The sequence below is a fragment of the Pseudophryne corroboree genome, chromosome 9, assembly GCF_028390025.1.
Source record: "Pseudophryne corroboree isolate aPseCor3 chromosome 9, aPseCor3.hap2, whole genome shotgun sequence".
In the NCBI taxonomy this organism is placed as follows: domain Eukaryota; kingdom Metazoa; phylum Chordata; class Amphibia; order Anura; family Myobatrachidae; genus Pseudophryne; species Pseudophryne corroboree.
Window position 1 is genome coordinate 79894078 of NC_086452.1, and position 288358 is coordinate 80182435.

A 288358-nucleotide genomic window follows, 5' to 3' on the forward strand; every position below is an offset into this window, starting at 1 on the left:
ATACCTCTAGTGCTTGATAAATACTGTTAGTGCATCAATGAAATGGCAATTACGTATTCTGGATACTTGAAAAAAAACACACACCGGTGGGGTACACAGGTGAAAGTTAGATTAAGCCTAATTGGGGAAATATACGTTTTTAGTACTAACAACAATTAATAACATATTCTGCATAATACTGGGCTCAATAATAACAAATAAATATATCTGTACATTGAACACATACCTTATGGTTAAGTGCTTGAATAACAAGTTCAAACGCATAGGCCTGAACGCAAGTTCATATAGGTATGCGACCTAACAAATTATTAATATTCACTAATTAGAGATATACAACGTAACAGCATTTATATAAATTGGTTAATGTGCTAGTAGATTGAAACACATACCTTATGATTCAGGGATTTGGATAACAAGTTCAAATACACAGGTCTACCACAATTTCATATGCGTGTGTAACCTGGTAAATTAGAGGAATATGATTCTTGAGACAGAGAACTTGCTCATAACAGGTGTGAGAAGTTTTAATTTAATAAACTCCCTTTAGAAAGGGGGGGAGAAGGATACACTAGTTTCGAAAATTCATTAATTCGATGAAATCCTACGTGAAATTAGTTCCCCAAGAGGGTATAAAAATAACGTATTAAAAATACCGATAACCATATGTTATCCTTGAAATTCAGAACGTTGAGTTAATTCTCATCATCTCATAAGATAATATTAATAAACTTTCATATTGTTACTAATAGTCATAATAACACCCCCTATTTACAAAATAAGCAGGACATAGTGAAAACAAGGGATTCCATTCACATAAAGTGCTAAATGGAGCCATATTTAAAAGCGGTGCTCACAAATAATAAATAATGAATCTTACCTTACCAGTAGCTACAATAGCTTCAAGTCACAACCAGTGTAATGAGGCTGTGTGCTGAGACTTACCCTTAAATAGGAAACAGAAGTGACCTCACTTCCCCTAATGCAGTGATTGGGGTATTAAAAACCTTAAATAATATTGGAATAAGTCCTATGTTACTAGCTGAAATTGTTACAGTGATTAAACATTAAAGTGAGAAAATTGATTGCCTTAAAGTGAACTTTTATAATACACTATAAGGGATAAAAAAACCTTAATTGTATATACATCCCATAATGCATCTGGTCGTTACAGACCAAACTGACATGATTGACAGGGCTACTCACCAATAAAACTGGTTCAGTGGAAACAGACCTAATCTCTATCATTATAAGTATAATAACATTAATCTCCTCTGTGCATTACATACAAAGTGTGAAAAAGCTGTCCTGGTGTGAATTATACACACACGCACGCACGCACGCACGCACGCACGCACGCACACACACACACACACACACACACACCCTCCCCCCCCTCCCCCCCCATATCTGTTGTGTTGAGATATGATATGAGATATGTTCAGTTCTCTGGCTATGAATGCAGAAAGCACTGCAGCACAGCTTTGTCACTGTACGGGACAATAAAACTGCCCACTCATATGCACTATCGAGTTGATCGCTAGCTAGCAGTGTTCTCAGCGCAGCGATCAGGCTAAGAATCGGCATTTCTGCGCATGCGTATGCGCCACAATGCGCAGGCTCGTCGTACGGGTACAATGAGCATCGTGGGTTTGCACAGGGTCTAACGAAGATTCCAGTCGCACGGCCGAATGCAGGAAGATTGACATGAAGTGGGCGTATCTGGGTGGCAACTGACCGTTTTCAGGGAGTGCTTAGAAAAACGCAGGCGTGTCTGGAAAAACGCATGGCTGGGCGGGTGTGTGTGACGTCAAAAGCCGTCCCTCCGTCATTAGAATCAACGCACACGAAGAGTAACTACAGGGCTGGTCTTGTTTTGCCCAAAATTATTTTGCAGGCGCTCTGCTGCACAGGCGTTCGCACTTCTGCAAAGCGAAAATACACTCCCCAGTGGGTGGCGACAATGCGTTTGCACGGCTGCTAAAAACTGCTAGCGAGCGATTAACTCGGAATGACCCCCTATATGCATACCTCCCTACATTTGCTTACCCTAAAGAGGGACATCTTCACGCGCAGCGCATGCGCCCTAAAAGGGGCATGGACTATGTAAAAGGCGCGTGGCTTTGCAGGAGGGCCCCTGTTTTTGTCACTGTGAGCTGCTGGCATGCCCACTCACCCTCTGTCACCACTGAATAGACGCTGTGCGCATGCGCACAGCATCTATTCACCGCTGCTCTGCTAACCAGAGCAGCGAGTACAGGAGCCTCCCAACTGCCCTCCACCGCGGGACATTGCGGCCCGTGGGTGGGACAGCGGGACAGTCCCAAAAAAAGGGACTGTTGCGCGATAATCGGAACAGTTGGGTGGTATGACTATATGTATTGCATGGGCCCATGGCATAGCCTGGTCAGGCAACATCCTGGGGTGGATGATGCTGGTATGGGAAGCAAATGATGTTGGCACACCATACAATCTGGAATCTATCCTCTACAGCTAAGGTTCTCCTCACCGTCCTGCATCAGTTTGACTGATGTATCGTGTTGGCGGCGTACAGGAAACCACTTCACACGCACATGCCTCATTACATCACAAGTGACAAAGCATGTGATAATATAGAAAGTCCCCGGAGAGTAGGACATCGCTGACCGACACTGTATAGACCTGGCTGAAAAACACAGACTTTTCTAGTACTTACAGTATACTATACAGGACATGACTTTAAAGAGAGGTATGAGAAATATTTAGTATTTTGTGTGACATCAAATAGTCCTTTCGCTGAGTGGATGGCATCAGAAAGTCAAATGTTTGCTGTGCTGGAGACATTGCCATATTATATATATATATATATATATGTATATATATATATATATATATATATTCTCATACATATAAACACAAACACACACACAGGCACACACATACACACATACATACATAACTACGAATAAATATTCACATACATACTGTACATAGGGTTCCACCAGGGGCTGGGAGCAGATGGGCAGCAGTGTGGGGACAGTGGGAGCTGCTGTGGCTGAGCATGCGCAGCCAGCAGCTCCCCCCTCTGGCCATTCTGCAAGCAGAGAGCTGCTGTAGCTCTCTTTTGCCGCAGCAGCTCCGCGGTCGCTTTTAACTGAGACGGAGACAGCTGTCTCTCCGTCTCAAAACTAGAAGATTCATCTCATCAGGAGGGGTTTCCAGGTACTTGGAAACCCCCCCTGCGTGCGCCACTGGTCTGTGCCTATATGTGTGTGAATATATATATATGTGGTGGTTGTGAAGGGGCGCCTGGACATGATCCTGCTCCGAGTGTCATGTCGCCACACTACGCATCTGCCCCCCCCCCCCCCAAACAAAAGTCAATGATGTAAAGTTATTGTCAGCTATGTATAGTGCATGAAAATACATTCTCTGTATAATTCATTTTTAAAGGATCAGCTTAGAAAAATTACATTGTTGAAAATAGCATTATAGCCTAATACTGTTCTTAACATATTTAAATTTCCCAGTGGACGCCGGACTACTAAATGGGAGGGGAATGGGTATCTAAAATTGAGCATCAGCTTACTAATTAATACAAATACACTTTAATAAACTTTCAACACATATTTTAATGTTATTTTATGCATTTTTTTTTAACTATATCTATCCAAGGTTATTATTGTGTATAGATGGAATTTGTGCATGCTATTTTGGCCCCTGTGCTTCTATATATTTGAGAGGGACCTGCGTACACAAGCAGCTGTCCCCATAATCAGTATCACCGCTGAGTGAGGTTACACATCATCACATGTGCTCAGCCAAAGACACGTTACATGCATACATACATACATACATACATACATAACATTCTGCATACATACTGTACATATCATACAAAACAAACATACATACACAGCGCTGTAAAGAGGAGAATGGTGGCCACAAGTACCATTAGGAAGCCGATGGAGCTCAGTCCTACGCTCCTCCATATGCAGAGAGCTCTGCGGATCAGAACTCCCTGCAGTAGCAGTAGCAGCTGCGATCGTGACCGCGAAACAGAGACACAGCTGTTTCTATTTCTTAAAAATAAGAATTTGACCCATCAGGAAGGGTTTTTGGGTACCCTGAAACCCCCCCTGTGTGCACCACTGGAGCTCACTGAAGTGATGGATTTTACTGGGGTGCTGCAGTCCTGCAGCCTATAGGTTAAATCCTTCACTGTTTATTATCGCTTAAGGGCCTGTTATTAGTTCCGCATGTTTTATATAACGAGTCCTTAAGTGATAATGAATATGCTCCTATAGAACAGACCGTGCAATGGGGGTCATTCCGAGTTGATCGCACGTAGCAACTTTTTGCTGCTCGTGCAATCAACTAGACGCCGCCTATGGGGGAGTCTATTTTAGCATAGCAGAGCTGCGATCGCTTGTGCAGCCCTGCTATGCTAAAAAAAGTTTTGTGCAGAACAGGACAAGCCCTGCAGTTACTTACCCTGTGCGATGGATCCAGCGATGAAGATCCCGGAATTGACGTCAGACACCTGCCCTCCAAACGCCTGGATACGCCTGTGTTCAGATCTCCACGCCCGGAAAATGGTGAGTATGCGCCCCGGAACGCCTCCCCGCTGTCAATCTTCTTGCGATCGCGCTAACGATCACTTTCTTCTGGTTATTGCCCGGCGATGGCTGTTGCCGGGCAACGCCGTGCGAGCGCATTGTGGGCGCCACGCATGCGCATGTCTGACCCATTCGCACCGCAGCGATGAACCGCAGCGTGCGAACGGGTCGGAATGACCCCCAATGTTTTGTCCTTGCCATACTCAAGTCCTGCTTTTACTTCTGTACTCTGCAGTATACCGATTTCCCTCTGCACTTGTAAATCAGCGTCATGCACAATCTTCAGATGAGGCTGGCACAACAACATTCAATTAATTCTGCCCTACATTGTGGTCGGTGCCTATAAAGAGCCATTAATGTGAAACAAAAGTGATAGGTTAGATCAGAGTACAACGAAAATGCAAAAAAACTTGAGATATTAACCAAAGCCAAAATGGGTAATGAGGCAAATATTCTATAGAAAAGATTACAAAAATCTTCTTGTCTATAAAATAAAAAAAGGAGATTGGATGAATCCTGAGCCATTCCAGATTGTGCCCAGAGTGCCATAGCTGATTCAAAAGACATAAACGCTACGACTATACTCCCAGCTAGATGAAAATACTCGTATGTAAATAAAAAGAGCAAATAAATACAAAAACAGTTTTGATGGTTTTTGTTTTTAAGTGAATCCTAAACTATGTTGACATGAGAATTCTTTGTGTATTCTGTATTGTCTTCTGTTGAGGTGGTATTAACCCCTATGTTGTCCCTGCGTGCTGAAGGGTGGGCTGGACTGTACTGAGTAATGAGACAGACTGCGACTCTCCCCCCACTTTCGAGCTGCACACACAGGGAGCAGAGTGTAGGTGATTACTGGACTGAGCCAACTGCATCTAATTTCACACAACTCCGATGATGCTTGAGGCACAACTTGCACATGGAAGGCATGTAATGAGGGAATGTGAACAGAGAGAGCGAGATGGAAATAATTTATAGTTGAATGATAATGCAGAAGCTCAGAGTGGCTGCTGGCCGGGTATCCGTTGTTACTTTCCAGAAAAAAAGTTAGAATTTGGAGTATAGTGTTGAGGACTTCTATGTAGGCTTTAAAAATACATGCTTGCATTGCATCATATACACTGCACACATTAATGATAGAGACGTGCGGGTTCGGTTATATACCTGCCTAGGATTATCAATGTTCGACTTTTATGTCATTTCCAACATTTAAGGCGTCCTGTAATGATCTCTGTAAGATTTATTTAATGCACTGTTAGGAAGAATTATTATTTTTATTATTATTATTATTATTTATTTATTTTTCCTGCTGAAAGGGTTAATTATATAAGTAGCTCTCAAACTCGGTCCTCAAGGCACCTTAACGTCCAGGATTTAATGATAGCCATGTTTGTGCACAGATGATACAGTCAAACTGACCGAGGTACTAATTAAATCATCTGTGCTTAAGCATAGATATCGCTAAACCCTGGGGGTAAATTTACTAAGATGGGAGTTCTATTTAAGATGGGATGTTGCCCATAGCAACCAATCAGATTCTACTTCTCATTTATCTAGCACCTTCCAGAAGATAATACCTGGAATCTGATTGGTTGCTATGGGCAACATCCCATCTTAAAGAGAACTCCCATCTTAGTAAATTTACCCCCTGGACTGCTAGAATGCCTTGAGGACTAACAGCCTGATTCAGATGTGGTCGCAAGCTGGCGCAGCAGCGATCGTTTTCAGTGACGGAAGTGTGAGGCATTGCAAGTGTGGCAGCGGCCCACAAGTGAGCATAGACGCCCATACTGGGCCTGATTGGAAGGTGGGGTAAAGGGTGTTTATGTCTTTTATTTTATATATGTTTTGTCATGTATTGCAACTAGGGAGGCCAATCCCGGGCCTTTTGTTCAATCCTGGGTATCGGGATTGAAAAATGATCAATTCCAGGATTGCCAGGATACCCGGGATTGGGTTGAAGATTTTAAAATTAAAATCTTCAGTGCCTCCCCCCCTGCCCCACACTTCCCAGAGTGTAATCCTGAGCTGCACATGGACATAAGTCACCAAGCGAAGCTTATAACAGGAGATGGAAGAGCAAAAGGCCAGTCTGAGACAAAAGGCCAGTGCTAGGGTGTTCAACGCCCACCTGCAAACTATAAATATGCGCCCTAAAAAGGTGTGATGTCTCACAAGGAAGGGGCGTGGCCACACAGTAATACCTCCAATTCATATTACACCACACAGTAGCATAGTCTTATACACATTACACCATACATAGGGGGTAATTCAGGTGTGGTTGCACCTGAGACCATCGGCGCAAAGTACCAATTTTCAGTACTCCGAGCATGTGCAGAACCCATTATGCGCATGTGTGAAAGAGTCCTGCGGCATAGATCACAGGCCGGCATTAGACTGTCATTGATTAACAGTTTGATGCTGTTTCAGAGGAGGGACGGGCTCGGTTTAAAAAAAACAGAAGCGTGTTACCACCATTTAGGGGGTGGGAAAAGGTCAGGGATCTCCATTATAGGATGGATATTTCCTGGCCTCTGCGACGGGTGGCTTGCACGGCAATGAGTGCCGTAATACACCCAATGGTGGGTTCTTTGATCCGATGCTATGTTCTAGGACGCAGCTTAAATCACTAGTGCAGCAGGAGGCGTCTGCATGTAATAGATGCCTCCTGCTGCATTTACATACAGAGCTATCACTGCTCCTTCCAAGGAAGAAGCAGTGATAGCCACCCTGACCACAACTGAATGACCCCTATAGTGCCCCTGATTCACATTACACCACACACGGCTTGGCTCGCGATGCTGCAAGCCGCGGCATAGCAGGAGATTGCAGGGAGCGTGCATACACATGCTCTTGCTACCCCATAGCCACAGATGAGACAGCTGGCAGCAGCAGGCTGTGGGAGGCAGCGATGCGTATGTGAGATACGCTGCCTCCTGCAGCCAAGATGTACAGGGACACATCCCTTCATGCAGCTTAACCCTAACCCTGCCCCTCCTTACCCACAGCCTAACCCTAACCCTCCCTGGTGGTGTCTAAACCTAACCCCCCTCCCTGCAGTCTAACCCTAACCCTCCCTGGAGGTGCCTAAACCTAGCCACCTTCCCCGCAGCCTAACCCTCCCTGCGAGTGCCTAGATCCAACCCGCCCCCGCCTCCCCGCAGCCTAACCCTCCCAGGGGTGCCTAAACCCGACCCCCCCCCTTTCCCGCAGCCTAACCGCCCCCCGGGGGTGCCTAAACCCCCTCCTCTCCTGGGGTCTAACACTAACAGTGCCCGCACACTTATGTTCGGGATGCGGGTGTCGGGATTCCAGTGTCGGCATTTTGTCTGATGTTGGCATTCTGGTTCCGGTGTTCTGCCTGTGTGTCGGGATTCCAAAAGCCCGCTTCCCGACCGCATCCTGAGAGGGGGTAGTGCCTCTCCAGCAAGGTGCCTCCCTGTATTGCTTATTGCTGCCCTTACAGGGGATCTGGGTGGATGTCACAGCGCCGTAACTAGACATTTTAGCGCTGTGTGTAAGAAACAGCATAGGTGCCCCCCCCCCCCGCCAAATTTAGAACAGGGCTGCAGGTGCGCGTCAGAAATGAAGGAGCGTGGCTTCATGGGGAAGGGGAGTGGCCACAAAATAATACCAATTCATATTACATTGTGCAGTAGTCTCCATAATTCAAATTACGGTTCACAGTAGCGCCATTTACACACATTACGCCAGGTAGAGCCCCTGTCACACATTACGCCAGGTAGAGCCCTCTTTTACACATTATGGCAGGTAGTCCTCCCTTTTACACATTACGATAGGTAGAGCCCCCTTTTACACATTATGGCAGATAATCCTCCCTTTTACACATTACGGCAGGTAGAGCCACCGTTTACACACTGCACCAGTTAGAGCCCGTTTTACACATTGCACCAGGTAGCGCCCCCTTTTACATACTGCACCAGGTAGAGCCCCATTTCCTTTTATACATTGCACCAGGTAGACCTACACACACCCCTACACACACACACACGCACACACTCACACTCTCTGTCTCTGCAGCCATACACACACACACACACACACACACACACACACACACACACACACACACTGTGCAGCCAGGCACAAAAGCCCTCTTCAGCCTGCTTGAAAACTTAATTACCCGGCCTTTCATTTATTCCTGAAAGGGGCTGCTTGCTCCTCTGGTGCGCCGGCTTCTCTATCCTCTAGAGGCGCGTCGTTATGTCAGGCGCCGCAAATAAACTTTATTGTGCTGCTGCTGTGAGCAGTTGCCGATGGCCAGCAGGACCCAGGCACTCCCTCACTTTCCGGCAGGGGCGGGCGAGCAAGAAGATTGGCAGGTAGGCGGGCTGGTGGGCAGGCGGCCGGCCAGGCAGAGGACCGGCTTGTCCTCTTGATTGATAGCGGCGGTGGCAGCGGCAGGAGCGTGGTCGTGCAGGTGCTGCTGGCGGTATTGCGCCCACAGTGCATTTGCACTGTGGGCATGGCACCGCTAGCACACTGCTAGTTATGGCACTGGGATGTCAGCCTTAACGCATAAAAAAATACTGAACCCATACACTGTCAATATGCTGTTTACTAGACTTGTCATATTGGTGGCTGTACTGTGAAAATATTGAGTACACTACCTGTAGAAGCTCTGCGCTGGATCCTCATAGTTGGTGGTAGTAGCGGGGTAATCACAGGCCGTGGGAGGGGGCAGAGCCTGTGACAGGGGTGGGGCCTCAACTTCCAGATGGTGCCGCTGCTGTATCAGGTGAAAAAATTACTTAATGTCTCTGAGGGGAAAAGTGGAGTCATGGGCCACGGGAGGAGGCAGGGCCTAGGCTGTGGGATGGCTGCTGCTGCTGTACCCTGTTTCTGAGGGGGAAGGTATGGAGATCGGCACTGAAGGGTCTTGAGACAGCTGTTCTGCAACAGCTGATAGTTGCTGAGCAGGGAGAGCGTTCACAGCGTCTCCCTGCATTGCTAACCCCGCCCCCCCTTCAGCCCTCACACGGATCCAGTCTTTGCCTGCAGGTTCCGTCATAGCAAGGTTTGCGGGGCAGCGGGAAGCTCAAGGAAAAAACAGGAGCCTGCCGCTGAATGTGGGAGGGTAGGCAAGTCTGTATCTGCCACACCTGCAGTGCACAAGGGTGGTCATTCTGAGTTGTTCACTCGCTAGCTGCTTTTAGCAGCATTGCACACGCTAGGCCGCCGCCCTCTGGGAGTGTATCTTAGTTTAGCAGAATAGCGAATGAAAGATTAGCAGAATTGCTACTAAATAATTCCTTGCAGTTTCTGAGTAGCTCCAGACCTTCTCCTAGATTGCGATCAGCTCAGTCCATTTAGTTCCTGGTTTGACGTCACAAACACGCCCTGCGTTCGGCCAGCCACTCCCCCGTTTATCCAGACACTCCCGCGTTTTTCCCTGACACGCCTGCGTTTTTTATAGCACACTCCTGGAAAATGCTCAGTTACCACCCAGAAACGCCCCTTTCCTGTCAATCACTCACGATCAGCAGTGCGACTGAAAAGCGCCGCACGAACAACAGCAAAACTGCTGAGTTTTAGTTAAATAACTAAACGCATGCGCGCTGCGTACCATGCGCATTTAGTAACAAATCGCAGCATAGCGAAAATCGGCAACGAGCGAACAACTCGGAATGACCACCATGGTTTTGGCCAACTGCTAACAAATTTGTTGCTACAATCAGGTCTGAATTCAATTACCCCCTATATACATGATTAGGCCTGCGTGCTGCATTGCCTACAGTATGTAGAATTTAAAGATGGATTGTCTCTTTAAACTACTTGAAATATCCCTTTCTATAATATTAACCTTGGCTCACAGAGACAAACTGGTGTCATAGAAAAAAATATCAGAGAAATAATTTCCAGTTGAATGGGACTAATTCAGACCTGATCGCAGCAGCAAACTTTTTCTCTAATGGGCAAAACCAAGGGGGTCATTCAGAGTTGATCGCAGCAGCAAATTTGTCAGCAGTTTGGCAAAACCATGTGCACTGCAGGGGTGGAGTTTGTTCAAACTGAAATCTAAATTGCAGTGTAAAAATAAAGCAGCCAGTATATACCCTGCACAGAAACAAAATAACCCACCCAAATCTAACTCTCTCTGCAAATGTTACATCTGCCCATGACCAGTTCTAGGCACGGGCAAGCAGGGCGGGCGACTGGGCCGCTGCGGCCCAAGGGCGCAGCCACCCACCCGCACCCCGCGTCCTGCTCCCTGGCTGCAGTGGGCACCGTGGGCGCCCGCTGCAGCCGGCACCACTGTCAGACGCTAGAGGTCATAGAGAGGAGTGGGCGGCCAGTGATGGAGGGCAGCACAGCAGTAGTTGGGAAGCAAGAGCGAGCTGGAAAGTATTGTGTATAGTTGTTTTTTTGTGTTTGTAAGCGGTGCTACTAGGGGCACAACTACTGGGGGCACAGCTACTGGGGGCACAACTACAGGGGACACAACTACTGGGGGCACAGCTACAGGGGGCACAACTACAGGGGGCATAACTGTGGGGACAGCGCTTCCCTATGAAGCCATGCCCCTATTTTTGGGCACACGCCTTCTGCGCACACCAACTGTGTTTTACCTGTGTGGGAGGGGGGGCACCAAAGGAAACTTTCACCCTTGGTGCCACAAGGTCTAAACGGCCCTGCATCTGCCGCCTCAGCAGTGCACATGGTTTTGCCCATTAGGAAAAGATTTTGCTGCTGCGATCAGGTCTGAATTCGGCCCTAAATTACCTAATGCCCCAGGTCTGAATTAGGCCAGATGTTCACTGCAACATTTTTGATGCTAGGGGGTAAATGTAATAAGGTGCGAGAAGCTGGGGGTGCGGGACTTTGTGCGAGAATTTTTTAGAGCGACAATCATTTTGTTACTCCAGCTTCTCACACCCTATTACATTTACCCGTAAATGTTTAAGCCACCAATCATTGGTGGATTTATCTGATATTTTTAAACCATCGATAGGAGTTAATTCTATTCCAGGCTTGCTTAGCATTAATTACTATTGCTGTTTTAAAATTATCAGTCAAACCTGCCGATGATCAGTCATATAACTACAAGCCATAGCAAAATGTAATAGTGCCCATGCATGCTTGGATGCATGTTCCTTTTATCTTGCGCATAATATTAATTTATGTACTGCACTTGCATGCAAAAAATAAATGCAGTACTACTTCTTGTACTAACTATTCTCAGAGTCATGAAGGGGGTAATGGATGAGCAAGCATACGGCAACTAAAATAAGAACGTGTGCAAGTAATTGCGACACGTTCGCAGGGGGAAGCAGTAGCTGATACTCTTGTCTGGGTGTGTATCTGTTGCTGGTACCCGCCCCCTGACTGCACATCCATGCTGTGGCCTTTACAGTCAACTAGTGGAATCTAGTTTTTTTTTTTTTTTAATACAGTGAACTCATATACAGCAACAAATGTAACACATCTACATGATAAGTCCCTTATAATGATGCGTCTAGCGGTAGAGCAAATGTTTACATTACTTGTGAATGCTCGGTAGAGCAAATTGTTTACATCACTCATGCACGCTTTTCCCGTAGACTCTACATGGGTTCTCTGCTGCTCCACAACGCCCGCACCATTGCCCAAATCTAATTTGTCTCTTTGACTGGCACATCGATGAAACGTTTAGATTGACACCTCAACCATATTTTTACATTCAGTTGTTCTCTCAAAATCGGTCAGTAAAAACCTTATAGAATGAATATATAGATATGAAAAAAAAATATGAAAAAAAAACCATGAAAAAATAAAATACATAAACACCCTTTACCCCCACCTCAAAATCAGGCCCAGTATGCTCAGTCATAGGATAGCCGCAGCCCAGCATACACATGCAATGATGACATTTTTTCGGTTGTATTTTATGTTTGTTTTTTTTAGCATAAAATGTTTACAGTTTTCTTTTATTACTCCATTTTTTTATTGACTTGTAAAAAAATAAATTAAAAAAGGGAAAAAATAAAAAAATAAAATAAAAAAATGATACATATATTTGTATGAGTAACATTTCTATGTTGTTTGTGAGTTAGTTACACCAATAACTCAGTGAAATGATCCATAGTAACCAGTCACAGTCTAGCTATTAATTTTCATGTGTAGTTTAGAACATGAAAGCAAACATCTGATTCGTTGCTGTGGCGTACAGTACATTTGGGTACACTGTACCATCTGGGGCAGCATTCAGACTTTCATTTCAGCATCATCAGAGCTCAGAACGCTAGTGTATGTGTAAATTAGATCTATACAGCAAAAAACATCCACTATTGTCTGAACAAAGTAAATTATTGTATAGTACATCCATAATATTTTAGATTTGAATAATAATCCATAATCCTGACACAGCGCCTGTTTGCCCCCTGCTTCTGGAAATGGCTTCCCCCTCATTTTCTAACTTTGATCAGTCATAAAAATAACCAGTCAGAGCAATGAGGTGCTGTGCGCTCATGTGTGAAATTTCCTTGCATGATAAATTGCCGGGGAACTGTAATCCTGTCATTTTTATATAGTGCTGAGGATATAAACAATACAGTACAAGGTAAAACCAGACAGGCTCTGTGAATTATGGGCCTGGTGAGATTACAATCTACTTTTATTAAAAGAGGCTCAAATAAATGATTGTGCCTGGGATGTCACAGAGACAGCAATGGATTCAATCTGTAATATGCTGTCTGTCTAACGCCAGCTGCTGTGGAACTACAAATTCCAGCATTCCCAGGCTGGCACTCTCTGAAGTCATCAGGGCATGTTGGTACTTTTTAGGTCCCAAGCCTGAGTTAGAATTAAGGGGTTAATTCAGACCTGATCGCTGCTGTGCGTTTTCACACAGCGGGCGATCAGGTCTGAACTGCGCATGTGTATGCACCGCAATGCACAGGCGCGGCGGTCCACAGTGTAGGGGAGCGCTGGGCAGCGATGGGATGGTGCAAAAAATCTGATCGCCCCGGCGATCGCAAGAAGATTGACAGGAAGAGGGTGTTTGCGGGTGGCAACTGACCGTTTCTAGGGAGTGTGCGGAAAAACGCAGGAGGGACCCGGCATTTTCTGGTAGGAAACGTGACGTCAGCTCCGGCCCTGATCATCGCAGCAGTACACATATATCTTCAATGACTTCTAATTAACTTAATTTTTTGGGGAGAAACATTACTTCTATTCATTTTGACATGGAACACTTTCACTTGGGTTATGTGATACAATACAAATGACATCATTCCGTTATAATACGTATTTGTTAGGATATGGGCCCTCAATCCGAGTTGATCGCTAGCTGCCGTTATTCGCAGCGCAGCGATCAGGCTAAAAATCGGCACTTCTATGCATGCGTATGGTGCGCACTGTGCACGCGCGACGTACTTTCACACAAGCCGATGCAGTTTTACACAAGCTCTAGCGACGCTTTTCAGTCGCACTACTGGCCGCAGAGTGACTGACAGGAAGTGGGTATTTCTGGCTGGTAACTGACCGTTTTCGAGGAGTGTGTGAAAAAACGCAGGCGTGCCAGGTAAAAACGCAGGAGTGGCTGGAAAAACGTAGGCGTGGCTGGGCGAACGCAGTGCGTGTTTGTGACGTCAAAACAGGAACTAAATAGTCTGAAGTGATCGCAAGCTAGGAGTAGGTCTGCAGCTACTCTGAAACTACACAAACTTTTTTTGTAGCCGCTGTGCGATCCATTCGTTCGCACTTCTGTTAAGCTAAGATACACTCCCAGAGGGCGGCGGCTTAGCATTTGCACTGCTGCTAAAAGCAGCTAGCGAGCGAACAACTCGGAATGAGGGCCATGGTGCGCTCTGTGCCTGTCTCCTTCTACACAGCAGTCTATGGGCGCATCCCCTAGTGTTAATTCCCTAGTGCCAAGAGTCACTCGGAGGCGGAGCTATGTGATGTAATCCCTGCTCCTCCATCTTAGAGTGAGTGAGAGAGACTGAGTCCTGGTGTGTGCAGAGCTGAGACCGGGAGTGGATCTCAGCTACAGAGACTCACAGCGTTCCATTGCATGTATCGTGGCTCCGGAGATGACGCTGAGCTGGGCGCCGCCTCTTCTCTACAGTGGGAGTCAGACTGCATGGCTGTGCAGTCCCTCGTCCCTCGCCACTGACAACTCCTGATAAGTACCACTACTACTGCTGTCACCTTGTATGATATAAGGGTCCCTAATTGCCTATATCACTACTGCATCTGAGTCACCTGCATTTACTGAATAAACCTGCATTACTGTATAAGTTCATAAGTGTGTGGACTAACGTCACTGCACCAGGGAATCCAATACACTCTGCCAACAGTATTCAATCGGACTCAGCGGCAATGTCAGAGTGGAGAGAGATTTCACACGTCCTGATTTTGTCAGAAATGTGAGGGGCATTCCTGGGGGGGGGGGGGGGGGATTGACTGGGAGGTAACAGGGGGTTGGCTAAAAAGGCAGCCACATAATAAAGCAATCTTGCGTGTCAGTGAAGGCAGTTGGGTACAAAGACGCTGATCCGTTCACATAGGCCATACTCAGACGGAGTAACTGCAACTGCCATAGAGCTGGTGTAAGTTTCAATAGTGCAACCACTGGTGGTGTCTAAAGGCACACCAAGCAGTATTCCAGCGTCTACTGGTGCTGACAGTGGAAGTCTCAGTCTTTGTGTATGCAGGGACAGAGCTTCTGAGATAGGTATCAGAAATGAAAACTGCTCCAAAAGCCCTTTAATACATTCAGGTGATACTAAAATAATGTGAAAAGGGTGTGAAGAAAACACCCCTTCTCACATTATTTTGGTAAAACATTTTTTCATAAATATGCCCGTTAGTGAGATCACTGATCAGTAATAATATCATTACTCACAAAGCAGAAGTAAATATTTTACTGTATAGATATAGGTATTCATGTCGTTTGTGTTACACAGTGTGGCAGTTTCCAGGTATGTGACGCATGTAACCAGAATTTCGGGGATCTGCACAAAGTTTAACCAGATCCTGCGGTAATTTTGCAGCTTGTGTGTGGCTGTATAGGAGATCACCGGTGACCCAAAACTGCTGCATTACCCATTTGGAGACAGGTGAGTGTCCAATCCCTGAATACTGACTTCTTCAGGTGTCCACAATGACTGGCAGAGGAGAGAGCTGGGATAGTTTGTGTTATGACCCATGAACATAATTAGTTTCCATTTGCTAGAGAGGTGCCAAAGTGTGAGCTAGCACTCCATATATAGGGTAGGTTTACTATCCATACCGATTTAAAAAAATATATGTGCTTAAGTACAGGTGAATAAATGAGTGACTGTCATTTTGATTTAAGTGCCACTGACTGTATCACTAGGACTTTGTTGATAAAATCTGATTGATAAAACTGATGATACAGTTCCCCCTGCCCCACACTCTGCTGCGCTCTGCTATAATGTATGGGGGCAGGGCTATGTTTGGGGGGGTTTCTTTCTTTGGATCTGGTGGTGGATAGGGGGGTGGTACTGCAACCAACCTCACAAAAAGTTTTTTTTTCGACTGGGGAGGGATATATTTAAAATAATAAGGGGTCTATTCATGAAGCAGTGAAAAGAGTAGAGAAAAGCACCAGTGCAGAAGTTGCCATGGCAACCAATCAGCTTTGAAGGAAGACTTTATCAAGTACATTCTATAAAATGTAAATGAGATGCTGATTGGTTGCCATGGGCAACTTCTCCACCGGTCTGTTTCTCCAAAATTTTCACTACTTCATGAATAGACCCCTAATTGACATGTAAAGTGACACATGGGGCGGGGTGTGTGTGTGTGTGTGTGTGTGTGTGTGTGTGTGTGTGTGTGTGTGGGGGGGGTGTAATTAAACAGTGGGGGCTCAATGACACTGGGGGGTGGGAGCTATGCTATTGGAAACTATTACCAGTAGGGGGTCGGGCTTATCCATTTGTACCATGCAACAGTACAATTATCCCATCCCCTGTGTCCATAGGCCCTCATTCCCATTCCTCCATCAAAAATAGCCCCCCCACCTAGAAAAAGATCCCCAATCTTTTTCTAGGTGGGGGGGCTGTTTTTGATGGAGGAATGGGAATGAGGGCCTATGGACACAGGGGATGGGATAATTGTACTGTTGCATGGTACAAATGGATAAGTATTAGGTCAGGAGAGGGAGACAGAACTATCCATAGCACTTTATGGATCAGGGAATACCTCCTCCCAAAAACTCTGAAGTGCAGGTTATGTCCAGAAAATACCAGCAGAATTTCAATTTCATTGTGAGTTCCAACTGTTGTGGAATGCAAAAAGGCAGAAGTTAAGTACGCCGGAAGTCTATGGCCCCCATCATGCACTCCAAATGAGATGGAGCGCATGATGACGGAGACACCGTGTGGATCCTGGAAGTAGGCTCAACCGGATGTCCGGCGGAAGCGCAATGTGTTCCATAGCAATTGGAGCACACCACGATCTGCGGACACTGAGAGTTTTTTTATGCATTTAGCAATTAGTCTGACTCCGCCAAGGAAGGGGCGGTTACACCTATACCATTAGGTATAAAACAGGGTAAAGTTAGCCTTTCACATGAACCATAAAAAGACTGGTATTGTAGTCGAAACGCGTTGGTGGTGGAGCATGTGAAAGTTGGAGAATCTCCTCATAACAGTGATTTCAACTTAATGGTGAGATATCCCGGGTTTCTATCTTCTCCCATTTTTTGTTGTTGTGCATTATAACATCGGCACCACTGGCACGTTTGTGTACAAAGATATATGTACTTCTTTTTAATACAATGTTTTAACCTTTTATGGAATAAATTGTGTGCAAATCCTCATCAATTCCATCATTTTTTTTGCTTAATACCGAGCCTAAACGAATTCTTGGGATATTGTGGACGACAAGCACAGAAAGAAAGAAACCTTTATATGAAAGTATCACGCCTTCTGAAGTAAGCACTGATGTGAGCCCCAAATGAAATGGAATTTTAGTATGAATACATGGTGATTAGTGATGTGCACCGGACATTTTTCGGGTTTTGTGTTTTGGTTTTGGATTCGGTTCCGCGGCCGTGTTTTGGATTCGGACGCGTTTTGGCAAAACCTCACCGAATTTTTTTTGTCGGATTCGGGTGTGTTTTGGATTCGGGTGTTTTTTTCAAAAAACCCTAAAAAAACAGCTTAAATCATAGAATTTGGGGGTCATTTTGATCCCATAGTATTATTAACCTCAATAACCATAATTTCCACTCATTTCCAGTCTATTCTGAACACTTCACACCTCACAATATTATTTTTAGTCCTAAAATTTGCACCGAGGTCGCTGGATGGCTAAGCTAAGCGACACAAGTGGCCGACACAAACACCTGGCCCATCTAGGAGTGGCACTGCAGTGTCAGGCATGATGGCACTTCAAAAAAATAGCCCCAAACAGCACATGATGCAAAGAAAAAAAGAGGCGCACCAAGGTCGCTGTGTGACTAAGCTAAGCGACACAAGTGGCCGACACAAAGACCTGGCCCATCTAGGAGTGGCACTGCAGTGTCAGGCAGGATGGCACTTCAAAAAAATTGTCCCCAAACAGCACATGATGCAAAGAAAAATGAAAGAAAAAAGAGGTGCAAGATGGAATTGTCCTTGGGCCCTCCCACCCACCCTTATGTTGTATAAACAGGACATGCACACTTTAACGAACCCATCATTTCAGCGACAGGGTCTGCCACACGACTGTAACTGAAATGACTGGTTGGTTTGGGCCCCCACCAAAAAAAGAAGCAATCAATCTCTCCTTGCACAAACTGGCTCTACAGAGGCAAGATGTCCACCTCATCATAATCCTCCGATTCCTCACCCCTTTCACTGTGTACATCCCCCTCCTCACAGATTATTAATTCGTCCCCACTGGAATCCACCATCTCAGGTCCCCGTGTACTTTGTGGAGGCAATTGCTGCTGGTGAATGTCTCCACGGAGGAATTGATTATAATTCATTTTGATGAACATCATCTTCTCCACATTTTCTGCAAGTAACCTCGTACGCCGATTGCTGACAAGGTGAGCGGCTGCACTAAACACTCTTTCGGAGTACACACTGGAGGGAGGGCAACTTAGGTAGAATAAAGCCAGTTTGTGCAAGGGCCTCCAAATTGCCTCTTTTTCCTGTCAGTATACGTACGGACTGTCTGACGTACCTACTTGGATGCGGTCACTCATATAATCCTCCACCATTCTTTCAATGATGAGAGAATCATATGAAGTGACAGTAGACGACATGTCAGTAATCGTTGGCAGGTCCTTCAGTCCGGACCAGATGTCAGCACTCGCTCCAGACTGCCCTGCATCACCGCCAGCGGGTGGGCTCGGAATTCTTAGCCTTTTCCTCGCACCCCCAGTTGCGGGAGAATGTGAAGGAGGAGATGTTGACGGGTCACGTTCCGCTTGACTTGACAATTATCTCACCAGCAGGTCTTTGAACCTCTGCAGACTTGTGTCTGCCGGAAAGAGAGATACAACGTAGGTTTTAAATCTAGGATCGAGCACGGTGGCCAAAATGTAGTGCTCTGATTACAACAGATTGACCACCCGTGAATCCTGGTTAAGCGAATTAAGGGCTCCATCCACAAGTCCCACATGCCTAGCGGAATCGCTCTGTTTTAGCTCCTCCTTCAATGTCTCCAGCTTCTTCTGCAAAAGCCTGATGAGGGGAATGACCTGACTCAGGCTGGCAGTGTCTGAACTGACTTCACGTGTGGCAAGTTCAAAGGGTTGCAGAACCTTGCACAACATTGAAATCATTCTCCACTGCGCTTGAGTCAGGTGCATTCCCCCTCCTTTGCCTATATCGTGGCCAGATGTATAGGCTTGAATGGCCTTTTGCTGCTCCTCCATCCTCTGAAGCATATAGAGGGTTGAATTCCGCCTCGTTACCACCTCTTGCTTCAGATGATGGCAGGGCAGGTTCAGGATTGTTTGGTGGTGCTCCAGTCTTCGGCACGCGGTGGCTGAATGCCGAAAGTGGCCCGCAATTCTTTGGGCCACCGACAGCATCTCTTGCACGCCCCTGTCGTTTTTTTAAATAATTCTGCACCACCAAATTCAATGTATGTGCAAAACATGGGACGTGCTGGAATTTGCCCAGATGTAATGCACGCACAATATTGCTGGCATTGTCCGATGTCACAAATCCCCAGGAGAGTCCAATTGGGGTAAGCCATTCTGCGATGATCTTCCTCAGTTTCCGTAAGAGGTTGTCAGCTGTGTGCCTCTTCTGGAAAGCGGTGATACAAAGCGTAGCCTGCCTAAGAACGAGTTGGCGTTTGCAAGATGCTGCTACTGGTGCCGCCGCTGCTGTTCTTGCTGCGGGAGGCAATACATCTACCCAGTGGGCTGTCACAGTCATATAGTCCTGAGTCTGCCCTGCTCCACTTGTCCACATGTCCGTGGTTAAGTGGACATTGGGTACAACTGCATTTTTTAGGACACTGGTGAGTCTTTTTCTGAGGTCTGTGTACATTTTCGGTATCGCCTGCCTAGAGAAATGGAACCTAGATGGTATTTGGTACCGGGGACACAGTACCTCAATCAAGTCTGTAGTTGCCTCTGAATTAACGGTGGATACCGGAACCACGTTTCTCACCGCCCAGGCTGCCAAGGCCTGAGTTATCTGCTTTGCAGCAGGATGACTGCTGTGATATTTCATCTTCCTCGCAAAGGACTGTTGGACAGTCAATTGCTTACTGGAAGTAGTACAAGTGGTCTTCCGACTTCCCCTCTGGGATGACGATCGACTCCCAGCAGCTACAACAGCAGCGCCAGCAGCAGTAGGCGTTACTCTCAAGGATGCATCGGAGGAATCCCAGGCAGGAGAGGACTCGTCAGACTTGCCAGTGACATGGCCTGCAGGACTATTGGCTTTCCTGGGTAAGGAAAAGGGAAATTGACACTGAGGGAGTTGGTGGTGTGGTTTGCAGGAGCTTGGTTACAAGAGGAAGGGATTTAGTGGTCAGTGGACTGCTTCCGCTGTCACCCAAAGTTTTTGAACTTGTCACTGACTTATGATGAATGCGCTGCAGGTGACGTATAAGGGAAGATGTTCCGAGGTGGTTAACGTCCTTACCCCTACTTATTACAGCTTGACAAAGGCAACACACGGCTTGACACCTGTTGTCCGCATTTGTGTTGAAATAATTCCACACCGAAGAGCTGATTATTTTTGTATTTTGACTAGGCATGTCAATGGCCATATTCGTCCCATGGACAACAGGTGTCTCCCCGGGTGCCTGACTTAAACAAACCACCTCACCATCAGAATCCTCCTTGTCAATTTCCTCCCCAGCGCCAGCAACAACCATATCCTCATCCTGGTGTACTTCAACAGTGACATCTTCAATTTGACTATCAGGAACTGGACTGCGGGTGCTCCTTCCAGCACTTGCAGGGGGCGTGCAAATGGTGGAAGGCGCAAGCTCTTCCCATCCAGTGTTGGGAAGGTCAGGCATCGCAACCGACACAATTGGACTCTCCTTGGGTATTTGTGATTTAGAAGAACGCACAGTTCTTTGCTGTGCTTTTGCCAGCTTAAGTCTTTTCATTTTTCTAGCGAGAGGATGAGTGCTTCCATCCTCATGTGAAGCTGAACCACTAGCCATGAACATAGGCCAGGGCCTCAGCCGTTCCTTGCCACTCCGTGTCGTAAATGGCATATTGGCAAGTTTACGCTTTTCCTCAGACGCTTTTAATTTTGATTTTTGGGTCATTTTACTGAACTTTTGTTTTTTTGGATTTTACATGCTCTCTACTATGACATTGGGCATCGGCCTTGGCAGACGACGTTGATGGCATTTCATCGTCTCGGCCATGACTAGTGGCAGCAGCTTCAGCACGAGGTGGAAGTGGATCTTGATCTTTCCCTATTTTAACCTCCACATTTTTGTTCTCCATATTTTAATGTGTGGAATTATATGCCAGTATCAATAGCAATGGCCTACTACTATATATACTGCGCACAACTAAAATGCACCACAGGTATAGAATGTAGATGGATAGTATACGTAATGACGACACAGAGGTAGGTACAGCAGTGGCCTTCCGTACCGTACTGCTATATATAGTATACTGGTGGTCACTGTGTCAGCAAACTGCAAAACTAAAATGCACCACAGGTATAGAATGTAGATGGATAGTATACTTAATGACGACACAGAGGTAGGTACAGCAGTGGCCTTCCGTACCGTACTGCTATATATAGTATACTGGTGGTCACTGTGTCAGCAAACTGCAAAACTAAAATGCACCACAGGTATAGAATGTAGATGGATAGTATACTTAATGACGACACAGAGGTAGGTACAGCAGTGGCCTTCCGTACCGTACTGCTATATATAGTATACTGGTGGTCACTGTGTCAGCAAAACTCTGCACTGTACTCCTCCTATATAATATTATACTGGTGGTCCCGACTCCCCAGTCCCCACAATAAAGCAGCACACTGTGCACAGATATGGAGTGTTTTTCAGGCAGACAACGTATAATGGTGGTCACTGTCAGCAAAACTCTGCACTGTACTCCTCCTATATAATATTAATTATACTGGTGGTCCCCAGTCCCCACATTAAAATAAAGCAGCGCACTGAGCACAGATATGGAGTGTTTTTCAGGCAGACAACGTATACTGGTGGTCACTGGCAGCAAAACTCTGCACTGTACTCCTGCTATATAATACAGCTGCTCCCCAGTCCCCACAATTAAGCAGTGTGAGCACAGATATATATGCAGCACACTGAGCACAGATATGGAGCGTTTTTTTCAGGCAGAGAACGGATAACTGGTGGTCACTGATCAGCAAAACTCTGCACTGTACTCCTCCTATATTATACAGCTGCTGCCCAGTCCTCCCCACAATGAATTAAGCAATAATGTACAATCAAATTCAACAATAACGGAGAGGACGCCAGCCACGTCCTCTCCCTAACATTTGCAATGCACGAGTGAAAATGGCGGCGACGCGCGGCTGCTTATATAGAATCCGAATCTCGCGAGAATCCGACAGCGGGATGATGACCTTCGGGCGCGCTCGGGTTACCCGAGCCATACGGGAGAATCCGAGTATGGCTCGGACCCGTGTAAAAAGGGTGAAGTTCGGGGGGGTTCGGTTTCCGAGAAACCGAACCCGCTCATCACTAATGGTGATACATGAAAGTTTCACATAAAAAGTTTTTCGTGTGAAGAAAAGAAACCTTTATAGGCATAATCCAGTGTGTATGAATGTAAGCACATGTAAGCGGCATTTCGTCACTGACACCAGGGTGAACCTACTATATCTATAAAAATTCCATATCCCGGATCACTTATAGAACACAAGCCTGGGTGGACGTTACTCACCTTCTTTGAAGCATTCATAAGGAGAAACATTTAACATTTGTTTGTATTGTGTTTTTTTACATATCCACTGAGACTGAATCTCCACATGGTCTGCTCCCTGTGAAGTTGATGAACTTTTATGCATATGGGTAACAAATAGGACATTGTCCATAAGTTTGAGCGCCGCAATAGGGTCTTATCCAAATTTGTTTGTGTATATATTGCTAGGTCTGTGTGGTGACACATCAGGTTAGGATCCTGTATTAGCTGCCATTTGAGTGCGCAGGAATATATCTTAAATCCCATTTCATTAGAATTTCGATTGCGTTGGCCACAGAGTATGTTAGTAATCAGGAGTGAGATGCAATCTTTACAATAATTTAATACACATTTTTGACACTTTATTATTTCTTGACAATATGCATTTCAAACACTTGAACATATGATAGGAAGCAGTGCAGAGACAGAGTGGCCAAAGTCATACTCCCATGGAAACTGAGTAGGGGAATAAGCACACTGTGTCAGCTGAAGGTTGAACTTATTCCAGTAGGAAAATATCACCCCGACCTCTACTGGATGTAAGGTGGGAGATCAGGTCTCTGAGGAGTACACTCACCGGGTGGTATTCATGTGACCGGCGGTCGGGAGACCGACAGTCACATGACCTCCTCCACCATCCCGACCACTCACTATCCCGATGGTCGGCATGCCGACCAGCAGGGACTATTTCCACTCGTGGGTGTCCACGACACCCATAGAGTGGGAATAAAACCCGTGGCAACCGCAGGTCGCCACCGAGCCCGCAAGGGGCTTGCTGCACTCGCCCCTCCCCGCCGGGACTCCGGCGTCGGTATGCTGCCGGGATCTCGGTGTCAGTAAGCTGACCGGCGGTCTCCTGACCGCCGGTCAGCCGTACTACACCCCACTCACCAACCCCGAAAGCTTAGTAATACTCCTAAACCAGTACTCTGATAATACTGAAACAAAACTATAGATGGGATGGAATAACGGTCTTGCAGATGGGAGAATGGAAGGAACAGACCCCTTCCATAAGGTCATCCAGGGTTATGACACTACAAGAAGACCTGACACATGAAAATTGGGAATCAATTTAGGAAGGGTCAAAAACAAAAGGTTAGCAGTAGGGAGAGAAACAAGTTTAAGCTGAGATAATACTTATCCCAAACCTGCAGAGAAGCTTTTGTAGATGAAAGAATCAATACGCTAGAAGGACAGAGGGACTTAGGTGTCCATAGAAGGTCTACTACGGGATAGGCTATAGTATACATTGTATCTTAGCTGGGCTATGAGCAAATCCTCCTGATACCTAGCAAGACTTGGGGGCACCAAGCCACCCTGAAATTTAGCCAGGATCATTATAGAATGAGCTATTTTTATGGTGGCATAGTTTCCGGAGATAGGCAGACAGAGTAGCTTGGCCAAAAGGAGATTTTTAAACGGACCTTTAAAGAGTTGTCTGAAGCAATGACAGAGAACTCAAACCAATCTCCTATGTTACAAGAGAACTAGACACACAATATAATGTGCACAGAGAGAATATTCAAGAGTGCAGTGTGGAAAAGGAGACCTCTTTAACCTTGGTAGCACGCATCCACTTAGCTTTACAAGACAGAGAGCGTGAAATCAAAAGTCGTAAAGAGAGCAATCTACACAGCCAACAAGAGAGAGACAGATATCACTATTTTACAGCGCTGTAAGGAAACAGACATACAACAAGCAGCTAAGCATCACAAAGAATGCAAAGTACTGGAAAAGAATGCACTAAAAGGACAATACAAATGTAGCAAAAAGAGAGAAGTAAATTGCTGTTTTGAACAAAATCTTATAATTCAGCATGAAGTCATAGAGTAGCCATCAGTACTATACAGATTGAGTATCCCTTATCCAAAATGCTTGGGACCAGAAGTATTTTGGATATCGGATTTTTCCGTATTTTGGAATAATTGCATACCATAATGAGATATCATGGCGATGGGACCTAAGTGTAAGCACAGAATGCATTTATGTTACATATACACCTTACACACACAGCCTGAAGGTAATTTTAGCCATTATTTTTAATAACTTTGTGTATTAAACAATGTGTGTGTACATTCACACAATTCATTTATGTTTTATATACACCTTATACACACAGCCTGAAAGTAATTTAATACAATACATTTAATTACTTTGTGTATTAAACAAAGTTTGTGTACATTGAGGCATCAGAAAACAAAGGTTTCACTATATTAGTTTCATTCAAAAAATTCCGTATTTCGGAATATTCTGCATTTCGGAATATTTGGATATGGGATATTCAACCTGTAATACTGTCACTTATGTCAAAATAGGGAGAGAAGGCTAAATAATGGAAATATATATTAAAATAGAGCATAGAAGGCACTGGAAAAACTGTCTCGCCAAACTCTGATGTTAAATATAGGCTCTTTCATTGCATTGGTACAGAATGAGAGAAATCTGTGGAGTAATTGTCATGTGACTTTGAAAATAAAAAGTGTGAACAAAATATTACAACAGAAACAAAACTTTTCAGTGAGGAAAAATAACAAACTAGTTTTTTGCACTTTCAATTGAATGGGGGAAAAAAGTATGTACATATGGAAGGTCAGCTCACGGGTCGTTTGGGATCATCAGGATCGACCGAGCTGTTGAGGCGTCCAATACATTTGGTAGATCATTCTAACACATAACTGTAAATACATTTGCATGAATAAATGAATGAATGCAGCACATAAAGTTTTTTTCCATTGAAATAAATACTGGGCAATGCTTAGTACAAAATATTGAGGGGGAGAGAATGCAAAAGAGGAGAGAGATAAAGTACCAACCAATCAGCTCCTAGATGCCATGTTACATGCTGTATTTCAAAAATGAAAGTTCGGAGCTGGTTGGTAGTTTATCTCTCCCCTTTATCTCTCTCTAAAGCTTAGTATATTTGCCCCTGAGTTTTAAACGACACCAAATATCCGCTGTAACTTTACTTTAGAATGAGACGTGTGTATCTGCATGTGTGTTTCTCCCTCCCTGCGTGTGCTCGTCTGCGCGTGCCCCTCGGAAACATCCCTAGAAGTGTTGGAAATTGTGACTTAACGCAATATAAACTTTCTTAATTAAGCCAATTAAACATCCGTTGCAGTATGCAATCTATAAACTCCACCAAAGACTTAATGAAAAGGTTTTCTGGCGCCTTGAGCAGGTCTCAGCAAAAGGCTAACATCTGTCCTGCCGAACGCAGGCCCTGGTGAGCCCCAGGCAGTCAGCATAGCAGCAGATGCTCTCCGTGGTGCTGAAAGCCTAAGCCCAGAGGTCACGCTACAAGACAGAATTAGCCATGTTTGCGTAAATAAAATTCTTGTGTTAAGAATTCCCTAAAAGTACTGGTAATGTCAACACATTCCAGCACGTCCTTCTGTGTACTGAGGGATTAAAATATAGGTTTTATAAATGCTGTCTTATACTATGTGCAAGATGAAGATCATTTTATAAAGTGTTCACAAGTAGACTCTTTAACATCGGGGGTCATTCAGATCCGATCGCACGCTGCATTTTTTTGCAGCCGTGCGAGTGGGTCTGTACTGTGCATGCACAGGGGCCACAATGCGTAGGCACGTCGCTAGCTGGCGACTGGTGTCGCAGGGCAGCGAAGAAGCTAACGAAGAAAGCAATCGCACCGGCAATTGCAAGCAGATTGACAAGCAGAAGGTGTTCCAGGACGGCAACTCACCATTTTCTGGGAGTGTCCGGAGAAACGCAGGCGTGCCCAGCCGTTCCGGAGGAGGGTTCCCGATGTCACAGCCAGCCCGGATCGTTGCAGCATCTGAGTAAGTCCTGGGCTGTGCAGAAACTGCACAAACTTTTGTTTGTGCAGCTCACTGCACAGCCCATCGCACCCCTGCAAGCCCTTACCCCCTACCCCTGTAGGCGGCGATTACCTGGTCGCAGCAGTGCAAAAAATAGCCTGCGTGCGACCAGGTTTGGATTAGGTCCATTAACCATAGTTGGACAGATCTACAGAATATGGGGGGTAATTCTGAGTTGATCTCAGCAGCAAGTTTGTTAGCAATTGGGTAAAACCATGTGCACTGCAGTGGGGGCAGATATAACATGTGCAGAGAGAGTTAGATTTGGGTGGGTTATTTTGTTTCTGTGCAGGGTAAATACTGGCTGCTTTATTTTTACACTGCAATTTAGATTTCAGTTTGAATACACCCCACCCAAATCTAACTCTCTCTGCACATGTTATATCTGCCCCTCCTGCAGTGCACATGGTTTTGCCCAACTGCTAACAAATTTGATGCTGCGATCAACTCAGAATTAGGCCCATGGTGTTTTAAAAGGTCATTTATGAACCAGAAATAAAGCAGAGGTGTAGGCTAGCATATAACGGACCCATTGGTCAGTACCTTGCATACTCACAAGGGCAAACTCACAAGAGCACACACCTTGGCATTTTAAAGTGCATTTACTCAGCTACCATGCATGGTCATGTGCAGATGAGGGCAATGTGCCTGTCTGCTGTTGAAAATGTGCCTTCACCGGACTGCTTACTGTCAGCTCCGGACCAACTTCCTTATTGATTATGCTGTTTCCTTTTTATCTTAAAATGCTTATCACTGGAAGCTCATTAATTTTTTACTCCACATAAATAAGTCATGAGAGAAGAATGTCACTCACATAAATGTGCTTTTACCATACGAAATGCACTTAAATAGCACAATAAGCATCCTCTGGAATATAATGTGTGTGTGGAGTGTTATGCAGGGTTAAGCAAAAAAAAAAACTCCCAGATTTTAAAGGTTAACAAAAAAAGGCATGATAAATATGCTATTCAATATTTTAGTACATAATCTAAAAGTGCATGTGATACAGTTTATTTTCAATTGGTTTTGAATATGATATCGTCCAGATGGTGGTCTTTATTTGTGATACTGTATACAGTTATAGTCAATTTCTGAAGTTTTGCATCATGTGGCTGGTCATTTCCAGTGTTATCCCTGCAACTTCCTGATGAAGCTCACTGTCATTTGTCCGGCTGAGAGTTGAGGTCTACAAACATCGACCAAGAACCATTGATGAACTGAAGGCTGCTATAAGCCAAGACAAAACAAGACCATATTCAAAACCAACGGAAAATAAACTGTATTCCATCCACTTTTACATTATGTACTAAAATTGTGAATAGCATTAACTGTGCCTTGTTTGTTAATCTTTAAAATCTGCGAGGTTGTTTTGTTTTGCCTCACTCTGTATAAACAATGCATGAATATATATAATATACATATTGACGGTATGTATGTGCACATATATATATATATATATATATATATATATATATATGCACTTTTAGATTATGTACTAAAATATTGAATAGCATTTATCATGCCTTTTTTTGTTAATCTTTAAATTCTGGTAGTTTTTTTTTTTGCATAACCCTGCATATACATATAGATTGTATATGTGATTATATATACATATACTATAAATGTGTGTGAGTATATGTATATATATATATATATATATAAAATATAAATCACAGCTTCTTTGCGCTACATTAAGTTCCATGTAGGGATGCTTGATTTGATATGTAAATGCACCTTGATCTTACATTGAATGCATTATTCAAAAGTCTGCTGACAGATTCCATACAGAAGAGCATTAATAATTAAGCAATATATTTGTAAAATCTGATGCACAATACAGATTAACTCATCGTTTGTATGGTAAAGGTCCAGATGTTATTAGCTATCACTGGCAGCAATATGAATTCACATGAATTATTAAGGAATAAAATAATAGGCTATACATAGTCAGCAGCAGGGATGTGGTATTGTCAGTCGTTTAAAAAGAAATCATAAAATTTCATGTTTAAAAGTCATGTTTCTTTGTATAATAATAATTCACTTTCCCCACTAGATGCATAAATTAAACTTATTAAAAACATTATAAAAAAAAGTACATTCGTCAATATTTTTATTTTAGGCTCATACAGTAGCTTTTGAATTGGTGGCTCCATTGTGCAGGAAAGGGATACTTAATACATGTAGCTTCCAAAACTACAGAAATTGGGCCAAATGGGCGCTATTAGGCATCACTGCTGTGTCTTTGGATGCAGCAGCGATGCAAAAATATGCAGCACTAAATGACAATGGCCACAGCTATTAGTCTCTGGGTAAGCCTAAGCTTACTCAGAATGCTTGCTGGAACTCCGGGGCCAGGAGATCTGCGTTAGAAAAGCAGACCCTGGCCTTGGTACGCCTACCAAATGGGGGTTATATGCCCCCGTTTTGTAAAATTGTCCCTGTTGCAGCCAGTTGGCGCCAAGAGAGGGGAGGAGAGGGTACAAATTACCTGGGCCCAGGTCTGATGGAGGGACCCATTGGGGGCCCATGTCCACGCCTCCTGTGCTTAGGCCATGCCCCCTGAAGAGTACCTGGGTCCAGCCAGGCTCTCTACTGTCCTGGCTGGGAGGCATGCCATGTTCCTGTGAATGCGTGCTTCTCATGTGCTAGAGACGCCCCTAAAGTGGTGTGGCCATGCCCCCAGCATGCTGTGGTCACACCCCCTACAGGGGGGCCCAGGAAGTTGTTGTACTGGGGCCGAGGATTTCTCTTGGGCAGCCCTGGTTGCAGCCTCCAAATGTCTGCAGTATGTCAATCATTCTGAGGCTTGTGTGCACTGCGTGTGATCTCAGACACAGATACGCAAACCATTGGGGGGGACATTAAGGGCCTGATTCAGAGTTAAGAGCAAATTTAAAAAAAGGAGCAAACCCAGTGCAATTTGCTCCTAGAACAAACCATGTTGCAGTGCAAGCCATGTAAAAACATTTATTCACTTTGCATGCAGGAAAAGTACTGGCTGCTTTTACATGTAGCAGGCAAATACTGGGCAGGTTTGTTTTTACTAGAGATTTGCGCGGATCTCCATGTTTTGTTAATGATTTTAATTCATCATCATGTTTTGGTTTTGGCAAAACCACCCTCAAGTGTTTTGGTTCAGATTCGGTTTTTGGATTCTTTTAAAATCTATAAACATTGATAAAAGAAAAAAAAATCAATAAAATCAGTAAGATCATGAAATTTGGACCTGTTTATATGCAATCCAAAGCCCAAGTTCCAAACTGACAACAGATCTGAGCCAGGGCTTGGTTCCACTCGGAACCCCAAAATGATTCCGAACTGGGACTCGATTCGACTCGGAACCCCTAAGTTCAGGTTTGTTCATATTTCAGGAAAACCGAACCGCTCATCTCTGTAAGCTGGGACACACCCTTCCCAAATATAAATCTCTGCATTTGATTCTTAAATATGTGTTTTTATTGAAACAAAAAAAAATAATAGTTTTCAAATAAAGGTATGTCCAACAGACAGGCAAACGATTCAAACAAGAATCAAAACAATACAGACATCAAGAAATACAATGAATTAAAGTGCCATAGATTTCAAGAATACATTACACAAGATATAAACCTGACTGCTCTGATTGGGTCCACAATAGGGTCAAAGTTACACTGAAGGAACAGAGGGGCTAATTCAGACCTGATCGCTAGCAAGCGATTTTTGCACTGCTGCGATCAGATAGTCGCCGCCTACAAGGGGAATTTATTTTAGCTGTGCAAGTGTGCGAACGCATGTGTAGCAGAGCTGCACAAACTGATTTTGTGCAGTCTCTGACCAGCCCAGGACTTACTCATCCGCTGCGATCACATCAGCCTGTCCAGGACCGGAATTGATCGGAAGGATCCCTCCCTGCAAACCCATGGACACGTCTGCGTTTTTCCAACCCCTCCCTGAAAACGGTCAGTTGCCACCCAGAAACGCCTTATTCCTGTTAATCTCCTTGTGATTGCCCGTGCAAACGGATCCGTCGCACAAACCCATCCGCTTTGTACCCGTGCATGTTTTGCAGGTAACCCAGCAGGTGCACAGGTGTATTAATTACTCACAGACACATTTTAAAAGGTCCGCAGGTGGAGTTAATTATTTCACTTGTGATTCTGTGAGGAGACCTGCAAAACATGCACTGTGTGGGGACCTGAGGACCGAGTTTGAGAACCTGTGCTCTATGATATAACACATAGGTTCTCAAACTCGGTCCTCAGGACCCCACACAGTGCATGTTGTTTTGCAGGTCTCCTCACAGAATCGCAAGTGAAATGAATTAGCTCCACCTGTGGACCTTTTAAAATGTGTCAGTGAGTAATTAATACACCTGTGCACTTGCTGGGTTACCTGCAAAACATGCACTGTGTAGGGTCCTGAGGATCGAGTTTGAGAACCACTGATATAACACAATAATTAACCGAATAAGGGCCCTCATTCTGAGTTGTTCGCTCGCAAGCTGCTTTTAGCAGCATTGCACACGCTAAGCCACCGCCTACTGGGAGTGAATCTTAGCTTAGCAAAATTGCGAACGAAAGATTCTCAAAATTGCGAATAGAAATTTCTTAGCAGTTTCTGAGTAGCTCGACACTTACTCTGCCACTGCGATCAGTTCAGTCAGTTTCGTTCCTGGTTTGACGTCACAAACACACCCAGCGTTCGCCCAGACACTCCCCCGTTTCTCCAGCCACTCCCGCGTTTTTCCCAGAAACGGCAGCGTTTTTTCACACACTCCCATAAAACGGCCAGTTTCCGCCCAGAAACACCCACTTCCTGTCAATCACATTACAATCACCAGAACGAAGAAAAAACCTCGTAATGCCGTGAGTAAATTACCAAACTTCTTAGCAAATTTACTTGGCGCAGTCGCAGTGCGAACATTGCGCATGCGCAATTAGCGGAAAATCGCTGCGATGCGAAGAAAATTACCGAGCGAACAACTCGGAATGAGGGCCAAGATCACATTGTAGATTTGCATTTATGGTAGAAAAAGTGTGATGGGTAAGACACATTATTTTAATCTGTACAGTTTGATCTCTACATTGTGGCTGCAGTTAGGTGGTTGGCTCTCTGTAATTTGAAGAAGATAATAAATAATACATATGAAACCAGTATAAATAAAAGAAAATATGACTTCTATATAACTTGCACTATATAGTACATTTTATAATATCTAACGCCTAACCATCCTTATTTTGTCGGGGCACTCCTGTCTTCAGGGGACTGTGATGCTCTCAGTTGATCATTATGTTTGTCCTGATTTACAGGAGGTTGAGATGCATTGGCCAAAAATTTTTGCATTTCATAAGGTCGTATTTCCAAAAAACATTTCCTACAAAAACAAATGTAGTGCCATCTGACTACTGGGATTCCTGGGAATTACTATGGCAAGTAAATCATGTGAATTAACATATTTTATTAAAATAAGCAGCCTCTGTTGCTATGGTGCAAGATGGTAGTTATTATAGCACTATCCTTGGCTATAGTGACATTTGTAGTGCTCGATTGGAGTGGTAAGTGTCATATGGAGTGTCATATGACAAACGTGAGGGCTGAATGTGTTTGGGGTCAGCATGCAGGTGCTTTGCAAATATGCATGCCTCGTTTTGCATGTAATTGCAACCCTATCGTACTCAGGTAAAACATGCATAAATTATGAGGATGCCTGCAGCCAGTCTGATACAGTTTTGTTTGTAACCCCTTAGTAACCAAAATGTGTCCGTGCAACTGGTTCTTGGTTCCACCAAACTGGCAACCAATCAGCTGCTCCGTAAAATTGTATAGTATGCAAATTATAAATGTTACTTCAATGCTGATTGGTTGCCATGGGCAATTTCCCCCCTAGCTCACTTCTCCACACTCTTCACTGCTTCATTAATAGACCCCTTAGTATTTTACTGAAACAGAGGATCAAATCTTCTAAAGAGGACAAGAGAAGTTGCCCATAGTAACCAATCAGCTTCAAGCTATCACTAAAATGTACTTGATAAATGATGGTTTGAACCTGATTAGTTTCTATGGACTACTTCACCACTTGTCATCTTTAGAAAGTTTGATACAAGTGATTATAGTAACGGTATATGGATGATAGATAGACAGTGTCTAGGTCAGAGGCGTAACTAGGGTTTTTGGAGCCCAGGGCAAGATGAAGAGTGGCGCCCCTCCCCCACCCCCCCAAAAAAACTACACCAAAAGAAGTATGCGCGCGCGCGCCAGAAAATGGGCGTGGCCACGTACCAGAAGGGGTGTGGCCACTGAAAATGGGGCGTGCCAACATGACTATCACCTACCCCCTGTGTCGCCTCTCAGCACACTATCACCTACCCCTTGTGTCGTCTCTCAGCACACCGTCATTCAATTTTTGCACAGTACGCATGCAGAGTCCCCTTTTTACACAGTACCAGATACACAATTGCCCCACAGTGCCAGATACACAGTGCCCCACAGTGCCAGATACACAGTGCCAGATACAGCGCCCCACAGTGCCAGATACATATTGTCCCACAGCGCCAGATACAATGCTCCACAGCGCCAGATAAAATGCCCCACAGTGTCAGATCCACAGTGCCAGATACAGCGCCCCACAGTGCCAGATATAATGTCCCACAGTGCCAGTTAAAATGCCCCACAGTGCCAGTTACATGCCCTACAGTGCCAGTTGCATGCCCCACAGTGCCAGATACATGCCCCACAGTGCCTGTTACATGCCCCACAGTGCCAGATACATGCCCCACAGTGCCGGATACAATGCCCCACAGCCCCCCATCCCCGGTCACTCACCGCTTCCTTCCCTCTGTGCTATGTGAGGGGAGGAGAGCGCAGCGCCTCTCCTGCCCCTCAACGATCCAGGTCTCCGGCGGCTATGTGGCGCCGGTTCGTTAGCCAATCAGAGCTCGCGGACCAGCAGCCAATCAGGAGCCGGTCCGCAAGCTCTGACTGGCTAACGACGCCGGAGACCGGACACACGCAGCGCTGCTGGCAGCGCCGCGCTGCAGTGGCGGTGAGGACATTGAGGGGAGGGAGAGACGCTGCGCTCTCCTCCCCTCACATTGTGGCATGACGGGGGCGAATGGGCATTATGCCCTGACCTTAATACTGTAGATGTTCTATACCACACCCATAATAACGGGCGGATGACTTCATCATATGTCACTATGTTACTTGTGGAACAAAGAATGACCCAGTAATGCTGTATTTGTGAAATGTACATTGATGAGTATGGGCAAAACCATGTGCACTGCAGGTGGGACAGATATAACATGTGCAGAGAGAGTTAGATTTGGGTGTGGTGTGTTCAAACTGAAATCTAAATTGCAGTGTAAAAATAAAGCAGCCAGTATTTACCTGCACAGAAACAAAATAACCCGCCCAAATCTAACTCTCTCTGCACATGTTACATCTGCCCCACCTGCAGTGCACATGGTTTTGCACATTAGAGAACAGTTTTGCTGATGCGATCTGGTCTGAAGTAGGCCCTAAATACGTTCCTGATTTACCAAAACAATGGGGGTCATTCCGAGTTGTTCGCTCGTTATTTTTTTTCCGCAACGGAGCGATTAGTCGCTAATGCGCATGCGCAATGTCCGCAGTGCGACTGCGCCAAGTAAATTTGCTATGAAGTTTGGTATTTTACTTACGGCATTACGAGGTTTTTTCTTCGTTCTGGTGATCGTAGTGTGATTGACAGGAAGTGGGTGTTTCTGGGCGGAAACTGGCCGTTTTATGGGTGTGTGTGAAAAAACGCTGCCGTTTCTGGGAAAAAAGCGGGAGTGGCTGGAGAAACGGAGGAGTGTCTGGGCGAACGCTGGGTGTGTTTGTGACGTCAAACCAGGAACGACAAGCACTGAACTGATCGCACTGGCAGAGTAAGTCTCGAGCTACTCAGAAACTGCACAGAGAAGTCTTTTCGCAATATTGCGAATCTTTCGTTCGCAATTTTGATAAGCTAAGATTCACTCCCAGTAGGCGGCGGCTTAGCGTGTGCAATGCTGCTAAAAGCAGCTTGCGAGCGAACAACTCGGAATGAGGGCCAATATGTAATTTTTAGGGTGCTGACAGAAATGAAGACTGCATTTTTTTACGTTGTGTCTGTTGTAGTTCACATTATAGCCATGCAAATGAAATGCTGGAAGGTGGCAGAAATCAGCTTGGACATCTTCTCCGAGTCTCTTGCACACTTTACATACAATAAAATATTTGAATGGAAACCAAACTGCTGAACAAAAAACTAACTTTTTATTAAAGGTCATTCTGAGGCTCCTTACATTCACAAGTTGTGTGTAAGTCTGCTTTTATGGGTTTTTTAGAATTATTTATCCATCCTGCAGTCAGATTCCAAGGAAAGTTGGAAAGCTGGCAACTTTTATTGAGATATCTTGCTTCTGAACCCCTAAAGGCTCATCCAGCTCACACATCCCCCTGTACACACAGAGATGCAATTACGATTGAGATGTACATGTATTAGAAACAAACTGGAAATGTGTTGGGCGTTCCTGGGTGTGACTGGGAGGTGGCAATTCTGATACATGAAAATGTGTCACTGAACTGCTTGTGAACTCAGGGCTTAATTCAGACCTCATCGTAGCAGCAAATTTGTTAGCAGATGGGCAAAACCATGGGGGTCATTCCGAGTTGTTCGCTCGCTAGCTGCTTTTAGCAGCATTGCACACGCTAGGCCGCCGCCCTCTGGGAGTGTATCTCAGCTTAGCAGAATTGCGAACGAATGGTTAGCAGAACTGCTAATAAATAATTCTTTGCAGTTTCTGAGTAGCTCCAGACCTACTCACAAATTGCGATCAGCTCAGTCCGTTTAGTTCCTGGTTTGACGTCACAAACACGCCCTGCGTTCGGCCAGCCACTCCCCCGTTTCTCCAGACACTCCCGCTTTTTTCCCTGACACGCCTGCGTTTTTTAGCATACTCCCGGAAAACGCTCAGTTACCACCCAGAAATGCCCCTTTCCTGTCAATCATTCACCGATCAGCAGTGCGACTGAAAAGCGCCGCAGGATCCACAGCAAAACTGCTAAGTTTTTAGTTAAATAACTAAGCGCATGCACCATGCGTGCCTTGCGCATGCGCAATTAGCAACAAATCGCAGCATAGCGAAAATCGTCAACGAGCGAACAACTCGGAATGACCCCCCATGTGCACTGCAGGGGGGGCAGATATAACATGTGCAGAGAGAGTTAGATTTGGATTGGGTGTGTTAAAACTGAAATCTAAATTGCAGTGTAAAAATAAATAAATATTTACCCTGCACAGAAACACTATAACCAACCAAAATCTACCCCCCCCCATTTTTTCAAGGAGCATGTCTTGTGGGGAAGGGTCATGACAAGATTGATGGGATTGATCCCACTTATATGCACTTAACTTGAGAGCTCGTTATTCAGTTATAATACCATTTATTAAATAACACATTTTAATATACTGCCATACCCAGGATTCAAACCTATAACCTGTTGAATTCTGTTCAAGCACCATACTCATTCAGCTATTTGATCCTGCATAAAAACTGTGAAGACTATTTGAAGCTACCGGTACTTTGTAAAAAAAAAAATAATAATAATCAGCATTGTGATTGAGCAGATCTATGCAGTGTGCAGCCACACATCCAATTTCGTGCAGCCACACACTACATAGATCTGCTCAGCCGCAATGTTGATCATTTTTTCGCAAAGTACAAGGTAAGCTTCAAATAGTCAGAATTCTCTAGCTTAGAATTATCTACCTTTCTATGCAAGGGCAGATAGCTCAATGGATAGATTGTCTGACTGCAATGCCACAGGCATTGGGTTCAAATCCCGGGTATGTCAACATCTTGAAATGTAATAAAGTACAGTGTGACTGAATAACAAAGAAATCTCAAGTTGAGTCTATGAATGTTGTATAGGTATTAGCAACAGAAGGGGTGGGGGAAGGAGATGGGGTGGTCAGGAGATGCCAGCCTTCAAAAAGGGGGGAAGCTGCAAGTGAAAGTAATTAAAATAGATAACTGACAAGTGCCGCCAACAGTGCCCCCTACCCTGCAGCGCTATGCCCCCTCTGCACACACCTAGTTGCGGCCCTGGCTATGGCGCATGCACAGTCTGCTCAAACTCAGTAGAAGCAGATACATATGGACTTATGTGCAACTTAGAATCAGGTCATCAGTGTTTCTCAGGTGTTCTAGCTATATGCTCAGACTGATTTTATATCAAATAAGGAACAATAAAGGGACATAGCATAGGGATCTTGCATAAAAGTACTGCTTTTATGAGAAACATGTATTTTTTATCATCCCTGTGCTACTAATAGAGATGAGCGGATTCGGTTTTACTCGGTTTTAACCGAATCCGCTCATCTCTAGCTACTAACTGCAAAACTCTTGTCCAAATGCATTGTGACATAATTCTAAAATCCATAACTGTCTACAATATGAGGTTAAATCCAGTATTTAGTCACTCAATGCTTTGCGCTAATACTGTATCTAAATATAATGTAAACTATTTTCTCATTAATATCTTTCATTTACAGCTTGTAATCTGATTTCCTGCCAGAGGGGGCAGCGTTGCACCTGCAGTAATCTGACGTTGGTCCTCATAAAACTAATGTTAATGCTTGTAGAATCTAAATCCGCACGTCTTCTGCTGGGTTTAATCCCACTGAGCTGTCCATTGTAGTTCAGTTCTGTCCATCACAGTAACCGTATAACGATGTATCCACTTTCCCCAGCGCTTCTAACCTTGCACTTGTCAGTCCTGAATGTAATTTCCCATTGAGCTGTGACTCAGTCTGAACAGTTTTTGATTTTGCTATCCTACAGAATGTTGTGCCACCTCCAGATTTGCCACATTGCTACATACACTCTCCTCTTACATATTTATGAACCTTATTTCACATTAAATATTGTGTACGATAGTGAAGAGCGTGCAGGTCCCAGTGCAGGCTGTTTGGGAATGACAGAATCTATTTTACTCTGGTGTAAAAATTGTCACTTTAGGTGCAGTCTTTGCCAGGTTCCAGATCTAGGATCCTTTTCTGTTCTACAGTGATTAGTGGCATCGTTTTATTTTTCCTGCACAAAAATACATATACAGATGGAGCCCTGCTCATCGATCCCTTTAATAGGATTAATTGAGCCACTGTCTGCAGTGTCGGACTGGAGCATGAAGGGCCCACTGGGGGTATGCAGTGGTAGGGGCCCATGATTAGAGGTGTGGCCAGCCTCCAAAGAAGGTGTGGCCAGCCACCACAGAGGTTTGTCTAACCATTATAGAGTAATAATATAATAATTTATATAGTAATTAATGCTAGTGCATGCATGATAATGTGCCAGATTAATGACAGCAATGTACTGTAGAGAATACATCATAATCCTGTGCAGTATAACGTAACATATGTATAATATATAATTCACAGTCTAGAACCTGATCCCTAGAGGAGGAGGGCCCCCCAGGCAGTGGGGCCTACCGGTGATTTTCCCTGTACCCCTGTGGGCCAGTCCGAGCCTGGCTGTCGGACTTAATCCCCTGCTGTAATGACTTAATCCCCTGCTGTATTGTTCTCTCTGTATTGTATTGCAGCTGAGAACAATGGATGAAAGGTTTAGGCTAATAAATCTTGGTGCACCATGGCGCAGCAGAGAAGCCTAGATGAGCGAGGCTCCATCTGTATGCAGGGGCGCCGAAAGGAAGAAGAAAAGTAAATATTGGGACCCAGGCTTGTTGGGTGGCTATGGTAGGAGCCGGGCCCGTGCTTGAGTCAACTGCAACAAGAGCACGATTTTGAAATTTTTGGGAGGGGTGGCCAGACCAGAATTTGCCCACACGTCCCCTCAGTACCCGGGCCTGTAACTGCTCTCTGCTGCCCTGCATATATGCACATAAACAGGTGCTCACCGCCAAAATACCACGTTGTAGTACATTCATGAAGTCTGTGTGACTTTTTATGGAATAGGGATCCATCATAAAAAAGCAAGTGCTGATCAATGCCAGCACTACAAATTGGCACACTTAGGCAGTCGCCCAGAGTGCCAATGGTTGTGGGGTCTAAACCACTAAAGGGGGAGATGTATGAAGCCTTGGAGAACAATAAAGTCCAATAGCTGCTCAAAGCACCCAATCAGCTTTTGTCATTTCAAAGCCTGTGCTAGATACATGACAGTTACAAGCTGATTGGTTGCTTTGGGCAACCTCTCTACTTTATCTTTCTGCCCTTGAATGAATTACACTCACTCAGCATTTTTAATGCTCTATGGTAGCACTCACATGCTACTCACTATCCTCAGTGGCATCGAGATAGGGTACTAATTGCCTGGGCCTAATGGGGTCTGCCACTCACCCGTCCCCCTCCCTTACCTGGCAGCGCCATTTCTGTCTGTCAGCTGAGCACGTGCTGCTGTGTACTGGGCTGCGGTGGGTGCAGGAGGCTGCCACCACTGAGCGGCAGCAGTCTCTTCAGGTGCCACAAATAGTAACTTTCCTTTTTATGTGTAAGGGGGCATGGCCATGACTTCTTACATTAGGCCACACCCCCTCAAGTACCTAGGCCCAGCCATCCTCTCAACTGTCCTGACTATCCTATAGATCTGCTGGCTGCTGTTCCCCCATGTCAGCAGGTAGCCAATAGGTTGTGGACTGTGGGTACAAATCACCCATGCCTCTGTAGGTCCACACCAACAGGGCTTGGCCGCTCTTGACAACACCCCCTGAGTACCCAGGCCCATCTGATGTCTCAGTATGTCAGTGTTACACTGTCAGTGTGGAGCTTGCCAATGATGTTATCACCAAATGTAACTGACTGAGGGTTTATTATTATCCATATTATATAGAAACTGATAAAACTGAGGGATCAGTACTAAATGCCGCCGGCCGGAATCCCGGTGGTCGAAATACCGACGCCGGAATCCCGACCACACAATCCCGACAGGGGTGGCGAGCGGAACGCAGCCCCTTGCAGGCTCGCTTCGCTCGCCACTCTGCGGGCACGGTGCCTCGCTACGCTCGGCACACTATTATATTCTCCCTCTATGGGTGTCGTGGACACCCACGGAGGAAGAGTATGTCGGGATTGTGGCGGTCGGGATTCCGGCGTCGGTATTTCGACCGCCGGGATTCCGGCCGGCGGCATCTTGACCGCATCCCAAAACTGATCATTATATTTTAACATCTAATAAATAGAGACAGAATGAGATTGCCAGATTACTATGTAATTATTATTTTGTTGGATGGTTTGTGTATTGTAATCACATTTAAGCCACAGGTGCAAAGCATTATGCCACTATCAACCAGGTATTTATAGGGGCACCTGGATCCCTGTCAGTACATGCTTCTGATGAAGCTGGGTGCCCTTAACCCAGCGAAACGCGTTAAGGCCTGAGATTGCTGCCACATGGATGCCTGAACCATTTTATTCTGGAATTACTTGGACTGTTACACTGTCCTTTGGATTAAAACCTGCAGCGTTTGGCTACCTTGTGGATCATCCCTCCAGCCCATACATCTGCAAATTCGATGGCTCGGAGACTGCTTTAATAAGATCCGGTAAACCCTGCTGCATTTTGCCGATACTAATGGACGTCTTTTGGAGAGGATCCAAATCCATTATATGATAATAAAACAGGAGCTAAGCCAGTGGCATCTTGAACTTATGCTTTTCTATCAACAATATTTGTGGCATCTGTAGCATGTATTGTTTTTATTTTATTTTATTGTCTTAATTATTTTTAATAAATATTGCTGTATTAATACAGACCATCCAAACTCTTAAGATGTTCTGCTGTGAGCGCTGGTATAACCTTATTATTTTTCTTTATTAACACTGTGGAGCTGAGGATGACATGGTAAGATTCAACGTGTGGGTGTACAATTTCTGAAGATGGGGCACCGTATAAATCTCCCCCAGCACTTGTGCCGGCTGTGATGCCGACACAAGTAAAAGCACCGCTTAGAAGTCCTCCGTACTGTTGCTATTGGACAAACCCCATCAGTAGTTTTAATTTTGCCTTTTTCCGTCTGACATACTGCTGTTTAGAGCCTCCTTTATATCTTAATTAATCCACCAATTTAAGGGTGATGGGGATCAGGGCTGTCTTTATTACATATGTCACAGTTGTAAACTTGAATCTTTTAATTAGATTAGGTAATTTGCGCCAATACATACAATTTTCCAAATGAAATAGGATGGGAAAGTGCAAAGGTGCCCGTAGAAGTAATCGCCTGTGTCTGATCACCAGAACCTCAGAGGACGTGTGAAAATCAAGACGTTTGCTGGCTCCTTGGACATCTGGTAAGTCGGGAATGCCTTCCCAAGATGCGCAGCTGCAGCCCTCGACATTGAAGACTCCAACTCAGCAAGAAAAGGAAACAATAAAGGAGTATATCATTGTACTAGCTCGCCGGCACAGGAAGTGTTAGCACAGTATGACATCAGCAAGCATTTGCTAAGAGAAGCATGAAATTGCAAGGAGTGGTGGGGAAATCCCTAAGGGACTGCAGGCATCAGTCTCATGCTGGGACGCCACATGTAGCTATACTGGTCTGTTTAGTCCCTGGATGAGCAACGCTGGCGCCAGCCTAATGAATGTGCAGGTGTCCCATTTCCGCATGGAGCAACATCCTGTGGCAGTATTGTGTAAATCATGCAGCTGTAATAAAGGGTTTCTTTCTGGATAACAGTTATAAACATTCTAATGTTGCACTCAGGTTAGTGATTTTATTATTTCCAGCTACAAAAGTATACTGGGTGAAGCAAACCATAGCCAGCAATTATACGTGCAATTCCACTCACCGCCTGCAGGTGTCAGCACTGCTTGTCTAAAATTTGCCATGAATATTTTAACCCTTATGTCAGTCAATTTCAGAGGCCATTGATATACTGCAACAAGTACTTTCATAATTAGGTTTACCATGCTATAACTTTAAACTGGGATACTAATGCATTACACAGATTCTGTGGCTGGCTGACTTCAAGACTGTATTTCTCCTGGTTTTAATCAGTCACAGAACCTGTGTAATCAATGTGCTTCCTGGGTTAAAGGGATGGTATGGTAAGCCTAACCATAATTGCATTGTTGCAGTGCAGCCAGTAGTTGTGTAGGTTGTGTGTCTATGTTCCCTTCATGATCAGGACCAGGAAGTCCAGTAGATAACTTCCGCCCTTACAGCACCTAAATGTTTTATCCATTCTCTTTTTGTTTGAGGTTATTTCCTTATTTCTATGCACCATTGGACCCTCGCGGTCTAGCTTCGCTCGCCACACTTCGGGTTCGGTGTCTCGCTTCGCTCACCACAGGTTGCTGTTCCAAATAGCTTTTGACATGGACCCAGGGGCTTATGGGAAAGTTCCTCTCCATGAAGGGTAACTAAACGCTACCGTAGTTTCATTGGTTCAGTGCAGCACCATCCTTCCAATATCAGAATGCCACTGCACACTCCCTTAGAATTAGGCAACAACCCTGGTCAAAGGCACAATGCAGCACACACAGATGAGTGTTGGAAGATCCAGTCACTGACAAAGGTGCTTGAAGTTTCCTCACAGAAGGCTGCTCTGTTTTTGGCTCATTAACTAGCAGGTACGCAGGTCTCCCTGTATACAGCTGAACTGTCAAACATTCTGACAGTCATTTACTGGGACATTAGGCAGCTAATGAAGTCAGTTCAATATCTGCTGCCACACGCAGGTAAAACAGACAACTTTTTATAAAGCAGTTTCTCTTTTTATGCTTAACTGTTTCACCACTGTTATGAATTCTGAGAGTTGCATTCTGTGTCTCCCCGTTCCCAAACACTACTGATAAAGAAATGAAGGGAGCCCTGTAGACACATATATCGAGATGAATGAATGGGCAGGCCATCCAATACTATATGATATGTTAAAATTGCTACAGTACGCTTGCCCATTCTAAATGACTCCCACTGCCTAAAGCCTCTTAAAAGGGGCAAACAACCTCTGCATTACATAGCTGGCTGGCAGTTACGGAATAGGTCGGCAGCTACGGGGTATTTCAGGTGGCATACTTAATTATTGCACCTGAATATGCATCATGTGATCAGCTCATATCCAATTACAAAGTGCCATCTTCAGCTCACAATAGGCCGCTGTTCTCAGTACAACAAATAACTCCTGATTGTACAGTAGGTTTAGTGGACCAGTGGGCCCAGGGCTAGATTAGAAATTGTCTGGATGGGATTCAGCTCCGGACCCACACAGAAAAATAGGCCTATCATCATGGCACTATGATAATGACCAGCCACCCAGCTGGTCACATAGTCCACCATAAATCATAAATGTTAAAATTGTATTTCTTTTTTCCTCACAAAATGATGCAATATTTCTACTTTTACGTATTTATGGTGACATTGGGGCTGATAGTGAAGGGTATATTGCCACACAAGTTACTGGCCACACCCATACAGCACTGGTTACGCCTCCTCTGCTTCCCACAATAGGCCCTTGATCATTTTCAGTCCCAGGCCCATGTGGCCCTAAATTCTGGCCCTGGGTGGGCCAACCCATTTGAGGGTAGTGTGAAATGGGTGCTTTGGACATTAAGGCGTCTATTTACTAAGCCTTGAGCGGAGATAAAGTGGACGGAGATAAAGTACAGGCCAATCAGCTCCTAACTACCATGTCACATGCTGGGTTTGAAAAATGACAGTTAAGAGCTGGTTGGCTGGTACTTAATCTCCATGCACTTTATCTCCATATAAGCTTTAGTACATAGACCCCTAAGGGGTCTATTCATGAAGCAGTGAAAAGTGTGGAGAAGTTGCAAATGGCAACCAGTCAGCTGCTACGTATAATTTTATAGAATGTTACCTCAACACTGATTAGTTGCCATGGGCAACTTGTCCACTGGCTCACTTCTCCGCCACTCTTTTCACTGCTTCATGAATAAGGGAAGTAGTCAAAATTCTGGCGGTCGGGACCCCTGGCATTCAGGAGACCGACACCGGAATCCCGACAGCCGGCATTTTACAGACAGCCGTCATCCTGACACCCACCCCTAATTCCCACTCGTTTGTTGAGTCCACACCACAGAGTGGGAATAGAACCTGTAGCAAGCGAAGCTCGCCACCGGGCCTGCAGCCTGGCAAGCGCAGTGAGCCCACAAGGGGACACGTAGCCTCGCTGCCGGTATTATGGCAGACGAATGCAGCTGCCAGTATACTGACAGCCGGCATCCCGTCTGCCGGTATATCATACTGGACCCCATGAATAAATCCCTAAAGCTTTTACAGCAAGAAAGACTGTCTGTCTGACACCACCCTAAAAAGTTAAAGGGAATTTGGGGCATTTATGTTGGGCAAGTACAAGGTAAAATATTGCATCTGCTTTTTACATTTGACCCTGCATTCAAAATGGCTCTGTCAGGGGCCTCTTGTGGACAAAACTATCAAGATGCACCATTTCTTTCATGAACAGAAGAAAAGTAATACAGTATGGTGAATAAATATACAACCCTGGTATATAAATAATTAAAAGTGTGGTTGACTATGTAAGCGGAGGCATTCTCTTTATACCTACACAGGCACAGGTGTTTTTCAGAGCTCAAATCTGCTTCTGGAAATGTTAGCCCAGACTGCCAATGTGCGCACAGAGGCGCTCTTAAAACATGGGATTGTTTGAACTTGAAATCAATATAATTAAAAGTTAAGAATGATCAAATTAACATACGAATGAGACAAAGCCTATTTGTCCTCTTACTTCCCTGAAATGTTTAATTACAATATGTGTGTGAAATGATCAATTAAAAGTCAGCGCTGTGATGAATCTGAATGAATGATAGCGGTGGCCACGGAACGCTAGTAGGCAGATTTTGAACTTGAACTTCTATTTAGAGCAGGTTTCAAACTTCAATACTGAAGGATCCCAGATCGAGTATATTAGTAGGATTTCCTTAAGATTGCTCCCAGCCTATCTTTTCCTTTTAAATTCCTAATATAAATACTACTCGATGTATATTTTAAAATGCTATAGTTATTAGACTATATTTTGTTTCTGGGACAATGCTAGTAAGTCTGCTTACAGATCACGCTTTCATTAGAGGTCATTGTTTGTCCACTTCCCTATATACATGGCTTAGTGACTCAGGGGGTGGGATGTACTAAAGGGAAAATGCGGTAAAACCCCCGTTTTTGGGGGTTTTACCGCATTTTCATATGTACTAAGATCCGGCCGACGGGTTTTCGACGACAAGTGTATCGCCATCTTTTGATGGTGGTACCCTATACTTTCGAGACTGCCGGGCGCCGCACCTGCTGCCGCCAAATGTCGCACCCACCGACCCCTCCCCTCCTCACCTCTCTCCTGGCAGGCTCCTGGAGCAGCAGCACGATCCCCCGTCTCCTTCTTCCCCGCAGCAGAGCCATTTGTCCTTCCAGCTGCAGGGGGAGAAGGAGGCTGGGAGGTGACGGTCCCAACAGAGACCCCCTGCAGTCCTTCTCACAGGTATCGCGGGGGGTCTCTGTCACCACATTGCAATGTTTTTTGCATATGTTAGTACGGAGGGCGGCGAGGGGCAGCAATGTATTTTAATACATCTCACCCAAGACATGTGTGGCACTGGCATCATAAGGGACTAGGGGGGATATGTACTAAGCCTTAAGGGGGAGATGTACTAAGCCTTGCAGAGTGATAAACATGAGAGAGATAAAGTACCAGCCAATCAGATCCTAACTGCTATGTTACTGGCTGTGTTTGAAAAAATGACAGTTAGGAGCTGATTGGTTTGTAATTTGGGGCCAATTTATCAAGGAGTTTTAGCTATTTAAAACTTGTTACGTATGATAAATGGTGCTCCAGCCAATCCGTTCCTGTCATGTGTTTGAAAAATGGAAGTTGGGATCTGATTGGCTGGAGCACCATTTATCATACGCAACAAGTTTGGCATGGTTCGGAAAGGTGTGAATATTACAGTGAGCAGGAGCAGGCACATTGGTGGCAGACATACCTCAGTGAAACTATGGCAGAATGAATATTTGTGTAAACGTTTCCTTGTGTTATGCATGTTGTCCCACATACAGTGCAGTATGGTTTTTGTATGTGTGTCACATATTTGTAAGGGTTTTGGGTGAGAACCTTATTGGCCATCCTCTCCCCATGTTGATAATGGCTCTATCCTAGAGGTTCTCCAACACAGTCCTCAAGGCTCCCCAATGGTCTAGGTTTTAAGTTTAGCCATGCTTGGCCACAGGTGACTTAATTTGCAACTCAGTCAGTTTCATTAAACCATCTGTGCTGAGCCATGCATATATCTAAAACCTGGACCGTTGGGGTGCCTTGAGGACCGCGCCTGAGAATCTCGGCTCTAACCTACTGGTAGAGCTAAAGATTCTGATACCTGGGGGGGGGGGGGGGGGACACAAAGCTTCGGCCAACCTTCTGAAAAAGAGGAGAACCTGAGGATGTGGCAGAGGTGAGCCTGAAGACTCTTGCCTTTTGGCTCTGGAGGTCGGGGATGTCAGCGGGTCCCTCATTGCTTTGGTGAGGATAACCTTAAGATTCCTTTCTCTTTTCCAAGGGGCCTTATGGTTCTGGGAAGATGGGGAGAAACAGGTCCCTTCTCCTTCAGGAGAGGGCCCAAGGCCCAAACTTCCAGCACAGATTTAGCACTGCACTGGACAATGGAGCATACAGTTTAGGCTTAAAAAATAAAGGAAATATGTGTTGTTTCTCATAGCAACCAACCAGTTTCTGCCATTTTATTCAGACAATTAATAATGTCCTCTATAATTATACTGTACATGTGCACTACAGAATACACATGACACTTAAGCCAGCATAATAGTGCAAGACCCATACATTTCAGATTGTACGCAATCCGATGTTTGTTCTAAGCTGTGCATAAGGGGTCCTGTGTCATCGGACGCAGACTTCCTGGAACCAGCAGATGGGTTCATTGGTCAATGTGATTAATCTTAGGCTTTCGCAGACTGGTCGAGTGCTGTGACCACCGCGACTGATGGTCAGACGCCGCTCTCGGATTGCAGGAGGCGTCTATTTCCTACATCTGCCTCCTGCTGCATTTGGACTTTGGTTGTACAGTATTGCACAGCTGCTTCCTTGCGGCAGGGCACTATCGTCCACATCAGAATCAGAACCGGTGTCCGGCCATGGAGAATGACTCCCAAATTGCCAATTTGAATATATCTTGCCTTAATTCCATTCTGCAGGGGTTTTATTGTTGTTTTATTGCATCTTTTGGTTTTATACGGGAGTTTCCGGGTAAAGAACAGATCTGGAGTATTATATCACAGGTTAATTGGAGGCTATTTGACCTCTCTGAGATTGCATGGCAGCAAACAGTCATTCTCAGCGAGGAAGGTGATGTGTTTTGGGAAACTGCAGTATTACCGACTTGAATGAAAATATGAGTCCTGGAAGCTGCATTTTTATTTTCCATTTCATCATTTCTATTATTATGTTTCTGTTTTCGGCAGGGTGGAATATTAAAGCAGCACAGAACAGGCAGAAAGCAAGAAATAAGAGATCTGAGGGAAATGATCAGCCAGTCCTTTCCTTGCACATTCAGAGCAGCGCCTGCTCCAGATTGAGAAATATGTGTGTCTGTAAGATTGGATTGTGCAGTGAACAGTAGCAAGAAGTGAACGGCAATAAATCACGGCGCCGTGAGACAGTGGGAGAAGAGCCTGCAAAAACCCCTGCCGGAATCAGTCTGAAGGTGACCTTACTGCGTGCAGACAGAAAAATAATACAATCAACGCGTATTTACACAAATAAAAATAACTTCAGACACAGGTCACAAAAAGCAAAGAATTTAAGCATGTAAACATTTGTTTTCTTAAGGTAACAGTAAAAGTCATTTGCAAAAGTGAAAAACATACAGAGCTTCTTATTTTGCCCATATACTGTGTTAGCCCATTTATCTGCCTTGTGAATTTATAGGTGCTTGCTTATATTTGGGCCAAGATGTAATGAAGTCCGATTTTGACGGCCTTGGGGGATGCCGGCCGAACTCTGACTTTTTTTAAAGGGGCAATCGTGCAAGGCTAAATCATGCTTTGTACACGATTGTCCTTTTAAAAAAAATGTCCCAGTTCGTCCGGCATTCCAGTTGGCCACCGAGCTAGGGCTTCATTACATCCCGCCCTTGGATTTTGGTAACTGCCCTGGAAAATCAATCTGCACTTTTGTGGGGTTGTGGGTTCAACCAGGAATTGAGATTGGTGGAAAAAGTGAAAGTGTCACATCATACATCAGTGTATTACCACTTTAGGAAACATTTTCCTCCTAAAATACATTGGATGAGTTTAGCCTAGAAAGGTGCTCTGCCCTATATGTACGCCTTGAAGGTGTAGAACGTGTCACATTGTAAGTATGGAATGCGAACGCAAGATCAAGAGTTAGTGGGGTCAATCCAATTAGCTGCGATATCATCGCGGCAGGGGCCGCACTTTATGGCAGGCCGAATTTGCACAAAACTGCTAGCCACCCCACAGAGGTCCGAGCAATTTTGTGCGAATTGGGGCTGATTCGAGCCTGCGAATGGTGCAAGATCGGGTGCCGTTGCTGGCGTTTAAATGCCATTGCAACGGCACTTTGCACCCTTTGCAGCTAGTTGGATTGAGTCGACCCCACTGTGTTGATAGTGACTACAGTATGTCGATCCTGGAAGGCAGGAGGTTAACACGCTACAGTATTTAGAGCATGTTAACCGGATGAGCATTACAACTGGTAAACACTATGTTTAATGTTGTCAATCTGGTTAACCCGCTGTAAGTAGCATGTACTGTAAACCCTGTTGACTTCTAGGTGCCTGGATTCTGGGATTGACATAATCACTGTCACTAGGTAGGCCAATCCTGGGATCGGGATCGGCGAGATCCTGGGATTTAGGCAGTGGTGTAAGTAGAAAAGATGTGTCATAGGCACTGTGTGTGCGCGCGTGCCAAAAATGGGTGTGGCCAAATGCCACATGGGGCGTGGCCAATGCAATGGGGGCGTGATACACATATGGGGGAGGGGCAGATACACATATGACCCCAATAGTGCCAGATACACTTTGCCCCACAGTGCCAGATATACATTGCCCCACAGTGCCAGATGTACATTGCCCCACAGTGCCAGATATACATTGCCTCACAGTGCCAGATACACATTGCCTCACTGTGCCAGATACACATTGCCTCACTGTGCCAGATACACAAATTCCCCCAGAGTGCCAGATATACATTGCCTCACAGTGCCAGATACACTTTGCCCCACAATGCCAGATATACATTGCCTCACAGTGCCAGATACACATTGCCCCACAGTGCCAGATACACATTGCCCCACAGTTCAAGATACACAAATGCCCCCAGAGTGCCAGATATACATTGCCTCACAGTGCCAGATACACAAATGCCCCCACTGTATCAGATATACATTGACCCTCAGTGCCAGATACACATATCCCCCCCAGTGTCAGATATTCCCCCAGTGCCAGATACAGAAATGCCCCCACAGTGCCACATATGCTCCCAGTGCCAGATATTCCCCCAGTGCCAGCTACAGAAATGCCCCCACAGTGCCAGATATGCTCCCACTGCCAGATATGCCCCCAGTGCCACATACACATGTCCCCGCAGTGCCAGATATGCCCCCCAGTGCCAGATACACATGTCCCCCCAGTGCCAGATATGCCCCCAGTGCCAGATATGCCCCCAGTGCCAGATACAGAAATGCCCCCACAGTGCCAGATATGCCCCCAGTGCCAGATATGCCCCCAGTTCCAGATACAAAAATGCCCCCACAGTGCCAGATATGCTCCCAGTGCCAGATATGCCCCCAGTGCCAGATACATATGTCCCTCCAGTGCAAGATATGCCCCCAGTGCCAGATACAGAAATGCCCCCACAATGCCAGATATGCCCCCAGTGCCAGATACACATGTCCCCCAGTGCCAGATATGCCCCCCAGTGCCAGATACAGAAATGCCCCCACAATGCCAGATATGCCCCCAGTGCCAGATACACATGTCCCCCAGTGCCAGATATGCCCCAGTGCCAGATACAGAAATGCCCCCACAATGCCAGATATGCCCCCAGTGCAAGATATCCCCCAGTGCCAGGTACACATACCCCCCTTCCCCTGCTGCTCACAACTGCTGCTATCTTGATCCTGTGTGTGAGGGGAGGAGAGCGCAGCCTGCGCCTCTCCTGCCCCTCAGTCTCCCGTGGCGGTGCGGGTGTCTACCTTTAATTCAGCGCCGGTCCGTGAGCCAATCAGAGCTCTGATTGGCTCACGGGCCGACGCTGAATTGAAGGTAAACATTGAGGGGAGGAGAGGCGCACGCTGCGCTCTCCTCCCCTCAAGTAGCAGCGGAGGGAGGGAGTGGCGGCCCATCAGTGGTGGGTACAGCATACCCGGGGCTAAATTCTTAAGGGTACGCCGTACCCACCAGTACCCGCCCACATGCACCGCTGGATTTAGGCACAAAAACGGCCAGGATTCAATCCCGGGATTGGAAGCTCCAATCCCGGGGATTGATGGATCAGCGTTGAGTATCCTCAGGACGCTCAGACGCTGCCTGGCTCCCTCCTCCCTAGCTCCCCCGCGCAGCGCAACATGCAGTCAGAGGTCACGCTGCGTTGTTACTCACCGCCGGGAGCCGCCGAGAGAGGGGAGAAGAGGTTTTCCCCCACGCCCGCCCACGATGTATGGTGAGTTTTGTGTGCGGGGCGAGGGGGGCGGCCACAAAGGGAAAAGCCAATCCCGGGATTGATCATTTTTCAATCCCGATTCCCGGGATTGAAAAAATGGTCGGGATTGGCCTCTCTACTGTCAACATAGTGACTGACTATCCTGTAACTGCTTCCCATAAGTATAGACAAGTGCCTCGCTTTCATTATCTAGGAGGATGTTACAAATGCAAGCCCTTAATAAGATAAAATATTTGCAATCCCTTACATAAACAGTCAACTCCCCCAAAAATGTGCTTTCAACATTCTTTGAGTCTCATTTAAAGATCCCTCTCCCATAAACAATCTTATCGCATGGGTATGATGTAGTACTAGGTTTAACTTTATTCAAGCTTCTGACCCTCACTCACCACATTACTGGGGTTATTAAGGGTTGTTAGCAAGCCAAAAAAGTTAGCAATTGAGCAAAACCAAGCAACACTGCTGGTGGGGCGGATGTAACACATGTACAGAAAGATTTAGCTGTGGGTGGGCTATATTGTTACTGTGCATGGTGAATACTGACTGCGTATTTTCTGCACTGCAATTTAGATTTCAGTTTGAACTCACCCCCACTCAAATCTAACTCTCTCTGCACATGTTACATCTGCCCCACCTGCACTGCACATGGTTTTGCACAATTTCAATTTTTTGGGGTTTGCTAACAAACCTGAATAAGGCCCAACATTTGGCATTTTCACGTTTGTAAATTATCCTTATTACAAGGAATTGTCTCTTCCTAACAAAAATTAATATTTCTATTCAAAGCTATTCTTAAAAAAATAGTGCAAACTATTTTCTGAATTAAATGTTTCTACTTAAATGTTAAGAAATGTAATTTTATCCTAAGAATATTTACTGTAAATGATTGCGACCCGTAAGAGTAGCACAATTACATCAATATAAAAATGGCACACAGATTTTAACAAAGCAAATGACATTTGTTAATAATGGATGTTTTGTTGCAAACATTAAAATAAATGTAATTAAATATGATGGTAATTTGGTCAGGTTTACTTTTAACAAGTGCATATCTAAACTGACTTACAAGTCAGAAATACATAAATTGTTTGCAAGCTTGTTGTTAACGTGAAACTGTAACTGTAATTAGAGGTGAGTGGTTTGGTTTGGTTTGGTTTGGTTTTGACTTGGATTTCTTAATTGGTTATCCGTCTGTCACATGTTTTGGATCGCAAATAGGTCAGATCCGAACTAGCGATAATTTGACAAAAAATGGAGAAACAAATTGAATCGCTCATCTATCTTTACTTGTAATTAATGTTTATTCCTTTAGTGAATTTCTGTTATTTATCAGCAGAGAGGCTATGAGGTACAGGCAGTGGTGCAAGTATGCGGGTACGCTCGTGTACCATTAAGAATTTGGCAGCGGGTACGCAGTACCACCTGCCACACACTTTGCCATTGCCACAATTATGATGTGCCACAAAGCAACAGGACCATGGTGCTTGGCAGCATAACAGCTCCTCCCACTTTGTCAAGGTTACTGGGAGTGCGACAGTGACTGTATTTTCCTGCCATAATTGAGGCATTACTATATATTGTTATTAACTTGGGGGCATTACTATATATTTCTATTATACTGGAGGTATTACTATATATTTCTATTATACTGGAGGTATCACTATATATTTCTATTATACTGGAGGCATTACTATATATTTCTATTATACTGGAGGCATTACTATATATTTCTATTATACTGAGACCATTACTATATATTTTTAGCCTTGCCTCCAGAATCCCCCCCAAAAAGGGTCTGTGTCATGTGACCACGCCGCTAGTGTCATGTAGCCACTCCCACTAGCTGCATGTGGCCATGCCCCATCACAACACATGACCACACCCATTTTTCATCACTCAGTACCCATAACAAAATATTTGTACTTGCACCACTGGGTACAGGTAATAAATAATTACACCAGCTAGGACTTGTTCAAGGAGCCCAGGCTAGCTCCCCTTCATAGCGCACACTGCCATCTCACTGTGGCAAGCATAGTATTTCCATGCAGTGTTGGGCTGATCCACCGGGCAACAGGGGAAACCCCCGGTGGGCTCCACAGCTGTGGGCCCACCTCCTCCTCTAGGGATTAGGTTCCCTGTACTATCCTAGTGCATTTGAATTATACATTATACATATGTTAGATTATACTGGACAGGACTATGGTGTATTTTCTACAGTGCATTGCTGTTATTAATCTGGTACATTATCATGCATGCACTAGCAATATTTACTATATATACTTATGAAGGGGCCCAGCCCATGCACTCTGTAATGGTTGGCCACACCCCCACTGGAGCCTACCACACCTTCAAGCATGGGACCCTACCGTTGCATTTCCCCGGTGGGCCCTTCAAGCCCCAGTACAACACTGTTTCTATGGTTTTGTTTTGTTTTTCTGGAAGGGGAATGGTCACGCCTCCCACATTTTTCCACACCTCCTCAGTATTACCCAGACCCACCATATATCTCAACAACCCTGTTTACCAGAACAAAATTTAAGAACAAACTTTGCATTAATCTTTGGTAGCCAATCTGACCTTTGCCTCCATTGTATAATTTGCAGCAAATGAAATCAAAGATGATTGCTGATTGGTTACTGTGGTTCATTGAATATTTGACACAGAACTGTAGTGTTAGTAAATGAGCCTATTTATTTGCAGATCTGGTCCCAGAAAAAATGCCAGTGCTTGCAAGTTTCAGATTCCTGCAGTACTCTAGTGTCAGCAGGAAGATATGAATGTGTTGATCCAATGTGTGTAACTAGTGCAGTTATTAATGTGCTGATTCACTTACAGTTTATTTATAAACTTAATTAGAAAAAACCCCCAATCCAGCTGTTGTTGAACCTGTTCTGTAGCTGGATTGTAAATCACAGTGTGGTTGAAAAATGTGGCTCCCAGATGAATCTGCAACAGTAACAAACTCTGCGGAACTGGATTTAAAGATTAAAACCGCTGGTTCCAGATTTAGTAGGACAAGGCAGTCAAATGTGATTAGTTAAACACAGAAGGGCGAGAAAGAGGAGAAACATATAACTGCTATTCAATAAAGAAATAATAATCAAATTGTAAATAAATGTTACACTAAAAAAGCAATAAAAAGTTTATAATATACCATCAACGGGCACTTTATTAGGTACACCTTACTAGTACTGGGAAGACAAAGGGTAGTAAAATTGCGCCTGAAAGTGTATTGAAATGAATGAGTGAACCGGAGTTCATACACAAATAATCTTTACTTCAATGTAATAATGATAAATAAGGATTAAATTACAGTATGTGAACTGATAATATTGGAAGGGAAAAGAAAATTATATAATAATAAATATTATTATTGGGGTATGAGGAAGAAAGAAAAAAGAGAAAAAAGAAAAATCAACAAGGGTAATATGATATGTTAAAATACCCTAAAATTCTGGTTGATAATAATGGTGTCTCTGGTTCACTAGAGAGGGGCGTCCCACCTCTCTGTGCTCTGTTGATGTTTAAAATGATAAGTTCCAAAGTGAGTCCCTCAAGGGGAATTTTTTTTGCCAATCTCTCTGGGTATCAATTGAGGATAATGACGGGTGTGGATATCCCGAACTTGGTGGTGTGTGCGTCCCACGTCATTAGTTGGGGTACCCCTATGCAGGTAAGGCTTTGGGAACTAACGGTGAGCAGGTGTTTGGACTCCGGACACCCTGTCTCCATCGGCATCCAGTACGATCAAGGTGGCACGTGGTTACAAGGCTACAAGTGCCCTCCCGAGTAATGGGAAGAAACCCCCTTTGTCCCCAGAACAGCCTGAATTCTTTGTGTCATGGTCCCAAGATTGTGCTGCAAACATTCCTTAGAGATCCTGGTCCATGGTGACCTAATAGCATTACACAATTGCTACAGATTTGTCATGCAGCAGATCTCTCATTCCACCACATTCCAAAATTGCTCTATTGGACTGAGAGCTGGAGGCTGTGGAGGCCACTGGAGTGCATGGGATTCATTGTCATGTCCATGTAAGCAGCTTGAGATGATAGATGTTTTATGACAGGGCATATTATCCTGCTGGAAGCTGCCATTAGAAGATTGTTAGGCCAGTAGACTAGGCTGCAAAGGGATGCACATAATCATCAACAATACTCAGGCTGTGGCAGCTAAACATTTCTCATTTGGGATTAAGGCACCTAATGTGCTCTACGAAAACAGTCCTCAGACCATTACACAGCCACCACCAGAAAGACCCATTAACACAAGGCCGGATGAATCCAAAGATTAATTTTGTCCATACCATCTGTATGTCAGCGATGATTCAGAACAGGTGACACTTTCCAATCCTTAGGTGTCCAGTTGAGCATGTGCCCACTGTAGCCTTGGTTTCCTGTATGTAGCTGACAGAAGTGGAACGCAGTGTGGTCTTCTACTATTGTAATATTGTAGTCTATTTACTTTACGACCAGACTTCCTATGCATTCAGAGATGCTATTCCACATAGGGCTTTTGTAATACATGGTTATTTGTCTTACAGTCACCTTCCTATTAGCTTGAACCAGTCTGGTCATTGTTTTTGACCTCTGTCACTCGGATGATTTTTGTTTTGTGCACCATTCTTTGTAAACTCTACAGACTGGGTGGCACGAGTTTCTGCCTGCAAGCGTACGATCCCCCGCATTAGTTGAACGGGCTTGTGTGGCTGTCCGCAAACACAGCCAATTTGCTTTGCATGCAACTCAGAACATACTAATCAACAGCAGGAGCTCTGCTTTAAAAAGGTTCCTCATCATCCATTTTTATTAATTTGAGTGTGGGGCATTACTTAAAAAAATACAATCTGTCTTCAGTAATTTTTCATACACTTAAGAGTTCCCATTGTCATAGTAATCTGTCAAAAAGGGAATTCTGGGTGCCTCCTCACCTTGCTGACACAAGGCACTGTAAAACATCACCCGTAACATCCTCAAGCAGAGAGATGTCCCAGAATTCACCACATTATCAGCACTAATCTTATGTAAGGGAAAAATATTGCACAACTTGTTTTTGAAAATGCAAGGTAGAATCATTCCATATAACATACCTCCTAGAGGGACTGGGTACATTTTGTTGACATTCATCACGTTAAGTTCGACATAGTTATAATGCAGCATATTGACAGTGGTTATTTGTGGACATGTTTAGATTGGAATGTTGACAAAATGTTCCTGGTGGTCCAGTTGTAATGTGATAGCCGGCAGGGCCAGGGCCATCAGTGATTTTATAAAGCATTGCACGCCAGGCCGTTTCATTACATAAGCAAGCAGTTTATTCACAGTTCAGACAGGGTTATCACAACAATAACATTTAACTCCTTGTTCTTCTCTCCAGCGTAATATTCATATGGGTTACATCAGGTTACATCATAGTTACCGACATTTGGCTGCTCTCTGCGGGAGAGAGCAGCCAGGTCGGCTCACAGGGCGGGCAGGGGAGGCTGTGACGAAGAGGAGGGGGTGGGCTGGAGGCGGGATGGGGGTGGAGCAAGGGTGGGTGGGGGCGGAGCAAGGGTGGGCGGGGCGGAGCAAGGGTGGGGGTCACAGTGACACCTCCTTTAAGCCACGCCCCCGCTCTGTAATGCCGCGATCACCGGCATTGCACTGCAGGGGGCGTGGCTATGATGACGCGATTCAGCAAGAATCGCGTCATCGACTGCCCGGACCGCCCACTTTACACACTAAGTGGGCGGACGGGCAGGGGGGACCCCCGAGAATCGGGAGACTTGCCTGCTCTTCCGGGGGGCCGGGAGGGTCACCCGATTTTCGGGAGCCTCCCGGCCATTTCGGGAGAGTAGGCAAGTATGGGTTACATCTCCTTTTATTTGCTTCACTGGCGATAACAGCATTTACAGTGATGTGGCAGCTTTACAGTACAGTACATACCAGTGCAGTCTCTGGGAATCAGTAGTGCGGCTTCCGCAAACAGATTCATTTAAATATGCTCTCCGCCATTTGCTAGGGGCTCTATCTAAACGGGATCTTTCATGGACACGTTACTCACCCAGGTCCTCTCCTGAAGACTCACACCTCCCATCCTGCTTCTTGGGTATCCCTGAAGTTGGGGATCCCCTTTGTTCCTGGTTCTTTCCACTGTACTCTGCATACTGTGGTTCTCACACTGCACTCTCCATCTCTCACTGAAGCTGCTGGCTTTCCTGTTACACTGCAGATATGGGCTCTCCCTCTCTTCCTAGCAGCACCTACATGCTGTTCCATATTGCCAGGGACTGTGGAGTACCATGCTTGTTCCACAGTCCCCAGACTGCGTTTCTCCTGGACACTAGCCTGTGCCCTCCATCCTCAGTCCTCAGCTCACACTGCCCTCTCCTGTGCTTTGTTTCTTGTCCTAAAAACCCCCTTACACTTCCTGTCCTAACCCCCTACATGTGGCAGGCTCTGTGAGAACTGTTTTTTCTAGTTTTGTGGCCATAAACTCCCCCACTCACTGATAAGAATTAAATGGCTTTTGGAACTTTCCAATATCTGTTAACATTCCAGTATGCCACAGTAACATACCTTGTTTGGTGGCTACAGCAGTATCTTCCAGTTTCTGCAGTCAGCTGGCAGTGAGTTCCGACTGATCATGCAGCAGTACTGCTAAACTCCAAACCTAACCTTCCCCTCAGTCAAAACAGCCTATTTTCAACCTTCCACTATTGCGGCCTAACCCTAACTCTGCTCTCCCACAGCCTAACTCTAACCCTCTGCTCCCACAGTCTAGCTTTAACCCTCTGCTCCTGCAGCCTAACACTAACCCTCCACTCCTGCTGCCTAACCTTTCCCTCCTGTAGGCTAACCTTTACCCTCCCCTCCCAAAGCCTAACCCTTTGCTCCTGCAGCCTAACCCTCCTCTCCCACAGCCCATCCCTAGCCCTCTGCTCCCGCAGCCTAGCCCTAACCCTCCGGTACTGCAGCCTAACCCTCCCCCTCCCCTCCTGCAATCTAACCCTCCTCTCCCACGGCCTTTCCCTGACCCTCTGCTCCTGCTACCTAACTCTAACCCTCCCACAGCCTATCCCTAACCCACCTCTCCCACAGCCTACCCTCTGCTTCTGCAGCCTAACCCTCCCCTCCTGCAGCTTCACCCTAACCCTGCTCTCCCACAGCCTATCCCTAACCCTCTGCTCCCATAGCCTATCCCTAACCCTCCCCTTCTGCAGCCTATGCCTCCTCTTTTGAAGCCTATAACTACCCCTCTCAAAGCCTGTCCCTAACCCTCCAGTACTTCAGCCTAACCGTAACCCTCCTGCAGCCTATGCCTCCGCTCCCGCAGCTTAGAACTAACCCTCCCACAGCCTTTCCATAACCCTTTGCTCCCGCAGCCTAACCCTAACCCTCCCCTCCTACAGCCTAACCCTAACCCTCCAACCCTGCAGCTTAACCCTAATTGTTTGAAATCTGATAATGTTGGCATTCACATGTCGACGTCCCAGATGTCAACACTGTGAAAATGTTGACATCCTGCAGATTTTCCATGTCAACATCATAACTGGTGTCTACATTATTGTCTAAATTGTAGTGTCTACATTATTGTCAACATTGTAAATGACATGATAACTGCAACCCTGCTAGAACTACAGTATTATTACAGTAATCTTACAGAAATTCCTGTAAGTTAGTAGCTAAAAAGTTAATTGCTATAAAAACAGGCGTGCAATGTCGACTTTACAGCAACAAAGTGGTTAAACAGTTACACAGCCATCTTTGTATTCAGACATGAACAGGCTTGTTCTCCATATCCCAGATAACGCCTTACTTAATTTTTTTTTTTTTTGTAACTGAAGGACTCTGGTAATATCAGATATAATTTAAGACTTTTCCTTAGACTTAGAAAAATGGCTGCCAACTCCTCCCTCGCCTCACAGAGAATCTGCCAGGATTACAGTTTTTACAGTCTAGTTCATTATTTCAAAACATGATGGAAGCAGCTGTTTCACAAAGGAGCAGTGAGGAATTCTTATCTCGTTTGTGCAGCGACTATTGTAAACGCTAATCCACCTGCTTAGCTAACCCCAATAACGCTATTAGTGCATGGCCTCTCATATCTTCTCTAGCACATAATGTGCTACAATATTCTCATTCACCATGGCCCATTCCAGGAATTTCACTTAGCAACATGCATTGGAGAAAGAAAGCTGTGAAACTTGTCCATTGCAAAGGGTTTATTTGCTAAATAGGGCATCTGCACAGCAATCTAAGGAGTGGTGCATCGCAAACTAGCACAAAGCCTAATTAAATCTCCAGCCTTGCATACGGCAGATTGCATCCATGATTAAAGAGTGAGTATTTAGTAACGCTACTTATTATGTGTAGTTTAACTAGAATATAAAAATAAATAAATAATCTGTAATAAAATAATATTGTACCTAATGTGATATTCTGGTAATATTTAAAGTTGCCTTTGTATTGTGGAGGCAGCCATTTTGGGGTCTACCACAAGTCGAGGGAATGAATTACTTAATTAGTAGCCAGTGATATCACTGAGAGGGGGGCTGTATGATACCATGGAGAGAGCTAAAGTGGAGAGAGATAAAGTACCAACCAATCCGTTTCTATCTGTCATTTTTCAAACAAAACCTGTAACATGGCAGTTAGGAGCTGATTGGTTGGTACTTTGGGTAGGATACATCAACGTTAGAAATTCTGTCAAACATCTGAACATTCCCCATATGCACCAAGTTCCAGAAAGCTTGGACCGAACAGTCAACACCATCACCATCTATAGATGGCGTGGTCTTAGAGAAGTCTATGGGATTCTCTTGGCAATGTTCCCTGTAAAGGATAAAATAGGATCCTTTTCAGTGTCTTCTGATGGCCGCACATGCACAGAAGGATCTCCGGATCATAGACCCGGACATTCCCACACTACAAAGAACAACTCTTATCGGGAGAGCTGTGTACTGCCTAAATCTACATGCATATGGCGTAAATAAATGCCGCTATGTATGCGATCAGTACCATTCAAAATGCGATACGTGATGCATCCTGGTGTTCATCTCTCTTTGCACTTTATCTGTCCCGTTTTCAAATGCAGCCACTTCGCAAGGAATGTGTAATATTACTGAGGCATTTTATGAGTTATCCAGCAGAGGCAGATGTTTTTTGAGCTGAGGCAATTTTCAAAATGCAATATATCCATTTATAGGCTAAATGCTTCAGAACTGCCTCTACCATAGGTGCACTTCATTCCCACCTACATTTTGAAGATGATCTCAAGGGCAGACTAGATGCGCCAAGTGGTTCTTATCTGCCGTCAAATTCAGTTTCTATGTATCGCCAGGAAATCCATCATACAACTTTGGCTCCACCCACCAAGGCATAATGTACCACTGCACAACTAATCACGCCCCCGTCCTTTTCATTTGGGAGCCTGATAGAACTTCCCCAACTTTGGAAGTCTCTCAGACAGTCTATGGTACGCTTCATAGGGACATTAAACAAAATAATTTCTTACAGTAAAAGTCCCGAACCCAAAATGTAGCTTAACTATTACTTGCTGCTTTTGCAGTATTCTTTCGATCCAGTGTCTCCATGTGACATCTGATGGTCCGCTGTTGCTTTCCTTTATGCTCCTACAGCTTACCTATTCCAGATTTGGATTTGTGCTCAAATGCAATGGTTTGTGTTCTGTGCATGTGCAGAATTGGTCTTGTGACATCACTCGCAGTCCCACCTTAACCGGAGCATGATTGGCATGTTGCGGTGTTTAGGGGGAAGATCGGCAACCGGGTCCATTTTGCAAAATGGGGGCATGCTGCCTATATAAGGGAAGTGTCAGATACACTGAGGATAATGGGAACTGGGTGCCCTGTGGGTGGCTTGCTGTGTACTGAGGTACTGTGTGACATAATGTGAACTGGGCACACTACAATATGGGATAATATAAACTGGAGGCACAGTGCAGCGTTTGGTATGGTGTACGTGGTAAAACCTGATGCCTCCCTTATTATTTTACCAGTCAGTTTGCTCTAAGCCAAAAATGAGAACATGCAGGTGCACACTCAAAGTACTAAACACTGCTAATCAGAATAGTTATAATAAACTCTGCAATATTAAAAGTAAAATTGAAGTGCAAAATAATTATAATAAACTCTGCAACATTAAAAGTAAAATTGAGTTGCTTAGCATAATTTTGGGCAAAAATATGGGCCAATCAACAGCGATCAGGGGACATCATCTGGTGGGTCTTTAACATTCCTAAGCTTCAAGTCCAAAGCATGGGACCCCCCAGGCCAGAACAAGCCAACTGCCCCAAGCATCACACTAATCAGAGGTTTAAGTGTTAAAAGGTATTACATTAGTCAACTCTGTGTTGAGAGTGTTACATAGGTGAGAGGTAATAATTAGGGTGTTAAAAGTGTTACATACTGTAGGTAATACCATTAACAGAATTATTCAACCAGTCACTAGCTACAGGAGTAATACCAGAGGACTGGAAAACAGCGACTTTAGTCCCACTGCAAAAAAGTGGAAGCAAGGAAGAGGCAAGAAACAGCCGACCAGTGAGCCTTACATCAGTAGTAGGGAAACACTCTTAAAATATAGAGTTGTAGATGATCTAAAATCCAGCAATTTACAGGAGACAACATCATCTCAAAAAATCTTATTGATTTTTTCGACTGGGTAAGTAAAGCAACAACTAAAAAGGGTGCCATAAATAAAGCTTATCTAGACTTTAGTAAAGCTTTTGACACTGTCCCACATCGCAGACTGTTAAATAAATGAAAAAGCATGAGATTCGATACTAAGATAGTTGAATAGATAAGATCTTGGTTGAAGGCTAGAAAACAGACAGTTGTAGTAAATGGAGTGCATTCACAGGAGGGAAAGGTTACCAGTGGTGTACTGTACTTGGACCAGTGCTTTCTAATATCTTTATTGGTGACATTTCAAATGGTATTGAAGGGAAAGTATGCCGTTTTGCAGATGACACAAAGGTATGCAAAAAGGTAGACACACCAGGAGGGTTTTTAACAAGGTACAGGAGGAAGACATTCTTCAAAGGAAGAGAAGTATTAGAACGCGGAGACATGTTGAAACTGGAGGGAAGTAGGTTCAGGGGAGACTTGAGGAAAAATGACTTCACAGAAACAGCAGTGGAAAAGCGGAATAGCCTCTCAGCAGAGATGGTAGAGGCTAAGACGGGTGTGGTATGGCTGACCGGTGGTCAGGAGACCGACGCTGGCATCTCGGCAGCATACCGACGCCGGGATCACGGCGCCACGCAGGGGGTGTGGGGACACACGTGTACTACAAGCCCCTTGCGGGTTCTGTTCCCACTCTATGGGTGGACACCCACGAGTGGAAATAGTCCCGGCATGCTGACCGTTAGGATAGCGAGGGGGCGGGATGTTGGTGGAGGTCATGTGACCGTCGGTCTCCCGACCGCCGGTCACATGATTACCACCCGCTAAGACAGTAGAGCAATTTAAACATGCATGGGATAAACATAAGGATATCCTTACAAACAAATAAGGATCAAATAGGGTTTGAGGAAATAATATGATTAAAAAAGGGCAGACTAGATGGGCCAAGTGGTTCTTATCTGCCATCAAATTCTGTGTTTCTATGTTTAGGTAAAAAACTACTTAGGTGATAAAAAAAAACCTGCTAGATTTCCCCTAAGCTGAAAGATACTGTAGTAAACTACTGCCACTTTGTAAAGTGACAAAAAGTACAATGCTTCATTGGAGGGTACACACATCTAGAATAAGTGAAGCCAATGTTAGCTTAATCCTCATCTTAAATATTGAATCAATGCTGATTAGCTGATTTTTAATTTTGCAGTAAAGATTTAGACTGTCATTATTTTTGTTTTCAGTCCTGTGTGGCATGCAATGCAAGAGTTAAATAAAATAAAAAAAGTAGAATGATCTCATATCTAATCCTGTCTGTGCTACCGCAAGCGCCCCTCTGCAAATGGTAGACAGGAAAGAGTTTCCCCAAGGGAGGATGACACCACCGCTGTCTGCCTGTCTGGGTGGCATTCAATCTATTATTCATTGCACTGGTGGGGGGAGGCAGGGCTGTTTCAGGAGCAGCTGTGACCTCACCATCTAGTCACCAAAACAGGCAATTAAGTGAGGAGTCATTTATAATAACAAGTGACATATCTTGCTGATGCGCAAGGCTTAGCCCCCTCAATGACAGGCACATCTGCTCTGCTTATCAAAATGCCTAGGTACTTTAAAAGATTTAAAACAAACAATTACCGGATGTTCTCTGTACACAGTGTGCTATATTGATGTAGATGTCAATGAAAATAAAATAATTATTTAGGATTGAAATATTTTTCTTCAATCAGACGATGGGGGCAGTGGATACGGTGTAGGAGTCTATGGGGAGTTCTTGAAGCAGAGGCCTCTACAAGTTGTGGATCTTCCTGCTCCCAGTGAAGCATGTTATGTGTTTTACCTGGTGATCTCAGGAGAAGAACATTACAGCACGGAGCCTTGGGACTTCATGTTGTGTCTGCTCGCATTGCAATTATTCTGAGCCTTGGCGCCTCTGCCAAGCTGCGTCCCAGACTTCTGTTTTCTCTGGTTGTTTGCTGTCCGGGTGTCAGTTGTATTAACGGAGTCTCAAGCTACACCTTGAAGGTTGCACATTGCCAGCAATAACATGAAAAACACCTGCACTTGCATCACTCACAATTCGCCGAATGAAGAGATGCTCTAAAAGCGACTTTATCCCAAAGAACAAGAAACATTTGCAAAGAGATCAAGTACCAACCAATCAGCTCATGGCATTCATTTTTCAAACACAGCATGTAAAATGACAGACAGAAGCTGATTGGTTGGTACTTTCTATCTCTACTTTATCTCTGTCCGATCTTTGACAAATCTCCTCCTGAACTCCTTCACGGTGACTGTTTCTGACTCCAGACCTGATAATCCCCATGGCACCGTGGCCAGATCCTTGTTTCATTTTCTTTATTCTCTTAACACAAAAAAGATTTGGACTGGCACATGCAAGGCAGGATGCTGATACATTTCAATTATAAGGTGATATATATAGTAGATCATAAGTTGAATATACAATGGTATCCGCCGGTCTTTAGGTCCACCACACTTAGGTCGACAGTCATTAGGTCAACCACTATTGGCCGACATGCTTTAGGCCGACATGGTCTTTAGGTCGACATGGTCAGTAGGTCGACATGACAAAGGTCGACACATGAAAAGGTCAACATGAGTTTTTCAAATTTTTTCCTTTTTCTTAACTTTTTCATACTTTACAATTCACATTGAATACAATTGGGAATAATGGGGGTCATTCCGAGTTGATCGTAGCTGTGCTGAATTTATCACAGCTACGATCTTCTTCCCTGACATGCGGGGGGACGCCCAGTACAGGGCTAGCCCACCCCGCATGTCAGTCCGGCCCCCCCTCGCAGAAGTGCAAAGGCATCACACAGCGGCGATGCCTTTGCACTTCAAGAGTAGCTCCCAGCCAGCGTAGCTTTAGCGCGAGCCACTCCTCGCACGGTCCGGCCACGCCTGCGTTGGCCGGACCGCGCCCATGAAACGGCGGCTGCCGTTTCGCCCCCTCCCGCCCAGGGGTGGATCCAGGGGAAAATGATAGGGGGGGCACCATGGAAGGGGCAAGTACATTTGTGTGCACCTTCAGCGCATGCGCTTCCAGAAAAGGGGTGTGTTCCAACCAGGGCCAGATTAAGGTTTGTGGGGGCCCTGGACAACAAACTTGCGGGATGCTGAGTATATATATTATTGTGTGATATAATAATTAGTATGTCTAGCCAGGTACCTCAACACATCGCCAACTGCAGCTGCTGGCCCCACCCCCCACACAGAGTGTGACACACACACACTGGATGCCAGTGCCACATACATAAAGGACACACACACTACAGACACTGGGTGCTACACACACACACACACACACACACACACACACACACACACACACACACATACTTGATGCCTCCCCCACCCCACACACACACACACACACACACACACACACACACACACACACACACACACACACACTGGATGTCACATACCTACAGATACACACACACACACACACACACACACACACTGGATGCCACATACATACAGACACACACACACACACACACACACACACACACACACACACACACTGGGTGCCACCACACACACACACACACACACACACACACACACACACACACACACACACACACACACACACACACACACACACCACACACACACTGGGTGACACACACACACACACACACACACACACACACACACACACACACACACACACACACACACTGGGTGACACACACACACACACACACACACACACACACACTGGGTGACACACACACACACACACACAAACACACACACACACACACACACACACACACACACACACACACTGGGTGACACATACATACAGACATACAGACACACACACACACACACACACACACACACACACACACACACACACACACACACACACTGGGTGCCTCCCACACCCCACACACACTGGGTGCCTCCCCCACCCCACACACACTGGGTGCCACACACACACTTGATGCCTCACCCTACCCACACACACTGAGTGCCACACACACACACACACACACACACACACACACACACACACACACACACACACACACACACACACTTGATGCCTCCCCCACCCCACACATACTGGGTGCCTCACACACATACTGATTGTCTGCACAACCTTACTGAAGACCACCCGTGGCTAGTGAGTCCGCTGCACTGCAGTACAAAACTCACTCACAGGTAGAAGCTGTCCGCCTACCTCACTGATCTCGGGCTGCTCGTGTTCTGCTTCATGTGGCCGGACTCAGTAGAGACAGACGCACTGCTGTCTCATGCCCGGCACCGCAGCTACTGGAGGCAATGGAGGGGGACTGGAGGAGGCGGCCTGTAGCAGCGGCAGCGCACACCAGAGTTATAAGAGAGACGCTGGCCTCCTCCTTCAGCTTCCGCCTGCCAGCAGTGCCTGGACAAGGTGGGCCGGCGGAGGCGGAACGGAGGCGGAACGGAGGCAAGCGCTGGCTGGCCACGGATGTGTACTTGTGAAATCGGAGACACAGCGCTGCGGAATCATGCTGTACTCCGATTTCACTAGTCACAAATGACAGGGGGGGCACGGGCCCGAGTGCCCCCTCCCTGGATCCGCCACTGCTCCCGCCCATCGGCCACCTCTGCCTGTCAATCAGGCAGAGGCGATCGTAGTGCAGCGATGGGCGGCCATGCGCCAGCGCGTGCACGGTTCTGACCCGATTGCTACGCTGCGAAAAACTGCAGCGTGCGATCGGGTCAGAATGACCCCCAATAACCCGCGCCGAGCGCAGCGGTAGCAGAGCGAGGCACCTTGCCCGAAGTATGGCGAGCGAAGTGACCCATGCAAGGGGATACGATGCACTAATTGGGGTTCCCAGTCACTTTCCGAAGAAAACAACAGCATTTTTTTTAAATACTCACGTCGACCATTTTCCATGTCGACATTCTCCACGTCAACCTGATGACAGCATCAACATATTTCAGGTGTCGACCTAGTCAATGTCGACCAATAGTGGTCAACCTAATGACTGTCGCCCTAGTTAGGGTCAACCCAATGAACCACACCCTATACAATACGTTCCTTTTCTTCTGAAGTGTTGATGACCAGTAGGAATCTAGCTTTTACTTTTTGTTTTGTTCCATTTCAGACGTGTTTGTATGAAATAAAAAAAATATAAAAATACAATGTGTAGTATTGTATTTCACAAGTCACAGTTCATAGCTGTATGCATCCCTCTGTTGATCCTTTTCTTATTGACAGAGAAGGCGTACCCAACTCACAGTGAATCACCTGGTTGCATAGAAAGACTGCGTAGGGAACATAATGTGACCGAGCAGCGTAAACGCACCGTCTGGGCTTGCGGAGCGCCTCTCAATGCATCACTTTGGCTTGGAAGGGGTTAACGTTTTGTGGTGGGAGGAACGTAGAGAGAAGGTCCGGGAGGCTGATTGGCTGGATTGTGGATAAGGGCTGGCCTGTCATGCATATATAGGCTGCTGACATGGTACTTCCTGCCTCTGTTCAGCTCTTCTCGTGGAACTGCAAGTAATCATTTTGTGATCTACTTAAATTCCTATAACCCTTTCCTTTTTCCTAGCTCTTTATTCCTTTTTCTCCCTATATTCTCCCTTCTGACCTCTCTCTGCCTTTTTCTTTATCTTACCTTCTCCTACCCTATTCCTGTCCTTGTCATTTGCAGCTCCCCTCCCCCCCCCTTCTTTTCGCCTCATGTGGAGACCTAGGCGCAGCGTAGGGCTCCCCGCACGGCTCATGGACACTGCTGTTGTCCGGCCGGCACGTGGTAGACCTGCTGCACCCGCTGTACAGGAGCCTGCGGCCGCCCGCCCGCGCTTCCCTGAGGCCTCCGTCACCGGCGCTGGCTGCGGCGCTGGACAGAGCGCCGGGGGTCCGCGGCCGCCTGAGGCGGCCTGCCAGGGACGGTGTCCTGCCGTCCCTGGATCCGCCGCTCAGGGCTGCTGGCGGCCAGGCTAGCCACGTGGGGCCGGGACCGATCTCCCACCCTGCGCATCGGCGGCGATCTCCCGCCCGGGGGGGGGGGGGCAGCCTCAAAAAGTTACAAACACACTAGGGAGGGGGGACACACTCCCATCGGGAGGGAGGAGGGATCGCACGGCTGCCAGACGCCAGGGGTCTGGGCAGCGCGCGCGTGCCACTTCTCACACGGTGAATAGGGGGGCCCATATGAGGCCTGTTCCTGCTCCCCAGGTACATGCTCGCCGGCAGGCGCCCTCCTGTGGCAGGGCGGGGCGACGCACCCGCTCTGCGGCTGCGGATGGGCTGCTGCCGCCGGCGGACATTGCTGGGACTGTCGGCCTGGGGCGTGCCGCGTCCGCCCGCGGTGGGAAGGGCCACCTGGACTCTCCTGCCGTGGTTGGACCCGTGGTGCCAGCCCTTCCCGGCTCGTGGGCCGCTTCGTACCGCCGCCAGCCGTCACCATGCAGCCCCTACCGGTCTCATACGGGGGCGGCGTGCGACGGCAGGAGGCGAGCGATCTGTCCCTCCCTACATCCAGATGTATGCTTCCGTCGCTGCAGCGGATAGCCCTCAGTCCAACGTTGAGCTGCCTCTTTCTACTTCTGGCGACTCTCCGACTTCTCCTCCTGGGGGCTACTGCTCGGGATAGGAGGAGGTCGTGGCGCAGGCGGTTCGGCCGGGGGGTATCACAGCAGAGCGTATGTGCCGTTGTACCTGACAGTGAGGGATCATCCGGGTCCTTGCTCCCGACGGGAGGTTTGCGAACCTCCCGTAGGGCGCGCGACTCGCGTGCCGGGTCTGATCTTAGAGCCCCTGCCACGGCGGCTGCACCCTTGGTAGACGCCACCATCTTGTCCGCCATTTGTGCCGCTGTCGTGTCGGCGGTGGCTCCCTTGTTATCCTCCGTACCCGGGAGACCGGGATGGTCCGCCGCTTCTTTGGCGGATAGCATTGCACAATCTCTTACCCCGCTCCTGTCCTCTGGCGCGTCAGTCGCCCCGCCTCCCCCACTCCCGGCGGCTGCGGGTGCGTTGGGGGAACAGGGGAACATTGTCTCTTTTGTCTCCCCAGCCGCGGACGTTGGGCCAGGAATGGAGTCAGTCGGCGCATCTACAAGTCGTACGGCGGCTGCTGGGACGAACGGAGTTCCCCCTCGTACTGGTGAGTCTTCATCGGACCCTGACTGGTCCAAGGGGAGCGCAGTTACCCCCCGTAGTGGGGGGGATCTAGTACTCAGTCCCGCTCCTCTTGCAGTGGCAGCAGTGCGCGTAAGGTTACCGGCAATCGCGATAGGCGCAGGCGCAGGGGCAGGGACTCTTCCTTTGCCTCCACGTCCTCGGAGGGTGTGTCCTCCTCCTCCGACAGTTTGCACAGGGTCAAGCGTCGCAAACGCCGCGAGCGTCGCCATTCAACCTCTTCCGCCTTGCAAGTGTCTGTGGAGTCGGACACCATTCACTGCGCCAACACGGCAGTGCACCGTGGTCTCCGGCCCCGGGTCCGAGACCGGATCGGTAAGGGCCTATCTGTCTATATTTTGCTCTTACTAGTGATGCTCGTATAGCCTTGCTTTCGGCTAAGCAAAAGGGCCGGGGCAGCGAGGACGCTTTGCGCTCCTACCCGACTTGAGTTAGGTGCATGTTGATCTTTGCGGCGTGTTACTCAGAGACGCGCCCGGACAAACACATAAACATCGTGCGCCATCAGTTCCTTATACACGAGCTGTACCATACTTGGCGACGTTACTATGAGGACTTCCGGCGCAAACAGCATGGGCTGCAGATCTATAACTTCGGTTAAAAGGATGTGGCATTGTGCTCGGAGCTGCCGCAGGGTTCAGCCGGTACAGCGGGACGATGGGTTCAGCGACCTGCCTCTCGTTCTGCCGGCTTTCGAGGGGGTTCATTACGCGCGGGGCATGGTTAATGCTTCGCTTTCAATCCTGCCCTATTCGGTTTGAAGCGGCGGTGTCGTTTTCGTCACTCCTGCATCAGCTGTGGCGGAGGCCACGGGATCAAGGACTTCCCTAGTCCAGGGCACGGGGGTAATTCCGGCCCGCAGACCCGTGCTCCCGCGGCCCCAGGAGCTGGCCACAGCCCCCACCCCAATTAGACTACGGGCGCTCATACCCTGGCTGTGACGGTACCCGCGGGCAGTGGACGCCCTATTCTTACACTCGGGTTTCGCATCTGGTTTCCCCTTGCCGATACATGGACTGGCGGGTCCCGGGGCTAGTACGAGCTTGCAATCGGATCGGAAGTTTCCGGCCGTAGGTTGCGGCTGCAGTGTCGTTGGGCAGGATGATAGGCTTTTTCCGGGAAACCCCCCCCCACCCTTACCAGATTTGGTCTTGTCCCCCGTAGGCATAATGCCCAAGAAGTCCGTGGGCGAATTTTGTCTCATCCATCTTTCCTGTCCTCTCGGGTCATCGGTTAATGAGGCTAGCCCTATTATCAGGTAGGGTCGTTTACCTATCTGAAAGTTTGATTCAGCCATAGACGCCACTCGGTCGTTTGGCCCGGGGGCGGTGATGTGTGAATTGGACATCGAGTCAGTGTTTCGCTCCTCCCACTGCACCCTTTCGCCTTTTGATTTATGGGTTTTCAAGTGGATAATGGCTACTACATTGATCGCTGCCTCCCTGTGGGTTTTTCTCTCTCTTGCGCATACTTCGAAAGGTGCAGTTCTTTCCTCCGCTGGGGTCTGCAGCAGGCGACGGGCGAGCGGGGTATTTCGTACTACTTGGACGATTTTCTTTTGATCGGCCCACCTGGCTCTGTTCGCTGCGTCGTCTTGCTGCAGAGGGCATTAGCAGGGTCCCTGCGCCTCCTTGTTTACCTCGGGATTCAGATGGATATGGTCGGTGGTCTCTGTAGGCTCCTTGGGGACAAGGTGTTGCGTCTTCACGATGGTATCCTCTATGGGCTCGCCGCGGGCAAGCTTACTCTACAACAGGCTCACTCCTTCTTGGGCCTGTTTATTTTTGCTTGCAATGTTATCCCCATGGGTAAGGTTTTTCGGTAGGAACTTGGAACGGCCGACAGTTGGGATTAGACGCCCGCATCATTTTCTTGGTTTAGCACTCGAGGGATTTACGTATTTGGGACGGATTTCTAGTTCGTTTCACCACCTCCCTGGAGCTTTTCACGTACGCCTCTGGTGCTTGCGATTCTTGCTGTTGCTGGAAATTTTTCCCATACTGGGCGCATTGGAGCTCTGGCGCTATGCCCTGCGTAACAAACAGGTGGTCTGCTGGTGCGACAATTTGGGCGTGGTTTTTGCCATCATTAGGCAGGAGTCCACATCCTTGCCGGACTGCGGGTCTTCGCACAGATAGTCTTGCTATGCTGGGTTGAACGACATTACGTTGCGAGCCAAGCATGTCCCGGCCGAGCGCAATGAAATTGATGATACCCTTTCTCGCGGCAACAAGCAGTGGTTTAGGCAGTTGGCTCCTGCAGCTCTAATCCAAGGGGACTTCTGTCCTGCTTCTGTGTGCGGATTGGAGGATTTAGCCCACAGGTCTTTGGCTCCTGCAACTTTCGTGGATTATCTGCCCGCTTGGGAGTGGTGGAGTCGCTACCTTCTGGAGAGGGGCCATAGTGGTAAGACCCCTCACAAGGCAGATGGCCCATAGTTGCATTGGATTCGGGATGTCTGGGATGGTGGCAGAAGGCCGATCCCTGAACATCTGGGCAGCAGGCCCTCAGGGATGGTGGCAGAAGGCCGATCCCAGAATATCGGGGGCAGAAGGCCCTCCAACATTTAGGTTATTATTTCAATTATAATTTTGAGATATTTTATTTACATGTGCTGTCCGCTTTCTGCTATGTGTGATAAATATTTCAACCGTCCCTTCGTTAGAGAGAGAATTTTTTCATCCCAGTTTAGATTTAATTGGCCTTCCTTTCAGTCCATAAAAGCCGTCGAAGTACGCCCCGACGGTTTGGGGTGTAGGATTCAGCGCTCACGATATGAGGATACGGGGATACCATACGGGGATACGTGGTTCGCCTCTTCATGGTGGCCTTTACGATGGCCTTCCACGGTGCGTTCAGGGTGGGTGAGCTGGTGTCCGTCTCTCGGACTTCTGCCTCGCCCATGCTGGCGGCCCACGTCGTCGTATGACCCGACGGTTTGTGGTGTCGGATTCAGCGCTCCAAGACTGACGTAGCCGGCTGGGGGCAGTGGGTTCGAATGGGTCAGGCTCGTGCGCGGGGCATTTGTCCGGTTGCCGCAGCCCAAGCTTATTCGTCCGTACGGCCTCCAACGCCCACCGGGTGGCTCGTCCATAGTGACGGTTCCCCGTTGACCAGATATCAATTCCGATCGGTTTTGGGACGTTGTCTTTTGTACCTGGGTCTATCTCCGGCCGACTATGGGACTCACTCTTTCTGCATCGGCGCTGCTTCAGCAGCCGCTGCGGCGGGTTGGTCCGAAGTCGAAGTCCGGGCACTGGGTAGGTGGAGGTCTGGTGCAGTCAGATGCTATATCAGGCCTTTTCCTCCCAGTGCGCCCTTTTGAGGACTAGCCGCTCGTCGCAGTTGCACTTTGCGATTGCGGGGGCCTTGAGGAATTTTTGTTTTATCGTTGGTTTTAATTACGGCTTGTCAAAGTCAAAAAATATTGTTATACATATCCTTTGTTCTAACCCCTCATGCACATGCACGCTGCTCGTGCACCCGGTCCCCCGTGCGTACACATACCCGCAAGTTGCGTAAGAGACGCTCCAGCGACTCATGCGCATGATATGTGTATTTACGGCGGAGTTTGTGAGCGTGTAGCGTGCGACTCGAACGTAGCATATTTAACCCAAATAGTGCATTTTGTAGATATAGTTCCCTTAGATAATGTCAGCAAGTAATGTTAGTTTAAACAGTTCCTGGACAGAGAGATTCGTCTTTGCATGATAGGAAGGGTCAGACAAAGGTTGGGAGGTGATGTCTGGTATCCAGCTGTAGGGTATTTTTAGGGTAACATTCCGGTGTTAGTTAGGAAAAGATCGCTTGCTCCTGCGTATAGTTATGTACAGAAGAAGATTATGAACATTAACTGTATTTGCTGTAAATTACACATGCGGCGGGAATCCAGAGGATACCTCCCACCAGAGCAGTTGGGGAAGGACATCGCCTACCTGTTCAAATCCACCTATGACCTTTGCTGTAATGTAAGGACACATCCCTGTGTCCAATGAACAATGAGATTACAGTGACCATTGTATTGTGAATGTATGTTGTGTATAAAAAGACCACTGTTGCCTGGCCAGCACACAAGGCTTTCTCCGTGATAGCTGAGGACTGGTCCAGGAAGCGCTTGCGAACGACTCCCTACGTATGTATATTCTCTGTAGCCATTATTCTCTGTTATTCTGTTAGATTTCCTTGTTAGCCTGTAGTGTATAACTTGTACCTGTTTTCCCCTTTTCTCTGAATAATCCACTGCAGTGTTAGAGCCCAGTGGTTTACCACAAACAGTGTTGTGTTTTCACTTTCCTGCCTGGGCTTTTAAAGTAGATTAACCTGTTTAACCTGTTTTAAAATAACCTGCATTGTTAAGGTGTATGCACTGCGGATACTTTGTATCGCCAGTGCTATTTAAGGTTTAAAGTATAAGCATATCATCACATTGTTTCATTAATAAGGTTTACAGTATTTCAATCCGTGTGCGTACGTGCCGCGTGTGCGTCGCGCCCACGGCACAGCGTCTGATACGCTAAGTGCGTATCCATACGGTACTCAGTACGCAAATAGCGTACTTAGTCCGTAGTGTGTGTAATAAGTCTAGCGGCCATAGCGGCTCCACGGTAACAGTGTATAGCTTTATGTTTTAAGATAATATTTGACATTATCAATTGGGTGCTCGTCCGGGATATCACGTTCTTAATGATGCACTGTACATTACAAACGCGGCTGTAATTTACCGGCTAATGATGGACGCATCGCAAAATGCTGCCGATAAAAAAAAACATCCACGTTAATGTATTGTTGTGGTATCAGTAAGACGCTGATAGGAAAATTTAAGGGACAAGGCGTTTCTCATAATATTTAAGATGCTAAAATGTATTTTTATTGTTGCAAAACAAGGTTCAAATGGGTCATATTGTGTTTGATTCAGATTGGATTGTTTAGCTGTTTAAGTAGGTTTAAAAGTATATTTGAAAGTTTGCATAGCTTTGATATAGTTATACAGGCCTAAAATAACTTCAGGGGCTTGCATGGTGTGTGATTTCGTTGTGACAAAGGAATCCGCATGGTTTGTCCTCCATTTTGGACTAACCACATGGCCTGTCCACCATTTTGTGTAACCCTTATGGATGTGGAAGGGGGAGGAGCAGCGGCCATTTTGGGAAGGTCATTTTTTTCTAAATGGATGATTTTCACTGCCCGGAATAATCAGCCGTCCTTGGTCAAAAAGAAATCACAATTTATGAGTTACCAATGCATTTATTTAACCCATGCCATAGTCAATTACAAATAGATTCAGATGGGGCTTAATAAAAGTTAATAGTAAGATGAATACGTGATGTAAGAACCACATACAGATATAAACAAAGTTTTTTTTTCTTTACCTCTAGGATTCAGTTAACTCTGCTTGTTGTAAGATAGCCATTGAAATGCAAATTAACCTGTGTAACTGCTTTTTCCTAGCAGTGAAAAACCACCTTCACAGACAGTCAAAAGCACACAGCATTCATATGCAAATTAGAAGCACTTAATGGGTAAATGGGTCTCAGGAGACCAGCGAATGGTACATAGATATAATATTATAATTATGTGTGTGTGTTTATATCAATGTATGTTCTGCAAGATAGCTATTTAATATGAATCATACCATTGGAATTATTGATTACTAGATTCATTTAGACCTGTATTTTGTACTCTGTATACCTGCTCACATTATTGCCATAAGCATTGATTACTAGATTCATTTTGACCTGTACTGAGAAAATTTGTTGCTATTTAGTTAAAATATAGAGTAATATTTAAGGGAGTACGTGTAAAACACACACGCAGCCTGGCCTAGTTATAAAGGTTTATACAGGAGATACTGTGTGGTGTTTGGTAAACGATTATAGTTAAATATCGTTTACATTTATAGAAGTGTGGTATTTGTATTACTGCGGACATATCCGGCCTTTGTACACGTGTCCCAGACAGCGTGCGGGACTGCATACGCAACGCAAAGGCCTACACACGTGGCGTGTTTCACGCAACGTGCGTACAGATACGCCCACTAAATACAAATCACACAATAGCATTGTTTCAGTTTAGGCGAGACGGTAGCCACGCGATAATAGCACAAATCAATCAGTTTCCAATATTTAGTTTTAAAAAAAACCCTTTTTTTCTGTATTACCTCTGGGGAAAGCTATCAGTTAACAGGAAAGGATTTTTCTGATCAGAAAACTATAGAATGTTAGTGTGGGCTGTAAAAGGTATGAGTGTATTGAACCCCGCTTGGTGGTCTTGGTGATCTTGGTGAGCTTGGTGAAACTTGGTGAAGCTTGGTGAAGCATGGCCTAGATGAAAACGTGGTGAACACGGTCAGGTGTACAACGTGCGACGGAGTGTGATAAAGTTTTCTTGGTATTACGCTCCGGCTGTTTTGGAGCACAGTAGGGAGACTCCAGTGATCCTACCACTTATAGATAGCAAGTGTCTATAAGCGGTACGATTGGACCGCACGGTTGTATGGGCAACACGTGACGCAACGTGATACGAGGTTTTGCATATTTGTGCGTAAATCTCGTCATCATACGCGTTATAGGAAGCACATGCAAGCGTGATTTGTGTAAAGTAAAGGTTTAGGGAATTTTCGCTGGTCTCTCAGGAAAATCTCTAGAGGTAGGGCCTGCAACGGCTACACGTGTCTGCTAAAGAAGGCGGATCTGTGGTACTCTGAGCAGAAGAAGTTCAGTGGAAGAGCTTTAAGGATTTCCACCGTAGACTACTGTGTTTGGTGCATTTTAGGAAGTTTTCCCGTGTTAAAAAGGTCCACAATGGAAGCCAAGTGCACAACACAGGGACGTTCAGCAGTCAGGGTTCAGACTGCAGATTTCAGACCCAGGGGGTCAGCTCGGTTAGTAATGTGGGGGAAGTATGGTCCCCACACTGAGACCTTTTGTGATGAATGGACACGAATGACTGTGGGGGATAAAGCACCATTTCCTGGGGTAGGTAGTTTTGACTCAGAGGTATTGCATAATCTAAGGCTTAGGATCTGTCTGATAAAATCCCCAAAACAGAGGATCAGACACACAAACTGTTTACATTTATGGCAACGAGAGAGTGATATACAGAGGGAACTAGCTTACACAGCTGGTTCTAACCCTAGCAGGAAACTGATAGCAACCGCACCACCACCGTACATTACAGGAGCGAAAATGGCTACAGAGAATGACATACTGATATATGATAAGAGTGCACTTAATAAATGTATTAATGACGATAAGAGTGCACTTAATAAATGTATTAATGACGATAAGAGTAAAACTGATAAATGTATAAATTCTAACCCGTGCAAGTTGCACCCCATTTTAAACTTCCCTCAGGAGTACAAGCAAGAAATTGAGCCCAGCACGATGTCGGCACTTTCTCTAGCAGCCACCATACAGGACACCCAAGTGGGCATGGCCCAATCGGTAAGAGCAGTAGTAAAGCCCCATAGCGGAGGGTTAGGTGAGGTCGTGTCCACAGGTAAGTACGGTATTGTAGTCAACACAAGATGGTGTAATTGAACTAAATCCTGTCAGGGTGATCGCAGTCCCCAATGGGAGGACTGACGCTCAGGGAGTCACTCCCGTCAAGGACATTGCTATGCATTGTCCCTGGTCCCGGGCAGAATTGAGGACAATTATGTCGAATTTCCCGATCTCAGAAAAGAACTAGTCGGATGCCAAAGGTTTATTAAAGAATTAGGTAATGCCACTGAACCCACAAACAAAGATTGGCGAACAGTGCTACGAGTATGTCTACCACCCAATATTGACCCTGCAAAATGTATTACTGATTGTAAATTAGACGCAGAAGTACCTCTCACTGAGGAGTACACTCAGGAGAATGTACGACAAATCAATCTGCAATTAGGAGTATATTTCCCTACTGTTGTCAAATGGAATAAAATCTTTTCTATTAGACAAAAAGAAGGTGAAATGGCAGCTGAATATTTCCATAGAGCACTGCAGGAAATGGCTAGATTTACTGGGATCGAAGACATTAAGGATAATGTACATCATAGAGAGGTAGCGGTGTCCATATTAATGGACGGTTTAAAAGAAACGTTGAGAACCAGGGTACAAACCACTCAACCAAACTGAAGAGGTATCTCGGTGGCTGCATTAAGAGAGTCCGCTATCGAGCATGACCGTAATATCCAAAGAACCAGGGAAGCACAGGGAGAGCGGTTGATGGTGATGAGCATCCAAGCACTGGAAGAGGCATCAACTCAACCAAAACCCCAGGCCCCTGGCACATGGAGGAAGCCAAGAGTTTGTTATCTGTGTAAAAGGGAAGGGCATTATGCCAGCAACTGTAACAGCACACATAAAGTCAGACCCCCTAGACAAGAACACGAGCAAAGTTATAACACACGTAATTGGGATCAGGGATCATATAGGAAAAATTTTGGGCCACACCCGTAATCTGCAGCCAGTGAAGTTGATTGTTAGCCTAGGAAGTAAACCTGAGGTCACAGTGAATATAGTTGGTAGATCATAACTTGTAGATACAGGGGCGGCCAGGTAAACTCTATGATTTATCTTTAAATGTTTCCTCTTCATCTCTGACGTTCACCGACAGAACTACAGCTCAAACGTCACATGTCTACTCGGTCTTTTCAGAGGTCTTCCCAACCCCGGTATATCTCACCAACATCATTGTGCCTGGCCATGCACAGAGGGTGGAGAGTGGAAATACTGGTGGGGGAAGACTGTGCAGAGGTACCGGTAGACATGTTGGTGTGACAGCCTGATGGTGAACGGAAATCTGACAATTTTTTTCTTTTTATTATTCTCTCTCTTTTTATTTTTTCATGTTCTACGGATGGTATTTCAATCAACAGTTAAACACATGGTAATGCAAGATTTATGCTCCCTACAGATAAGTCGCTGACTCGGAAAGAATATCGTATCACTGGAGTGTCCGTTCCGGGAAGACTGAGAGGCAGGACTGTTGTCACGGCACCTGAGCACAGAGAACTACAAGATCAGAGGCGGTTATCGTACCAGTTTTCTTTCCCTTCTATTATTTTGTTTACCTCCCATTACCGCTCTTTCTTTCTCCTCCTGCAAGATGGACTTACCCCAAGAGACTGCGTTCCGGGTTTTCCTGTTGACCCTGTTGTTGACCAGAACAGTCTATTTCGGTGAGAGTACCAGAGAGGTCGAGAAAGGATCTGGAATGGGTTCTGATGACAAGGACGGATTAGTAGAATTCCAGGAGCAACACAGTCACCGAGCAAAGGCGAGCATCAGAAAACGATCTAGTAGTCATGACACTAGGAGACATTGTGAAGGATTGTTAGCTGAGGAGAATTGTATCTGTAGAAATTGTGAAAACATAGTTGAGGACGGGTGCATCCAGAGATGTCAGTCCAGCCTTAATATCAACATGGACCGTCATCCATTGAGTGATTATCACTCATTAGTGGGTAAGGTTTTAAACCAAACGGAATGCTGGGTGTGCTCACAAGTACCTCAAGGTCAGAGCAAGTCAGGACTAGTACCGTATCCCTTAACAATAGATGAGGTACTTGAATTAAGGGGTGGAAGACCGGTGGACAAGAAATTTAATATTTCTAGGCCTCCTAGTTTGAAGCTCCACCAATATCATGTGGATAGATCCTTAATATGTTTCAACATTTCCAATACCCGAAAGCCGGGAAATTGGGAAGTGACATGGAACAACCAAACCATGGCATTTTCACACAGAGCCGATAGAATGCCCGTAGACCCTGAACTTATACGCCAAATAGCCGACGGTGGGAGATATTTTCGGTATAGGTACACTCTAGGAAGTAGGACCATGTGGGTTGGGGAAGTATCTCCAGGGTACTGTGCACATATCATACAGCCTGATACGTGTACTGAACAAATGAGAGAGTTAGGGATAGGATTTTTCACTTGGAAGGTTTGCAATATGGTGATGTCATATTCTGTCCCATATGTTCTCCCCGATGATGCATATTTCATATGTGGGAGGAAGGCGTATAAGTGGCTTGCCCCAAACTCAGAGGGATTGTGTTACATTGGAAGAGTGTTGCCAGAAGTAATGACCATTACCCATAATAAGATGAAAGACGTTCACCGCAATGCTCAAGCTCCTTACACTCACACTCACTACGAACACATCGTTAAGAGACACCTTATAGATAGGACAGAGCACGCAGCCTCTGATTTGATCCACAAATCCACCGGGATTCAATTCCTACTCGCGTTAGATAACACCCATACCGCCAGAGGAATTATAAATTTTAGGTATATTCATGCGCTAGCGAACCTGATAGATAATATCACCGAGATGTATGATGACACCTTCAGGTATACTGGGAGGGAGTTGCAAGCTTACAAAACGGAACTGATCCAGCACAGGATGGTTCTCAATTACATCACAGCGGTGACAGGCGGGTATTGTGTCACCCTAGCAACTCAGTATGGTGTGAAGTGTTGTACATATATCACAAACAACACTGATGACCCAACCGAGGTCATAGATCAAAAGATGGACGATATCTTGCAATTGAAGTGGGAGTTCCGAAGGAGACACAACCTTACCCTTACTGCTGTGAGTAATGAACTGACCGGCTGGGTTTCATGGTTGAACCCACGAAATTGGTTCTCAGGTTTAGGAGAATGGGCTCAAAATGTTATCGTGAATGTAGGAAAGTTTCTCCTTTGTATCCTGGGAGTTGTCATAATGATCGGTTTGATATTTAGATGTGTTCGGATTTTAATGCAGTGCAAGCGCAGTACCAAAGTGATGAGTTTGAGGAGCGAGGGCATTGTTACACAAACTGATTTAATTTATGACCCATCAATTGAGACAATGTTGTGATAAGACGTGATTCCACGGTCCGTTTCTTTCACCCGTTTCTCCATTGTTTTTCTCCCAAGCAAAAAGACATCCATTCGGAAGAAGACTACAGACTTTGATGGACATTTCTACAGACTTTGATAGACACTTTGAAGACTTTAAAGACTTTAATGACTTTTTATGGACACTTGAAAGACTTTAATTACCACCCACAGCAAGGATACACCTATCCGGACAAGACTTCAACAGACACCCAAAGACAATTGCACACATTATTATGTGAATGTATTTGTGACATATGTTTCTTATCTTCATCTCTACAATCTTCAGGTAGTGACACACATAGTCGACAGGTGATATAGGTATATATATTAGCACTCACATGTTTTTCTCCCCCTCCATGTATCATCAACTAAATGTGCACCCCATTTGTTGGAACAAGAAGCCGAAAAGAGCTCGGTAGTGTTTGTTGGCCCACTTACAGACCCTTAATATGGGATAAGAAGGATTTAATGTATACTTCGCAATACCTCGAAGCTTATCTAGAACATGTACGGCACGATGATACATGCCCCCCAGACATGAAGTTCATACATACATGCTTTTACTATCCCACTAGGACATACATTTCTCGCCTATTCCTCTCCTCCCTCCACCCAATCATATATAGGTATTTCATATGTATTGTATATTTTTCTGCTTAAATGTTTAGATTGTGGCAGTTATTGTTGACTGCCAAAGGGTCGACTGTCAAAGTCGAAAAATATTGTTATACATATCCTTTGTTCTAACCCCTCATGCACATGCACGCTGCTCGTGCACCCGGTCCCCCGTGCATACACATACCCGCAAGTTGCGTAAGAGACGCTCCAGCGACTCGTGCGCATGATATGTGTATTTACGGCGGAGTTTGTGAGCGTGTAGCGTGCGACTCGAACGTAGCATATTTAACCCAAATAGTGCATTTTGTAGATATAGTTCCCTTAGATAATGTCAGCGAGTAATGTTAGTTTAAACAGTTCCTGGACAGAGAGATTCGTCTTTGCATGATAGGAAGGGTCAGACAAAGGTTGGTAGGTGGTGTCTGGTATCCAGCTGTAGGGTATTTTTAGGGTAACATTCCGGTGTTAGTTAGGAAAAGATCGCTTGCTCCTGCGTATAGTTATGTACAGAAGAAGATTATGAACATTAACTGTATTTGCTGTAAATTACACATGCGGCGGGAATCCAGAGGATACCTCCCACCAGAGCAGTTGGGGAAGGACATTGCCTACCTGTTCAAATCCACCTATGACCTTTGCTGTAATGTAAGGACACATCCCTGTGTCCAATGAACAATGAGATTACAGTGACCATTGTATTGTGAATGTATGTTGTGTATAAAAAGACCACTGTTGCCTGGCCAGCACACAAGACTCTGAAGGCTTTCTCCCTGATAGCTGAGGACTGGTCCAGGACGCGCTTGTGAACGATTCCCCACGTATGTATATTCTCTGTAGCCATTATTCTCTGTTATTCTGTTAGATTTCCTTTTCAGCCTGTAGTGTATAACTTGTACCTGTTTTCCCCTTTTCTCTGAATAATCCACTGCATTGTTAGAGCCCAGTGGTTTACCACAAACAGTGTTGTGTTTTTTACTTTCCTGCCTGGGCTTTTAAAGTAGATTAAACTGTTTAACCTGTTTTAGATTAACCTGCATCGTTAAGGTGTATGCACTGCGGATACTTTGTATCGCCAGTGCTATTTAAGGTTTAAAGTATAAGCATATCATCACATTGTTTCATTAATAAGGTTTACAGTATTTCAATCCGTGTGCGTACGTGCCGCGTGTGCGTCGCACCCACGGCACAGCGTCTGATACGCTAAGTGCGTATCCATACGGTACTCAGTACGCAAATAGCGTACTTAGTCCGTAGTGTGTGTAATAAGTCTAGCGGCCATAGCGGCTCCACGGTAACAGTGTATAGCTTTATGTTTTAAGATAATATTTGACATTATCAGGCTTTTGCCGGCTAACGAAGTTTTGTGTTTTTGCCTCAAATCAAATTGGGCAACCCATCCCCCCAACCCCCCCCCCCCCTTCCCCTTAGGGACGCAGTTAGGTTGCCCATTTACTACACATACTATCTTTATTTCGTGTATTAACCTGCGTCACACCCTTCTTTTGCAGGACGGTAGTTAGATCCGCACTTTATATGATTTGTCAGCCATTCATACACATCTACTGGCTGTCCGTGTCGGCTCTTGCCTGCGACATAACCCGGTTTCCGGAGCTGCAGGCGGTGCGCTGGTTGGGGCGTAGAGGCCTCCACTGGGACGGCCTGCGGGACTGGCTTCAGGCGGCAGTTGGCCGATTTGGGTACCCAGATGTTTCTGGCAATGATCTGGTGCGCCGCACTGGGCTCGACATTCGCCTCGAGATCAGACGTCAGCTGTTGGAACTTCTGGCTGACTGGCCGTTTTGCCTGATCCTCTGGTCATACATCGTCCCTCGGCGGTCTTGGCATGGAGCCTTTAACCCCGGGGCGATTGACCTAGTTCGGAGGCGGGTCAATTCGGTTGTCAGTCGTGCTGTCCTCCAGAATGGCAGGCTGGTCGTGCAGCACGGTGGTATCTCCTTCCGTGATCCGACACAGTACTGGTCTGACGGGGTGCATTTGTCGCCGGCTGGCTTGCTGATCTTCTTGGAGTACATTATTCACGTTCTTAGGCCCTCATTCCGAGTTGTTCGCTCGCAAGCTGCTTTTAGCAGCTTTGCACACGCTAAGCCGCCGCCTACTGGGAGTGAATCTTAGCTTCTCAAAATTGCGAACGAAAGATTAGCAATATTGCGAAAAGACTTCTCTGTGCAGTTTCTGAGTAGCTCGAGACTTACTCTGCCAGTGCGATCAGTTCAGTGCTTGTCGTTCCTGGTTTGACGTCACAAACACACCCAGCGTTCGCCCAGACACTCCTCCGTTTCTCCAGCCACTCCCGCATTTTTCCCAGAAACGGTAGCGTTTCTTCACACACTCCCATAAAATGGCCAGTTTCCGCCCAGAAACACCCACTTCCTCTCAATCACATTACGATCACCAGAACGAAGAAAAAACCTTGTAATGCCGTGAGTAAAAACCCTAACTGCATAGCAAATTTACTTGGCGCAGTCGCAGTGCAAACATTGCGCATGCGCAATAAGCGGAAAATCGCTGCGATGCGAAGAAAATTACAGAGCGAACAACTCGGGATGACCACCTTAGGTCCCTTTAGGTGGTTTTTTCTTGCGTTAGTTCGTGTTCTGCTTTTTAGGTCTTTTTAGTTAGTTTTGTTCTGCTTTTTAGGTCCCTTTAGTTAGTCTTTTCGGAGTTCAGTGGCGGTGGCAGGTTGGTAACCTGGCAGTTGGCCGGTTTCTGAACGGTTACTTAATTTTAATTATGAGTTCAAGGTTAGTAAGTTTGGGTGTACTTTTAGGTAAATTTTATAGTTTTATAATTAGTTTACGGGCATCACTTTACCAAGTGGGTCCATATAACTGGTATAAACATATGTGGATGGCGGGGCCGGTGGCCCAATTTTTACCATGGAGGGGCGGAGCGTACCTCCGTCCCTGCAACTGTTGGTGGGCAGGGGTAGTGGCAGAAGGTCCTTGGATTTTTTGATTTTCGATGTCTGGGATGGAGGCAGGAGGCCGATCCCGGAACATCTGGGGCAGATGGCTCCCTCACACATATGTTTTTTAATGTTTGTTTTTCTGTATTATAATTTTGATCACCCATGTTACGTTTATCATGTTTAACCGTTCTTCTCCCCGCCACCTTAGTTAGAGAGGGAAGTCTGCATTTTAGTTTTAGTATTTAATAGAGATGAGCGGGTTCGGTTTCTCTGAATCCGAACCCGCCAGAACTTCATGTTTTTTTTCACGGGTCCGAGCGACTCGGATCTTCCCGCCTTGCTCGGTTAACCCGAGCGCGCCCGAACGTCATCATGACGCTGTCGGATTCTCGCGAGGCTCGGATTCTATCGCGAGACTCGGATTCTATATAAGGAGCCGCGCGTCGCCGCCATTTTCACACGTGCATTGAGATTGATAGGGAGAGGACGTGGCTGGCGTCCTCTCCATTTAGATTATAAGAGACTGAGAGAGATTTACTGGAGCTGACTAGGAGGAGTACTGTTACTGTAGAAGTGTAGAGACTGAGTGGAGAGAGTTTACTAGTGAGGACAGTGCAGTTTACTTTATAATCCGTTCTCTGCCTGAAAAAAGCGATACACAGCACACAGTGACTCAGTCACATACCATATCTGTGTGCACTGCTCAGGCTCAGGCCAGTGTGCTGCATCATCTATTATCTATATATAATATTATATATATCTGTCTGACTGCTCAGCTCACACAGCTTATAATTGTGGGGGAGACTGGGGAGCACTACTGCAGTGCCAGTTATAGGTTATAGCAGGAGCCAGGAGTACATAATATATTATATAGTGAGTGACCACCAGACACACAGTGCAGTTTATTTAATATATCCGTTCTCTGCCTGAAAAAAGCGATACACACAGTGACTCAGTCAGTCACATACCATATCTGTGTGCACTGCTCAGGCTCAGGCCAGTGTGCTGCATCATCTATTATCTATATATAATATTATATATATCTGTCTGACTGCTCAGCTCACACAGCTTATAATTGTGGGGGAGACTGGGGAGCACTACTGCAGTGCCAGTTATAGGTTATAGCAGGAGCCAGGAGTACATAATATATTATATAGTGAGTGACCACCAGACACACAGTGCAGTTTATTTAATATATCCGTTCTCTGCCTGAAAAAAGCGATACACACAGTGACTCAGTCAGTCACATACCATATCTGTGTGCACTGCTCAGGCTCAGGCCAGTGTGCTGCATCATCTATTATCTATATATAATATTATATATATCTGTCTGACTGCTCAGCTCACACAGCTTATAATTGTGGGGGAGACTGGGGAGCACTACTGCAGTGCCAGTTATAGGTTATAGCAGGAGCCAGGAGTACATAATATATTATATAGTGAGTGACCACCAGACACACAGTGCAGTTTATTTAATATATCCGTTCTCTGCCTGAAAAAAGCGATACACACAGTGACTCAGTCAGTCACATACCATATCTGTGTGCACTGCTCAGGCTCAGGCCAGTGTGCTGCATCATCTATTATCTATATATAATTAGAGATGAGCGCCTGAAATTTTTCGGGTTTTGTGTTTTGGTTTTGGGTTCGGTTCCGCGGCCGTGTTTTGGGTTCGAACGCGTTTTGGCAAAACCTCACCGAATTATTTTTGTCGGATTCGGGTGTGTTTTGGATTCGGGTGTTTTTTTCCAAAAACACTAAAAAACAGCTTAAATCATAGAATTTGGGGGTCATTTTGATCCCAAAGTATTATTAACCTCAAAAACCATAATTTACACTCATTTTCAGTCTATTCTGAATACCTCACACCTCACAATATTATTTTTAGTCCTAAAATTTGCACCGAGGTCGCTGTGTGAGTAAGATAAGCGACCCTAGTGGCCGACACAAACACCGGGCCCATCTAGGAGTGGCACTGCAGTGTCACGCAGGATGTCCCTTCCAAAAAACCCTCCCCAAACAGCACATGACGCAAAGAAAAAAAGAGGCGCAATGAGGTAGCTGTGTGAGTAAGATTAGCGACCCTAGTGGCCGACACAAACACCGGGCCCATCTAGGAGTGGCACTGCAGTGTCACGCAGGATGGCCCTTCCAAAAAACCCTCCCCAAACAGCACATGACGCAAAGAAAAAAAGAGGCGCAATGAGGTAGCTGACTGTGTGAGTAAGATTAGCGACCCTAGTGGCCGACACAAACACCGGGCCCATCTAGGAGTGGCACTGCAGTGTCACGCAGGATGGCCCTTCCAAAAAACCCTCCCCAAACAGCACATGACGCAAAGAAAAAAAGAGGCGCAATGAGGTAGCTGACTGTGTGAGTAAGATTAGCGACCCTAGTGGCCGACACAAACACCGGGCCCATCTAGGAGTGGCACTGCAGTGTCATGCAGGATGTCCCTTCCAAAAAACCCTCCCCAAACAGCACATGACGCAAAGAAAAAAAGAGGCGCAATGAGGTAGCTGTGTGAGTAAGATTAGCGACCCTAGTGGCCGACACAAACACCGGGCCCATCTAGGAGTGGCACTGCAGTGTCACGCAGGATGTCCCTTCCAAAAAACCCTCCCCAAACAGCACATGACGCAAAGAAAAAAAGAGGCGCAATGAGGTAGCTGACTGTGTGAGTAAGATTAGCGACCCTAGTGGCCGACACAAACACCGGGCCCATTTAGGAGTGGCACTGCAGTGTCACGCAGGATGTCCCTTCCAAAAAACCCTCCCCAATCAGCACATGATGCAAAGAAAAAGAAAAGAAAAAAGAGGTGCAAGATGGAATTATCCTTGGGCCCTCCCACCCACCCTTATGTTGTATAAACAAAACAGGACATGCACACTTTAACCAACCCATCATTTCAGTGACAGGGTCTGCCACACGACTGTGACTGATATGACGGGTTGGTTTGGACCCCCCCCAAAAAAGAAGCAATTAATCTCTCCTTGCACAAACTGGCTCTACAGAGGCAAGATGTCCACCTCATCTTCACCCTCCGATATATCACCGTGTACATCCCCCTCCTCACAGATTATCAATTCGTCCCCACTGGAATCCACCATCTCAGCTCCCTGTGTACTTTGTGGAGGCAATTGCTGCTGGTCAATGTCTCCGCGGAGGAATTGATTATAATTCATTTTAATGAACATCATCTTCTCCACATTTTCTGGATGTAACCTCGTACGCCGATTGCTGACAAGGTGAGCGGCGGCACTAAACACTCTTTCGGAGTACACACTTGTGGGAGGGCAACTTAGGTAGAATAAAGCCAGTTTGTGCAAGGGCCTCCAAATTGCCTCTTTTTCCTGCCAGTATAAGTACGGACTGTGTGACGTGCCTACTTGGATGCGGTCACTCATATAATCCTCCACCATTCTATCAATGTTGAGAGAATCATATGCAGTGACAGTAGACGACATGTCCGTAATCGTTGTCAGGTCCTTCAGTCCGGACCAGATGTCAGCATCAGCAGTCGCTCCAGACTGCCCTGCATCACCGCCAGCGGGTGGGCTCGGAATTCTGAGCCTTTTCCTCGCACCCCCAGTTGCGGGAGAATGTGAAGGAGGAGATGTTGACAGGTCGCGTTCCGCTTGACTTGACAATTTTGTCACCAGCAGGTCTTTCAACCCCAGCAGACCTGTGTCTGCCGGAAAGAGAGATCCAAGGTAGGCTTTAAATCTAGGATCGAGCACGGTGGCCAAAATGTAGTGCTCTGATTTCAACAGATTGACCACCCGTGAATCCTTGTTAAGCGAATTAAGGGCTGCATCCACAAGTCCCACATGCCTAGCGGAATCGCTCCCTTTTAGCTCCTTCTTCAATGCCTCCAGCTTCTTCTGCAAAAGCCTGATGAGGGGAATGACCTGACTCAGGCTGGCAGTGTCTGAACTGACTTCACATGTGGCAAGTTCAAAGGGCATCAGAACCTTGCACAACGTTGAAATCATTCTCCACTGCACTTGAGACAGGTGCATTCCATCTCCTATATCGTGCTCAATTGTATAGGCTTGAATGGCCTTTTGCTGCTCCTCCAACCTCTGAAGCATATAGAGGGTTGAATTCCACCTCGTTACCACTTCTTGCTTCAGATGATGGCAGGGCAGGTTCAGTAGTTTTTGGTGGTGCTCCAGTCTTCTGTACGTGGTGCCTGTACGCCGAAAGTGTCCCGCAATTTTTCTGGCCACCGACAGCATCTCTTGCACGCCCCTGTCGTTTTTAAAAAAATTCTGCACCACCAAATTCAAGGTATGTGCAAAACATGGGACGTGCTGGAATTTGCCCATATTTAATGCACACACAATATTGCTGGCGTTGTCCGATGCCACAAATCCACAGGAGAGTCCAATTGGGGTAAGCCATTCCGCGATGATCTTCCTCAGTTGCCGTAAGAGGTTTTCAGCTGTGTGCGTATTCTGGAAAGCGGTGATACAAAGCGTAGCCTGCCTAGGAAAGAGTTGGCGTTTGCGAGATGCTGCTACTGGTGCCGCCGCTGCTGTTCTTGTGGCGGGAGTCCATACATCTACCCAGTGGGCTGTCACAGTCATATAGTCCTGACCCTGCCCTGCTCCACTTGTCCACATGTCCGTGGTTAAGTGGACATTGGGTACAACTGCATTTTTTAGGAGACTGGTGAGTCTTTTTCTGACGTCCGTGTACATTCTCGGTATCGCCTGCCTAGAGAAGTGGAACCTAGATGGTATTTGGTAACGGGGGCACACTGCCTCAATAAATTGTCTAGTTCCCTGTGAACTAACGGCGGATACCGGACGCACGTCTAACACCAACATAGTTGTCAAGGACTCAGTTATCCGCTTTGCAGTAGGATGACTGCTGTGATATTTCATCTTCCTCGCAAAGGACTGTTGAACAGTCAATTGCTTACTGGAAGTAGTACAAGTGGGCTTACGACTTCCCCTCTGGGATGACCATCGACTCCCAGCGGCAACAACAGCAGCACCAGCAGCAGTAGGCGTTACACGCAAGGATGCATCGGAGGAATCCCAGGCAGGAGAGGACTCGTCAGACTTGCCAGTGACATGGCCTGCAGGACTATTGGCATTCCTGGGGAAGGAGGAAATTGACACTGAGGGAGTTGGTGGGGTGGTTTGCGTGAGCTTGGTTACAAGAGGAAGGGATTTACTGGTCAGTGGACTGCTTCCGCTGTCACCCAAAGTTTTTGAACTTGTCACTGACTTATTATGAATGCGCTGCAGGTGACGTATAAGGGAGGATGTTCCGAGGTGGTTAACGTCCTTACCCCTACTTATTACAGCTTGACAAAGGGAATACACGGCTTGACACCTGTTGTCCGCATTTCTGGTGAAATACCTCCACACCGAAGAGCTGATTTTTTTGGTATTTTCACCTGGCATGTCAACGGCCATATTCCTCCCACGGACAACAGGTGTCTCCCCGGGTGCCTGACTTAAACAAACCACCTCACCATCAGAATCCTCCTGGTCAATTTCCTCCCCAGCGCCAGCAACACCCATATCCTCCTCATCCTGGTGTACTTCAACACTGACATCTTCAATCTGACTATCAGGAACTGGACTGCGGGTGCTCCTTCCAGCACTTGCAGGGGGCGTGCAAATGGTGGAAGGCGCATGCTCTTCACGTCCAGTGTTGGGAAGGTCAGGCATCGCAACCGACACAATTGGACTCTCCTTGTGGATTTGGGATTTCAAAGAACGCACAGTTATTTGCGGTGCTTTTGCCAGCTTGAGTCTTTTCAGTTTTCTAGCGAGAGGCTGAGTGCTTCCATCCTCATGTGAAGCTGAACCACTAGCCATGAACATAGGCCAGGGCCTCAGCCGTTCCTTGCCACTCCGTGTGGTAAATGGCATATTGGCAAGTTTACGCTTCTCCTCCGACAATTTTATTTTAGGTTTTGGAGTCCTTTTTTTACTGATATTTGGTGTTTTGGTTTTGACATGCTCTGTACTATGCCATTGGGCATCGGCCTTGGCAGACGACGTTGCTGGCATTTCATCGTCTCGGCCATGACTAGTGGCAGCAGCTTCAGCACGAGGTGGAAGTGGATCTTGATCTTTCCCTAATTTTGGAACCTCAACATTTTTGTTCTCCATATTTTAATAGGCACAACTAAAAGGCACCTCAGGTAAACAATGCAGATGGATGGATTGGATACTAGTATACAATTATGGACGGGCTGCCGAGTGCCGACACAGAGGTAGCCACAGCCGTGAACTACCGCACTGTACTGTGTCTGCTGCTAATATATAGACTGGTTGATAAAGAGATAGTATACTCGTAACTAGTATGTATGTATAAAGAAAGAAAAAAAAACCACGGTTAGGTCACTGGTATATACAATTATGGACGGGCTGCCGAGTGCCGACACAGAGGTAGCCACAGCCGTGAACTACCGCACTGTACTGTGTCTGCTGCTAATATATAGACTGGTTGATAAAGAGATAGTATACTCGTAACTAGTATGTATGTATAAAGAAAGAAAAAAAAACCACGGTTAGGTCACTGGTATATACAATTATGGACGGGTTGCCGAGTGCCGACACAGAGGTAGCCACAGCCGTGAACTACCGCACTGTACTGTGTCTGCTGCTAATATATAGACTGGTTGATAAAGAGATAGTATACTCGTAACTAGTATGTATGTATAAAGAAAGAAAAAAAAACCACGGTTAGGTCACTGGTATATACAATTATGGACGGGCTGCGGAGTGCCGACACAGAGGTAGCCACAGCCGTGAACTACCGCACTGTACTGTGTCTGCTGCTAATATATAGACTGGTTGATAAAGAGATAGTATACTCGTAACTAGTATGTATGTATAAAGAAAGAAAAAAAAACCACGGTTAGGTCACTGGTATATACAATTATGGACGGGCTGCCGAGTGCCGACACAGAGGTAGCCACAGCCGTGAACTACCGCACTGTACTGTGTCTGCTGCTAATATATAGACTGGTTGATAAAGAGATAGTATACTCGTAACTAGTATGTATGTATAAAGAAAGAAAAAAAAACCACGGTTAGGTCACTGGTATATACAATTATGGACGGGCTGCCGAGTGCCGACACAGAGGTAGCCACAGCCGTGAACTACCGCACTGTACTGTGTCTGCTGCTAATATATAGACTGGTTGATAAAGAGATAGTATACTCGTAACTAGTATGTATGTATAAAGAAAGAAAAAAAAACCACGGTTAGGTCACTGGTATATACAATTATGGACGGGCTGCGGAGTGCCGACACAGAGGTAGCCACAGCCGTGAACTACCGCACTGTACTGTGTCTGCTGCTAATATATAGACTGGTTGATAAAGAGATAGTATACTCGTAACTAGTATGTATGTATAAAGAAAGAAAAAAAAACCACGGTTAGGTGGTATATACAATTATGGACGGGCTGCCGAGTGCCGACACAGAGGTAGCCACAGCCGTGAACTACCGCACTGTACTGTGTCTGCTGCTAATATATAGACTGGTTGATAAAGAGATAGTATACTCGTAACTAGTATGTATGTATAAAGAAAGAAAAAAAAACCACGGTTAGGTCACTGGTATATACAATTATGGACGGGCTGCCGAGTGCCGACACAGAGGTAGCCACAGCCGTGAACTACCGCACTGTACACTGGTTGATAAAGAGATAGTAGTATACTCGTAACAACTAGTATGACGACGGTATAAAGAATGAAAAAAAAACCACGGTTAGGTGGTATATAATACAATTATGGTTGGACGGACTGCCTGCCGAGTGCCGACACAGAGGTAGCCACAGCCGTGAACTACCGCACTGTACACTGGTTGATAAAGAGATAGTAGTATACTCGTAACAACTAGTATGACGACGGTATAAAGAATGAAAAAAAAACCACGGTTAGGTGGTATATAATACAATTATGGTTGGACGGACTGCCTGCCGAGTGCCGACACAGAGGTAGCCACAGCCGTGAACTACCGCACTGTACACTGGTTGATAAAGAGATAGTAGTATACTCGTAACAACTAGTATGACGACGGTATAAAGAATGAAAAAAAAACCACGGTTAGGTGGTATATAATACAATTATGGTTGGACGGACTGCCTGCCGAGTGCCGACACAGAGGTAGCCACAGCCGTGAACTACCGCACTGTACACTGGTTGATAAAGAGATAGTAGTATACTCGTAACAACTAGTATGACGACGGTATAAAGAACGGAAAAAAAACCACGGTTAGGTGGTATATATTATAATACAATTATGGATGGACGGACTGCCTGCCGAGTTCCGACACAGAGGTAGCCACAGCCGTGAACTACCGCACTGTACACTGGTTGATAAAGAGATAGTAGTATACTCGTAACAACTAGTATTACTATGACGACGGTATAAAGAAAGAAAAAAAAAACCACGGTTAGGTGGTATATAATACAATTATGGATGGACGGACTGCCTGCCGAGTGCCGACACAGAGGTAGCCACAGCCGTGAACTACCGCACTGTACTGTGTCTGCTGCTAATATAGACTGGTTGATAAAGAGATAGTATACAATACTACTAATATACTGGTGGTCAGGCACTGGTCACCACTAGTCACACTGGCAGTGGCACTCCTGCAGCAAAAGTGTGCACTGTTTAATTTTAATATAATATTATTTATCATGTACTCCTGGCTCCTGCTATAACAACCTGCAGTGCTCCCCAGTCTCCCCCACAATTATAAGCTTTATATACAATACATTGATGTGCAGCACACTGGGCTGAGCAGTGCACACAGACTGAGTCACTGTGTGACTGTGTATCGTTTTTTTCAGGCAGAGAACGGATATATTAAATAAAACAAACAACTGCACTGTCTCTGGTGGTCACTGGTCACTGTGGTCGTCAGTCACTAAACTCTGTCTGCACTCTGCACTCTCTTCTAATCTACAGTATCACAGCAATCTCTCTCTCTCTCTTCTAAATCTAATCTAAATGGAGAGGACGCCAGCCACGTCCTCTCCCTATCAATCTCAATGCACGTGTGAAAATGGCGGCGACGCGCGGCTCCTTATATAGAATCCGAGTCTCGCGAGAATCCGACAGCGTCATGATGACGTTCGGGCGCGCTCGGGTTAACCGAGCAAGGCGGGAAGATCCGAGTCGCTCGGACCCGTGAAAAAAAAAGTGAAGTTCGTGCGGGTTCGGATTCAAAGAAACCGAACCCGCTCATCTCTATATATAATATTATATATATCTGTCTGACTGCTCAGCTCACACAGCTTATAATTGTGGGGGAGACTGGGGAGCACTACTGCAGTGCCAGTTATAGGTTATAGCAGGAGCCAGGAGTACATAATATATTATATAGTGAGTGACCACCAGACACACAGTGCAGTTTATTTAATATATCTGTTCTCTGCCTGAAAAAAGCGATACACACAGTGACTCAGTCAGTCACATACCATATCTGTGTGCACTGCTCAGGCTCAGGCCAGTGTGCTGCATCATCTATTATCTATATATAATATTATATATATCTGTCTGACTGCTCAGCTCACACAGCTTATAATTGTGGGGGAGACTGGGGAGCACTACTGCAGTGCCAGTTATAGGTTATAGCAGGAGCCAGGAGTACATATTATATTAAAATTAAACAGTGCACACTTTTGCTGCAGGAGTGCCACTGCCAGTGTGACTGACCAGTGACCTGACCACACTGACCACCAGTATAGTTAGTAGTATACTTATATTGTGATTGCCTGAAAAAGTTAAACACTCGTCGTGTGACTTCACTTGTGTTTTTTTTTTTTTTTTTATTCTATAAAAATAAAACTCATTCTGCTGACAGACAGTGTCCAGCAGGTCCGTCATTATATAATATATAATATATACCTGTCCGGCTGCAGTAGTGATATATATATATTTTTTATATCATTTATCATCCAGTCGCAGCAGACACAGTACGGTAGTTCACGGCTGTGGCTACCTCTGTGTCTCTGCACTCGGCAGGCAGTCCGTCCATAATTGTAATACCACCTAACCGTGGATTTTTTTCATTCTTCTTTATACATACATAGTTACATAGACATCTTCTCTTTATCAACCAGTCTATATTAGCTGCAGACACAGTACAGTACGGTAGTTCACGGCTGTGGCTACCTCTGTGTCTGCACTCGGCAGGCAGTCCGTCCATAATTGTATACCACCTAACCGTGGTTTTTTTTCATTCTTCTTTATACATACATAGTTACATAGACATCTTCTCTTTATCAACCAGTCTATATTAGCTGCAGACACAGTACAGTACGGTAGTTCACGGCTGTGGCTACCTCTGTGTCTGCACTCGGCAGGCAGTCCGTCCATAATTGTATACCACCTAACCGTGGATTTTTTTCAGTCTTCTTTATACATACATAGTTACATAGACATCTTCTCTTTATCAACCAGTCTATATTAGCTGCAGACACAGTACAGTACGGTAGTTCACGGCTGTGGCTACCTCTGTGTCTGCAGTCGGCAGGCAGTCCATAATTGTATACTAGTATCCATCTCCATTGTTTACCTGAGGTGCCTTTTAGTTGTGCCTATTAAAATATGGAGAACAAAAATGTTGAGGTTCCAAAATTAGGGAAAGATCAAGATCCACTTCCACCTCGTGCTGAAGCTGCTGCCACTAGTCATGGCCGAGACGATGAAATGCCAGCAACGTCGTCTGCCAAGGCCGATGCCCAATGTCATAGTACAGAGCATGTCAAATCCAAAACACCAAATATCAGAAAAAAAAGGACTCCAAAACCTAAAATAAAATTGTCGGAGGAGAAGCGTAAACTTGCCAATATGCCATTTACCACACGGAGTGGCAAGGAACGGCTGAGGCCCTGGCCTATGTTCATGGCTAGTGGTTCAGCTTCACATGAGGATGGAAGCACTCAGCCTCTCGCTAGAAAAATGAAAAGACTCAAGCTGGCAAAAGCAGCACAGCAAAGAACTGTGCATTCTTCGAAATCCCAAATCCACAAGGAGAGTCCAATTGTGTCGGTTGCGATGCCTGACCTTCCCAACACTGGACGTGAAGAGCATGCGCCTTCCACCATTTGCACGCCCCCTGCAAGTGCTGGAAGGAGCACCCGCAGTCCAGTTCCTGATAGTCAGATTGAAGATGTCAGTGTTGAAGTACACCAGGATGAGGAGGATATGGGTGTTGCTGGCGCTGGGGAGGAAATTGACCAGGAGGATTCTGATGGTGAGGTGGTTTGTTTAAGTCAGGCACCCGGGGAGACACCTGTTGTCCGTGGGAGGAATATGGCCGTTGACATGCCAGGTGAAAATACCAAAAAAATCAGATCTTCGGTGTGGAGGTATTTCACCAGAAATGCGGACAACAGGTGTCAAGCCGTGTGTTCCCTTTGTCAAGCTGTAATAAGTAGGGGTAAGGACGTTAACCACCTCGGAACATCCTCCCTTATACGTCACCTGCAGCGCATTCATAATAAGTCAGTGACAAGTTCAAAAACTTTGGGTGACAGCGGAAGCAGTCCACTGACCAGTAAATCCCTTCCTCTTGTAACCAAGCTCACGCAAACCACCCCACCAACTCCCTCAGTGTCAATTTCCTCCTTCCCCAGGAATGCCAATAGTCCTGCAGGCCATGTCACTGGCAATTCTGACGAGTCCTCTCCTGCCTGGGATTCCTCCGATGCATCCTTGCGTGTAACGCCTACTGCTGCTGGCGCTGCTGTTGTTGCCGCTGGGAGTCGATGGTCATCCCAGAGGGGAAGTCGTAAGCCCACTTGTACTACTTCCAGTAAGCAATTGACTGTTCAACAGTCCTTTGCGAGGAAGATGAAATATCACAGCAGTCATCCTACTGCAAAGCGGATAACTGAGGCCTTGACAACTATGTTGGTGTTAGACGTGCGTCCGGTATCCGCCGTTAGTTCACAGGGAACTAGACAATTTATTGAGGCAGTGTGCCCCCGTTACCAAATACCATCTAGGTTCCACTTCTCTAGGCAGGCGATACCGAGAATGTACACGGACGTCAGAAAAAGACTCACCAGTGTCCTAAAAAATGCAGTTGTACCCAATGTCCACTTAACCACGGACATGTGGACAAGTGGAGCAGGGCAGGGTCAGGACTATATGACTGTGACAGCCCACTGGGTAGATGTATGGACTCCCGCCGCAAGAACAGCAGCGGCGGCACCAGTAGCAGCATCTCGCAAACGCCAACTCTTTCCTAGGCAGGCTACGCTTTGTATCACCGCTTTCCAGAATAAGCACACAGCTGAAAACCTCTTACGGCAACTGAGGAAGATCATCGCGGAATGGCTTACCCCAATTGGACTCTCCTGTGGATTTGTGGCATCGGACAACGCCAGCAATATTGTGTGTGCATTAAATATGGGCAAATTCCAGCACGTCCCATGTTTTGCACATACCTTGAATTTGGTGGTGCAGAATTTTTTAAAAAACGACAGGGGCGTGCAAGAGATGCTGTCGGTGGCCAGAAAAATTGCGGGACACTTTCGGCGTACAGGCACCACGTACAGAAGACTGGAGCACCACCAAAAACTACTGAACCTGCCCTGCCATCATCTGAAGCAAGAAGTGGTAACGAGGTGGAATTCAACCCTCTATATGCTTCAGAGGTTGGAGGAGCAGCAAAAGGCCATTCAAGCCTATACAATTGAGCACGATATAGGAGGTGGAATGCACCTGTCTCAAGTGCAGTGGAGAATGATTTCAACGTTGTGCAAGGTTCTGATGCCCTTTGAACTTGCCACACGTGAAGTCAGTTCAGACACTGCCAGCCTGAGTCAGGTCATTCCCCTCATCAGGCTTTTGCAGAAGAAGCTGGAGGCATTGAAGAAGGAGCTAAAAGGGAGCGATTCCGCTAGGCATGTGGGACTTGTGGATGCAGCCCTTAATTCGCTTAACAAGGATTCACGGGTGGTCAATCTGTTGAAATCAGAGCACTACATTTTGGCCACCGTGCTCGATCCTAGATTTAAAGCCTACCTTGGATCTCTCTTTCCGGCAGACACAAGTCTGCTGGGGTGCAAAGACCTGCTGGTGACAAAATTGTCAAGTCAAGCGGAACGCGACCTGTCAACATCTCCTCCTTCACATTCTCCCGCAACTGGGGGTGCGAGGAAAAGGCTCAGAATTCCGAGCCCACCCGCTGGCGGTGATGCAGGGCAGTCTGGAGCGACTGCTGATGCTGACATCTGGTCCGGACTGAAGGACCTGACAACGATTACGGACATGTCGTCTACTGTCACTGCATATGATTCTCTCAACATTGATAGAATGGTGGAGGATTATATGAGTGACCGCATCCAAGTAGGCACGTCACACAGTCCGTACTTATACTGGCAGGAAAAAGAGGCAATTTGGAGGCCCTTGCACAAACTGGCTTTATTCTACCTAAGTTGCCCTCCCACAAGTGTGTACTCCGAAAGAGTGTTTAGTGCCGCCGCTCACCTTGTCAGCAATCGGCGTACGAGGTTACATCCAGAAAATGTGGAGAAGATGATGTTCATTAAAATGAATTATAATCAATTCCTCCGCGGAGACATTGACCAGCAGCAATTGCCTCCACAAAGTACACAGGGAGCTGAGATGGTGGATTCCAGTGGGGACGAATTGATAATCTGTGAGGAGGGGGATGTACACGGTGATATATCGGAGGGTGAAGATGAGGTGGACATCTTGCCTCTGTAGAGCCAGTTTGTGCAAGGAGAGATTAATTGCTTCTTTTTTTGGGGGGGTCCAAACCAACCCGTCATATCAGTCACAGTCGTGTGGCAGACCCTGTCACTGAAATGATGGGTTGGTTAAAGTGTGCATGTCCTGTTTTGTTTATACAACATAAGGGTGGGTGGGAGGGCCCAAGGACAATTCCATCTTGCACCTCTTTTTTCTTTTCTTTTTCTTTGCATCATGTGCTGATTGGGGAGGGTTTTTTGGAAGGGACATCCTGCGTGACACTGCAGTGCCACTCCTAGATGGGCCCGGTGTTTGTGTCGGCCACTAGGGTCGCTAATCTTACTCACACAGTCAGCTACCTCATTGCGCCTCTTTTTTTCTTTGCGTCATGTGCTGTTTGGGGAGGGTTTTTTGGAAGGGACATCCTGCGTGACACTGCAGTGCCACTCCTAGATGGGCCCGGTGTTTGTGTCGGCCACTAGGGTCGCTAATCTTACTCACACAGCTACCTCATTGCGCCTCTTTTTTTCTTTGCGTCATGTGCTGTTTGGGGAGGGTTTTTTGGAAGGGCCATCCTGCGTGACACTGCAGTGCCACTCCTAGATGGGCCCGGTGTTTGTGTCGGCCACTAGGGTCGCTAATCTTACTCACACAGCTACCTCATTGCGCCTCTTTTTTTCTTTGCGTCATGTGCTGTTTGGGGAGGGTTTTTTGGAAGGGACATCCTGCGTGACACTGCAGTGCCACTCCTAGATGGGCCCGGTGTTTGTGTCGGCCACTAGGGTCGCTTATCTTACTCACACAGCGACCTCGGTGCAAATTTTATGACTAAAAATAATATTGTGAGGTGTGAGGTATTCAGAATAGACTGAAAATGAGTGTAAATTATGGTTTTTGAGGTTAATAATACTTTGGGATCAAAATGACCCCCAAATTCTATGATTTAAGCTGTTTTTTAGTGTTTTTTGAAAAAAACACCCGAATCCAAAACACACCCGAATCCGACAAAAAAAATTCGGTGAGGTTTTGCCAAAACGCGTTCGAACCCAAAACACGGCCGCGGAACCGAACCCAAAACCAAAACACAAAACCCGAAAAATTTCAGGCGCTCATCTCTAGTATTTAATAGGCCTTTCTCTCAGTCAGAAAATAAAAGCTGACCCCTTTCACGCCAATTACAGTTGTTGTGTCTTTATTTTATAAGATAAGTGTGCTTGAGTGGAGCATAGATGCATCTGATGTGTGAGGTTTAGTATCTTTATAAATAAGTGCACATACATGGTATTCTGGTATAGGCGTACCGCACTCACTTTATATAGTGCAAATGTAGACACATCTGGGTACGCTTTCTCTATCAATAAGGAAAAGGATCAATAGAAGGTGAACTGTGACTTGTGAAATAACAATACTACACATAGGGCCAGATTCAATTCCTATCGCTGGTCCTGGCACCTGCGAACGCCTACCGGCAACTATTCAAATGTTGCTGCCGATGGGCGCGATAATTTAATTTCAGCTCGCTACCCCCTGGGGTTGGCAAACTAAAATGTGCGTAAAGAGACCCGTTTGGGCGCCCAACCTGACCTTTTTATGCTCACGCCCATTAGTTTAGTTGGGTTTAGGTGCTTTGCGTGCCTAAACCCGAGTCTAATGGGCGTGATCAGCACGATAAGTGGGGACAATTGAATATCGCCCCGGGAGATCGGGGGCATGATTAAACAATTGAATTCCCCGCCCCCCCATTGTATTTATACATTTTTTATTTCAAACAAACAGGAACAAAACAAAAAGTAAAAGGATTCCTACTAGCCATCAACACTTCAGAAGAAAAGGAACGTATTGTATATTCAACTTATGTTCTACTATATATATCACCTTGTATTTGAAATTTGTCAGCGACCTGCCTTGTGTTTCCCAGTCCAAATCTCTCTTGTGTCATTAGCTGTAAGGGTGTGATGTTACCCTCTGTGACAGGAACGCGCTAATTAGGGCTGCTAACGCGCACATTCTGAGGGCCAACTATTTTTTTTTTTATTCTTTATTTTCTTATTTTAGTTGTTTCATACCAAGTTTTCTTTTTGACATACTAAGACAAAACAAAACAAATATTATTAGATGTTATAAGAATCTTGATAACTTGCGCATGCAAGACTGGATTTACATAAATGTAGGCAGCTGGAGTACTATGTCCTGCCTAGATTGCCACCTACACTTTTGCTTTCTAAACCTGAAAAAGGGTTTGAAAACACTCTTTATTGTTAAATGTATCTTTTGTTCAAGATGTGTCCGTCAGGATAGTGGAAACAGCATGTAACATAGAAACGGGATCGGTATGTGATCTCGGCGGACGGGATGCCAGCGGTCACAATAACGTCGCCGGTAGGGTGGCCAATCCTGGGCCATTTTTTCAATCCTGGGTATCGGGATTGAAAAATGGTCAATCTTGGGACTCCCGGGATTGGCTTTCTTCACTGTGTGTCCGCTCGCCCGCCCGCCCGCCCCGCTTCTCCCCACCCACCTTGCAGACAAATCAACTCACCAAACTGCTGGGGCGGGTGGGTGAGACACTTCCTCCAGATGACGTTGAGGGCAGCGGGCACTGTGTTGTCTGCAGGGGGAGCCGGGGGGAGTCGGGAGGAGTCGTCGGGTGACTGCGCAGCGTGACCTCAGAGTCAGAGGACATGCTGCGCAGGGGGAGGAGGGAGCCTGGCAGCGTTCAGAAGTCATGATGCGGCTGCACAGGGAGAGCTGGGAGGAGCGAGCTGGGCAGCGTTGAGCGTCCTGAGGATGCTCAACGATGCCCGGCATTAAAGGGCCGCCTGATCGCTCAATCCTCGGGATTAGAGCTCCCAATCCCGGGATTGAATCCCGGCCCATTTTTGGCCTAAATCCAGGGGTCCCGCCTATCCCGATCCTGGGATTGGCCACCCTAGTCGCCGGCAACCCAATGGTGAAGATCCCAAGAGGGGTGAGGTAAGTATTAAAATCCCCTATCTACCTCCCTAACCCTAATCCTCCCTTACCAAAGCATACCCCTAACCTCCCCCCTTAGTACCTAACCCTAACCTCCCCCTTAGTGAATAAACCTATCCCCCTTAGTGCCTAATCCTAACCTGCCCCTTTCCACAGCCTAACCCTAACCCTTCCTCCTTAGTGCATAGACCTAACCCCTCCCCCCTGGGTGTGCCTAACCCCAACCCAACCTCCCTTCAGCCTAACCCTAACAACCCCCCCCCCCCCCTGCAGCCTATCCCTAGCCCCCCCCCCCCCTTCCACTCCCCCAGGTGGCACGCCTAAACCTAACACACACACACAGCAGTCAAACCCTCACCCTCCTGACTATACTTACCTTTGGGATTCTGGCGTCGGGGTTCTGGCGGGATTCCAGCAACGGTATTTTGGCTGCCAGGATCCCAACAGCAAGTACCTTGAACAGATCCCATAGAAACATAGAATTTGATTAGATAAAGGCACTTGGCCCATCTGGTTTGCCCTAAAATAGTCTGAGCTATGTCACATATCAGATGTGTGAACCACGTATACTTGTTTATAAACAAAAAATTGATGGTTTGCCGTGTACTGTAGTTCGGCCCCACTTGATGCATAGGATTTTTCCATTGCCCAATTGCTGTTTTACGTTTGATGAAATTCATGTTTGCAACGTACAAAAACAGTGCAATTCTGACAATTTTATTTGTTTGATTATGCTTGGATTGTTCTTGTTCCTCTGGGCAGTCTAGGAGCAAACTCAGGGGGTTTTGTCTGCTGCTTCTTGATATACTGTATATTTAGTTTTTTTTCCTGGCATGGGCATGTTGCCAGTGACCTCCACGATACCAGCCACCCTGCTGCTAGTTTTGCATTTCAAAAATATGCAGTTGTTATTAGTGATGAGCGGGTTCGGTTTCTCGGAAACCGAACCCCCCCGAACTTCACCCTTTTTACACGGGTCCGAGGCATACTCGGATTCTCCCGTATGGCTCGGTTAACCCGAGCGCGCCCGAACGTCAACCGAATCCAAAACACACCCGAATACGACAAAAATTTTTAAGGGAGGTTTTGCCAAAACGCGTCCGAATCCAAAACCAAAACACAAAACCCGAAAAATTTCCGGTGCACATCTCTACACAGCATAGACAAGCCATCAGGAATGCCTTACTTACGAGTTTGGCTGAACAACCAGTGGCGAGGCATTTCTTGGAAAGGAAACATAATATGGCTATGTTAAGACATAGAATAATTGACCATGTCCCAGAAAATAAAAGAGGGGGCAATCGGGGGAAAAAACTTTTACAGCTAGAATGAGAATCTAGTGATGAGCGGGTTCGGTTCCTCGGAAACCGAACCCCCCCGAACTTCACCCATTTTACACGGGTCCGAGGCATATTCGGATTCTCCCGTATGGCTCGGTTAACCCGAGCGCGCCCGAACGTCATCATCCCGCTGTCGGATTCTCGCGAGATTCGGATTCTATATAAGCAGCTGCGCGTCGCCGCCATTTTCACTCGTGCATTGGAAATGTTAGGGAGAGGACGTCGCTGGCGTCCTCTCCGTGTATTGTTGATGCAAATATTTGGATTGCTTTACTTATTGCTTAATTGTGGGGACTGGGGAGCAGCTGTATATTAATATAGGAGGAGTACAGTGCAGAGTTTTGCTGATCAGTGACCACCAGTTTTATCCGTTCTCTGCATTAAAAAAACGCTCATTATCTGTGCTCAGTGTGCTGCATATATCTGTGCTCACACTACTTAATTGTGGGGACTGGGGAGCAGCTGTATTATATAGCAGGAGTACAGTGCAGAGTTTTGCTGACAGTGACCACCAGTATACGTTGTCTGCCTGAAAAACACTCCATATCTGTGCTCAGTGTGCTGCTTTATTGTGGGGACTGGGGACCACCAGTATAATATTATATAGGAGGAGTACAGTGCAGAGTTTTGCTGACCAGTGACCACCAGTATACGTTGTCTGCCTGAAAAACACTCCATATCTGTGCTGCATTGTAGACAGTATATAGTAGGAGTACAGTGCATAATTTTGCTGATCACCAGTATATAATATATAGGAGTACGGTACAGAAGGCCACTGCTGTACCTACCTCTGTGTCGTCAAGTATACTATCCATCCATACCTGTGGTGCATTTCAGTTTTGCACAGTTTGCTGACCACCAGTATATAATATATAGCATTACGGTACAGTAGGCCACTGCTGTACCTACCTCTGTGTCGTCAAGTATACTATCCATCCATACCTGTGGTGCATTTCAGTTTTGCACAGTTTGCTGACCACCAGTATATAATATATAGCATTACGGTACAGTAGGCCACTGCTGTACCTACCTCTGTGTCGTCAAGTATACTATCCATCTACATTCTATACCTGTGGTGCATTTTAGTTTTGCAGTTTGCTGACACAGTGACCACCAGCATATATAGCAGTACGGTACGGAAGGCCACTGCTGTACCTACCTCTGTGTCGTCAAGTATACTATCCATCTAGATTCTATACCTGTGGTGCATTTCAGTTGTGCAGTTTGCTGACACAGTGACCACCAGTATATATAGCAGTACGGTACGGAAGGCCACTGCTGTACCTACCTCTGTGTCGTCAAGTATACTATCCATCTAGATTCTATACCTGTGGTGCATTTCAGTTGTGCAGTTTGCTGACACAGTGACCACCAGTATATATAGCAGTACGGTACGGAAGGCCACTGCTGTACCTACCTCTGTGTCGTCAAGTATACTATCCATCTACATTCTATACCTGTGGTGCATTTTAGTTTTGCAGTTTGCTGACAAGTGACCACCAGCATATATAGCAGTACGGTACGGAAGGCCACTGCTGTACCAACCTCTATGTCGTCAAGTATACTATCCATCTACATTCTATACCTGTGGTGCATTTTAGTTTTGCAGTTTGGTGACACAGTGACCACCACTATATATAGCAGTACGGTACGGAAGGCCACTGCTGTACCTACCTCTGTGTCGTCAAGTATACTATCCATCTAGATTCTATACCTGTGGTGCATTTCAGTTGTGCAGTTTGCTGACACAGTGACCACCAGTATATATAGCAGTATGGTACGGAAGGACACTGCTGTACCTACCTCTGTGTCGTCAAGTATACTATCCATCTACATTCTATACCTGTGGTGCATTTCAGTTGTGCGCAGTATATATAGTAGTAGGCCATTGCTATTGATACTGGCATATAATTCCACACATTAAATAATGCAGAACAAAAATGTGGAAGGTAAAATAGGGAAAGATCAAGATCCACTTCCACCTCGTGCTGAAGCTGCAGCCACTAGTCATGGCCGAGACGATGAAATGCCATCAACGTCGTCTGCCAAGGCCGATGCCCAATGTCATAGTAGAGAGCATGTAAAATCCAAAAAACAAAAGTTCAGTAAAATGACCCAAAAATCAAAATAGAAAGCGTCTGATGAGAAGCGTAAACTTGCCAATATGCCATTTACGACACGGAGTGGCAAGGAACGGCTGAGGCCCTGGCCTATGTTCATGGCTAGTGGTTCAGATTCACATGAGGATGGAAGCACTCATCCTCTCGCTAGAAAAATAAATAGACTTAAGCAGGCAAAAGCACAGCAAAGAACTGTGCGTTCTTCTAAATCACAAATCCCCAAGGAGAGTCCAATTGTGTCGGTTGCGATGCCTGACCTTCCCAACACTGGACGGGAAGAGCTTGCACCTTCCACCATTTGCACGCCCCCTGCAAGTGCTGGAAGGAGCACCCGCAGTCCAGTTCCTGATAGTCAAATTGAAGATGTCACTGTTGAAGTACACCAGGATGAGGATATGGGTGTTGCTGGCGCTGGGGAGGAAATTGACAAGGAGGGTTCTGATGGTGAGGTGGTTTGTTTAAGTCAGGCACCCGGGGAGACACCTGTTGTCCGTGGGACGAATATGGCCATTGACATGCCTGGTCAAAATACAAAAAAAATCAGCTCTTCGGTGTGGAATTATTTCAACACAAATGCGGACAACAGGTGTCAAGCCGTGTGTTGCCTTTGTCAAGCTGTAATAAGTAGGGGTAAGGACGTTAACCACCTAGGAACATCCTCCCTTATACGTCACCTGGACCGCATTCATCAGAAGTCAGTGACAAGTTCAAAAACTTTGGGTGACAGCGGAAGGAGTCCACTAACAACTAAATCCCTTCCTGTTGTAACCAAGCTCCTGCAAACCACACCACCAACTCCCTCAGTGTCAATTTCCTCCTTACACAGGAAAGCCAATAGTCCTGCAGGCCATGTCACTGGCAAGTCTGACGAGTCCTCTCCTGCCTGGGATTCCTCCGATGCATCCTTGAGTGTAACGCCTACTGCTGCTGGCGCTGCTGTTGTTGCTGCTGGGAGTCGATCGTCACCCCAGAGGGGAAGTCGGAAAACCACTTGTACTACTTCCAGTAAGCAATTGACTGTCCAACAGTCCTTTGCGAGGAAGATGAAATATCACAGCAGTCATCCTGCTGCAAAGCGGATAACTCAGGCCTTGGCAGCCTGGGTGGTGAGAAACGTGGTTCCGGTATCCACCGTTAATTCAGAGGCAACTAGAGACTTGATTGAGGTACTGTGTCCCCGGTACCAAATACCATCTAGGTTCCATTTCTCTTGGCAGGCGATACCGAAAATGTACACAGACCTCAGAAAAAGAGTCACCAGTGTCCTAAAAAATGCAGTTGTACCCAATGTCCACTTAACCACGGACATGTGGACAAGTGGAGCAGGGCAGACTCAGGACTATATGACTGTGACAGCCCACTGGGTAGATGTATTGCCTCCCGCAGCAAGAACAGCAGCAGCGGCACCAGTAGCAGCATCTCGCAAACGCCAACTCGTTCCTAGGCAGGCTACGCTTTGTATCACCGCTTTCCAGAAGAGGCACACAACTGACAACCTCTTACGGAAACTGAGGAACATCATCGCAGAATGGCTTACCCCAATTGGACTCTACTGTGGATTTGTGACATCGGACAACGCCACCAATATTGTGCGTGCATTACATCTGGGCAAATTCCAGCACGTCCCATGTTTTGCACATACATTGAATTTGGTGGTGCAGAATTATTTAAAAAACGACAGGGGCGTGCAAGAGATGCTGTCGGTGGCCCGAAGAATTGCGGGCCACTTTCGGCATTCAGCCACCGCGTGCCGAAGACTGGAGCACCACCAAACATTCCTGAACCTGCCCTGCCATCATCTGAAGCAAGAGGTGGTAACGAGGTGGAATTCAACCCTCTATAAGCTTCAGAGGATGGAGGAGCAGCAAAAGGCCATTCGAGCCTATACATCTGCCCACAATATAGGCAAAGGAGGGGGAATGCACCTGACTCAAGCGCAGTGGAGAATGATTTCAACGTTGTGCAAGGTTCTGCAACCCTTTGAACTTGCCACACGTGAAGTCAGTTCAGACACTGCCAGCCTTAGTCAGGTCAGTCCCCTCATCAGGCTTTTGCAGAAGAAGCTGGAGACATTGAAGGAGGAGCTAAAACAGAGCGATTCCGCTAGGCATGTGGGACTTGTGGATGGAGCCCTTAATTCGCTTAACCAGGATTCACGGGTGGTCAATCTGTTGAAATCAGAGCACTACATTTTGGCCACCGTGCTCGATCCTAGATTTAAAACCTACGTTGTATCTCTCTTTCCGGCAGACACAAGTCTGCAGAGGTTCAAAGACCTGCTGGTGAGAAAATTGTCAAGTCAAGCGGAACGTGACCCGTCAACATCTCCTCCTTCACATTCTCCCGCAACTGGGGGTGCGAGGAAAAGGCTAAGAATTCCGAGCCCACCCGCTGGCGGTGATGCAGGGCAGTCTGGAGCGAGTGCTGACATCTGGTCCGGACTGAAGGACCTGCCAACGATTACTGACATGTCGTCTACTGTCACTGCATATGATTCTCTCACCATTGAAAGAATGGTGGAGGATTATATGAGTGACCGCATCCAAGTAGGCACGTCAGACAGTCCGTACGTATACTGGCAGGAAAAGGAGGCAATTTGGAGGCCCTTGCACAAACTGGCTTTATTCTACCTAAGTTGCCCTCCCTCCAGTGTGTACTCCGAAAGAGTGTTTAGTGCAGCCGCTCACCTTGTCAGCAATCGGCGTACGAGGTTACTTCCAGAAAATGTGGAGAAGATGATGTTCATCAAAATGAATTATAATCAATTTCTCCGTGGAGACATTCACCAGCAGCAATTGCCTCCAGAAAGTACACAGGGACCTGAGATGGTGGATTCCAGTGGGGACGAATTAATAATCTGTGTGGAGGGGAATGTACACAGTGAAAGGGGTGAGGAATCGGAGGATGATGATGAGGTGGACATCTTGCCTCTGTAGAGCCAGTTTGTGCAAGGAGAGATTGATTGCTTCTTTTTTTGGCGGGGGCCCAAACCAACCAGTCATTTCAGTCACAGTCGTGTGGCAGACCCTGTCGCTGAAATGATGGGTTCGTTAAAGTGTGCATGTCCTGTTTATACAACATAAGGGTGGGTGGGAGGGCCCAAGGACAATTCCATCTTGCACCTCTTTTTTCTTTCATTTTTCTTTGCATCATGTGCTGTTTGGGGACTATTTTTTTGAAGTGCCATCCTGTCTGACACTGCAATGCCACTCCTAGATGGGCCAGGTGTTTGTGTCGGCCACTTGGGTCGCTTAGCTTAGTCACACAGCTACCTCATTGCGCCTCTTTTTTTCTTTGCATCATGTGCTGTTTGGGGACAATTTTTTTAATCTGCCATCCTGTCTGACACTGCAGTGCCACTCCTAGATGGGCCAGGTGTTTGTGTCGGCCACTTGGGTCGCTTAGCTTAGTCACACAGCGACTTGGTGCGCCTCTTTTTTTCTTTGCATCATGTGCTGTTTGGGGACAATTTTTTTGAAGTGCCATCCTGCCTGACACTGCAGTGCCACTACTAGATGGGCCAGGTGTTTGTGTCGGCCACTTGTGTCGCTTAGCTTAGCCATCCAGCGACCTCGGTGCAAATTTTAGGACTAAAAATAATATTGTGAGGTGTGAGGTGTTCAGAATAGACTGAAAATGAGTGGAAATTATGGTTATTGAGGTTAATAATACTATGGGATCAAAATTACCCCCAAATTCTATGATTTAAGCTGTTTTTAAGGGTTTTTTGTAAAAAAAAACGAATCCAAAACACACCCGAATCCGACAAAAAGTTTTCAGGGAGATTTTGCCAAAACGCGTCCGAATCCAAATCACGGCCGCGGAACCGAATCCAAAACCAAAACACAAAACCTGAAAATGTCCGGTGCACATCACTAGTTGTTATACTTGCATGTGGGAGATCACTGAAGGTCATTCCATAGACTTCAATGCATTTAACTTGTGCAACTCTTCGATGAGGAGATAATAGGAAACAGTGGTTTCCATGTCCATACTCACTTTTATTTGTTCATTTTGCAGTTGTTAAAATGCATCATATTGTTCTCAATTGCTATGTGACCTAATAACTCTTATAAATTGCTGCTACCTGCATACTATTGTATTGTGAGAGGACTAGCACTCTGCAATAGGATTCATAGGAAAGCTATGTGTAGAGCATACTTGTCTACCTGACCCTCTCCATGAGGGAGAAAATGCTCTGTTCCTGGACTCTCCTGGTAATGTATGATTGCCATCACCTGTGGTGAAACACCTTTCTTATCAATTACCTAGCTCACCACAGGTGATGGCAATCATACATTACCAGGAGAGTCCAGGAACAGAGCATTTTCTCCCTCATGGTGAGGGTCGGGTAGGCAAGTATGGTGTAGAGGAGGAGATAAATGCATTGCGAACAATGGTGAATTTACTAAATGGTGATCCTATCCTTCACTGAGCACTTCACTGAGAAACAGTGACGTTCAGATTCTAGGGCATAGGTCTGCAAACTTGGTCCTCAGGACCCCACACAGTGTATGTTTTGCAGATCTCCTCACAGACCTTTTAAAATGTGTCTGTGAGTAATTAATACACCTGCGCACCTGCTGGGTTACCTGCAAAACATGCACTGTGTGGGGTAATGAGGACCAAGTTTGCAGACCTATGTTCTAGGGCAGTGGTTCTCAAACTCGGTCCTCAGGACCCCACACAGTGCGTGTTTTGCAGGTAACCCAACAGGTGCACAGGTGTATTAATTACTCACTGACACATTTTAAAAGGTCCGCAGATGCAGCTTATTATTTCACTTGTGATTCTGTGAGGAGACCTGCAAAACATGCACTGTGTGGGGTCCTGAGGACCGAGTTTGAGAACCTGTGTTCTAGGGGTTGCTGTAAAAGCGTGGCAAAACAGAGGCGTGGCTTCATAGGGAAGGGTCGTCGTCACAGATATGCCCCCAGTAGCTGTGCCCCCAGATTTGCCCCAAGTAGTTGTGCCACCCCCAGTAGATTTGCCCCCTGTAGCTGGCTGTGCCCCCAGTAGTTGTGCCCCCCTGAAGATTTGCCCCCAGTAGTTGTGCCCCCAGCAGCTGTGCCCCCAGTTAACTTGCCCCCAATAGCTGTTTCCCGTGTAGCAGTGCCCCCTGTAGTTGTTCCCCTAGTAGTTGTGCCTTCAGATGATTTGCCCCATGTAGATTTGCCCCTGTAGCTGTGCCCCCAGTAGCAGTGCCCCTGTAGTTGTTCCCCTAGTAGTTGTGCCTTCAGTTGATTTGCCCCATGTAGATTTGCCCCAGTAGCTGTGCCCCCAGTAGCAGTGCCCCTGTAGTTGTTCCCCTAGTAGTTGTGCCCCTGTAGTAGTGCCCCCAGTAGCTGTGCCCCCAATTGATTTGCCCCCAGTAGCTGTTCCCCCTGTAGCAGTGCCCCCAGTAGTTGTGCCCCCTGTAGATGTGCCCCTTGTAGCAGTGCCCCCAGTATGTACCCCCAGTATGTGCCCCCTGTGGCAGCTTTAAAACCATAAAAGAAAAATCACAATACTCGCTCCTGCTTCCGGACCGCTGCTGCTGCTGTCTCCGGGCGCCGGCTCCTCTCTATGGGAGAGATGTCATGACGTCTCTCCCATAGCAGCGCCGCACTGACACTAAAGGTCAATATTGACTTCTAGCCAGAGTCAGCGACGCCGGCTGCAGCGGGCGCACATGGTGCTTGCTGCAGCCAGGGAGCGGGGAGGGAGGATAATAGTAGCGGCTCTTGCCACGGCGGCGCCCTCAGGGCAAAAAGCCTGCTTGCCCATAGCAAGAGCCGCTACTGTGCAGATGCATATACTGTTTAGCCATGTCATACACATTTGAATACACCTGTGCTAGCCAGAGAGATGTGCTGCAAACATAGGAGTACATTTACTAAGGTGGGAGCTTTTTTTTTAGAACTGGTGATGTTGCTTAAGCAACCAATCAGATTTTTACTTAACATTTATCTAGCTGCTTCTAGAAGATAATAGATAGCATATGATTGGTTGCTATGGGCAACATGACCAGTTCTTAAAAAAAAGCTCCCACCTTAGTAAATTTACCACATGGACTGATTATTACACATTCCCTGAGAATGGAGAACTTCACAGTGATGAATGTCATGACATTTCCAATCACTATGACAACATTAATGTCAACATGGTTAAAATGCTGCCATCATTAATGTCGACGATTGCTAAATGTTGACAGTGACAGAATGTCTACATCATTCATTTTGTCTTAATTGTGTTAATATTTTTGTTTTCCAATAGACATAGCAATAGGGTAGGTCAGTGGTTCCCAAACTGTGTGCCTAGGCGCCCTGGGGTGCCTCAGGACACTAGCAGGCGTGCCTTGAATTGGTGGTCCAGGACCAATTCAAACTATTTTTGGTCAAAGTAATAGACAAAACCAGTGCTTGTGGCTGACAAACAGAAGCAAATATTGTCCCTCACCACACTAAAGAAACTAAGGATGACAAAAACATAATTCACTTATTGTTTTCAAAAATTATCAATAAGAAACTTTTGGCCTACGTGTGCTGTGAAAAAAATCTGCTACTCTAGGGTGCCATGATTCAAAAAAAGTTTGGGAACCACTGGGGTAGGTGTTAGGGTTAGCTTTAGGCTTAGAGAAAAAAGATATTAAAAATACTTTATTGACATTAAACAATGTCTACATTACATCAGTGTCGACATTAGTTGATTACAGCCATGTTGTTACTCATGTCAGCATAATGAACGTCAACATTCTGAAGATCTACAAGATGTACCACAGCCATCTTACGAGCATGTACAGTACTACTGTATCAGTTTTCACAATCTCATGAATTGGTTGCAAAAAGCAGCAATGACCATATAACCTTCCGAGGAAGCTGCTGGATCAGCAGAGAAACACGTTAAGGCTGACAATTTATATCCTGCTTCTTCATTCACTGGCCGCTGAGCTGCTCAGATGGTTAATAGGAAGCCATATCCACTGTGTTACGGTACAACATGTGTCCGCCTAGGAGTCCATAGAGGGTGAATCATGCTGACCAGTTTGCACATAGGCCCTCATTCCGAGTTGATCGCTCGCTAGCTGCTTTTAGCAGCAGTGCAAACGCTAAGCCGCCGCCCTCTGGAAGTGTATCTTAGCATAGCAGAATAGCGAACGAAAGATTAGCAGAACTACTCGGAAATCTTTTCCTGCAGTTTCTGAGTAGCTCCAGACCTACTCCTAGATTGCGATCACCTCAGTCCGTTTAGTTCCTGCTTTGATGTCACAAACACGCCCTGCATTCGGCCAGGCCACTCCCCCGTTTCTCCAGCCACTCCTGCATTTTTGCTTGACACGCCTGCGTTTTTTTTAGCACACTCCCGGAAAACGGTCAATTTCCGCCCAGAAACACCCACTTCCTGTCAATCACACACCAATCAGCAGAGCGACTGAAAAGCGTCGCTCGCCCCTGTATAAAATTGGTATGTTTTGTGTGAAATTACTTGGCGCGTGCACCCTGCGGCCCATACGCATGCACAGAACAGACGATTTTTAGCCTGATCGCTAGGCTGCGAAAAATGGCAGCGAGCGATCAACTCGGAATCACCCCCATTGTTCTTATCTCCCTACCTGATGCAGTAGATCCCAGACCATTGACTTGACAATTATGTTGATCCACTGCATTTTATACAAGGTTTTCTACATATTATATGGAAAGGTTTATAGATATATTGGGCTTTCATGTAGTGATGAGCGGGTTCGGTTTCTCGGAAACCGAACCCCCCCGAACTTCACCTTTTTTACACGGGTCCGAGGCAGGTTAGAACCTTCCCGCCTTGCTCGGCTAACCCAAGCGCGCCCGAACGTCATCATCCCGCTGTCGGATTCTCGCGAGATTCGGATTCTATATAAGCAGCCGCGCGTCGCCGCCATTTTCTCACTCGTGCATTGGAGATGATAGGGAGAGGACGTGGCTGGCGTCCTCTCCGTTTATTGTAGAACTAGAGAAGTTGATTGGTTTATTGCTTTTGCTTAATTGTGGGGAGGATTGGGGAGCAGCTGTTAGGAGGAGGAGTACAGTGCAGAGTTTTGCTGATAAGTGACCACCAGTTTTTATCCGTTCTCTGCCTGAAAAAAACGCTCCATACCATATCTGTGCTCAGTGTGCTGCATAATATATCTGTGCTGAGTGCTCACTAGAGATGAGCGGGTTCGGTTCCTCGGAATCCGAACCCGCCCGAACTTCAGCTTTTTTTACACGGATCCGAGCGACTCGGATCTTCCCGCCTTGCTCGGTTAACCCGAGTGCGCCCGAACGTCATCATGACGCTGTCGGATTCTCGCGAGGCTCGGATTCTATCGCGAGACTCGGATTCTATATAAGGAGCCGCGCATCGCCGCCATTTTCACACGTGCATTGAGATTGATAGGGAGAGGACGTGGCTGGCGTCCTCTCCATTTAGATTAGAAGAGAGAGAGTGAGATTGAGACAGAGACACTTGATTTACTGGAGCTTAGGAGTACTAGAGAGTGCAGAGTTTACTAGTGACTGACCACTGACCAGTGACCACCAGTGCAGTTTTATTTAATATAATCCGTTCTCTGCCTGAAAAAAACGATACACAGTGACTCAGTCACATACCATATCTGTGCTCAGCCCAGTGTGCTGCATCATCTATGTATAATATCTGACTGTGCTCACACAGCTTAATTGTGGGGGAGACTGGGGAGCAGTTATAGGTTATAGCAGGAGCCAGGAGTACATATTATTAAAATTAAACAGTGCACACTTTTGCTGCAGGAGTGCCACTGCCAGTGTGACTGACCAGTGACCTGACCACACTGACCACCAGTATAGTATACTATATTGTGATTGCCTGAAAAAGTTAAACACTCGTCGTGTGACTTGTGTGGTGTTTTTTTATTCTATAAAAAACTCATTCTGCTGACAGACAGTGTCCAGCAGGTCCGTCATTATATAATATATACCTGTCCGGCTGCAGTAGTGATATATATATATTTTTTATATCATTATTTATCATCCAGTCGCAGCAGACACAGTACGGTAGTTCACGGCTGTAGCTACCTCTGTGTCGGCACTCGGCAGTCCATCCATAATTGTATACCACCTACCCGTGGTTTTTTTTTTCTTTCTTCTTTATACATACTACATCTCATTATCATCCAGTCTATATTAGCAGCAGACACAGTACAGTACGGTAGTCCACGGCTGTAGCTACCTCTGTGTCAGCACTCGGCAGTCCATCCATAATTGTATACCACCTACCCGTGGTTTTTTTTTCCTTCTTTATACATACTACATCTCATTATCATCCAGTCTATATTAGCAGCAGACACAGTACAGTACGGTAGTCCACGGCTGTAGCTACCTCTGTGTCGGCACTCGGCAGTCCATCCATAATTGTATACCACCTACCCGTGTTTTTTTTTTCTTTCTTCTTTATACATACTACATCTCATTATCATCCAGTCTATATTAGCAGCAGACACAGTACAGTACGGTAGTCCACGGCTGTAGCTACCTCTGTGTCGGCACTCGGCAGTCCGTCCATAATTGTATACCACCTACCCGTGGTTTTTTTTTCTTTCTTCTTTATACATACATACTACATCTCATTATCAACCAGTCTATATTAGCAGCAGACACAGTACAGTACGGTAGTCCACGGCTGTAGCTACCTCTGTGTCGGCACTCGGCAGTCCGTCCATAATTGTATACCACCTACCCGTGGTTTTTTTTTCTTTCTTCTTTATACATACTACATCTCATTATCATCCAGTCTATATTAGCAGCAGACACAGTACAGTACGGTAGTCCACGGCTGTAGCTACCTCTGTGTCGGCACTCGGCAGTCCATCCATAATTGTATACCACCTACCCGTGGTTTTTTTTTCTTCTTTATACATACTACATCTCATTATCATCCAGTCTATATTAGCAGCAGACACAGTACAGTACGGTAGTCCACGGCTGTAGCTACCTCTGTGTCGGCACTCGGCAGTCCATCCATAATTGTATACCACCTACCCGTGGTTTTTTTCCCTTTCTTCTTTATACATACTACATCTCATTATCATCCAGTCTATATTAGCAGCAGACACAGTACAGTACGGTAGTCCACGGCTGTAGCTACCTCTGTGTCGGCACTCGGCAGTCCGTCCATAATTGTATACCACCTACCCGTGGTTTTTTTTTCTTTCTTCTTTATACATACTACATCTCATTATCATCCAGTCTATATTAGCAGCAGACACAGTACAGTACGGTAGTCCACGGCTGTAGCTACCTCTGTGTCGGCACTCGGCAGTCCGTCCATAATTGTATACCACCTACCCGTGGTTTTTTTTTCTTTCTTCTTTATACATACATACTACATCTCATTATCAACCAGTCTATATTAGCAGCAGACACAGTACAGTACGGTAGTCCACGGCTGTAGCTACCTCTGTGTCGGCACTCGGCAGTCCATCCATAATTGTATACCACCTACCCGTGGTTTTTTTTTTCTTCTTTATACATACTACATCTCATTATCATCCAGTCTATATTAGCAGCAGACACAGTACAGTACGGTAGTCCACGGCTGTAGCTACCTCTGTGTCGGCACTCGGCAGTCCGTCCATAATTGTATACCACCTACCCGTGGTTTTTTTTTCTTTCTTCTTTATACATACTACATCTCATTATCATCCAGTCTATATTAGCAGCAGACACAGTACAGTACGGTAGTCCACGGCTGTAGCTACCTCTGTGTCATCACTCGGCAGTCCATCCATAATTGTATACCACCTACCCGTGGTTTTTTTTTTCTTCTTTATACATACTACATCTCATTATCATCCAGTCTATATTAGCAGCAGACACAGTACAGTACGGTAGTCCACGGCTGTAGCTACCTCTGTGTCGGCACTCGGCAGTCCATCCATAATTGTATACCACCTACCCGTGGTTTTTTTTTCTTTCTTCTTTATACATACATACTACATCTCATTATCAACCAGTCTATATTAGCAGCAGACACAGTACAGTACGGTAGTCCACGGCTGTAGCTACCTCTGTGTCGGCACTCGGCAGTCCATCCATAATTGTATACTAGTATCCATCCATCTCCATTGTTTACCTGAGGTGCCTTTTAGTTGTGCCTATTAAAATATGGAGAACAAAAATGTTGAGGTTCCAAAATTAGGGAAAGATCAAGATCCACTTCCACCTCGTGCTGAAGCTGCTGCCACTAGTCATGGCCGAGACGATGAAATGCCAGCAACGTCGTCTGCCAAGGCCGATGCCCAATGTCATAGTACAGAGCATGTCAAATCCAAAACACCAAATATCAGTAAAAAAAGGACTCCAAAACCTAAAATAAAATTGTCGGAGGAGAAGCGTAAACTTGCCAATATGCCATTTACCACACGGAGTGGCAAGGAACGGCTGAGGCCCTGGCCTATGTTCATGGCTAGTGGTTCAGCTTCACATGAGGATGGAAGCACTCAGCCTCTCGCTAGAAAAATGAAAAGACTCAAGCTGGAAAAAGCACAGCAAAGAACTGTGCGTTCTTCGAAATCCCAAATCCACAAGGAGAGTCCAATTGTGTCGGTTGCGATGCCTGACCTTCCCAACACTGGACGTGAAGAGCATGCGCCTTCCACCATTTGCACGCCCCCTGCAAGTGCTGGAAGGAGCACCCGCAGTCCAGTTCCTGATAGTCAGATTGAAGATGTCAGTGTTGAAGTACACCAGGATGAGGAGGATATGGGTGTTGCTGGCGCTGGGGAGGAAATTGACCAGGAGGATTCTGATGGTGAGGTGGTTTGTTTAAGTCAGGCACCCGGGGAGACACCTGTTGTCCGTGGGAGGAATATGGCCGTTGACATGCCTGGTGAAAATACCAAAAAAATCAGCTCTTCGGTGTGGAAGTATTTCACCAGAAATGCTGACAACATTTGTCAAGCCGTGTGTTCCCTTTGTCAAGCTGTAATAAGTAGGGGTAAGGACGTTAACCACCTCGGAACATCCTCCCTTATACGTCACCTGCAGCGCATTCATAATAAGTCAGTGACAAGTTCAAAAACTTTGGCCGACAGCGGAAGCAGTCCACTGACCAGTAAATACCTTCCTCTTGTAACCAAGCTCACGCAAACCACCCCACCAACTCCCTCAGTGTCAATTTCCTCCTTCCCCAGGAATGCCAATAGTCCTGCAGGCCATGTCACTGGCAATTCTGATGATTCCTCTCCTGCCTGGGATTCCTCCGATGCATCCTTGCGTGTAACGCCTACTGCTGCTGGCGCTGCTGTTGTTGCTGCTGGGAGTCGATGGTCATCCCAGAGGGGAAGTCGTAAGCCCACTTGTACTACTTCCAGTAAGCAATTGACTGTTCAACAGTCCTTTGCGAGGAAGATGAAATATCACAGCAGTCATCCTGCTGCAAAGCGGATAACTGAGGCCTTGACAACTATGTTGGTGTTAGACGTGCGTCCGGTATCCGCCGTTAGTTCACAGGGAACTAGACAATTTATTGAGGCAGTGTGCCCCCGTTACCAAATACCATCTAGGTTCCACTTCTCTAGGCAGGCGATACCGAGAATGTACACGGACGTCAGAAAAAGACTCACCAGTGTCCTAAAAAATGCAGTTGTACCCAATGTCCACTTAACCACGGACATGTGGACAAGTGGAGCAGGGCAGGGTCAGGACTATATGACTGTGACAGCCCACTGGGTTGATGTATGGACTCCCGCCGCAAGAACAGCAGCGGCGGCACCAGTAGCAGCATCTCGCAAACGCCAACTCTTTCCTAGGCAGGCTACGCTTTGTATCACCGGTTTCCAGAATACGCACACAGCTGAAAACCTCTTACGGCAACTGAGGAAGATCATCGCGGAATGGCTTACTCCAATTGGACTCTCCTGTGGATTTGTGGCATCGGACAACGCCAGCAATATTGTGTGTGCATTAAATATGGGCAAATTCCAGCACGTCCCATGTTTTGCACATACCTTGAATTTGGTGGTGCAGAATTTTTTAAAAAACGACAGGGGCGTGCAAGAGATGCTGTCGGTGGCCAGAAGAATTGCGGGACACTTTCGGCGTACAGGCACCACGTACAGAAGACTGGAGCACCACCAAAAACTACTGAACCTGCCCTGCCATCATCTGAAGCAAGAAGTGGTAACGAGGTGGAATTCAACCCTCTATATGCTTCAGAGGTTGGAGGAGCAGCAAAAGGCCATTCAAGCCTATACAATTGAGCACGATATAGGAGGTGGAATGCACCTGTCTCAAGCGCAGTGGAGAATGATTTCAACGTTGTGCAAGGTTCTGATGCCCTTTGAACTTGCCACACGTGAAGTCAGTTCAGACACTGCCAGCCTGAGTCAGGTCATTCCCCTCATCAGGCTTTTGCAGAAGAAGCTGGAGACATTGAAGGAGGAGCTAAAACAGAGTGATTCCGCTAGGCATGTGGGACTTGTGGATGGAGCCCTTAATTCGCTTAACCAGGATTCACGGGTGGTCAAAGGAAAAGGCTCAGAATTCCGAGCCCACCCGCTGGCGGTGATGCAGGGCAGTCTGGAGCGACTGCTGATGCTGACATCTGGTCCGGACTGAAGGACCTGACAACGATTACGGATACGGACATGTCGTCTACTGGCACTGCATATGATTCTCTCCCCATTGAAAGAATGGTGGAGGATTATATGAGTGACCGCATCCAAGTAGGCACGTCACACAGTCCGTACTTATACTGGCAGGAAAAAGAGGCAATTTGGAGGCCCTTGCACAAACTGGCTTTATTCTACCTAAGTTGCCCTCCCACAAGTGTGTACTCCGAAAGAGTGTTTAGTGCCGCCGCTCACCTTGTCAGCAATCGGCGTACGAGGTTACATCCAGAAAATGTGGAGAAGATGATGTTCATTAAAATGAATTATAATCAATTCCTCCGCGGAGACATTGACCAGCAGCAATTGCCTCCACAAAGTACACAGGGAGCTGAGATGGTGGATTCCAGTGGGGACGAATTGATAATCTGTGAGGAGGGGGATGTACACGGTGATATATCGGAGGATGATGATGAGGTGGACATCTTGCCTCTGTAGAGCCAGTTTGTGCAAGGAGAGATTAATTGCTTCTTTTTTGGGGGGGGTCCAAACCAACCCGTCATATCAGTCACAGTCGTGTGGCAGACCCTGTCACTGAAATGATGGGTTGGTTAAAGTGTGCATGTCCTGTTTTGTTTATACAACATAAGGGTGGGTGGGAGGGCCCAAGGACAATTCCATCTTGCACCTCTTTTTTCTTTTATTTTTCTTTGCGTCATGTGCTGTTTGGGGAGGTTTTTTTGGAAGGGCCATCCTGCGTGACACTGCAGTGCCACTCCTAGATGGGCCCGGTGTTTGTGTCGGCCACTAGGGTCGCTTATCTTACTCACACAGTCAGCTACCTCATTGCGCCTCTTTTTTTCTTTGCGTCATGTGCTGTTTGGGGAGGGTTTTTTGGAAGGGACATCCTGCGTGACACTGCAGTGCCACTCCTAGATGGGCCCGGTGTTTGTGTCGGCCACTAGGGTCGCTTATCTTACTCACACAGCTACCTCATTGCGCCTCTTTTTTTCTTTGCGTCATGTGCTGTTTGGGGAGGGTTTTCTGGAAGGGACATCCTGCGTGACACTGCAGTGCCACTCCTTGATGGGCCCGGTGTTTGTGTCGGCCACTAGGGTCGCTTATCTTACTCACACAGCGACCTCGGTGCAAATTTTAGGACTAAAAATAATATTGTGAGGTGTGAGGTATTCAGAATAGACTGAAAATGAGTGGAAATTATGGTTTTTGAGGTTAATAATACTTTGGGATCAAAATGACCCCCAAATTCTATGATTTAAGCTGTTTTTTAGGGTTTTTTGAAAAAAACACCCGAATCCAAAACACACCCGAATCCGACAAAAAAAATTCGGTGAGGTTTTGCCAAAACGCGGTCGAACCCAAAACACGGCCGCGGAACCGAACCCAAAACCAAAACACAAAACCCGAAAAATTTCCGGCGCTCATCTCTAGTGCTCACACTGCTTAATTGTGGGGACTGGGGAGCAGCTATAGCAGGAGTACAGTGCAGAGTTTTGCTGACAGTGACCACCAGTATACGTTGTCTGCCTGAAGAAAAACACTCCATATCTGTGCTCAGTGTGCTGCTTTATTGTGGGGACTGGGGACCACCAGTATAATTAATATTATTATTATATAGGAGGAGTACAGTGCAGAGTGCACTGCTGTACCTACCTCTGTGTCGTCATCCATTAAGTATACTATCCATCTACATTCTATACCTGTGGTGCATTTTAGTTTTGCAGTTTGCTGACACAGTGTCCACCAGTATACTATATATAGCAGTACGGTAGGCCACTGCTGTACCTACCTCTGTGTCATCACTCGTCATCCATTAAGTATACTATTATCCATCTACATTCTAAACCTGTGGTGCATTTTAGTTTTGCAGTTTGCTGACACAGTGTCCACCAGTATACTATATATAGCAGTACGGTAGGCCACTGCTGTACCTACCTCTGTGTCGTCACTCGTCATCCATTAAGTATACTATTATCCATCTACATTCTAAACCTGTGGTGCATTTTAGTTGTGCAGTTTGCTGACACAGTGTCCACCAGTATACTATATATAGCAGTACGGTAGGCCACTGCTGTACCTACCTCTGTGTCGTCACACGTCATCCATTAAGTATACTATTATCCATCTACATTCTAAATCTGTGGTGCATTTTAGTTTTGCAGTTTGCTGACACAGTGTCCACCAGTATACTATATATAGCAGTACGGTAGGCCACTGCTGTACCTACCTCTGTGTCGTCACTCGTCATCCATTAAGTATACTATTATCCATCTACATTCTAAACCTGTGGTGCATTTTAGTTGTGCAGTTTGCTGACACAGTGTCCACCAGTATACTATATATAGCAGTACGGTAGGCCACTGCTGTACCTACCTCTGTGTCGTCACTCGTCATCCATTAAGTATACTATCCATCTACATTCTATACCTGTGGTGCATTTTAGTTTTGCGCAGTAAATATAGTAGTAGGTCATTGCTATTGATACTGGCATATAATTCCACAGATTAAAAAATGGAGAACAAAAATGTGGAGGTTAAAGGGAAAGATCAAGATCCACTTCCACCTCGTGCTGAAGCTGCTGCCACTAGTCATGGCCGAGACGATGAAATGCCATCAACGTCGTCTGCCAAGGCCGATGCCCAATGTCATAGTAGAGAGCATGTAAAATCCAAAACACAAAAGTTCAGTAAAATGACCCAAAAATCAAAATTGAAAGCGTCTGAGGAGAAGCGTAAACTTGCCAATATGCCATTTACGACACGGAGTGGCAAGGAACGGCTGAGGCCCTGGCCTATGTTCATGGCTAGTGGTTCAGCTTCACATGAGGATGGAAGCACTCATCCTCTCGCTAGAAAAAGAAAAGACTTAAGCTGGCAAAAGCACAGCAAAGAACTGTGCGTTCTTCTAAATCACAAATCCCCAAGGAGAGTCCAATTGTGTCGGTTGCGATGCCTGACCTTCCCAACACTGGACGGGAAGAGCTTGTGCCTTCCACCATTTGCACGCCCACTGCAAGTGCTGGAAGGAGCACCCGCAGTCCAGTTCCTGATAGTCAAATTGAAGATGTCACTGTTGAAGTACACCAGGATGAGGATATGGGTGTTGCTGGCGCTGGGGAGGAAATTGACAAGGAGGATTCTGATGGTGAGGTGGTTTGTTTAAGTCAGGCACCCGGGGAGACACCTGTTGTCCGTGGGAGGAATATGGCCATTGACATGCCTGGTCAAAATACAAAAAAAATCAGCTCTTCGGTGTGGAATTATTTCAACACAAATGCGGACAACAGGTGTCAAGCCGTGTGTTGCCTTTGTCAAGCTGTAATAACTAGGGGTAAGGACGTTAACCACCTCGGAACATCCTCCCTTATACGTCACCTGCAGCGCATTCATCATAAGTCAGTGACAAGTTCAAAAACTTTGGGTGACAGCGGAAGCAGTCCACTGACCACTAAATCCCTTCCTCTTGTAACCAAGCTCCTGCAAACCACACCACCAACTCCCTCAGTGTCAATTTCCTCCTTACCCAGGAAAGCCAATAGTCCTGCAGGCCATGTCACTGGCAAGTCTGACGAGTCCTCTCCTGCCTGGGATTCCTCCGATGCATCCTTGAGTGTAACGCCTACTGCTGCTGGCGCTGCTGTTGTTGCTGCTGGGAGTCGATCGTCATCCAAGAGGGGAAGTCGGAAGACCACTTGTACTACTTCCAGTAAGCAATTGACTGTCCAACAGTCCTTTGCGAGGAAGATGAAATATCACAGCAGTCATCCTGCTGCAAAGCAGATAACTCAGGCCTTGGCAGCCTGGGCGGTGAGAAACGTGGTTCCGGTATCCATCGTTAATTCAGAGGCAACTATACACTTGATTGAGGTACTGTGTCCCCGGTACCAAATACCATCTAGGTTCCATTTCTCTAGGCAGGCGATACCGAAAATGTACACAGACCTCAGAAAAAGACTAACCAGTGTCCTAAAAAATGCAGTTGTACCCAATGTCCACTTAACCACGGACATGTGGACAAGTGGAGCAGGGCAGACTCAGGACTATATGACTGTGACAGCCCACTGGGTAGATGTATTGCCTCCCGCAGCAAGAACAGCAGCGGCGGCACCAGTAGCAGCATCTCGCAAACGCCAACTCTTTCCTAGGCAGGCTACGCTTTGTATCACCGCTTTCCAGAATAGGCACACAGCTGACAACCTCTTACAGCAACTGAGGAAGATCATCGCAGAATGGCTTACCCCAATTGGACTCTCCTGGGGATTTGTGACATCGGACAACGCCAGCAATATTGTGTGTGCATTAAATATGGGCAAATTCCAGCACGTCCCATGTTTTGCACATACATTGAATTTGGTGGTGCAGAATTATTTCAAAAAAAATGACAGGGGCGTGCAAGAGATGCTGTCGGTGGCCCGAAGAATTGCGGGCCACTTTCGGCATTCAGGCACTGCGTACAGAAGACTGGAGCACCACCAAACATTCCTGAACCTGCCCTGCCATCATCTGAAGCAAGAGGTGGTAACGAGGTGGAATTCAACCCTCTATATGCTTCAGAGGATGGAGGAGCAGCAAAAGGCCATTCAAGCCTATACATCTGCCCACGATATAGGCAAAGGAGGGGGAATGCACCTGACTCAAGCACAGTGGAGAATGATTTCAACGTTGTGCAAGGTTCTGCAACCCTTTGAACTTGCCACACGTGAAGTCAGTTCAGACACTGCCAGCCTGAGTCAGGTCATTCCCCTCATCAGGCTTTTGCAGAAGAAGCTGGAGACATTGAAGGAGGAGCTAAAACAGAGTGATTCCGCTAGGCATGTGGGACTTGTAGATGGAGCCCTTAATTCGCTTAACCAGGATTCACGGGTGGTCAATCTGTTGAAATCAGAGCACTACATTTTGGCCACCGTGCTCGATCCTAGATTTAAAACCTACGTTGTATCTCTCTTTCCGGCAGACACAAGTCTGCAAAGGTTCAAAGACCTGCTGGTGAGAAAATTGTCAAGTCAAGCGGAACGTGACCCGTCAACATCTCCTCCTTCACATTCTCCCGCAACTGGGGGTGCGAGGAAAAGGCTAAGAATTCCTAGCCCACCCGCTGGCGGTGATGCAGGGCAGTCTGGAGCGAGTGCCACTGCTGACATCTGGTCCGGACTGAAGGACCTGCCAATGATTACTGACATGTCGTCTACTGTCACTGTATATGATTCTCTCACCATGGAAAGAATGGTGGAGGATTATATGAGTGACCGCATCCAAGTAGGCACGTCAGACAGTCCGTACGTATACTGGCAGGAAAAAGAGGCAATTTGGAGGCCCTTGCACAAACTGGCTTTATTCTACCTAAGTTGCCCTCCCTCCAGTGTGTACTCCGAAAGAGTGTTTAGTGCAGCAGCTCACCTTGTCAGCAATCGGCGTACGAGGTTGCTTCCAGAAAATGTGGAGAAGATGATGTTCATCAAAATGAATTATAATCAATTCCTCCGTGGAGACATTCACCAGCAGCAATTGCCTCCAGAAAGTACACGGGGACCTGAGATGGTGGATTCCAGTGGGGACGAATTAATAATCTGTGAGGAGGGGGATGTACACAGTGAAAGGGGTGAGGAATCGGAGGATGATGATGAGGTGGACATCTTGCCTCTGTAGAGCCAGTTTGTGCAAGGAGAGATTGATTGCTTCTTTTTTGGTGGGGGCCCAAACCAACCAGTCATTTCAGTCACAGTCGTGTGGCAGACCCTGTCGCTGAAATGATGGGTTCGTTAAAGTGTGCATGTCCTGTTTATACAACATAAGGGTGGGTGGGAGGGCCCAAGGATAATTCCATCTTGCACCTCTTTTTTCTTTCATTTTTCTTTGCATCATGTGCTGTTTGGGGACAATTTTTTGGAAGTGCCATCCTGTCTTGATTGACACTGCAGTGCCACTCCTAGATGGGCCAGGTGTTTGTGTCGGCCACTTGTGTCGCTTAGCTTAGTCAAACAGCCACCTTGGTGCGCCTCTTTTTTTCTTTGCATCATGTGCTGTTTGGGGACTATTTTTTAAATCTGCCATCCTGCCTGACACTGCAGTGCCACTCCTAGATGGGCCAGGTGTTTGTGTCGGCCACTTCTGTCGCTTAGCTTAGTCACACAGCCACCTTGGTGCGCCTCATTTTTTCTTTGCATCATGTGCTGTTTGGGGACATTTTTTTGGAAGTGCCATCCTGTCTTGATTGACACTGCAGTGCCACTCCTAGATGGGCCAGGTGTTTGTGTCAGCCACTTGTGTCGCTTAGCTTAGTCAAACAGCCACCTTGGTGCGCCTCTTTTTTTCTTTGCATCATGTGCTGTTTGGGGACTATTTTTTAAATCGGCCATCCTGCCTGACACTGCAGTGCCACTCCTAGATGGGCCAGGTGTTTGTGTCGGCCACTTGGGTCGCTTAGCTTAGCCATCCAGCGACCTCGGTGCAAATTGTAGGACTAAAAATAATATTGTGAGGTGTGAGGTGTTCAGAATAGACTGGATATGAGTGGAAATTATGGTAATTGAGGTTAATAACACTATGGGATCAAAATGACCCCCAAATTCTATGATTTAAGCTGTTTTTTAGGGGTTTTTGAAAAAAACACCCGAATCCAAAACACACCCGAATCCGACAAAAAAATTTCGGTGAGGTTTTGCCAAAACGCGTCCGAATCCAAAACACGGCCGCGGAACTGAATCCAAAACCAAAACACATAACCCGAAAAATGTCCGGTGCACATCACTACTTTCATGGAAGCTATGGGACATCATCGAGATCTCAGCTAAATTAAGAGCGGCAACCAGTTATATGGCTGATTCAGCCTTAGAACTTATTGCCGCTTTAAATTTAGCTGAAATCTTGCCGACGTCCTGCAGCTTCCGTGAAATCGGAAGCTATATCATAAACCCCATTATCTGGATAGTAATAGACACCTGGGGGTATATTTAATAAGGGTCGATTTTGTTTGTTTTTCTTCGATGTTAGATCGCTTTAAAATCAATTTTAATCGGTGTTGGGCTTCCAGGGTTAAAACAAAAATTTACTAACATTTAAAAATGAATATAAAAAATCATCTGCTAGTAAATGTGTGTTTTAACCCTGGAAGCCCAACATCCATTAAAATCGATTTAAAATTGATCTAACATCGAACAAAAACAAACAAAATTGACCTTTAGTAACTATACCCCCAGCTATTGAGTCATTTATTTCTACCCTTGAGCTGATCTGTGCATTAGCCCTGTCTCTAACAGTTTATATGATCCTTCTTTCTTTAGGGGAGATGTATCGAACCTTCGAGTCTACAAAATGGCAGCAGCTGATAGGCTATTGAGGGCAATTTCTCCACTTTAGCTCTCTTGACAGTTTGATACATCTCCCCTTTTATATATAGAAAGTACATAATACTACTCTCTCCTCAAGGCAATTAAAACTGCATATTACCCCTCGTCATAGAGATCGTTTGATTGGGTGGCAGGATAAGCTACTCACAGTTATCCAGCAGCTGCACCTACCTCATTTAAATGGAGTGATTTACGGTTTATATTATGTATTTTTCTTATTTGTTTTATTCTGACAGCTGCAACTATTTCCTATAAGTGTGATCACAGTAGGCCATTGCGACAAACATTTAAGTAAGATTGGTAGATTTTTTGAATATTAAATTGTGTTTTATTATGTTTTCATTATAGACTGGTTTCTCTCATTAATTAACACATTTATACAGAGTACCTCTGGCTCTGCCATGAACAAATATGCTAGATTGCTCATGGCTTCCAGACCGCTAATGTAAATGTATATAAAATTCATTTAAAAAGAATGTAAAATATAGTAATGTGCACTTAGTTTTTTACATATTACATGCAGTAAGCCCCATACTATTAGGACATATCTAAAAAGGGGGTGCTGTATGGCATGCATTGCCCTGGTTCAAGGGGGCACCACATCACAACCCTGCACCCACTGAAGTTATTTACATTGATGCCATTTTACAGTACCTGTGCTTTTTTCAGAGTCAGTGGCTAATACTGGCTTTGGAATCAATGAGTGTTCTTGGACGCACATCCAGGTAGCAGATTGGAAGCTGGCTCTGTTGCGTGTTCATAGTGGTCAAATGGGTTCTGTACATTTGCACAAAGTGATGCAGAATGGAGGATAATGCAGAGCTGAATGGCTCTGCTGTGAATATTGCATGTTTTCACATTGCGCATTATCTGAAACTAAATGTACACAAGCACAGGCAATGGAGGGTCATATGCAAACATAACAAAGTGCCACCACTGTCTGAAGTGGCATTTCTGGGTGGTAATGGGCATTCCCACTTAGGCAAGATTCAGTGAGAGTGCATCGAAGGATTTGCAGATATGCAGAGTTGTGCGTACATACATACAGCCTGTTTTCAGCCAGAACTTATGCAAAAAGGATAGGCCTGGTGCAAGTGCAGACTGACAGACCAGCCACAAACACTCATAGTACTCAGTCTGCACAGGTGTGGTATTATATGTCAACAGTCTTCATTGTATTCAAATGATATGTCAACATGATGAAATGTTGACATACTTACTGGTCTAGTGGCTTCAGTTCTTACCTTCTCTCGGCGGCAGCGGCGGCTCCAGCGTCTTCTTCCAGAATCCGGCGGTGCCCTGACAACTGTGATCTGTGATGCTGCGGTATTTCTCCTCCTATCCCTAATCCCTAACCCTAACCTACCCCCACTAACCCTCCCAGTAGCGCCTACCTTTGGCGTCCTCAGAATATTGCATTTCACATGGGCGACATTTCAGATATCGACATAGTGAACCTGTCAACTGAGGATGTCGACCTGGAGCCTGTCGACAGCTTAAACCATGCCGACGTTATGATGTTGACATTGTGACCATGCGGCCAGATACCCTCTGCCCACGGGCAAATATACTCATTTAATTCTGATTTAATTATGTACAATTAGCCCCTAAGTCTCCACATTTTTCTGGTTCTTATATACATAAACTGTCCAATTAGAGATTAGTGAAATCTTTAAGAAGGAAAAAAAAACCACTGCAAACATCCTTTCCCAAAAGACGTCCTCAGTGTTCCTGTTTACTTTCCGCAGGAATGCGAAATTAGATTTTATTTGTCTTTTCATTGTGTGATTATTTTAGTAGGTTTGTTTTTGTTAAGCAAATATTCACACATTTTCAGGTGCATAAAGTTTGTAATAGTATTTATCCTGTTTTATTGTTATCAGCACTTTGTGCATAAATTACCATGCATTTGCATAACCTTGTTTGAGCTCTGCTTGTTTGTATGTAACGGAATTCTCCCCTGGTTTGGAACAATAATATTCCATTGACATAAAAGATATTTTTATTAAAGTGTCAAAAATGGAAATACAGTTAAATCATGAAACATTGCCGGCTCCCTCAGCAAAATCCACTTATGCGGCCGTTATTGTTACACTTTCTGTTAAACATATAAAGGACCCAGTGTTCAGAAGGGTGGTCTTCAGTATGCCGACTGACGGGATCCCGGTGCACAGTATACCGGCGCCGGAATCCCGACAGCCGGCATACCGACACTTATTCTCCCTCGTGGGGGTCCACGACCCCCCTGGAGGGAGAATAAAATAGCGTGGCGAGCGCAGCGAGCCCGCAAGGGGCTCATTTGCACTCGCCACACTGTCGGTAAGCCGGCGGTCGGGCTCCCGGCGCTGGTATGCTGGTCGCCGGGAGCCCGACCACCGGCATACCATACTGAACCCGTTCAGAATGTTAGGAAGAAGCACCGTGCGTTGGTCATGAAGGAAGACAGCGGAGCCATAATACCTGCATACGTGGCATGCCGCCGAAAATGGTCGTGACTCATCTTTACACCCACAAACGCACCCTGACTGTCACTCACTTTGCAAATAAATCTTCAATGTGACTGCAAGACCATCGTGGCACATGCGCAGTGTCAAAAAATCGCTCCACTGCATGCAATATCTACATTGTGTTCATCTCTGAATTAGACCCTCAAAGTCGGAGCCCTGTGTGCTACTGTGTAACTATGCACAGCCATACCACGCAACTTCAGCTCTGTCCTCCAGTCACATGAGAGAAGGCACCACAGAGGCCACTGCACCACCACTGCTATACCGCTACCTGTATAGAGCCAGTGTGCATACTTCACTGCCACCACTGCTTGTACAGACACAGGTGTGTGCTACCATCTGTTGCGTGCCACCTGCACTCCCCTATACGTTCCTGGTTGGACTGGTACATACATTATATAAGCGATATGTACCTGTTATACATAACTGCTGCATTAATGATGTATCATCCTATAAACCTGTCCTGTCTGGTTAATAATCAAAAACCTGGTGAAGTTATCTTTCGTGTGGGCTAACCTCCATCACACACCACTGCCAGTGGTGTCGAGAGGAGGGAAGGGGTGGGTACTCTTTATCATGGTCCGGGTCGAGAGGAGGGGCCTGGGTACCGCTAACTCCCACCTCTCCCGTTGCAGCCAGCAAGGAGAGAGAGGACTGGCTGATGCTACAGCTCTCCCCAGCCCGGCACACGTCATACACTGACGTGCGCTGTGGAGTGAGGCAGCTGCAGAAGCAGTCAGTTCTCTATCTCCCAGATATCTAGAGGTTGTGGCCACCGTTGGCGCCTACCCGGTGTGGTGCAATTAAACTATCCTTGTAAGATTTTCTAAGGAGGGGTTCTGTCCACACCTTCCCATGTTGGCCACTCACCCTCCCAGTACCGGGGTCCAGTAAAGCTGTCGGTGCCCCAGACCACTGACATAAGGGGCGTATCTAGAGAGAAAGAGGCCCGTGCGCAAGCTCCGGCTGGGCCCCCTCCTCTCTCTCTGGCCCCCTCCCTAGGGGACCCTAGCGCTGTCCCAGAGCCTAGAGCACATGCGACGATCTCCAGGAAAATGGCGTGGTGGCTATTTTTCCAGTGTTTTTCCTACTACGCATACGCAAAACATCAGGAAAATTGGCACTGCACCGTTTTCCCAGTGATTTCTGCAGTGCTGCTGCAGCGCCGTGGGACTCCGGAGGGGTAAGTATTAAAAATAATAGGTGCAGGGTGTGCAGTGTGGCACCCCCTGGATCCCGGGGGCCTGTGTGCACCGCATACACTGCACCCATTATAAATATGCCACTGACTGACACATGCCACCGATTGATACCTATATCAACTATAGGGTCTACAAATACAGAAATTCCATCTGCCGGGTATGTCCGCTTCTGCTGCAGCCTCTGCAAACTTGTGATTAGCCTTCTCCTTAATATTATAGCAGGTAAGAATTCCAGTTCCATAGTAGAGCTTTGGCCAACATTAGGGAAATAAGCTCATCCTAGTCTTGTGGCAATGGCAGACCTAAAGACATGGGTCAAGAGCAAGTTGACGGACAGACTTGTTGGAGTTGTGGCAACCTATGAGTGTGCCACACTGAAAGTCACTGAGCTCTTCAGTGTGACCTGTTGTTCTTCTAAAGTTCCATTATGGAGATTGCATAACTATGTGCTTGATGTTATTCACCTGTTGGGCGTGGATGAAATGACCAAATACACTAATTAGTGGGGTCTGCCAATCAGGATGTGGCTGTGGGGCACTGCAAGCGGGATTGCAGGACTTGTTCTGCACACGCCCACATCACCCACCAACAAATTAGTACCAAAGCAATGTAAAAAATTTAACATTTATAGATGTGACACATCACGTAAAGATACTTTACTGTAAGGATGTAATGATATTGATGAAGTCATGAATGAAACAGGAATGAGCTGTATTCTAGGGGTTACATGAAAAATTTTCATTGATGATGGGTTAGTCTGAAAGGCTTGACATCAGGAAAAAACATATATATATATATATATATATATAGTCAATATTTTATTGCTCTGAAGTTATCAGTCCTGCGAGTGCCGCCTATTGCTACATATTGACTGTTTAGACCCGCTCAGGATTTATTGGATGGCACCCAGGCAAAATTCTTTTGATTCAGCAGAGTGCCGGTGCGAAAGGAAGGTGTGTATATATATATATATATATATATATATATATGATCCTGACAGCGGGATCCCTGCCACCAAGCCGGGCAAGCGCTGGAAAGCCCCTTGCGGGCTCGCTGCGCTCTCCACAGGTTATATTCTCCCTCTGTGGGTGTCTTAAACACTCATAGAGGGAGAATAGCCTGTGGCACCGAAATTCCAGCTGCATTGGCATTGTGACCGCCGGAATCCAAACAGGTGGTCTCGTGATTGCCTCCCATATCACAGCAGTTTACAGCTGCAGTACAATATGCAGCCGTCACAGCAGCAGGTATACAACTCCGGCCCACAGCCGATATACATGAGATCAGTTGACCTTTCTGGTCTTGCCACCCTGACGCTAACCACCATACCCAGTCTATAGCCTGGCCGACTTGTTCAGCATAAGGAGCCCCGAACTCTGTTCCCAGCAGAGGTTTCAGCTAAAGAGGAGCGGGTTCGGATTTACTCGGTTCTTAATGCCAGAATAAACGCAAGTTGAGATATTCTGGATTTTTCTTATTGGCTAACCAAAACACGTGACATCCAAGAGCCATTACGGAGATCCGGGTAAATCTGAGTAAATCCAAGTAAATCCAAACCCGCTCATCTCTAGTTTAAGCCAAGCTCTCAGGTACTGCTTATTACCTGGACCAGACTTCCCAAAACACATTACACCCAGGTTGTCAGATGGTGAGTATATATAGGGAAGGGGCCCTACACTGCACACCCTAATTGCTAGTAATGAGAGGTGCTATCTTGTTGAGACCTGTAGTGCCACACACAAATAGAATGAGTGCAAGTGCCCTATTCAAATAATAAATTTAGCAATATGAGGCATTTTGCATAATATTGACCAAGATTACGGGCTTACCCACCACTGCACGGTAACCTCATAGCCAGGTAAGTCCCTAACATTCTAAGGGTTCAAGTCTGTCCCAGTATGAGTATGTCCCAAAGGTCGACATGGGCAAAAGGTCGACAGGAACAAGGTCAACATGGAAAAGGTCGACATGAGATCTTCACAATTTTTTCTTTTTTTGGAACCTGTTCATACTTAACGATCCACGTGGACCACGATTGGAACGGTAATCTGTGCCGAGCGAAGCGAAGGCACCATGCCCGAAGCATGGTGAGCGAAGCAAGCTATGCGAGGGGACGCAGTGCACTTTTTGGGGTTCCCGGTCACTCTACGAAGAAAACGACACCAAAAAAACATAAAAAACTCATGTCGACCTTTTTCCATGTCGACCTTGTTCCTGTCGACCTTTTGTCCACGTCGACCTAAGGTTAGAGATGAGCGGGTTCGGTTCCTCGGAATCCGAACCCGCCCGAACTTCAGGTTTTTTTACACGGGGCCGAGCGACTCGGATCTTCCCGCCTTGCTCGGTTAACCCGAGCGCGCCCGAACGTCATCATCCCGCTGTCGGATCCTCGCGAGGCTCGGATTCTATCGCGAGACTCGGATTCTATATAAGGAGCCGCGCGTCGCCGCCATTTTCACACGTGCATTGAGATTGATAGGGAGAGGACGTGGCTGGCGTCCTCTCCGTTTGACTAGAGTACTAGAGAGAGACACAAATTTTGGGGAGCATATTATTAGGAGGAGTACTACTTGCTGCTGATAGTGTGACCAGTGACCACCAGTTTAATTAATCCGTTCTCTGCCTGAAAAAAAACGATAGTCACATACCATATCTGTGCTCAGCCCAGTGTGCTGCATCATATGTAATACTGTATATTATCATTATCTGACTGTGCTGAGTGCTCACTGCTCACACAGCTTAACTGTGGGGGAGACTGGGGAGCAGTTATAGCAGGAGTACATATTTTAAGTACAGTGCACACTTTTGCTGCCAGAGTGCCACTGCCAGTGTGACTGACCAGTGACCACTGACCACCAGTATTGTGATTGTCTGCTGACCACCAGTATATTGTGATTGTCTGCCTGAAAAAAGTTAAACACTCGTCGTGTGGTGTTTTTATAAACGCACTCTGCAGACAGTGTCCAGCAGGTCCGTCATTACATAATATATACCTGTCCGGCTGCAGTACTAGTGTGATAAATATATATTTTAATTTTATCTCATTATCATCCAGTCTATATTAGCAGCAGACACAGTACGGTAGTCCACGGCTGTAGCTACCTCTGTGTCGGCAGTCGCTCGTCCATCCATAATTGTATACCACCTACCCGTGTTTTTTTTTTTTCTATCTTCTTGATACTAGTAGCTTACTTTAGGAGTCTGCAGTGCTGAGTCTGACAGACAGTGTCCAGCAGGTCCGTCATTACATAATATATACCTGTCCGGCTGCAGTACTAGTGTGATATATATATTTTAATTTTATCTCATTATCATCCAGTCTATATTAGCAGCAGACACAGTACGGTAGTCCACGGCTGTAGCTACCTCTGTGTCGGCAGTCGCTCGTCCATCCATAATTGTATACCACCTACCCGTGGTTTTTTTTTTCTATCTTCTTGATACTAGTAGCTTACTTTAGGAGTCTGCAGTGCTGACAGACAGTGTCCAGCAGGTCCGTCATTACATAATATATACCTGTCCGGCTGCAGTACTAGTGTGATATATATATATATTTTAATTTTATCTCATTATCATCCAGTCTATATTAGCAGCAGACACAGTACGGTAGTCCACGGCTGTAGCTACCTCTGTGTCGGCAGTCGCTCGTCCATCCATAATTGTATACCACCTACCCGTGGTTTTTTTTTTCTTCTATCTTCTTGATACTAGTAGCTTACTTTAGGAGTCTGCAGTGCTGACAGACAGTGTCCAGCAGGTCCGTCATTACATAATATATACCTGTCCGGCTGCAGTACTAGTGTGATATATATATATATTTTAATTTTATCTCATTATCATCCAGTCTATATTAGCAGCAGACACAGTACGGTAGTCCACGGCTGTAGCTACCTCTGTGTCGGCAGTCACTCGTCATCCATAAGTATACTAGTATCCATCCATCTCCATTGTTTACCTGAGGTGCCTTTTAGTTGTGCCTATTAAAATATGGAGAACAAAAATGTTGAGGTTCCAAAAATAGGGAAAGATCAAGATCGACTTCCACCTCGTGCTGAAGCTGCTGCCACTAGTCATGGCCGAGACTATGAAATGCCAGCAACGTCGTCTGCCAAGGCCGATGCCCAATGTCATAGTACAGAGCATGTAAAATCCAAAACACCAAATATCAGTAAAAAAAGGACTCAAAAATCTAAAATAAAATTGTCGGAGGAGAAGCGTAAACTTGCCAATATGCCATTTACCACACGGAGTGGCAAGGAACGGCTGAGGCCCTGGCCTATGTTCATGGCTAGTGGTTCAGCTTCACATGAGGATGGAAGCACTCAGCCTCTCGCTAGAAAAATGAAAAGACTCAAGCTGGCAAAAGCACAGCAAAGAACTGTGCGTTCTTCGAAATCCCAAATCCACAAGGAGAGTCCAATTGTGTCGGTTGCGATGCCTGACCTTCCCAACACTGGACGTGAAGAGCATGCGCCTTCCACCATTTGCACGCCCCCTGCAAGTGCTGGAAGGAGCACCCGCAGTCCAGTTCCTGATAGTCAGATTGAAGATGTCAGTGTTGAAGTACACCAGGATGAGGAGGATATGGGTGTTGCTGGCGCTGGGGAGGAAATTGACAAGGAGGATTCTGATGGTGAGGTGGTTTGTTTAAGTCAGGCACCCGGGGAGACACCTGTTGTCCGTGGGAGGAATATGGCCATTGACATGCCTGGTGAAAATACCAAAAAAATCAGCTCTTCGGTGTGGAAGTATTTCAACAGAAATGCGAACAACATTTGTCAAGCCATGTGTTGCCTTTGTCAAGCTGTAATAAGTAGGGGTAAGGACGTTAACCACCTCGGAACATCCTCCCTTATACGTCACCTGCAGCGCATTCATAATAAGTCAGTGACAAGTTCAAAAACTTTGGGCGACAGCGGAAGCAGTCCACTGACCAGTAAATCCCTTCCTCTTGTAACCAAGCTCACGCAAACCACCCCACCAACTCCCTCAGTGTCAATTTCCTCCTTCCCCAGGAATGCCAATAGTCCTGCAGGCCATGTCACTGGCAATTCTGACGAGTCCTCTCCTGCCTGGGATTCCTCCGATGCATCCTTGCGTGTAACGCCTACTGCTGCTGGCGCTGCTGTTGTTGCTGCTGGGAGTCGATGGTCATCCCAGAGGGGAAGTCGTAAGCCCACTTTTACTACTTCCACCAAGCAATTGACTGTCCAACAGTCCTTTGCGAGGAAGATGAAATATCACAGCAGTCATCCTGTTGCAAAGCGGATAACTGAGGCCTTGACAACTATGTTGGTATTAGACGTGCGTCCGGTATCCGCCGTTAGTTCACAGGGAACTAGACAATTTCTTGAGGTAGTGTGCCCCCGTTACCAAATACCATCTAAGTTCCACTTCTCTAGGCAGGCGATACCGAGAATGTACACGGACGTCAGAAAAAGACTCACCAGTGTCCTAAAAAATGCAGTTGTACCCAATGTCCACTTAACCACGGACATGTGGACAAGTGGAGCAGGGCAGGGTCAGGACTATATGACTGTGACAGCCCACTGGGTAGATGTATGGACTCCCGCCGCAAGAACAGCAGCGGCGGCACCAGTAGCAGCATCTCGCAAACGCCAACTCTTTCCTAGGCAGACTACGCTTTGTATCACCGGTTTCCAGAATACGCACACAGCTGAAAACCTCTTACGGCAACTGAGGAAGATCATCGCGGAATGGCTTACCCCAATTGGACTCTCCTGTGGATTTGTGGCATCGGACAACGCCAGCAATATTGTGTGTGCATTAAATATGGGCAAATTCTAGCACGTCCCATGTTTTGCACATACCTTGAATTTGGTGGTGCAGAATTATTTAAAAAACGAGAGGGGCGTGCAAGAGATGCTGTCGGTGGCCAGAAGAATTGCGGGACACTTTCGGCGTACAGGCACCACGTACAGAAGACTGGAGCACCACCAAAAACGCCTGAACCTGCCCTGCCATCATCTGAAGCAAGAAGTGGTAACGAGGTGGAATTCAACCCTATATATGCTTCAGAGGTTGGAGGAGCAGCAAAAGGCCATTCAAGCCTATACAATTGAGCACGATATAGGAGGTGGAATGCACCTGTCTCAAGCGCAGTGGAGAATGATTTCAACGTTGTGCAAGGTTCTGCAACCTTTTGAACTTGCCACACGTGAAGTCAGTTCAGACACTGCCAGCCTCAGTCAGGTCATTCCCCTCATCAGGCTTTTGCAGAAGAAGCTGGAGACATTGAAGGAGGAGCTAACACAGAGCGATTCCGCTAGGCATGTGGGACTTGTGGATGGAGCCCTTAATTCGCTTAACAAGGATTCACGGGTGGTCAATCTGTTGAAATCAGAGTACTACATTTTGGCCACCGTGCTTGATCCTAAATTTAAAACCTACCTTGGATCTCTCTTTCCGGCACACACAAGTCTGCTGGGGTTCAAAGACCTGCTGGTGAGAAAATTGTCAAGTCAAGCGGAACGCGACCTGTCAACATCTCCTCCTTCACATTCTCCCGCAACTGGGGGTGCGAGGAAAAGGCTCAGAATTCCGAGCCCACCCGCTGGCGGTGATGCAGGGCAGTCTGGAGCGACTGCTGATGCTGACATCTGGTCCGGACTGAAGGACCTGACAACGATTACGGACATGTCGTCTACTGTCACTGCATATGATTCTCTCCCCATTGAAAGAATGGTGGAGGATTATATGAGTGACCGCATCCAAGTAGGCACGTCAGACAGTCCGTACTTATACTGGCAGGAAAAAGAGGCAATTTGGAGGCCCTTGCACAAACTGGCTTTATTCTACCTAAGTTGCCCTCCCACAAGTGTGTACTCCGAAAGAGTGTTTAGTGCCGCCGCTCACCTTGTCAGCAATCGGCGTACGAGGTTACTTCCAGAAAATGTGGAGAAGATGATGTTCATTAAAATGAATTATAATCAATTCCTCCGTGGAGACATTGACCAGCAGCAATTGCCTCCACAAAGTACACAGGGAGCTGAGATGGTGGATTCCAGTGGGGACGAATTGATAATCTGTGAGGAGGGGGATGTACACAGTGATATATCGGAGGATGATGATGAGGTGGACATCTTGCCTCTGTAGAGCCAGTTTGTGCAAGGAGAGATTAATTGCTTCTTTTTTGGTGGGGGTCCAAACCAACCCGTCATTTCAGTCACAGTCATGTGGCAGACCCTGTCACTGAAATGATGGGTTGGTTAAAGTGTGCATGTCCTGTTTATACAACATAAGGGTGGGTGGGAGGGCCCAAGGACAATTCCATCTTGCACCTCTTTTTTCTTTCATTTTTCTTTGCGTCATGTGCTGTTTGGGGAGTGTTTTTTGGAAGAGCCATCCTGCGTGACACTGCAGTGCCACTCCTAGATGGGCCAGGTGTTTGTGTCGGCCACTAGGGTCGCTTATCTTACTCACACAGCTACCTCATTGCGCCTCTTTTTTTCTTTGCGTCATGTGCTGTTTGGGGAGTGTTTTTTGGAAGGGCCATCCTGCGTGACACTGCAGTGCCACTCCTAGATGGGCCAGGTGTTTGTGTCGGCCACTAGGGTCGCTTATCTTACTCACACAGCTACCTCATTGCGCCTCTTTTTTTCTTTGCGTCATGTGCTGTTTGGGGAGTGTTTTTTGGAAGGGCCATCCTGCGTGACACTGCAGTGCCACTCCTAGATGGGCCAGGTGTTTGTGTCGGCCACTAGGGTCGCTTATCTTACTCACACAGCTACCTCATTGCGCCTCTTTTTTTCTTTGCGTCATGTGCTGTTTGGGGAGTGTTTTTTGGAAGGGCCATCCTGCGTGACACTGCAGTGCCACTCCTAGATGGGCCAGGTGTTTGTGTCGGCCACTAGGGTCGCTTATCTTACTCACACAGCTACCTCATTGCGCCTCTTTTTTTCTTTGCGTCATGTGCTGTTTGGGGAGTGTTTTTTGGAAGGGCCATCCTGCGTGACACTGCAGTGCCACTCCTAGATGGGCCAGGTGTTTGTGTCGGCCACTAGGGTCGCTTATCTTACTCACACAGCTACCTCATTGCGCCTCTTTTTTTCTTTGCGTCACGTGCTGTTTGGGGAGTGTTTTTTGGAAGGGCCATCCTGCGTGACACTGCAGTGCCACTCCTAGATGGGCCAGGTGTTTGTGTCGGCCACTAGGGTCGCTTATCTTACTCACACAGCTACCTCATTGCGCCTCTTTTTTTCTTTGCGTCATGTGCTGTTTGGGGAGTGTTTTTTGGAAGGGCCATCCTGCGTGACACTGCAGTGCCACTCCTAGATGGGCCAGGTGTTTGTGTCGGCCACTAGGGTCACTTATCTTACTCACACAGCTACCTCATTGCGCCTCTTTTTTTCTTTGCGTCATGTGCTGTTTGGGGAGTGTTTTTTGGAAGGGCCATCCTGCGTGACACTGCAGTGCCACTCCTAGATGGGCCAGGTGTTTGTGTCGGCCACTAGGGTCGCTTATCTTACTCACACAGCTACCTCATTGCGCCTCTTTTTTTCTTTGCGTCATGTGCTGTTTGGGGAGTGTTTTTTGGAAGGGCCATCCTGCGTGACACTGCAGTGCCACTCCTAGATGGGCCAGGTGTTTGTGTCGGCCACTAGGGTCGCTTATCTTACTCACACAGCTACCTCATTGCGCCTCTTTTTTTCTTTGCATCATGTGCTGTTTGGGGAGTGTTTTTTGGAAGGGCCATCCTGCGTGACACTGCAGTGCCACTCCTAGATGGGCCAGGTGTTTGTGTCGGCCACTAGGGTCGCTTATCTTACTCACACAGCTACCTCATTGCGCCTCTTTTTTTCTTTGCGTCATGTGCTGTTTGGGGAGTGTTTTTTGGAAGGGCCATCCTGCGTGACACTGCAGTGCCACTCCTAGATGGGACAGGTGTTTGTGTCGGCCACTAGGGTCGCTTATCTTACTCACACAGCTACCTCATTGCGCCTCTTTTTTTCTTTGCGTCATGTGCTGTTTGGGGAGTGTTTTTTGGAAGGGCCATCCTGCGTGACACTGCAGTGCCACTCCTAGATGGGCCAGGTGTTTGTGTCGGCCACTAGGGTCGCTTATCTTACTCACACAGCTACCTCATTGCGCCTCTTTTTTTCTTTGCGTCATGTGCTGTTTGGGGAGTGTTTTTTGGAAGGGCCATCCTGCGTGACACTGCAGTGCCACTCCTAGATGGGCCAGGTGTTTGTGTCGGCCACTAGGGTCGCTTAGCTTAGTCATCCAGCGACCTCGGTGCAAATTTTAGGACTAAAAATAATATTGTGAGGTGTGAGGTGTTCAGAATAGACTGAAAATGAGTGGAAATTATGGTTTTTGAGGTTAATAATACTTTGGGATCAAAATGACCCCCAAATTCTATGATTTAAGCTGTTTATTAGTGTTTTTTGAAAAAAACACCCAAATCCAAAACACACCCGAATCTGACAAAAAAAATTCGGTGAGGTTTTGCCAAAACGCGGTCGAACCCAAAACACGTCCGCGGAACCGAACCCAAAGCCAAAACACAAAACCCGAAAAATTTCAAGTGCACATCTCTACCTAAGGTGTGTCGACCAATTGGCATCGACCTAAGGTGTGTCGACCTTTTTGTTGTCGACCTGGAGTCCCAGACCCGAGAAAATAAAGGGGAGGGAAAGACCAGGGGAAGAGAGAGAGAGAGACTAAACAAGAGAAGGGGACAAGAGAGAGGCATAAGCCTTAACCACCCTCCAAAAGCATTGTGTTAGAAAATCTGTGGCAAATGATATAGAGTCAGTGTATGGACTGGCCAGAAGGGGAGACCGTGATGTGCTGGACAAATTATTGCAATATTTTGGAACCAACATTCGATGAATTTAAATGAAATACAGTTTGGAGTGTAATTAGGTGAGTGAAGAGTATGTATGTATGTATGTATGTATGTATGTATGTATGTATGTATGAATTATAGACAGACAGACAGACAGATAGATAGATAGATAGATAGATAGATAGATACACTGCTCAAAAAAATAAAGGGAACACTTAAATAACACAATGTAACTCCAAGTCAATCACACTTCTGTGAAATCAAACTGTCCACTTAGGAAGCAACACTGATTGACAATCAATTTCACATGCTGTTGTGCAAATGGAATAGACAACAGGTGGAAATTATAGGCAATTAGCAAGACACCCCCAATAAAGGAGTTGTTCTGCAGGTGGTGACCACAGACCACTTCTCAGCTCCTATGCTTTCTGGCTGATGTTTTGGTCACTTTTGAAAGTTGGTGGTGCTTTCACTCTAGTGGTAGCATGAGACGGAGTCTACAACCCACACAAGTGGCTCAGGTAGTGCAGCTCATCCAGGATGGCACATCAATGCGAGCTGTGGCAAGAAGGTTTGCTGTGTCTGTCAGCGTAGTGTCCAGAGCATGGAGGCACTACCAGGAGACAGGCCAGTACATCAGGAGACATGGAGGAGGCCGTAGGAGGGCAACAACCCAGCAGCAGGACCGCTACCTCCGTCTTTGTGCAAGGAGGAACAGGAGGAGCACTGCCACAGCCCTGCAAAATGTCCTCCAGCAAACCACAAATGTGCATGTGTCTACTCAAACGATCAGAAACAGACTCCATGAGGGTGGTATGAGGGCCCGACGTCCACAGGTGGGGGTTGTGCTTACAGCCCAACACTGTGCAGGACGTTTGGCATTTGCCAGAGAACACCAATATTGGCAAATTCGCCACTGCCACCCTGTGCTCTTCACAGATGAAAGCAGGTTCTCACTGAGCACATGTGACAGACGTGACAGAGTCTGGAGACGCCAAGGAGAACGTTCTGCTGCCTGCAATATCCTCCAGCATGACTGGTTTGGCAGTAGGTCAGTAATGGTATGGGGTGCATTTCTTTGGGGGGCCGCACAGCCCTCCATGTGCTCGCCAGAGGTAGCCTGACTGCCATTAGGTACCGAGATGAGATCCTCAGATCCCTTGTGAGACCATATGCTGGTGCGGTTGGCCCTGGGTTCCTCCTAATGCAAGACAATGCTAGACCTCATGTGGCTGGAGTGTGTCAGCAGTTCCTGCAAGACGAAGGCATTGATGCTATGGACTGGCCCGCCCGTTCCCCAGACCTGAATCCAATTGAGCACATCTGGGACATAATGTCTCGCTCCATCCACCAACGCCACGTTGCACCACAGCCTGTCCTGGAGTTGGCGGATGCTTTAGTCCAGGTCTGGGAGGAGATCCCTCAGGAGACCATCCGCCACCTCATCAGGAGCATGCCCAGGCATTGTAGGGAGGTCATACAGGCACGTGGAGGCCACACACACTACTGAGCCTCATTTTGACTTGTTTTAAGGACATTACATCAAAGTTGGATCAGCCTGTAGTGTGTTTTTCCACTTTAATTTTGAGTGCGACTCCAAATCCAGACCTCCATGGGTTAATAAATTTGATTTCCATTGAGGGCGTGGCCTAACAGGCAACAGGGAAAGCTGTGTTCCAGTAGAGCTCCAGGCTAAACCTTCCATCAAACGTGCCCTGGCCCAACCTAAACACGCCTGGACAGCCCCTACCCATACACCCAGAGTTGCTGACCCGTCCGGCACCAAGAGCCGAGTGCTGCGGAGTCGGGGGGGCCCTGCTTTGCCCCCTGCAGATTGCGGCCTACCTCCGGTGGTGGAGCCGGGGCCTCGATTTCTGTGGCGGGCCGCCGAAGCGACCCGTCCGCTGGACCCGAATCGTCCCGCCTCCTGCCGCGGATCACCTGCTCTCCTGATACCCTCCGCTGTGGGGGCCATCGCCGCGCTGACTGCGGACACTCCCGGGAGCCGTGGAAAGCCGAATCCACCTGAGGTGAGAGCTGCTGCGAGCGGCGGCGGCCATCTTGCGGTTGGCGCCGCCGAACACTCCTTCACTGCAGCGGTTGCCGGGTCGATTTTCAGGGGTCCCCGGGCCTGACACCACACCCCCAAGGCCCCCCTCCCTGTGCTGACCCTGTGCTCCGGTGGCCGCGAACACAGCAAAGACCCGCAGGACGAGACACCTCCGGCGGCCATATTGGGATTGGCGCCACTTCAAGTCCAGTTCCCCAGCTTCCACTTCCTACAGTGTAGTGACAGCGGAGTCGTGAGATCTACTGGGCCTCCCTACATTACCCCAAAGGTTAGATGTCTAGTCGAGGCCCGCTGGTCCAACCTGACCTGTCCGCAACCTGGTGACCTCCGAACTGTTTCTCCCCCGCATTCACCACCAGTGACACTGAGCGTCACCCGCGACTGTCACAAATCTACCCGCCCCATCATCAATCCAGAGGCTTCTAGAAGAGATTGACGGTGACTCGCTGGCCATTGTCCATTACACCGGGCAACTATCGCTGCTACTACGCTCCTGCATCCAGTCCCCCACCCCTAGGTGGCATCCGGACTCTAGGCGTATCACCCCACTCGACCGGAATCGCCGCGCTCTCCTGCACTGTACCTAATTCCATCATTGCCGCACCTACTTATCTACACTACGCAACCGCACAACGTGACATCGGAGCGCTACCTATGATCTACCAACGATCACCCGCCGCCACGAATGTGACGTCCTACCCGCAGCCCTCGGACCTCCCCTACCGCGGTGACTAGCATACTCACAAACGGCACCGTCTGAGTATACCTCAACTCTCTAAGACGCCCACCAAGTCTCATGTTCCACTGATCACATCATAACTCAGCCCTCCAGTGGTTCCCTCTCTGGCGACTAAATAATCCTACTCTACCCTCATACCTTAACGCTCTGTGTGATCCCCCTTTTTCTCCACACTCACTCACCAAGGTGCAAATATGTCCAAACCCAATCCGAACACAAGAAGACGTGCGGGTACAGACATTTCCCAACATTTCACCAAAACCGACAAGGGCGACAAACCCTCCCTACCCTCTGGCCCTCCCTCTCCCAGCCTATCTTTTCCAAGTGGAGACGACCCACTACCCTCGCCCGCCCCATCGACCAAAGAGGATATCATGGCTCTGAAGTCGCTCATAATGGACTTCAAAGAATCACTAGAAACCAAGCTCGACAGAGCAGTTACCTCTATTAGGTCAGACATCTCATCCTTATCCTCCAGAACCTCCAAACTGGAAGCCAGACAAGACGTCCTACAAAAAGACCACATAGAAACGGTCAGGGATATAGACCATCTCATCCAAGATATAACAGAGCTCCGATCCAAGAACGAGGACCTGGAAAATCGCGAAAGGAGAAACAACCTCAGGATCCGCAACATTCCAGAGTCCATTCTCCCGACAGCCCTCGAAACATACCTCCAAAGGCTGTTCTCCACTCTTTTGCCAAGTGCAGCTTCTCGGGAGCTGCCTCTGGAAAGAGCTCACAGAGCCCTCCGCCCTAGACCCCGAGATGGCGAGCCCCCGAGAGACGTCATCATGCGCTTCCTCAACTTCAAGGATAAAGAGATGGTCCTCCTCCCGACCCGGGGCAAGCCACATATAATGTTTGAGGATGTCAAATTGCAATTTTTTCAGGACTTGGCCCCCTCCACCATACTTAAAAGGAGAGAACTCAGAGATCTGACATCAGCTCTCCGCACACGTGGTATCCGCTACCGTTGGGGTTTCCCCTTCAAACTCCTGGTCGAGTATAATGGAAAAACAGTCGTCATTAAAGACCCGAGAGACGGAAATGACTTCCTTTCACACCTGGAGGACTCTGACCCACTTGCAGACCACAGCTCTGACCTTCACCCACCCTGATTACCTCAGCACCTATATCTACAAGGACGCTTCGTTCATTATACTGTTACAATACCCCTATAGACTATCTTACCTGTTTTAGCTCCACATCTTGATTGTTCCATAAACAGACTGTATATTGTCTGCCCTTACCTTTCTCCAGCCCACCTTGCTAACCCCGCTATTTGAAGCTCTGCGGTTTAAGCTACCCCCTTGGGCCCGCCCACATATATGCTTCACGCAGCATACTAATACCTAACATACTCTCTCTATCCCCATATAGGAACCAAGATGTACAGTTCGAAATTCTAACTACTTTTCAGTTTTGCTGGTATTGATGTTGCATTGCTATTATCGTACTTGTTGTTTGACATTGTTGTTTGACATTGCATGTCACCTTTCAACCACACATCACCCACACAAAGACTCCTACGCCTCTCAGCTACTATTGCCTCTATCACACAGACCACCACTGGAGGGACGTGTTCCTTCAATCCCTGTACTTACCACACAAGCCCACACAGGCCCACACTGTTGTTTTCAAGCATCTAGCCCCCCCCCCCACCTCTTCCCCTCCGTGGAGGGAGCACGATCGCTACCCGACGCTCCTCCACTTTGGATCCTTTGATCCCACTCTCTGTGCCCGTTCCTTCTCGCTGGTCGTAAGGAACTCCTACACAGGCTCACCCTACCTCTCCCCCCCCCCTTTTTTTTTCTTTTTTTTCTTCTCTTCCTCTTTCTCCCTATATCTCCCCTTACTTTCTCACTATTGTTTCATTTTCTCATCCTCCTCTCCTTCTACGCCTCCCTCCTTCTCCCCCATTTCTCCTCTGCGCACCCTCCCAACGCCATAAAAAATGCCCCTACTCCTGGCGTCTTTGAACACCAAGGGTCTCAATACCCCCCAGAAACGCTCATCCCTATTCCGCTCTCTTCAAACCCTAAAAGCGGGAATTGTGCTCATTCAAGAAACCCACTTCAAATCTCATTCGCACCCTTCCCTAACCACTAAACGCTACCCAACGGCCTTCTACTCTTCAAGTCAATCGAAACACAATGGGGTGGCCGTCTTGATCCACTCCAAAATCCCATTCACACTCCATTCGACCCACACAGACTCGGATGGACGGTACATCATTCTGACGGGCATGCTCGGACATCTAGAATGCACGATCGCCACTATCTATGCCCCCAACTCTGGGCAATCCTCTTTTTTTAACACCTTTTTCTCAGACCTGAACAAAATCAGAAAAGGTTACTTAATACTAGGCGGGGACTTCAACACTGTCCCAGACACCGATCTGGATAAATCTCCTGGCCAGTCCCGCCCCCATCGAGACTCTCCCTCGCGCTCTTTAAATAAACATATCCTCGAATCTGGTCTCTTCGACGTTTGGCGAGCTCTCAACCCAACAGCCAGAGACTATACCTTCTTCTCAACCCCGCACCAATCATACTCACGCATTGATCTATTTTACTGCGGCACACTGCTCTCCCAACACGTACTAGACTCTTCTATCCTCACTAACCCTTCGTCAGACCACTCCATTATCACCGCCTCTTTCGACTTCCTTGACACCCCGACAACTCGCCCCAATTGGAGACTAAACGAAACGCTTTTAAAAATCCCTCAATTTCAGGAAAAGATCAAGCTAGCTTTAGCCGACTATTTTTCCTTAAACATGACTGACTCTATTTGCACACCACTAATCTGGGAAGCCCACAAAGCAGTGATCAGGGGACACATCATTAACTACGCATCACATAGGAACAAAGACCGCAAACAAAAAATATCATCCCTCACAATAGAAGTCCACAACTTAGAAACACTACATAAGCAACGACTCTCGCAATCTCTCTACTCAAAGCTCACTTCCACCAGGGCCACTCTGAACGCGCTGCTAGCCGAAAAAACCGAGCACTCACTCCGCTGGCTGAAACAAAAATTCTACGAAAAAAGTAATAAAGCCGATTCGCTATTGGCCGGCAGATTGAGGGCTCGGAAAGCGCACACTGCTATTCCGGCTATCAAAGACGAACAAAACACCCTCCAATACAACCCAAAGACTATCAATTCTCTATTTCGGACATATTATGAGCAGCTCTACAACTTACCAGACACTTCCTCCTCAATTGACCCGACCCACCCCTTGGTTGCAGACTACCTAGCCTCCACAGATTTGCCTCGTATCGACGCCTCCACCTCCGCGGCCCTGAACAAACCCATCACCCCCGAGGAATTAACCCTTGCCATCGGTAGTCAGAAACCGTCTAAGGCCCCGGGCCCGGATGGCTACCCAATGTCATATTATAAAACTTTTCAACCCGCACTACTCCCCCACCTCACGTCACTATTCAACCTTATCTTAGATGGATCCTCCTTTCACCCCCACACTACCAAGGCCGTCATTACCGTGATTCCAAAACCCAATAAAGATCCCCAATTCATTTCTAACTATAGACCCATATCACTTTTAAACTCGGATCTGAAAATCTTTGCCAAAGTACTAGCTAATAGACTTAATCCTATTCTCCCCTCGCTCATACACCCCGACCAAGTGGGCTTTGTTCAATCTAGACAGGCACTCGACAACACTAGACGTGTCGTGGATATCATCGACCACATAAACCTCCACAAGATCCCATCCCTGACCCTTGCCCTAGACGCAGAGAAGGCCTTCGACAGAGTTTCTTGGCCCTTCATGCAACAGACTCTACAACGTTTTGGCCTTCAAGGTAAATTTCTCTAAGCCATATATGCCCTATACCAAAACCCCTCGGCCTCGGTTCTTTCCAATGGCCTACTTTCGGACCCCCTTAAAATTTCAAATGGAACACGACAGGGATGCCCATTATCTCCCCTTATATTCGCACTCATCATTGAACCCCTTGCAAGCCATATCCGGACTAACCCTGACATCAAGGGAGTCCAAGTCAACCATACTCAGTACACCATCTCCCTCTTTGCTGATGACATCCTCCTGACCCTGACAAACCCAACTATTTCTCTCCCAAACCTTTTCCAGGAACTAGCCACATATGGCAATCTCTCGGGTTATAAAATTAATCAGACCAAATCCGAAGCCCTCTCCTTGCACATCCCCAAACTAACTAAGATACAACTGCAACAGAACTTTAACTTTTCCTGGCGAAGACGCTCCCTCAAATATCTCGGAATTTCCATCACCAAATCTTACAATTCTCTCTACAAGGCTAACTACCCCCCTCTCATCACGTCAATCCTCACTGATATCCAACAATGGGAATCTTACTTTCTCTCCTGGGTGGGACGAATCAATGCTATAAAAATGAATGTCCTTCCCAAACTTCTCTACCTATTTCAAACACTCCCGATCTCCGTGCCCTCCCAGACTCTTAACAAACTCCAGTCTTCCCTCTGTAAATTTATCTGGAACCACAAAAAGCCTAGAATCCGGCGGGATATCTTGGCCAAACACTCTCAAAACGGGGGTCTGGGCCTTCCCATCCTCCAACGTTATTATGACTCGACCAGACTAAGCCAATTGGTGACCTGGCATGCCCCAGAACACTCTAAAAGATGGGTTGATCTAGAGAGCGATTTATCGGGACTCCCATCCATTTCTTACTCGCCCTGGCTCTCTAGTAAAATACGCACCCCATCCCACCGCACTTCCCCCGCAATAGAATTGACACTTACACATTGGCGAACCTTGAACAAAAAATTAAAACTAACAAACCACCCCTCCCCCCTGACTCCCATCTGGAGCAACCCAGCATTTCCCCCGGGACTCTCTCGGGAAATGGCCCGCCCCTGGATCTCAGCGGGAGTTACCAGGATACACCACTTCACAGGGACGCACTCTATTAAATCATTTTCTGACCTACAAACCGCGCACAGCCTACCGAACTCACTGTTCTATCAATACTTACAAATTCGCCACTTTCTTTCCTCTCTACAGTTAAAGTTTCCTCTATCGACCCCCACACCTCTCGAGAGACTCTGTATTTACAACCCCACCAGTAGAGGCACCATCTCCCTCCTCTACACCCCCACCTCTCGAACCACATGAGCTAGCATGGGAGGCTGACATGGGGTGCCACCTAGAGGACGAGGGTTGGGATACAATCCGCACCGCGATTTCACAATGCTCCATCAGCTTAGCCATACGGGAAAACTCATACAAAATATATACTAGATGGTACCTGGTACCGGACCGACTACACAAGATATTCCCCGACACCTCCAACCTTTGCTGGAGAAGCTGCGGCCAAGTAGGCACATTCTATCATATTTGGTGGACCTGCCCGGTGATTGTTCAATACTGGACAAAGGTCCGCAAGCTTATATCACGACTAATCGACTTGCCAGAGCCCTTATCGCCTGCGAACCTCCTCCTCTGCTCTCCGCCCGATCACATCTCCAAAGAATCTAAAAACCTAGTTCTCTTCATATCTTGCGCAGCAAAACACCAAATTGCTAGTAATTGGAAGAATCCCGAAACCCCCAGCTACCAGGCTCTCACGAACAGAATCTGGTTTGTGGCAAACATGGAATACATTACTAGCCTTCGCCATAACACAGTTAAAAAGTTCCACTCCACCTGGCTCCCATGGTACAGGCTTCACGACCGCCCCCTCCCAGGACTTAACTAATGAAAGACCCCGCCTCGTAACCACAACCCCTCCTCCTATATCCTCTCCCCCCCCCCCTATAAATGTTTTTTTTTTTTTTTTTTACTTTTCCTCTCTCTCTTCCCTCTCCTCTCTCTTCCATTTTTTCCCCCTCCTATCCTCTGAACTCACGCCCCATTAAAGACGCTGTTCTATTCCCTCGTTTTCTCCCTCCCCTCATAGCTCTGGAATCTTCGGCTTCCAGTTCTTCTTTCTATCAACCATACTACACTTTTCTACCGTTCTCTCAAAGAAGTTTATTTACATGTTTTGTTTCTATAATGATCACTCTGTTTTTGCAATCTCTTGTTTACCGTTTGTATATCGACAATTGACTTATATGTTTCTAACATAAAATAAAAATCATATGATGAAAAAAATTTTTTGATTTCCATTGATAATTTTTGTGTGATTTTGTTGTCAGCACATTCAACTATGTAAAGAACAAAGTATTTAATAAGAATATTTCATTCATTCAGATCTAGGATGTGTTGTTTAAGTGTTCCCTTTATTTTTTTGAGCAGCGTAGATAGATAGATAGATAATATATATATATATATATATATATATATATATTTTGGCTGGCAGTCACTGTTACCAGGGGGAACCTGTCCCCCTGAAGAACTCACATCTAATCAGACGAACGTAAATATCAGCTCCACTCAGGAATTAGATGAAAAACTCCATGATGATGGTCATGCGGAGAACTTTATAAGGTGAACAAATATTGTTACCCTGGTGAAAATGTTGTAATACATTGACACACACACACACATACATATATACATACATATATATATATATATATATATATATATATATGCAAATTATTTAGCTATTTATCCATTATGATTCTGAATTATTTAATGTTTGCCCTATCTGCCTGCTTAGTTGGTATACAGAATTAAATGAATAGTGAGCACTTAACATATAGCAAGTGTTATTAACGGAAATATATATATATATATATCTTTTAAATTATATAGTCTCCCTAGCCCTAATTATGTATGGAATAATGTATTATTTAAGAAGGCTAAGATTCATGTCAGTATATTTTTTTCTCAAAACTATAAAAATGTCCCCGGTTGAGCCAAAGAAGTTATGGTAAGCTTAGTTTTACCTCTTGCTGAAAGACCACAGCCCACCCACAGGGAGTGCGAAATTTAATTATAATAACTTCTCCCATGACTCATATTTAAATCTTCATATAAACCTTATTTTAAAAAAAAATAAAAAAAATTGAACTACAGTATATAGTAGCTGTAGTAATATACTAATTTACCGGATTTATGACATACTGTAGATCATTTCTTAATTTATTATGCGCATGGTTGCACAAAAACCCTTAGAACAGCCCTGCACTGCTCTGTACAGATGTTAACAAGGGCACTCATTTTATTGAGGGCCTTATCGGTAAAGATAACATAATCTTTTCATTGGTTGCCACGGTAGCCCACGTTAAATTGTGATGACTTGCAAGGAGATTTGGGAAAGCGGTAAAGTACCCCTTTACAAGTGTTCCAGCCCCTAAACCCCCTGCATCACATTATACAATTACTTTGTCAGACCAAATCCAGAGTGCGGTTGCTATGGAAACTTTATGTGGATTCCACAGCGCTGCTTGTTGATACTTGTATGATATTGCTGTTAAATTATTCTTTAATATAATATAGCTAGACATTTTTTTTTTGAGAATCCCTTGAGTATTTTTGAATAAAACAGAAAATTGACAAAAGTTTGTGATTGTATTACCACCTCAGAGTAAATGATTTCTGCCTCTAACAACTTCTTTCCCCCACCTTTTGTATGAAATGATATTGCAGCGCGACCACTTTATAGCAATGGTGGTAATCATTCATATGGTCAGTCCGGAAATGGCAAATGTTATCTTTTTTTAATATAATTAAAAATGACCTTACTCGGTCGTACTCGGCCTTGAATTACATTCAAGCAGCTTTTTCTGCAATTTCTGCAAGAAATGTAATATTCATTTAGGCTTTATTGGGCAAATATATGAACATCATAAAAGGAGCAGAAGGCAATTAATATTAATACCATGACTATCTTGGTGATTTTACTGATGAATGAACTTTTAAAATAAATTCTGTCTATTTAATCCCTGTGGTTCTCCTTGGTTTAAACAAAACCCCTATCTGGTGTTAGGTACATTGAGCCTGTGAAATGGTTTATCCCCATTAGAAGTGCAATAAGCCGCTCATAACTTTATTGTGATTACATAAACCTTTTCTTAAGCTAGCTTATCACTAAATAAAACCACACAACACACTGAAATAAAGACACGGACACAGTAGCTGGAGTTAAAGGTCAGACGATGTTTATTAATCGCTGACCAACTCTTTAAACTAATAATTGAGGCCGAATTAGAATTGATTTGAATATATATTTAACTTTAGTTTGGAGGATGGCAAAACAGAAAACCGCTGCCAAACACCAGCACCAGTCACCTAGATGAAAAACCACCAAACCAAGGAGGGGAGTACACATACCCCGCCTCCTTCCCGCATAACCCGCATTGTGCTGGCCTTACCCCTCTTTCTCTGGCAAACGTTCGGTTCCCGCAGGGGAACGTCTAAATGTCCAACCGCAAGAAAAGGACACACCTGCCGTCCTTCTAAAGAGGGAGCCCCACAATGACCACTTATGCCTGTGTGACAGCTGGTTGGCAGCGATTTCCCGCCACCAAGGTTTACCAAACCGCCACCGCCATCCGCAAACAGAACATTAACCAACCAGAAACTAACTAGCTCTAACGAAAAAGACCGAAAATATCCTCCAGAAAAAACTGCACTCCTTCCGGAGAAAGGTGAACCCCATCGTCTCTATAGAACTGCCTGTTCCGCAGCACCAGCAGAGGATGCTTAATTGCCACTCCGCCTACGGCCTTGACAAAAAGAGACACCGTCGAGTTCACCTTTTTGCGTGCTTTCTCCAGCGCCGAGAAACGCACCGCACCACGCCAATGGAAACGGGGCACCATTTCCGACCAGACAATGCATACCCCAGGCCAGTGACAACGTATCGCCACCACATCCGCCTTTATAGACAAAATCAAGTCTATGCCTTTAACTCGGCCCAGATCATTACCACCCAAATGAATGATAATACAACTGGGGCGACCCCAGCGGCGCTCCCGAGAAAAAAGGACGCGCAACAGATCACCCCATAACATGCCTCTAACACCTAACCATCTAAATTGCCTGGACCCAAAAATCTCAGTCGCCCTAGACGCCATGGGATGTTTCTCCGCCCAAAAAACATAGGAATGACCAACCATCCATATGTGGTCTCCAAAATTGATGACAGCTGTAAAAGAAAATATCCTAATGTCAGATTATGCACATAATCTGTAACTTAAACACAACGTAACCAATTAAACCCAAGTGAAGGAGAAAACTCAAAAAACCTCCCGTGGACCTTGATAGAACAGCCAATTGAAATTAGGCCCCCTTGGAGGAAAAATTTTAAAAATTCGCTTCACACCCTCGATTCCTGAACGGTAAGCGTTCAAAAACCGACGAGTAAACACGTTTTTGGGTTAGCGCAACAGGCGCACTTATAACTTATCTATACGGACATAGGACTTATAGGAGGCCGACTTCCAGCGACCCAACTCCCGAATAGCCGCCGGTGATGAACCAGCGGCCGCCGCATGGGTAGCCGCCCCAATCCGAAAGGAATGAGTACCGAAGTCCGCCTCCTGCAAGCCCAACGCCGTCAAACATTTCTTGAACACCGATGAGAACTGAAACTTTGTCAGAGGGTCCGACTGCGCGTGCACCAGCAACTGGTTGCCCCCCGGAGGTCTTAACCGCACATACTCTTGCGTCAACCGCAGCGGGCAAACGCCCATACCTCCCTGAGCCTCCAAGGACAACCAGCGACCCCGACCTGTTTGATCTGTCTTGGATCGCACAATCCTACAGAGCAACAGGCCCTCCTGCAAGCGCACATTCTCGTAGAGCAGACCCGATTCCCGGGACGCCTTGCTGCTCGCCACTAACTCGCTCACCCGAAAAGCCCCGAAAAAGGCCAGGGCATAAGCGCTACTAAACAATGCCACCTCAAATTCCGAGGACGCAATCTGAGGTAGCACACGCAGCAATTCTGCTAGCAGCTGCAACGTTATAGGCCTACGTGAATCCGCAGGCGCCGGGTGCAACCTAGCCCAACCTTTCAGCGCTCTGGAAAGGACAAACGACCCCGTGGGGTCCGTCGTCCCGTGGAGTTGCGAGTGAAAGGCGATGCCCGCAAGGGCAGTAGCCATGGCCGCTTTTGACCTACCGTTTTGGTAATGCTCCCAAACAAAGGTCAACAGGGCGTCGGCCGAGGACTCACCTGCTACCCCGTACCTACTCTGAAAGGCTGACCAATCCCGCCATGCAGCATCATACGCTCGTAGCGTGGAGGGAGCCAGTGCACACCTGGCTAACGCCGTTAAACCGCTTCGACCATCTGCCAGACAGAAGGTGGGCACTGTAACCCCTCTGCCTCCGCTCCCGGAACCAACGTCCTGAATTTGTCAAACTGGAACCGGGACAATGCATCCGCAATTCCATTGTCAACTCCAGGAACGTGGCGAGCCCTAAAATTAATATTGCGCTGCAAACAAACCAACACTAAATGCCTTAGCAGTCGCAGCGCCTGCGGAGAGGAGGAACGCTGATTATTAATCGCATGCACTACCCCCAAGTTGTCGCAAAGAAACAAAATGTCCCTATTTGCGAACCTTCCGGCCCATAACTCAAGCGCCACTAAGATCGGGAACAATTCCAGCAAAAGCAGGTTCTTGGTAAACCCACGCGTTACCCAAGATGCCGGCCAGGCCGCAGCGCACCATGCGCCAGCGAAGAACGCGCCAAACCCTCGACTGCCTGAAGCATCCGTGAACAATTGCAGCTGCTTACTGGAACAACAAGGAGCGGGCCACAAGACCTCCCTGCTGAAGGACACCAGGAAAGAGACCCAAATCCGCAAATCATCCTTGATCTCGCGGGAAAGGTACACGGAGTGATTCTGCCGAACCGTCCCCGCGGTGGCCCGCTCGAGTTTGCGACAGAAAATCCTACCCATGGGGATAATCCGACACGCAAAATTGAGAGAACCAAGCAAGGACTGCACCTGCTTAAGCCGAACCCTGCGTTTTCCTAAACAGTCTGTAATCAAACCCAATAGTTTCCGCACCTTATCCTCGGGCAAGCGACAGCACCCCCTTACCGTGTCAATTTCGATACCTAAATAGCTAAGACAAGTGCAAGGACCCTCGCACTTATCCAGCGCAACCGGTACCCCTAAAGCGCAGAATAACGACCTGGCCACCGAGAGAATGTCCCCACAGACCGAACTGTCCCCGGGCCCAATAAGGAGAAAGTCATCCAGGTAGTGAGCCACCCCCAGTTGCCCGGAGGCGGTCTGGACGCACCAGTGTAAAAATGTGCTAAAGCACTCAAAGTAGGCGCAGGAGACAGAGCAACCCATGGGGAGACACCGATCGACGTAGAATTCGCCCCCTATTTTGAAACCCAGAAACCGCAGGGAATTTGGGTGTAGCGGGAGTAGCCGAAAGGCCGACTCCACGTCCAATTTTGCCAACAGACTCCCCGGACCACACTCCCTCACCAAGCGCAGCGCGTCGTCAAACGACTGATATCGAACCCTGCACTGGGCTTCCGGGATAGCGTCGTTGACCGGGTGCGACAAGTGCTGTATCAAACGAAACTTGCCTATGGCCTTCTTGGGCACTACCCCTACTGGGGAAATGCACAAGGAGGGCAGCGGGGAAAAGGCGTAGGGCCCAGCCATGCGCCCCAGCCCAATCTCCCCGTCAACCTTCCGCCGGACTTTCTGCGGGAATTCCCGAGCCGATCTCAAATTCTGGCGTGCAACCACATACACCGAATCCGGAATTGGCAAACGAAAACCGTGCTGAAAGTCCTCCAAGAGAAACGATGCCGCCGACTCATCGGGGTACAAGGTAAGCCAGCGCTGCAACTCGGGAACTATAATCGGGGAGAAGGCCTTACTTGCCAACTCCACCGGCCTCGGTGGAAGCGGCAGGCTTACTGCCTGTCGCCGCGGTGCATTCCTTGGCCGGGTGACTAGCTCCGCACAACCTACATGAGTGGCGAAAACGACAACTCGTTCCTTTGACGCATTTGCCGTCGTTGTAGGCAAAGCACTTGCCTTTCCCCGTCAATCGGGAAGCCGCCGCCCCGGCCGCCTGGGCTTCTTGGCCGTGACGTCCGGGGTGGGTTTGACCTGCTGCGTGACCTCCAACTACACCTCAACATCCTTAAAACCCGCGGGCAGGATGGGGTTGCCATCCTGATTGCGACGAAACTTCTCGTCGTAATCCCGCCACGCGGAACCCTTGGATTTTAAGTACATATCGTGTACTAAAAACAAATATTTCACCAAGTTGGCATACTCCGAGGGACGCGATTCCGTGTAGCAAGCCATGAACACCAAAAAACCACGCAGCCACTGGTGAAAATTGCGAAACGCATTTTCCCCAATACCACCCGGCTTCTTGGCTGCGTCAAAACCTTGCCGCATTTCCTCCGTAAGGGTGAATATGTCTACATACTTCCCCTTACGGATTTTTTCCCGCATGCGCTTGCGAACCCCCCTTGTAACTGCCGTGTTGGCGCAATGTACCATCTCGCCGTAACGGGGGGGGTCAGAGGGGACCACCTGCGCAGGAGCGGCCACCTTATGCGCCTCCTTAGCCATTCGCCGCGCGATGAGCCTAGCTAATTTCCGCGGGCGCCGCGGAGAGCCGGATGATACGCTGCTAGAAGACGAGGAACTACAAGTTGAAACGTGTAAAGGAATGTTTAGCTCACCGGAGTTCGAAGGACCCGGAACCGCGTCGTCCGCTGCACCCGCCTCCGCTGATGGCCGTACCTCCACGTTCGCAGTCGCGCTCGTCCGCGACCTCCGCCTCGTGATGGGCGTAGCCCCTGAATTAGACGGGACCTGTGAGGGAGAAAAAGAGGGGACAACAGGCACAGGGGGAACCAGAACATCATTAACAATTGGCCGCAATTGCGGAGGGCCCGCCCCTCCGCTCCGCGGCGGATGGCCGCCCGGCAGCTGCAGGGAGGGGGCCCCCGCCGATGTGTACCCGATCGACTGCGTAAAGGCCGACCCGCTCACTGCACCAAAACTCGCGGGGTAAGACGGCCGCCACGCCGTATGCGGCGGGCAGACGCCTGCCCCCGCCCATCCGTATGACGCCGGAAGGAACTGAGGGGGCGCCGGGAGAGGGGGCCAACTCTGTGCCACCTGATACCCACCGCCCGGTGCCTGTCCTGACTGCAGGCCCGCAAAGGCCGGCAAGGGCACCGCGACTCGGGGGCCACCGACCGACCACGTGGACTGCACGCCGGCGCCCGCGCTGGACCCGTGCGGGGAAAATTGTGTGCCGGACACCATCATGAAGCCCATGGAAGGCATGCTGGCGGCTAAGGGGAATGCTGGAGCCGGAGGCCACGCAAAACCCCCGGGGAGGGACTGGCTCCCCGCGAAGCCTTGCTGCGCTGCTACCGCAAGCGCCCCGCCGGGCGTAATATAAGCCGCCGAGACGGACGCCTGCGTGGACCCGAACTGAAAAGGACCGGGAAGGGCGTGGGGAGGAGTTTGAAAGCCTGTAAGCGGGGGCGCCGTTAATGGCGGCGGGGCGGCTGACGACCAGGGGACGCCCGAGCAGGCACCCGAGGCCGGGGGGAAACCCTGCCATGTGATTGCCGCCGGGGCGGGTGTGGCGGCAGCCGCTGCCACGTCCCCCGCCCCAGCCACACTAGACCCAAATGGCCCCACATTATTTAAAACAAGCTGGGGTGTGCTAGACCCCTCGATGGAGGGGGGTAGGCTGGAGCCCTGTATTGTCCCGGGGACAGCGGGAGCCGCTACCCGCTGTCCTGGGCTCATATTCCCCTGTTGAACATTGACCCCCCCCTCGCCCCCCGCCGCTCTGCCGCGGCCGTCCGGCACCGCTTGTGCCACCAGGACGCCGCCGAGAGCCGTACGCGGGGATGGAGGAGGAGGGCCGGAGGCACTGCTGGAGAGAGGGTGAGGAGACGTCTGGACCGCGGGAGGCGCCGGGGCGCGCGGCCCAGCCGGGCCGCGCGCACCTGCGCCATGTGCCGAGCGGCCGCTGGCAGCCGGAGGAGGAGGACTGAAGGCGCCCGGAGCAGGAGGGCGAGGAGAGGCCCGTCCCGCTGCGAGCGCCGGGGCGCGCGGCTCGGCCGAGCCGCGCGCCCCGGCACCACGTGACGAGCGGCCGCTGGCCGCCCGTCTCCGTGCGGCAGGGGAGCGGGCTGTAACTGCCCGCCCCCGCCGCCTGTCTGCAGCAGGGGAAAGGCCACTCTGAGGCGCAATGCTCGGGGAGCGGAAGGAACTCCCCGCATCCACGAGGCGCCGGGGGGGGGGAGCTGAGCGTCGAGGACGAGGCATAGCAGAGGGAGGGATACGTCTGCCAAAGAAAAACAAATGCACCGTACAGAGAGGGGGCAACCGTATTATATAATGCCCAGTGAAGGCAAATGAAATTAAACAAGTTTAAAGCAAGTTGAACAAGCAATAGTATACTTATCCTTCCTGGGCATAAACTGAATGGCAAGAGGAAGTCTGGCAAAATGGCCACCACCTATATACTAACCTAACACCCTCCTCTTCATCTTGATGCACAACCCTCTAATCCAATAGGAAAAAACCAACTGGGAAAACTGATCTGCCTAGCAACTGCTTAGTCATTTCAACAACCAATCACAAAAAGTTGATCGCTTATATGGCCTCAGGCTTATGCAGCCTTCAGCTTATCTTAGCTGGGATACAGACTGGATGAAGAGAGTTTTAAAAATTACGAAATGTGTCTGACATTGTCCGTGAATAAAAATAAGGGGATAGGAAAAGTAAGTGTAATGCAATTTTCCAAAGTCCCAAACTTCTTTCAAACATTTTTGTTTAGACTGACTATTACATTACAGGTCATACATCAGGTGGGCAATTCCCTGACACTAATCCGATCAAGATAAAAAAATGGAGATGGGCGGACATTGATAATTGGTTGGGAAATCAGGAAATCAGGAAAACACTGCATGTTAAAAATTCCCGACTTGCCGTTCACGATAATTTTTTGTCTGGAAATGGAGAATCGAGGATATCCAACATGTTGAATTTCCCTGATTCCCTGGCCCAGGCATCATCAGAACGGAGAATTATCCCTGTACTCTCATGATGTATGCATACGTCCCTACTGTCCCGATTTTTGCGGGACAGTACCCTGTAAATAGTGACTTCATTGTACATATGTGTTCATCAAACACAGAGCCATCGTAACAGCACTGTAGGCCCTGAGCAAAGTAATGCACTGGGCCCCTACTCACCTACTCACAGCAATAAAATAATAATAACTTACCCCTTCTGCAGCCCCGCACTGTTTCTCCTCATGCTTTTCTCCAGTGAACGGTTGTAAGCACTCTGATTGGTGAATAACTCCAGCCATCCACCAGGCAGCATGCTGACAGCCATTCACTGTCTGCTGCAGGCTGGGAGGCAGGTAGAGAATGCTGCCTGACCACTCTGTGTAATTCACAATCAGGGCAGCCAGGCAGTATACCCTATTTGCTTCCCAAGAAGCTCCAGAGCCCCCTGACCCAGCCTGCTAATGCTTGAAGGCCACTAGAATCATGGGGACCCGGGCAGCTGACCAGTGAGCCCATATGTTAAGATGGTCCTGATCATTCAGTGTCTGCACACAGAAGCAGGAAGGAAGAAAGGAGTAACCAGTCTATCAGGGAAGCATCAGAAGATCCTTCTCTGGTGGTGCTTTAGCTACAGGAAAGACCTGCAAACACCATCCCTAGATGGCATTAGCAATCAGAGACATGCTCCAAGGATCAAAGCTTCCCACTAGTTCATTCATCTCACCGTGAGCATTCTAAAGGTGTCTCCATGCTAGCAAAGCTAGACCTGGACAAGTAGGTTTTCCATGGACCATGAATGACCATGAAGCTTTCTGAGCATACATTGTGGTTCGCCAGTGGCTCTTAATCAGGATTGGAATGTGGTGTCACCGTTTCCCTTTGCTAAATTTTGGAATACCCATGATGCTCTGTTCTAGCCTACTCTGCTCTCAGAACTTGCCAATGTCAGTTAGCATCATGGAGTGTGATTTCTGCACACTGCTCACCATGGTTAGTATAAAAACACAATTCTTAAGGGGTTTTTGTGGAAATCGTGATGATGGCGGCAAAGTCCCCTAAAGTCGGCACCGTACCACTGAAGTAGGGATAGTTGGGATTTGCAACTTTCCCTCTGCTCAATATAATAAAGTGACAAGAGAAGTTTTACCAGTTGCATTCATAGAAATATGATGCCAGGTATCAAACCAGCATACTGGTAAGAGAAGGGTGCACTATAAAGATACATACAAGTCTGCATGTGGGCGAATATATGCATTTACTACCGTGCTCGCAGTGTGGGAGTAATTATGATGACTTGGGTCCAATACAGCACCAGGACCCTTGTTTCTATAGTACTGAGTGCAGCTGTATGGGTCAAAGCAAGATTTCATTATGCCTGGGAAGTTGATTTTAATGGCATTCAAAGTTGGTGAGTGTGCTTCTAGATTATGGGCCTGATTCAGAGGTGGACGCAATGCCAATCTCTGCGGATTTGAGCAATTTTTTCATACTCCTTTTTTATGCATGTGTCAGAGCCGCACTGCGCATGCACCAAGTTTGATTACTGATGGTGGTCAGTGTGGGGATTTTGGGGTCTATTTATTAAGCCTTGAATGAAGATAAAGTACCAGCCACTCAGCTCCTGTCATTTTTTTTTCCAAACAGCCTGCAATATGACAGTTAAGAGCTGATTGTCTGGTACTTTATCTCCGTCCACTTTCTCTTCATACAAGGCTTAGTAAATAGACCCCTTAGACACAGTGTGATTGATAGTCAGTGAGTGTTTGTGGGAAGTAACAAGGTTGTGTAAAGGTCTTAGTTCTGATGGCCATTCTGAGCTCCCATAGGGTTGAACAGATGATCGATGGTGTAACCGACGTGCAACCGATGGTGCGTCTTTGTGCGCAAGCTGCTGATCAGAGGCTCTGCCAGTGGGCATCTCTGTACAAAACCCAGCAGCTGCGACATTAGCATATTTTAGCAGTACTGCTGCGTATGAGATCACAGTCACAATAGGATTTGCTTGCACCTCAGGCCCAATGTTTCTTGGGGGTGGGGGGGGGGGGGGGGGGGGGGGAGCACAGCATGTTTTAGCCTATAAAAGGACCAGTTGTTTTGCAAATTATACTTGTGAAAATAAATTTTGCTGCCAAAAGTGAATATTTTATGGAACAGTTTTGAACATTTCACTCAACTGTAATGTTAAACTGTATGCCGCAAGGTAATCACGGTTCTCTTCAATCTTTCTCTTGGTCTTCAAGAGGTCTGGAAATATGCTTCAGAGATGAGCACAGAAGCCACTAATGCTTACAAAAACTGACCCAAAAATCATTTCAACATGTATGTGCCTGACATAACTGCTGGTATAGATAAGTGCGCCAACAAAGCTGCCCGTAGAACCAGTAAGTAAGAAAAATGTCACCCACACTTTAGCATTACCTAAAACCAGAACATCAGGTGCTGATTTAATAAAAATATATTGTACTATCTAACAAATGTCTTTTCAGATGATGGCAACAACAATAACCAACAGAGTCCAATGATGTAGATAATATCTGTAAAAGAGACTCAAAACACAAAGCAAAAGATTTCCATAGCATACAGTGGCCCCCATTTATCAACCCTTGGAGAGTGATAAATAGCACGGTGAAAAAGTACAAGCCAATCAGCTCCTAACTTTCATGTCACAGGCTGTGATTGAAAATGACAGTTAGGACTTAGGAGCTGGTTGGCTGGTACTTTATCACCGTGCTATTTATCACTCTCCAACGCTTGATAAATCTGGGCCAGTAACTCTGTGATGTTCAATAAGTCATATATCTATTTCCTATGTGAGGACTCATACCAAATCAGGTGATCTGCCAGATAACGTAGACAAACTTACATTCAAAGGAGAGGACAATGCTCACATCCTCGTCCATTTCTCATCTCTCCACCATGAGTTGCTCACACCTCCAGTTCCTCAAAGTTAATTGAAAATAAGAGAAAGACTCCAAATGTGGTTCAGTCCTCCAGTAGCCCGAATCCACACGAATTTGGTAGATCTGAACAAAAACCCAGTCCAGATTTTCCCCGCGGTTTGGAATTTGAATTTGAAATCCAAATTTTGGAGTTTCGGATTGCAAAAATGACATAATTTTATAGATTTTTATCAATGATTAATGATTTTTTAAAATCAATTTTTCAAAATAAATGGATATCCGAATCCAAACCAAAACACTTGAGGGTGGTTTTGCAAAACCAAACCATGAAGATGAACACAGCACTAATAAATAAATACCGGTACAGAAATGGGGAATACCTTTTTAAAACGGCATTTCTGTACGCTTCAATAAACAAATTTCTTACAGATGAAGTTAACTTAATATCCAGCGTTTAGGTGACTTCTTATTAAATTAGTGAAAACATTGATCAATGAACAAGGCAGATGGAGCCAAATTACTGAAGGGAGAAGCTGAAATGTAAAAATGTGATGAAGTGCACAATTTCCTTAATGTATAATGGTCAGGGGCCTTGCAGATTTCTTGACCAGACTAAAAATAGGAGCTGGGCGCAATCCATCGGGTTTGCATACAATTCTGAATCAGGCCCATTGCCAGACCAGATGTATTGTTATGAATGATCTACATTTTATAGACCCTCCTCAGATGTTGAATGGGATTAGTGGCCTCTATGGGTGCAGACGTGCTGTAATTTGAGACCATTGAAATCTATAACATGCTACAAAGCACTTTGATATGGAATCCTACACAGTACTTACCATCTCTGCGGACAGAGAGGGGGGGGGTGCTCCCCCCCTCCCCTCCCGGTATCCCCCCAGCACACTGACTAATACCTGTAACAATACTTGAACCTATCTGGTAACATAATTTCAGAGAATTGGTTACATGCGTTTGCAAAGACATGTTTAGCTGCTGAGCCGCGTCAAGGCTTCTCTGATATCAGCAGTCCTAACACTATATAATAGCAGTGCCCACATAGGGACATGTGATTTGTCTACAGTAAGGCCTCATGATAAAGGCTCATACATAACAGCATCCAAACTGAGGGTTAGCTTACTGAGAGCCACCCCTAAGATCTCCCATTAGCAATACAAGGACCAGTACTTATCATCTCTGGGGTTTATTGCAATATTTTATTAGCCCTCCAATCCCACAACGTCAAGGGCATACTGGTTATTGATATTGGGGATGTATTTCCAGCAGGGAAGTATTTACAGCAACTGAGTCAGAGGTGTACACAATGCTGATGTTTGCAGATTTCAGTGATATTTTTGTTCTGCGCATATGTCAGTGCTGGGTCTAATTAGCAATGGCGGCCACAGTGAGGATATAGACACAGAGGGGTATATTTACTAAAATTCGTATTTTTCCGAATGAGGTTAAAGTTCAAACACGAATGACATCGAAAGTGTAAATTTGCAACTTTTTGAATTTATTACGACTAATTTACTAAGCTGTCGTATTCTGTATTTTCGTATTTACCGATGTCAATGTCATTCGTATTTTTTGGCAGTGTTTTACGGGAGTGAATTGTAAAACACTGCCGACTTTAACACAATGAATCTCGGCCGGATCTGTGAGATCCGTGCTGGGCTTCATTGTGCACCTTTCGTAAAAAATAAAACATTGTTTTAAATTTTTAAAAAAAATGCGTGGGGTCCCCCCTCCTAAGCAAAACCAGCCTCGGGCTCTTTGAGCCGGTCCTGGTTGAAAAAATATGGGGGAAAAAGTGACAGGGGTTCCCCCATATTTAATCAACCAGCACCGGGCTCTGCGCCTGGTCCTGGTTCCAAAAATACGGGGGACAAAAAGCGTAGGGGTCCCCCGTATTTCTGAAACCAGCACCGGGCTCCACTAGCCAGATACATAATGCCACAGCCGGGGACACTTTTATATTGGACACTGGATTATGTGAGTAAAATTTTTCCCACAGGTACCCCATGGATTCTACATGGAGAAGAGGACCGACCCTCGTGTGAACATAGGTAAGTATGTATGTTTGGAGGTGTAGATGTATGTAATAAACTTTTACTTTCAAGGTGTGTGTCTCCTGTTTTTATTGGGGTATTTTTTTAGTAGTAGTACTACAGGTACCAGCGGGCCCGGTTTTCCTCCGCATGCTGGTACTTGTGGTTCTCCAAGTACCAGCTTGTGGGGGAGGCTTGCTGGGACTTGTAGTACTGCTACTAAAAACAATATTCACATTTTGACAAAAAGGATATCAGCCCCCCATCCGCCGCCCTTGGATGGGGGGGACAGCCTCGGGCTTCACCCCTGGCCCTTGGGTGGCTGGAGGGGGGGGACCCATTGATTTAAGGGGTTCCCACTCCTCCAGGGTACCCTGGCCAGGGGTGACTAGTTGGGTATGTAATGCCAGGGCCGCAGGGACCAATATAAAAGTGTCCCCGGCTGTGGCATTATGTATCTGGCTAGTGGAGCCCGGTGCTGATTTCAGAAATACGGGGGACCCCTACGCTTTTTGTCCCCCGTATTTTTGGAACCAGGACCAGGCACAGAGCCCGGTGCTGGTTGATTAAATATGGGGGAACCCCTGTCATTTTTCCCCCCATATTTTTTCAACCAGGACCGGCTCAAAGAGCCCGAGGCTGGTTTTGCTTAGGAGGGGGGACCCTACGCATTTTTTTTCAACAAATGTAACACTTTCCCACCCCTTCCCACTGATAAACATGCACGGATCTCATGGATCCGTGCATGCCTATCAGAACACGGTAAAAAAAAGCAGGTCTGTTTTATTTTAGCACTTTTTTACGATTTGCATTTTTTCACGGCAGTGTTTGGCTATTGCCGGCAGTGTTTGTGAATTACACTTTTTAGTAAATTACCGAGTTCTATCAAATTACAGGCGTATTTGACCGATTGTGTATTCATTCGTAATTTTTTTCTTTGAGTTCCAAAAAATACGAATGCCCTCATCACTGCCGTGATTTGAGTTTAGTAAATTCCCGAGATGACACTTTGAAGAAAAAACACCATCTCGGTCAAAATCGGGAGCTTAGTAAATTTCCCTAAGAGTGATTGATAGTCAGGGAGCGTTTGTTGGTGGTAAACGGGGATGGTGAGACAAACGCAGGCATATCACAACTGCTTTGGGGGCCTGCATAGGCAAATGTGGGGCAGAGGGGGAGTTCCAGTTGCCAGGAAACCCCCCTCCTTCCCCACAGCTTGCCCAGCTTATCTACAGCAGATTATCCTAGCAAGTCTGCTGTATGTGTGTGTATATCTGAGTGCGCTGGTTGATTAAATATGGGGGAATCCCTGTCATTTTTCCCCCCATATTTTTTCAACCAGGACCGGCTCAAAGAGCCCGAGGCTGGTTTTGCTTAGGAGGGGGGACCCTACGCATTTTTTTTCAACAAATTTAACACTTTCCCACCCCTTCCCACTGATAAACATGCACGGATCTCATGGATCCGTGCATGCCTATCAGAACACGGTAAAAAAAAGCAGGTCTGTTTTATTTTAGCACTTTTTTACGATTTGTATTTTTTTTCACGGCAGTGTTTGGCTATTGCCGGCAGTGTTTGTGAATTACACTTTTTAGTAAATTACCGAGTTCTACCAAATTACAGGCGTATTTGACCGATTGTGTATCCATTCGTAATTTTTTTCTTTGAGTTCCAAAAAATACGAATGCCCTCATCACTGCCGTGATTTGAGTTTAGTAAATTCCCGAGATGACACTTTGAAGAAAAAACACCATTTCGGTCAAAATCGGGAGCTTAGTAAATTTCCCTAAGAGTGATTGATAGTCAGGGAGCGTTTGTTGGTGGTAAACGGGGATGGTGAGACAAACGCAGGCATATCACAACTGCTTTAGGGGCCTGCATAGGCAAATGTGGGGCAGAGGGGGAGTTCCAGTTGCCAGGAAACCCCCCTCCTTCCCCACAGCTTGCCCAGCTTATCTACAGCAGATATCCTAGCAAGTCTGCTGTATGTGTGTGTGTATCTGAGTGCATCGCACCAGAGAGAGAATCCTCTTGGGTTCAGAAACAGCCTCTTGTTACCATCCAGCTGGTATAATAATTAGTGTAGTTCCCAAAAGAACTGAAGGTAGAGATTAAAACATTCCTTGGTCTCTATTGCTATCACCTATATAATAGCCCAGATCTGTGCCTGTGTGTATAACGCTGGGCGTGGCTAGGAGCTCTCATTGGGTTAGCAACAGGTCTATCACACCCACTCCACAGCTGATTGGGCAAGAAACGCCCTCCCACACAGGTTACATCCAATGGGAGGCTCTGCCCTTTGGTTGCTGTGTGTTCCCAGAGCAGGATTAACAATGGGGCTGATGGAGCTGCAGCTCCAGGTCCACACCCCAAAATAGGCCCACTGCATCTGCAGCAACATACCCTCCAACAATGTATACATAAAAATCGCTACAAATTAAAAAAGGGGGCATGGCCTCGGGTACAGTGGCATAGCCATGCCCCTTTTCCTATACTTTCAATGGAAGTTTGGAGAGCCCAAAATTGGTACAGACCATAAAAAGGTACTGTACCTGCCAAAAAGGTACAGGTTCAGGGGATGCCACTGCATCTGCAGCAAGTCACTGCACTGTAGATAGGGGGGATGGGGGAAAACATTTTACTGCAGCGTCTTATGTCCTGCTGCCAGTCCACCTGCCCCCTCCGGCATCAACAATCCCCACTCCCAAGCCGCGGCACAGGTGGTACAAAAGCTGCTGAGGCCACCATAGCCCTCCCTGCACCGCATACTCTCTGAGCCTCCTCTGCGCGTGATGTCACAGCAGTGCCTCCCCGCCACAGCTGCGCCCAGATCCCCAGAGGCCCTGGCTCCGCAACACAGCACCTGGGCTGCCGGCCTGGAAGCCCCGAGATGGCTAATGTAACGGATAGAGTGAGTGATATCGCGGAGGGTAATGTTTAGGCGCTGAATCAATGTAAAAGGTGACCGTGCTGTGCAGTGCAGTGGGTGTGCAGTGTCACTAAAAAAAGGACACTGCACAGCACTCTCACGTTTTACATTGATTCAGTGTCTAGACATTACCCTCTGCGATATCACCTACTCTATCTGTCAGTCAGTTCTGCCAGTCAGTCACTATTGTTAGCACCAGTGTCCCAACGCGCCGCATTACAGGTAAATAGACGCACTAAATAAACTACAGCTCCCAGCAGCCCTTAGCGCCGGAGCATTCCGGCGCTAAGGGTTACTGGGAGCTGTAGTTTATTGAGTGCATCTTTTTCTCTGTAATGCGGCGCGTTGGGACACTGGTGCTAACAATAGTGACTGGCTGCTTGGCTGCTGTGCGAGTCTCTAGGAGAGCCACTGCCAAAGGGAGGACAGCAGCTTAGCTGCTTCCAGGAAGATAAGCATTACCTGCCCCTCCCCCACTCGCAGTACCTCTGGGCCCCATCCGCTGCCCCCCTACCCCCCTCCAGCACCTGCGGTGGCTCTCGAACCCCTAACCCACCCGCAGCACACCCGCACCCGCCCCTCCCCCACCCACCACACCTCTGTACCCGACACTTTCCCACCCATGGCACCCCCGCAACCGCTCCTCCCCCACCCATGGAGGCTCCAGCCCCCCACCTTTGGCACCCCCGCAACTGCCCCTCCCCCACCCGCGGCACCCCCGGACCCCATCCGCGTCTCACCCGCTCCCACCATTCCCCCAACCATAACACCTACTAGGTGATTCATCAGGCCCTGCGTGTGCTGTTCACGCCGTTGCAAGGGGCTTCGACCCCTTAACCATCGCACGCCCTTTGTCCGTGCAATATCTAACCACTCACACAATTATGATTGGAGGTAATACTCCATATAAATAAAAATATTGCACGCCATAAGAGCGTGCAAGGGTTAAGGGGGTGTAGCCCCTTACGACGGTATGAAGAGCGCCCGTAGGGCGTGATGAATCACTTAGCATATTATAATACTGCTATATATGCATTATAAAAATATTACATATGCTCAATTGCTCATATACATCTGCAAAATTATACTGTTGCTTAACTAGTAGGAGATATAATATGAAATGAACCCATGTTTTTTCAAGACTGATACTATAACCCGAACCTCTGATGTGATAGAAAGGCTGGAAGTATTCTGTATTCTCCGATGCTTTGTATGCACGCAATTGCTGCACGCTATATAAAATAACATACAGTACTACTGTAAATCCTAGCTGTCATACCTTCCTATAACCCCCTGCCTGTCAGAGAATCACAGCATCAGTAGCGTCACCGAATAAAGTGACCTGATGGAAATAATCGACCATGACAACCGCATAGCATACACACACAAACACAAACACACTGCTATGTGGCCGCATGCTACAGCACTAAGCACACTTGTAGGAAGTTTCCAGAAATATTGCACTGCAGTCATTATGCTAATGGAAAAAGGAACATCAATTGTCCTTAAGAAAGAGCAGGATGGGTTGTGCAGTAAATGCCAGTGGATGAATGATGAGCTTATTGCAGAGATGCTGGCTCCATCCTGCCTCCTCTCTACATTATCCTGATGAATTTTTATGGCCCTGCCTTTATTCCTCCGCTCAGTGGCTGCACGGAAAGGTTTATAGTTTGCAGGTTTCTGGCTGATTGAATGCAACTGGCGTACTTGCAGTGTAGAACAAAACAGGTAGTTCGCTCGCAGCCTTAACCCCTCGCTATCCGAGGATTAGGCACTGGATCATAAAATGTTAGACAAAAAAAAAATGTTACTGAATTCAATATCATCCAAGCAGTGACCTTCACCATCCTAATGTCATTATAAGAAGAGGAGGTAAAAAGGCACCTGTCCATCACTGACTCTGTAATCCTCCTTTCTCAGGTGACAGGTCCATTTACCATGAGCTAATCCAGCAGACACAGTTATGCAGTTATTTATGATGTCAGACAAGTAGCTTTCTATGCCGCTTTCCACCAAGGTAATCCGTCCAGAGAAGATTGTTGGTCTCTACAAACTGCATTTATATCTTTTTTTCTCTTTTTGAATTTCTCTAATGTTAATGTCAACAGTAAAGGATTACTACAGTATGTAAAACAGTTCTTATTACACATTTTCATATCCATGGCAGAAGAGATAATATATTCTTCATCATTGATTTCACATTTCCCCTCCACCTCCTTCCATAGATCTTCTGTCAATAAAATGTAATATACATTATATGATCAAATATAAGGCTGCATTTGGAAAGTAAATATATATATATATATATATATATAGAGAGAGAGAGATGTGCGGCTGGCACTTTTCGTGTTTTGTGTTTTGGTTCTAATTCCACTTTTGTGTTTTGGTTTTGACTTAGTTTTGCCAAAACCACCCTTTCGTGTTTTGGTTTTGGATCTGGATGATTTTTGAAAAACAACAACATAAAAATGGCTAAAATCACAGAATTTGGGGGTAATTTTGATCCTACAGTATTATTTACCTCAATAACATTTATTTACACTAATTTCCAGTCTATTCTGAACATCTCACACCTCACAATGTTGTTTTTAGGCCAAAAGGTTGCACCGAGGTGGCTGAATGACTAAGCTAAACGACACAAGTGTGCGGCACAAACACCTGGCCCATCTAGGAGTGGCACTGCAGTGTCAGACAGGAGGGCAGATATAAAAAAAGGCCCCAAACAGCACATGATGCAAAGAAGAAAAAGAGGCGCACCGAGGCTGTTGTATGACTAAGCCAAGCGACACAAGTGTGCGGCACAAACACCTGGCACATCTAGGAGTGGCACTGCAGTGTCAGACAGGATGGCACTTTTCAAAAAATAGATCCCAAACAGCACCTCATACAAAGATGTAGAAGAGGTGCAATGAGGTAGCTGTATGACTAAGCCAAGCGACACAAACAACTGGCCCATCTAGGAGTGGCACTGCAGTGGCAGACAGGAGGGCAGATATTCAAAAAAGGCCCCAAACAGCACCTCATGCAAAGATGTAGAAGAGGTGCAACGAGGTAGCTGTATGACTAAGCCAAGCAACACAAACAATTCCCACTGGAATTATAGGTCCAAATCACTGGAATTATAGGTCCACTGGAATTAAATGGCAAAATCACTGGAATTATACTGCAAAATCACTGGAATTATACATCCAAATCACTGTAATTATACTGCAAAATCAGTGGAATTATACGTCCAAATCATTGGAATTAAATGGCAAAATCACTGGAGTTATACGTCCACATCAATGGAATTAAATGGCAAAATCACTGGAATTATAGGTCCAAATCACTGGAATTAAATGGCAAAATCACTGGAATTATACAGCAAAATCACTGGAATTATGCTGCAAAATCACTGGAATTATACGTCCAAATCACTGGAATTAAATGGCAAAATCAATGGAATTATACGTCCAAATCACTGGCATTAAATGGCAAAATGGAGGTCGAGGGCTTCCATCGTCATGTGAAGCTGAACCACTAGTCATGAACATAGGCCAGGGCCTTAGCCATTCCTTGCCACTCCGTGTCGTAAATGGCATATTAGCAAGTTTATGTTTCTCCTCAGACCATTTAAATTTATTTTTTTGGGTCTTTTTACTGAACTTTGGCTTTTTGGATTTTACATGCCCTCTACTATCACATTGGGCATTGGCCTTGGCAGACGACGTTGATGGAATTTCATTGTCTATGTCTTGGCTAGTGGCAGCAGCTTCAGCACTAGGAGGAATTGGTTCTTGATCTTTCCCTATGTTATCCTCCAAATTTTTGTTCTCCATTATTTTTCTGGAGTTATACTGTATAACACAATATGCGGCACAGGAGCACTGGACATATGGCAGCAGAGGATACCACTGTGACTGCCTAGTCACTGGTATGACTGATGGCTGATGCACAGGACACTACCACTGGTCTGATGCAGGACAACACAGCAACAATGTAAGGGACTTATTATTATTATACGGCAGCACTGGACATATGGCAGCAGAGTATACCCCTGTGACTGCCTGGTCACTGGAATGACTGATGGCTGATGCACAGGACACTACCACTGGACTGATGAAGCACAATACACCACCACTGAACTGATGCAGCACAACACAGCAGCAATGGACATATGGCAGCAAGAGGACACAACCACTGTGACTGCATGGTCACTGGAATGGCTGATGGCTGATGTACAGGACACTACCACTGGACTGATGCATCACAATACACCACCACTGAATTGATGCAACACGGCAGCAATGCACATATGGGAGCAAGAGGACACAACCACTGTGACTGGACAAATACAGCACAAGACATGGACACTGAGGACGGAGATGCGTCCTCTCTCTACACTCTTCAAATCCTGGAGTGAAAATGGCGGGGACCCGCGGGTCCTTATATGGAATCCAAACCCCGCGAGAATCCAACAGCGGGATGATGACGTTTTGCCTCGTTCTGGTTTCTGAGTCAGGCGGGAAAACCAGAGCCTGGCTCGGATCCGGGCTCAAATGGTGAAGTCCAGTACGGTTCGGTTCCCTGACACCCGAACCCGAACAACTTATATAGTGACGGATGGGAAAACAGTATATTATTTATCCCAGAATGAGATACCAATCAAATACCACAATGTGTCACTACAAAAGATTATTTACTTATAAATATTACATGAATTATCCCCCTATTTTCACAAAAATTAATTAATCCCAATGAGTCATTTAACCCCTTAGGACGTAAGGTTTGTTATCTAAAAATCCATTGGGATTCTAGCTGTAAAAGTTTTTTTCCCCCGATTGCCCCCTCTTTTATTTTCTGGGACATGGTCAATTATTCTATGTCTTAACATAGCCATATTATGTTTCCTTTCCAAGAAATGCCTCGCCACTGGTTGTTCAGCCAAACTCGTAAGCAAGGCATTCCTGATGGCTTGTCTATGCTGTGTAGAGATGTGCACCGGAAATTTTTCGGGTTTTGTGTTTTGGTTTTGGATTCGGACGCGTTTTGGCAAACCTCCCTTAAAAATTTTTGTCGGATTCGGGTGTGTTTTGGATTCGGGTGTTTTTTTTCAAAAACCCCTCAAAAACAGCTTAAATCATAGAATTTGGGGGTCATTTTGATCAAGGTCGCTGGATGACTAAGCTAAGCGACCCAAGTGGCCGGCACGAACACCTGGCCCATCTAGGAGTGGCAATGCAGTGTCAGACAGGATGGCACTTTAAAAAATAGTCCCTAAACAGCACATGATGCAAAGAAAAAAAGAGGTGCACCAAGGTCGCTGGATGGCGGTCGCTGGATAGCTAAGCTAAGCAACCCAAGTGGCCAGCACAAACACCTGGCCCATCTAGGAGTGGCACTGCACTGTCAGACAGGATGGCACTTAAAAAAATTGGCCCCAAACAGCACATGATGCAAAGATAAATAAATAAAAAAGAGGTGCAAGATGGAATTGTCCTTGGGCCCTCCCACTTACCCTTATGTTGTATAAACAGGACATGCACACTTTAACAAACCCATCATTTCAGCCACAGTGTCTGCCACACAACTGTGACTGAAATGACTGGTTGGTTTGGGCCTCCACCAAAAAAAGAAGCAATCAATCTCTCCTTGTTCAAACTGGCTCTACAGAGGCAAGATGTCCACCTCATCATCATCCTCCGATTCCTCACCCCTTTCATTGTGTACATCCCCCCACAGAGTATTAATTCGTCTCCACTGGAATCCACCATCACAGGTCCCAGTGTACTTTCTGGAGGCAATTGCTGGTAAATGTCTCCACGGAGGAATTGATTATAATTCACATCATATTCTCAACATTTTGTGGAAGTAACCTCTTACGCTGATCGCTGACAAGGTGACTGGCTGCACTAAACACTCTTTCGGAGTACACACTGGAGGGGGGGGGGGGGGGGGGGGGGGCAACTCAGGTAAAATAAAGCCAGTTTGTGCAAGGGCCTCCAAATTGCCTCTTTTTCCTGCCAGTATACGTACGGACTGTCTGACGTGCCTACTTGGATGCGTTCAGTCATATAATCCTCCACCATTTTTTCAATGGTGACAGAATCATATGCAGTGACAGTAGATAACATGTCAGTAATCGTTGGCAGGTCCTTCAGGCCGGACCAGATGTCAGCACTCGCTCCTGACTGCCCTGCATCACTGCCAGCGGGTGGGCTCGGAATTCTTATCCTTTTCCTCGCAGCCCCAGTTGCGGGAGAATGTGAAGGGGGAGCTGTTGACAGGTCACGTGCCGCTTGCGTTGAAAATTTTCTCACCAGCAGGTCTTTGAACCTCTGCAGACTTGTGTCTGCTGGAAAGAGAGATACAACGTAGGCTTTAAACCTAGGATCGAGCACGGTGGCCAAAATGTAGTGCTCTGATTTCAACAGATTGACCACACGTGATTCCTGGTTAATCGAATTAAGGGCTCCATCCACAAGTCCCACATGCCTAGCGGAATCGCTCCATTTTAGCTCCTCCTTCAATCTCTCCAGCTGCTTCTGCAAAAGCCTGATGAGGAGAATGACCTGACTCAGGCTGGCAGTGTCTGAACTGACTTCACGTGTGGCAAGTTCAAAGGGTTGCAGAACCTTGCACAACGTTGAAATCATTCTCCACTGCGCTTGAGTCAGGTGCATTCCCCCTTCTTTGCCTATATCTTAGGCAGATGTAGAGGCTTGAATGGCCTTTTGCTGCTCCTCCATCCTCTGAAGCATATAGAGGGTTTAATTCCACCTCGTTACCACCTCTTGCTTCAGCTGATGGAGGGGCAGGTTCAGGAGTATTTGCTGGTGCTCCAGTCTTCGGCACGCGGTGGCTGAATGCCGAAAGTGGCCCGCAATTCTTCGGGACACCGACAGCATCTCTTGCACGCCACTGTCATTTAAAAAAAAATTCTGCACCACCAAATTAATTGTATGTGCAAAACATGGGACGTGCTGGAATTTGCCCACATGTAATGCACGCACAATATTGGTGGCATTGTCCGATGTCACAAATCCCCAGGAGAGTCCAATTGGGGTAAGCCAATCTGCGATGATGTTCCTCAGTTTCCGTAAGAGGTTGTCAGCTGTGTGCCTCTTATGGAAAGCGGTGATACAAAGCGTAGCCTGCCTAGGAACGAGTTGGCGTTTGCGAGATGCTGCTACTGGTGCCACCGCTGCTGTTCTTGCTGCGGGAGGCAATACATCTACCCAGTGGACTGTCACAGTCATATAGTCCTGAGTCTGCCCTGTTCCACTTGTCCACATGTCCGTGGTTAAGTGGACATTGGGTACAACTGCATTTTTTAGGACACGGGTGAGTCTTTTTCTGACGTCTGTGTACATTCTCGGTATCGCCTGCCTAGAGAAGTGGAACCTAGATGGCATTTGGTACCGGGGACACACTACCTCAAGAAATTCTCTAAGTCCCTGTGAACTAACGGTGGATACCGGACGCACGTCCAACACCAACACAGCTGCCAAGGCGTGAGTTATCCGCTTTGCAACAGGATGACTGCTGTGATATTTCATCTTCCTCGCAAAGGACTGTTGGACAGTCAATTGCTTACTGGAAGTAGTACAAGTGGTCTTCCGACTTCCCCTCTGGGATGACGATCGACTCCCAGCTGCAACAACAACAGCAGCGCCAGAAGCAGTAGGCGTTGCACTCAAGGATGCATCGGAGGAATCCCAGGCAGGAGAGGACTCGTCAGACTTGACAGTGACATGGCCTGCAGGACTATTGGCGTCCCTGTCTAAGGAGGAAATTGACATTGAGGGAGTTGGTGGGGTGGTTTGCAGGAGCTTGGGTACAAGAGGAAGAAGGGATTTAGTTGTCAGTGGACTGATTCCGCTGTCACCCAAAGTTTTTGAACTTGTCAATGACTACTGATGAATGCGCTCCAGGTGACGTATAAGGGAGGATGTTCCTAGGTGGTTAACGTCCTTACCCCTACTTATTACAGCTTGACAAAGGCAACACACGGCTTGACACCTGTTGTCCGCATTTCTGTTAAAATAATTCCACATCGAAGAGGTGATTTTTTTTGTATTTTGACCAGGCATGTCAATGGCCATATTCATCCCACGGACAACAGGTGTCTCCCCAGGTGCCTGACGTAAACAAACCACCTCACCATCAGAATCCTCCTTGTCAATTTCCTCCTCAGCGCCAGCAACACCCATATCCTCATCCTGGTGTACTTCAACAATGATATCTTCAATTTAGACTATCAGGAACTGGACTGTGGGTGCTCCTTCCAGCACTTGCAGGGGGCGTGCAAATGGTGGAAGGAGCCACCTCTTCCCGTCCAGTGTTGGGAAGGTCAGGCATTGCAACCGACACAATTGGACTCTCCTTGGGGATTTGTGATTTAGAAGAACGCACAGTTCTTTGCTGTGCTTTTGCCAGTTAAACTCTTTTCATTTTTCTAGCGGGAGGATGAGTGCTTCCATCCTCATGTGAAGCTGAACCACTAGCCATGAACATAGGCCAGGGCCTCAGCCGTTCCTTGCCACTCTGTTTCGTAAATGGCATATTGGCAAGTTTACGCTTCTCCTCAGACGCTTTTAATTTAGATTTTTGGGTCATTTTACTGAACTTTTGTTTTTTGGATTTTACATGCTTTCTACTATGACATTGGGCATCGGCCTTGGCAGACGACGTTGAAGGCATTTCATCATCTCTGCCATGACTAGTGGCAGCAGCTTCAGCACGAGGTGGAAGTGGATCTTGATATTTCCCTATTTTACCCTCCACATTTTTATTCTCCATTTTTTAATGTGTTGAATTATATGCCAGTAATATTATTATATCAATAGCAATGGCCTACTGTACTGTACTACTATATACTGCTCACAACAATGCAGCACAGATATGGATACTAGAAGTGACACAGAGCTGCAAGATACAGCAATGGCCTACTGTACTGTACTACTATACTGGTGGTCACCAAAATGCTGCACTGTACTACTATATATATTCTGCTCACAACAATGCAGCACAGATATGGATACTTGAAGTGACACCACGGAGCTGCAAGATACAGCAATGGCCTACTGTACTGTACTACTATACTGGTGGTCACCAAAATGCTGCACTGTACTACTATATATATATACTGCTCACAACAATGCAGCACAGATATGGATACTTGAAGTGACACCGCGGCGCTGCAAGATACAGCAATGGCCTACTGTACTGTACAACTATACTGGTGGTCACCAAAATGCTGCACTGTACTACTATATATATAGTATATACTGGTCCCCACAATGCAGCACACTGAGCATAGATATTTGCAGCACACTGAGCACAGATATGAAGCTTTTCAGGCAGAGAACGTAGCCACGTCCTCTCCGCTCAATCTCCAATGCACGATTAAAAATGGCGGTGATGTGCGGCTCTTTATATGGAATACGAATCTCGCGAGAATCCGACAGCGTGATGATGACGTTCGGCCTCGTTCAGGTTAACCGAGCAAGGCGGGAAGATCCGAGGCTGCCTCGGACCCGTGTAAAATACGTGAAGTTCGGGGGGGTTTGGATCTCAACAAACCGAACCCGCTCATCTCTAATGCTGTGCCATACGGATTTTAAATTGGCACTCCGTCTTTCCTATGTAATTTGTGCCACAAGGGCACTTTATTACATATATGACGAACTTGGTACTACAAGTCGAAGGCCATTTAATGGGGATTTTTTGCCAGAGAACGGGTGTGTGATGGTGTCCCCTGGAGACATATACGTGCAAGTTGTGCACCCAAGGCACTTATAGCACCCATTCTTCCTAGTTAAGAAATTAGTTGGTGTCTGTTTAAAGTTAGTTATATCTGTCTTAAACACAATGGGGGTCATTCCGAGTTGATCGCTAGCTGAAAATGTTCGCTGTGGTGCGATTAAGGAAAAAAACAGCAGTTCTGCGCATGCGTATGCAGCGCAGTGCGCACGCGCTACGTACTTTCACAACGGTCGATGTATTTTTACACAAGGTCTAGCGAAGCATTTCAGTCACACTGCTGACCGCAGAGTGATTGATATGAAGTGGGCGTTTCTGGGTGGCAACTGACCGTTTTCAGGGAGTGTTCAAAAAAACACAGGCGTGCCCGAAAGAACGCAGGTGTGGCTGGCCGAATGCAGGGCGTGTTTGTGACGTCAAATCCGGAACTGAATGGGCTGAAGTGATCGCAAGCACTGAGTAGGTCTGAAGCTACTCAGAAACTACACAATTTTTTTTTGTAGCCGTTCTGTGATGCAATCGTTCGCACTTCTGCTAAGCTAAGATACACTCCCAGAGGGCGGCGGCTTAGCGTTTGCACGGCTGCTAAAAACAGCTAGCGAGCGATCAACTCGGAATGACCCGCCAATATCTCTAATGTTACGGCCTCTGGTATAACTGGGTAATAGATTTTTATTGTGTAAAGTCGGTAATTCCGGATCAGACGTTACTATTGGCCACAATTTCTTACCCTTACTTTTAACCTGAGTACTATCAGAGTTAAATTAATTTACCCATATCACCGCATTTTGGGTTTTATCTTTTCTGCTGTCATTCAATAGGGTACTTCTATTTATAGTAGACGCCTTTTCTTTTGCAGATCTAAGAAGTTTAGCTGGATACCCTCTGTTTAGCTTCCATTTCATCTAGTTGTTTAATTTTAATATTCTCATTGCTATTCACCTTACATACTCTCAAAAACTGAGAGTAGGGTAACCCTTTAATTGTAGGAGCCGGATGGAAGCTATCATGGCTTAACAAAGTGTTACGATCAGTAGGTTTGGTGTATAAGCTTGTAGTTATCTGACCAGACTGTATTTTAATAAGAAGATCTAAAAAGCAGATTTCCTGTTTGTTGCAAGTCAATGTCAGTTTTATAGGACTTGAGTTGTTGCCCGGGCCCTACCCACATAAGTATCACATCATCAATATATCGATAGTACAAGGACAGGAATTGTGCCACTTCACGATTTAAAAAGAATTAAATTCGTTCCACATCCCACATGAACGTATTGGCTAATGATGGGGCCACTGAGGACCCCATCGCACAATCAGTAAGTTGTTTAAAATATTTCCCATCAAAAATAAAATAATTGTGAGTAAAGGTAAAATTTAACAACTCCAAAAAGAACATAACATCAGGTCCCTTAAATTGCACGTTGCCCACTAATAGTCGCCGAACTGCCTGCACCCCCTCCTTATGAGGGATGCATGTATACAAGCTGGCCACATCCAAGGTGGCCAGCACCGTGTTTTCTGGTATTTTATCAATGGTGGCAAACTTCTTCAGTAACATACTAGAGTCTTTGAGGCGCGAGAATGTTTGTTGAATGCACTGCTGAATGAATCTAAATAAATCGCCAATGGCTCACATAGAGACCCCCTGGCAGACACAATAGGACGCCCAGGGGGCCTCTGTAAATCCTTATGAAGCTTAGGTATAGTGTAAAAAATGGGGATGATAGGATGTTCAGTAAACAATTTATCCCGAATGACTCTAGTGATGATCCCTCCCTCACAGGCACCCGTAAGAAGGTCAAACACTTCCTGTTTATACTACTGTGCAGGGTCTCCCTCAAGCTGAAGATAAACATCCCTGTTATTCAGTTGTGTCCTGGACCACTATAGCACCTCCCTTATCTGCATTGCGGATAATGATGTCCTGTCGCTGACCTAATGTCTTTAAGGCCTGTCGTTCCTCCCTAGAGGGATTTGAATACATTTTGTCCTTTTCTTGTTTACCACCCTCCGTTTCCAACACACGGTTAAAATTCTTTAATCAAGCATTGTTGGATGTCGGGTCAAATTTAGAAGTTGGTCCCATCTTCTGTATACAGTACGAGCTGGTAGTGTAGATACTGGGTTAACACTCTGTTGTTTGCCCAAATATTCTTTAATTTTTAATATACGGTTTAATCTGTACATATCCACTTTTCATCTTTTGTAGTGACACGTTGTGGCATTTGATTGGTATCTCATTCTGGGATAGATAATATACTGTTTTCCCATCCGTCACTATATAAGTTGTTTGCCTATGGGTCATACTGCTATTTGTACATTTTTAGATTTTATGTCACTTTTTATTGGTGGTGTTCACATATTGTGGTTATATTTTATTGCATGCATTGATACAGTATGCTCCCACATAATCCATGTTTTACTATGTATTTAGATACATGTATATGGTATAGTTTTAGACACAAACATTTTTTTTATGGTACTACTAGATCTTGTATATGGTCCTAATGTATTTTGCACAGTTTTTTATATATTTATATTTATGCACTTTAAATGGTAAATATCTATACACTAATTGTCTTATGGGGAAGCAATTACTGATAGTGTTAGTAGGTCAGTAATGCTTCTCCTATTGGTAATGGCCCTCATTTCGAGTTGTTCGCTCGCAAGCTGCTTTTAGCAGCTTTGCACACGCTAAGCCGCCGCCTACTGGGAGTGAATCTTAGCTTATCAAAATTGCGAACGAAAGATTCGCAATATTGCGAAAAGACTTCTCTGTGCAGTTTCTGAGTAGCTTGAGACTTACTCTTCCAGTGCGATCAGTTCAGTGCTTGTCGTTCCTGGTTTGACGTCACAAACACAGCCAGCGTTCGCCCAGACACTCCTCCGTTTCTCCAGCCACTCCCGCGTTTTTTCCCAGAAACTGTAGCGTTTTTTCACACACTCCCATAAAACGGCCTGTTTCCGCCCAGAAACACCCACTTCCTGTCAATCACATTACGATCACCAGAACGAAGAAAAAACCTTGTAATGCCGTGAGTAAAATTCCTAACTGCGTAGCAAATTTACTTAGCGCAGTCGCACTGTGGACATTGCGCATTAGCGACTAATCGCTCCATTGCGAGAAAAAAATAACGAGCGAACAACTCGGAATGACCCCCAATATACACTGGGGCAACATAGTTTACACATAGAGTATTATGTCAGAGCAATTGATGTGTGTAACGCTGATTTGTTATTGTTTCCAGTGTTACCTAGATCACGCAGCCGGGACCCGCGACGGCACTTCCGCCGGAGGTCGGGAAGACGGAAGTGTAATGGCGGACCTGTGGGCAGCGTGGCATAGGAGAACGTCGGTGGAGCTGTCTTTGGGGGTAAGTTAAGGAATATATTTGGCACTGTTGTCACTTGTCATTTGTTCTAAGGAAGGGGAATATGTCCCCGAAACATTAACTTCACAATACACTTTTCATTTGGATACAAGCCTCCTAGTGCCGCCTCGTTCATTCAGCATTAGTGTGAATAAACTGTATAGGTGGTCACTCTTTGACCAGGACAGACACTCCCTTACTGTTAGAGGGTGTCAGCTAGCCCCTAAGTTTTTAGCATAGTTAAAATGCTACTTAAACAGAGATGGGGGTGGTGGGATAGGGGTATCAGTGACCAATGGTGTCTGATCAACTATTCTTGAAGAAGAAATGTCTACAGTGCAATCAAGAGATAGATGGTAATGACTATAGTAAAAGTTGAACAACAAATTTATTTCTAAAAATACATAATATACGCTTTTTAAAAATACACAAAAAACATCAAAGATCATAAAAGTGATAAAATAATAGAAATCTTTAACCGCTAAAAAGGCTTTAAATGAGAGGTTTGGCTTATCTTATTGTGGAGAGTCAATGAGGTACACCCAACGCATTTCGTCTGTCTGACGTCATCATCTATGTTAATATATAACTTATTGTAGAAGTGTGACCATTCCCCCTGATTGGGTCATGCCCTCTATTTTACCCGGGCTTGGCATCACTCTACAACACCTGCAATTTTTATCTGTCCATATCAACTCATTAGTGTTGTCTAATTACTTATCGGTAGGACAAAAGATACCATCAGGCATATTTAGGTAGCTGTCTAGGGTGCCAGGACCCAGGGAGAGCCGCTGAGGCTGCCTAATACTAAAATGAAGCCTGTCCGTGAAGGAAAACTGAAAATGAATGGAGCTGTATGAAGACTGCAGGAGCTCAGTGAATCTTTACCTAGGACAACTTGAAACCTTTCACCGGCCCCTGCTTATCGGTGCTATGTATCAATAGGGTGTAGCAGGGAAATTGTTTGTGAGGTCCCACTGTCCTTATGAAGTAGAAGTCAGTGCAATTCCATACCGACTTTTGTATTTGTTACTGTCCCAGCACTGTTACTGCACATGCGTGAATTTAAGTTGTACATGTGTGAGATGTGTGGGGATATGGTGGGATATGGTGGGTGCAAGTTAGTCTGGCGCTTACCTGGTTCCACATGCTCTTACCTTCAGGCAGCCCTGGAATGCAGGTCGGATGTCTTCTCTCTCTCTGTAAAGAGACAGATGTTAGGCCTGGGAAATCACACAATGTTAAGACATTGACAGGATACGCAACAACAAGAAAGAGGACGTCTTAGTAGCCGGGTAAAGTCATCACTGGCACAGTGGCTTAATGCTCCAGTTACACATGCACAGAAACATAGAAACATAGAATTTGATGGTAGATAAGAACCACTTGGCCCATCTAGTCTGCCCCTTTTTTTTAACCATATTTTTATCTCAAACCTTATTTGATCCTTATTTCTTTGTAAAGATATCCTTATGTCTATCCCATGCATGTTTAAATTGCTCTACTGTCTTAGCCTCTACCACCTCTGATAGGAAGCTATTTCACGTGTCCACTACTCTTTCTGTGAAGTATTTTTCCTCAAATTTCCCCTGAACCTCCCCCCCTCCAGTCTCAGTGCATGTCCTCGTGTCCTATTGCTTCTCTTCATTTGGAGAATGTTTCCCTCCTGGACTTTGTTTAAACCCTTGATATATTTGAAAGTTTCTATCATGTCCCCCCTTTCCCTTCTCTGCTCCAAACTATACATATTGAGATTTTTAAGTCTTTCTGGGTATGTTTTGTGATGTAGGCCATGCACCATTTTAGTTGCCCTTCTTTGTACAGTCTCTAATGTACTGTATTAATATCCTTTTGAAGATATGGCCTCCAGAATTGAACACAGTATTCTAGATGAGGCCGTACCAATGGCATTATTACATAATACAGTGGCATTATTACTTCTTTCTTTCTGCTGCTGATTCCTCTCCCAATGCAGCCAATCATCTGATTAGCCTTCCTCATTGCTTTGTTACATTGCTTACCTGCCTTTAAGTCACCTGAAATAGTGATACCTAGATTCCTTTCCTCCTCAGTAGTTTCCAGTATAGTGCCATTAATATTATATTTAGCCTTTGGATTTTTGAGACCCAAGTGCATGATTTTGCATTTTTTGGCATTAAACTGTAATTGCCACTCTCTTGACCATTCCTCTAGTCTACCAAGATCCTCAATCAGTTGTTTTACCCCACCTGGTGAGTCTACACTGTTGCATACCTTTGTGTCATCTGCAAAAAGGCATACTTTCCCTTTAATGCCATTTGCAATGTCACCAATAAAGGTATTAAAAAGCACTGGTCCAACTACAGATCCCTGGGGTACTCTACTGGTAGCATTTCCCTCCTGTGAATGCACTCCATTTACCACAACTGTCTGTTTTCTATCCTGCAAACAATATCTTATCCATTCAATAATCCTAGTATCCAAGCCCAAGCTTCCAAGTTTATTTAGCAGTCTGCGATGTGGAACAGTGTCAAAAGCCTTACTAAAGTCTAGATATGCTATATCCAAAGCTCCACCTTTATCCATCACTTTAGTCACAAAGTCAAAAAAGTCAATAAGATTTGTTTGACATGATCTCCCCCCAGTGAATCCATGCTGTTTGGGATCATGTAAATTGCTGGATTTTAGATAATCTACAACTCTTTCTTTTAAGAGTGTTTCCATCAATTTCCCTACTACTGATGTAATACTTTCTGGTCTGTATTTGTTTGCCTCTTCTTTGCTTCCACTTTTGTGCAGTGGGACTACGTTTGCTCTTTTCCAGTCCTCTGGAATTACTCCTGTAGCTAATGACTGGTTGAATAATTCTGTCAAAGGTGCTACCAGCACCTCTTTAAGTATCCTTGGATGTATCCCATCTGGCCCCATAGATGTGTCCACTTTCAGCTTTGAGAGTTCTGTTAGGACCTTCTCCTCTGTAAATGTACTTGTTTCATTTTCGTGAATATCCCTGAAACTTAACTGTGGCCCCTTCCCCTCTCTTTAGCAGTGAATACTGAGCAAAATTAATTATTAAAATGATCTGCTATTACATTGTCTCCCTCAACAAGAGGTCTTAAAAACATTGGCCCTCATTCCGAGTTGTTCGCTCGCAAGCTGCTTTTAGCAGCATTGCACACGCTAAGCTGCCGCCTACTGGGAGTGAATCTTAGCTTAGCAAAATTGCGAACGAAAGATTCGCAATATTGCGAAAAGACTTCTCTGTGCAGTTTCTGAGTAGCTCGACACTTACTCTGCCACTGCGATCAGTTCAGTCAGTTTCGTTCCTGGTTTGACGTCACAAACACACCCAGCGTTCGCCCAGACACTCCCCAGTTTCTCCAGCCACTCCCGCGTTTTTCCCAGAAACGGCAGCGTTTTTTCACACACTCCCATAAAATGGCCAGTTTCCGCCCAGAAACACCCACTTCCTGTCAATCACACAACGATCACCAGAACGAAGAAAAAACCTCGTAATGCCGTGAGTAAAATACCAATCTCCATAGCAAATTTACTTGGTGCAGTCGCAGTGCGAACATTGCGCATGCGCAATAAGCGGAAAATCGCTGCGATGCGAAGAAAATTACTGAGCGAACAACTCGGAATGACCACCATTGTCTTTAGTTTTATTATTCCACCTTTTGTTTTTCTCCTTTCGCTTATTTACCTAAAAAATGTTTTGCCTCCTTTACCCACTGACTGGGCCATTTTCTCCTCAGCTTGTTCCTTTGCACATCTGATTACCTTCTTAGTCTACTTCTGTCTAACAAGATATATCTGTTAGTCTTCATTATTTTGTGTTTGCTTATATTTCCTAAAAGCCATCTTTTTTGCTTTCACAATATTTGCTACTTCTTTCACAAACCACACTGGCTTCCTTTTCCTTGTGTTTTTCCTAACTCTTTGGATACAATGGTCTGTTGCCTTTAATATTGCACTTTTTAATGTTTCCCACCTCTCCTGCACTGCTTCCAAGTTCCTCCAATCTGCCAAAGCATCGCTTACACATTTTCCCATCCCTACAAAATCAGCCTTCCTAAAATCCAATACCTTTGTTTTTGTATGGGATGAGTCAGTCTCTGTCTTTATGCTAAACCATACTGCTTGATGATCACTGGATCCCAGGTTTTCACTCACTTTTACGTCTGATATTCGGTCCCCATTTGTAAGTATTAAGTCTAATATTGCGTCTTTCCGAGTGGGCTCCTTCACCAATTGGTGGAGGGATGCTCCCTGAAGGGAATTTAAAATGTCCCTACTTCTAGTGGAACTAGTTACAGACACCTCTCAATTTACATCATGAAGATTAAAGTCTCCCATGATTATTACCTCTCCTTTTAATGCCATTTTTGTTATGTCCTGAAATAGGTTCTTGTCCAGTTCTTCCTGTCCTGGTGGCCTGTATATCACGCCAATACGAATAATCGACTTCTCCCCTGTTTCTATGGTCACTCAAAGAGCCTCCGTATTTTCTGAAATACTTTGAATTAAGGTAGTATTTATGCTTTTTATTTTTTACATACATTGCTACTCCTCCTCCGATATTCCCCATTCTGTCCTTCCTAAATAAAGTATATCCCGGTATAGCTATGTCCCAGTCATGATTTTCATTGCACCATGACTCGGTAATTGCCTCAATATCTAGATCATCCCTTGTCATTATTGCAGTTAGTTCTAGAATTTTATTTCCTAAGCTCCTAGCATTTGCACACATAGCTTTTATAGTTTTGTTTGTGCTTTTCCTGTTCCTAGCTATTTTCTTCTCTCTGCCTATGTTTATTTGGTTTTGATCTGAATTATCTTCTGTTGCTGTGGATATGCTTCCTATTCCTTTTGCCTGCAGAAACAATACCTCTGGGTTGGGGGGAGCAGATTGATTTATTCCTATTTGGTTCACTGCTCACTCCATACTCACATACTAATGTAAAATCATGGCAGTACTGCCTACCTGGCAACCCTACCGGTGTCTAGGAATACAGTAGGGGAAATACAGACAAGGGAACACAAATAGTCTGCCCTAGCACCCTCATGCAGTGGTGCAAGTAAGGTGATACGGGCCTATTTTTCATGTGCACACACAGAGTCCACAGAGAGTGCCAATAAGAAAAACTACTTGCACAGCTGCCCACGTGCAATGGATAAATCCACCTACACAGACAAACACACAAGTGTGAAAATGTGTCCGGGTGCTGGTACAGTGTGTTTGCTCCCAGTGCCGGAAGAGCAGCAGCGTGCAGGAAATCTGTGTGTCCTCTGTAGGGCACAGCAGCAGACAGAGCTGGAACAGTGTGTCTGTGCCCAGCACCTATCAGTGTGCAGCAACGAAGAGTGTCCAATGTCAGGACCACCTGCTGGCTCCCAGCATCGGACTTACAATGGCGTCGTACAAGGACGTGGAAGCAGCATTTCAAATTGGTGCCAGACCGACAGCCAATCATGAGTCATGGAGTGGCAGCCAATAATATGTGACCACAGCAAGCCAATTAGAGCTCTGTCTGGTGTAGCTTGCCCCACTCCCGGTGCATGACATCAGGCATCACTGGAAAGCCGAGAGAAGATCTGGGCGGCATAAGAAGAAAGAAGACGTCAGGAGAAGAGCTCCAATGGCCAAGGAAGAGGCCAGAAGAGGGCACGCACAACAGAGTAGACAGAAGGCACAGCCAGGAAGAAGAAAAGAAGAGGCGGCCCCGCTTGCCAGAACTGGGGAGTGCTGCAGTTTGTGGGAAGTGAAAGCTAACGAAGCTCCCCACTGTAGCCTTCCCCAATGGTACAGATAGGCACATGGTGATGCCTTCCTGCTCAAACCCCCCTCCCCCCAGGCCATTAAGGATCGGGCACTAGGCCCATGGGCTCATGGACACAATCGGTCTAAGGTTTGTGGCACATGGTAGGAAGGCCTTAGGTCTGTGGTCAAGAAAAGAAGATGGACACTAGTCCCTGTTTAATTAAAGTGCCCCTTAAATAAGAGTGATCTGGGCATTAGACCTTGGTCACTCCAATGTGCCACCAGTAATATAAGTGACTCTGGGCATAAGGTCCAGGTCACTTAATGTGTGCAAATAAGTAGGCTGAAAGCCTGTGCCTCGTAGAGTAGGCCCAGACCACTCCAATATGTCTAGGCAGGCCAAAGTAGGTAGGCCAGAGCACCATGATGAATTATGAAATAACCTGGGCATTAAGCCAGGATCACTCTGAGCCCTAATTAGCCAGGCAAAAGCCTGAGCCCCTGATAGAGTGGGTCTGGGCAGTAGGCCCAGCCCTCTGTGTTAATAAATTTTTGATCCTGCAAGGGTCTGGGTAGTAGGTCTAACTAATAACAGTGTGGGGAGGAGGAAATCTGTGCGGTTCCCACTCCCCAGTAAACCATAACTATGCGAAGAACCTCGCTTAAAATGCAAAATTTTATTATTAATAAATTGGTAATGTTTGAATTGTGCACCTGCAGCCTTTTTCTTTGTATGCAGTTCTACTGAAAGGACTCCGCAGGGTCACACCTCTCATTACCGGTGTGCACCCCAGGACCCCTCCCCTGTATACCTAATGCTGTGTATTTATATACACAATAGAAGGCCAGAGACCCCTTCTGCCTGGTGGTAGCACCCACGCCCACCTGTCCTTTATATTGGTTTTAATTAGGTTCCTGACATTTCTTAGACTGCATGCAGAACAAGGTGAGTCCTGCACAAATGTATATTGGATTATCAGATGGGGGTGCATTTCCGGGGTGTGGGTCCCCCTGGACTGTTGTGGCTGTTTTGCCTCAGGAGCAACACGTATTAACACTTATTTTCATTTTTACTTTCATCCCTATCGTGTGTTTTGTTTCAATGTAATTCATTTCCTTCCTTCACTTTTCACTACTTTGCCTCTCACTACTTTATCTCTCACTTCATTACCTCTCACTAATTTACCCCTGCTGTTTTCAGCAGCCTCCCTTACTAACCTATTTTCACTTTTTCACTATATATTTTTTCACTTTTGTGTTGCCCTGGGGTCGCTCAGCTGCTTCATTTTTGGGGGGTCCCGCACCCTAGATTTGTACCCCCCAAAATGTTAGGGACTTGCCCGACTAATGAGGTCACCTGGACGCGGTGGGCAAGCCGTTACTTATGGCCATAACTATGCGAAGAACCTCGCTTAAAATGCAAAATTTTATTGCAATGATTATTATTAATAAATTGGTAATGTTTGAATTGTGCACCTGCAACCTTTTTCTTTATCAGCTCTTAGTAGGTATTGATTGATGTAACAGTAAGTAGGCAGGGATTTAAAGTAGAGATGAGCAGGTCCAGTTCTCTGAGAACAGGATCCACCCAAACTTTGGCATCTGAGGCGGGATCCGAGTCCGGCTCGGGACTTCCCACCTTACTCGGATTCCAAAGCGTGGCCTAACGATTCTTGTGGGTTTTGGATTCTATAAAAGTCCCCGGTGATTGGCGCCATCTTAACTTCGGCTGTGGAGAGTGTACTGGACAGACGTGTCCGTCTGAGTACTATGTTGTCTGACGTGGAGCGGGTGCTTTGCTGTATCAGTCAAGGCAGGGTGCTCTGCTATATCAGTCCAGGTGAGGTGCTCTGCTGTATCAGTCCAGACGGGGTGCTCTATCTAAAAGGGGTGCTTTGTCTGCTGTATCTGAAAAAGGAGTGCTCTGTCTGTTGTATCTTAAAGGTGCGCTCTGCTGTATAAAGTCCAGGCAGCGGTGGTCTGTCTGCTGTATCAGAAAGGGGTGCTCTGTCTGCTGTATCTGAAAAAGGGGTGCTCTGTCTACTGTATCTGAGAAAGGTGTGCTTTGTCTGCTTATTCTTAAAGGGGTGCTCTTCTGTATCGGGGGGCTCTGTCTGCAGTATTTGAAAGGGGTGCTCTGCTGTATCAGTTTAGGCAGGGGTGCTCTGTCTGCTGTATCTGAAAGGGGTGCTCTATCTGCTGTATCTGAAAAAGGGGTGCTCTGTCTGCTGTATCTGAAAAAGTGGTGCTTTGTCTGCTGTACCTTAAAGGGGTGCTCTGCTGTATCAGTCCAGGCAGGGTGCTATGTCTGCTGTATTTGAAAGGGGTGCTCTGTCTGCTGTATCAGTCCAGGCAGGGGTGCTCTGTCTGCTGTATCTGAAAAAGGGGTACTCTGTCTGCTGTATCTGAAAAAGGGGTGCTCTGTCTGCTGTATCTGAAAAAGGGGTGCTCTGTCTGCAGTATCTTAAAGGGGTGCTCTGCTGTATCAGTCCAGGCAGGGGTGCTCTGTCTGCTGTATCTGAAAGGGGTGCTCTGTCTGCTGTATTTGAAATAGGGGTGCTCTGTCTGCTGTATCTGAGAAAGGGGTGCTCTGTCTGCTGTATTTGAAAGGGGTGCTCTGCTGTATCAGTTTACGCAGGGGTGCTCTGTTTGCTGTATCTGAAAGGGGTGCTCTGTCAACTTTATCTGAAAAAGGGGTGCTTTGTCTGCTGTATCCAAAAAAGGGGTGCTCTGTCTGCTGTTTCTTAAAAAGGGGTGCTCTGTCTGCTGTATATTAAAGGGGTGCTCTGCAGTATCAGTTCAGACGGGGTGCTCTGTCTGCTGTATCAGAAAAAATGGTGCTTTTCTGCTGTATCTGAAAAAGGGGTGCTCTGTTTGCTGTATCTGAAAAAGGGGTGTTCTGTCTGCTGTATCTGAAAGAGGTGATCTGTCCGTCCATCCAGAGGCTCCGCCCCAGTGGAAAATTAAAATAATAAAAGCTAAAAACAAAAAAACTAAAATTATACTTCTAAAAAATGTTTTGGGGTTTTGTTTGTGCTGTACCCCAGTGTATTATACATTTTGTATTTTATTTTCATAAGTGCTGTGACACTGCCGGTCAGACCGCAGTATATTATTTCCTACTCATACATGTATTGTGCGATGCTGTTGGTGAAGGTCAACCCAGTATTCAACTACCATTTCTGACTCATACACGTATTGTGCAACGCTGCTGCTGAAGCTAAACCGTAGTGTGTAATAATATATATTTCTGGCTCATTTGTGTAAAACTGAACCACATGGTGTGATATAAAAAATAATATATATATTTATGATTCATTTGTGCGACACTGTAACTAGAGATGAGCAGGTTCGGTTCCTCGGAATCCGAACCCCCCCGAACTTCACCCATTTTACACGGGTCCGAGGCATACTCGGATTCTCCCGTATGGCTCGGTTAACCCGAGCGCGCCCGAACATCATCATCCCGCTGTCGGATTCTCGCGAAATTCGGATTCTATATAAGGAGCCGCGCGTTGCCGCCATTTTTCACTCGTGCATTGGAAATGATAGTGAGAGGACGTGGCTGGCGTACTCTCACTTTGTTTCAGGGTACTGCATATCTTTATTCTGGGGACCAGCAGTATTATATAGGAGGAGTAGAGTGCAGAGTTTTGCTGACCAGTGACCACCAGTATTATACGTTGTCTGCCTGAAAAACGCTCCATATCTGTGCTCAGTGTGCTGCATATATCTGTGCTCACACTACTTTATTGTGGGGACTGGGGACCAGCAGTATTATATAGGAGGAGTACAGTGCACAGTTTTGCTGACCAGTGACCAGTGACCATCAGTATTATACGTTCTCTGCCTGAAAAACGCTCCATATCTGTGCTCAGTGTGCTGCATATATCTGTGCTCACACTACTTTATTGTGGGGACTGGGGACCAGCAGTATTATATAGGAGGAGTAGAGTGCAGAGTTTTGCTGACCAGTGACCACCAGTATTATACGTTGTCTGCCTGAAAAACGCTCCATATCTGTGCTCAGTGTGCTGCATATATCTGTGCTCACACTGCTTTATTGTGGGGACTGGGGACCAGCAGTATTATATAGGAGGAGTACAGTGCACAGTTTTGCTGACCAGTGACCAGTGACCATCAGTATTATACGTTCTCTGCCTGAAAAACGCTCCATATCTGTGCTCAGTGTGCTGCATATATCTGTGCTCACACTACTTTATTGTGGGGACTGGGGACCAGCAGTATTATATAGGAGGAGTACAGTGCAGAGTTTTGCTGACCAGTGACCACCAGTATACGTTGTCTGCCTGAAAAACGCTCCATATCTGTGCTCGGTGTGCTGCATATATCTGTGCTCACACTGCTTTATTGTGGGGACTGGGGATCAGCAGTATTATATAGGAGGAGTACAGTGCAGAGTTTTGCTGACCAGTGACCACCAGTATACGTTGTCTGCCTGAAAAATGCTCCATATCTGTGCTGTGTGCTGCATATATCTGTGCTCACACTGCTTTATTGTGGGGACTGGGGACCAGCAGTATTATATAGGAGGAGTACAGTGCACAGTTTTGCTGACCAGTGACCAGTGACCAACAGTATTATACGTTCTCTGCCTGAAAAACGCTCCATATCTGTGCTCAGTGTGCTGCATATATCTGTGCTCACACTACTTTATTGTGGGGACTGGGGACCAGCAGTATTATATAGGAGGAGTACAGTGCAGAGTTTTGCTGACCAGTGACCACCAGTATACGTTGTCTGCCTGAAAAACGCTCCATATCTGTGCTCGGTGTGCTGCATATATCTGTGCTCACACTGCTTTATTGTGGGGACTGGGGATCAGCAGTATTATATAGAAGGAGTACAGTGCAGAGTTTTGCTGACCAGTGACCACCAGTATACGTTGTCTGCCTGAAAAACGCTCCATATCTGTGCTCAGTGTGCTGCATATATCTGTGCTCACACTGCTTTATTGTGGGGACTGGGGACCAGCAGTATTATATAGGAGGAGTACAGTGCAGAGTTTTGCTGACCAGTGACCACCGGTATACGTTGTTTGCCTGAAAAACGCTCCATATCAGTGTGAGAGGTGCGGTGAGTGTGGTGGTGCCTGCTGCCGTGCAGGTGTAGACTCTGTACTCACCAGGCGCCGCTCTCTCTCACCTTCAGGTACCGGAACCTTCAACGGACCTGGAATTCTTCAGTCGGATCCGGACACGGCGATTCCCTCTTGGAGCTGACCGTCGACCGAGCGTCACGAGTCTTGCACTCCGATCTTCTCCACTTACAGGTCCCTGTAAGGAGGCAAAGAGAAACAGCCGTGCAGGGCCTAACTCTGACCTAGTGTCACACCCTATACTATCTACAACAGCGGAGCCCTCAAACTAGCTCTGTGGGTGTGGTGCAACACAACTATGCACAACTTACACAACACATACACTTTGCCCTGCACGGTAACAACATATAACACACTATCGGAGTTACAACATAAAACGGTGCTGTCCCTTTATCTACCCGACCCAGAACACCCAGTAGTGGGGACCGCACAGCTCACCCACCTACCGTACTCTCAGGGTGGCCTGAGCCTAGCGCCCAGTACCACCTTTACTCACCTCAGGGAAACACTGCTTCGCTGGGCCTAGCGCCCCCTAACTGCCCACAGGCCGGAGGCCTGACTTTGCCCACGGGCCTAGCGCCCGCCTACTTGCCGCCCGTTGGGTGACCTGGGCCTTGTGCCCAGGGTCACCTTATCGTATCCCTGATTTGGCCACAAATACCCTAGGGCCTAACGCCCTCTATTAGCCACAGGCCTAGTGCCTAGATTGTTCCCCGGGCCTAGTGCCCGCCTAACTGGTGCCGCATGAGTGGGGTGGCTTGGGCCTAATGCCCAAACCACCTCATCAAATATTGGGGGCCCAAACTCCTAACTGCGCCCAGGCCTAGCGCCTGAATTGTGTCCTCGGGCCTAATGCCCGTCCCTGGTGGTCGAGGGAGGAAAAGGGGAGGGGGAGGATAGCCTCACTGAGGCCTTACCTAACCTGGGGGCCTCCACCGTCTTCTGCCGCTGACCCGTCCTGGCCAGCGGCGCCTCCGTCTCTTCCCTGCGTCCAGCCGCCGCTGGACATCTTCTTTCTGCAGGCCGACGTCTTCTGGCCTCTTCCGCGGCCTCAGGACCTCCTCTCCCCGCGGTCGTCGTCTTCTCCTCGGCGCCGGATCCTCTTCTGCGCTCCGGCGCGCCGACGACCTCCTCCGCTGCTCCCGGCCGTGTCTTCTCTTCTTCCACGCGATCCTCTTCTTCTTCCTCCTGCGCGCGGGCTCCTCCTCTTCGCCGCTCTTCGGCGCGGCCTCCTGTCCGAACGGCTCCCGCCCGGCGTCTGACGTCAGACGCCGGGGGCGGGGCCTATGACGCGGCGAGCGCCGATTGGCTCGCCGCGTCTCTCTACGATTGGCTGCCGCTCCGGGAGCCGCGATTGGCTCCCTGAGGGCGCCAACATTCAAATGCCCCCGCAGTCTCTGGTCCGGTGCAGGGAAAAGGGTAATCCCTGCACCGGACACCCGCCGCCACCACACACTGACAGGCGCTGGGGACAGACAAGCTGTCCCCGCGCTGTCAGAGACATTGTCCCGCAGGGGACACAGGCGCTCTGGCTGCTGCAGCTGGAATGTGTCCTGTAAAACAGGACACATTCCCACATTTCCCCCCCCTTTTTCCTTTGTAGTCCCTACAAAGATCTCCACGGCGTCCATCGTCCGCGGGTCAGGGAATTCCAAGGTCCTTCCGGCGAGGGTGCATTCGGGGGCCCAGCCTGGACCAGCTGTGACCCCACATCCTTCCTCCTCCAGCTCCGGGTTCCTCTTGCGTCCTGACCTCCATCGGCGGATCCTCTGGGGGAGTGGCATCTCCTCACGGTCGCTTGACGTTGGCCACCAAGGGGAATCTTCTTCCACGGGGACAACAGTCACCCACTCTTGGCCTCCGATATCGTCTGTGGCTTCGTCCCTGTCTTCCGGGTGTGGTATCGACCACCACCCAACAGCGGAATCCTCCGGGGCATCCGTTTCCTCCCGGGCAACAGCCACCACATGTCGAATTTCCTCGTGGGGCATCTCCAAAGGTCCTGTGTCTTCCTCTGGAACGGGTCCTCCCACGGCATCACAGTCCTGTCCCCGTACGTCGGTCCATCTCGGCACTCCTGGCAGGTATTCTTGCTCCAGGACTATCTCCTCCTCTTTCCGGAGGGCATTCAACTGGGAGCATGACTCCACCCGATCCTGCCAGTCACTCTCGTCGGCGCTTCCGATGCCAGAGTCGTCCTCCATCTGTTCTGGGAGGGATTCGTCGGCGGACAGCTCACCGTAGTCCGAGTCCTCCTCCGATATCTGGACTGGGGTATTACTTTCCTCCTCAGCGTACTTCTTCGCTTCCGCTGGCACCTCTGCTTCCTCAGCGTACTCCTTCGCTTCCGCTGGCATCGTTACTTCCTCAGCGTACTCCTTTGCTTCCGCTGGCATTTCTTGGTACCCAGGACACTCCTGTTCCGCACGTCCTGGTCGTGGACGGTTCCATCGCGGGGAGATTCCGGACGTCTCAGTCACTGGGTCTTCACGCTTTTCTTCGCAGCGTGGTCTCTTCACCTCCCAGTCGTCCACCTCCGCCTCATGCGGGAAAGGATTCTGCCTTACTGGGGTCACTTTCTTGGGACAGAGTAGGTCCGCGGCATCTTCCCAAGGGCACTCACTGGCCGCATGTCCTGGTCGCCGACACTTCCAACAAGGGAGGGCCACTGCCACCTTCTCCAAGACGGGTTCCTGATCCACCTCCTTCACTGGGGAATCTTCACCCGTTGGTTCCGGCTCAGAGGAAATGGGCACCTGCGAACTAACTTAAAGCAAGGCCTTCCGCTCCATTTCCCTGGTTTCCTCCTCCCATCTCTGGGCGCGACCATCCGCAATCATCCGGTCTTCGTTCCACGGACAATCGGGAAGCGCATGTCCTCTCGCCTCGCAGAGCGCACACACAGGCTCTGCAGCCACCCGGTCCCAAAGCTGCTGACGAGACTCCGTCAGCTGCTTCACCGTGGCCTCGTAGTCCGTCCGGTCTTCAGTCCATGGACATTCCAGGAGCCGATGTCGGGGATCTCCACAGTTTTCACACCAGGAATCAACCTCGTCTTCGCTCAACTCTTCGTCCCAAGGACAACTGTTGTGCTCATGCCCGTAGTTTCCGCAGAGCAAACACCAGGACTCCTTCTTCGCTTGGCCCTTCTGACGTCTTCAGTCCGCTTCCTGGACCACCTTCTTTGGGGACGTCTCTCGCCAAGTACACTCGTCGGCAAAGTGACCTGTTTGCCGACATTTCTTGCAGGGCGTCACAGCGGCCTTCTTGCGCCCCTTCTCCCGGCGCTCTTCTTTTTCACGCTGGACCGACCGCTGCACCATCTTCAGGATGTCTGCCCCAGACACCGTCACCCAGTCGCTCTGGTCCGCACACGTCCGGGGGTGAGTCTTCTCCGGAGCCGTCCGCAGGGAGGTCTTCTTGGTGGCGTTCCACATCGTGTCCGTGATCCGGTCTCTTTGATCCTGCCGACTACGCCAAGTGTGAGAGGTGCGGTGAGTGTGGTGGTGCCTGCTGCCGTGCAGGTGTAGACTCTGTACTCACCAGGCGCCGCTCTCTCTCACCTTCAGGTACCGGAACCTTCAACGGACCTGGAATTCTTCAGTCGGATCCGGACACGGCGATTCCCTCTTGGAGCTGACCGTCGACCGAGCGTCACGAGTCTTGCACTCCGATCTTCTCCACTTACAGGTCCCTGTAAGGAGGCAAAGAGAAACAGCCGTGCAGGGCCTAACTCTGACCTAGTGTCACACCCTATACTATCTACAACAGCGGAGCCCTCAAACTAGCTCTGTGGGTGTGGTGCAACACAACTATGCACAACTTACACAACACATACACTTTGCCCTGCACGGTAACAACATATAACACACTATCGGAGTTACAACATAAAACGGTGCTGTCCCTTTATCTACCCGACCCAGAACACCCAGTAGTGGGGACCGCACAGCTCACCCACCTACCGTACTCTCAGGGTGGCCTGAGCCTAGCGCCCAGTACCACCTTTACTCACCTCAGGGAAACACTGCTTCGCTGGGCCTAGCGCCCCCTAACTGCCCACAGGCCGGAGGCCTGACTTTGCCCACGGGCCTAGCGCCCGCCTACTTGCCGCCCGTTGGGTGACCTGGGCCTTGTGCCCAGGGTCACCTTATCGTATCCCTGATTTGGCCACAAATACCCTAGGGCCTAACGCCCTCTATTAGCCACAGGCCTAGTGCCTAGATTGTTCCCCGGGCCTAGTGCCCGCCTAACTGGTGCCGCATGAGTGGGGTGGCTTGGGCCTAATGCCCAAACCACCTCATCAAATATTGGGGGCCCAAACTCCTAACTGCGCCCAGGCCTAGCGCCTGAATTGTGTCCTCGGGCCTAATGCCCGTCCCTGGTGGTCGAGGGAGGAAAAGGGGAGGGGGAGGATAGCCTCACTGAGGCCTTACCTAACCTGGGGGCCTCCACCATCTTCTGCCGCTGACCCGTCCTGGCCAGCGGCGCCTCCGTCTCTTCCCTGCGTCCAGCCGCCGCTGGACATCTTCTTTCTGCAGGCCGACGTCTTCTGGCCTCTTCCGCGGCCTCAGGACCTCCTCTCCCCGCGGTCGTCGTCTTCTCCTCGGCGCCGGATCCTCTTCTGCGCTCCGGCGCGCCGACGACCTCCTCCGCTGCTCCCGGCCGTGTCTTCTCTTCTTCCACGCGATCCTCTTCTTCTTCCTCCTGCGCGCGGGCTCCTCCTCTTCGCCGCTCTTCGGCGCGGCCTCCTGTCCGAACGGCTCCCGCCCGGCGTCTGACGTCAGACGCCGGGGGCGGGGCCTATGACGCGGCGAGCGCCGATTGGCTCGCCGCGTCTCTCTACGATTTGCTGCCGCTCCGGGAGCCGCGATTGGCTCCCGGAGGGCGCCAACATTCAAATGCCCCCGCAGTCTCTGGTCCGGTGCAGGGAAAAGGGTAATCCCTGCACCGGACACCCGCCGCCACCACACACTGACAGGCGCTGGGGACAGACAAGCTGTCCCCGCGCTGTCAGAGACATTGTCCCGCAGGGGACACAGGCGCTCTGGCTGCTGCAGCTGGAATGTGTCCTGTAAAACAGGACACATTCCCACATCTGTGCTCAGTGTGCTGCATATATCTGTGCTCACACTGCTTTATGTGGGGACTGGGGACCAGCAGTATTATATAGGAGGAGTACAGTGCAGAGTTTTGCTGACCAGTGACCACCAGTATACGTTGTCTGCCTGAAAAACGCTCCATATCTGTGCTCAGTGTGCTGCATATATCTGTGCTCACACTGCTTTATTGAGGGGACTGGGGACCAGCAGTATTATATAGGAGGAGTACAGTGCAGAGTTTTGCTGACCAGTGACCACCAGTATTATACGTTCTCTGCCTGAAAAACGCTCCATATCTGTGCTCAGTGTGCTGCATATATCTGTGCTCACACTGCTTTATTGTGGGGACTGGGGACCAGCAGTATTATATAGGAGGAGTACAGTGCAGAGTTTTGCTGACCCGTGACCACCAGTATTATACGTTCTCTGCCTGAAAAAAGCTCCATATCTGTGCTGCATTGTAGTATATAGTAGGAGTACAGTGCATAATTTTGCTGACCACCAGTATATAATATATAGGAGTACGGTACAGAAGGCCACTGCTCTACCTACCTCTGTGTCGTCAAGTATACTATCCATCCATACCTGTGGTGCATTTCAGTTTTGCACAGTTTGCTGACCACCAGTATATAATATATAGCAGTACGGTACAGTAGGCCACTGCTCTACCTACCTCTGTGTCGTCAAGTATACTATCCATCCATACCTGTGGTGCATTTAAGTTTTGCACAGTTTGCTGACCACCAGTATATAATATATAGCAGTATGGTACAGTAGGCCACTGCTCTACCTACCTCTGTGTCTTCAAGTATACTATCCATCCATACCTGTGGTGCATTTCAGTTTTGCACAGTTTGCTGACCACCAGTATATAATATTAGAGATGTGCACCGGAAATTTTTCGGGTTTTGTGTTTTGGTTTTGGGTTCGGTTCCGTGGCCGTGTTTTGGGTTCGAATGCGTTTTGGCAAAACCTCACCGAATTTTTTTTGTCGGATTCGGGTGTGTTTTGGATTCGGGTGTTTTTTTCAAAAAACCCTAAAAAACAGCTTAAATCATAGAATTTGGGGGTCATTTTGATCCCAAAGTATTATTAACCTCAATAACCATAATTTCCACTCATTTTCAGTCTATTCTGAACACCTCACAATATTATTTTTAGTCCTAAAATTTGCACCGAGGTCGCTGGATGACTAAGCTCAGCGACCCAAGTGGCCGACACAAACACCTGGCCTATCTAGGAGTGGCACTGCAGTGTCACGCAGGATGGCTCTTCCAAAAAACACTCCCCAAACAGCACATGATGCAAAGAAAAAAAGAGGCGCAATGAGGTAGCTGTGTGACTAAGCTCAGCGACCCTAGTGGCCGACACAAACACCTGGCCCATCTAGGAGTGGCACTGCAGTGTCACGCAGGATGGCCCTTCCAAAAAACACTCCCCAAACAGCACATGACGCAAAGAAAAAAAGAGGCGCAATGAGGTAGCTGTGTGAGTAAGCTAAGCGACCCTAGTGGCCGACACAAACACCTGGCCCATCTAGGAGTGGCACTGCAGTGTCAGGCCGGATGGCCCTTCCAAAAAATACTCCCCAAACAGCACATGACGCAAAGAAGAAAAAAAAGAGGCGCAATGAGGTAGCTGTGTGACTAAGATAAGTGACCCTAATGGCCGACACAAACACCTGGCCCATCTAGGAGTGGCACTGCAGTGTCACGCAGGATGGCCCTTCCAAAAAATACTCCCCAAACAGCACATGACGCAAAGAAGAAAAAAAAGAGGCGCAATGAGGTAGCTGTGTGACTTAGATAAGCGACCCTAGTGGCCGACACAAACACCTGGCCCTTCTAGGAGTGGCACTGCAGTGTCACGCAGGATGGTCCTTCCAAAAAACACTCCCCAAACAGCACATGACGCAAAGAAAAATGAAAGAAAAAAGAGGTGCAAGATGGAATTGTCCTTGGGCCCTCCCACCCACCCTTATGTTGTATAAACAGGACATGCACACTTTAACCAACCCATCATTTCAGTGACAGGGTCTGCCACACGACTGTGACTGAAATGACGGGTTGGTTTGGACCCCCACCAAAAAAGAAGCAATTAATCTCTCCTTGCACAAACTGGCTCTACAGAGGCAAGATGTCCACCTCATCATCATCCTCCGATTCATCACCGTGTACATCCCCCTCCTCACAGATTATCAATTCGTCCCCACTGGAATCCACCATCACAGCTCCCTGTGTACTTTGTGGAGGCAATTGCTGCTGGTGAATGTCTCCATGGAGGAATTGATTATAATTCATTTTAATGAACATCATCTTCTCCACATTTTCTGGAAGTAACCTCGTACGCCGATTGCTGACAAGGTGAGCGGCGGCACTAAACACTCTTTCAGAGTACACACTTGTGGGAGGGCAACTTAGGTAGAATAAAGCCAGTTTGTGCAAGGGCCTCCAAATTGCCTCTTTTTCCTGCCAGTATACGTACGGACTGTCTGACGTGCCTACTTGGATGCGGTCACTCATATAATCCTCCACCATTCTTTCAATGGTGAGAGAATCATATGCAGTGACAGTAGACGACATGTCCGTAATCGTTGTCAGGTCCTTCAGTCCGGACCAGATGTCAGCATCAGCAGTCGCTCCAGACTGCCCTGCATCACCGCCAGCGGGTGGGCTCGGAATTCTGAGCCTTTTCCTCACACCCCCAGTTGTGGGAGAATGTGAAGGAGGAGATGTTGACAGGTCGCGTTCCGCTTGACTTGACCATTTTCTCACCAGCAGTTCTTTGAACCCCTGCAGACTTGTGTCTGCCGGAAAGAGAGATACAACGTAGGTTTTAAATATAGGATCGAGCACGGTGGCCAAAATGTAGTGCTCTGATTTCAACAGATTGACCACCCGTGAATCCTTGTTAAGCGAATTAAGGGCTCCATCCACAAGTCCCACATGCCTAGCGGAATCGCTCAGTGTTAGCTCCTCCTTCAATGTCTCCAGCTTCTTCTGCAAAAGCCTGATGAGGGGAATGACCTGACTCAGGCTGGCAGTGTCTGAACTGACTTCACGTGTGGCAAGTTCAAAAGGTTGCAGAACCTTTTCACAACGTTGAAATCATTCTCCACTGCGCTTGAGTCAGGTGCATTCCCCCTCCTTTGCCTATATCGTAGGCAGATGTATAGGCTTGAATGGCCTTTTGCTGCTCCTCCATCCTCTGAAGCATATAGAGGGTTGAATTCCACCTCGTTACCACTTCTTGCTTCAGATGATGGCAGGGCAGGTTCAGGAGTGTTTGCTGGTGCTCCAGTCTTCGGCACGCGGTGGCTGAATGCCGAAAGTCGCCCGCAATTCTTCGGGCCACCGACAGCATCTCTTGCACGCCCCTGTCGTTTTTTAAATAATTCTGCACCACCAAATTCAATGTATGTGCAAAACATGGGACGTGCTGGAATTTGCCCAGTAGTAATGCCCGCACAATATTGCTGGCGTTGTCCGATGTCACAAATCCCCAGGAGAGTCCATTTGGGGTAAGCCATTCTGCGATGATGTTCCTCAGTTTCCGTAAGAGGTTGTCAGCTGTGTGCCTCTTCTGGAAAGCGGTGATACAAAGCGTAGCCTGCCTAGGAACGAGTTGGCGTTTGCAAGATGCTGCTACTGGTGCCGCCGCTGCTGTTCTTGCTGCGGGAGGCAATACATCTACCCAGTGGGCTGTCACAGTCATATAGTCCTGAGTCTGCCCTGCTCCACTTGTCCACATGTCCGTGGTTAAGTGGACATTGGGTACAACTGCATTTTTTAGGACACTGGTGACTCTTTTTCTGAGGTCTGTGTACATTTTCGGTATCGCCTGCCTAGAGAAATGGAACCTAGATGGTATTTGGTACCGGGGACACAGTACCTCAATCAAGTCTATAGTTGGCTCTGCAGTAATGATGGATACCGGAACCACATTTCTCACCGCCCAGGATGCCAAGGCCTCAGTTATCCGCTTTACAGCAGGATGACTGCTGTGATATTTCATCTTCCTCACAAAGGACTGTTGGACAGTCAATTGCTTGGTGGAAGTAGTAAAAGTGGTCTTACGACTTCCCCTCTGGGATGACCATCGACTCCCAGCAGCAACAACAGCAGCGCCAGCAGCAGTAGGCGTTACACTCAAGGATGCATCGGAGGAATCCCAGGCAGGAGAGGACTCGTCAGAATTGCCAGTGACATGGCCTGCAGGACTATTGACATTCCTGGGGAAGGAGGAAATTGACACTGAGGGAGTTGGTGGGGTGGTTTGCGTGAGCTTGGTTACAAGAGGAAGGGATTTACTGGTCAGTGGACTGCTTCCGCTGTCGCCCAAAGTTTTTGAACTTGTCACTGACTTATGATGAATGCGCTGCAGGTGACGTATAAGGGAGGATGTTCCGAGGTGGTTAATGTCCTTACCCCTACTTATTACAGCTTGACAAAGGCAACACACGGCTTGACACCTGTTGTCCGCATTTCTGTTGAAATACTTCCACACCGAAGAGCTGATTTTTTTGGTATTTTCACCAGGCATGTCAATGGCCATATTCCTCCCACGGACAACAGGTGTCTCCCCGGGTGCCTGACTTAAACAAACCACCTCACCATCAGAATCCTCCTTGTCAATTTCCTCCCCAGCGCCAGCAACACCCATATCCTCCTCATCCTGGTGTACTTCAACACTGACATCTTCAATCTGACTATCAGGAACTGGACTGCGGGTGCTCCTTCCAGCACTTGCAGGGGGCGTGCAAATGGTGGAAGGCGCATGCTCTTCACGTCCAGTGTTGGGAAGGTCAGGCATCGCAACCGACACAATTGGACTCTCATTGTGGATTTGTGATTTCGAAGAACGCACAGTTCTTTGCTGTGCTTTTGCCAGCTTAAGTCTTTTCATTTTTCTAGCGAGAGGCTGAGTGCTTCCATCCTCATGTGAAGCTGAACCACTAGCCATGAACATAGGCCAGGGCCTCAGCCGTACCTTGCCACTCCGTGTGGTAAATGGCATATTGGCAAGTTTACGCTTCTCCTCCGACGATTTTATTTTAGATTTTTGAGTCCTTTTTTTACTGATATTTTGTGTTTTGGATTTTTCATGCTCTGTACTATGACATTGGGCATCGGCCTTGGCAGACGACGTTGTTGGAATTTCATCATCTCGGCCATGACTAGTGGCAGCAGCTTCAGCACGAGGTGGAAGTGGATCTTGATCTTTCCCTATTTTTGGAACCTCAACATTTTTGTTCTCCATATTTTAATAGACACAACTAAAAGGCACCTCAGGTAAACAATGGAGATGGATGGATACTAGTATACTTATGGATGACGAGTGACTGACGACACAGAGGTAGCTACAGCCGTGGACTACCGTACTGCGTCTGCTAGTATAGAGATGATAATGATATAAAAAATATATATATATATCACTACTGCAGGTATATATAATATAATGACGGACCCGCTGGACACTGTCAGCAGACTCCTAAACTACTAGTATGATGAAGATAGAAAAAAAACCCCCACCACAGGTAGGTATACAATTATGGACGAGCACTGACGACACAGAGGTAGCTACAGCCGTGGACTACCGTACTGCGTCTGCTAGTATAGAGATGATAATGATATAAAAAATATATATATATCACTACTGCAGGTATATATAATATAATGACGGACCTGCTGGACACTGTCAGCAGACTCCTAAACTACTAGTATGAAGAAGATAGAAAAAAAAACCCCCACCACAGGTAGGTATACAATTATGGACGAGCACTGACGACACAGAGGTAGCTACAGCCGTGGACTACCGTACTGCGTCTGCTAGTATAGAGATGATAATGATATAAAAAAAAAATATATATATCACTACTGCAGGTATATATAATATAATGACGGACCTGCTGGACACTGTCAGCAGACTCCTAAACTACTAGTATGAAGAAGATAGAAAAAAAAAACCCACCATAGGTAGGTATACAATTATGGACGAGCACTGACGACACAGAGGTAGCCACAGCCGTGGACTACCATACTGCGTCTGCTAGTATAGAGATGATAATGATATAAAAAATATATATATATCACTACTGCAGGTATATATAATATAATGACGGACCTGCTGGACACTGTCAGCAGACTCCTAAACTACTAGTATGAAGAAGATAGAAAAAAAAATCCCACCACAGGTAGGTATACAATTATGGACGAGCACTGACGACACAGAGGTAGCTACAGCCGTGGACTACCGTACTGCGTCAGCTAGTATAGAGATGATAATGATATAAAAAAATATATATATATATATATCACTACTGCAGGTATATATAATATAATGATGGACCTGCTGGACACTGTCAGCAGACTCCTAAACTACTAGTATGAAGAAGATAGAAAAAAAACCCCCACCACAGGTAGGTATACAATTATGGACGAGCACTGACGACACAGAGGTAGCCACAGCCGTGGACTACCGTACTGCGTCTGCTAGTATAGAGATGATAATGATATAAAAAATATATATATATCACTACTGCAGGTATATATAATATAATGACGGACCTGCTGGACACTGTCAGCAGACTCCTAAACTACTAGTATGAAGAAGATAGAAAAAAAACCCCCACCACAGGTAGGTATACAATTATGGACGAGCACTGACGACACAGAGGTAGCTACAGCCGTGGACTACCGTACTGCGTCTGCTAGTATAGAGATGATAATGATATAAAAAATATATATATATCACTACTGCAGGTATATATAATATAATGACGGACCTGCTGGACACTGTCAGCAGACTCCTAAACTACTAGTATGAAGAAGATAGAAAAAAAAAACCCACCACAGGTAGGTATACAATTATGGACGAGCACTGACGACACAGAGGTAGCTACAGCCGTGGACTACCGTACTGCGTCTGCTAGTATAGAGATGATAATGATATAAAAAATATATATATATCACTACTGCAGGTATATATACTATAATGACGGACCTGCTGGACATTGTCAGCAGACTCCTAAACTACTAGTATGAAGAAGATAGAAAAAAAAAAACCACCACAGGTAGGTATACAATTTTGGACGAGCACTGACGACACAGAGGTAGCCACAGCCGTGGACTACCGTACTGCGTCTGCTAGTATAGAGATGATAATGATATAAAATATATATATATATCACTACTGCAGGTATATATAATATAATGACGGACCTGCTGGACACTGTCAGCAGACTCCTAAACTACTAGTATGAAGAAGATAGAAAAAAAACCCCACCACAGGTAGGTATACAATTATGGATGAGCACTGACGACACAGAGGTAGCTACAGCCGTGGACTACCGTACTGCATCTGCTAGTATAGAGATGATAATGATATAAAAAATATATATATATCACTACTGCAGGTATATATAATATAATGACGGACCTGCTGGACACTGTCAGCAGACTCCTAAACTACTAGTATGAAGAAGATAGAAAAAAAAACCCCACCACAGGTAGGTATACAATTATGGACGAGCACTGACGACACAGAGGTAGCCACAGCCGTGGACTACCGTACTGCGTCTGCTAGTATAGAGATGATAATGATATAAAAAATATATATATATCACTACTGCAGGTATATATAATATAATGACGGACCTGCTGGACACTGTCAGCAGACTCCTAAACTACTAGTATGAAAAAGATAGAAAAAAAACCCCCACCACAGGTAGGTATACAATTATGGACGAGCACTGACAACACAGAGGTAGCCACAGCCGTGGACTACCGTACTGCGTCTGCTAATATAGAGATGATAAAGATGATAGAGATGAACAAAAAAAATATAACACTACTGCAGGTAAATATTTATATAATATAATGTATGACGGACCTGCTGGACACTGTCAGCAGAATGCGTTTATAGAATAAAAAAAAAAAACACCACAGGAGTGTTTAACTTTTTCAGGCAGACAATATACTGGTGGTCACTGGTCAATCACACTGGCAGCAAAAGTGTGCACTGTACTCCTGCTATAACTGCACCCCAGTCTCCCCCACAATTCAGCTGTGTGAGCAGTGAGCACTCAGCACAGTCAGATATACATAGATGATATTATCATGCAGCACCCTGAGGCTGAGCACAGATATGGTATGTGACTGTGTATCGTTTTTTTTCAGGCAGAGAACGGATTATATTAAATAATAAAGTGGTCAGTCACTAGTAACTAACTATCAGCAAAACTCTGCACTCTGAGTACTCCTAATGCTCCCCAAAATTACTAAGTAATCAACTCAAGTGTCTCTATCTATTCTAACGGAGAGGATGCCAGCCACGTCCTCTCCCTATCAATCTCAATGCACGTGTGAAAATGGCGGCGACGCGCGGCTCCTTATATAGAATCCGAGTCTCGCGATAGAATACGAGCCTCGCGAGAATCCGACAGCGGGATGATGACGTTCGGGCGCGCTCGGGTTAGCCGAGCAAGGCGGGAAGATCCGAGTCTGCCTCGGACCCGTGTAAAAAGGCTGAAGTTCGGGGGGGTTCGGATTCCGAGGAACCGAGCCCGCTCATCTCTATATAATATATAGCAGTACGGTACAGTAGGCCACTGCTCTACCTACCTCTGTGTCGTCAAGTATACTATCCATCCATACCTGTGGTGCATTTAAGTTTTGCACAGTTTGCTGACCACCAGTATATAATATATAGCAGTATGGTACAGTAGGCCACTGCTCTACCTACCTCTGTGTCGTCAAGTATACTATCCATCCATACCTGTGGTGCATTTAAGTTTTGCACAGTTTGCTGACCACCAGTATATAATATATAGCATTACTGTACAGTAGGCCACTGCTCTACCTACCTCTGTGTCGTCAAGTATACTATCCATCCATACCTGTGGTGCATTTCAGTTTTGCACAGTTTGCTGACCACCAGTATATAATAGATAGCAGTACGGTACAGTAGGCCACTGCTCTACCTACCTCTCTTTCGTCAAGTATACTATCCATCCATACCTGTGGTGCATTTCAGTTGTGCGCAGTATATATAGTAGTAGGCCATTGCTATTGATACTGGCATATAATTCCACACAATAAAAAATGGAGAACAAAAATGTGGAGGGTAAAATAGGGAAAGATCAAGATCCACTTCCACCTTGTGCTGAAGCTGCTGCCACTAGTCATGGCCGAGACGATGAAATGCCATCAACGTCGTCTGCCAAGGCCGATGCCCAATGTCATAGTAGAGAGCATGTAAAATCCAAAACACAAAAGTTCAGTAAAATGACCCAAAAATCAAAATTAGGGGGGTCATTCCGAGTTGGTCGCTCGTTATTTTTTTTCGCAACGGAGCGATTAGTCGCTAATGCGCATGCGCAATGTCCGCAGTGCGACTGCGCCAAGTAAATTTGCTATGCAGTTAGGTATTTTACTCACGGCATTACGAGGTTTTTTCTTCGTTCTGGTGATCGTAATGTGATTGACAGGAAGTGGGTGTTTCTGGGCGGAAACTGGCCATTTTATGGGTGTGTGTGAAAAAACGCTACCGTTTCTGGGAAAAACGCGGGAGTGGCTGGAGAAACGGAGGAGTGTCTGGGTGAACGCTGGGTGTGTTTGTGATGTCAAACCAGGAACGAAACTGACTGAACTGATCGCAGATGCCGAGTAAGTCTGGAGCTACTCAGAAACTGCTAAGAAGTGTCTATTCGCAATTCTGCTAATCTTTCGTTCGCAATTTTGATAAGCTAAGATTCACTCCCAGTAGGCGGCGGCTTAGCGTGTGCAAAGCTGCTAAAAGCAGCTTGCGAGTGAACAACTCGGAATGACCCCCTAAAAGCGTCTGAGGAGAAGCGTAAACTTGCCAATATGCCATTTACGACACGGAGTGGCAAAGAACGGCTGAGGCCCTGGCCTATGTTCATGACTAGTGGTTCAGCTTCACATGAGGATGGAAGCACTCATCCTCTTGCTAGAAAAATGAAAAGACTTAAGCTGGAGAAGAGGTGGCGCCTTCCACCATTTGCACGCCCCCTGCAAGTGCTGGAAGGAGCACCCGCAGTCCAGTTCCTGATAGTCAAATTGAAGATGTCACTGTTGAAGTACACCAGGATGAGGATATGGGTGTTGCTGGTGCTGAGGAGGAAATTGACAAGGAGGATTTTGATGGTGAGGTGGTTTGTTTAAGTCAGGCACCCGGGGAGACACCTGTTGTCCGTGGGACGAATATGGCCATTGACATGCCTGGTCAAATTACAAAAAAAATCCCCTCTTCGGTGTGGAATTATTTTAACACAAATGCGGACAACAGGTGTCAAGCCGTGTGTTGCCTTTGTCAAGCTGTAATAAGTAGGGGTAAGGACGTTAACCACCTCGGAACATCCTCCCTTATACGTCACCTGCAGCGCATTCATCATAAGTCATGTGACAAGTTCAAAAACTTTGGATGACAGAGGAAGCAGTCCACTGACCACTAAATCCCGTCCTCTTGTAACCAAGCTCCTGCAAACCACCCCACCAACTCCCTCAGTGTCAATTTCCTCCTTACACAGGAATGCCAATAGTCCTGCAGGCCATGTCACTGGCAAGTCTGACGAGTCCTCTCCTGCCTTGGATTCCTCCGATGCATCCTTGAGTGTAACGCCTACTGCTGCTGGCGCTGCTATTGTTGCTGCTGCGAGTCGATCGTCATCCCAGAGGGGAAGTCAGAAGACCACTTGTACTACTTCCAGTAAGCAATTGACTGTCCAACAGTCCTTTGCGAGGAAGATGAAATATCACAGCAGTCATCCTGCTGCAAAGCGGATTACTGAGGCCTTGGCAGCTGCGGTTGTGTTAAATGTGTGTCCGGTATCCACCGTTAATTCACAGGCAACTACAGACTTGATTGAGATACTGTATCCCCGGTACCAAATACCATCTAGGTTCCATTTCTCTAGGCAGGCGATACCGAAAATGTACACAGACCTCAGAAAAAGAGTCACCAGTGTCCTAAAAAATGCAGTTGTACCCAATGTCCACTTAACCACGGACATGTGGACAAGTGGAGCAGGGCAGACTCAGGACTATATGACTGTGACAGCCCACTGGGTAGATGTATTGCCTCCCGCAGCAAGAACAGCAGCGGCGGCACCAGTAGCAGCATCTTGCAAACGCCAACTCGTTCCTAGGCAGGCTACACTTTGTATCACCGCTTTCCAGAAGAGGCACACAGCTGACAACCTCTTACGGAAACTGAGGAACATCATCGCAGAATGGCTTACCCCAAATGGACTCTCCTGGGGATTTGTGACATCGGACAACGCCAGCAATATTGTGCGGGCATTACTTCTGGGCAAATTCCAGCACGTCCCATGTTTTGCACATACATTGAATTTGGTGGTGCAGAATTATTTAAAAATTGACAGGGGCGTGCAAGAGATGCTGTCGGTGGCCCGAAGAATTGCGGGCGACTTTCGGCATTCAGCCACCGCGTGCCGAAGACTGGAGCACCAGCAAACACTCCTGAACCTGCCCTGCCATCATCTGAAGCAAGAGGTGGTAACGAGGTGGAATTCAACCCTCTATATCAGGCATTCCCAACCACGGTCCTCAAGGCACACCAACAGTGCAGGTTTTAGTGATATCCAGGCTGCAGCACAGATGGTTAAATCAAAATAACTGAGGTACTAATTAAGTCACCTGTGTTCAAGCCTGGATATCACTAAAACCAGGACTGTTAGTGTGCCTTGAGGACCGTGGTTGGGAAACACTGCTCTATATGCTTCAGAGGATGGAGGAGCAGCAAAAGGCCATTCAAGCCTATACATCTGCCTACGATATAGGCAAAGGAGGGGGAATGCACCTGACTCAAGCGCAGTGGAGAATGATTTCAACGTTGTGCAAGGTTCTGCAACCCTTTGAACTTGCCACACGTGAAGTCAGTTCAGACACTGCCAGCCTGAGTCAGGTCATTCCCCTCATCAGCTTTTGCAGAAGAAGCTGGAGACATTGAAGGAGGAGCTAAAAGAGAGCGATTACACTAGGCATGTGGGGCTTGTGGATGGAGCCCTTAATTCACTTAACCAGGATTCACGGGTGGTCAATCTGTTGAAATCAGAGCACTACATTTTGGCCACCGTGCTCGATCCTAGATTTAAAACCTACGTTGTATCTCTCTTTCCGGCAGACACAAGTCTGCAGAGGTTCAAAGACCTGCTGGTGAGAAAATTGTCAAGTCAAGCGGAACGTGACCCGTCAACATCTCCTCCTTCACATTCTCCCGCAACTGGGGGTGCGAGGAAAAGGCTAAGAATTCCGAGCCCACCCGCTGGCGGTGATGCAGGGCAGTCTGGAGCGAGTGCTGACATCTGGTCCGGACTGAAGGACCTGCCAACGATTACTGACATGTCGTCTGCTGTCACTGCATATGATTCTCTCACCATTGAAAGAATGGTGGAGGATTATATGAGTGACCCGCAGGGCTGTTTCTAGCCAATTTGGCTCCCAGTGCGAGATTTAAAAATGTGCCCCCCATGACATAAAAAAATGTGCCCCCCCCCCCACACCTAGATAAAAAAAACTTGCGCGTGCACCCGGCAAGGGGGCGTGGTCTCATCTAAATGAGTGTGGCCTCGTCTGAAAAGACTACCTCACAATCCAGTTCTTGACCCTGCTCCAACAGATCACGACCACCACAGGAAAAAAAAATTCTACCATATTAAGCCCCACACAGTAATGCCCCCTGCACCATATTATGCCACACACCGCAATGCCCTTGATACATTAAATCCCCACACTACGGCAGGCAAGAGTCTCCATTTCACACATTACGGCAGGTGTCCCCATTTTACACGTTGAGAGAGAGAATACTTACAGAGGCGATTACCGCTCTTCGGCCTGCCTCACCAGTCGCTCCTCGCGCCGGCCTTTCCCTCTTCCTAACTTGGATCCCCCTCTGTACTCCGCTCGGGGGGGAGTTTCGCGGAGTGACGGGGTTGCGTCGTGACGTAACGACGCAACCGCGTCATTCCGTGAAACTCCGCCCCCCGAGCGGGTTACTCGGGGAGAAATAGGAGGGGGAAGCAGGGAGCCACAGTTAGTGCCGCGGCGGGCGCCCAGTGCGGTTGCACTGCTCGCCTGCCCCAAGAAACGGCCCTGAGTGACCGCATCCAAGTAGGCACGACAGACAGTCCGTACGTATACTGGCAGGAAAAAGAGGCAATTTGGAGGCCCTTGCAGAAACTGGCTTTATTTTACCTAAGTTGCCCACCCTCCAGTGTGTACTCCGAAAGAGTGTTTAGTGCAGCCGCTCACCTTGTCAGCAATCGGCGTACGAGGTTACTTCCAGAAAATGTGGAGAAGATGATGTTCATCAAAATGAATTATAATCAATTCCTCCGTGGAGACATTCACCAGCAATTGCCTCCAGAAAGTACACAGGGACCTGAGATGGTGGATTCCAGTGGGGACGAATTAATAATCTGTGAGGAGGGGGATGTACACAGTGAAAGGGGTGAGGAATCGGACGATGAGGACGAGGTGGACATCTTGCCTCTGTAGAGCCAGTTTGTGCAAGGAGAGATTGATTGCTTCTTTTTTGGTGGGGGCCCAAACCAACCAGTCATTTCAATCACAGTTGTGTGGCAGACCCTGTCGCTAAAATGATGGGTTTGTTAAAGTGTGCATGTCCTGTTTATACAACATAAGGGTGGGTGGGAGGGCCCAAGGACAATTCCATCTTGCACCTCTTTTTTCTTTCATTTTTCTTTGCATCATGTGCTGTTTGGGGACTATTTTTTTGAAGTGCCATCCTGCCTGACACTGCAGTGCCACTCCTAGATGGGCCAGGTGTTTGTGTCGGCCACTTGTGTCACTTAGCTTAGCCATCCAGCGACCTTGGTGCACCTCTTTTTTTCTTTGCATCATGTGCTGTTTAGGGACTATTTTTTTGAAGTGCCATCCTGCCTGACACTGCAGTGCCACTCCTAGATGGGCCAGGTGTTTGTGTCAGCCACTTGGGTCGCTTAGCTTAATCATCCAGCGACCTCGGTGCAAATTTTAGGATTAAAAATAATATTGTGAGGTGTGAGGTGTTCAGCATAGACTGAAAATGAGTGGAAATTATGGTTATTGAAGTTAATAATACTATGGGATCAAAATGACCCCCAAATTCTATGATATAAGCTGTTTTTGAGGGTTTTTTGTAAAAAACACCCGAATCCAAAACACACCCGAATCCGACAAAAAAATTTCAGGGAGGCTTTGCCAAAACGCGTCCGAATCCAAAACACGGCCGCGGAACCGAATCCAAAACCAAAACACAAAACCCGGTGCACATCACTAACTGTAACTGCAGTGTGTGATATAAAAAAATATTATATATTTTTCTCTAGCATCCATAAGGGATATTGGGAACATATTACTACGATGGGTATAGACGGGGTCCAAAGGAGCCAGTGAACTTTACATTTCTTCCACTGGTTGTGCTGGCTCCTCCCCTCTATGCCCCCTCCCACAGGCAGTTTAGAAAAAAGTGCCCTCAGGAGAGGATGCACACTGCTAGCTCCAGAGATTTTCTTCAGTTATTTTTAACACTTTTATTTTTTTTTACCTGTATGCTGTTTGGGCAACAGCATACCTGCGCCATGGGAGTTGGGGGGGTGGGGGCAGTCACCACCTCGTGAGGTGCAGAGCCACTTCCCCGCTGCAGGACCACCGTCATGAGGGGCTGTTTGTTCAGAAGGCACTGCGCCTTGTCACAGCTGCTCTACACCGCACACCCCTAACACTGCCTGAAGGTGATTGTCGGTGGTGAGTACAAACCGGGGGGGGGCCCGCTAGGGGGGTCCCTCGGTTCCTGGTGCGGCACAATCACGGGTGAGACATACGGGTCCCACCTGGGGGAGACCCGCTATAGTCCCTGCATGAGACTGGCTAGCGATGGCTGTACTAAACATTTATGTGAGGCTACAGCATGGTTAGGAGACAGGGCCAGTATAAATATATATCTGTAGCTCCGGCGCCATTACGGGGGGCGGAGCTACATCAGAGTGAGCGGGCTCAGCGGCATATTGGCGCATTCCTCTGCATAAGCAGCAGCAGCAGCAGCCTCACAGCTTCTCCAGACTGTCACACGCTGGATCACTGGTACTGGGTGTTGATTAGGGGGAGAGCCACTATTTGTGCATAGATATTATTCCTCTGAGGGAATTCATTGTATAAGCAGTTTTCACTGTTATGTAAAACGCGGACAGCCTCACTGGGGCTCTACAGCGTTGTGTGTCCTGGTGTTCTCTCTTCCTCTGTGTCTCCTCTCACATGCAATAGGGCAGACTTGCATTGTAAATCAGTCTGTGTTGTATGTGTATTGTGTGTACTCCATAATGGTAAAACACATGTTATGCAGTGTATGGAATACCAGATTCTCCCCTCTTTCATCTGGTTCCATAACATGTGAGCAGTGTAGTCAGTCCTCACAAAATGCTGAGGACAATGTGGGGGAGAGTCACGAGCCCACCTGGCTGGGGGCTATCAAAACTATGATGTCTGATATGTAATTTCAGCTCACTGCAAATGCCAACAAAACAAGTTATAAGGGATGTGCTAAAGCTCCCCCTAGAGGACGCTGCAAATCAACAGTCGTTTGTCCTACCTCAAGACAAACTGACTGTCACATTTCCTGATTCTAAAGAATTAGATGATTTATTTAAGCTAGCCTGGAAGAATCCAGATAAAAAATATCAGGTGTCAAAATGGTTTTTGCATACATTCCCCTTTGTCCCTGAGGGTACAAAGTTCTGGGAAGAATCTCTGGCTGTAGACGTCTCTGTCTCTCGCCTCTCTAAGAAGGCGGTATTCCTGGCTCTGGGCTCCTTTATGGTAAAGGACCCAGGGGATAGAAAAATTGAGGCCACACTGAAATCTATCTACATTGCTGCAGGTGTATCTCAAAGACCGGTCATTGCAGGTTCTGGATGACACATGCAATTCACTCCTGGGCTACTAAAATTCAGGAGGGTCTCTCAGGTGACATGACCCTAGTTACTATGGTGACTTTCCTAAAACACATCCAGGACACAGCAAGAGTCCTCTGTGACCCTCTAAAAGAGATTGGCAATATTAATTCTAGGACCACTGCTATGGCGGTGTCAGCCCGCAGAGCCATATGGTTGCGTCAGTGGATTGCAGAAGCTGACTCCAAACACAATGTGGAATCTCTTCCCTTTACAGGTGAATGGCTCTTCGGAAGTGAACTGGATGCATGGATCTCCAAAGCTACTGCTGGGAAATCCAAGTTTCTTCCCATGGGGGCTGCGCCGGCTAGACGCACCTTCCTGGAACCGTCTACTTAGTCCTTTCGGTCCACCAGATTTTGATCTAGGGCCAGAGGTGCATCAAATGCAGCTAGAGGCACCAGGGGTAAACCTAAGAAACCAGCCGTTGCTGGCTCTCAAGAACAGAGCACCAGTTCAGCTTCCGCAAATACCTCAGCATGACGGTGCCCACCCAACCCGGGAGGATCTCGAGGTGGGAGCCTGGTTACATCACTTCAGCCACATTGGGGAAAGTTCCTGCCAGGACGCCTGGGTAAGGGACCTTATTTCTCAGGGTTACAAGCTGGAGTTCGATGGTGCTCCTCCCCAACGATTTTTCAAATCAAGCTTACCAGCTTTGGAAAATATGTGTGTTACATTACTACAGGCCATCACAAAGTTGGTCCAGTCCCAAGTCATTGTTCCAGTACCTCAGCAACAGCAAGGACAAAGTTACTACTCCGGTCTGTTTGTTGTGCCAAAACCATACGGGTCTGTGAGGCCAATTTTGAATCTGAAGTCCTTGAATCCTTACCTAAAGGTTTTCAAATTCAAGATGGAATCTTTGAGAGCAGTGATCGCAGGCCTGGAATGTCAGGAATTCCTAGTGTCCCTGGATATCAAGGACGCTTACCTCCATATTCAAATTTGGCCTCCTCATCAGGCCTATCGGAGGTTCACCCTGCTGAATGATCTCTACCACTTCCAGGCATTACCCTTTTGCCTATCTACAGCTCCGAGTTTGTTCACGAAGATGATGGCAGAAATGATGTTCCAGCTCAGGGACCAGGGGGTCAACGTGGTCCCTTACCTGGACGATCTCCTGATAAAAGCGAGTTCCAGGGAGCTCCTACTGCTCAATATACACCTTCTGTTACACCACGGGTGGATCCTCAATCTATAGAAGTCCCACCTGGAGCCATCTCAGTGGCTCCTGTTTCTGGGAATGCTACTGGATACTGTAGCACAGAAAGTGTTCCACCCAGAGGACAAAGTGAGAACTCTCCAGGAAATGGTTCGCATGGTTCTCTGCCCGACTCGTGTTTCCATTCATCTTTGCATAAGATTGTTGGGAAAGATGGTAGCCTCATACGAGGCCATCCAGTATGGACGGATCCATGCCAGACCTTTTCAACTGGACATCCTGAACAAGTGGTCCAGTTCCAATTTTCAGATGCACCAGATGATTCAACTGTCACTCCGGGCCAGGATTTCACTCCTGTGGTGGCTGCAGTCTTCCAATCTCCAGGAAGGTCGACGCTTTGGATTCTCCTCACGACTGTTGCGCGCCTGTGTAGATGGGGGGCTGTCACCCAAGGGGTGCAGTTCCAGGGCAGGTGGTCTGCCCAAGAGGCCCTTCTTCCGATCAACATCCTGGAACTTTGGGCTAGATACAATGCCCTGATTCAGGCCTCCCGATCAAGCATCCGGGATCCAGCAATTCAGGTACAGTCGGACAACACCACGGCTGTGGCATACATCAATCGACAAGGAGGGACAAAAAGCACGGCCTGCATGCGAGAAGTATCAAGAATACTCCTCTGGGTGGAAAGAAATGTACCAGCACTGTCCACAATCTTCATTCCGGGAGTGGACAATTGGGAAGCAGACTTCCTGAGTCGCCACAATCTCCACCCAGGGGAGTGGGGCCTACATCCTCAAGTGTTTCAACAGATCATCGACCGGTGGGGTTGCCCCCAGATCAACATGATGGCTTCTCGCCTCAACAAGAAACTTCGCTCCTACTGCTCGCGAACCAGAGACCCTCAGTGGATGCACTGATGTCGCCTTGGCCTTACCAGCTGATCTACATATTTCCTCCGATTCCGTTGATCCCAAAGGTGCCCAAGAGTATCTGGCATCAAGGAGTACATGCAATTCTGCTTGCCCCAGATTGGCCCTGGAGAGCGTGGTACGCAGATCTTCGGGACATGTCCGTCGAAGACCCTTGGCCTCTACCACTTAGAAGAGATCTTCTTCAACAAGGACCGTTCGTCTACCCGGACTTACGGCGGCTTCATTTGGCTGCATGGAAGTTGAGCTGAACATCCTAGCTCACAATGGACTTTCCAAAAAGGTCATTGCCAGTATAGTGCAAGCCAGAAAATCTGTGACTTCATAACACTATCATCATATCTGTCGGAGATACGTCTCCTGGTGCGAGGAACGCACATATCCATCTGCCGATATTCACTTGGAAAGATTTCCTCGTTTCCTGCAGGCTGGAGTGGATCAAGGCTTACATCTGGGATCCATTAAGGTTCAAATTTCAGCTCTTTCAATCTTCTTCCAAAAGAAGTTGGCTATACTGCCGGAAGTTCAGACCTTCTTGCAAGGGGTGCTTCACATCCAACCTCCGTTTGTGCCACTACGGCCCCTTGGGATTTGGATGTGGTATTACAATTTCTTCAGTCCTCCTGGTTTGAACCTCTGATGACAGTAGAAGACAAGTACCTCACGTGGAAAACGGTGATGTTACTGGTCCTGGCTTCTGATAGTCATGTCTCGGAATTGGGGGCCGTATCGTATAAAAATCCGTATTTGATCTTTTACGAGGACAGAGCGGAGCTCCGGACTAGACAGCAGTTCCTGCTGAAGGTTGTTTCTGCGTTTCATCTGAATCAACCTATTGTGGTTCTGTCCTGTTCTGACACTGCTCCTCCTCCGGAGGCATTGGATTCTGTGCATGCCTTGAAGATCTATGTCAAGCGTACAGCTCGGATCAGAAAGACTGATTCCTTGTTCGTGCTCTATGATGCGCAGAAGAAGGGTTGCCCTACTTCAAAGCAGTCCTCAGCTCGTTGGATTTAACTTACTTTCCAACAGGCCTATGTGTCGGCAGCCTTACCTGTTCCTAAGTCTCTAAAGGCCCACTCTACTAGATTGGTGGGCTCTTCCTGGGCAGCTGCCATGGAGTCTCAACCTTGCAACTATGTTGAGCCGCTACCTGGTCGGGGAAGAACACCTTTGTGAAGTTCTACAAGTTTGATACCCTGGCCAAAGAGGATACCCAGTTTGGGCAGACGGTGCTGAAGATGTCTCCGCACATTCCCACCCGTTCTGGAAGCTTTGGGACATCCCCATCGTACTAATGTGTCCCCAATATCCCTTATGGATTCTAGAGAAAATAGGATTATAAATACCTACCAGTAAATCCTTTTCTCATAGTCCATAAGGGATATTGGGTGCCCGCCTCTGTTCGGTGACTTTCTGCAGGTTGTCTGCTAGGTGTTACCTGTTCAGCCGTTGCTGTTTATGTTGACAGATGTTGCTGACCTAGTTATGTTATGGTGTGCTGGTGTATAAATCTCACCACACTTCTCATTGTTATGTTCCTTCTCTCAAGTATGTAATTTCTCCTTCGGGCACTGTTTACCTATAAACAATTTACATGGCCCTATGTGGGCACTGCTATTATGTAGTGTTAGGACTGTTGATATCGGAGAAGCCGTGAAGTGGCTCAGCAGCTAAACATGCGTTTGCAAACATGTGTGACTAATTCTCTGAATTTCTATTACCAGATAGTTTCAGGTATGGTTACAGGTAATTTTTAGTGTGCTGGGGGGAAATTTAGGGGTGGGGATTTGCCCCCCCCCCCCCGTCTGTTGTGTATATATATATATATATATATATATATATATATATATCAAGCAGCAGGATGCGGCACTCAGAGGCTTTGTAAATCATGCAAAATAAAGCAGCAACGCTTTAATATACCATCAAATCAACGTTTCGGGATTTTCCCCCTTCATCAGGATCCTGATGAAGGGGGAAAACCCCGAAACGTTGATGTGATGGTATATTAAAGCATTGCTGCTTTATTTTGCACGATTTACAAAGCCTCTGAGTGCCGCTTCTTGCTGCTTGATATATGTGTGGGGGCACTGACCCCTATAAGAAGGTACCGGAGCCGTTACCACAGTTCATCTTGGGACATGGATATATATATATATATATATATATATATTGATTTAAATTAATATTTTGTGCTGTATCCTCCCAGTATACATCCAGGTGTGCTCCATCCATTTCAGGGTGCTGTGTCCATAGTTCATGTTCATATTATGTTATAACTTATTGTCCAATTTTCATAATTCTTCTTATAACAACATTGTGATTCATTCAAATTAATATTATTAATAATAATTATAAACTATCTAAATTTAAATTCAATTAATATAACTAAAATAGAAACTAAAACACCCCAAATGCTGTTATTTTAGCTGTTTTTATGATTTAAAAATCCAGATCCAAAACCAAAACCAGCAAGGGCAGTTTAGGCAAACCCAATACAGATCCAAAACACGAAGGTGATACAGATCCAAAACCAAAACCCAAAACCAAAAAAAAAGGCCCGGTGCACACCCCTACTTTAAAGGGACAGAACCGTATATTTTCTTAACAAAGCCATAGATTGCCTTCAAAAACCTTTGCTCCCTTTTCACAGTTATTGTTCTGGTTCACTAAGAACAAACCCATATCCAATTAGAGCATTAGAAGATTCACAGGGCTAGACCCAACTTGCCATCACATGCTCACACGGCTAGTCAATGCTGCCAATCAGAGCGTTTTATCGTGTTCAGGATGCTACAGATGAAACAACCTGAAGCCAGTCAGATCATTGGAACCTTAATAAGGATAGAGTACATACTTGTCCAGTTCCCATCCAATCCAACATCTGACCTACTAGCTGGTAGCCATGCGTGGTAGCCAAATTGGTATCCGGATCATGGCGGGCGCCATGTTTCCGGAGACCTGCGCATGTGCAGTAGACACATAGCGCCGTATATAGGAGGGGGCCCACCCGGAGGTGCACACGGGCCCCCTCCTCTGTAGAAACGCCCCTGCCTCTGCTTTTATCCAATCCTGGTCTTCTGGTCTTGTCAAAAGATTTTTAAACCTGCCGACAAATCAGAAGACCCAATCGCCAATCACAAGTGTGTACACTCCTGTTCAAAAATAGAAAATAAGGAAAGATCATGTACTGTAGTTGAGACTACTACAATTCCTGGCGCTGTAGAGTTAAAAAAAATCTCCTGTGACTCATTTGTCCAATTCTTCTCCCAATTCAAAAGTGTGAATGGCAGCTGATCTGCCAAAGATTGGAAAGCATGTATATGGTGGCACAATACTTTCAGCAGACCTGCAGCAAAATTGATCAGGTGTGTATGTATAGATTGGATGTTGCATCTGCGACCTAGGTCTCCAGTAGGACTGTGTCTACAATTTGGTCAGGAGGATTTTTGAAATCGATAAAGTCACGAAAAATACACGATAAGTGACAGAAAAAAATGTAGAAACTTATCACATTTTTTATACATCAGCCCTATAGCCATTGTTACAACGTTTACAACCGTTAACATACATCCAACTGAAAATGACTCACATATCCTACTTGTTAACATACATCTACATTAAACAAAACTAATATATCCAACTTGTTTCAGATAGAACTGATGGAGATTTGTTCCATGACTTTACTATACTGTCAGTAAAATCATATTGTCATATTATTCTCCCACACAGTTCTGCTGATCTTCCTGCATCTGTCTGTGAAAAGAGGAAGATTACCCAACAGCTTGTTAAAATATGACTGGAAATGTTACTATTTTCTACCTTTCTTCCAGGAGTAATAATATTGCTGTGAATCAATGGAGAAAAGCTGTATTCTGACAATTTCTTGCTTTATCATAAAGAGGAAACTAAAGGATTTCATCCCAATTCATTATAGTTCAAGGAAATTTTCTCCATTCTTTGGCAGAAACAAAAACTTATCTCTGTGAGAACGGCTGTGGGAGCCAGGCTAGGTCAGTAAAAGAATATCATTGGCTACTTTCAAGCTGTGTGTGAAGATTACTGATTTAGGTCCGCTGATAAGGTTCTTTTCCATTATTCCATGCATTACATTACAGAGGTACAGAAAACCCAACAGCTAAAAAGGCGCTAGAATGTGCTGAAACAAAAACACATTTTGAGCAAATTAATTTTCATGTCAGATATATTTTATTGCCATTTATTTTACTACTAGTTTAATTTGCATGGAAGGAAACTTTTACATTCTTGGCCGAAAACTTTCCTTCCTCCTAAACACATTATGGATTACTTTGGTATTTGTAATATCTGAGCAAAGCAGTGTTTGCACAGCTAGTGTAGAAAAGGTTACTGGTGTCTATTTCATATGAAAATTTAAATATACTGGGCTTCATTTTAATGCATTGGATACATTTATCTCACTTTTATCAGATCTGACTCCCTTATTGCTCATTCACATTTGTCTGTCGTTTTAGACACACTGAAAGCAACATGAAAAATATCCCTCATTAAGATGCATGTTGGCAATACAAATACCTTTTTGTGATGTTCTATGAATCCAATTCTTTTTACAGGGAAGACAGGCCATTCCGAGGGTTGTGCAACCATGCCATCTGGCAGGGTGCAAGGCCGAGGGAGTGGCATGATTACTGCCCTGGCAGTACCTGTGCACTGCTTGTGGGATGCTTGGAGAGCCAAGCCTCATTTTCTCTGATATGACGTGCTGGGGAGAGGGGTAATTGAGACAGGGGCCTGTCCAGTCTCTAAAATAGTAACCAAAAATTGTGGTTGACCAGTCAAGTTAATGGTCTTTCACATGTACATGAAAGGGGGGTCTTAGTCTAGAACATTACAAAGGATCCACAATGAGATTTGAATACTACATCATAATAGAAATACAGAGATCTCAGTTGCATATATTTGCAAAGATATGATTAAGCTGCCAAGCCACGTCGTCGTCTCTGTTCTGGCAGTCCCTAATGCTATGTAATAATAGCACCAACTATCATATAACTGCATATTGTTATGCCACATGATAATAGCACATATATAAATATATCTAAGTTGAGAGCTAACTCACCTGGAGGCACTCCAGGATTCGAAAAATAGCAAGGCAATGATCAACACACCCTACAAATGCTGGTTCCGTCCATGGCTCCCATAATAGTAATATAAAATATAGTATAAAATTATTTGACCTAGAGTGGGTGCTATTATCATGAAGCATTAAGGAACGCCAGAACAGAGTCGCCTTGACGTGGTCTGGTGGCTTAATCATATCTTTGCAATATATGCAACAGAGATCTCTCTATTTCTATTATCATGTAGTATTTGCTGCTGCTTTGTAGTGTGCTAGGGGAAATGTTTTCTTTTTTTACTCGTCAGTAAATTACCCTTGTATAGTGGACAATTTAGCCTTGGACACTTCTTGTTGAGCTGGGTTAGATACATGAATGTACCCAGATATGCACGCAATGTCTAAAATGAGATGTCCTTTTTATGATGAGACTATTTGAATGAGATTGAAGGGGGAGGGGGAACCCACTCTTGTGAATGTTTACCACATAGGTTTTACGTAGAAATAAGACACTCTACTGACATTCTAATATTTTAAATGGTTCCAAACCCTGATTATTACTCTTCCTCCAGCTCCTCTATTGTGAAATATGGAATAAGTGTGTGTTCGTAATGTGTGCCGGCTGCACCTGGGAGCATAACATGTCATAGAAAGTGGTAATAAAATTTGATGTTCCCAGCTGAGAACTCATTGGCTCAACGATTCAAATAAAAGATTCAATAATCATGAGTCTATATTATGAATGTACTGTAAATGTTTAAACCCAGAATTGTTTGTAAAGTATAGAATTGAGCATAGAGGTTTAAACATTAAACAATATGATCAATTAATACTGTACTGTACTTTCTTTTTTATTCCATTTTTAAAATCTGGGAGGTGATAAAATACTACCAAGGTCACAGTAAAAAAATAAGTGCAAAAATAATAATACAATTCTATGATCGCACAGTTCTATATACTGTAGCTGGATGCCTCATTTGTAGCATGAATAGAAAATCGCTTCAAAATTTGTAACCTGGAATGAACATCACACCCAAAGGTTATACAGTTATACTAAATATAAATTTATAAGAACTCTTCACTTCTTAACTAATACAGTACACAACGAGACTGCTCTAGATTGGTAGTTTGGTAACTCACACGCCAATAGCAAACCTCCACGCTGCTATCATTCATTTTATAAAGCTAAACTAAAATGTTGCAATTCCTAAAAAAAAAGTAGTACATTTTAATACGTAGACAATATTTTCATTATTACACCCTTGTTCTGTATGCAAGACAAATTCCCGCCATCAGTTTTCATTCTGTATGTTGTTTAGATTAGAAATGACTGAACCATACCTTCCTTTATTGGAAAAGTGTAAAGAGGATAATTTATTATAAAGTAATACTACTTAATGCATTTACATATTAAATAGCGGAGATACTTATCACAAAAATGGATTCATATTTAAAATAGATCTCTCCATTGGCACTTATCTGCACTAACCTTGTGAGACTAGGGAATCGCTAAAATGTATTGGAACTAAACAAAACAAATATCTTTCCTCCACCTTGTTTCATTATGTCACGTGGGGAAAGATTAATGCCCTTATTTGTCAATGAGTGATAAATTTCACTGTGAGTGATAAATTGCACCAGCCAATCCGCCCCTAACTGTCATTTTTCAAACACATGCCTTTATTTATCAATGTGTGATAAATTTCACTGTGAGTGATAAATTGCACCAGCCAATCACCTCGTAACTGTCATTTTTCAAACCTTATTTATCAATGAGTGATAAATTTCACCAGCCAATCCGCTCCTAACTGACATTTTTCAAACCCAACCTGTGACATAGAAGTTAGGAGCTGATTGGCTGGTGCAATTTATCACTCACAGTGAAATTTATCACTCATTGATAAATAAGGGCAACAGTCTGTAAAATGGCAGGTAGGAGCTGATTGGCTGGTGCAATTTATCACTCACAGTGAAATTTATCACTCATTGATAAATAAGCGCATAAATTCTATGTGTAGTGCTGGCGCAATGGGCCGAATTCATGTTTGTACGCAAATGCATTTGCAATTGTCATTTTCTAGACTACGGAACTGCTAACATTAGCGAATGAAGCTGCCAGCTGGCAGTGATAAGAGACGCCCACTGGAGCTATCACAAACTCAATCGCAGTTGCGTACATATTCACAGCCCACACGCAAAAAAGAGGAACATCGATGCTAAAGGCTGCCCTAAGGCTATGAGGACTGGACACAGCAGTTGCAGCACAGGCGCCGTGTTTTTGTACGCTCAAGCTTGAATCTGATGCCAGGTTCATGCCCCAAAAATGGCCCTGACACGCCTGTGTTTTTCTACCCACTCATTGTAAACACCTCCAAATATTTATTTCCTGTCAATCATTTTCTGATGGAATTCTCAGAGTGAGCGAGATCACAGCGGCACGTTGGCACATGGGGATGCAGTTAATCTCCCGACAGTCAGGATCCCAGCGGTCAAAATACAGACGCTGGAATCCCGACAACAGTCAAAATGCCGGCGGTCAAAATCCCGACCGCCTTCTGTTATTCCCACTAGGGTGGTGGTCCACGTCACCACCCGATGGGGAATATTATAGCATGGTGAGCAAAGCTCGCCACCGAGCTCGAAGCGTGGCGAGCGCAGTGAGCCCGCAAGCTCAATGTTGGGATTTTGACTGTCGGGATTCCGTCGTCGGTTTTTCGACCACCGGGATCCCGACTGTCGGGAAATCCTACTGAATCTGGCACATGTGCATTGTAACCACAGCACATGCACAGTCTACCGATAATCGCTCCACTGAGTGATAATGGGCATTGCATACAAACATGAATTAGGTACAATGTTTGGGTGGCACACTTCATGGTAGATTATGGTAACACATGTTGCCCATGAAGTGCCCTCTTACAACCTTTCCATTGTGCGTTTTGTGACCGTTGCCTAGTATTGAATTTCCGTTGTGCGTTTTGTGACTGTTGCCTAGTATTGAATTTCCGTTGGGCGCTTTGTGACCGTTGCCTAGTATTGAATTTCCCCCATTAAGTTACATAAATGAATATGATTATTAATGGTCATTCTCATGTGCGTACTGAGATTCTGGATAGAAGGATAATTAAGTGAAAATATTACAGATCATCAGTGTCAGACTGGCCCACCGGTGTACAGGGGAAATCCCCAGTGGGCCCATTTGACTGAGTGACACATCCTCTCCTCTAGGGCTCAGGTTCCAGACTGTGAACTCTTATTATACATTGTTACACTAACAGAGGGTCAGTAACTTGGTGCAGCGGAATCATTGATGAACTTGGGTGCTTGGTTTGTTTCTATAGAAACTACTCCAAGATTAGCCCTCCTGCCAATCAAAGTAGTTAATCCTGACTTCTGACACAATCCAGCCCCCTCCATAATAAAGGGGCCCTGTTCTTTTATGTCCTCTCTAAAGGTTGGCCAAGTAGCTCTGTGGTGGCTGGCCACACTCCTTAAGCTTGGGCCGATACCACTGCATTACTCAGTGGGCCCATCATGGCCCAGTCCAACACTACAGATAATAGAAAATGTAGGGTGAAAATATAAGAATAAACCAGGAGATATAAGCGGTGGAGAATTAGATGTGTTCCAATTCTGCTCAGGTTATGTACAACATTTCACGAAAAAGGTCTAAAATACTCTTCACAACTAACTAGAAGTAACAATGACTAAAGCTATCACACTCTGTGAAAGGACGTATGCTGTGCAGCCTAAATGAACACATATAAAATTATTAGATCTGTCTACTATCATTTTATTTTTTCAACAGTGAGATCGTAGGGAACCGCAGGAACTAAGAAATAAAACCATTGCATGCGGCAAAAATAATACACATATCAAATTAGAGCAAAAGAGTTAAACAAACACACTGTTATGGTAAAAATTAGAGATGAGCGCCTGAAATTTTTCGGGTTTTGTGTTTTGGTTTTGGGTTCGGTTCCGCGGCCGTGTTTTGGGTTCGAACGCGTTTTGGCAAAACCTCACCGAATTTTTTTTGTCGGATTCGGGTGTGTTTTGGATTCGGGTGTTTTTTTCAAAAAACACTAAAAAACAGCTTAAATCATAGAATTTGGGGGTCATTTTGATCCCAAAGTATTATTAACCTCAAAAACCATAATTTACACTCATTTTCAGTCTATTCTGAATACCTCACACCTCACAATATTATTTTTAGTCCTAAAATTTGCACCGAGGTCGCTGTGTGAGTAAGATAAGCGACCCTAGTGGCCGACACAAACACCGGGCCCATCTAGGAGTGGCACTGCAGTGTCACGCAGGATGTCCCTTCCAAAAAACCCTCCCCAAACAGCACATGACGCAAAGAAAAAAAGAGGCGCAATGAGGTAGCTGTGTGAGTAAGATTAGCGACCCTAGTGGCCGACACAAACACCGGGCCCATCTAGGAGTGGCACTGCAGTGTCACGCAGGATGGCCCTTCCAAAAAACCCTCCCCAAACAGCACATGACGCAAAGAAAAAAAGAGGCGCAATGAGGTAGCTGTGTGAGTAAGATTAGCGACCCTAGTGGCCGACACAAACACCGGGCCCATCTAGGAGTGGCACTGCAGTGTCACGCAGGATGTCCCTTCCAAAAAACCCTCCCCAAACAGCACATGACGCAAAGAAAAAAAGAGGCGCAATGAGGTAGCTGACTGTGTGAGTAAGATTAGCGACCCTAGTGGCCGACACAAACACCGGGCCCATCTAGGAGTGGCACTGCAGTGTCACGCAGGATGTCCCTTCCAAAAAACCCTCCCCAATCAGCACATGATGCAAAGAAAAAGAAAAGAAAAAAGAGGTGCAAGATGGAATTGTCCTTGGGCCCTCCCACCCACCCTTATGTTGTATAAACAAAACAGGACATGCACACTTTAACCAACCCATCATTTCAGTGACAGGGTCTGCCACACGACTGTGACTGATATGACGGGTTGGTTTGGACCCCCCCCAAAAAAGAAGCAATTAATCTCTCCTTGCACAAACTGGCTCTACAGAGGCAAGATGTCCACCTCATCTTCACCCTCCGATATATCACCGTGTACATCCCCCTCCTCACAGATTATCAATTCGTCCCCACTGGAATCCACCATCTCAGCTCCCTGTGTACTTTGTGGAGGCAATTGCTGCTGGTCAATGTCTCCGCGGAGGAATTGATTATAATTCATTTTAATGAACATCATCTTCTCCACATTTTCTGGATGTAACCTCGTACGCCGATTGCTGACAAGGTGAGCGGCGGCACTAAACACTCTTTCGGAGTACACACTTGTGGGAGGGCAACTTAGGTAGAATAAAGCCAGTTTGTGCAAGGGCCTCCAAATTGCCTCTTTTTCCTGCCAGTATAAGTACGGACTGTGTGACGTGCCTACTTGGATGCGGTCACTCATATAATCCTCCACCATTCTATCAATGTTGAGAGAATCATATGCAGTGACAGTAGACGACATGTCCGTAATCGTTGTCAGGTCCTTCAGTCCGGACCAGATGTCAGCATCAGCAGTCGCTCCAGACTGCCCTGCATCACCGCCAGCGGGTGGGCTCGGAATTCTGAGCCTTTTCCTCGCACCCCCAGTTGCGGGAGAATGTGAAGGAGGAGATGTTGACAGGTCGCGTTCCGCTTGACTTGACAATTTTGTCACCAGCAGGTCTTTGCACCCCAGCAGACTTGTGTCTGCCGGAAAGAGAGATCCAAGGTAGGCTTTAAATCTAGGATCGAGCACGGTGGCCAAAATGTAGTGCTCTGATTTCAACAGATTGACCACCCGTGAATCCTTGTTAAGCGAATTAAGGGCTGCATCCACAAGTCCCACATGCCTAGCGGAATCGCTCCCTTTTAGCTCCTTCTTCAATGCCTCCAGCTTCTTCTGCAAAAGCCTGATGAGGGGAATGACCTGACTCAGGCTGGCAGTGTCTGAACTGACTTCACGTGTGGCAAGTTCAAAGGGCATCAGAACCTTGCACAACGTTGAAATCATTCTCCACTGCACTTGAGACAGGTGCATTCCACCTCCTATATCGTGCTCAATTGTATAGGCTTGAATGGCCTTTTGCTGCTCCTCCAACCTCTGAAGCATATAGAGGGTTGAATTCCACCTCGTTACCACTTCTTGCTTCAGATGATGGCAGGGCAGGTTCAGTAGTTTTTGGTGGTGCTCCAGTCTTCTGTACGTGGTGCCTGTACGCCGAAAGTGTCCCGCAATTTTTCTGGCCACCGACAGCATCTCTTGCACGCCCCTGTCGTTTTTTAAAAAATTCTGCACCACCAAATTCAAGGTATGTGCAAAACATGGGACGTGCTGGAATTTGCCCATATTTAATGCACACACAATATTGCTGGCGTTGTCCGATGCCACAAATCCACAGGAGAGTCCAATTGGGGTAAGCCATTCCGCGATGATCTTCCTCAGTTGCCGTAAGAGGTTTTCAGCTGTGTGCGTATTCTGGAAAGCGGTGATACAAAGCGTAGCCTGCCTAGGAAAGAGTTGGCGTTTGCGAGATGCTGCTACTGGTGCCGCCGCTGCTGTTCTTGCGGCGGGAGTCCATACATCTACCCAGTGGGCTGTCACAGTCATATAGTCCTGACCCTGCCCTGCTCCACTTGTCCACATGTCCGTGGTTAAGTGGACATTGGGTACAACTGCATTTTTTAGGACACTGGTGAGTCTTTTTCTGACGTCCGTGTACATTCTCGGTATCGCCTGCCTAGAGAAGTGGAACCTAGATGGTATTTGGTAACGGGGGCACACTGCCTCAATAAATTGTCTAGTTCCCTGTGAACTAACGGTGGATACCGGACGCACGTCTAACACCAACATAGTTGTCAAGGCCTCAGTTATCCGCTTTGCAGTAGGATGACTGCTGTGATATTTCATCTTCCTCGCAAAGGACTGTTGAACAGTCAATTGCTTACTGGAAGTAGTACAAGTGGGCTTACGACTTCCCCTCTGGGATGACCATCGACTCCCAGCGGCAACAACAGCAGCGCCAGCAGCAGTAGGCGTTACACGCAAGGATGCATCGGAGGAATCCCAGGCAGGAGAGGACTCGTCAGAATTGCCAGTGACATGGCCTGCAGGACTATTGGCATTCCTGGGGAAGGAGGAAATTGACACTGAGGGAGTTGGTGGGGTGGTTTGCGTGAGCTTGGTTACAAGAGGAAGGGATTTACTGGTCAGTGGACTGCTTCCGCTGTCACCCAAAGTTTTTGAACTTGTCACTGACTTATTATGAATGCGCTGCAGGTGACGTATAAGGGAGGATGTTCCGAGGTGGTTAACGTCCTTACCCCTACTTATTACAGCTTGACAAAGGGAACACACGGCTTGACACCTGTTGTCCGCATTTCTGGTGAAATACCTCCACACCGAAGAGCTGATTTTTTTGGTATTTTCACCTGGCATGTCAACGGCCATATTCCTCCCACGGACAACAGGTGTCTCCCCGGGTGCCTGACTTAAACAAACCACCTCACCATCAGAATCCTCCTGGTCAATTTCCTCCCCAGCGCCAGCAACACCCATATCCTCCTCATCCTGGTGTACTTCAACACTGACATCTTCAATCTGACTATCAGGAACTGGACTGCGGGTGCTCCTTCCAGCACTTGCAGGGGGCGTGCAAATGGTGGAAGGCGCATGCTCTTCACGTCCAGTGTTGGGAAGGTCAGGCATCGCAACCGACACAATTGGACTCTCCTTGTGGATTTGGGATTTCGAAGAATGCACAGTTCTTTGCTGTGCTGCTTTTGCCAGCTTGAGTCTTTTCATTTTTCTAGCGAGAGGCTGAGTGCTTCCATCCTCATGTGAAGCTGAACCACTAGCCATGAACATAGGCCAGGGCCTCAGCCGTTCCTTGCCACTCCGTGTGGTAAATGGCATATTGGCAAGTTTACGCTTCTTCTCCGACAATTTTATTTTAGGTTTTGGAGTCCTTTTTTTTCTGATATTTGGTGTTTTGGATTTGACATGCTCTGTACTATGACATTGGGCATCGGCCTTGGCAGACGACGTTGCTGGCATTTCATCGTCTCGGCCATGACTAGTGGCAGCAGCTTCAGCACGAGGTGGAAGTGGATCTTGATCTTTCCCTAATTTTGGAACCTCAACATTTTTGTTCTCCATATTTTAATAGGCACAACTAAAAGGCACCTCAGGTAAACAATGGAGATGGATACTAGTATACAATTATGGACTGCCTGCCGACTGCAGACACAGAGGTAGCCACAGCCGTGAACTACCGTACTGTACTGTGTCTGCAGCTAATATAGACTGGTTGATAAAGAGAAGATGTCTATGTAACTATGTATGTATAAAGAAGACTGAAAAAAATCCACGGTTAGGTGGTATACAATTATGGACGGACTGCCTGCCGAGTGCAGACACAGAGGTAGCCACAGCCGTGAACTACCGTACTGTACTGTGTCTGCAGCTAATATAGACTGGTTGATAAAGAGAAGATGTCTATGTAACTATGTATGTATAAAGAAGAATGAAAAAAAACCACGGTTAGGTGGTATACAATTATGGACGGACTGCCTGCCGAGTGCAGACACAGAGGTAGCCACAGCCGTGAACTACCGTACTGTACTGTGTCTGCAGCTAATATAGACTGGTTGATAAAGAGAAGATGTCTATGTAACTATGTATGTATAAAGAAGAATGAAAAAAATCCACGGTTAGGTGGTATTACAATTATGGACGGACTGCCTGCCGAGTGCAGAGACACAGAGGTAGCCACAGCCGTGAACTACCGTACTGTGTCTGCTGCGACTGGATGATAAATGATATAAAAAATATATATATATCACTACTGCAGCCGGACAGGTATATATTATATATTATATAATGACGGACCTGCTGGACACTGTCTGTCAGCAGAATGAGTTTTATTTTTATAGAATAAAAAAAAAAAAACACACAAGTGAAGTCACACGACGAGTGTTTAACTTTTTCAGGCAATCACAATATAAGTATACTACTAACTATACTGGTGGTCAGTGTGGTCAGGTCACTGGTCAGTCACACTGGCAGTGGCACTCCTGCAGCAAAAGTGTGCACTGTTTAATTTTAATATAATATGTACTCCTGGCTCCTGCTATAACCTATAACTGGCACTGCAGTAGTGCTCCCCAGTCTCCCCCACAATTATAAGCTGTGTGAGCTGAGCAGTCAGACAGATATATATAATATTATATATAGATAATAGATGATGCAGCACACTGGCCTGAGCCTGAGCAGTGCACACAGATATGGTATGTGACTGACTGAGTCACTGTGTGTATCGCTTTTTTCAGGCAGAGAACGGATATATTAAATAAACTGCACTGTGTGTCTGGTGGTCACTCACTATATAATATATTATGTACTCCTGGCTCCTGCTATAACCTATAACTGGCACTGCAGTAGTGCTCCCCAGTCTCCCCCACAATTATAAGCTGTGTGAGCTGAGCAGTCAGACAGATATATATAATATTATATATAGATAATAGATGATGCAGCACACTGGCCTGAGCCTGAGCAGTGCACACAGATATGGTATGTGACTGACTGAGTCACTGTGTGTATCGCTTTTTTCAGGCCGAGAACGGATATATTAAATAAACTGCACTGTGTGTCTGGTGGTCACTCACTATATAATATATTATGTACTCCTGGCTCCTGCTATAACCTATAACTGGCACTGCAGTAGTGCTCCCCAGTCTCCCCCACAATTATAAGCTGTGTGAGCTGAGCAGTCAGACAGATATATATAATATTATATATAGATAATAGATGATGCAGCACACTGGCCTGAGCCTGAGCAGTGCACACAGATATGGTATGTGACTGACTGAGTCACTGTGTGTATCGCTTTTTTCAGGCAGAGAACGGATATATTAAATAAACTGCACTGTGTGTCTGGTGGTCACTCACTATATAATATATTATGTACTCCTGGCTCCTGCTGTAACCTATAACTGGCACTGCAGTAGTGCTCCCCAGTCTCCCCCACAATTATAAGCTGTGTGAGCTGAGCAGTCAGACAGATATATATAATATTATATATAGATAATAGATGATGCAGCACACTGGCCTGAGCCTGAGCAGTGCACACAGATATGGTATGTGACTGACTGAGTCACTGTGTGTATCGCTTTTTTCAGGCAGAGAACGGATATATTAAATAAACTGCACTGTGTGTCTGGTGGTCACTCACTATATAATATATTATGTACTCCTGGCTCCTGCTATAACCTATAACTGGCACTGCAGTAGTGCTCCCCAGTCTCCCCCACAATTATAAGCTGTGTGAGCTGAGCAGTCAGACAGATATATATAATATTATATATAGATAACAGATGATGCAGCACACTGGCCTGAGCCTGAGCAGTGCACACAGATATGGTATGTGACTGACTGAGTCACTGTGTGTATCGCTTTTTTCAGGCAGAGAACGGATATATTAAATAAACTGCACTGTGTGTCTGGTGGTCACTCACTATATAATATATTATGTACTCCTGGCTCCTGCTATAACCTATAACTGGCACTGCAGTAGTGCTCCCCAGTCTCCCCCACAATTATAAGCTGTGTGAGCTGAGCAGTCAGACAGATATATATAATATTATATATAGATAATAGATGATGCAGCACACTGGCCTGAGCCTGAGCAGTGCACACAGATATGGTATGTGACTGAGTCACTGTGTGCTGTGTATCGCTTTTTTCAGGCAGAGAACGGATTATAAAGTAAACTGCACTGTCCTCACTAGTAAACTCTCTCCACTCAGTCTCTACACTTCTACAGTAACAGTACTCCTCCTAGTCAGCTCCAGTAAATCTCTCTCAGTCTCTTATAATCTAAATGGAGAGGACGCCAGCCACGTCCTCTCCCTATCAATCTCAATGCACGTGTGAAAATGGCGGCGACGCGCGGCTCCTTATATAGAATCCGAGTCTCGCGATAGAATCCGAGCCTCGTGAGAATCCGACAGCGTCATGATGACGTTCGGGCGCGCTCGGGTTAACCGAGCAAGGCGGGAAGATCCGAGTCGCTCGGACCCGTGAAAAAAAACATGAAGTTCTGGCGGGTTCGGATTCAGAGAAACCGAACCCGCTCATCTCTAGTAAAAATTATATTTAGTGTACTCCAAATGGCAAATGGTATTTCTGTAAAGTGGTAGTAGAAATGTTACATTAGCATGCTATTACTGCACAAATTAATATATTAAAAACAGTAAAATATACATGTATGGTTCTATAAAAAAAAAGAAGACATACAGTACTCATTGCAACATACTGTAGATGTGTATAAGTAGCATGCAAGTAAAGGTAAGAATTATAAGGCAAAATGTAAATACATGTACATCAGACACAACTGCCACTTCAAACAGCTTTATATGGGATCGGTATTCGAATGCCAGCAGTCACAATACCGATGCTGGCATCCCGATGGTCACAATCCCGCAAGGATTGAGGTATGACAATTACCTCCCCACCTACCCCCTAACCCTAACCCTCCCTTACTGCAGTCTAACCCTAACCTCCCCCTTCGTGCCTAACCCTAACCTCCCCTTTAGTGCCTAAATGTAACTCCCCCTATCCGCAGCCTAACCCTAACCCCCCACAACAGATTGACCCCATCACCTCCCCCCCAGGTGTTGCCTTAACCTAACCAATCCATGGGGATCTGGAAGTAAGCTCACCCTTTACCCAGCGCCTGCTCCTCTGTCATGTTTGGGAAGGGGGGGGAGCATGCTGCACTCACCATGAATGACCCTGCGTGCAATGACTCTCTGCGGCTGCCCGGGGCAGACCCTACCTACAACCTGCTCAATTCTCAAGCATTAGACTTCGCCAGAGAGCAGCTGCCAGGAAAAAGAGCCAGGGTTTTAACATAAGGTGGTAGAATGTGTGATTATAAAGCTCAGTTCTGTCTCCTACAGTTTATATTATGTATGAATATTTATTATGGGATATTTATTTTCCTGACCACTTACGTAATTTATGAGATACATATGATTGATACCAAAAGTTTGTTTTTTGACTCTCTATACTATAGACTATCTATAGTGTTAATTATACAGTATAATTGTCCCGTGCATTAAAAGACCAATGTGCACATCATTTAAATGCCCAAGGCTGGTGCTAGTTTCTTCTGCCATTCCCCAAGACTCCAGGACTTGTGCCAATGCTCCACAGAGTCAAGGACTTGGATTGTACAGGGTGATTCAAAAGTTGCAGTACACCCTTTTGTTTAAAAAATTGTGCAGGAAATGTCCAGTAAGGTATGGGTGGGGTGGGCTATCTTTTAGGGTATGTACCGAACATGGGCGCCATATTGAAATCGTCCATCTTGAATCTAAGTCAGTATTCCCATTTTCTGCACAGTTTTTTAAACAAAAGGGTGTACAGCAACTTTTGAACCACCCTATAGAATGGTGCCCACATGTACAGAAAATAAAACCATTCATCTGATGCTGGTTGTACCTACTGGTGCATCTAATGGCTTACTGTGGCTTTATTGCCTTAATGGCCTAATTGCAGGCTCTGTATACATATATATATATATATATATATATATATATATACACACTGCTCAAAAAAATAAAGGGAACATTTAAACAACACATCCTAGATCTGAATGAATAAAATATTCTTATTAAATAATTTGTTCTTTACATAGTTGAATGTGCTGACAACAAAATCACACAAAAATTATCAATGGAAATCAAATTTATTAACCCATGGAGGTCTGGATTTGGAGTCACACTCAAACTTTAAGTGGAAAAACACACTACAGGCTGATCCAACTTTTATGTAATGTCCTTAAAACAAGTCAAAATGAGGCTCAGTAGTGTGTGTGGCCTCCACGTGCCTGTATGACCTCCCTACAATGCCTGTGCATGCTCCTGATGAGGTGGCGGATGGTCTCCTGAGGGATCTCCTCCCAGACCTGGACTAAAGCATCCGCCAACTCTTGGATAGTCTGTGGTGCAACGTGGCATTGGTGGATGGAGCGAGACATGATGTCCCAGATGTGCTCAATTGGATTCAGGTCTGGGGAACGGGCGGGCCAGTCCATAGCATCAATGCCTTCGTCTTGCAGGAACTGCTGACACACTCCAGCCACATGAGGTCTAGCATTGTCTTGCATTACGAGGAACCCAGGGCCAACCGCACCAGCATATGGTCTCACAAGGGGTCATCTCGGTACCTAATGGCAGTCAGGCTACTTCTGGCGAGCACATGGAGAGCTGTGCGGCCCCCCAAAGAAATGCCACCCCACACCATTACTGACCCACTGCCAAACCAATCATGCTGGAGGATGTTGCAGGCAGCAGAACTTTCTCCTTGGCGTCTCCAGACTGTCACGTCTGTCACATGTGCTCAGTGAGAACCTGCTTTCATCTGTGAAGAGCACAGGGGCGAATTTGCCAATCTTGGTGTTCTCTGGCAAATGCCAAACATCCTGCACGGTGTTGGGCTGTAAGCACAACCCCCACCTGTGGACGTCGGGCCCTCATACCGCCCTCATGGAGTCTGTTTCTGATCGTTTGAGTAGACACATACACATTTGTGGCTTGCTGGAGGTCATTTTGCAGGGCTCTGGCAGTGCTCCTCCTGTTCCTCCTTGCACAAAGGCGGAGGTAGCGGTCCTGCTGCTGGGTTGTTGTCCTCCTACGCCTTCTCCACGTCTCCTGATGTACTGGGCTTTCTCCTGGTAGCGCCTCCATGCTCTGGACACTACGCTGACAGACACAGCAAACCTTTTTGCCACAGCTCGCATTGATGTGCCATCCTGGATGAGCTGCACTACCTGAGCCACTTGTGTGGGTTGTAGACTCCGTCTCATGCTACCACTATAGTGAAAGCACCGCCAGCTTTCAAAAGTGACCAAAACATCAGCAGAAAGCATAGGAGCTGAGAAGTGGTCAGTGGTCAACACCTGCAGAACAACTCCTTTATTGGGGGTGTCTTGCTAATTGCCTATAATTTCCACCTGTTGTCTATTCCATTTGCACAACAGCATGTGAAATTGATTGTCAATCAGTGTTGCTTCCTAAGTGGACAATTTGATTTCACAGAAGTGTGATTGACTTGGAGTTACATTGTGTTGTTTAAGTGTTCCCTTTATTTTTTTGAGCAGTGTATATATATATATAATATATATATATATAGTATTACATACACTGCACTTTGTATGTGGCAGCCTATTGCTTATTAAGTGCAAATTGTGCCCTGCTTATGGCCTGCCTAATCAAGCATTTGAAAACCACCACCTAGAAATTGTCTGTGTCCCTGTAATGAATATAGATAAAAATACATTAGGAATAAACATTGCCAATTGCAAATGATGTCGACAATCGTAACAAAAGGGAATTTTTTTTTTTGCATGTATCTATGTCACCCACCAGGGTTACGCTGCAGGAGGGGATGGATAGGGTTAGGGGTAAAATAAAGGGTAGGGTAAAAATACTTACCTGCTTCTGCGGGGATTCTTGCTGTTGTGCTTCCACTGTCAATCTTCTGACTGTCGGGATCTCGACTGCCGGGATTTCGTACCCAACCCAGCCAGTGTTTCTTTCTATGTTTTGCATTAGGAGTTGTGGTGTTCCTCTATGTGGATTGTAGCTAAACAGATTTATCACCACTAAGAACAATCCATATATATATATATTGTTTCCAACAGCGCATCAATTTGTAATTTTCTTGTGTTGAGTTCATGCACACTGAGTAAAACACTCGAATTAGCCATCTATAGCCCAATATACTGGAGAACAAATACATATTGTTTTCATGATATTATATGTATTCATTTGTGTGATGATGTCAAGCAGTGATGCAGCTTGAATAAGGAGTATGTCATACTATTTGGTTACATTTAGAAGGCATATTTGGAGCATCCTTGAGCTATAGGCATGTTTACAGTTGATGATGATTGCTGCACATATTAAATACACAGAGGACCCTGCTTGCAAGCTTAGAAACTATTTACATATTTATATATACAGGCACACTTAGGGTGGGGCTCCAGTTGCCTACAACCCTCCCATAGAGTCCTACCATATACCTGAGCAAGGGCACATATCCTTCATGGTTATTGGCCTCTTATTCAGGAACAACTGTTTTCATGTTTCTCTACTCCACATTGGGCTTGATTCTGAGTCGGACCCAAGTCCAAATGTAGACTGTAGATGTGTAATAACAACATCAGGACGACACTTGCAGCATCAATGTAATACAGGTCTTTACTCAGCATGAGCCAGACACCAATTGGAAGTAACAGGAGACAAACAGTAAGTGAGTCACCTCGGCATGACATCATCTCCCATGATGCACAGCATGCATTTACATCACCCCTTTCAAACTGGAATGATGCAGAACATAGATGAAACAAATGCAACAATGTGACAATGTTAGGCGTGAACAAAAGAAAATACATTATACAATAAAGTCTTGGAACTTTGGGTTGGGTTTGGACACACGGCCCGATCTGGTAATGGTACACTGGGAACCTATAGGCATGTCCGCTGTGACACCAGAGGGTTCTATTACTTCAGAAGTGGTCTCTGAGGAAGGACTGTGCATGAAAAGTGAATCATCACTGACATTGGTTGCAGCTGTGGTAGAAACTGATGAGTCAGGCTGTGTAGAGCTTTCCTCAGGTACACTTAACAGATGGTGGCAGCTGCGTTCATAGAGGGCATTATCAGACTATACCATGTAGCTATTTGGACGACCTGCAGGATGCTGAACCACTGCCATTCTGTCAAATCCTTGCTCGTTTTGCATGCGGACAGGCTGGGCTGGGGACAGTGGTGGCTGGCGGTGTGCTGATCTGTCATAAGAAGCTTTGGCAGCCATTCTACTCTTGCTGATGTTCTCCTGTACCTGTGGCTCTACTCTGGGTTGCAGGAGCTGCTTTGCAATTGGGATGCCCGTGCGGGTGCGCTGTGCTGATAGGCACTGTGCAGGGGATGGAAGTCCATCTCGAGGCATGTTTCTCAAGGTTAACAGTGCCAAGTATATGTCCGATCCATCTCGTGCAAACTTCTCCATTAGGTGCTTTGCAGAGTGGACTGCACGCTCTGCCAATCCATTTGACTGTGGGTAGTGTGGACTACTAGTGTTGTGCTGGAAGTCCCATGTATTTGCAAAGTCCTTGAACTCTCTACTCTTGAATTGCATGGCATTATCAGTGATCAGCTGCTGTGGGGTGCCATGTGCTGCAAAGTGTCTCTTCAGCTTTGCAATGACTATTTGACTTGTGGTGCTGGGCAAGTAGCTTATCTCGAACCATCCTGAATAGGAGTCAGCTAGTACCAGGTACTCCTTCCCCCTTCGAGTAGATCAGCTGCAAGAATGGACCACGGAAGATCAGGAATGTCATGGAGCAGCATGGGCTCCCGTGGCAGGTGTGGACGCAAGGCATTGCAGGGTGCACAAAATGAGACAGCACGGTCAATGTACATGGAGGGCCAGAACGCGGTTTCACGAGCCCTACGCTTGGTAGCCTCCAGGCCGGGATGGCCCTGGTGCATCTGCTGGGTGTAGAACGTCTGAAGGGAAGCTGGAATCACGAAGCGATGACCCCGCAGGATGACACCATCAGACACGGTGAGCTCATCTCTCATACAGTAGAAGGAGCGAAGGCAGTGCGGCAGATCCTTGGAAGAAGACGGCCAGCCGTTGAGAATTACAGCAGAGAGACGCTGGCAAAGATCATCTGCAAGTGTAGCAGCATGCAACTCTTCCAGCCGCTTGGTAGGGAGCACCTCCACAGCCATGACCTCATAGTCATCCTCAGCAGCGTTCATGTCAGTAGTCGAAAGGAAGGCTCGAGACAAAGCATCAGCAACGTACATTTCTTTGCCCCGCTTATATATGACATCCAGGTTGTACCGCTGCAGCTTGAGCATCATGCCCTAAATACGGGAAGAAGCAGAGTGGATGGTCTTCTTTAGTATGGTGATGAGAGGCTGATGGTCGGTTTCCACCGTGACAGGACGCCCATAGATTAAGTCATGGAAATGGTTGCAGGCGAACACCAGTGCCAACAGTTCTTTCTCAATTTGTGCATACCTGGTTTCAGTGTCAGTAAGAGCCCTGGAAGCAAAAGCCACCGGTCTGCGGTGTTGGAGGCACGTGGCCTCTAGACCACTCTGTGAAGCATTGGCAGAGAGGACTACCGGATCATGCACGTTGAAGTATTGCAGGACTGGTGGATTTGTCAGCATGGTCTTCAATCGGTCAACCGCAGCCATGTGTGCGTCCAGCCAGCACCATTCTGAGTCCTGGTGGAGTAGCTGCCGCAAAAGTGCCATGGTTTCACGGTATTGCAGAACAAATTTAGACAGGTAGTTGGTCATGAAGATAACAAATGGTCTCTGGCGCTAAGGTGAGTAGTGTGGGTGTTGAATCTATAAAAAAATCTGTATATCAGCAGTCGCCCGGAGCTGGAGATGCCAAATCCAGACAAAAGAGACAACACAATTGGTGGATATTCCAAGTGGCGCTTAATAATACAGAAAACAGATGAGAATAATTAAAATGTAAGAATTTTTTGTATTTATTATTAATAAAAAAGGTGTATATTAATGTTGTACACTGATAGCACAAAACTCCCGGGAGTCAGTATAAAACAACAAACAATGTGCAATTAAAACAATATATATATATAGAAGAAGAACAAATATAAAATCCACACCACAACGATGAGCCTGATAAATGCTCAATGGATCATATACTGGCTGTGCTTATATTAAATAAATGTGGACGACACTTGCAGCCTCATTGTGAGAGGCTTGCATTCTAAAGTGAGGCTTGGCTTATTAAGTGAGTTTGAAACAACAACAGGTGAGTTAGAATACAGAAAAAGGTGAGTTGTATAATACACAAAAAGTGACACAAAGATTTGCAATACCATTAACATCTGATACAATGTTTGGCCTTGTGCAGTGCAATGGATGTAAAGCATTTGTTTGGAAAGAGGCAGCGTGGAGACTCGGCTGCTGTCCAATCTGTGAGCAATTTTCTCTGATGAAGGAGGAGATAGCAAAACTGCATGCTGAGATTTGTAGGATGTCTGTGTCTTTGAAGCCTCCACTGCCTCAGAGAGCCACCAGAAGACATTCTGCCTGGGCTACTGTGGGCTCTCAAGGGCAGAGATTTCCAGAGGGACACAGACACCTCCCGCAAGCGGTGACACTGCAAAACTCATATGCTACTCTTGCGGGGCTGGAAGATACAACTAATAGAGTTACTACAGAACAGGAGGATATGGGGACTTCTACCAACTATAGGAACAGGAAATGGAACAGAAAAATTGCATCCCCAAAAAGGACTGCACTTCTGTTGGGAGATTCCATTATTAGAGGAATACATCTGGGAAATGCAAATGAAGTAGAGAAACAAGTAAGGTGCTTACCTGGAGCCACAGCTCCAAGGGATAAAGAGCGCATGCTAAGAATTGTGAAGGCAGCAAGAAAAGATGGGGAGGTGGATGTCATTGTCCACCTAGGGACAAATGACCTGGCAAATGCTGAACTCATGGCCGTAAAAGATGAATTTAGGAAGTTAGGGACTGCTCTGAAGCAGGTGGCAACCACTGTATCTTTTTCAGAAGTATTGCCAGTACACAGAGGGGAAGACAGAACTAATCGCATCAGAAACTTCAATGTTTGGCTAAGGACATGGTGCAATGAGGAGAAATTTGGATTTATAGGCCACAGTCACACCATCTGGCAAGATAGGAGCTTATACAAAAGTGACGGCCTGCACCCATCTTCAAGGGGAATGAGAATACTAACTGAACAGTTTGGATGCTTCATCAAGAACTATTTAAACTAACAGAGGGGGGCAGTGAACCAAACAAGAATAAAGAAATCTGCTCCCCCAACACAGAGGTATTGTTTCTGCAGGCAAAGGGAATAGGTAGCATATCCACAGCAATAGAAGATAATTCAGATCACAACCAAATAAAAATAGGCAGAGAGAGGAACATAGCTAGGAACAGGAAAAGCACAAACAAAACTCTAAAAGCTATGCGTGCAAATGCTAGGAGCTTAGGAAATAAAATCCCAGAACTAATTGCAATAATGACAAGGGATGATCTAGACAATGTGGCAATTACAGAGTCATGGTACAATGAAAATCATGACTGGGACATAGCTATACCGGGATATACTTTATTTAGGAAGGACAGAATTGGAAAAATCGGAGGAGGGGTAGCAATGTATGTAAAAAAATGCATAAATACTACATTAATACAAAGTATTGAAGAAAAAACTGAGGCCTTTTGGGTGACCATAGAAACAGGGGAAAAGTCGAGTATTCGTATTGGCGTGATATACAGGCCACCAGGTCAGGAAGAGGAACTCGACAAGTACCTATTGCAGGACATAACTAAAATGGCAATACAAGGAGAGACTTTAATCTTCCTGATGTAAACTGGGAAGTGTCTGTTGCTAGTTCCACTAGAAGTAGGGACATTTTAAATTCCCTTCAGGGAGCATCCCTCCACCAATTGGTGAGGGAGCCCACTCGGAAAGACGCTATATTAGACTTAATACTTACAAATGGAGACAGAATATCGGACGTAAAAGTGGGTGAAAACCTGGGATCCAGTGATCATCAAGCAGTATGGTTCAGCATAAAGACAGAGACTGACTCATCCCATACAAAAACGGTGTTGGATTTTAGGAAGGCTGATTTTGTAGGGATGGGAAAATGTGTAAGCGATTCTTTGGTAGAGTGGAGAAACTTAGAAGCCGTGCAGGAGAGGTGGGAAACATTAAAATGTGCAATATTAAAGGCAACAGACCTTTGTATCAAAAGTGTTAGGAAAAACACAAGGAAAAGGAAGCCAGTGTGGTTTGCAAAAGAAGTAGCAAATATTGTGAAAGCAAAATTGATGGCTTTTAGGAAATATAAGCAGACACAAAATAATGAAGACAAAGAGATATATCTTGTTAGACAGAAGGATACTAAGAAGGTAATCAGATGTGCAAAGGCACAAGCTGAGGAGAAAATGGCCCAGTCAGTGGGTAAAGGAGGCAAAACTTTTTTTTAGGTATATAAGCGAAAGGAGAAAAACAAAAGGCGGAATAATAAAACTAAAGACAGACACTGGGAGTCTTGTTGAGGGAGACAATTTAATAGCAGATCATCTTAATAATTATTTTTGCTCAGTATTTACTACTGAAAGAGAGGGGAAGGGGCCACAGTTAAGTTTCAGGGATATTCAGGAAAATGACACAAGTACATTTACAGAGGAGAAGGTCCTAACAGAACTCTCAAAGCTGAAAGTGGACAAATCTATGGGGCCAGATGGGATACATCCAAGGATACTAAAAGAACTTAAAGAGGTGCTGGTAGCACCATTGACAGAATTATACAACCAGTCATTAGCTACAGGAGTAATTCCAGAGGACTGGAAAAGAGAAAACGTAGTCCCACTGCACAAAAGTGGAAGCAAGGAAGAGGCAAACAAATACAGACCAGTGAGTCTTAAATCAGTAGTAGGGAAATTAATGGAAACACTCTTAAAAGAAAGAGTTGTAGATTATCTTAAATCCGGCAATTTACAGGATCCCAAACAGCATGGATTCACTGGGGGGAGATCATGTCAAACAAATCTTATTGACTTTTTTGACTGTGTGACTAAAGTGATGGATAAAGGTGGAGCCATGGATATAGCTTATCTAGACTTTAGTAAGGCTTTTGACACTGTTCCACATCGCAGACTGCTAAATAAACTTGAAAGTTTGGGATTGGATATTAGGATTATTGAATGGATAAGATCTTGGTTGAAGGATAGAAAACAGAGAGTTGTGGTAAATGGAGTGCATTCACAGGAGGGAAATGTTACCAGTGGAGTACCCCAGGGATCTGTACTTGGACCAGTGCTTTTTAATATCTTTATTGGTGACATTGCAAATGGCATTAAAGGGAAAGTATGCCTTTTTGCAGATGACACAAAGGTATGCAACAGGGTAGACACACCAGGTGGGGTAAAACAAATGATTGAGGATCTAGGCAGACTAGAGGAATGGTCAAGAGTGTGGCAATTACAGTTTAATGCCAAAAAATGCAAAATCATGCACTTGGGTCTCAAAAATCCAAAGGCTAAATATAGTATTAATGGCACTATACTGGAAACTACTGAGGAGGAAAGGGATCTAGGAGTCACTATTTCAGACGACTTAAAGGCAGGTAAGCAATGTAACAAGGCAATGAGGAAGGCTAGTCAGATGCTTGGCTGCATTGGGAGAGGAATCAGCAGCAGAGAGAAAGAAGTAATAATGCCACTGTATAGGTCATTGGTACGGCCTCATCTAGAATACTGTGTTCAATTCTGGAGGCCATATCTTCAAAAGGATATTAATACATTAGAAACTGTACAAAGAAGGGCAACTAAAATGGTGCATGGCCTACACCACAAAACATACCCAGAAAGACTAAGAAATCTCAATATGTAGAGTTTGGAGCAGAGAAGGGAAAGGGGGGGACATGATAGAAACTTTCAAATATATCAAGGGTTTTAACTAGAGATGAGCGGGTTCGGTTTCTCTGAATCCGAACCCGCCAGAACTTCATGGTTTTTTTCACGGGTCCGAGCAGACTCGGATCTTCCCGCCTTGCTCGGTTAACCCGAGCGCGCCCGAACGTCATCATGACGCTGTCGGATTCTCGCGAGGCTCGGATTCTATCGCGAGACTCGGATTCTATATAAGGAGCCGCGCGTCGCCGCCATTTTCACACGTGCATTGAGATTGATAGGGAGAGGACGTGGCTGGCGTCCTCTCCATTTAGATTATAAGAGACTGAGAGAGATTTACTGGAGCTGACTAGGAGGAGTACTGTTACTGTAGAAGTGTAGAGACTGAGTGGAGAGAGTTTACTAGTGAGGACAGTGCAGTTTACTTTATAATCCGTTCTCTGCCTGAAAAAAGCGATACACAGCACACAGTGACTCAGTCACATACCATATCTGTGTGCACTGCTCAGGCTCAGGCCAGTGTGCTGCATCATCTATTATCTATATATAATATTATATATATCTGTCTGACTGCTCAGCTCACACAGCTTATAATTGTGGGGGAGACTGGGGAGCACTACTGCAGTGCCAGTTATAGGTTATAGCAGGAGCCAGGAGTACATAATATATTATATAGTGAGTGACCACCAGACACACAGTGCAGTTTATTTAATATATCCGTTCTCTGCCTGAAAAAAGCGATACACACAGTGACTCAGTCAGTCACATACCATATCTGTGTGCACTGCTCAGGCTCAGGCCAGTGTGCTGCATCATCTATTATCTATATATAATATTATATATATCTGTCTGACTGCTCAGCTCACACAGCTTATAATTGTGGGGGAGACTGGGGAGCACTACTGCAGTGCCAGTTATAGGTTATAGCAGGAGCCAGGAGTACATAATATATTATATAGTGAGTGACCACCAGACACACAGTGCAGTTTATTTAATATATCCGTTCTCTGCCTGAAAAAAGCGATACACACAGTGACTCAGTCAGTCACATACCATATCTGTGTGCACTGCTCAGGCTCAGGCCAGTGTGCTGCATCATCTATTATCTATATATAATATTATATATATCTGTCTGACTGCTCAGCTCACACAGCTTATAATTGTGGGGGAGACTGGGGAGCACTACTGCAGTGCCAGTTATAGGTTATAGCAGGAGCCAGGAGTACATAATATATTATATAGTGAGTGACCACCAGACACACAGTGCAGTTTATTTAATATATCCGTTCTCTGCCTGAAAAAAGCGATACACACAGTGACTCAGTCAGTCACATACCATATCTGTGTGCACTGCTCAGGCTCAGGCCAGTGTGCTGCATCATCTATATATATATATATATTATATATCTGTCTGACTGCTCAGCTCACACAGCTTATAATTGTGGGGGAGACTGGGGAGCACTACTGCAGTGCCAGTTATAGGTTATAGCAGGAGCCAGGAGTACATATTATATTAAAATTAAACAGTGCACACTTTTGCTGCAGGAGTGCCACTGCCAGTGTGACTGACCAGTGACCTGACCACACTGACCACCAGTATAGTTAGTAGTATACTTATATTGTGATTGCCTGAAAAAGTTAAACACTCGTCGTGTGACTTCACTTGTGTGTTTTTTTTTTTTTATTCTATAAAAATAAAACTCATTCTGCTGACAGACAGTGTCCAGCAGGTCCGTCATTATATAATATATAATATATACCTGTCCGGCTGCAGTAGTGATATATATATATTTTTTATATCATTTATCATCCAGTTGCAGCAGACACAGTACGGTAGTTCACGGCTGTGGCTACCTCTGTGTCTCTGCACTCGGCAGGCAGTCCGTCCATAATTGTAATACCACCTAACCGTGGATTTTTTTCATTCTTCTTTATACATACATAGTTACATAGACATCTTCTCTTTATCAACCAGTCTATATTAGCTGCAGACACAGTACAGTACGGTAGTTCACGGCTGTGGCTACCTCTGTGTCTGCACTCGGCAGGCAGTCCGTCCATAATTGTATACCACCTAACCGTGGTTTTTTTTCATTCTTCTTTATACATACATAGTTACATAGACATCTTCTCTTTATCAACCAGTCTATATTAGCTGCAGACACAGTACAGTACGGTAGTTCACGGCTGTGGCTACCTCTGTGTCTGCACTCGGCAGGCAGTCCGTCCATAATTGTATACCACCTAACCGTGGATTTTTTTCAGTCTTCTTTATACATACATAGTTACATAGACATCTTCTCTTTATCAACCAGTCTATATTAGCTGCAGACACAGTACAGTACGGTAGTTCACGGCTGTGGCTACCTCTGTGTCTGCAGTCGGCAGGCAGTCCATAATTGTATACTAGTATCCATCTCCATTGTTTACCTGAGGTGCCTTTTAGTTGTGCCTATTAAAATATGGAGAACAAAAATGTTGAGGTTCCAAAATTAGGGAAAGATCAAGATCCACTTCCACCTCGTGCTGAAGCTGCTGCCACTAGTCATGGCCGAGACGATGAAATGCCAGCAACGTCGTCTGCCAAGGCCGATGCCCAATGTCATAGTACAGAGCATGTCAAATCCAAAACACCAAATATCAGAAAAAAAAGGACTCCAAAACCTAAAATAAAATTGTCGGAGGAGAAGCGAAAACTTGCCAATGTGCCATTTACCACACGGAGTGGCAAGGAACGGCTGAGGCCCTGGCCTATGTTCATGGCTAGTGGTTCAGCTTCACATGAGGATGGAAGCACTCAGCCTCTCACTAGAAAAATGAAAAGACTCAAGCTGGCAAAAGCAGCACAGCAAAGAACTGTGCATTCTTCGAAATCCCAAATCCACAAGGAGAGTCCAATTGTGTCGGTTGCGATGCCTGACCTTCCCAACACTGGACGTGAAGAGCATGCGCCTTCCACCATTTGCACGCCCCCTGCAAGTGCAGGAAGGAGCACCCGCAGTCCAGTTCCTGATAGTCAGATTGAAGATGTCAGTGTTGAAGTACACCAGGATGAGGAGGATATGGGTGTTGCTGGCGCTGGGGAGGAAATTGACCAGGAGGATTCTGATGGTGAGGTGGTTTGTTTAAGTCAGGCACCCGGGGAGACACCTGTTGTCCGTGGGAGGAATATGGCCGTTGACATGCCAGGTGAAAATACCAAAAAAATCAGCTCTTCGGTGTGGAGGTATTTCACCAGAAATGCGGACAACAGGTGTCAAGCCGTGTGTTCCCTTTGTCAAGCTGTAATAAGTAGGGGTAAGGACGTTAACCACCTCGGAACATCCTCCCTTATACGTCACCTGCAGCGCATTCATAATAAGTCAGTGACAAGTTCAAAAACTTTGGGTGACAGCGGAAGCAGTCCACTGACCAGTAAATCCCTTCCTCTTGTAACCAAGCTCACGCAAACCACCCCACCAACTCCCTCAGTGTCAATTTCCTCCTTCCCCAGGAATGCCAATAGTCCTGCAGGCCATGTCACTGGCAATTCTGACGAGTCCTCTCCTGCCTGGGATTCCTCCGATGCATCCTTGCGTGTAACGCCTACTGCTGCTGGCGCTGCTGTTGTTGCCGCTGGGAGTCGATGGTCATCCCAGAGGGGAAGTCGTAAGCCCACTTGTACTACTTCCAGTAAGCAATTGACTGTTCAACAGTCCTTTGCGAGGAAGATGAAATATCACAGCAGTCATCCTACTGCAAAGCGGATAACTGAGGCCTTGACAACTATGTTGGTGTTAGACGTGCGTCCGGTATCCGCCGTTAGTTCACAGGGAACTAGACAATTTATTGAGGCAGTGTGCCCCCGTTACCAAATACCATCTAGGTTCCACTTCTCTAGGCAGGCGATACCGAGAATGTACACGGACGTCAGAAAAAGACTCACCAGTGTCCTAAAAAATGCAGTTGTACCCAATGTCCACTTAACCACGGACATGTGGACAAGTGGAGCAGGGCAGGGTCAGGACTATATGACTGTGACAGCCCACTGGGTAGATGTATGGACTCCCGCCGCAAGAACAGCAGCGGCGGCACCAGTAGCAGCATCTCGCAAACGCCAACTCTTTCCTAGGCAGGCTACGCTTTGTATCACCGCTTTCCAGAATACGCACACAGCTGAAAACCTCTTACGGCAACTGAGGAAGATCATCGCGGAATGGCTTACCCCAATTGGACTCTCCTGTGGATTTGTGGCATCGGACAACGCCAGCAATATTGTGTGTGCATTAAATATGGGCAAATTCCAGCACGTCCCATGTTTTGCACATACCTTGAATTTGGTGGTGCAGAATTTTTTAAAAAACGACAGGGGCGTGCAAGAGATGCTGTCGGTGGCCAGAAGAATTGCGGGACACTTTCGGCGTACAGGCACCACGTACAGAAGACTGGAGCACCACCAAAAACTACTGAACCTGCCCTGCCATCATCTGAAGCAAGAAGTGGTAACGAGGTGGAATTCAACCCTCTATATGCTTCAGAGGTTGGAGGAGCAGCAAAAGGCCATTCAAGCCTATACAATTGAGCACGATATAGTAGGTGGAATGCACCTGTCTCAAGCGCAGTGGAGAATGATTTCAACGTTGTGCAAGGTTCTGATGCCCTTTGAACTTGCCACACGTGAAGTCAGTTCAGACACTGCCAGCCTGAGTCAGGTCATTCCCCTCATCAGGCTTTTGCAGAAGAAGCTGGAGACATTGAAGGAGGAGCTAACACGGAGCGATTCCGCTAGGCATGTGGGACTTGTGGATGGAGCCCTTAATTCGCTTAACAAGGATTCACGGGTGGTCAATCTGTTGAAATCAGAGCACTACATTTTGGCCACCGTGCTCGATCCTAGATTTAAAGCCTACCTTGGATCTCTCTTTCCGGCAGACACAAGTCTGCTGGGGTTGAAAGACCTGCTGGTGACAAAATTGTCAAGTCAAGCGGAACGCGACCTGTCAACATCTCCTCCTTCACATTCTCCCGCAACTGGGGGTGCGAGGAAAAGGCTCAGAATTCCGAGCCCACCCGCTGGCGGTGATGCAGGGCAGTCTGGAGCGACTGCTGATGCTGACATCTGGTCCGGACTGAAGGACCTGACAACGATTACGGACATGTCGTCTACTGTCACTGCATATGATTCTCTCAACATTGATAGAATGGTGGAGGATTATATGAGTGACCGCATCCAAGTAGGCACGTCACACAGTCCGTACTTATACTGGCAGGAAAAAGAGGCAATTTGGAGGCCCTTGCACAAACTGGCTTTATTCTACCTAAGTTGCCCTCCCACAAGTGTGTACTCCGAAAGAGTGTTTAGTGCCGCCGCTCACCTTGTCAGCAATCGGCGTACGAGGTTACATCCAGAAAATGTGGAGAAGATGATGTTCATTAAAATGAATTATAATCAATTCCTCCGCGGAGACATTGACCAGCAGCAATTGCCTCCACAAAGTACACAGGGAGCTGAGATGGTGGATTCCAGTGGGGACGAATTGATAATCTGTGAGGAGGGGGATGTACACGGTGATATATCGGAGGGTGAAGATGAGGTGGACATCTTGCCTCTGTAGAGCCAGTTTGTGCAAGGAGAGATTAATTGCTTCTTTTTTGGGGGGGGGTCCAAACCAACCCGTCATATCAGTCACAGTCGTGTGGCAGACCCTGTCACTGAAATGATGGGTTGGTTAAAGTGTGCATGTCCTGTTTTGTTTATACAACATAAGGGTGGGTGGAAGGGCCCAAGGACAATTCCATCTTGCACCTCTTTTTTCTTTTCTTTTTCTTTGCATCATGTGCTGATTGGGGAGGGTTTTTTGGAAGGGACATCCTGCGTGACACTGCAGTGCCACTCCTAGATGGGCCCGGTGTTTGTGTCGGCCACTAGGGTCGCTAATCTTACTCACACAGCTACCTCATTGCGCCTCTTTTTTTCTTTGCGTCATGTGCTGTTTGGGGAGGGTTTTTTGGAAGGGACATCCTGCGTGACACTGCAGTGCCACTCCTAGATGGGCCCGGTGTTTGTGTCGGCCACTAGGGTCGCTAATCTTACTCACACAGCTACCTCATTGCGCCTCTTTTTTTCTTTGCGTCATGTGCTGTTTGGGGAGGGTTTTTTGGAAGGGCCATCCTGCGTGACACTGCAGTGCCACTCCTAGATGGGCCCGGTGTTTGTGTCGGCCACTAGGGTCGCTAATCTTACTCACACAGCTACCTCATTGCGCCTCTTTTTTTCTTTGCGTCATGTGCTGTTTGGGGAGGGTTTTTTGGAAGGGACATCCTGCGTGACACTGCAGTGCCACTCCTAGATGGGCCCGGTGTTTGTGTCGGCCACTAGGGTCGCTTATCTTACTCACACAGCGACCTCGGTGCAAATTTTAGGACTAAAAATAATATTGTGAGGTGTGAGGTATTCAGAATAGACTGAAAATGAGTGTAAATTATGGTTTTTGAGGTTAATAATACTTTGGGATCAAAATGACCCCCAAATTCTATGATTTAAGCTGTTTTTTAGTGTTTTTTGAAAAAAACACCCGAATCCAAAACACACCCGAATCCGACAAAAAAAATTCGGTGAGGTTTTGCCAAAACGCGTTCGAACCCAAAACACGGCCGCGAAACCGAACCCAAAACCAAAACACAAAACCCAAAAAATTTCAGGCGCTCATCTCTAGTTTTAACAAAGTCCAGGGGGGAAACATTCTCCAAATGAAGAGAAGCAATAGGACACGAGGACATGCACTAAGACTGGAGGGGGGGAGGTTCAGGGGAAATTTGCGGAAAAATTACTTCACAGAAAGGGTAGTGGACAAGTGGAATAGCCTCCCATCGGAGGTGGTAGAGGCTAAGACAGTAGAGCAATTTAAACATGCATGGGATAGACAAAAGGATATCCTTACAAAGAAATAAGGATCAATTAAGGTTAGAGATTTAAAAAAAAAAAAAAAGGGGCAGACTAGATGGGCCAAGTGGTTCTTATCTGCCGACAAATTCTATGTTTCTATGTTTCTATGTATCAGTGTAATACAGGTCTTTACTCAGCGCGAGCCAGATACCAAGTGGAAGTAACAGGAGACAAACAGGAAGTGAGTCACCTCGGCATGACATCATCTCCCATGATGCACAACATGCATTTACATGGGTGTAGTATGGTATGCCGGCCCGGGCTCCCGGCGACCAGCATACCGGCGCCAGAAGCCCGACCGCCGGCATACCGACAGCATGGCGAGCGCAAATGACCCCCTTGCTGGCTCGCTGCGCTCACCACGCTGCGGGCACGGTGGCGCACTATGCGCGCCACGCTATTTATTCTCCCTCCATGGTGGTCGTTTACCCCCATGAGGGAGAAAAAGTGTTGGTATGCCAGCTGTCGGGATTCCAGCGCCGGTATACTGTGTGCCGGGATCCCGACAGCCGGCAACCTGAAGACCACCCCATTTACATAGACGGTTCTTCTGGATGTCTGCAAAAAGCGCATGGACCATAGAAAGCAATTGCTGACTGCCCATGCGCCATACCATGATTACGCACACAAAGACTGAAAGTGCGGACATCCATCCATTAAAAAATCACTCTTTCCATGAGATGGGCATTTCTGGATGGAAACTGGGCGGTGACTATGCATACGTATGGGACTGATACATCTCGTGTTAGTGGTATGGATGTGTAGGCCGATTTCCGTGTTTGTTTGGTGCATGTGGATGGAGATAGGATGCCCAGCATGGAATGTGTGCAAGGAACAAAATTAACAATGAAGGTATTCACCATAACAAGGGTGGTAGACTTGCGAGAAATGCCTTACCTGTGACCCACGCCCCCCATTTTTTCATGCTTGGGACGTGCCTAGTGCTCCGGGAGCTGCTGAGCGTGCCCCAATCCCTCTCTACACTGACTAGATGCCACGCCTACACATCTACTCACCACTTGCCCTGCTAAGCAGAAGAGCGGGTGAGAGGGGGCTTCCCAAATCCCACCACTGCTGGATGATTGGGAGGTATGGTGGAGAGCAGGCTGCTGCTCCTGCATGGTCAGGTGGCTGCAGATGTGCCCAATTTAGCTGCGGGATTATGTGACTGCAAAGTGACATAATCATGCAAAAATAGGAGCATAATGACACAAATAGGAGCATGATGAGTCTGACACAAAGGATGAAAAGATGGTGGTTGAGTGGCACATCCTCATTTCTGCAGGTTGGTAAATGAGTTTAATTATAATTAAAACATCAAAAGAAACCCATTTAATGAGGCCATTTTTGCTGCCAGACACTAGAAGCTGGCTAAGGGAAACTGTGTATAAACTTCTGAAGATATTCTCAATGTGTGCTGACTTGTCTGGGTTTATATACCAAAACTTCACTAGAGGGAGCAACAAAGCAAATTATTTTTATCATAATGTTGTTACTATGCGTTTAATGTAGATGCAAAAGTACCACTAAGTGCAGACAAAGAATTATGGAAAATTGACACTCAATCTATTAAAGTATTATTCTTAAATCGTTAGTTAGAATTGTAAAGCACAGCATGTCAGTCGTTCCTGGTCTTATAGAGGAATTGACATTTTTTTTTAAATGTTTTACGTAGTCTATTATGATCACTCTAAATAGCTGAATAATGGGGGTTCCACCATTCAGGTGACACAGAGGCAGGTGATGTATTGAGCTCTCCAGGAAATATCTGGAGAATCGTTGTTGAGCCGAGATCACCAGATACCTTACCTTATCTCTGGATTGGATGGGTTAAGAGGGACCTTGATGGCTTGACTGAATCCATTTAGCTAGGCATTCTTCACCCACACTAATACTGAGACATGAACATGATGACGTCATATCTCAGGAATGTTAGGTGTGTCCCAAAATTGCACTTATTCAGAAATGCAAATAAACATTAACATTCGTCAACATGCGGAGGGTTGACTCCGAGATCGCTGAAGGTGCGGGTTGCCGGCCAATATCAGATGTATTTTTAAAGGGGCAGTCACTTACAAGGCATGGTTTTGCCCCTTTAAAAAAATGTTTCGAGATCGTCAGGCATCCCGCACCTCCGTCGATCTAGGATTCCATTACATCCCGCCACTGGTATGCAGTCATGACATCTTCATTCACATTGTCGATATTCAGAATGACGACTGTAGAAGGACGACATTCATGATATCAACAGTGTCGACAGATAATGTGAACACTGAAAATGTTGATATTGTCATAATGTTGAAATGTCCATTGCCGTTCGAGATAAGGTTAGCATTAGGGTTCATTTTAGGGACAGAAGTACGCTTCAACAATGTTGGCAAAACATCAGTGTCAATTTTCTGAATGCCGACATGGATAATGTTGGAATTATGAACATCTCCCTCAGAGTGAGGGATTTTTACAAACTGCACATGCGGATGTTTGTGTATGCATGTGCGATTCTGAGTTGGACGGACCTTGCCAGTATCTTGCTGTAAGACAAATTAGTGTTTCTGGGTGGCAACTGAGCACGGAAAAGAACCTGAATGTGTTGTGGTGCTAAAGTTACCATTCTGAGTGATGTGTATGCCGTGTGTGCGCTGTATCTCCTGTGCCCAGCACAAGGCAGATGTGATATCTGCAGCTGATGATAGTGACGACTGCTGCGTTTGCTAAACCTCCTAATGATAATGTGTGGACCCCTTATTCAAAAGTAAAGCATTCAGTACCTTTAATACCAAGAAATAATGACACGGAGACTTGAATTTGGCAGAAAATTGTTAGCTATTTATTGTACCCTAACCATTAGAAAACCTGTAAGTGAAATTTTTAGTTAACATGCCGATTCAGCGGCATATGGTGGCAGAAAAAAGAACGTCTATATTCAACTGACGATAACCTCAAACATTAAAATTCCAAACGATCCTAATTTAACACAAACCATAAAATAGGTAATAGGTGCCCGACTCAGACCCCCACGGTGACTACCCACCCTGATGGGTGATGACGCTGCCCCCTGACGGGTGGTCTAGCGGCCTTAAAAGTCAATGGAGGTGAGTGCACCTAAACCACACCAAACTGTAAATCACTGCAACTAACAAGACAAACTACAACCTGCCGTTCTTTTCCGCCAACAAATAGCCAACGATAAACCATACTAACAATTCAAAGCCAAGGCACTCCGTGCCAGAACCTCTACCAAACAGGGAGGGAGGGCGGGAAGGCAATTCAGCAGCAAGAGAGACCAAGCTGGCCTAGAAGTCCCTATATATACTGAACCCTCCTCTCTCTACCATGGGCTGTACTTTCCTAACAGTTAGGTCCACCCCTCACAGGAGGTTTAACTCTCTCCATTCCTATGCAGTCATTTCGCTCTCCAGATGGAGCTGCTGGTGTGTTGCACACACAAAGAAGTGTACGACTCTGCTGTAGAAACTAGAGATGAGCGCCTGAAATTTTTCGGGTTTTGTGTTTTGGTTTTGGGTTCGGTTCCGCGGCCGTGTTTTGGGTTCGAACGCGTTTTGGCAAAACCTCACCGAATTTTTTTTGTCGGATTCGGGTGTGTTTTGGATTCGGGTGTTTTTTTCAAAAAACCCTAAAAAACAGCTTAAATCATAGAATTTGGGGGTAATTTTGATCCCAAAGTATTATTAACCTCAAAAAACATAATTTACACTCATTTTCAGCCTATTCTGAACACATCACACCTCACAATATTATTTTTAGTCCTAAAATTTGCACCGAGGTCGCTGTGTGAGTAAGATAAGCGACCCTAGTGGCCGACACAAACACCGGGCCCATCTAGGAGTGGCACTGCAGTGTCACGCAGGATGTCCCTTCCAAAAAACCCTCCCCAAACAGCACATGACGCAAAGAAAAAAAGAGGCGCAATGAGGTAGCTGACTGTGTGAGAAAGATAAGCGACCCTAGTGGCCGACACAAACACCGGGCCCATCTAGGAGTGGCACTGCAGTGTCACGCAGGATGTCCCTTCCAAAAAACCCTCCCCAAACAGCACATGACGCAAAGAAAAAAAGAGGCGCAATGAGGTAGCTGTGTGAGAAAGATAAGCGACCCTAGTGGCCGACACAAACACCGGGCCCATCTAGGAGTGGCACTGCAGTGTCACGCAGGATGTCCCTTCCAAAAAACCCTCCCCAAACAGCACATGACGCAAAGAAAAAAAGAGGCGCAATGAGGTAGCTGTGTGAGTAAGATTAGCGACCCTAGTGGCCGACACAAACACCGGGCCCATCTAGGAGTGGCACTGCAGTGTCACGCAGGATGGCCCTTCCAAAAAACCCTCCCCAAACAGCACATGACGCAAAGAAAAAAAGAGGCGCAATGAGGTAGCTGACTGTGTGAGTAAGATTAGCGACCCTAGTGGCCGACACAAACACCGGGCACATCTAGGAGTGGCACTGCAGTGTCACGCAGGATGTCCCTTCCAAAAAACCCTCCCCAAACAGCACATGACGCAAAGAAAAAAAGAGGCGCAATGAGGTAGCTGACTGTGTGAGAAAGATAAGCGACCCTAGTGGCCGACACAAACACCGGGCCCATCTAGGAGTGGCACTGCAGTGTCACGCAGGATGTCCCTTCCAAAAAACCCTCCCCAATCAGCACATGATGCAAAGAAAAAGAAAAGAAAAAAGAGGTGCAAGATGGAATTATCCTTGGGCCCTCCCACCCACCCTTATGTTGTATAAACAAAACAGGACATGCACACTTTAACCAACCCATCATTTCAGTGACAGGGTCTGCCACACGACTGTGACTGATATGACGGGTTGGTTTGGACCCCCCCCCAAAAAAGAAGCAATTAATCTCTCCTTGCACAAACTGGCTCTACAGAGGCAAGATGTCCACCTCATCTTCACCCTCCGATATATCACCGTGTACATCCCCCTCCTCACAGATTATCAATTCGTCCCCACTGGAATCCACCATCTCAGCTCCCTGTGTACTTTGTGGAGGCAATTGCTGCTGGTCAATGTCTCCGCGGAGGAATTGATTATAATTCATTTTAATGAACATCATCTTCTCCACATTTTCTGGATGTAACCTCGTACGCCGATTGCTGACAAGGTGAGCGGCGGCACTAAACACTCTTTCGGAGTACACACTTGTGGGAGGGCAACTTAGGTAGAATAAAGCCAGTTTGTGCAAGGGCCTCCAAATTGCCTCTTTTTCCTGCCAGTATAAGTACGGACTGTGTGACGTGCCTACTTGGATGCGGTCACTCATATAATCCTCCACCATTCTATCAATGTTGAGAGAATCATATGCAGTGACAGTAGACGACATGTCCGTAATCGTTGTCAGGTCCTTCAGTCCGGACCAGATGTCAGCATCAGCAGTCGCTCCAGACTGCCCTGCATCACCGCCAGCGGGTGGGCTCGGAATTCTGAGCCTTTTCCTCGCACCCCCAGTTGCGGGAGAATGTGAAGGAGGAGATGTTGACAGGTCGCGTTCCGCTTGACTTGACAATTTTGTCACCAGCAGGTCTTTCAACCCCAGCAGACCTGTGTCTGCCGGAAAGAGAGATCCAAGGTAGGCTTTAAATCTAGGATCGAGCACGGTGGCCAAAATGTAGTGCTCTGATTTCAACAGATTGACCACCCGTGAATCCTTGTTAAGCGAATTAAGGGCTGCATCCACAAGTCCCACATGCCTAGCGGAATCGCTCCGTGTTAGCTCCTTCTTCAATGCCTCCAGCTTCTTCTGCAAAAGCCTGATGAGGGGAATGACCTGACTCAGGCTGGCAGTGTCTGAACTGACTTCACGTGTGGCAAGTTCAAAGGGCATCAGAACCTTGCACAACGTTGAAATCATTCTCCACTGCACTTGAGACAGGTGCATTCCATCTCCTATATCGTGCTCAATTGTATAGGCTTGAATGGCCTTTTGCTGCTCCTCCAACCTCTGAAGCATATAGAGGGTTGAATTCCACCTCGTTACCACTTCTTGCTTCAGATGATGGCAGGGCAGGTTCAGTAGTTTTTGGTGGTGCTCCAGTCTTCTGTACGTGGTGCCTGTACGCCGAAAGTGTCCCGCAATTTTTCTGGCCACCGACAGCATCTCTTGCACGCCCCTGTCGTTTTTTAAAAAATTCTGCACCACCAAATTCAAGGTATGTGCAAAACATGGGACGTGCTGGAATTTGCCCATATTTAATGCACACACAATATTGCTGGCGTTGTCCGATGCCACAAATCCACAGGAGAGTCCAATTGGGGTAAGCCATTCCGCGATGATCTTCCTCAGTTGCCGTAAGAGGTTTTCAGCTGTGTGCGTATTCTGGAAAGCGGTGATACAAAGCGTAGCCTGCCTAGGAAAGAGTTGGCGTTTGCAAGATGCTGCTACTGGTGCCGCCGCTGCTGTTCTTGCGGCGGGAGTCCATACATCTACCCAGTGGGCTGTCACAGTCATATAGTCCTGACCCTGCCCTGCTCCACTTGTCCACATGTCCGTGGTTAAGTGGACATTGGGTACAACTGCATTTTTTAGGACACTGGTGAGTCTTTTTCTGACGTCCGTGTACATTCTCGGTATCGCCTGCCTAGAGAAGTGGAACCTAGATGGTATTTGGTAACGGGGGCACACTGCCTCAATAAATTGTCTAGTTCCCTGTGAACTAACGGCGGATACCGGACGCACGTCTAACACCAACATAGTTGTCAAGGACTCAGTTATCCGCTTTGCAGTAGGATGACTGCTGTGATATTTCATCTTCCTCGCAAAGGACTGTTGAACAGTCAATTGCTTACTGGAAGTAGTACAAGTGGGCTTACGACTTCCCCTCTGGGATGACCATCGACTCCCAGCGGCAACAACAGCAGCGCCAGCAGCAGTAGGCGTTACACGCAAGGATGCATCGGAGGAATCCCAGGCAGGAGAGGACTCGTCAGACTTGCCAGTGACATGGCCTGCAGGACTATTGGCATTCCTGGGGAAGGAGGAAATTGACACTGAGGGAGTTGGTGGGGTGGTTTGCGTGAGCTTGGTTACAAGAGGAAGGGATTTACTGGTCAGTGGACTGCTTCCGCTGTCACCCAAAGTTTTTGAACTTGTCACTGACTTATTATGAATGCGCTGCAGGTGACGTATAAGGGAGGATGTTCCGAGGTGGTTAACGTCCTTACCCCTACTTATTACAGCTTGACAAAGGGAACACACGGCTTGACACCTGTTGTCCGCATTTCTGGTGAAATACCTCCACACCGAAGAGCTGATTTTTTTGGTATTTTCACCTGGCATGTCAACGGCCATATTCCTCCCACGGACAACAGGTGTCTCCCCGGGTGCCTGACTTAAACAAACCACCTCACCATCAGAATCCTCCTGGTCAATTTCCTCCCCAGCGCCAGCAACACCCATATCCTCCTCATCCTGGTGTACTTCAACACTGACATCTTCAATCTGACTATCAGGAACTGGACTGCGGGTGCTCCTTCCAGCACTTGCAGGGGGCATGCAAATAGTGGAAGGCGCATGCTCTTCACGTCCAGTGTTGGGAAGGTCAGGCATCGCAAACGACACAATTGGACTCTCCTTGTGGATTTGGGATTTCAAAGAACGCACAGTTCTTTGCGGTGCTTTTGCCAGCTTGAGTCTTTTCAGTTTTCTAGCGAGAGGCTGAGTGCTTCCATCCTCATGTGAAGCTGAACCACTAGCCATGAACATAGGCCAGGGCCTCAGCCGTTCCTTGCCACTCCGTGTGGTAAATGGCATATTGGCAAGTTTACGCTTCTCCTCCGACAATTTTATTTTAGGTTTTGGAGTCCTTTTTTTTCTGATATTTGGTGTTTTGGATTTGACATGCTCTGTACTATGACATTGGGCATCGGCCTTGGCAGACGACGTTGCTGGCATTTCATCGTCTCGGCCATGACTAGTGGCAGCAGCTTCAGCACGAGGTGGAAGTGGATCTTGATCTTTCCCTAATTTTGGAACCTCAACTTTTTTGTTCTCCATATTTTATAGGCAGAACTAAAAGGCACCTCAGGTAAACAATGGAGATGGATGGATTGGATACTAGTATACAATTATGGACGGACTGCCACGGTTAGGTGGTATAAAAAAACCACGGTTAGGTGGTATATATTATAATAATAATACAATTATGGATGGACGGACTGCCTGCCGACTGCCGACACAGAGGTAGCCACAGCCGTGAACTACCGCACTGTACACTGGTTGATAAAGAGATAGTAGTATACTCGTAACAACTAGTATGACACTATGACGACGGTATAAAGAAAGAAAAAAAAATACCACAGTTAGGTGGTATATATTATAATAATAATACAATTATGGATGGACGGACTGCCTGCCGACTGCCGACACAGAGGTAGCCACAGCCGTGAACTACCGCACTGTACACTGGTTGATAAAGAGATAGTAGTATACTCGTAACAACTAGTATGACACTATGACGACGGTATAAAGAAAGAAAAAAAAATACCACAGTTAGGTGGTATATATTATAATAATAATACAATTATGGATGGACGGACTGCCTGCCGACTGCCGACACAGAGGTAGCCACAGCCGTGAACTACCGCACTGTACACTGGTTGATAAAGAGATAGTAGTATACTCGTAACAACTAGTATGACACTATGACGACGGTATAAAGAAAGAAAAAAAAATACCACAGTTAGGTGGTATATATTATAATAATAATACAATTATGGATGGACGGACTGCCTGCCGACTGCCGACACAGAGGTAGCCACAGCCGTGAACTACCGCACTGTACACTGGTTGATAAAGAGATAGTAGTATACTCGTAACAACTAGTATGACACTATGACGACGGTATAAAGAATGAAAAAAAAACCACGGTTAGGTGGTATATATTATAATAATAATACAATTATGGATGGACGGACTGCCTGCCGACTGCCGACACAGAGGTAGCCACAGCCGTGAACTACCGCACTGTACACTGGTTGATAAAGAGATAGTAGTATACTCGTAACAACTAGTATGACACTATGACGACGGTATAAAGAAAGAAAAAAAAATACCACAGTTAGGTGGTATATATTATAATAATAATACAATTATGGATGGACGGACTGCCTGCCGACTGCCGACACAGAGGTAGCCACAGCCGTGAACTACCGCACTGTACACTGGTTGATAAAGAGATAGTAGTATACTCGTAACAACTAGTATGACACTATGACGACGGTATAAAGAAAGAAAAAAAAATACCACAGTTAGGTGGTATATATTATAATAATAATACAATTATGGATGGACGGACTGCCTGCCGACTGCCGACACAGAGGTAGCCACAGCCGTGAACTACCGCACTGTACACTGGTTGATAAAGAGATAGTAGTATACTCGTAACAACTAGTATGACACTATGACGACGGTATAAAGAAAGAAAAAAAAATACCACAGTTAGGTGGTATATATTATAATAATAATACAATTATGGATGGACGGACTGCCTGCCGACTGCCGACACAGAGGTAGCCACAGCCGTGAACTACCGCACTGTACACTGGTTGATAAAGAGATAGTAGTATACTCGTAACAACTAGTATGACACTATGACGACGGTATAAAGAATGAAAAAAAAACCACGGTTAGGTGGTATATATTATAATAATAATACAATTATGGATGGACGGACTGCCTGCCGACTGCCGACACAGAGGTAGCCACAGCCGTGAACTACCGCACTGTACACTGGTTGATAAAGAGATAGTAGTATACTCGTAACAACTAGTATGACACTATGACGGTATAAAGAATGAAAAAAAAAACACGGTTAGGTGGTATATATTATAATAATAATACAATTATGGATGGACGGACTGCCTGCCGACTGCCGACACAGAGGTAGCCACAGCCGTGAACTACCGCACTGTACACTGGTTGATAAAGAGATAGTAGTATACTCGTAACAACTAGTATGACACTATGACGACGGTATAAAGAAAGAAAAAAAAATACCACAGTTAGGTGGTATATATTATAATAATAATACAATTATGGATGGACGGACTGCCTGCCGACTGCCGACACAGAGGTAGCCACAGCCGTGAACTACCGCACTGTACACTGGTTGATAAAGAGATAGTAGTATACTCGTAACAACTAGTATGACACTATGACGACGGTATAAAGAATGAAAAAAAAACCACGGTTAGGTGGTATATATTATAATAATAATACAATTATGGATGGACGGACTGCCTGCCGACTGCCGACACAGAGGTAGCCACAGCCGTGAACTACCGCACTGTACACTGGTTGATAAAGAGATAGTAGTATACTCGTAACAACTAGTATGACACTATGACGACGGTATAAAGAAAGAAAAAAAAATACCACAGTTAGGTGGTATATATTATAATAATAATACAATTATGGATGGACGGACTGCCTGCCGACTGCCGACACAGAGGTAGCCACAGCCGTGAACTACCGCACTGTACACTGGTTGATAAAGAGATAGTAGTATACTCGTAACAACTAGTATGACACTATGACGACGGTATAAAGAAAGAAAAAAAAATACCACAGTTAGGTGGTATATATTATAATAATAATACAATTATGGATGGACGGACTGCCTGCCGACTGCCGACACAGAGGTAGCCACAGCCGTGAACTACCGCACTGTACACTGGTTGATAAAGAGATAGTAGTATACTCGTAACAACTAGTATGACACTATGACGACGGTATAAAGAAAGAAAAAAAAATACCACAGTTAGGTGGTATATATTATAATAATAATACAATTATGGATGGACGGACTGCCTGCCGACTGCCGACACAGAGGTAGCCACAGCCGTGAACTACCGCACTGTACACTGGTTGATAAAGAGATAGTAGTATACTCGTAACAACTAGTATGACACTATGACGACGGTATAAAGAATGAAAAAAAAACCACGGTTAGGTGGTATATATTATAATAATAATACAATTATGGATGGACGGACTGCCTGCCGACACAGAGGTAGCCACAGCCGTGAACTACCGCACTGTACACTGGTTGATAAAGAGATAGTAGTATACTCGTAACAACTAGTATGACACTATGACGGTATAAAGAAAGAAAAAAAAACCACGGTTAGGTGGTATATATTATAATAATAATACAATTATGGATGGACGGACTGCCTGCCGACTGCCGACACAGAGGTAGCCACAGCCGTGAACTACCGCACTGTACACTGGTTGATAAAGAGATAGTAGTATACTCGTAACAACTAGTATGACACTATGACGACGGTATAAAGAAAGAAAAAAAAATACCACGGTTAGGTGGTATATATTGTAATACAATTATGGATGGACGGACTGCCTGCCGAGTTCCGACTGCCGACACAGAGGTAGCCACAGCCGTGAACTACCGCACTGTACTGTGTCTGCTGCTAATATAGACTGGTTGATAAAGAGATAGTATACAATACATACAACAATATACTACTATACTGGTGGTCAGGCACTGGTCACCACTAGTCACACTGGCAGTGGCACTCCTGCAGCAAAAGTGTGCACTGTTTAATTTTAAATTAATATAATATTATGTACTCCTGGGGGCTCCTGCTATAACAACCTGCAGTGCTCCCCAGTCTCCCCCACAATTATTATAAGCTTTGCCTTTTATACATTGATGTGCAGCACACTGGGCTGAGCTGAGTGCACACAGACTGAGTCACACTGTGTGACTGGCTGCTGCTGTGTATCGTTTTTTTTCAGGCAGAGAACGGATATAGCAGAGAACGGATATATTATATTAAAATAAATAAAAGTTAACTAACAACAACTGCACTGGTCACTGTGGTAAACTCTGTCTGACTCTGCACAATCTCTCTCTCTCTTCTAATCTAATTTCTAATGGAGAGGACGCCAGCCACGTCCTCTCCCTATCAATCTCAATGCACGTGTGAAAATGGCGGCGACGCGCGGCTCCTTATATAGAATCCGAGTCTCGCGAGAATCCGACAGCGTCATGATGACGTTCGGGCGCGCTCGGGTTAACCGAGCAAGGCGGGAGGATCCGAGTCTGCTCGGACCCGTAAAAAAAACATGAAGTTCGTGCGGGTTCGGTTTCAGAGAAACCGAACCCGCTCATCTCTAGTAGAAACACATTTACATACTGATTGTTGTAATGTGTATATAGATGCATATGCATTACATGCAATTCAGACCTCAATGATGGATAGCACTCCACATATTGGCAAATATATGTATTTACTTCTGCATATGCGGCCAATTCGCATTTAACTCTGCCTCAGCATAAAATATGAGAATGTCAGCAGCATATGTTACTACTTCACCTCAGTAGCTCTATCTCCTGATTAGTAACAAATACTTGCAGACAACACCTAGGGGCTGATTCTGAGTCTGAATGGGCAACTTCTTCACTGGCACACTTCTGCACTCTTTTCACTGCTTCATACATATCCCCCAGGTGTCTCAGTGGCAACTGTGACTCTGTGAGTACCATTTTGTACTGTATATTATTATTATTATTATTACTGCTTTGTAGCTGAAACAAAGCTTATGATGATGTTTTTAAACATTACTATATGTAGAGTCATTTCCAAATGACATACAAACATATAGGGGCATATGTACTAAGTCTTGGAGAGAGTTAAAGTACCAGCCAATCAGCTCCTATATGACAGCTAGGAGCTGATTGGTCATTTATCTCTCCCCACTTTATCACTCTCGAAGGCTTAGTACTGTACACCTGCCCTATATATATATATATATATATATATATATATATATATAAAAACAAATCCATCGAAGTGGAGGTGCACTCTCGCAATGATAGAATCGTACACAGTGTTAAAATCAATCGTCACCAAAGGTTTATTCGTGTCGTGTCAACGTTTCGGTCCGTAACCGGACCTTTCTCAAGACAGGTGACACATCAGTTCAGTCGAGTCATCATATGGTACAAATACATCTGAAAGAACAATGTACATAGTTATGATCACAAGCCTCACCGGTCCCTGGAAAAACCCCGCACCAACAGGGAAAAGATAAACGCCACCAAAAAGGTGAATATAAACTACACCAATAGTGTCCCCAGTGGACTAAGTTACAGAATACAACAACACGTACTCCCGTACCTAGAACGTTCAGTACATATCCACTGTAGTAGACTAATACAGCGGACTCCAAAGTAAATAAGCTGAAGGCTGCATAAGCCTGAAGCAATATAAGAGTCCTATTTTTTGTGATTGGTTGTTGGTGACTAAGCAGTTGCTAGGCAGATCAGTGTGTTCTTGGGTATTTTTCCTATAGGATTATAGGGCTGTCCATCAAGAGGGTAGGGGTTGGTCTTGGAATAATATATAAGCCATGGTCATATGACTCAGCTTCCTCTTGCCATTTTGGAATGTACTGAGGTGCAGGTGTGTGTTAAGTCTGGGTTGCTGTATGTATTACTTTCTGCACACTGTTGGTATTTTATTGGTACTTGTTTATTCCCACTGTAGTTGTATTGCACTGGCTATTCCCCCCCTCCCCTTGTTTCCTGCTCTCCCCCCATCCCGGGCTGTGCTTTAGTTTATTCCCAGCGTTAGGTTACATCCCGCCCACGTAGATCTGCTCCCCCCCGCCACCTAGCCGAGGCCGCGGGCCCGCTTACCTCAGCGGATTATCGCTGGCCTCGGGTTCGGTTGGTCCCTGCTGCTGGCGCCCTGCCTGCGCCGCCCGCCGGACTGCTGCCTTTTATCGCTGATGGTGGCCGATTCCTCCGTCACGGCTGCAGCGTCCGGCATCCCTTAGCTTCAGCCTGAAAGCGTCCATGGCCTGCTGCGCCTTACGGAGCGCGGCTGTGTCGGACCGCTGCGGCCACGCTTCTCCCCCTGCTGCTCGTCCGTGCGAGGGACACGGTACCCCTACTGCAGCGGTCGAGGATGTTTGGTTTGGCCGCGCTCCTGGCTGGGGTCTCCCCTGCCCCTGGATCCCGCTCTGGACGGCGGGTCCCGGCGGGGTTTGCTATGCTGCGGTCCGCGCCTCTCCTCAGTCGTGCCGGTCTAGTGGAGGACGGGCGCCCCTGCGGCTGCGGGTGTGGTACGGGCGGGGGTGGTTTTCCCAGCGCCCGCGATGCTGCGGGGTCCCCTTTCCGGGCGCGTCGCTTTCCCCTCACCGCCGGCGGCTCCGGCGCCCACGTGGGCCTGGCGGCTCTGGGTTGTATGCGGGGGGGTGACGGGCATTGGCTTGTGCGGGCTGGAGCGGCGCGTGGGAAGCAGCCGCTCCCTGCCCTCATGGTGGACGGTGCCTGGGTTGGGGTTTACAGCTCCCCTATGCGGGGGGGGGGGGGGGCATGCTATGATGGCCGAGGGCGGGTAAGGGGGGCCAGACGCTCTGGGTTTGGTGGACGGGTGTCCACGTTTTTTCCTCCCGGGCCCGCGGGGTGTTGGCGACTTCGTGTCGGGGTCACCTGCCGCGGTCCCACCTGGGGGCCCCTGCTCCCTGGGGCTGCGTGGTTCGTTTCCCCCTCCCACCATGTGACCCGGTTTACGGGCCTGCCTGTTGCCCCTTTCACAATTTGCGCCATGTGCGGCGGTTTCCGGGTCCGGAGCATTTACCCGGGGGTTGCTTCAAGGGGCCTCGGGTCAGCCACCCCTCCTCCCCCCGGCCTTTACGGATCATAGTTCGTTAATCCTCAGCGGCCGCGTACCCACGTGCACGGTTTTTGGCCTCCTGGCTACCGGGCTACACCATTGGTCATCCCGTTAGCCGGGCTTCCCCTCCTGCCGGGTGTTCCTTCCTCCCATCTAGGTGTTTTCCCCCCTCCTCAGCACACTGTCCATGTGTTGCAGCGTTACTTTGCCCCCGCTTATGCCTCCTGTTTGCTGTCTTTATGCGCGGGCGCTGCCGGCGCTTGTTGTCCCCTCTGTTTTGTCCGCACAGGTGCCTGCGAGTCCAGGGAGTCTGTGGATTCATCGTGGAGGGATCGGTGACAAAGTAGGGATGCGGCTGCAACGACAGTGGATGATGCAACGACAGGGTCGGTGGCGTTGGAGCCGGCTGATGATATGCCACGTCATCCAGACACGGTGAGCATGCTGTTGTTTATTATTACTTTGCAGTTCTTGTACCTTCTTGTAGCGTTTTACTCTGGTTATCCTGGGCGCCCGCGTTAGTTGGCTAGGCTCATGGCGCTGCACGTGGCGTTAGGCTTCTCGGAAAGGCAGGGCGTCGGCGGTTACCGTTTTCCCCGCCCCTTCGGTTCGCGGAGAAAGCGGACGGTGGGGGGAGATTGGGTAGACGGCTTTCCATAATTTTCAGTTGTGGTTACGATTTTCTCGGGGTGATTACGACGTGAAGTCCATCGGGTTCGGGGGTGTGACGTCAATTTCTTGGGGATATGTTTGGGGGTCGCTCGGCGGGCCGGACCGCACAGTGGGGTCCCAGACCGCAGGTGCCTTGCAGTTTGGCGTTGCTGTTTTTTGCGCTCCTTGGTAGAAAAGGGGGGTGTCGCTTATGGCAGGGGCTAGTACACCATAGGTCCACTCCCGTGTTCGTCACTCCTGCGAATTTGCTAGGCCTGTCTCCCGTATAATGACGGTGCCCCAGCCGGGAACGGGTGTTTGGAGGTCCGCGCACGCTTTCCTGCATCAGGTCCGGCGGAGGGTGGTCGCCGACCCGGCTTAGGGCTCGTGCGAGCCCTATGACGTTTTTGTTTTTTCATCTCTTCCCGGCTTGTGCTTCTTCCCTGGGGGGTTATGGCCAGGGACCCCGGGCGGGGGCCGCCTTAGCCTACATTTGTCGTATCCTCGAGGGTTTTTTTCTTTGCACGCTATGCTGACAGGTCTATTTCCGATACCTCGCGCGGGGTGAGATTAGTCTTTCAGCGACTCTGCGTTTTTGTTCCAGGAATATGGGCCGGGTACCTCAATTTTGGTAACTTATACGTTGGGTAGTGTTTGCGCTGCTTCCCCTGCGTCCCTATCACCTCGAATTTTTCGGGCCTCGGATAGGGGCCTGTTATGCTGACAGGTTGGTGCCCCCGAATTTTTTCTGGCTCATGTGCCTTTTTTGGAGGAATTCTGCACTTTCTTGCGTTGAGGCACACGGTCCGGATCCGGCCCTTTCGGGGTTTCTCGCTACAGGGACTATTTTCTCTTCATGGGTCTGGGAGGCATTTTGGTTTGCAGGTATCCTGCAGTAGGTTGCCAGGTTTTTGTCAGGATCCTGGAATATCCCGTTGCCCCTGTATACGGCTAGGGCCTTACCGGTTGCCTGAGGTTTCAGGGGTTGGCGCTGGGCACAAATGCGGGTTGCTGTCGCCTCCCCGCTGACAAGGTGCTGACTCTGTTGGGGTTTTATTAACGACGGCTGGGGTCGACGTGAAGTCGGTTTAAGCGGGTGCGGTTGTTAGCTCCTCCCCGTTGGCGAGCAGGTTTATCCTCATGGGTGGCATAGGTTTCAAGGATACTACGGGCCCCTGCGGGGTCGACCAGGTAGCATACCGCGGTTTCCCTTCCCGTGGGATCAGAGATGTTTGGGTGGAATTGGTCTTCATTCCTATAGTTTTTTACGGGGAGGTGGTTGTGGTCTCCTCCTCCTGGTCCCCTACGGTCTCCCTAGGCTTTGCGGCTGTTGCGACAGCTGCGTGGCTGCTGGCGGTGCATTTTTTGCCATCCCGCTCCGGAGTCGGATTGGTTTAGCGGATGCTTTGTCTCTTTGCAGTTTGATGAGTGCCGCGAGTGTGTTCCGGGGTAGCGTCATAAGGTTTCCTCATGCCCGTCTTCTGGCGGGTGGATTGTCCGGGTGGGTTGGCTACTCGGACTGGTCATGCGTTGGCTCTTTCCTCGTTTGGGGCGTCTGCTACGTCCCGGTGTTTTTTCAGTAGGTTGAATACAGCGGGTGTGTCCCTGGTAGACGGTTTGCTGGTTTTCCTGTTCGAGCGTTATTTGGGAGGGAGGGCCTAGGCGGCCAGGTATCCTGCCTTTGCGGGCATTTCCTTCCGTTCTAGACTGCGCAGGCTGGTGGACCCCTCCTGGTCTGTCGTTAGCACTTTGGGGTGGGGGCTAGGGTGCGCCCCGCGCCTGCGGACACGCGTAGGCCTGTTATGTGGCAAATTTTGGCAGAGTGCTGGGTGTGCTGCCTCCTGTCGCCAAGTTGGTGTGGGAGGCGGCCCCGGTTTAGATTAGCCTTTGCTTTGGCTTCATTCTGGTTTTGCGGGTGAGCGAAGGGTGGCGAGCAGCAGGCAGTTTCGGAATGCCGGGACCTTTATCTGTAACTCGGGTTGCAGGGTGGTCGGTTGCGCGGCAGGATGGTGTGATCCACATCGGATCAAGCAGCTGGGGGTCGCTGGGTGTCCTTGGAGGCCCAGGAGGTTGTGAGTGTCGGCCCGCTGCGCCTGGCGCAGGAGTATGGATGGGCCTCCGAAGGGGCGACCAGTTGCTGATACAGGCGCTCGCTGGTTATCTCACTAAGGTACAGGGTTGCTGCGGTGTTTTGGGCTGCTGTTCAGGTGCTGGCCCGTCGGCGGTATACTGCTTGGGTCCTATTCCTTACGGATGGGGGAGGCTGCAGTTTGGCAGCCACAGGGGCCTCCACAGCAGCTATTCAGGAGCTGAGCCATTGGGGGTATACTTCTTAGATCCTATTCCTTGCGGTTTGGGGTGGCTACCTTGCGGCAGCCTCAGGGTCATCCTCGGCAACTGTTGAGGAGCAGAGCTTTTGGGGGTGTGCTTATATTAGGTCCTATCCCCGGCGAGCTGGGGAGGCTGACCATGCGCAGCCACAGGGTTCTCCACGGCAGTGGTTTCAGGAGCAGGGTCGCTGGGGGGATGCTTGTCGCAGGTCCTATTTCCTGGCCGATTGGGGTGGCTGCTATGCGGAGGCCGCGGGGTCCCCCTTGGCAGCGGTTCCAGTGTTGGGATGTTTGGAGGTTATACTTTTTAGGTCCTGTTCCTTGCAGAGGGGGGAGTCTGCCAGGCGGCAACCACAGGGTCCTCCCCGGCGGTTGTTCAGGAACTAGGGAGTTGGAGGTTTACTCCTTATAGGTCCTGTTCCGTTGGATTGGGGTGGCTGCTGGGCAGCAGTCACAGGGTCTCCCGCGGCAGCGGTCCAGGATCTGGGGCGTTGGGGGTGTACTTCTTAGGCCTATTCCTTGCGGATGGGGGTGGCGACCATGCGGCAGCCATGGGGTCCACCGCGGCAGCTATTCAGGGGTCTGCTGGAGGTATATTTGTTTTTTAGATCCATTCCTTGTGGAGGGGGGGTGACTGCCGTGCGGCAGACATAGGGTCCCCCTCGGGAGCTATTCAAGGGGTGTTTCATTGGGGATATACTTCTTAGGTCCTATTCCATAGGGATGGGGGTGGCTACCATGCGGAAGCCACAGGTTCCTCCATGGCAGCGATGCAGGACGTGGTCCGTTGGAGGTATACTTTTGGGTCCTATTCCTTGCGGATGGGGGTGGCTACCGTGCGGCAGCCACAGGGTCCTCCACGGCAGCTATTCAGGAGGTGCTCCATGGAGGGAGGCTTACTATAAGCCTTCTGCATGTGGATAATGTTTAGTTGTGCCTGTTGTGCTAACCCAAAAACTTGTTTACCCGTCGGTTTTTGAACAAGTAGCGTTCAGGAATCGAGGGTGTGAAGTGAATTTTTAAATTTTCCTCCGAGGGGGCCTAATTACAATTGGCTCAACACAGGTCCACGGGAGGTTTTTTGAGTTTTCTCCTTCACTTGGGTTAGTTCTGCTATCTGTCACTTGGTTTTCTATGTGATGTCGGTCATTGATGATTTCAGGGTGTTTTTCTTTTGCAGCCGTCAAAGGTTGAATGGGAATGGCTGGTTTGGCCACTCTTACATTTTGGGCGGCAGGGCATTACTTGGCGCATAGGACAGCTGATGTTTTGGGTTACGGCTTTCAGGTGGTCAGGCATCCTCTGCTGGTACTGCGTCAGCCGCAGTTTTGGCAAGGGGGGAAGGCGTTTCGTCTTCTCCGGCTGAAATTTTGCAGGTTTTGTCTTACCTGGGGTTCTGGTCCTTTTAGTTAGCTTTCTCCTTTCCTGGTTTCTATTGGTTTGGATGGCGGGGCGGTTTGTTAAACCTCTGTGGCGGGAAGTCGCTACCAACCAGCGGTCAGATGGGCATAAGTGGTCATTGTGGGGCACCCTCTTTAGAAGGACGGCAGGTGTGTCCTTCTCTTGCGGTTGGACATTTAGACGTTCCCCTGCGGGAACCGAACGTTTGCCAGAGAAAAGAGGGGTGAGGCCTGCACAATGCGGGTTATGCAGGTAGGAGGCGGGGTTTGGTGTACTCCCCTCCTTGGTGGTTGGATTTCATCCAACGGACCGGAGCTGGTGTCTGGTAGCGACTGGTCCTGTTGCCATCCTCCAATATAAAATCAATTCAATTACAATTATAGTTTAAAGAACAGGTCAGCGATCAATAAATATCGTCTGGCCTTTAACTACAGCTAACCGTGTCCGTGTCGTTATTTTAGTGTGTCGTTATTTTAGTGATAAGCTAGCTTAAAGAAGTGTTTATGTCAATCGCAATAAAATTATGGGCGCCTTATATCAAACTGTTGTCAACAGAGAGAGAGAAAACATATATTTATATAAACCAGCAAACACTGTGTTATAGAGTAACACCAATACTGCAGGTAATCAATCACCCCCACACACGGTGCAAAATACCTGTATATCGGACATCTTCATAAAATGATGCAGCCACAGGTGTAGTGTACACCCATAGAGCAGCTAATGCTGTCAAACATTTTTACACAATTCAATATCAATGTTATGCTGGTACCTGAAAGTAAATAAACACAAAATTCAAAGATGTTACTTACTCAATCAGACGGAGGCTGTGCTTGTGGCTGCATAGCCCTCCTATCAAATGGGTGGGGATTAAATAGTGCGCCGGCCGGAAGTATCCGTAAAACCGGAAATGCCCCACTAAATACATAGTCCCCCTCCACGGGGCCTCAATAATGCTCCTACACATCACAAACAAAGCGGTTTACCAGTGTACAAGACACTGTAACCGCTCACTCATCGCTGTAGGCCACCGCGGCCGCTATTCGTTAACTGCGGTCCACGGGCCGGAAGTGACGCCGGTTTGCGTTCCACCATCCCGGAAGCACCCATGATGGCCTACAGGAGAGGGGCCAACTTGAAACAGCTACTGATGCGCCCAACTATGTTCCCCGTCGAGTCTGTAACCAAAACCACTTCCGCACTGATGCAGGCTAAACCCGGTTGTTTCTCCTGTGGGGGCTGCACTACGTGCCGTTCCATGTTGACTGGAGCAACATTTTCTCATCCACATACAGGGAGAACTATTAAAATTAAGTACCATCTACATTGTCGTCTCGACTATGTGATCTATATTCTTAAATGTCCTTGTGGACTATGTTATGTGGGATTGACCACACGGGCGTTTCGTGACCGTATGGCAAACCACAGGTCCTCGATCCATACGGCACTTTTGACTGGACAGACTGATAAACCAGTGGCTCGCCACTTTTTGCAAGCGCGACATTAGGTGGCGAGTATGAAATGTAGACTCATTGATTGGATTCCACCTAAATCTACAGGTGGGGATCCACTCAATGTGTTTTTATAGATCAACTGTACTGAGGCGTCAATACTACATCCGTGGGTCTGGTAGTGGGATGGTTTGATACAGGTATTCGGTTCTGTGACACCTTGTAGTAACCATTATAGATCCTGGTATCCAGACATAGTAGAGTGATGTCCTGTGTATCTAGAGCAGCATGTAGATGAGTGGTTTTAGTGCCAATAGTTGATTTATGTATAATATGTATTATTGTCATTATAATTTTTTCTGCGGCGTAGTCCACCACCCTTGTGAACTTACCGGTCTCTGGTTCACCCGGCACCCTGATCTATACTTAACTTGTGCGCATTACAACAGTATCTGTTTGTATGTGCACCTCTATTTGTATAATCGACATTATGAGCTTTAGTTTATTATTTGTAAGCTTCGTATGTTGGTTCCCTGAATAAGTTACATGTGTTTTGTGAAAGCACTTTGCCTGACCACATATCAGCGTTGTTTAGACGTTTTTTTGTGTCATCACGGCACCGTAGGTTGAGCAGGAAGTAGTGAGCAGCGGTTGTGCGTTCCACCGCTACTTCCGGGATGGTGGAACGCAAACCAGCGTCACTTCCGGCCCGTGGACTGCAGTTAACGAATAGCGGCCGCGGTGGCCTACAGCGATGAGTGAGCGGTTACAGTGTCTTGTACACTGGTAAACCGCTTTGTTTGTGATGTGTAGGAGCATTATTGAGGCCCCGTGGAGGGGGACTATGTATTTAGTGGGGCATTTCCGGTTTTACGGATACTTCCGGCCGGCGCACTATTTAATCCCCACCCATTTGATAGGAGGGCTATGCAGCCACAAGCACAGCCTCCGTCTGATTGAGTAAGTAACATCTTTGAATTTTGTGTTTATTTACTTTCAGGTACCAGCATAACATTGATATTGAATTGTGTAAAAATTTTTGACAGCATTAGCTGCTCTATGGGTGTGCACTACACCTGTGGCTGCATCATTTTATGAAGATGTCCGATATACAGGTATTTTGCACCGTGTGTGGGGGTGATTACCTGCAGTATTGGTGTTACTCTATAACACAGTGTTTGCTGGTTTATATAATTATATGTTTTCTCTCTCTCTGTTGACAACAGTTTGATATACTTTGGAGTCCGCTGTATTAGTCTACTACAGTGGATATGTACTGAACGTTCTAGGTACGGGAGTACGTGTTGTTGTATTCTGTAACTTAGTCCACTGGGGACACTATTGGTGTAGTTTATATTAGAGATGTGCACCGGAAATTTTTCGTGTTTTGTGTTTTGGTTTTGGGTTCGGTTCCGTGGCCGTGTTTTGGGTTCGAACGCGTTTTGGCAAAACCTCACCGAATTTTTTTGTCTGATTCGGGTGTGTTTTGGATTCGGGTGTTTTTTTAAAAAAAACCCTAAAAAACAGCTTAAATCATAGAATTTGGGGGTCATTTTGATCCCAAAGTATTATTAACCTCAATAACCATAATTTCCACTCATTTTCAGTCTATTCTGAACACCTCACACCTCACAATATTATTTTTAGTCCTAAAATTTGCACCGAGGTCGCTGGATGACTAAGCTCAGCGACCCAAGTGGCCGACACAAACACCTGGCCCATCTAAGAGTGGCACTGCAGTGTCACGCAGGATGGCCCTTCCAAAAAACACCCCCCAAACAGCACATGACGCAAAGAAAAAAAGAGGCGCAATGAGGTAGCTGTGTGAGTAAGCTAAGCGACCCTAGTGGCCGACACAAACACCTGGCCCATCTAGGAGTGGCACTGCAGTGTCAGGCCGGATGGCCCTTCCAAAAAATACTCCCCAAACAGCACATGACGCAAAGAAGAAAAAAAAGAGGCGCAATGAGGTAGCTGTGTGACTAAGATAAGTGACCCTAGTGGCCGACACAAACACGTGGCCCATCTAGGAGTGGCACTGCAGTGTCACGCAGGATGGCCCTTCCAAAAAATACTCCCCACACAGCACATGACGGAAAGAAGAAAAAAAAGAGGCGCAATGAGGTAGCTGTGTGACTAAGATAAGCGACCCTAGTGGCCGACACAAACACCTGGCCCATCTAGGAGTGGCACTGCAGTGTCACGCAGGATGGCCCTTCCAAAAAACACTCCCCAAACAGCACATGACGCAAAGAAAAATGAAAGAAAAATTAGGTGCAAGATGGAATTGTCCTTGGGCCCTCCCACCCACCCTTATGTTGTATAAACAGGACATGCACACTTTAACCAACCCATCATTTCAGTGACAGGGTCTGCCACACGACTGTGACTGAAATGACGGGTTGGTTTGGACCCCCACCAAAAAAGAAGCAATTAATCTCTCCTTGCACAAACTGGCTCTACAGAGGCAAGATGTCCACCTCATCATCATCCTCCGACTCATCACCGTGTACATCCCCCTCCTCACAGATTATCAATTCGTCCCCACTGGAATCCACCATCACAGCTCCCTGTGTACTTTGTGGAGGCAATTGCTGCTGGTGAATGTCTCCACGGAGGAATTGATTATAATTCATTTTAATGAACATCATCTTCTCCACATTTTCTGGAAGTAACCTCGTACGCCGATTGCTGACAAGGTGAGCGGCGGCACTAAACACTCTTTCGGAGTACACACTTGTGTGAGGGCAACTTAGGTAGAATAAAGCCAGTTTGTGCAAGGGCCTCCAAATTGCCTCTTTTTCCTGCCAGTATACGTACGGACTGTCTGACGTGCCTACTTGGATGCGGTCACTCATATAATCCTCCATCATTCTTTCAATGGTGAGAGAATCATATGCAGTGCCAGTAGACGACATGTCCGTAATCGTTGGCAGGTCCTTCAGTCCGGAGCAGATGTCAGCATCAGCAGTCGCTCAAGACTGCCCTGCATCACCGCCAGCGGGTGGGCTCGGAATTCTGAGCCTTTTCCTCGCACCCCCAGTTGCGGGAGAATGTGAAGGAGGAGATGTTGACAGGTCGCGTTCCGCTTGACTTGACAATTTTCTCACCAGCAGTTCTTTGAACCCCTGCAGACTTGTGTCTGCCGGAAAGAGAGATACAACGTAGGTTTTAAATCTAGGATCGAGCACGGTGGCCAAAATGTAGTGCTCTGATTTCAACAGATTGACCACCCGTGAATCCTTGTTAAGCGAATTAAGGGCTCCATCCACAAGTCCCACATGCCTAGCGGAATCGCTCTGTGTTAGCTCCTCCTTCAATGTCTCCAGCTTCTTCTGCAAAAGCCTGATGAGGGGAATGACCTGACTCAGGCTGGCAGTGTCTGAACTAACTTCACGTGTGGCAACTTCAAAAGGTTGCAGAACCTTGCACAACGTTGAAATCATTCTCCACTGCGCTTGAGACAGGTGCATTCCACCTCCTATATCGTGGTCAGTTGTATAGGCTTGAATGGCCTTTTGCTGCTCCTCCAACCTCTGAAGCATATAGAGGGTTGAATTCCACCTCGTTACCACTTCTTGCTTCAGATGATGGCAGGGCAGGTTCAGGCGTTTTTGGTGTTGCTCCAGTCTTCTGTACGTGGTGCCTGTACGCCGAAAGTGTCCCGCAATTCTTCTGGCCACCGACAGCATCTCTTGCATGCCCCTCTCGTTTTTTAAATAATTCTGCACCACCAAATTCAAGGTATGTGCAAAACATGGGACGTGCTGGAATTTGCCCATATTTAATGCACACACAATATTGCTGGCGTTGTCCGATGCCACAAATCCACAGGAGAGTCCAATTGGGGTAAGCCATTCTGCGATGATCTTCCTCAGTTGCCGTAAGAGGTTTTCAGCTGTGTGCGTATTCTGGAAAGCGGTGATACAAAGCGTAGCCTGCCTAGGAAAGAGTTGGCGTTTGCGAGATGCTGCTACTGGTGCCGCCGCTGCTGTTCTTGCGGCGGGAGTCAATACATCTACCCAGTGGGCTGTCACAGTCATATAGTCCTGAGTCTGCCCTGCTCCACTTGTCCACATGTCCGTGGTTAAGTGGACATTGGGTACAACTGCATTTTTTAGGACACTGGTGAGTCTTTTTCTGAGGTCTGTGTACATTTTCGGTATCGCCTGCCTAGAAAAATGGAACCTAGATGGTATTTGGTACCGGGGACACAGTACCTCAAACAAGTTTATAGTTGGCTCTGCAGTAATGATGGATACCGGAACCACGTTTCTCACCGCCCAGGATGCCAAGGCCTCAGTTATCCGCTTTGCAGCAGGATGACTGCTGTGATATTTCATCTTCCTCGCAAAGGACTGTTGGACAGTCAATTGCTTGGTGGAAGTAGTAAAAGTGGTCTTACGACTTCCCCTCTGGGATGACCATCGACTCCCAGCAGCAACAACAGCAGCGCCAGCAGCAGTAGGCGTTACACTCAAGGATGCATCGGAGGAATCCCAGGCAGGAGAGGACTCGTCAGAATTGCCAGTGACATGGCCTTCAGGACTATTGGCATTCATGGGGAAGGAGGAAATTGACACTGAGGGAGTTGGTGGGGTGGTTTGCGTGAGCTTGGTTACAAGAGGAAGGGATTTACTGGTCAGTGGACTGCTTCCGCTGTCGCCCAAAGTTTTTGAACTTGTCACTGACTTATGATGAATGCGCTCAGGTGACGTATAAGGGAGGATGTTCCGAGGTGGTTAACGTCCTTACCCCTACTTATTACAGCTTGACAAAGGCAACACATGGCTTGACACCTGTTGTCCGCATTTCTGTTGAAATACTTCCACACCGAAGAGCTGATTTTTTTGGTATTTTCACCAGGCATGTCAATGGCCATATTCCTCCCACGAACAACAGGTGTCTCCCCGGGTGCCTGACTTAAACAAACCACCTCACCATCAGAATCCTCCTTGTCAATTTCCTCCCCAGCGCCAGCAACACCCATATCCTCCTCATCCTGGTGTACTTCAACACTGACATCTTCAATCTGACTATCAGGAACTGGACTGCGGGTGCTCCTTCCAGCACTTGCAGGGGGCGTGCAAATGGTGGAAGGCGCATGCTCTTCACGTCCAGTGTTGGGAAGGTCAGGCATCGCAACCGACACAATTGGACTCTCCTTGTGGATTTGTGATTTCGAAGAACGCACAGTTCTTTGCTGTGCTTTTGCCAGCTTAAGTCTTTTCATTTTTCTAGCGAGAGGCTGAGTGCTTCCATCCTCATGTGAAGCTGAACCACTAGCCATGAACATAGGCCAGGGCCTCAGCCGTTCCTTGCCACTCTGTGTGGTAAATGGCATATTGGCAAGTTTACGCTTCTCCTCCAACGATTTTATTTTAGATTTTTGAGTCCTTTTTTTACTGATATTTTGTGTTTTGGATTTTACATGCTCTGTACTATGACATTGGGCATCGGCCTTGGCAGACGACGTTGATGGAATTTCATCGTCTCGGCCATGACTAGTGGCAGCAGCTTCAGCACGAGGTGGAAGTGGATCTTGATCTTTCCCTATTTTTGGAACCTCAACATTTCTGTTCTCCATATTTTAATAGGCACAACTAAAAGGCACCTCAGGTAAACAATGGAGATGGATGGATACTAGTATACTTATGGATGACGAGTGACTGACGACACAGAGGTAGCTACAGCCGTGGACTACCGTACTGCGTCTGCTAGTATAGAGATGATAATGATATAAAAAATATATATATATCACTACTGCAGGTATATATAATATAATGACGGACCTGCTGGACACTGTCAGCAGACTCCTACTACTAGTATGTAGAAGATAGAAAAAAAAAACCCACCACAGGTAGGTATACAATTATGGACGAGCACTGACGACACAGAGGTAGCCACAGCCGTGGACTACCGTACTGCGTCTGCTAATATAGAGATGATAAAGATGATAGAGATGAACAAAAAAAAATATAACACTACTGCAGGTAAATATTTATATAATATAATGAATGACGGACCTGCTGGACACTGTCAGCAGAATGCGTTTATAGAATAAATAAAAAAAACACCACAGGAGTGTTTAACTTTTTCAAGCAGACAATATACTGGTGGTCACTGGTCAGTCACACTGGCAGCAAAAGTGTGCACTGTACTCCTGCTATAACTGCACCCCAGTCTCCCCCACAATTCAGCTGTGTGAGCAGTGAGCACTCAGCACAGTCAGATATACATAGATGATATTATCATGCAGCACACTGAGGCTGAGCACAGATATGGTATGTGACTGTGTATCGTTTTTTTTCAGGCAGAGAACGGATTATATTAAATAATAAATTAGAGATGAGCGGGTTCGGTTCCTCGGAATCCGAACCCCCCCGAACTTCAGCCTTTTTACACGGGTCCGAGGCAGACTCGGATCTTCCCGCCTTGCTCGGTTAACCCGAGCGCGCCCGAACGTCATCATCCCGCTGTCGGATTCTCGCGAGGCTCGTATTCTATCGCGAGACTCGGATTCTATATAAGGAGCCGCGCGTCGCCGCCATTTTCACACGTGCATTGAGATTGATAGGGAGAGGACGTGGCTGGCGTCCTCTCCGTTAGAATAGATAGAGACACTTGAGTTGATTACTTAGTAATTTTGGGGAGCATTAGGAGTACTCAGAGTGCAGAGTTTTGCTGATAGTTACCAGTGACTGACCACCACCAGTTTTATTTATTATTTAATATAATCCGTTCTCTGCCTGAAAAAATAAGAATTTACTTACCGATAATTCTATTTCTCGTAGTCCGTAGTGGATGCTGGGGACTCCGTCAGGACCATGGGGTTTAGCGGCTCCGCAGGAGACAGGGCACAATAATAAAAGCTTTAGGATCAGGTGGTGTGCACTGGCTCCTCCCCCTATGACCCTCCTCCAAGCCTCAGTTAGGATACTGTGCCCGGACGAGCATGCATAATAAGGAAGGATATTGAATCCCGGGTAAGACTCATACCAGCCACACCAATCACACCGTACAACCTGTGATCTGAACCCAGTTAACAGTATGATAACAACGAAGGAGCCTCTGAAAAGATGGCTCACAACAAGAATAACCCGATTTTTGTAACAATAACTATGTACAAGTATTGCAGACAATCCGCACTTGGGATGGGCGCCCAGCATCCACTACGGACTACGAGAAATAGAATTATCGGTAAGTAAATTCTTATTCTCTCTAACGTCCTAAGTGGATGCTGGGGACTCCGTCAGGACCATGGGGATTATACCAAAGCTCCCAAACGGGCGGGAGAGTGCGGATGACTCTGCAGCACCGAATGAGAGAACTCCAGGTCCTCCTCAGTCAGGGTGTGCCCCTGACCAAGTAGCAGCTCGGCAAAGTTGTAAAGCCGAGACCCCTCGGGCAGCCGCCCAAGATGAGCCCACTTCCTTGTGGAATGGGCTTTTACTGATTTTGGCTGTGGCAAGCCTGCCACAGAATGTGCAAGCTGAATTGCACCACAAATCCAGCGATCAATCGTCTGCTTAGAAGCAGGAACACCCATCTTCTTGGGTGCATACAGGCTTAAACAGCGAGTCAGATTTTCTGACTCCAGTCTTCCTGGAAACATATATTTTCAGGGCCCTGACAACGTCAAGTAACTTGGAGTCCTCCAAGTCCCTAGTAGCCACAGGTACCACAATAGGTTGGTTCATGTGAAAAAACAGAAAACACCTTAAGGAGAAATTGAGGATGAGTCCTCAATTCTGCCCTGTCAGAATGAAAAATTAAGTAAGGCTTTTATATGATAAAGCCGCCCATTCTGACACACGCCTGGCTGAAGCCAGGGCTAATAGAATCTTCACCTTCCATGTGAAATATTTTAATTTCACAGTGGTGAGTGGATCACCAATGTGACTTTAGGAAACTCAAAACAACATTGAGATCCCAAGGTGCCACTGGGGGCACAAAAGGAGGCTGTATATGCAGTACCCCTTTTACAAACGTCTGAACTTCAGGCACTGAAGCCAGTTCTTTCTGGAAGAAATTTGACAGGGTCGAAATTTGAACCTTAATGGACCCTAATTTTAGGCCCATAGACAGTCCTGTTTTCAGGAAATGTAGGAAACGACCCAGTTGGAATTCCTCTGTAGGGACCTTCTTGGCCTCACACCACGCAACATATTTTCGCCAAATGCGGTGAAAATGTTTTGCGGTTACATCCTTCCTGGCTTCGACCAGGGTAGGGATGACTTCATCTGGAATGCCCTTTCAGGATCCGGCGTTCAACTGCCATGCCGTCAAACGCAGCCGCGGTAAGTCTTGGAACAGACAAGGCCCCTGCTGGAGCAGGTCCTTTCTTAAAGGTAGAGGCCACGGTTCTTCCGTGAGCATCTCTTGAAGTTCCGGGTACCAAGTCCTTCTTGACCCATCCGGAACCACGAGTATCGTTCTTACTCATCTCCTTCTTATGATTCTCAGTACTTTTGGTATGAGATGCATAGGAGGGAACACATACCCTGACTGGTACACCCACAGTGTTACCAGAGCGTCCACCGCTATTGCCTGAGGGTCCCTTGACCTGGCGCAATATTTGTCTAGTTTTTTGTTCAGGCGGGACGCCATCATGTCCACCTTTGGTTTTTCCCAACGGTTTACAATCATGTGGAAGACTTCCCGCTGAAGTCCCCACTCTCCCGGGTGGAGGTTATGCCTGCTGAGGAAGTTTGCTTCCCAGTTTTCCGCTCCCGGAATTAACACTGCTGAGAGTGTTATCACATGATTTTTCGCCCAGCGAAGAATCCTTGCAGTTTCTGCCATTTCCCTCCTGCTTCATGTGCCGCCCTGTCTGTTTACGTGGGCGACTGCCGTGATGTTGTCCCACTGGATCAATACCGGCTAACCTTGAAGCAGAGGTCTTGCTAAGCTTAGAGCCTTGTAAATTGCCCTTAGCTCCAGTATATTTATGTGGAGAGAAGTCTCCAGACTTGATCACACTCCCTGGAAATTTTTTTTTTTTTTCCTTGTGTGACTGCTCCCCAGCCACTCAGGCTGGCATCCGTGGTCACCAGGACCCAGTCCTGAATGTCGAATCTGCGGCCCTTTCATAGATGAGCACTCTGCAGCCACCGCAGAAGAAAACACCCTTGTCCTTGGAGACAGGGTTGTCCGCTGATGCATCTGAAGATGCGATCCGGACCATTTTCCCAGCAGATTCCACTGAAAGGTTCTTGCGTGAAATCTACCGAATGGGATCGCTTTGTAAGAAACCACCATTTTTCACAGGACCCTTGTGCAATGATGCACTGATACTTTTCCTGGTTTTAGGAGGTTCCTGACTAGCTCGGATAACTCCCTGGTCTTCTTCTCCGGGAGAAAACATCCTTTTCTGGACTGTGTCCAGAATCATTCCTAGGAACATTAGACGTGTCGTCGGAAAAAGCTGCGATTTTGGAATATTTAGAATCCACTCGTGCTGTCGTAGAACTACTTGAGATAGTGCTACTCCGACCGCCAACTGTTCTCTGGACCTTGCCCTTATCAGGAAAGCGTCCATATTTCTTTTAGGAAGAATCATCATTTCGGCCATTACCATGGTAAAGATCCGGGGTGCCGTGGACAATCCAAACGGCAGCGTCTGAACTGATAGTGACAGTTCTGTACCACGAACCTGAGATACCCTTGGTGAGAAGGGCAAAATTTGGACATGTAGGTAAGCGTCCCTGATATCCAGTGACACCATATCGTCCTGGTTCGCTATCACTGCTCTGAGTGACTCCATCTTGATTTGAACCCTTGTATGTAATTGTTCAAATCTTTTAGATCTCACCGAGCCGTTTGGCTTCAGTACCACAATATAGTGTGGAATAATACCCCTTCCCTTGTTGTAGGAGGGGTACTTTGATTATCACCTGCTGGGAATACAGCCTGTGAATTTTTTTCCAATACTGCCTCCCTGTCGGAGGGAGACGTTGGTAAAGCAGACTTCAGGAACTTGTGAGGGGAAGACGTCTCGAATTTCCAATGTACACCTGGGATACTACGTGTAGGATCCAGGAGTCCACTTGCGAGTGAGCCCACTGCGTGCTGAAACTCTTGAGATGACCCCCCACCGCACCTGAGTCCGCTTGTATGGCCCCAGCGTCATGCTGCGGACTTGGCAGAAGCTGTGGAGGACTTCTGTTCCTGGGAATGGGCTGCCTGCTGCAGTCTTCTTCCCTTTCCTCTAACCCTGGGCAGATATGACTGGCCTTTTGCCCGCCTGCCTTTATGGGTACGAAAGGACTGAGACTGAAAAGACTGTGTCCTTTTCTGCTGAGATGTGACTTGGGGTAACAAAAGTGGATTTTCCAGCTGTTGCCATGGCCACCAGGTCCGAAGGACCGCCCCTTTATACGGCAATACTTCCATGTGCCGTCTGGAATCTGCATCACCTGACCACTGTCGTGTCTATAAACATCGTCTGGCAGATATGGACATCACATCTACTCTTGATGCCAGAATGCAAATATCCCTCTGCGCATCTCGCATATATAGAAATGCATCCTTAAAATGCTCTATAGTCAATAAAATATTGTTCCTGTCAAGGGTATCAATATTTTCAGTCAGGAAATCCGACCAAGCCCCCCCAGCGCTGCACATCCAGGCTGAGGCGATTGCTGGTCGTAGTATAACACCAGTATGTGTGTATATACTTTTTAGGATATTTTTCAGCTTCCTATCAGCTGGCTCTTTGAGGGCGGCCGTATCTGGAGACGGTAACGCCACTTGTTTTTATAAGCGTGTGAGCGCCTTATCCACCCTAAGGTGTGTTTCCCAACTCGCCCTCACTTCTGGCGGGAAAAGGTATACCTCCAATAATTTTCTATCGGAGGAAACCCACGTATCATCACACACTTTAATTTATCTGATTCAGGAAAAACTACAAGTAGATTATTCCCACCCTACATAATACCCTTATTTGTGGTACTTGTAGTATCAGAAATATGTAACACCTCCTTCATTGCCCTTAACATGTAACGTGTGGCCCTAAAGGAAAATACGTTTGTTTCTTCACTGTCGACACTGAAGTCAGTGTCCGTGTCTGTGTCTGTGTCGACCAACTGAGGTAAATGGGCGTTTTTACAAGCCCCTGACGGTGTCTGAGACGCCTGGACAGGTACTAATTTGTTTGCCGACCGTCTCATGTCGTCAATCGACCTTGCATCGTGTTGACATTATCACGTAATTCCTAAATAAGCCATCCATTCCGGTGTCGACTCCCTAGAGAGTGACATCACCAATACAGGCAATTTGCTCCGCCTCCTCACCAACATCGTCCTCCTACATGTCGACACACACGTACCGACACACAGCACACACACAGGGAATGCTCTGATAGAGGACAGGACCCCACTAGCCCTTTGGGGAGACAGAGGGAGAGTTTGCCAGCACACACCAAAAATGCTATAATTATACAGGGACAACCCCTTATACAAGTGTTTTCCCTTATAGCATTTTCACATATGTAATCATATCACCAAATAAGTGCCCCCCCTCTCTGTTTTAACCCTGTTTCTGTAGTGCAGTGCAGGGGAGAGCCTGGGAGCCTTCCTCACAGCAGAGCTGAGCAGGAAAATGGCGCCGTGTGCTGAGGAGAATAGGCCCCGCCCCCTAAAACGGCGGGCTCTTCTCCCGGAGTTTGTGAGATCTGGCAGGGGTTAAATACATCCATATAGCCTCAAGGGCTATATGTGATGTATTTTAGCCATAAAAAAGGTATAATACATTGCTGCCCAGGGCGCCCCCCCCAGCGCCCTGCACCCTCAGTGACCGCTGGTATGAAGTGTGCTGACAACAATGGCGCACAGCTGCAGTGCTGTGCGCTACCTTATGAAGACTGAAAGTCTTCTGCCGCCTGTTTCTGGACCTCTGGACCTCTTCAACTTCGGCATCTGCAAGGGGGGTCGGCGGCACGGCTCCGGGACGAACCCCAGGGTGAGACCTGTGTTCCGACTCCCTCTGGAGCTAATGGTGTCCAGTAGCCTAAGAAGCAAATCCATCCTGCACGCAGGTGAGTTTACTTCTCTCCCCTAAGTCCCTCGTAGCAGTGAGCCTGTTGCCAGCAGGACTCACTGAAAATAAAAAACCTAACTTAAACTTTTATTCTAAGCAGCTCAGGAGAGCCACCTAGATTGCACCCTTCTCGGCCGGGCACAAAGATCTAACTGAGGCTTGGAGGAGGGTCATAGGGGGAGGAGCCAGTGCACACCACCTGATCCTAAAGCTTTTATTATTGTGCCCTGTCTCCTGCGGAGCCGCTAAACCCCATGGTCCTGACGGAGTCCCCAGCATCCACTTAGGACGTTAGAGAAAAAACGATACACAGTCACATACCATATCTGTGCTCAGCCTCAGTGTGCTGCATGAAAATATCATCTATATGTATATCTGACTGTGCTGAGTGCTCACTGCTCACACAGCTGAATTGTGGAGGAGACTGGGGTGCAGTTATAGCAGGAGTACAGTGCACACTTTTGCTGCCAGTGTGACTGACCAGTGACTACCAGTATATTGTCTGCCTGAAAAAGTCAAACACTCCTGTGGTGTTTTTTTTTTATTCTATAAACGCATTCTGCTGACAGTGTCCAGCAGGTCCGTCATTCATTATATTATATAAATATTTACCTGCAGTAGTGTTATATTTTTTTTGTTCATCTCTATCATCTTTATCATCTCTATATTAGCAGACGCAGTACGGTAGTCCACGGCTGTGGCTACCTCTGTGTCGTCAGTGCTCGTCCATAATTGTATACCTACCTGTGGTGGGGCTTTTTTTTCTATCTTCTTCATACTAGTAGTTTAGGAGTCTGCTGACAGTGTCCAGCAGGTCCGTCATTATATTATATATACCTGCAGTAGTGATATATATATATTTTTTATATCATTATCATCTCTATACTAGCAGACGCAGTACGGTAGTCCACGGCTGTAGCTACCTCTGTGTCGTCAGTGCTCGTCCATAATTGTATAACTACCTGTGGTGGGTTTTTTTTTTCTATCTTCTTCATACTAGTAGTTTAGGAGTCTGCTGACAGTGTCCAGCAGGTCTGTCATTATATTATATATACCTGCAGTAGTGATATATATATATTTTTTATATCATTATCATCTCTATACTAGCAGACGCAGTACGGTAGTCCACGGCTGTAGCTACCTCTGTGTCGTCAGTGCTCGTCCATAATTGTATACCTACCTGTGGTGGGGTTTTTTTTTTCCTATCTTCTTCATACTAGTAGTTTAGGAATCTGCTGACAGTGTCCAGCAGGTCCGTCATTATATTATATATACCTGCAGTAGTGATATATATATATATTTTTTTTATATCATTATCATCTCTATACTAGCAGACGCAGTACGGTAGTCCACGGCTGTAGCTACCTCTGTGTCGTCAGTGCTCGTCCATAATTGTATACCTACCTGTGGTGGGGTTTTTTTTTCTATCTTCTTCATACTAGTAGTTTAGGAGTCTGCTGACAGTGTCCAGCAGGTCCGTCATTATATTATATATACCTGCAGTAGTGATATATATATATTTTTTATATCATTATCATCTCTATACTAGCAGACGCAGTACGGTAGTCCACGGCTGTAGCTACCTCTGTGTCGTCAGTGCTCGTCCATAATTGTATACCTACCTGTGGTGGGGTTTTTTTTTCCCTATCTTCTTCATACTAGTAGTTTAGGAGTCTGCTGACAGTGTCCAGCAGGTCCGTCATTATATTATATATACCTGCAGTAGTGATATATATATATTTTTTATATCATTATCATCTCTATACTAGCAGACGCAGTACGGTAGTCCACGGCTGTAGCTACCTCTGTGTCGTCAGTCACTCGTCATCCATAAGTATACTAGTATCCATCCATCTCCATTGTTTACCTGAGGTGCCTTTTAGTTGTGCCTATTAAAATATGGAGAACAAAAATGTTGAGGTTCCAAAAATAGGGAAAGATCAAGATCCACTTCCACCTCGTGCTGAAGCTGCTGCCACTAGTCATGGCCGAGACGATGAAATTCCATCAACGTCGTCTGCCAAGGCCGATGCCCAATGTCATAGTACAGAGCATGTAAAATCCAAAACACAAATGATCAGTAAAAAAAGGACTCAAAAATCTAAAATAAAATCGTCGGAGGAGAGGCGTAAACTTGCCAATATGCCATTTACCACACGGAGTGGCAAGGAACGGCTGAGGCCCTGGCCTATGTTCATGGCTAGTGGTTCAGCTTCACATGAGGATGGAAGCACTCAGCGTCTCGCTAGAAAAATTAAAAGACTTAAGCTGGCAAAAGCACAGCAAAGAACTGTGCGTTCTTCGAAATCACAAATCCACAAGGAGAGTCCAATTGTGTCGGTTGCGATGCCTGACCTTCCCAACACTGGACGTGAAGAGCATGCGCCTTCCACCATTTGCACGCCCCCTGCAAGTGCTGGAAGGAGCACCCGCAGTCCAGTTCCTGATAGTCAGATTGAAGATGTCAGTGTTGAAGTACACCAGGATGAGGAGGATATGGGTGTTGCTGGCGCTGGGGAGGAAATTGACAAGGAGGATTCTGATGGTGAGGTGGTTTGTTTAAGTCAGGCACCCAGGGAGACACCTGTTGTCCGTGGGAGGAATATGGCCATTGACATGCCTGGTGAAAATACCAAAAAAATCAGCTCTTCGGTGTGGAAGTATTTCAACAGAAATGCGGACAACAGGTGTCAAGCCGTGTGTTGCCTTTGTCAAGCTGTAATAAGTAGGGGTAAGGACGTTAACCACCTCGGAACATCCTCCCTTATACGTCACCTGCAGCGCATTCATCATAAGTCAGTGACAAGTTCAAAAACTTTGGGCGACAGCGGAAGCAGTCCACTGACCAGTAAATCCCTTCCTCTTGTAACCAAGCTCACGCAAACCACCCCACCAACTCCCTCAGTGTCAATTTCCTCCTTCCCCAGGAATGCCAATAGTCCTGCAGGCCATGTCACTGGCAATTCTGACGAGTCCTCTCCTGCCTGGGATTCCTCCGATGCATCCTTGAGTGTAACGCCTACTGCTGCTGGCGCTGCTGTTGTTGCTGCTGGGAGTCGATGGTCATCCCAGAGGGGAAGTCGTAAGACCACTTTTACTACTTCCACCAAGCAATTGACTGTCCAACAGTCCTTTGCGAGGAAGATGAAATATCACAGCAGTCATCCTGCTGCAAAGCGGATAACTGAGGCCTTGGCATCCTGGGCGGTGAGAAACGTGGTTCCGGTATCCATCATTACTGCAGAGCCAACTATAGACTTGTTTGAGGTACTGTGTCCCCGGTACCAAATACCATCTAGGTTCCATTTCTCTAGGCAGGCGATACCGAAAATGTACACAGACCTCAGAAAAAGACTCACCAGTGTCCTAAAAAATGCAGTTGTACCCAATGTCCACTTAACCACGGACATGTGGACAAGTGGAGCAGGGCAAACTCAGGACTATATGACTGTGACAGCCCACTGGGTAGATGTATTGACTCCCGCCGCAAGAACAGCAGCGGCGGCACCAGTAGCAGCATCTCGCAAACGCCAACTCTTTCCTAGGCAGGCTACGCTTTGTATCACCGCTTTCCAGAATACGCACACAGCTGAAAACCTCTTACGGCAACTGAGGAAGATCATCGCAGAATGGCTTACCCCAATTGGACTCTCCTGTGGATTTGTGGCATCGGACAACGCCAGCAATATTGTGTGTGCATTAAATATGGGCAAATTCCAGCACGTCCCATGTTTTGCACATACCTTGAATTTGGTGGTGCAGAATTATTTAAAAAACGAGAGGGGCATGCAAGAGATGCTGTCGGTGGCCAGAAGAATTGCGGGACACTTTCGGCGTACAGGCACCACGTACAGAAGACTGGAGCAACACCAAAAACGCCTGAACCTGCCCTGCCATCATCTGAAGCAAGAAGTGGTAACGAGGTGGAATTCAACCCTCTATATGCTTCAGAGGTTGGAGGAGCAGCAAAAGGCCATTCAAGCCTATACAACTGAGCACGATATAGGAGGTGGAATGCACCTGTCTCAAGCGCAGTGGAGAATGATTTCAACGTTGTGCAAGGTTCTGCAACCTTTTGAACTTGCCACACGTGAAGTCAGTTCAGACACTGCCAGCCTGAGTCAGGTCATTCCCCTCATCAGGCTTTTGCAGAAGAATCTGGAGACATTGAAGGAGGAGCTAACACTGAGCGATTCCGCTAGGCATGTGGGACTTGTGGATGGAGCCCTTAATTCGCTTAACAAGGATTCACGGGTGGTCAATCTGTTGAAATCAGAGCACTACATTTTGGCCACCGTGCTCGATCCTAGATTTAAAACCTACGTTGTATCTCTCTTTCCGGCAGACACAAGTCTGCAGGGGTTCAAAGAACTGCTGGTGAGAAAATTGTCAAGTCAAGCGGAACGCGACCTGTCAACATCTCCTCCTTCACATTCTCCCGCAACTGGCGGTGATGCAGGGCAGTCTTGAGCGACTGCTGATGCTGACATCTGGTCCGGACTGAAGGACCTGACAACGATTACGGACATGTCGTCTACTGTCACTGCATATGATTCTCTCATCATTGAAAGAATGGTGGAGGATTATATGAGTGACCGCATCCAAGTAGGCACGTCAGACAGTCCTGTCAAAGTCAGAAAAATATCATGATGCACACTACCATATTTGCACCTCATGCGTGTCCCCGCATCGCGTGCCCACGCTCTCCCGTGCGTACGCATACCCGCTGGTGCGTGCACCCGCAGGCGCATGGTATGCGTATTTACGGTAGAGTTTGTGTGCGTCTAGCGGGCGACTCGATCGTTACATATTTTAACCATATAATGTATTTTGTAGATTATGGTCCCTTTGATAGAATCTGAAAGTTTAGTTAATGTAGCATGTTCATAGACAAAGAGATCCCTCTTTGTTTGATACGAAGGGTCAGACAGAGGTTATACAGTGGTGTTTAGTATCCATCGGAAGAGTATTTAATTAGCAATATTCCGGTGTTGGTTTGAAGCGGATTAATCGCTCGTGCGAATAGTTATGGACATAAGCAGTTTATGGACATTTGCTATTATTTGCACTTTATTATCCATGCGGCGGGAAACCTAGTTTCCCACCCACCTGAGCAGTTGGAAATAGTCACAGCCCACCTGTATGAATCAACCTATGACCTTTTGTTATAATGCGAAGACGAATTCCTGTGTCCAATGAACAATGAGATTGTAGGGACCATTGTATTGTATTGTGAGTGGTGTATATATAGACGAGCCGATCTGATCCAGCTCCACTCTACTCTCTTCAACGGTTCTCATCACTGATAATCGGGAGCTGGATATTCAGAAAGGCGCATGCGATTGTTCCCCTTGTGCGTAAGTTTCTCCGCAATCATATTGTCTTTATTGTTATTGTGAGCCATATCTCTCTCTCTCTCTTCTCCCTTTTTCTCTCTCTTTTCCTCTTAAAGTGTTATTGTGCTGTTATTGTATTTCATGTGTAGTTATCTGGTTAGTTAGTCTATGTTATATTAGTAGTGTATGACTTGTATTGTATTATTCTTTTGCAAATAGAACGTTTATATAAGGTGTTAGAACCTAAGATCGGTATCTGTGTATTTCTTATATCTCTAAGTATTCTCTGAGCGTCGGAGACGCTCGTACAGCTTTAAGTTAATAAGGTTACACTGTGTTACATTTACACCCTATCACTACACCAAGGTTTACTGCATAATACATTGTTTTATGGTATAGATATAAAGGTTTTACACTGTGAGCGTCAGCGCCGCTTGTGATCTCCTCGTGGTCCCGAGCGTCCGCTACGCTAATAGCGTATCATTACGTTAGTCGGCAGCCAATAGCGTACCTGCCTGTGATCTCTTGGCCGTGAGCGAACGTGACGCTTGAGCGTCTCGACTACGGCTAAGCGATTGTTACGCAACGTGCGTACCCTTACGGTATTCCATACGCCAATAGCGTACTGTGTTCTTTGACCTCTTAAAGGGTTTTAAGTAAGATAAATATTTAGCTTTATCAATTGGCGGCTCGTCCGTCCTTCACATATCTGTACTAGGTAATTTCAGCACACATTATCCATCAGCAAAGGGCGGGAGATCATATTCCTCGTAGTGCTGACTGGATAAGCGTCTGCTTCGCTTAGTAAAGGGTGCTGAAGGAATCCGGAACCGGAGGTAAGAACAACACGCTAGTGTCTTTTAAAACTGTTTATTTCTGTCTTGCGTACGCACGCACGCATATATCTGCATTTCTTTTCATTCGTGTATTTTCATATCACTCTCCTGTTTGCCATTTTATAATTGATAAACGTGCTAAGAGAGATTTGTCGCTATTAACAGTTAAAAAGTAAAAGTAATACATTAAGGGGTAAATTGTAAAGCACGCACACAGCTCTGCCTAAGGATACAAGGAGAGACCGGTGTGGTGCTCGGTAGATGATCGAGGATCACCTACATTGATAAACGTGTTAATTGTGTTACGGTGGATATCTGCCTTGCGTACACGTGTCTCTAACAAAAGGCTGAGACCCGCGTGCGCAACCCAAAGGCCGACGCACGCAGCGTATATTACGCAACGGAGCGTCTGGGTACGCCCACGTAACAAATCACACGATAGTGTTATTTTAAACAGGCGAAAAGGTGGCAACGCGATAAATAGCGCAAATCGATTTTAGTGTCCGAAATTTAAGCTAATAGATCCTTCTCCAATTTACGACTCATCTGGTCTAAAGGGAAGAAATTTCTGCGCAGAAATAGAAAGAAATAGAAACAAAAGTAAAAGTGTACATGTGGTGAGTGAGTGCAATTATATAAGTTTCTACAATTTTTGGGATTGAACCACAGGAAATCATCGAGTTCTCGTGAAGTACATACGTGTAAGTGACATACATGGTGGCTAGGGAGGCATCCCTTGTTAAACATATAAAGAGCATTAGAGTGTAGCAGACCAGGAGGTCATACTGTAGCAGACCAGGAGGTCCGGAACAGACCAGGAGGTCTAGGTACAGCAGACAAAGAAGTCCGCTATAGAGACAAGTAGCACAACACCAGGAAGGGTTGGTGCGGAACCCATATAGGCCATAAAGCTCAGGCTGAAGGAATTTGCAGCTGCTAAACTTCGATTCCACTGGTCGCTCCGCACATAAGATTAGTTGCTTATGTGCTGAACGATTGTACCGCACGTAATTGTGTGCATTAGTTAGTAATTTGACCCAGTACCATTTGCGTACGGAAGGGGTCATAAACGCTATTTGTACATTCTAACGTGATTTGTGTAATTTTATTTTTTTTAAGGGAAGTTCGCTGGTCACTCAGGAATTATCCAACAACCAACAGTTACTGGAAAGGGTTAATGCTCTTCGGATCACACTCGCATGTTCCAGTAAACAAAGGTTCATAGGGGCCCTGGGTCGAGTACGCCAGCGCTAAAACAGTGTGTAGGCGTATTGGTCGGCGTGGGCGAGTGAGTGGGGTACTCGGTAAACCGCCACCGTCAGCCTATCTTGAACATATTGGTTTTTGTAAGGGTTCGCTGAAGACCTTGATATAAAGGTCAGAGGTAGTGCAAGCAACACCTGCAAGCTATGGGGGCCAGTTGTTCAGGTAGGGGGCGATCAACCTCGGTTCGGGTTGATTTAGTAAACCGATCAATCGGGTCGGCAAGGTATGTAATGTGTGAAAAATACGGTTCACACACAGAGGTTTTATGTGATGAATGGGAAAGAATGACTGTACATGACGGGGAGAAGTTCCCAAGAGTAGGCAGCTTTAGCCCAGATGTGTTACTAAATCTAAGGAGGAGGATATGTCTCATTAAATCAACAAAGAGACGGATCAAACATTATGATTATTTACAGTTATGGCAACAGGAGAGTGAAATACAGAGAGGATTGGCTCAGGCGGCGGGATCTAACCCTATCAGGAAACTGGTAGCCACGGCACCACCGCCACCATATATATCAGGAGAGAAATTGGTTGCGGAGAATGACGCACTAGGGTGCAATAAACAGGCACTTAGCAACTGTATAAATGTTAAGGATAATATTAATAAGTTAACTAATACAAGTATTAACCCATGCAAGTTGTACCCTGTTTTAAACTTTCCCCAGGAGTGTGATCAAGAGGACGAATCGACAACAATATCGGCGCTCTCTCTAGCAGCCAACATATCAGAAACAACAGTAGGCACGGCCTAACCCGTAAGATTAGTATCAAAGGCCCCTAGCGGAGGGACAGGTGAGGTCGTATCAACGGGTAAGTACGGCACCATACACTATGCTGAAACCATTTCACCACAGGCTGTAGAATCTACTCAGAATGATATTATTAAACTTAATCCCGTTAGGGTAATAGCAGTGCCAAATGGGAAAACGGACACTACAGGAGTCACTCCTGTCAGAAACATTGCCATGCACTGCCCATTTACCCAAATGGAATTAAGAGCAATAGTGTCTGAATTCCCTGATCCTAGGAAAGATCTAGTTGCTAGCCAGAAATACATCAGAGACCTAGGGAACACTGTAGAGCCCAATAACAAAGACTGGCAGATATTGCTGAGGGCATGTTTACCCTCCAATGTCGACCCAGAAAGGTTTTTAGCTGACTGTAAATTAGATGGAGAGGTACCCCTTACGGATGTGTACAACTCAGACAATGTAAAGAGGATAAATTTACAGTTGAAGGAGTATTTTCCAGCTGTAGTCAAATGAAATAGAATTTTCTCCATTAAACAAAAAGAGACAGAAACAGCTGCTGATTATTTTCATCGGGCACTACTAGAAATGGCAAAATACACAGGCATAGAAGACATTAAGACCAATGCAAATCATAGAGAAGTAGCAGTATCTGTGTTAATGGATGGTTTAAAAGAGGTATTGAAAGCAAGAGTACAGACCACGCAACCATGTTGGCGAGGTCTGTCGGTGGCTACTTTGAGAGAGGCTGCTATTGATCACGATCGAAATATCACCAGACACAGGGAGTCACAAGGTGATAAGTTAATGGCCGTAAGTATACAGGCTTTGACCACAAGGCAACCTTCGTATAAACCTCCGACCCCTGTGGGTAAGTCAAATGTGGTAACTTGTTATTTTTGTCATAGACAGGGACACATGGCACGAGACTGTAGAGCGAAAAATTCACAAAAATCATACCAACCCCCTAGACAACGACATGACACACGAAATTGGGATCAGGGTCCGCAGAGACGGAGTTATGAGCCACATACAGGGGAAACAAAAAGATATCCCCCAAAAGGAGACTGGCAAGCTTCTGGCAGTTCCCATTTAACCCCTTCTCAAGTAGTTGCTGCCAGCGGGATTCAGGGAGGTCACCATACCCAATAGGGGTGTGGCCACACCTGTAATCTGCAGCCAGTAAAATTGATTGCAAGTCTTGGAAGTGAACCCGAAATTGCAATTAATGTAGCTGGTAAATCATTAAACTTTCTTGTAGATACGGGGGCGGCCAAATCAGTGATAAATTCGACAGTGGGCATGAGAACCACTGGTAAGACAATTCCAGCCATGGGAGTAACGGGAGTAGTCCAGCACTACCCTGTTAGCAAACCTGCCGAGATTACAATAGGGCCTTTACATACCAAGCATTCCTTTTTGCTGGCTGCATCGGCACCAACTAATCTCCTGGGAAGAGATTTATTGTGTAAAATGGGGTGCGTCATTTATTGTACTCCTGAAGGTGTATTCTTAGACATACCTGAGAATAACGCTCAGGAAGTACGAGACATGTTAGACTCCCCATCAAAATGAATGACACATACCGTTATGACAAATAGGACTCCATCCCAAGTAGAGGAAATTACATCCCAAATACCAGAGTCACTTTGGACAAAAGATGGACAAGACACTGGATTAATGGCAAACGTAGCTCCAGTAGTTGTACAAGTAAAAGATGGTAGGATAGCTCCAAAAATCCCACAATACCCTCTGAAGCCAGAGGTGGAGTTAGGAGTATATCCCGTAATAGAGCGCTTGCTACAACAGGGCATTCTGGTAAGAACATCCAGCACTGCCAATAGTCCCATCTTCCCTGTGAAAAAGAGTGGGGGGAGGGGTTACAGGCTAGTGCAGGATCTAAGGGGGATTAACAAAATAGTTGAGAGTCAGTTCCCCGTGGTGCCAAATCCAGCTGTCATCCTTATGCAGATCCCTCCCACTGCGAAATTTTTCACTGTTATTGACCTCTGCTCCGCTTTCTTCTCGGTACCTCTGCACCCTGACAGCCAATATTTGTTTGCATTTACATACAGAGGAGTCCAATACACATGGACTCGATTACCACAAGGTTTCATAGACAGTCCAAGCATATTTTCCCAGGCTTTGCATGATTGTTTACAGTCTTTCCAACCAGAGAGTGGATCAATATTGATACAGTATGTGGATGATTTACTACTGTGTTCAGATTCATTGGAAGCGTCCCTGAAGGATACGAAACAGCTCCTGTTTCATCTTTCAGACACAGGACACAAGGTTTCCAAAGACAAGTTGCAATTATGCCAAACTAAAGTAAAATATTTAGGACACTGTCTAACACAAGGACTGAGACACCTGACCGCTGATAGAATTCAAGCAATTAGAGACATGACTCTGCCACAAACCCAGCAACAAATCAGAACGTTTTTAGGAATGTGTGGGTATTGCCGTAACTGGATCCCAGGATTTTCCATTCTAGCATTACCTTTGCAGGAGATGGTCTCATCAAACAAATCTGATCGGATTTCGCATACAGACGAATCCGAGATGGCATTTGAGAAACTCAAACAGTGCCTAACGCAGGCACCAGCATTAGGTATGCCAAACTATGGGAAACCCTTTGAACTGTACGGAACAGAAAGTGCTGGTTGCGCGGCAGGCGTCCTAACCCAAAAGCACGGTGATGCCAGCAGGCCGGTAGCATACTACAGCGCTCAGCTAGATACGGTAGCGCGATCCCTCCCCACATGCTTGCGAAGCGTTGCGATAGCATTGCTAGTAACGAAAAGCGAAGATGTAGTGCTAGGACACAACCTCACAATTCATACACCACATGCAGTGTCAGCCTTGCTAAATTCTGCCCAAACCAGGCACGTCTCATCAGCGCGGTTTACAAGATGGGAATTGGCACTAATGGCCCCCGTAAACATCACCATAAGGAGATGCAGTGCATTAAATCCTGCAACATATCTCCCAGGTGTGCCTGGACAGGCACAAAGGGTGGAGGACGGGAGTGATGGGGAAGGAGAATTTAATACAAGGGATGGCACACATGATTGTATGGAATATTTGACCCAAAATTTCACGGCAAGGCCTGACATCAGTGACAACCCACTGGAAGATGTAGATCTTACTTTTTACACTGACGGAAGTTGTCACAGACAGTCGGACTCGGGAGACTTGTGTACTGGATACGCAGTCGTAGATGACCAAGGCACCATAGAAGCAGAACCGCTAGGCCCACCTCACTCAGCCCAGGTTGCTGAACTGGTTGCCCTAACCAGAGCATGTGAATTGGCTAAGGGCAAGTCAGCCAATATCTACACCGATTCTAGATACGCCTTCGGGGTAGTCCATGATTTCGGAGCCCTATGGCGCCTCAGAAATTTCATGACGGCAGCTGGTACACCGGTAGCGCATGCAGCTCACATCAAAAGGCTTCTAACAGCGATACAGGAACCCGACAGAGTGGCTGTTATCAAGTGTAAAGCACACACATATAGCCAGGACCCAGTATCACTTGGTAACAACCGAGCAGACGAAGCTGCTAAGTTAGCAGCCGGTACCCCCAGACAGACAGACACCACACAACTGATGGTATTTAATACCATCAACACACAGAAGTTGTGTGAAATGCAAAATTTGTGTTCCACACAGGAAAAGGCAGTCTGGAAGGCAAAAGGATATGGCCAGGAGTCCTCAGGACTCTGGACGGATGGACAAGGTAAACCAGTGGCCCCCAGAGCATATCTTCCATGCTTAGCTGAGGCAGCACACGGGCTGACTCATCTGGGCAAGGAAGGAATGTGTAAGTTGGTAAGAGCATATTGGTGCGCCCCAGGATTTTCATCTCATGCAGGTAAGAGAGCAATGTCATGCCTTACCTGTTTGAGGAAGAATATCGGAAAGGCAATACCAACAGAACCATCTCATATCCCACCTACAGGCAGCCCT

At 46.6% G+C, this 288358-nt stretch overlaps 1 long non-coding RNA gene across 2 annotated transcripts in view; it reads right to left on the reverse strand.

Annotated features, from left to right (window-relative positions):
- LOC134957575 (uncharacterized) overlaps positions 1 to 475 on the reverse strand; it is a 50916-nt gene extending 50441 nt beyond the window's left edge. Inside the window, exons 1-3 of one of the 2 annotated variants that reach the window (XR_010186670.1) lie at positions 390 to 462; positions 227 to 297; positions 5 to 117 (exon numbers count right to left, since the gene is read on the reverse strand). This is a non-coding gene — a long non-coding RNA (uncharacterized LOC134957575). Of the gene's footprint in view, positions 1 to 4; positions 118 to 226; positions 298 to 389 lie in introns of both variants that reach the window. The other variant, XR_010186672.1, reaches the window with a different exon arrangement.
- Positions 476 to 288358: the final 287883 nt, after the last annotated feature.